This window comes from Ranitomeya imitator, chromosome 4 (genome assembly GCF_032444005.1).
Source record: "Ranitomeya imitator isolate aRanImi1 chromosome 4, aRanImi1.pri, whole genome shotgun sequence".
Classification (NCBI taxonomy): domain Eukaryota; kingdom Metazoa; phylum Chordata; class Amphibia; order Anura; family Dendrobatidae; genus Ranitomeya; species Ranitomeya imitator.
Window position 1 is genome coordinate 169,795,508 of NC_091285.1, and position 288,358 is coordinate 170,083,865.

At 45.2% G+C, this 288,358-nt stretch overlaps 1 protein-coding gene and 1 long non-coding RNA gene across 2 annotated transcripts; both read right to left on the reverse strand.

Moving 5' to 3' along the window:
• Positions 1-44,675: 44,675 nt before the first annotated feature.
• NSG2 (neuronal vesicle trafficking associated 2) lies at positions 44,676-150,553 on the reverse strand. The gene is made up of 5 exons (XM_069764089.1): positions 150,391-150,553; positions 149,963-150,114; positions 138,551-138,667; positions 53,372-53,482; positions 44,676-48,514 (listed from the first exon to the last, which is right to left on the reverse strand). Exons 2-5 carry the CDS (start codon positions 150,089-150,091, stop codon positions 48,323-48,325), a joined length of 549 nt encoding a protein of 182 aa, XP_069620190.1. The 5' UTR covers positions 150,092-150,114; positions 150,391-150,553; the 3' UTR covers positions 44,676-48,322.
• A 6,218-nt stretch (positions 150,554-156,771) lies between these two features.
• Positions 156,772-184,836, reverse strand: LOC138674000 (uncharacterized). Its single transcript, XR_011320419.1, has 3 exons — positions 184,785-184,836; positions 180,378-180,480; positions 156,772-156,971 (listed from the first exon to the last, which is right to left on the reverse strand). It is a non-coding gene; the product is annotated as an uncharacterized lncRNA (long non-coding RNA).
• Between the last annotated feature and the right edge of the window lie 103,522 nt (positions 184,837-288,358).

The window sequence follows — 288,358 nt, forward strand, 5'->3', positions numbered from 1 at the left end:
CACTTGGGTATTCTCTATCATATAGACCCCTCAAAGTGACTTCAAATGTGATGTGGTCCCTTAAAAAAAAATGGTGTTGTAAAAATGAGAAATTGCTGGTCAACTTTTAACCCTTAAAACTTCTAACAAAAAAAAATTTTGGTTCCAAAATTGTGCTGATGGAAAGTAGACATGTGGGAAATGTTGGTTATTAAGTTTTTTGAGAGACATATCTCTGTGATTTAAGAGCAATAAAATTCAAAGTTGGAAAATTGCAAAATTTTCAAAATTTTCACTAAATTTCTGCTTTTTCCACAAATAAATGCAGGTAATATCAAAGAATATTTACCACCTTCATGAAGTACAATATGTCATGAGAAAACATTGTCAGAATCACTGGGATCCGTTGAAGCGTTCCAGAGTTATAACCTCATAAAGGGCCAGTGGTCAGAATTGTAAAAATTGGCCCGGTCATTAACGTGCAAACCACCCTTGGGGCTTAAGTGGTTAAATACATACACTTTTTTTTTATTTTTTGCGTCTTCTTCGGCTAGAAGTAAATACAAATGAAAATATAATTCTATACTACCAACCTGTAAAGAATCCTTTTTTTCTCTTTTTTTTCCCTGATGAACTTCGACCAACTTTGACCAACTTTGACACATCAGGTGTCCATCATGTGTCTATTTGTCTCCAAGATTTGAACTTTTATCACTTTAAGGCTGCCGTCACACTAGCAGTATTTGGTCAGTATTTTACATCAGTATTTGTAAGCCAAAACCAGGAGTGGGTGATAAAATGCAGAATTTGTATATATGTTTCTATTATACTTTTCCTCTAATTGTTCCACTCCTGGTTTTGGCTTACACATTCTGAGGTAAAATACTGATCAAATACTGCTACAGGAAGGATATACCGTATATACTCGAGTATAAGCCGAGATTTTCAGCCCATTTTTTGGGCTGAAAGTCCCCCTCTCGGCTTATACTCGAGTCACGGTGGGCGGCAGGGTCGGCGGGTGAGGGGGAGGAGAGGGCGCTGAGGCTTACTCACCTAGTCCCGGCGCTCCTGATGCTCCTCCTGCCCGTCCCACGGTCTCCGGGTGCCGCAGCTCTTCCCCTGTTCAGCGGTCACGTGGGACCGCTCATTAGAGAAATGAATATGGACTCCACTCCCATAGGGGTGGAGCCACATATTCATTCCTCTGAGCGGTGCCAGTGACCGCTGACAGGAAGAGCTGCAGCACCCGGAGACAGTGTGACAGGCAGGGGCAGCGTCAGGAGCGCCGGGACTAGGTGAGTATTTTATATTCACCTGTTCGCGTTCCACACGCCGGGCGCCGCTCTGTCTTCGCGTCCTCTTGCACTGACTGTTCAGGTCAGAGGGCGCGATGACGTACTAGTGTGCGCCGCCCTCTGCCTGAACAGTCAGTGCGGAGAGACGCCAAGACGGGACGCCAGGAGCTGCAAGCAAGAGAGGTGAGTATGGTTTTTTTTTTATTATTATTGCAGCAGCAGCAATGGCACAGCTTAATACGGAGCATCTATGGGGCAAAAATGAACGGTGCAGAGCACTATATGGCACAGCTATGGGGCCATAATGAACGGTGCAGAGCACTATATGGCACAGCTATGGGGCCATAATGAACAGTATGGAGCATCTATTTTTATTTTTGAAATTCACCGGTAGCTGCTGCATTTTCCACCCTAGGCTTATACTCGAGTCAATAAGTTTTCCCAGTTTTTTGTGGCAAAATTAGGGGGGTCGGCTTATACTCGGGTCGGCTTATACTCGAGTGTATACGGTATATCTTGGTACCGTGTTAGCCAGTAGATAGAATAATATTTAGAATTGAGAGTCCTCAGTGGTTGATACCTTTTAATGGCTAACTGAAAAGATGGTAACAAATTGCAAGCTTTCGAGACTACTCAGGTCTCTTTATCAGGCATAGACTAAAAGAAATTGGGGAGAATCACATAATTATGCACAACACAGCACAGAAAAAAAAACATGGATAAGACAGATGACATGAAGCAGAATTACCATGAGTGATAAACAGTTATGCCCATAAATATTGGACCAGTTCTTAGAAAGCATTTATCACAATGTATCTCTCAAAAAATAAGCCCTCATATGGCCATAAAAATAATAAAGTTATGGCTCTGGGCAGGAGGGGAGCGAAAAACGAAAATGCAAAACCAAAAAATGCTCCCGTCATTAAGGGGTTTAGATATTTCTGGCATTGTCTATTGGTCATGAGTGGCTTAACACAAGGAATGTGACACTTGTAGCCCATGTTCTGGATATGTCTGTGTGTGGTGGCTCTTGAAGCAATGACTCCAGCAGCAGTCCACTCCTTGTGAATCTGCCCCAAATTTTTGAATGGCCTTTTGTTAACAATCCTTTCAAGGCTGCGGTTATCCTGGTTGCTTGTGCACCTTTTTCCACCAAACTTTTTCTTTCCACTCAACTTTCCATTAGTATGATTGGATACAGCACTCTGTGAACAGCCAGCTTCTTTAGTAAAGACATTTTGTGGCTTGCCTTCCTTGCGGAGTGTGCCAATGACTGCCTTCTGAACATCTGTCAAGTCAGCAGTTTTGTGGAGTGTACTGAAACAAACTAAGGGACTGTTTTTAAATGCTTAGGAAGCATTTGCAGGTGTATGTATATTAAGAATTGTTTTTCTATGTACCCTCTGCGGTTACATACTCAGTCGCTACAAACAATGCTGTTTTAGCTCCTCTCACGGCTTGATCACACAGTCCACCATTATTGTCTGCACGTTGTAAGGGGTTGACACACTTGGCTGCTTCCTCAGGTAGACACAGGAACCGTTCAGCACTTTATCTGTTCATTTAACTAATTCAATTCAACAACTTAATTTTTTATTGTATTATACACTGCTCAATAAAATGAAGGGAACACTTAAACAACAGAATATAACTCCAAGTAGATCAAACTTCTGTGAAATCAAACTGTCCATTTAGGAAGCAACACTGTTTGACAATCAATTTCACATGCTGTTGTGCAAATGGAATAGAGAAAAGATGGAAATTATTGGCAATGATCAAGACACACTCAATAAAGGAGTGGTTCTGCAGATGGGGACCTCAGACCAAATCTCAGTACCAATGCTTTCTGGCTGATGTTTCGGTCACTTATGAATGTTGGCTGTGCTTTCACACTCGTGGTAGCATGAGACGGACTCTACAACCCACACAAGTGGCTCAGGTAGTGCAGCTGATCCAGGATGGCACATCAATGCGAGCTGTGGCAAGAAGGTTTGCTGTGTCTGTCAGCGTAGTGTTCAGAGGCTGGAGGTGCTACCAGGAGACAGGCCAGTACACCAGGAGACGTGGAGAGGGCTGTAGGAGGGCAACAACCCAGCAGCAGGACCGCTACCTCAGCCTTTGTGCAAGGAGGAACCGGAGGAGCACTGCTTGATCCCTGCAAAATGACCTCCAGCAGGCCACAAATGTGCATGTGTCTGCACAAATGGTTGGAAACCGACTCCATGAGGATGGTCTGAGTGCCCAACGTCCACAGATGGGGGTTGTGCTCACAGCCCAACACCATGCAGGATGCTTGGCATTTACCACAGAACACCAGGATTGGAAAATTTACCTCTGGCGCCCTGTGCTCTTCACAGATGAAAGCAGGTTCACATAGAGCACATGTGACAGACGTGAAAGAGTCTGGAGATGCCATGGAGAACGATCTGCTGCCTGCAACATCCTTCAGCATGAACGGTTTGGCAGTGGGTCAGTAATGGTGTGGGGTGGCATTTCTTTGGAGGGCCGCACAGCCCTCCATGTGCTCGCCAGACTCACAAGCTTGACTGCCATTACGTACCGAGATGAGATCCTTAGACCCCTTGTGAGACCATATGCTGGTGCCGTTGGCCCTGGGTTCCTTCCAATGCAGGACAATGCCAGCCCTCATGTGGCTGGAGTGTGTCAGCAGTTCCTGCAAGATGAAGGTGTGTCGCCCGTCAGGGCAGTGGGGTACTTGGTACCGGGTCCGGTCCTTAAAGGGATGTGTCACAGCAGCAGCGACCCAGACCTGGGTGCCCATGTTTAAGGGAAGGTCTTTAACCCCTTTACCCCCAAGGGTGGTTTGCACGTTATGGACCGGGCCAATTTTTACAATTTTGACCACTGTCCCTTTATGAGGTTATAACTCTGGAACGCTTCAATGGATCCTGGTGATTCTGACATTGTTTTCTCATGACATATTGTACTTCATGATAGTGGTAAAATTTCTTTGATATTACCTGCGTTTATTTGTGAAAAAAACAGAAACATGGCGAAAATTTTGAAAATTTCGCAATTTTCCAACTTTGAATTTTTATGCAATTAAATGACAGAGATATGTCACACAAAATACTTAATAAGTAACATTTCCCACATGCCTACTTTACATCAGCACAATTTTGGAACCAAATTTGTTTTTTGTTAGGGAGTTATAAGGGTTAAAAGTTGACCAGCAATTTCTCATTTTTACAACACCATTTTATTTTAGGGACCACATCTCATTTGAAGTCATTTTGAGGGGTCTATATGATAGAAAATACCCAAGTGTGACACCATTCTAAAAGCTGCACCCCTCAAGGTTCTCAAAACCACATTCAAGAAGTTTATTAACCCTTCAGGTGTTTCACAGGAATTTTTGGAATGTTTAAATAAAAATTAACATTTAACTTTTTTTCACAAAACATTTACTTCAGCTCCAATTTGTTTTATTTTGCCAAGAGTTACAGGAGAAAATGGACCCCAAACCTTGTTGTACAATTTGTCCTGAGTACGCCAATACCCCATAAGTGGAGGTAAACCACTGTTTGGGCGCATGACAGAGCTTGGAAGCGAAGGAGCACCATTTGACTTTTTAATGCAAAATTGACTGGAATTGAGATGGGACGCCATGTTGCGTTTGGAGAGCCACTGATGTGCCTAAACATTGAAACCCCCCACAAGTGACACCATTTTGGAAAGTAGACCCCCTAAGGAACTTATCTAGAGGTGTGGTGAGCACTTTGACCCACCAAGTGCTTCACAGAAGTTTATAATGCAGAACCGTAAAAATAAAAAATATTTTTTTTCACAAAAATTATCTTTTCGCCCCCAATTTTTTATTTTCCCAATGGTAAGAGAAGAAATTGGAACCAAAAAGTTGTTGCACAATTTTTCCTGAGTACTCTGATACCCCATATGTGGGGGTAAACCACTGTTTGGGCGCATGGGAGACCTCGGAAGGGAAGGAGTGCCATTTGACCTTTCAATGCAAAATTGATAGGAATTGAGATGGGACGCCATGTTGCGTTTGAAGAGCCACTGATGTGCCTAAACACTGAAACCCCCCACAAGTGACACCATTTTGGAAAGTAGACCCCCTAAGGAACTTATCTAGAGGTGTGGTGAGCACTTTGACCCACCAAGTGCTTCACAGAAGTTTATAATGCAGAACCGTAAAAATAAAAAATAATTTTTGTGAAAAAAAATGATCTTTTCTCCCCCAATTTTTAATCTCCCAATGGTAAGAGAAGAAATTGGAACAAAAAAGTTGTTGTACAATTTGTCCTGAGTACGCTGATACCCCATATGTGGGGGTAAACCACTGTTTGGGCGCATGGGAGAGCTCGGAAGCGAAGGAGCGCCGTTTGACTTTTCAATGCAAAATTCACAGGAATTGAGATGAGACGCCATGTTGCGTTTGGAGAGCCACTGATGTGCCTAAATATTGAAACCCCCACAAGTGACACCATTTTGGAAAGTAGACCCCCTAAGGAAATTATCTAGATGTGTGGTGAGCACTTTGACCCACCAAGAGCTTCACAGAAGTTTATAATACAGAACCGTAAAAATAAAATAAATTTTTTTTCCCACAAATATTTTTTAGCCCCCAGTTTTGTATTTTCCCGAGGGTAACAGGAGAAATTAGACCCCAAAATTTGTTGTGCAATTTGTCCTGAGTGCGCTGATACCCCATATGTGGGGGGGAACCACCGTTTGGGTGCATGGGAAGGCTCGGAAGGGAAGGAGCGCCATTTCAAATACAGACTTAGATGGAATGGTCTGCAGGCGTCACATTGTGTTTGCAGAGCCCCTAATGTACCTAAACAGTAGAAACCCCCCACAAGTGACCCCATATTGGAAACTAGACCCCCCAAGGAACTTATCTAGATGTGTTGTGAGAACTTTGAGCCCCCAAGTGTTTCACTACAGTTTCTAACGCAGAGCCGTGAAAATAAAAAAAAAAATTCCCCCCAAAATTATTTTTAGCCCCCAGTTTTGTATTTTCTCGAGGGTAACAGGAGAAATTGGACCCCAAAATTTGTTGTCCAATTTGTCCTGAGTGCGCTGATGCCCCATATGTGGGGGGGAACCACCGTTTGGGCGCATGGGAGGGCTCGGAAGGGAAGGAGCGCCATTTGGAATGCAGACTTAGATGGAATGGTCTGCAGGCGTCACATTGCATTTGCAGAGCCCCTAATGTACCTAAACAGTAGAAAACCCCACAATTGACCCCATATTGGAAACTAGACCCCCCCACGAACTTATCTAGATGTGTTGTGAGAACTTTGAGCCCCCAAGTGTTTCACTACAGTTTATAACGCAGAGCAGTGAAAATTAAAAAATCTTTTTTTTCCCACAAAACTTATTTTTTAGCCCCCAGTTTTGTATTTTCCCAAGGGTAACAGGAGAAATTGGACCCCAAAAGTTGTTGTCCAATTTGTCCTGAGTACGCTGATACCCCATATGTTGGGGTAAACTCCTGTTTGGGCACACGGGAGAGCTCGGAAGGGAAGGAGCACTGTTTTACTTTTTCAACGCAGAACTGGCTGGAATTGAGATCGGACGCCATGTCGCGTTTGGAGAGCCCCTGATGTGTCTAAACAGTGGAAACCCCCCAATTATAACTGAAACCCTAATCCAAACACACCCCTAACCCTAATTCCAACTGTAACCCTAACCACACCTCTAACCCAGACACACCCCTAACCCTAATCCCAAACCTATTCCCAACCGCAAATGTAATCCAAACCCTAACCCTAACTTTAGCCCCAACCATAATTGTAGCCTTAACCCTAACTGTAGCCTTAACCCTAACTGTAATCTTAACCCTAACTGTAGCCTTAACCCTAACTGTAGCCTTTACCCTAACTGTAGCCTTAAACCTAGCCCTAACCCTAGCCCTAGCCCTAACCCTAGTCCTAACCCTAACCCTAGCCCTAACCCTAACCCTAGCCCTAACCCTAGCCCTAACCCTAACCCTAGCCCTAACCCTAATGGGAAAATGGAAATAAATACATTTTTTAAATTTTTCTTATTTTTCCCTAACTAAGGGGGTAATGAAGGGGGGTTTGATTTACTTTTATAGCGGGTTTTTTAGCGGATTTTTATGATTGGCAGCCGTCACTCACTGAAAGACGCTTTTTATTGCAAAAAATATTTTTTGCGTTACCACATTTTGAGAGCTATAATTTTTAAATATTTGAGTCCACAGAGTCATGTGAGGTCTTGTTTTTTGCGGGACGAGTTGACGTTTTTATTGGTAACACTTTCGGGCACATGACATTTTTTGATCGCTTTTTATTCCGATTTTTGTGAGGCGGAATTAGCAAAAACCAGCTATTCATGAATTTCTTTGGGGGAGGCGTTTATACCGTTCCGCGTTTGGTAAAATTGATAAAGCAGTTTTATTCTTCGGGTCAGTACGATTACAGCGACACCTCATTTGTATCATTTTTTTAATGTTTTGGCGCTTTTATACGATAAAAACTATTTTATAGAAAAAATAATTATTTTTGCATCGCGTTATTCTGAAGACTATAACTTTATTATTTTTTTGCTGATGTTGCTGTATGGCAGATCGTTTTTTTGCGGGACAAGATGGCGCTTTCAGCGGTACCATGGTTATTTATATCTGTCTTTTTGATCGCGTGTTATTCCACTTTTTGTTCGGCGGTATGATAATAAAGCGTTGTTTTTTGCCTCGTTTTTTTTTTTTTTTCTTACGCTGTTTACTGAAGGGGTTAACTAGTGGGCCAGATTTATAGGTCGGGTCGTTACGGACGCGGCGATACTAAATATGTGTACTTTTATTGTTTTGTTTTTTTTATTTAGATAAAGAAATGTATTTATGGGAATAATATTTTTTTTTTTTTTCATTATTTAGGATTTTTTTTTTTTTACACACTTGTAAAAAAATTTTTTTACTTTTTTACTTTGTCCCAGGGGGGGACAATACAGATCGGTGATCTGCCAGTTTGCACAGCACTCTGACAGATCACCGATCTGTCAAACAGCGCTGCAGAGTTACCAAGTGCCTGCTCTAAGCAGGCACTTGGTAAGCCACCTCCCTCCCTGCAGGACCCGGATCCGCGGCCATCTTGGATCCGGGATTTGCTACATGGAGGAAGGTAGGAGACCCCCGGAGCAACGCGATCACATCGCGTTGCTGCGGGGGTCTCAGGGAAGCACGCAGGGAGCCCCTCCCTGCGCGATGCTTCCCTGCACCGCCGGCACATCGCGATGATGTTTGATCGCGGTGTGCCGGGGGTTAATGTGACGGGGGCGGTCCGTGACCGCTCCTGGCACATAGTGCCGGATGTCAGCTGCGATAAGCAGCTGACACCCGGCCGCGATCGGCCGCGCTCCCCCCGTGAGCACGGCCGATCGCCTATGACGTACTATTCTGTCCTTGGAAAGTAAAGCCCACCCCACATGGACGGAATAGTACATCTAATGGCAGAAATGGGTTAAAGGGATTTTTTAAATTAGGAAAGTTCGTGATGCCACCTGTGGTATTCGGTCAGTGAGGACCGACGCTGCTTAAAGGGGTCCTCAGGGGTGATGTTATGGCAGCCGGAAGGTATAACTTCCCACAGGTGAAGTAGGTCCCAAGGGCTCCCGATGAATAGATGGAGGATGGTCAGTGGAGCAGTAAAGAAAGAAGGACACAGTTGTGCAGTATTTTTACCTGGTTTACTGAAGGTAGCAGGTAGCCACAGTCCAGTGCACCAGATCACAGGTACAGGCAGGGTCCGGCCGGCAGAATCCAGCTTTATCAGGTGGAGTTAAAAGACTTCCTTCTAGCGCTGTGTTGTTTTTAGTCCCTTACTGCCTATGGCTTTGCAGCAAGGTCCTCTCAGTTGTCTCTGTCCTTTGTTGAACAGGACACCAACCCGTTTGACAGGTGACTCAAGCCTTTTTACAGGGTCTCTATCACGACCCGGGCTCTATGTGTCACTGTGTCACCTGGGTGTTAGGACGAACAGGTGATGTATAATCTAGCTGTCCTGACGGTTTCTGCTATGTGTCTTAGAGTACCACAAAAGCCTCGATCTTTCGGCTACCGGTGTCTGCGCTCAATCAGGGATGTAGCCCAGTCCCAGCTATTCTCCCATGTTGTCACTATCCTGGGCTTCACTCTCCAGCACGTTAGCTAAAAGCTGTTCTTCCTTCTGTATCTCGCCATCTAGGAGCTACAGCACTTCTGGCTCTATGGCCCCTTCCCTCATCCTTCTGCCTCAGACTGTTCCAGTCTGCTGTCTGGCACCAACTGTCAACTCTTCCCAACTGCCTAGCAACTGCCTAGCAACTGCCTGGCAACTAACTCCTCCTCCCAACCAGAGAGAGCAGCTGGCCTGAAGTCAGAATGGTGTTGTATGTGCTAATTACCTGTTAAAAGGAATCCTCCATCGCTTCCAAGCGTGACATCACTCTCCCTGTGAGAAAAGCAATGCCACTGTGACAACCAGGACCCTGGGGCGTCACAAAGGCATTGAAGCTATGGAAAGGCCCGCCCATTCCCCAGACCTGAATCCAATTGAACACATCTGGGACAAAATGTCTCGCACCATCCACCAACATCACGTTGCACCACAGACTGTCCAGGAGTTGGCGGATGCTTTAGTCCAGGTCTGGGAGGAGATCCCTCAGGAGACCATCCGCTGCCTCATCAGGAGCATGCCCAGGTGTTGTAGGGAGGTCATACAGGCACGTGGAGGCAACACACACTCTATTGAGGCATCATTTCCTTGTTTTGAGGCATTTCCACTTAAGTTGGATCAGCCTGTAATTTGATTTTCCACTTTGATTTTGAGTATCGTTCAAATCCAGACCTCCATTGGTTAATAAATTTGATTTCCATTGATGAATTTTGTGTGATTTTATTGTCAGCACATTCAGCTTTGTCCAGAACAAAGTATTCAATGAGAATATTTCATTGATTCAGATCTAGGATGTGTTATTTGAGTGTTCCCTTTATTTTTTTGAGCAATGTATATTCATATTTTACATTATGTATCATATATTTTCGCCCTCATATGATAATGTGATTTTTAATGCCAAAAGTAATATCACGTATTGACATCAATTGCATACGCAACATATGCACGGATATGGACCACAACCTTTCCATGATTTATTTGCTCTTCTGATGATATCACCGGTGGATCCCCAGCAGCCTTGAAACCCTGGATCAGGTCAGCACATATCGATACAATTTCTGATATTTATCAACTCCATCTTTGCGCTATTTTTTCTCCTAAACTTTTTTTTTGCCTTTTATACTAGCTATGATAGTACCCTCTTGACTGACTGCGATTTATAATGTTTTATTTGGTTTCAATTGATTATATTGGGTCAGCGTTTCATTGTGTGATCAGCTTGTTCCTTGAATGGAATTGGACTGTGAAACCTAACAAAACAACTAGAACTCATTATAAGTGGGATACTTCGTGATCAACTTAAATTATTAACCTGTTGATGGCATGCCAAACCCATATGCCACCAATCACTCGTAGTACATAACTAATTTAAGCTCTATTTTTAACAAGTCAATATGAAAGTACTTTTCTTCTATTCTATTTTGGGTTATACTATTGATTTTTAAATTTATAGTTCAATCTCATGTTTTCTCCATCAATCTTTAGATGTTCAGGTTGTAGTTACTGAAAATGTTGTCTCAACCTCAGCGACTCCAAGAACTGCCAAGTTTTACTGTGGACATTGCAAGTTTAGAACATCAAAGCCAATAATGGATGCACGGAAGTGCACTGCAATTACTAGATTGTAAATGTTATCGTGGTTGCTTACTCCATGCATATAACAGTCACTTAAATGTGCTTCTAACTCTGTTATTATAATGCCATTTTATCTCTCTATGTTCAATTACAAGATGTGGGTGCATAGGATGTAAGTCATTATGCTGCTATTTCTTGCTTCCGATGTCAGTGATTACGACAACTGTCTAGGGAAAACTGTATTAGCTGTGACATATACTGTAAATCACAGCTAAAAGCACACCACTGTCATCACAATCCAGGTATAACAGGAAATATTGGCATTAGACCTGACACAGATGACAGGAGTACTTTTTACTGAAAAGTACCATTTTATACTCCTGGCAGGAGATGAACATATGCTTTATTTCATGTTCTCATGATTTTATATATAGGCATACACAGTGCAGTAACCAGAGGCCAGAATTCTGTGGTTGTTGGGGGGTAACTGTATGCCCCACAGCAGAAACCGGCGGGCAGGAGATTCCAAGTCTCCTAGCCATCATTACACCCAAAGGCACAGCAGCAGATAGAGCCCGGAGCCACCATGAGAAGGGACACCTGTGAAAAGGCTCGAGTTGCCAGCCATGCGGGTAGTGTCAACCTAAAAGGGACAGAGAGAGAGGACCTTGAACGAAGCCTCAGGCAGCAGGGGACTGAGAACACAGCGCAGTAAGGAAGGCTTCCAACCCCACTTGGCTTGGGGATCCCGAATCGCTTCCAGGCTGCCTGGATTCCAAAGACCACCTGTAACCTGTACCTGAACTGCATCAGTAAACGGTAAAGAGACTGCAACCTTCTGTCCTCTAATTCTTTCATTCACTTCACCATCTATCATACTTACCAACTGCATCGGGAGCCCTGGGGACTAAGTTCTACCTGTAGGGAACCATACCACTTCTGCGCAATACAATCATCCCCAGTGGACCCCTTTAAGCAGCTTCGGCCATCCCTGGCCGAGTTCCACAGGTGGCGTCACGAACATTACTACATTAGACTTTATTCCCACTACACTTTATCACCTTTTTTTGGATGCCCAGGGCCACAGACTGGGTCACTGCTGCCGTGACACCTTCCCCTTTAAGTACCCCACGGTCCTAGCGGGTGCTCCACTTGAAAGTTTGTGATCCCTTCTGAATTTTTCATATTTCTGCATAAATTTGACCTACTTTAAAATTACATCACATTTTCATACAATTCGTAAAAGCACATAAAGACAACCAAATCAAATAGATGAGACTGACATTTTTTAAATAAGGAAAATGATCCAATATCACCTGTTTGAGAGTAGCAAAAGTATGTGACCCTTTACTTTCAGTATCATATGGTGTGACCCCTCGTGCAGCAACAACTGCATCTAAACATTTCTGTTAATTGTTGATTAGTCCTGCACAGAAATTTAGCCTATTGTTCTCTACAAAACAGCTTCTTAAAGGGAACCTGTCACCCCCAAAATCGAAGGTGACCTAAGCCCAGCAGCATCAGGGGCTTATCTACAGCATTCTGGAATGCTGTAGATAAGCCCCCGATGTATTCTAAAATATGAGAAAAAGAGGTTAGATTATACTCACCCAGGGGCGGTCCTGCTGCGGTGGGAGTAGCGGTCCAGTCCGGGGCCTCCTATCTTCTAACGATGATGTCCTCTTCTTGTAGTCACACTGCGGCTCCGGAGCAGGCGTACTTTGTCTGCCCTGTTGAGGGCAGAGCAAAGTACAGCAGTGCGCAGGCGTCGAGCCTCTCTGACCTTTCCGGCGCCTGCGCACTGCAGTACTTTGCTCTGCCCTCAACAGGGCAGACAAAGTACGCCTGCGCCGGAGCCGCACCATGAAGACAAGAAGAGGACGTCATCGTAAGAAGATGTGAGGCCCCAGACCGGACCGCGACTCCCACCGCAGTGGGACCGCCCCTGGGTGAGTATAATCTAACCTCTTTTTCTCATCTTTTAGAATACATCGGGGGCTTATCTACAGCATTCCAGAATGCTGTAGATAAGCCACTGATGCTGGTGGGCTAAGCTTACCTTCAATTTCGGGGGTGACAGGTTCCCTTTAACTTATCATTCATGAAGAAAAAAAAAACTTCACCTCCATTGGGCTCAACAGACCCAGTGCCAGTACAGTGATGTAGTTGCAAGGAGTTAAATAGAGTGTGCATCAAAGCTAATCCTACTTTATTTGCAGTGGAAGACAGGTTTAAAAAAAATATAATAATATTAATAATATAATAATATAATATAGTAAAACACAGAGGTGGAGGCAGCGCAGTTCACTTTCAGCACTGGGGTCCTAGGTTCAAACCCCACAAAGGACAACATCTGCATGGAGTAATTATGGTGTCCCTGTGGTTGCATGGGTTTCCTCCATGTATTCCAGTTACATCCAATACATACTGCTGGATTGTGGTTAGACTGGGAGCCCCAATAGGGACAGTGATGGTGTATGTAAAGCAATATACTTTTATATTTATTTTTTAAATAAAAAAGTACTGCGGGGTACTGAACAACTGCATTTCCAAGTCCGTTAGTGTGTCTGAAAAAAGGCCAAAAGAAGTTAAAAAAATAAATAAACACTAAAAAGGAAATAAATCCAACTGTCCAAAATGTTAACTGGAACCTGTCATGTCAAAAAAATGCCATTAACCTTCAGATTTAATTTGCAGGATAGTGTTCTAAAGCTGCCCAGCCGCCACATTGACAGCATGGCAAGTGGGAGGAAATTAATTTTATTCCTCATGTAAGCATCTGGCTTTCAGTCAAGGGGAGTTATATATATACTAAATGGTGGCCCAATTCTAACACATCGGGTATTCTAGAATATGCATGTCCACGTAGTATATTGCACAGCCCACGTAGTATATTGCCCAGCCACGTAGTATATTGCCCAACCACGTAGTATATTGCCCAGTCACGTAGTATATAGCCCAGCCACGTAGTATATTGCCCAGCCACATAGTATATTGCCCAGCCACGTAGTATATTGCCCAGTCACTTAGTATATTGCCCAGTCACGTAGTATATTGCACAGCCCGCATAGTATATTGCACAGCCCGCGTAGTATATTGCCCAGCGAAAGGTAGTATATTGCACAGCCCACGTAGTATATTGCCCAGCCCGCGTAGTATATTGCCCAGCCCACGTAGTATATCGCCCAGCCCGCGTAGTATATTGCACAGCCCGCGTAGTATATTGCACAGCGAAAGGTAGTATATTGCACAGCCCGCGTAGTATAATTCCCAGCCCGCGTAGTATATTGCCCAGCCCACGTAGTATATTGCACAGCCCACGTAGTAGTAGTATATTGCCCAGCCCGCGTAGGGTATTGCCCAGAGCGTGTAGTATATTGCCCAGCGCACGTAGTATATTGCCCAGCCCGCGTAGTACATTTCCCAGCCCGCGTAGTATATTGCCCAGCCCCCGTATTACATAGCAATGTGGGCATCATATCCCTGTTAAAAAAAAGAATTAAAATAAAAAAAATTATATACTCACCCTCCGTTGGCCCCTGGATCCAGGAAGCGTTTACCGACGCTCCTCGCACGCTCCGGTCTCAAGAGTGCATAAGGAGAAACGATTCCTCATGTCAGCATCTGGCTTTCAGTCAAGGGGAGTTATATATATACTAGATGGTGGGCCGATTCTAACACATCGGGTGTTCTAGAATATGCATGTCTACGTAGTATATTACACAGCCCACGTAGTATATTGCCTAGCCACGTAGTATATTGCCCAACCACGTAGTATATTGCCCAGTCTCGTAGTATATTGCCAAACCACGTAGTATATTGCCCAGTCCCGTACTATATTGCCCAGTCACGTAGTATATTGCCCAGCAAGTATATTGCCCAGCCACGCACTATATTGCCCAGTCACGTACTATATTGCCCAGTCACGTACTATATTGCCCAGTCACGTACTATATTGCCCAGCCACGTAGTATATTGCCCAGCCACATAGTATATTGCCCAGTCACGTAGTATATTGCCCAGTCATATAGTATATTGCCCAGTCATGTAGTATATTGCACAGCCCGCGCAGTATATTGCACAGCCCGCGCAGTATATTGCACAGCCCGCGTAGTATATTGCACAGCCCGCGTAGTATATTGCCCAGCGAAAGGTAGTATATTGCACAGCCCGCGTAGTATAATTCCCAGCCCGCGTAGTATATTGCCCAGCCCGCATAGTATATTGCCCAGCGCGTAGTATATTGCCCAGCCCACATAGTACATTGCCCAGCCCGCGTAGTATATTGCCCAGCCCGCATATTATATAGCAATGTGGGCATCATATCCCTGTTAAAAAAAAAAATTAAAATAAAAAATAGTTATATACTCACCCTCCGTTGGCCCCTGGATCCAGGAAGCGTTTACCGACGCTCCTCGTGTGCTCAGGTCTCAAGAGTGCATTGCGGTCTCGCGAGATGATGAAGTAGCGGTCTCGCGAGACCACTACATCATCATCTCGCGAGATCGCAATGCATGGACTGGTTACCGGAGCGTCGCGAGGAGCGGTAAAGGCGCCGGAAGGTGAGTATATGATGATTTTTATTTTTTTTATTATTTTCAACATTAGATCTTTTTACAATTGATGCTGCATAGACAGCATCAATAGTAAAACAGTTGGTCACACAGGGTTAATAGCAGCGTTAATGGAGTGAGTTACACTTCGGCATAACGCGGTCCATTAGGGCTGCCATTAACTCTGTGTGAGCGCTAACTGGAGGGGAGTATGGAGTGGGCACTGACTGCGGGGAGGAAGGAGCGGCCATGATGCCGCCGGACTGCGCCCGTCGCTGATTGGTCGTGGGCGTTTTGCCACGACCAATCAGCGACTTGGATTTCCATGACAGACAGAGGCCGTGACCAATGAATATCCGTGACAGAAAGACAGACAGAAAGACAGACAGACAGACGGAAATGACCCTTACACAATTATATAGTAGATAGCCATATAGGAGCAGCCGACACAGTAAGCGGAAGCTGTAACAAGCCCTGACACTGACTCAGTCATCCTTGCGGTGTTTTTGTACTTAGCTGACTGCTGGTAAGGATGTGGTTACAGCCGCCACTCACTGTATACCGAGGTGTGACTGAAACCACACCAGCCCACTCTTATGACTGAAAGCCAGAGGCGGCTGGAAGGAATAAAGTTTATGTCCTCCAGGTAGCTGGGCTTCTAGTAGCCGCCCAGCTTTAGAATGCCCTCAGATTAACCCCGTATCTGCAGGTTAATAGCATTTGGGTACATGATAGGTAAATAGTTACACTGCACAGTGAACACAATAACAAAAGAATGCCAGGATTACTGTTTTTGTTTGATCTTGCCATCCAAAAACCTGGAATACTCGTAATCTATATACAGTGCCTTGCAAAAGTATTCGGCCCCCTGGAACTCTTCAACCTTTTCCCACATTTCATGCTTAAAACATAAAAATACTAAATGTCAATTTTTGGTGAAGAATCAACAAGTGGAACACAATTGTGAAGTTAAACAAAATCTATTGGTTATTTTAAATTTTTGTGGAAATTAAAAAACTGAATAGTGGGGTTTGCAATATTATTCGGCCCCTTTAACTTTATATTTTGTTGCGCCACCTTTTGCTACGATTACAGCTACAAGTCGCTTGGGGTATGTCCCTATCAGTTTTATACATCGAGAGACTGAAATTCTTGCCCATTCTTCCTTGGCAAACAGCTTGAACTCAGTGAAGTTTGATGGAGATCGCTTGTGAACAGCAGTTTTCAGCTCTTTCCACAGATTCTCGATTGGATTGAGGTCTGGACTTTGACTTGGCCATTCTAACACCTGGATACATTTATTTGTGAACCATTCCATTGTAGATTTGCTTTATGTTTGGGATCATTGTCTTGTTGGAAGACAAATCTCCATCCCAGTCTCAGGTTTTTTGCAGACTCCAACAGGTTTTCTTCAAGAATGGTCCTGTATTTGGCTCCATCCATCTTCCCATTAATTTTAACCATCTTCCCTGTCCCTGCTGAAGAAAAGCAGGCCCAAACCATGATGCTGCCACCACCATGATTAACAGTGAAGATGGTGTGTTCAGGGTGATGAGCTGTGTTGCCTTTACGCCAAACAGATCATTTGGCATTGTTGCCAAAAAGTTTGATTTTGGTTTAATCTGACCAGAGCACCTTTTTCGACATGTTTGGTTTGTCTCCCAGGTGGCTTGTTGCAAACTTTAAACGACACTTTTTATGGATATCTTTGAGAAATGGCTTTCTTCTTGCCACTTTTCCATAAAGGCCAGATTTGTGCAGTGTACGACTGATTATTGTCCTATGGACAGACTGTCCCACCTCAGCTGTAGATCTCTGCAGTTCATCCAGAGTGATCATGGGCCTCTTGGCTGCATCTCTGATCAGTCTTTTCCTTGTTGGAGATGAAAGTTTAGAGGAACGGCCGGGTCTTGGTAGATTTGCAGTGGTATGATAGTCCTTCCATTTCAATATGATCGCTTGCACAGTGCTCCTTGAGATGTTTACAGTTTTGGAAATCATTTTGTATCCAAATCCGGCTTTAAACTTCTCCACAACAGTATCACGGACCTGCCTGTTGGGTTCCTTGGTCTTCATGATGCTCTCTGTGCTTCAAACAGAACCCTGAGACTATCACAGAGCAGGTGCATTTATACGGAGACTTTATTACACACAGGTGGATTATATTTATCATCATTAAGCATTCAGGACAACATTGGATCATTCAGAGATCCACAATGAGCTTCTGGAGTGAGTTTGCTGCACTGAAAGTAAAGGGGTCGAATAATATTGCATGCCCCACTTTTCAGTTTTTGAATTTCAACAAAAATTTAAAATATCCAATAAATTTCATTCAACTTCACAATTGTGTTCCACTTGTTGTTGATTCTTCACCAAAAATTTACATTTGGTATCTTTATGTTTGAAGCATAATATGTGGGAAAAGGCTGAAAAGTTCCAGGGGGCCGAATTTCACAAGCCCCGTATACAAAACTCAAAATCTGTAGTAGCCCGCTCTATACAAATCCACAGTTCTCTCCCAATTTGGGTGAAATTTAGCACTCCCCCTCTCCACCCACAGGAGCAGAATACTGTACATGCTACATCTCGCTAACATCCCCCTGTCATGAGATTGGGGCCCCTGAAGTTAGGCCCTAAACATATCATGGGAAAATGTGAAATCTATTGTAGCCAGCTCTATATAAATCCACAGTTCTCCGATTTGGGTGAAATTTGGCATGCCCCCTCTCTGTCCACAGGAACAAAATACTGTGCATGTTGTTAGAAGTCGAGTTTCCTCTGCTGCACAGGGGGAATCTCGATCCGTGTCTGCTGCGGTCTCCCATTCGGTGTCGGCCGCAGTGGGCTCTGCTCAGCGGAGACGTCGCTCCCAGCGTCTCGCTGGGGCTGATTCGGTGCATAGGGTCACTACTGCCTTTTCTGGCTTTCCTATGGTACCCTGCACTGATCTGCGGCGAGCGAGCCTCTCTGGGACTAAGTCCTTGTTTACTCACACTGAGTATGCCCAGGGCAGGGTCTCCCATTGGAGGTCGAGGGCCACATGTTCGGTCACATGCTCAGGTGCTGCAGTACATTCCATTGGTCCTTCTGGAAGGTCCTGAAAGGGCAAAACATGCTCAGGTACTGCAGCACTTTCCATTGGTCCTTCTGGAAGGTCCTGAAAGGGCAAAAACTTCAGTAGCAGCTTCCTGTGCTGCAACTATATAAACTGCGCATGACCGCACGGCCATGCGCTAGTATTGTCTTATGTTATGTGCTTTGCACCAGTGTAGTCACATGTATGTGTGTTCAGGGACCCGGCTGAAATAAGCCCCTAGAATGCTGGCTCCTCCAGCGAGGAGATTGAGTCTGAGTGTATTCAGGGACCCGGCTTAAATAAGCCCCTAGAATGCTGGCTCCTCCGGCGAGGAGTTTTGTGTGTTTGTGTGACCACTGACTGCTCTCTGTTTGGGCAGTTAGCCTGTGCCTCTGTGGAGTCTAACAGGGCACAGTCCTTTCTTTTCACGGCTACTCAGGGAATTAACTGAGTTAGTCTATACCGCCATATAGCTCCGCCGTTTGCTAGCAGCAGGTACTCCTGCACGGTGGACCCCGGGCTGCGAACGCACCAATATCAATAAACATCTCTATTTACTTGGTGCGTTCCGCTAGCCCTAACAGAATACTAGCGCCAGGGTCTGGCTAGTAAATGGCGGACATTCAGCAATCTTTGCGGTATATCCAGCAGCTGGAGGGTAGGTTGGCGGCTCTCGAGAGCTCAACCTCAGCTGTGGATGTTACCGCAGTTGCTGTACAGGCTGCTAGCGTGGCTGCAGCAACCTTGTCCACTGCCACCCCTGTTCCGACGTTATCTCGCCTCCCGCTGCCAGAAAAATTTTCTGGAAATAGCAAAACTTGTAGGGGATTCGTGAGTCAGTGCTCTATTCACCTCGAGCTCCTGGCTGCACGTTTTCCTACAGAGCGGGCTAAGGTGGGATTTATTGTGTCTCTTTTGTCGGACAGGGCGTTGGAGTGGGCTACGCCGCTGTGGGAGCGTGGTGATCATGTGGTGCAGAGTGCTCCGTTGTTCCTGAGCACTCTGAAAAAGGTCTTTTTAGGACCTCAAGTCACCCATGACACAGCGCTCCAACTACTGGCATTAACTCAGGGTGAGTCCTTGGTCAGCCATTTTTCCGTCCGCTTCCGTACTTTAGCTTCCGAGCTGGAGTGGTCGGATAAAGCCCTTATCCCCATATTTTGAAGGGGCCTGGCTGACCACATTAAGGACGCTCTGGCCACTAGGGAGATTCCTGCCACACTGGAGGAGTTAATAACTGTCTCTACTCGTATTGACCTCCGTTTTAACGAGCGGAGGTTGGAGCGAGCCCAGTGTAGGCAGAGGTTTCGGCTGGCTCCCACCTTCGCCAAACCTTTGGAATCTCCAGTCCAGGCATCCGAGTCACATGAGGCCTTAGAGGTGACACGAGCGGGATCCAAGTCTCAGTCTGCCCGTGCACATAAGGTCCGTCATGTTTGCCAGCAGTCAGGACACCTTGCCTCCAAGGGTCCTCAGCAGTCGGGAAAACGTCAGCGTCTAGTGGCAGTTGGAGGAGGTACACTAGTCACGGCGACGTTTGCCTCAAAGTTGTCCTTCAAGGGGACAATTACCATAGGCCCATCCACTCTTATGGTCGAGCTATGCGTGGATTCTGGGGCAGAGGGTAACTTTATGTCTTCCGCTTTTGCCCAGCGTCACGCAATACCCTTGGTGATGCTCGCCAAGCCAGTAACCGTTCGAGTGGTAAATGGGTCAACACTACCTTCACAGATTACCCACCAAACCATTCCTTTCACGCTATCTGTGTCTCCATCACATCAGGAGATAATCTCCCTATTAGTCATTCCTGAGGGAATTGATGAGGTCCTGTTGGGGATACCATGGCTTCGCTACCATTCTCCCCATATTGAGTGGTCCTCTGGGAGAATTTTGGGATGGAGTAAATCCTGCGAGGGTAGATGTCTGAGGGAGTGCATTCAGGTTGCTACTACACAGGTACCCGCAGATCTTTCCTCTCTCACCAAGCACTATTGGCCCTATGCAGACGTGTTCTCCAAAAGAGCTGCAGAGACCCTTCCGCCTCACCGCCCCTATGACTGTCTTATTGACCTCTTGCCTGGTGCTGAGCCTCCCCGGGGTCGAGTCTATCCGCTATCTCTCCCGGAGATGGAGGCAATGTCACAGTACATCCAGGAAAATCTGGCAAGAGGGTTCATCAGGAAGTCAGTGTCACCTGCTGGGGCAGGGTTCTTCTTCGTGCAGAAGAAGAGTGGGGAATTGCGTCCATGCATAGACTACAGGGGTCTTAACGCCATCACCGTTAAGAATAAATACCCTTTGCCTTTGATATCTGAACTGTTTGACAGGCTTCGGGGAGCAACGGTATTTACTAAATTAGATCTGCGGGGTGCTTACAACCTGATTCGCATCCGTGAGGGGGACGAATGGAAGACGGCTTTTAACACCAGGGATGGGCACTATGAATATCTGGTGATGCCCTTCGGGCTCTGTATTGCCCCAGCCGTTTTCCAAGACTTTGTGAACGACATCTTCCGGGATATGCTCACCACCTCGGTCGTAGTCTATCTGGATGATATTCTCATCTTCTCTCCAGATATTGACTCCCATCGGAAAGATGTTCGCAAAGTCTTCGACCTCTTACGGGCAAACTCCCTCTATGCCAAGTTGGAGAAGTGTGTGTTTGAGCAGGAGTCCTTGCCTTTCCTTGGTTATATCATCTCTGCCCAGGGTTTGGCTATGGATCCTGCCAAGCTACAAGCTGTAATGGACTGGCAGGAACCCCATTCTCTTAAAGCGGTGCAGCGCTTTATGGGGTTCATTAATTACTATTGCCAGTTCATTCCGCACTTCTCAACTTTGGCAGCTCCCTTGGTTGCCCTCACCAAGAAGGGAGCAAATCCCAAGTTGTGGTCAGAGGAGGTCTCCAAAGCCTTTCTCTCGATCAAGTCACACTTCGCTAGCGCTCCCATCCTACATCGCCCCGATGTTGATAAGCCATTTATCTTGGAGCTGGATGCCTCATCCGTTGGTGCTGGAGCAGTCCTTTTCCAAAAGGATGCTCAAGGTCGGAAGCATCCTTGCTTCTTCTTCTCCAAGACCTTCACACCAGCGGAGAGGAATTATTCCATCGGGGACAGGGAGTTGCTGGCCATGAAGTTGGCTTTTTCGGAGTGGAGACATCTCTTGGAGGGAGCTCGCTTTCCCTTCCAAGTCTTCACTGACCACAAGAACTTGGTGTATCTGCAAACGGCCCAGCGGCTGAATTCTCGCCAGGCTAGATGGTCCCTGTTCTTCTCCCGGTTCCATTTTACTCTCCATTTCCTCTCCGGGAAGAAGAACGTTCGTGCTGACGCTCTCTCCCGCTCCGTGGTGTCATCGGAGGAGGAGGAGGAAGAGCCTCAGCTTATTGTCCCTTCTGAGAGCCTGAGAACTGTAGCTCCGGTTTCGCTAGAGTCTGTGCCCCCAGGCAAGACTTTCGTACCAGCTAACTTGCGACCGGAGGTTCTCTCTTGGGCTCACTCCTCCAGAGTGGGTGGGCATTTTGGGACCAAGAGGACATCTGAGCTTCTGGCGAGAACATACTGGTGGCCGCATATGGGCCGAGATGTCAAGGACTATATTCAGGCATGCGTTTCTTGCGCCCAGAATCGGTCTCCTCCGCAACGGCCTGCTGGGTTGTTTTACCCTCTACCGGTAGCAGACAGGCCCTGGGAGATGGTCGGGATGGACTTTGTGGTGGGTCTACCCAAGTCGCGTGGCTGCTCCATTATTTGGGTTGTCACCGACCATTTCTCCAAGATGGTGCATTTGGTGCCGCTTCCTCGGTTACCCTCAGCACGGGCCTTGGCGGTGTTGTTCATTAAACACGTTTTCCGATTGCATGGTATGCCTGATAAGATTGTCAGCGATCGGGGTCCCCAGTTCGCATCTCGGTTTTGGAGAGAGCTCTGCCGTTTACTCAGCATAGAGTTAAACCTCTCCTCTGCATACCATCCCGAGACGAATGGGTTGGTGGAGAGAACCAACCAAACTTTGGTGACATATTTGCGACATTTCATCTCTGCTAGGCAGGATGACTGGGCATCTTTGCTACCTTGGGCGGAATTTGCCCTGAACAACGCCGTAGCCGATTCCACTGGTCAAACTCCTTTTCTCCTTAATTACGGCCAGTATCCGCGTGTCCCTGTGCCCATGCCCGTGTCATCCACCGATTCTAGGGTGGCAGACTGGGCGGTGGAGGCACATGACATCTGGGACCGCACACAGGATGCTATCCGGGCCTCCAAGGAGAGAATTAGGGTTTCGGCTGATACACACCGGCGCCCCGCTCCGGTCTTTGCTCCTGGCGACTTAGTGTGGCTCTCCGCCTGTAACATCAGGCTGCGAGTTGAGTCCACTAAGTTTGCTCCTCCCTACATTGGCCCGTTTAAGGTTCTGGAACAGGTCAACCCTGTGGTCTACCGTTTGGCTATTCCTCCACGCCTTGGTATCACCGATACTTTCCACGTTTCCCTCTTAAAGCCCGTTCATTTGTCCCGGTTTTCCGAGTCATCTTCTGGGACATCGGGTTCATCCTCGGATGAGTTTGAGGTGAATGCTATTGTGGGGTGCAAGGTGGTACGTGGCAAGAAATTTTATCTGGTGGACTGGAAGGGTCACGGCCCAGAGGATAGAACCTGGGAGCCTGTGGAGCACATTCGGGCTCCGCTGCTTATCGCAGCTTTTGAGCGTAGTGAGGCTCAAGGAGGGGGGGCCCTAGGAGGGGGGGTAATGTTAGGAGTCGAGTTTCCTCTGCTGCACAGGGGGAATCTCGATCCGTGTCTGCTGCGATCTCCCATTCGGTGTCGGCCGCAGTGGGCTCTGCTCAGCGGAGACGTCGCTCCCAGCGTCTCGCTGGGGCTGATTCGGTGCATAGGGTCACTACTGCCTTTTCTGGCTTTCCTATGGTACCCTGCACTGATCTGCGGCGAGCGAGCCTCTCTGGGACTAAGTCCTTGTTTACTCACACTGAGCATGCCCAGGACAGGGTCTCCCATTGGAGGTCGAGGGCCACATGTTCGGTCACATGCTCAGGTGCTGCAGTACATTCCATTGGTCATTCTGGAAGGTCCTGAAAGGGCAAAACATGCTCAGGTACTGCAGCACTTTCCATTGGTCCTTCTGGAAGGTCCTGAAAGGGCAAAAACTTCAGTAGCAGCTTCCTGTGCTGCAACTATATAAACTGCGCATGACCGCACGGCCATGCGCTAGTATTGTCTTATGTTATGTGCTTTGCGCCAGTGTGGTCACATGTATGTGTGTTCAGGGACCCGGCTGAAATAAGCCCCTAGAATGCTGGCTCCTCCAGCGAGGAGATTGAGTCTGAGTGTATTCAGGGACCCGGCTGAAATAAGCCCCTAGAATGCTGGCTCCTCCGGCGAGGAGTTTTGTGTGTTTGTGTGACCACTGACTGCTCTCTGTTTGGGCAGTTAGCCTGTGCCTCTGTGGAGTCTAACAGGGCACAGTCCTTTCCTTTCACGGCTACTCAGGGAATTAACTGAATTAGTCTATACCCCCATATAGCTCCGCCATTTGCTAGCAGCAGGTACTCCTGCACGGTGGACCCCGGGCTGCGAACGCACCAGTATCAATAAACATCTCTATTTACTCGGTGCGTTCCGCTAGCCCTAACACATGTTAAATCTCGCTAGCGTCCCCCCGTCATAAAATTGGTGCCCCCGAAGTTAGGCTCTATACATATAATGGAGAAATGTGAAGGTGAAAGTAAAAATGCTGGGGAAAAACAACAGTTGTGACTAACAAGGACGGATTATGGCGACGGCACCGAAGAGTCGCTGCTTAAGGGGCTGCACCACCACACACAACGCACAAACATTTCACAAACACCATACAAATATCACACAGACAGCACACATACACCAACCCACTAGCACAACACCACACAAATGCCACAAGACACCACACAAACACCAGACCACTCTAGACACACACAACACAAACACCACCCCACAAATACCACAACACCACCCCATAAATACCACATGCACACTACACACACACACACACACACATGCAAGTACCACACGCATGCAAACACACTCAGATGGATGCACCCTACGCACACGGATGAACTTTACTGAGCAGCAGTATTGGTCTGGCGAAAAATGCCTCATAGTAAGATTAAGATAATATTAAGATACATAGTAAGATTTTTCTCTGAAGAGGCAATTTGCATATTAACTTTCTCAGAGGAGCATTGCATGGTAAATAAGACTCCTTACCTTGACAAGCCAGAGATGGTATGTCACTCTCCATAAGGAGAAATTATACCCCTTAGACCCCAGTCCAGAGCCTCTCACCTAGCCACAATAGTTCTCATGCTTCTCACTGACGAGGGCCAACACCCCGAAACACCGTGTCTGCGAATTCAGATATTGATTTGGCTTTTATTCTAAGTTATATTCCATGACTCATTAAAGGGTTGACTGTGACTTGTAGGATTGCTACTTCCAACAGGTGGCGCTATAGAGTTTAAGTCCTCTATTTCTCTGACGAGGCAATTTGCATATTAAATTTCCCAGAGGAGCACTGCACAGCGAATAAGCCTCCTTACTCTCACAAGCCAGATCTGGTATGTCAGTCTCCATAAGGAGAAACGTTACCACTTAGACTCATAGTAAGATTGTCATTATTGCTTACTATACAGGGAGCTTTCATCACTGAAGCTGCTGAGGTAAAGTGAAAGCTGAGCTCTGATTGGTTGCTATGGCAACTAGACAAGTCTGCCTGTGAGGCGGTTTTCATTACTTAGATGTGAGCTCCTTCAGGTCATAGTAACTGTGTGAGGGCTGCTATGTATTTACTATTCGTTCTATTATATCTCTTATCAATGTCTGGTGAATACTAAAGGGTCATAATACTAAGGACTATTTTTTAAAATGGTGCCCAAAAAAACGACCATCTATTGGGCAAGTTCATCCAAAAGCTAAGAAAACAAAATTGTGTCAAAGAGCTGAAACAAGTGAACAACGTGACTCGCGGCTTGAAAAGAAACGGATGAGACTGGCTAAATGTAAGGCAGCTGAGACATCAGAGCAATGGGAATGTCATCTTCACAAGAATCGGATAAGGCAAGCTGATGCAAGGAATATGAAAACATCTGAACAAAAGGATGAACGTTGTGAAAATGACCGCATACGACATATGCAGCGCCCCAGAGACCTGGTCGTTGCAGTATGACACTCTGCCACTAAGGGGAGTGATGGTACGTCCGATGGCACTAAAGGAGTTCTCCTGACCAGGTATTACCAGAACACTTTACACTTCACACTCCGGCCACTAGGGGGAGCAAAAGGCTTTATTTATTGGGCCACTCCTCACACTGGTAAAACTAGGGTCGGGGAGGAAGTTAGTCAGAAGCTGACTGGGTTGGATTCAGGCAACATCCCGTGGCAGGGGGTGTTGCAGGGAGAAGACACAGGGGGGTCCCTGTCGGGCGTGGGAACCTGGCAGGTGCCTAGCGAACAGAACAGAACGTAACGGAACCGCACCTGCACACCCCGCGGCGGTATCCAAGAGAGAGACACGAAGGGAAGGATATTGTGGAACAGTGTAAACGAGATCAAGCACAAAGGAGTACCAGTAGGAGTCGTGCCGTGAGACCGAGGCAACATCCTACTGAGGCGTGTAGCCGGTGGCCGGAACACCGCGGGAGTAACTGACTCTAGGCCTTACTCCGAACTCCGCAGGACAGTTAATTATAGGTTGGCTGTCTCACCTAAACACCTACGAAGACATAGGGGGCAACTGTGGGAGAGGGGCGTCTCTAGGGTCCCAGAAGAACTCCAGGCCTTCCTGTCATACGGGTGCGTCCTAGCCATAACATACCTGGGGGACGTTGAACTAGAATGATCTGGAACCAAAAGAAAGAGAGAGCTGTAGAGAACAAACGAACGAGAACAGCAGTTGTGAGGACTATTCCGAATGCTCGGCAGGGTAGGACTACAACACAAACAGGCGCTAGTGGTAGGCAACGATTTCCATCTGCGAAGGAAACTCTGGATATGCCCATCGGACCGGCCGGTCTCAGATAGCCCTGTTAAGCGTGCTCTGGATTGAGGATCCTGAAGTCTTCAGTAAAGAGGTAAAGAGACTGCAACCTTGTGTCCTCATTATTGACTGCACCTCACACCATTACCATCTACCTTACTGGGAAGCCCTGGGGACATACTTCACCTGTGGGAAGGTATACCATCCAGCTGCCATTCCATCACCCCAGCGGACCCCACAGCAGCGTCGGTTACCCTGACCGAACACCACAGGTGGAGTCACGAACCCTTGACAGACTGTACCACCTTTATTGGACGCCCCTTAGCAGGGTCGCGGACCGGGTCTAGCCACCGTGACAGCCTCAGAACCGAACCAGAGAGGCCCGGTACCGAGAACTCGTGGCCCTGTGTCTGGGGGCGCTCCAACATATGCAACGTGTGCAAAGATGTAAGGAAGATGATTTGAGTTTGGAAGCATTTCACTACAACCCAATTCAAGACTATAGGTCACATCAGAAAGTCATAATTGGCAAAATGGACATAATATGCAAACATTGTCAAGCAAAGAAGTTTAAAGGGCCACTGTCACCCCCCTGCAGCCGTTATAAACTAAAAGAGCCACCTTGTGCAGCAGTAATGCATTATGCATTATTCACAGTGCGGGGCTGGGATTCCTGGGCATGCGCACTGCATGTGTCAGCGGGGGGACCTGGGTGAGTGGCTGACACACGCAGTGCGCATGCCCAGGAATCCCAGCCCCGCACTGTGCATAATGCATAACACAGTGCGGGGCAGGGATTACCGAGGTGGGTGGCCGCACTGCCCGCACAGGCGCAGTCTGCAAGCCTGGCTGGGACGTCAGACCGCCAGAGCTTACTGCGCCTGCCCCACAAATATTTACACAGCACCAGATTTGAAAAGAAAACAGCGCGGAGGAGGCGGCGACCATCGCCCCAGAAGAGATGAGTGACGGCAGTTGGGCGCTTCACAGAGGAGGCTTCAGACCCGCCTCCGTGGACAAAGACAGGTATTTTTGCAAAGTTTCAAACTGCTTTATTTTAGTAATACCTGAACACAAAACTAAAAGAGCCACCTTGTTAGAATGCAGCATTACTGCTGCACAAGGTGGCTCTTTTAGTTTATAACGGCTGCAGGGGGGTGACAGTGGCCCTTTAACTTGCAATCGCCTGGTATGTGCTGCTCAAATGGCAAAGTCAATTTGCCACCTTTAGATCTACCTCCTGAACCACTTCTTTTATACATGTCAGGAACAACTCCCAAGTCCAGGAGATACAATTCATCTTTCCTGATGACATCCTTTGGAACAACAGCTGTACTCCAGGAAGCAGGATTTATGCCAACTTTTAAAGTCCAGGGCCAAATATATCACAAAATCGGTTCAATGCTTCCTGTAGCAAATGAAGATCCAAAGTTTTCCAAATGTATTTTTTGGGAGACGAACAAATGCAAGCTGATAGACGTTGTGAAACTATTCTTGAGACAAAAAAAGAGATTGTGTTGAATTTGCAAAGATTTTTCCATCAGCACAATCAGTTAGTAAACCTTTTCAAAATAGCCTTAGAAAGAATGCCAAGTGATGAATGTCAAGTTGGAATAAGAGCAGACTAGACACCGGTTGGTGAACATGAAAGGCGATTTAATTCTCCCACTGTTAACGAAGTAGCTATTGTAATGGTTGTACAGGACTTTCAAAGCCAAGATATAATTATTCAGCATTGAAGCGACAATCTTCAACGTATTGCAGAAACACATAGATCATATGATGCTCTGCAATATCCGATAATATTTTGGAATGGCCAAGATGGCTATCACTTTATTCTAACACAGACTGATCCCAAGACTGCTAGTTCAACCAATAAAAAAATATCATCTATGGACTTTTATGCCTACCAAATAATGATCAGACATAGGTCTTCTACACACATTTTACAATGTAGGCAACTTTTTCATCAATTTATAGTTGACTAGCTGAAGAGCCCGGCGTTGCCTGGGCATAGTAAATATCTGTGGTTAGTTATAGCACCTCACTTCTCTTATTTTCCCATCACGCCTCTCATTTTCCCCCTCACATCTCTCATTTTCTCCCTTACACCTCTCATTTTCCCCCTCACTCCTCTTATTTTCCCCCTCACTCCTCTAATTCCCCCCTAACACTTGTCATTTCGACCCCACATCTGTTATTTTCCGATCACTCCACTATTTTCCCTCACTCCTCTCATTTTGCACTCACACCTTTTCATTTTCAACTCACACCCCTCATTTTCACCTGACACCTCTCATTTTCCCCTCAGTATATACATGTTTGTCATCTCCCTTATATATAGTATACACCTGTATGTCATCTCGTGTATATAGTATATACCTGTATGTCATCTCTTCTGTATATACTATATGCCTGTATGTCATCTCCTCCTATAGTATATACCTGTATGTCATCTCCTGTCTATAGTATATACCTGTATGTCATCTTCCCTGTATATAGTATATACCTGCGGTGTTATCTCCTCCTTTATATACCTACAGTGGGGCAAAAAAGTATTTAGTCAGTCAGCAATAGTGCAAGTTCCACCACTTAAAAAGATGAGAGGCGTCTGTAATTTACATCATAGGTAGACCTCAACTATGGGAGACAAGCTGAGAAAAAAAAATCCAGAAAATCACATTGTCTGTTTTTTTAACATTTGTTCAGATGTTCCAAAATATTATACATGGAATAAATCGAGAAAAATATTTTGCAAGAGGAAACCAGGTGCAAGGGTCCCAGGATGTGATGGACGCTTCAGTGATGCTCTTGGACGTGTGTATACACGCAAACAACGCAGAGTGTTAAAACCTCCGATTACTGCTTCACACTGTCCATGGGCCAACTTCTTTCACAGATTTGAAAATAGTTGATGTAGAGCTGTGTCAAACTTACAGGGAAGCATGCCAAAAGCATGGTCTGATCGAAGACGATCAACACTGGGACATGACATTGCAGGAAGCATCTCTCACTCGCTTTCCACCTCAACTAAGAGACCTGTTCGCTATAATAATTACAACCTGCGCACCTTCCAATCCCTGTGCGCTTTGGGACAAATACAAAGAATATCTTAGTGAAGATATTCTTAGAGTGCAAAGGAGAGTTAATCCAGACTTAGATTTAAATATCACTGCTGACATATTCAACAAAGCCCTCTTGATGTTAGAAGAAAGGTGCATTTCTATCAATAGTAAAACTCTAACAGAATTAGGTTTACCAGCACCAAATCGACCAGACTTTGATATTATGAATAGAGATATTCTGCAAGAAAAAAGCTATGATTTGGAAAAATGTAAAGAATTTGTCATATTAAATAAGCCTTTTTTGGTTGATGACCCAAGATTGGCCTATATGGCCATTACGGCTCAGATTTCCAGTGGAAATGGGGGACTATTTTTCCTAGATGCATCAGGAGGTACTGGTGAAGCATTTTTAATTAATTTGCTGCTTGCAGAAATTCGCTCAAACAATGACATTGCATTGGCTGTTGCATCATCTGGGATTGTGGCCAGTCTTTTAGATGGAGGGCGCATGGCTCATTCCGCACTAGGATTGCCCTTTAATCTAGTGCTGTCAGAAACGCCTGTCTGTTATATCACTAAGGGCTCTGGGAAAGCTAAGGTATTACAAACTTGCAAAATAATTGTTTGGGATGAATGTATCATGGCGCACAAGAAAGTGGTCGAGGCCCTTGATCGCACCTTGAAATATCTGCGGGGAACTGATCGTTTAATGAAGGGAATTGTAGTAATTTTTGAAGGTGACTTCTGCCAGACATTACCTGTTATTAAGGGAGCAACAAAAGCGGATGAGCTGAATGCCTGTCTAAAATCTTCTTATCTGTGGATACATGTTCAGAAGCAAACTCTTACTAATAATATGCAGGTTCATTTGATGGGAAATACAACTGCGGACAAATTTACACACCAGCTACTATGCCTTGGAAATGACAGGTTCCCTACTGATTTCACTACTGGTCTCATTTCCTTTCCGGAAGATTTTTGTGAAATGACATCTTCGGTAATGGAACTTATTGACCAAGTTTTCCCTGGTATTTGTAACAATTTTAACAACCATCAGTGGCTTTGTGAACGTGCAATCCTAGCGCCTAAAAATGATAGTATCAGCTCCATGCATCTACTAATTCAGGGAAGGCTTCCTGGTCTAGCGACCACATACATGTCCATTGATTCAGTCATGGAGAGTGAACAAGCCATAATGTATCCATTGGAGTTCCTGAATTCTTTGGAGCCTCCTGGAAAGCCACCGCATAAGCTCACTTTAAAAATAGGAGCCGCAATAATTTTACTTTGGTACCTTGACCCACCAAAAATGTGTAATGGCACAAGATTGTGCATTAAAGTCTCATGGCCAATGTTATTGAAGCCACTATTCTTATGGGAAACTCTAAGGGAGCAAATGTTTTCATTCCGCGTATTCCTTTACTACCAAGCGACATGCCCTTCAATTTTAAGAATTTGCAGTTTCCTATCCAACTTGCATTTGCTCTGGCTATAAACAAAGCACAAGGTCAATCACTTAAAGTAGCCTGCATTAATTTGCAGAGCCCGTGTTTTTCACATGGACAGTTGTACGTTGCTTGCTCTAGAGTGGGTAACCCCAAAAATCTTTTCATATATGCACCTGAAGGTAAAACCAGAAATATTGGTTACCAAAAAGCACTACAATAGATAGTTGTTTAACTGTAAACCAATTTTACTCTTTTGTCCGTGAACTACTTATAGATTACACTGAAGGGAGGGGGGAAGGGTTGCACTATGTTGTTAATTGGGAGTAAATGTTTTATATGTTTGTGTAAGGTGCATAAATTTTCATTCTTGATTAAAAAAAAATAGTTAAAAAATAGTAATAGTTTATACTACATAATATGTAAAATCAATAAAAATGTTGAATTTAAAAAAAAAAGTTGTTCACGTCAATGCTATGACAAATTAGTAAAATGCCAAAATAAAAATTTAAAGTGGAAAAATAAATTTACTGTAGCACTCTGAATAATGTCAATTTCAGGGTGACACTGAAAATTTTACTTTAGCTACCATAAACAACAATTTAACATATTTTCTGCGAGCGAAGCCGCTGGTATTCTACTAGTTGATCATAAATTTCGGTGTACCCCAGAATTGTATTAATAAAAAAAAATTCTTCACGCCTCTGAAACAAACCCTCACATAACTCCAGCAATTGAAAATAAAAGATAAATAAGTAAGACTAAAGATATAGCTCTCAGAATATGGCAACATAAATATAAAAAAGGGGGTGAGAAGAGTTATTTTGTAGATGTAGGCACTAAATTCTGTAATCCTTCATTCTATACCTTGTTCAGTAGGAGATGTCATTGTGCCTATTATCTCATGGGTAGTAATTTACTTTCAAGTCTCCTTGTTCCTGATGACAGGTCATGTTCATGCACTCAGTTATGGTTCTAACTCCTGGCATTGTATATTCCTGAGCCTTGCCATTACGTCCTGGCACTAGCCATTGTTTCTATCTCCTGTGGTTTAGCTCTTTGCTTCCAACAGAGATGCTTACAGCCTATTTTGTACTAACTGTGAGCACAAACATAGAAGTACGGTGGTATAGAGCCAACAATCTTTATTCCAAATACATACAGGTACAAGCAATGCATTAAAAGCAACTACAACATCAAATACAAAGAAGAATCTCTAAGGGTTGATGAACTAAACTGTATTATATGCATTATCCAGAATTTGATTTTTTATTTTTTTATTAAAGGGAACCTGTCAGCAAGATTGTGCACAGTAACCTACAGACAGTGTCAGGTCAGCGCAGTTATACTGATTATATTGATACCTGGGTTGATGAAATCCTTTATTTTCAGTTTTCAGTTAATGATATGCTCGTGCTCCAGGGAGACCTGTGGGGGTCTTCATGTGGTGCTCCGATTAGGTATTCATCAGTATGGCTTCTGACAGGTCACTGATCCCTCATTGACCTGCCCCCTAGTTTACATAATGAGTATAAATATATATTGAAAAAAAAACCCTCGCAATCTTTTCAAGCTGTTTTTTTTTCATAATACCATCAAAGAAAAGGATTAAATCTAAGAATCCTGTTGCAACAGGAATTACATTGTAACCAGTATTCCCTAAAAGCTGAACAATTTGGAAAAGAAAGGGCTAAAACAGCCTAAAGCTAGGGTCACGTGACCATATTTTCTCTCATCTTATCAGAGTCAGTCTCTGATGAGAAGAGGGGAAAAAAAAATCTCCAATTTCTCCATTCTGCCAGTCAGTGAAAATCAAGCTGTGTTTCTATTACACTTTTCCTCTGATTGCTCCTCTCCTGGTTTTGGCTTTTAAATACTGAGGTAAAACACTGACCAAATGCTGAACATGTGCATGTGGCCTTACAGTCCATGGTGCTGTTCAAAGATCCATGTTTATTTTGTAGATCATATTGTCAGTAAAAAAAATCGGAGACATGCAAAAAATCAGAGTCACAGATAAAAATCATTAAAAGAAGTCTATGGTTTCGTGAAACTCACAGACAACCATTTGCTGTCTGTTTTTCACATTGTAGTGGGCAGGACAAACTTTGCAATGTTTTCACATTTTTTAGTAGTCAAGAAAATCACTGATGAAACAGTAACAAATGTCGATGAAAATCAGATCCAAAACTAACCCAATTACTGATTTACCGGCCTGAAAAGTCCAAAATCCTTAGCAGGAACAGTGATTGCATCTCCAGCCAAATCCATTTATCCATACATCTTAGTAGTCTCCATGTTGATATCCACATGTTTGTTGTGTGAAGATCCATGTGTCTTTGTGTCTTTCTAGCTCGATGTCTTTATCAAAGCTTTCCCTACAATTTCCCATAACTGATTCCTTGTCTCGGTTTATAATAATGACATGTAGTGTCCATGGCTGCCTATTTGTGCTTCCTTCCACAACTCTTTCTTTTGGTTTCCATTTTGCCAGAATATAAAATTTAGCATTCAATAAATAAGGACTAGACAAGAGAGGAGTTGCTTAAAGGTAACCTGTCACCCCCAAAATCGAAGGTGAGCTAATTTCACCAGCATCAGGGGCTTATCTACAGCATTCTGTAATGCTGTAGATAAGCCCCCGATGTATCCTAAAAGATGAGAAAAAGAGGTTAGATTATACTCACCCAGGGGTGGTCCCAGGCCAGTCCGATGGGTGTCGCAGAACGGTCCAGCGCCTCCTATCTTCATCAAATGACGTCCTCTTCTTGTCTTCTCGCTGCGGCTCTGGTGCAGGCGTACTTTGTCTGCCCTGTAGAGGGCAGAGCAAAGTACTGCAGTGCGCAGGCCTCCCTGACCTTTCCCGGCGCCTGCGCACTGTAGTTTTTTGCTATGCCCTCAACAGGGCAGACAAAGTATGCCAGAGCGTGAAGACAAGAAGAGGACGTCATCGTAAGATGATGTCAGGCCCCGGACTGGACCGCGACACCTATCGTACTGGGACCGCCCCCGGGTGAGTATAATCTAACCTTTTTTTCTCATCTTTTAGGATACATCGGGGGCTTATCTACGGTATTCCAGAATGCTGTAGATAAGCCCCTGATACTAATTGGCTTAGCTCACCTTCGATTTTGGGGGTAACAGGTTCCCTTTAATGAATACAAAACTCTTCACCTTGCCCTTCCCATATTACTGTGAAGGGACGACTTATAATTCTAGTAAATAGACATTTTTTAGGTAATAAATCTATTTCATAGTTAATTGAACGGTAAGCAGCTTGACTGATTTTATCAATTTGTTTCATGCACCATCATGTGTTAAACGGTTACTTCATCGAATCATACCTTGCTCGTCACAATGGTTAAAAGAGACTTGTCACCATATTTTTACAAATCAGACATTATTTTATGATTGTAGCTTTTTATTCTACTTTCTGTAGCTGATTATAGAGAAAAACATCTTGCTTCAGCTGCTACTTTGCTATATTCACAGTATTTCAGATATTGTATCTACCACAGCTACTCTACATGGGCATATTGAAGGGGTTGTTCGGAACTTTAACATTGATGACCTATCTTAAGGATAGGTCATCAATGTCTGATCGGTGGGGGTGCAACACTGTCTGTTATTTCTTGAATCTAGTGTATGGGATCTTGGTGAGCAGCAGTGTAAAGGAACTTCTAAAAGAGCGTAACTAAGTAACTAACAGCTGTTCCCAGTTTCAGCGGCATTTACAACTGCTCAGTTACGGAGCTGCACAGCTGTGTCAATGGAATAGTGGCTGCAGCCAAGTACTGCAGATCCACCCCCTATTGATTTGAATAGGGGGCAGATATGCAGTACCCAGCCATGGCCACTATAAAATCGATGAAGTTAGTGAGCAGTTCTGACCACCAACAACACCGGGACCAGCTGATCAGCGGAGGTGCTGGGTGTCACAACCAGTACTATCAGACATTGATGACCTATCCTAGGGATAGGCCATCAATGTTAAAGTCCCGTGCAACCCCTTTATGAATGCAACTGATGTTTGAGCCCCCACCTGTACCTCTTAATGGGTTAGGCTACAAACGGAGAAGGACTTTCTGTGTGTACAAATAGAAAAGAAATCATGGCATGTATGGAGGTATTCTTCCCTTGAGAATATGTAATGTGCAGTAATAAAACCTGTACCAGAGTTAAAAGAGACTCTATGAATTGGGAAGCTGTGTGTCTTTTATGTTCTGTCATTGAGCATCTGTGTGCTTGGATATACTCATTAGAGATCCTAGCTAATATTTTAATTTAAACATTTTATGTCAATATAATTTTAGAATAAATTGAAAGTAGAACTATGAAAATTATGGAGCCTTATTGTCTGTATTTAAGATAATTGAGGCTGAAATGCTAAATTAAAGCACATTAGGTTAGAAATACGTAGTTACAGTTAATATGGGAACAGAGGTTCCAAAGAGTCATACAACATTTTATTTAATTATTTTCCAAGCACTGCAAAATTACAAATTTTCGTAATATACTTCATTACGTTATTTTTCTTTCTTCTCACCCAAACACCATGTTGCAATACAGTTTCAATACTTAGGTTATGCTCCTTTAGAAGCTACTTTCCACTGCTGCTCACCATGATCCCATACACTAGATTAAAGCAATATAAAAAAGTGAATTGTCCTATCTGAGCACTAGGCTGGTGAGCAAAGATGCTCAGACAGTGGAATTCACATACAGACTGTTTCAATATAGTGCACCTTGCTGGGCAGCAAATGAAAGGAGCTTCTAAAGGTGCATTAAGTGGGCATTGAAATAGCTCTGCCGCATAGTGTTTGAGAAGGGAGCAAAATTAAGAATATTATTAAAAAAAATCATAATGTTCCAATGCCCAGAAGATAGCCAAATAAAAAAGCTTTCATTCTCATATGGAAACATTATGGCTACATAAGAATTTTGTACACATATATAAGAAAAACATACATAAAAACGACACGTGTGCAAAAAACAACACACCAGGGTCAACTGGACCCGCCACTACCCCAATTATTCATTTTTGGCGACGAGGGCCCGCAGGCCGCCTCCCATGTGCTGTGCTGGCATAGATATATAGATGACATTTTCTTTTTGTGGGACGGGACGGTGCAGCAGCTCGGGGATTTTATGGAGATGCTGAATCAGAATTCTTTGAACATCTTTCTAACCTATACTTATGACACTAAGAGAGTCAACTTTTTAGATGTCACTTTTGAGGTGAATGCTCATAGATCCATCCAAACAAATGTATGTCGTAAGCCCACATCTGTGAATTCTTTGATTCATGCATCCTCAGCTCATGTTCCATCTACTATTAGGGCCGTCCCGGTCGGACAGTTCCTCAGGATGAGGCAGATCTGTTCGTCGGATGCCAAATTTGAGGCACAGGCCTCTGACCTCAAATCTAGATTTACTGCACGTGGCTATTCTAACCGGTGCATTAAACATGGATATCGCAGGGCGAGGGCTACTCCACGCGGTGATCTTCTTAGGGGCACCAGAGCTCGTACACTTTCCACTAGTGATGGACCAATTCGGTTCATATCGACATTCAATCACGAATGGGAGGACATGCGGCAGATCCTTTCTAAACATTGGTCAATTTTGAGTACTGAGCCCTCTCTGGGGGCATCGGTGGGTGAATACTCCCTTATGACTGCACGGAGGTCCAAAAATTTGAAAGACCTCCTAGTCAGTAGTCACTATTTGCCAACCCCGAGGCATCCATTCGGTTCTAAAGGCCCTACTCCAGGATTTATACATTGCGGTCACTGTCTTGCCTGTTACGACCTGGTGGTAAGGACAATAATGGACCTGGTGGTTAAGAGCACACGGAATGACCTGATAGTTACTAATAATATAGGACGAGCTCTGAGACGTGGGAACTCTGCTGACCGCAATCCCTAATCCTATCACACACACTAGAAATAGCCGTGGATTGCTCCTAACGCTCCCTATGCAACTTGACACAGCCTAAGAAACTAGCTAGCCCTAGAGATAGAAAAATAAAGCCTACCTTGCCTCAGAGAAATTCCCCGAAGGAAAGGCAGCCCCCAACATATAATGACTGTGAGTAAAGATGAAAATTACAAACACAGAGATGAAATAGATTTAGCAAAATGAGGCCCGACTTACTGAACAGACAGAGGATAGGAAAGGTAACTTTGCGGTCAGCACAAAAAACTACAAAAGACCACGCAGAGGGCGCAAAAAGACCCTCCGCACCGACTCACGGTGCGGAGGCGCTCCCTCTGCGTCCCAGAGCTTCCAGCAAGCAAGACAAAATCAAAATAGCAAGCTGGACAGAAAAATAGCAAACCAGAGAAAAGCAAGCAGGAACTTAGCTTCTGCTGGGAAGACAGGTCACAAGAACGATCCAGGAGAGAACAAGACCAATACTGGAACATTGACAGGTGGCATGGAGCAACGATCTAAGTGGAGTTAAATAGAGCAGCCAGCTAACGAATTAAACTCGTCACCTGTGGAAGGAAACTAAGAAGCAGCAGCTCCACTCACAACCACCAGAGGAAGCCCATGGACAGAACCAGCCGAAGTACCATTCATGACCACAGGAGGGAGCTTGACAACAGAATTCACAACAGTACCCCCCCCTTGAGGAGGGGTCACCGAACCCTCACCAGAGCCCCCAGGCCGACCAGGACGAGCCAAATGAAAGGCACGAACCAGATCGGCAGCATGAACATCGGAGGCAAAGACCCAGGAATTATCTTCCTGACCATAACCCTCCCACTTGACCAGGTACTGGAGTTTGCGTCTCGAAATACGAGAATGCAAAATCTTATCCACCACATACTCCAACTCCCCCTCAACCAAAACCGGTTCAGGAGGATCAACGGATGGAACCAAAGGTGCCACGTATCTCCGCAACAATGACCTATGGAATACATTATGGATGGCAAAAGAAGCTGAAAGGGTCAAACGAAACGACACAGGATTGAGAATCTCAGAAATCTTATACAGACCAATGAAACGAGGCTTAAATATAGGAGAGGAAACCTTCATAGGAACATAACGAGACGACAACCAAACCAATTCCCCAACACGAAGTCGGGGACCCACACAGCGCCGGCGGTTAGCGAAACGTTGAGCCTTCTCCTGGGACAATGTCAAATTGTCCACCACATGAGTCCAAATCTGCTGCAACCTATCCACCACAGTATCTACACCAGGACAGTCCGAAGACTCAACCTGCCCTGAAGAGAAACGAGGATGGAAACCAGAATTGCAGAAAGACGGCGAAACCAGAGTAGCCGAGCTGGCCCGATTATTAAGGGCGAACTCAGCCAAAGGCAAAAAGGACACCCAATCATCCTGATCAGCAGAAACAAAGCATCTCAGATATGTTTCCAAAGTCTGATTAGTTCGTTCGGTTTGGCCATTTGTCTGAGGATGGAAAGCCGAGGAAAAAGACAAATCAATGCCCATCCTAGCACAAAAGGCTCGCCAAAACCTCGAAACAAACTGGGAACCTCTGTCCGAAACGATGTTCTCCGGAATGCCATGTAAACGAACCACATGCTGGAAAAACAATGGCACCAAATCAGAGGAGGAAGGCAATTTAGACAAGGGTACCAAATGGACCATCTTAGAGAAGCGATCACAAACCACCCAAATGACTGACATCTTTTGAGAGACAGGGAGATCCGAAATAAAATCCATAGAGATATGCGTCCAGGGCCTCTTCGGGACCAGCAAGGGCAAAAGCAACCCACTGGCACGAGAACAGCAGGGCTTAGCCCGAGCACAAGTCCCACAGGACTGCACAAAAGAACGCACATCCCGCGACAAAGACGGCCACCAAAAGGATCTAGCCACCAAATCTCTGGTACCAAAGATTCCAGGATGACCAGCCAACACCGAACAATGAACCTCAGAGATAACTCTACTAGTCCATTTATCAGGGACAAACAGTTTCTCCGCTGGGCAACGGTCAGGTCTATCAGCCTGAAATTTTTGCAGCACCCGCCACAAATCAGGGGAGATGGCAGACAAAATTACCCCCTCTTTGAGAATACCCGCCGGCTCAGGAACACCCGGAGAGTCGGGCACAAAACTCCTTGACAGGGCATCAGCCTTCACATTCTTAGAGCCTGGAAGGTACGAAACCACAAAATCAAAACGGGAGAAAAATAGCGACCAATGAGCCTGTCTAGGATTCAACCGTTTGGCAGACTCGAGATAAGTCAAATTCTTGTGATCCGTCAAGACCACCACGCGATGCTTGGCTCCTTCAAGCCAATGACGCCACTCCTCGAATACCCACTTCATGGCCAACAACTCTCGATTGCCAACATCATAATTACGCTCAGCAGGCGAAAACTTTCTAGAAAAGAAGGCACATGGTTTCATCACCGAGCCATCAGAAGTTCTTTGCGACAAAACAGCCCCTGCTCCAATCTCAGAAGCCTCAACCTCGACCTGAAAGGGAAGCGAAACATCTGGCTGGCACAACACAGGGGCAGAAGAAAAACGACGCTTCAACTCCTGAAAAGCCTCCACAGCCACAGAAGACCAATTGACCACATCAGCACCCTTCTTGGTCAAATCAGTCAACGGTTTAGCAACACTAGAAAAATCACTGATGAAGCGACGATAAAAATTAGCAAAGCCCAGGAACTTTTGCAAACTCTTCACAGATGTCGGCTGAGTCCAATCATAAATGGCCTGGACTTTAACAGGGTCCATCTCGATAGTAGAAAGGGAAAAAATGAAACCCAAAAATGAAACCTTCTGAACTCCAAAGAGACACTTTGACCCCTTCACAAACAAAGAATTTGCACGAAGGACCTGGAACACCATTCTGACCTGCTTCACACGAGACTCCCAATCATCTGAGAAGACCAAAATATCATCCAAATATACAATCAGGAATTTATCCAGGTACTCTCGGAAGATGTCATGCATAAAGGACTGAAATACTGATGGAGCATTGGAAAGCCCGAATGGCATAACCAGGTACTCAAAATGGCCCTCGGGCGTATTAAATGCTGTTTTCCATTCATCGCCCTGTTTAATACGCACAAGATTTTACGCACCACGAAGATATATCTTGGTGAACCAACTAGCCCCCTTAATCCGAGCAAATAAATCCGACAGCAGCGGCAAAGGATACTGAAATTTGACTGTGATCTTATTAAGAAGGTGGTAATCAATACAAGGTCTTGAAGAACCATCCTTCTTGGCCACAAAAAAGAACCCTGCTCCCAATGGTGACGACGACGGGCGAATATGACCCTTCTCCAAGGATTCCTTTACATAACTCCGCATAGCGGCGTGCTCTGGCACAGATATATTGAACAGTCGGCCCTTAGGAAACTTACTACCAGGAATCAAATTGATAGCACAATCGCAATCCCTATGAGGAGGTAGGGCACTGGATTTGGGCTCATCAAATACATCCCGGTAATCCGACAAAAACTCCGGGACTTCAGAAGGGGTGGATGACGAAATAGACAAAAATGGAACATCACCATGTACCCCCTGACAACCCCAGCTGGACACAGACATAGATTTCCAATCCAATACTGGATTATGGACCTGTAACCATGGCAACCCCAAAACGACCACATCATGCAGATTATGCAAACACCAAAAAGCGAATGTCCTCCTGATGTGCAGGAGCCATGCACATGGTCAATTGGGGCCAGTACTGAGGCTTATTCTTGGCCAAAGGCGTAGCATCAATTCCTCTCAATGGAATAGGATACTGCAAGGGCTCCAAGAAAAACCACAGCGCCTAGCAAACTCCAAGTCCATAAAATTCAGGGCAGCGCCTGAATCCACAAATGCCATAACAGAATAGGATGACAAAGAGCAAATCAGAGTAATGGACAAAAGAAATTTTGACTGTACCGTACCAATGGTGGCAGACCTAGCGAAACGCTTAGTGCGCTTAGGACAATCGGAGATAGCATGAGTGGAATCACCACAGTAAAAACACAGCCCATTCCGACGTCTGTGTTCTTGCCGTTCAGCTCTGGTCAAAGTCCTATCACATTGCATAGGCTCAGGTCTATGCTCAGATAATACCGCCAAATGGTGCACAGCTTTACGCTCACGCAAGCGTCGATCGATCTGAATGGCCAAAGACATAGACTCATTCAGACCAGCAGGCATGGGAAATCCCACCATGGCATCCTTAAGGGCTTCAGAGAGACCCTTTCTGAAAATTGCTGCCAGGGCACATTCATTCCACTGAGTGAGTACAGACCACTTCCTAAACTTCTGACAATACATCTCTACCTCATCCTGACCCTGACACAGAGCCAGCAAGATTTTCTCTGCCTGATCCACTGAATTAGGTTCATCATAAAGCAATCCGAGCGCCAGAAAAAACGCATCAACATCACGCAATGCCGGATCTCCTGGCGCAAGGGAAAATGCCCAGTCTTGAGGATCGCCACGTAATAAAGAAATAATGATTTTTACTTGTTGAACAGAGTCACCTGAGGAGCGAGGTTTCAAAGCAAGAAACAATTTACAATTATTTTTGAAATTCAGAAACTTAGATCTATCCCCAAAAAACAAATCAGGAATTGGAATCCTAGGCTCTAACATAGGTTTCTGAACCACAAAATCTTGAATGTTTTGTACCCTTGCAGTGAGATTATCCATACAAGAGGACAGACCTTGAATGTCCATATCTACACCTGTATCCTGAACCACCCAGAGGTAAAGGGGAAAAGAGAGACAAAACACACTGCAAAGAAAAAAAAATGGTATCAGCACTTCTCTTATCCCTCTATTGAGATGCATTAATACTTTGGGCCACCTGTACTGTTATGACCTGGTGGTAAGGACAATAATAGACGTGGTGGTTAAGAGCACACGGAATGACCTGATAGTTACTAATAATATAGGACGAGCTCTGAGACGTGGGAACTCTGCTGACCGCAATCCCTAATCCTATCACACACACTAGAAATAGCCGTGGATTGCTCCTAACGCTCCCTATGCAACTCGACACAGCCTAAGAAACTAGCTAGCCCTAGAGATAGAAAAATAAAGCCTACCTTGCCTCAGAGAAATTCCCCGAAGGAAAAGGCAGCCCCCCACATATAATGACTGTGAGTAAAGATGAAAATTACAAACACAGAGATGAAATAGATTTAGCAAAGTGAGGCCCGACTTACTGAACAGACAGAGGATAGGAAAGGTAACTTTGCGGTCAGCACAAAAAACTACAAAAGATCACGCAGAGGGCGCAAAAAGACCCTCCGCACCGACTCATGGTGCGGAGGCGCTCCCTCTGCCTCCCAGAGCTTCCAGCAAGCAAGACAAAATCAAAATAGCAAGCTGGACAGAAAAATAGCAAACCAGAGAAAAGCAAGCAGGAACTTAGCTTCTGCTGGGAAGACAGGTCACAAGAACGATCCAGGAGAGAACAAGACCAATACTGGAACATTGACAGGTGGCATGGAGCAATGATCTAAGTGGAGTTAAATAGAGCAGCCAGCTAACGAATTAACCTCGTCACCTGTGGAAGGAAACTCAGAAGCAGCAGCTCCACTCACAACCACCAGAGGAAGCCCATGGACAGAACCAGCCGAAGTACCATTCATGACCACAGGAGGGAGCTTGACAACAGAATTCACAACACTTGCCTGCGCAAATGCCCTGCGCTGCTCCACCTTCAGTAGCTCCGACGGGAGAAAAACGTTTGAAATCAGGCACAGGATTTCTTGTAGCAGCACAAACGTGATATATTATGCTACCTCTGGCTGCTCAAAAATTTACGTAGGGCTTACGTCAAGGGAGCTCAGAGTTAGGGTTCGTGAGCATGTGCGGGACATTTGCACGGCCAAGACAGCGGCCGATATTACCCTCCTCAAAACCGTCCCCCGTCATTTCAGACAACACCATAACAGTGATCCATCATCTTTTAAAGTGAGGGGGATTGATGTTATCCATTTGGGTATAAGAGGGGGGAATTATAAGAAAATTTTAGCACAGGTGGAAGCTAAATGGATCACAATACTGGACACTTTGACCCCTAGGGGTCTGAATGAATCCTTGTCCTTCTCCTTTTTTCCTTTTCCTTGTCCATTTTTGTGACCTTGATAGCCATATATTTATCATCACATCCTGATATTTATTCCTATTAGTTACCTACGTACATCTGCATAGGGTGTTTTTATGTTTTTGTTTTTATCTATTTTATGTTATTTTGTATACTAATTATTATATTTACACTTTTCAGTGGGACCTGTAATAGATGGGTCTGTTCCGGGATATTATTCCATACTGGTTGCGCCACTCAAATTGGTGTCGTGGAAGATATGATTGAGGACTCTGGAACTATCCGGCGGAGATAGAATTGTTTGAAACATGTATAAATAATCTTTATGTAATATATCTATATGTGATCGCTATCTCTGTACCTGTATTAACTTGTACCTCTGGATGTGCTTGCCACACCATTACTTTGATTAATCCACACTCGTGACTGGTGGCTGTGATCTACTAGTGTTTATCTATAGATTGGTGATTCAGTGGTTGTGCACATGCGCGCCGCGACCCCGGATTCCTGGGGTGCGGCGGCGCGTCTTTTTGCCTTGCTCGCACGCCCGGGGACTCTGTGTACTCCCCGCATGTGTGCAGTAACGCGTGATGTGACGCTCCTCTGCACTTCCAGGACCTGCGGTGTGCGGTGCGCATGTGCCGCTCTATAACCACCTGGATTGGCCCGGTTTCCCCATGTGACACACTCTTTGACCTTTAAAGGTCCTATTGATGAGCATTTTAAGCACTTCCCTTGATAAAGCGGTCGATTAGGGACGCGAAACGCGCATCGGGGGGCTTTCTTTGCACACCCAGTCCAGGACCCTTCTACCCCAGCTAGCGGTAAGTGTCTGCCGACCCTCTTTACTATTACTGCCCCGCTGTGGGGATCCACCTATGGGGGGTTTTCTTTTATTCCATCTGGCAGACACACTCACCAGTGCCATAGCATCTTTTTGCACATGCACCTTAGGAGTTTACTATTGTCAGGCACTTATAGATTGGGGTAGTGGCGGGTCCAGTTGACCCTGGTGTGTTGTTTTTTGCACACGTGTCGTTTTTATGTATGTTTTTCTTATATATGTGTATAATACTATCTGTATGTTCAATAAACTTTGATATATTTCTTATATATACCTAGTACAGCTCGTATTTTTCTCCTGGTTAAGCATGTGATTTTGAGTGGGTTTACTCTTTGTGCTTTTTGGGCTAATTTTTTGCCCTCCCTGCTGACGGGAATATGTCAGTGAGGTTTTCGTGGCTACTAAAATTAAGAATTTTACCCATTGAGAAAATCTAGCAAATTAGCTAAAAATTAATAAGCTGCAAGAAAAAAATCAATGTAAAAAATATCTGTTCGAATAGTATTTATCAGTGTGTTTTAGACTTTTGATGTTACTCTGTGTTTCTTCTGATCAGTTCTTCATAAATAATGTATAAGCCATTAGCCACAACTCAGACACATCCAGCTTTATTTTCCTGTCAGAAAAGAGTGCAAGGATTACATCAAAATACTCCAGTCTCTGCTAGCTACTAACAAGAAACACACCACAGAATTAGAAACTACTGAAAGGGCAGATGTTAATATACATAGTGACAGGTGAGAAATAGTAGTGTAGAGACGTCCATTAGAGAATTTGGCACTATAGTCTCGGAACAGCACATACTACACCTTCATCTCAGGTTTATGGGGTACATATGGCAGCATATCACAGTTCAGAAAGCTCTACGCAGTTCTAACTACAAAAGAAACGATAGAAATCTGAAGAAATGCATGAAAAATCTCGAACTAGACTTATAAAAAGAACAAAACTCCAGGTTAACGAACAACAATGCATACATCATCATGATATTTCTTTTTTAGGAACGTAATGAATGTTGCGCTAGCTTAAAGGTAATACACGTGTTGGCCTAACCCTCGACTGCGAACAATATAACTGGGTGTTAATTAATTTACAAAAATGCAATTATGGCTTATGAAAATGTATTGTACAAAGTCTATCTAGGCATGTAAATGTTTACTTTTCGTATGTCACAGCAACTTGCAATCATTGTAGTGACCTTTCTATTGAACACTTTAAGCATAACAGGTTTAGAAAGAATGAAAAGAGTGGCGTGGCCTTGAGAAAGCGCCAAAAATCATTGTTATTTCTCTCCTACACAAATGCGTGTAGGAAACGACACAGTAAAGCTCCTCCAGGCCCAGGTTATGCCTCTAGTGTAATCTTGGTACATCATGATGTCATAGTAAACTTAGATCTTTTACGTGTTCAGTACAAATTGAGGACAACTGAAGGTTACATCAATATATTATCTTATATATTTTTAGTAAAACATTTGACTTTACTCATATTAGGAGATTTAGCTGGGTGTATTGTACTCAGCCCCAAGGTGTTGTAAGTTTGGTTTAGTAGAACAATGACTCAAAATGATTCTTAATATGTACAGTTAAAGAGAGTTGCCGGAAACAGAAAAAAGGATATTTCATAATGTATTCCCAAATACCATAAATTGGCAAATCACACATTGTCTATGAAGGTAATTACTGCAGTACATTAAAATGGTTGCCATATTTTTACACTTAGAGAAAGCTGCCCTAGAACGTTATTAGGACAGTGTCACAAACGGGTTTGCGTCCTCCTGGGAGACTTGGGGTTAGAAAGTCACTACATATTGTGAATCGCAGATCTTCCATTTAGCTGATGTATTTGTGTTTCATGTTAAATGGATTTAGTTTCCTTTGGTGCTCAAGAATTTGACAACCCTTTCTATGCTGGTTAGAAACTTGCAGCTTGATCTCACAGCTGTCCCTGACCTGGTCATTTCCTCTCCTATAAAATCTGGGCAGACCTTCTCTTCCTTGTCAGTGAAAGCTTTGCTTCCTAGCTTCTTAGAGATGCTGTGCTGAAATGGAGATTGTAGTTGCTACTGGAGATTGTTGTTTTCTATTTTGGGTGTATGCTTTCCTCGTTGTAATATTCCCATTTGGTTATTACTTTCCTATCCCTCCCTGTATAACTGTCTACCTTTGGTGAGTGTTTTTATATGTTTGTTGCTTTCTGTTATCCATGTTTGTCTTACATGTTAATTCACTGGCATTTCTGTCCCAGGCCGTCTGGGGGAGAAGGAGGGGACAGCTTAGGGAATAACAGGAGAACTGTAAGGCTGGTGACCAAAACCTCCTCACCCTTAGAGGTACCTTTGGGAGCATCGATAGTTAGGTCTCCAGTCCTAGGGATGGTTCAGGGCCCCTTTCCCTAATCATGTGCAGCCACTGCATTACAGACAGGTTCAAGTGAGCATATGCAAAAGGAAGCTTAGCCATAAGCTGTGCTCCCTGTGGATATTCTGGTCTAATACTGGAGATACCAAGAATACTGAAGTAAGAAGGGTCTGCTCACACTGCTGTCTCCCCTTTCATTCTGATTTAATTCTTGAGATACCAAGGGGTGCTGAGGTGAAAAGAGGATGATCACACTGCTGCGTCTACCTTGTCTATCTGATCTAATAATGGAGATAACAGGAGTACCAAGGTAAGAAGGGGCTGCTCACACTGCTGTCCTCCCTGCCTTTCTGATCTAATACTGGATATAACATGAATGCTGAAGTGAAAAGAGGCTGCTCACCGTCCTATCTACCTTGTTTATCTAATATAATACTGGAAATAACTGGAGTGCTAAGGTAAGAAGGGACTGCTCACACTGCTGCCCACCCTTTCCTTCTGATCTTATACTGTAGATAACAGGAGTGCTAATGTAAGAAGAGGACGCTCACGCTGCTGTCCACCCTGTATCTGAGATTATCCTGCAAACACCAGTGGTGCTAAGGTAAGAGGCTGCTCACACTGCGGCCCACCCTCTCTATCTGATCTACTACTGGAGATAATAGGGATGCTGAGGTAAGAAAAGGCAGCTATGACCTGGAGATAACTTACACCACATACTTTCAAGCTAACTCCAGGTCACAGCAGTGAAGCTATCTTCTGCATATGCTCACTGGCACTTGTCCTCAGATTCTAACACAGGTTTTTGTCAAGGTAACAAAATAACAACCATTTTAATTGTATATCGATTACCTCAAAAGATTTTGTTTAAAACGATATTTCCATTATTTAATTATTTTCTTTAAACTGGGTATAATATACCTGTCTGAATGCGACCATAGTGTTGGCACATCTCCGTTGCGTTATAGTTACTCAGTTAGAAATGTATTAGTCCATATATGTTGATATTCCTATCTGACATCATGATCTCTTTTACATATTTTCTATATTATATTACATTTCTGAACTCTAGAGAAATCCACGTATTGCACTTCGAAATGCTTTTCCAAATTAAAGCGTAAAATATTCCCTTGGCTACTACTGTACAGTGAAAAGGGCCCATTAAAATGAATAATTATGATACTTATACTCCCATCAATTTCCATATATATCAATTTATTTTTGCCTACAGCTTGACACATTATGTATTCTTCTCTTCAAATGACCCAGTCCCGGAGTAGTTGTAGCAATCAATGGAACTTGCGATTTTATGATAATATAATCCATCTGAGCTTTGCTTCCTAATGTATATATTTATGAATATCTGTAATAGCAATCCTTACATCACATAACTCCTGTATGGATCCTTACTTCTGCCTCAAATCTATTGCATTTCCATAACATTGGTGAAGGTAGCTGTACATTTTATTACTCCTGTCCATACTTTAGTGGATCTAGCTTTCCCCACACACAGCAACATTGCCAACTCACAAAAAACAATGACTATTATAACTGAGCAATAAGCAAGCCATTCATGTGCATATGACTGCATCTTTCAACAGATTAAATTTGGCAATGTTAAAAAAAAAATATATATATATTTTTTGCACTTTTTTTTTCTTCCTGTTTTTACATTGCAGATTGACAATAAACATTGAACATGCCTTTGTACAAGGTTGTGAATCGGTTACAAATTAATGATAACAATGCACAAAAAGGAAACATCTCGCTGTTCGTTGAAGACTCTCGCAAGTTTTTAGCTTTGCATCTAGAATGCGGCACCTCATCTGAGCCGTGGGATCAGTCTGGGATCACTGATGTCCCTTGTCTGGTTGACCTTCTAGTGACCTTCAGTTTTACTAGCCTTGGTGTCATGATTCATGGATCCCGAAGAAAGCCACGGAGAGACAGATCTTGAGCTTGTTTGCTTGGCCATGCTGTAATGGCTAATTACGGTGTAAAACCTTCCTCGTGAGTTGGAATCCTGCGCTGAGTAGTAGGCATCCAGTGAGGAGGGTATGCACCTCTTATGCTGCCAATTGAAAAAAAAAATCATTTAAGGCTTCAGGAATAGTTTACATAAATTTTGCTTGCATGTCTGGACATTAGGGCCTAAATGGAAAATTGGTGTCCACCAAACCACAACAGCAACCCCCCAAGATAAAGTGGCCAGCACGTGCCACATCCAAAAAGTGAATGAATTAATCGGTGGCTGTGCATGTGTTTCTTTCTCTCTGCTGACATTTATGGATGGTAAAGAAAACAATTTAGCAATGTAAAGAAATGGCTGTAATAGTGCTGTAATACTGATTACATTGATGCCTTTGTTACCTGCAATATTGAAATTAAAGCAGCATTGTCAAAACATACATTTATGGCATGAATGCTTGACTATTTTTCTTTAAAGAGAACCTGCCTGTAGGATTTTGTAATGTAAAGACATGGCTGTAATGACGATGCAATACTGATTACATTGATACCTTTGGTGAAGAAATCGGCTTTGTTCTTCTTTAATCACCATTTGAAGCTTTGTGCTGAGCAGATGTTGGTGCACAGGGGCGGGACCGTGCACTGGGTCTTCTCCTCCCTGTCTGTGACTTTCTGCCTGCCTCCTCTGTATGAAATCTCAACAGTGACCTGTTATTCACAGACCGGTGACAGGCAGAGGGCTTGGGGATCACAGACAGGGAGGAGAAGACCCCTTGGACTGTCCGGCCCTTGTGCACCGAAAGCTAATTAACAGAAAGCTCCAAATGCTGATTACAGAAGAACCACAAAGCGGATTTCTTCCTCAAAGTTATCAATGTAGTCATTATTACAGCCTCATTACAGCCATTATAGTATAAAGGTGCCATACTGCCCATACTCACCACCAACTCCGTGTCTACACCTTCAGGGGATGTGATTGTTGCTAGATTATTAGACATGTAATAGTACAAAAATCCAAGTGCCAATGGCCATATTGCCTTGGTGCTTACATGCTCAAGGGATGTGATTGACCTCAGGTATGTAAATGTCTATATTTTTATATTTCATGTGCTAATTATTACCTTTCAGCGATGTTTTACCACATTTTATTATGTTATTTTTAAATAGATTTTTCATAAATAAAGATACCGTATATACTTTTGTGATGTATTTTTGTCTGTGTAGCTTCTATATTGGGAAGGTCCAACTGTATAAGGTAATGGAATATATTGGGATCATTGACCCTACCACTCACTGTTGGCATTCCTCATTAATCCCTTTCCGACATCGGGTGCAATACTATGCCAATGATGGACTCCCCGTTTGTTCCAGGTACATGTCAATATAAACAGCAGACATGTGCCCGCAACAGCCGTGGTTGGAATCACACCTGCGGCTGTTAACTATTTAAATGTCGCTGTCAATCTCTGACAGCGACAATTAACTCGCGCTTACCTGAAGTGCGTCAGAAATCCAGCCCATTTTAGCATTTAGTGAACATGGTAAAAAAAAAAACCAACAACTGTGGAATTGCACTTTTTTTTTACAATTTCACCACACTTGGAATTTGTTCCCGTTTTCCAGTACACGATATGTTAAAACCAATGATGTAGTTCAAAAGTACAAGTCATCCCGCAAAAAAACAAGCCCTCACATGGCCATTTTGACTGAAAAATAAAAAAGTTATGGCTCTGGGAGGAAGGGGAGCGAAAAACAAAAACGCAAAAACTGAAATACCCCTGGTCGTGAAGGGGTTAATAAGACAAACCTAAAATGGAAACTGGGATTCGAGTTAATTCACACTATTAACATGGTCACTCAAATAAAACTACCTCAGAAAAATTCTTTTGGTAAGTTGGCATTATTAATAGGATTTTTTCAAGGAGGAATAACATTTTACAGGTTTTTTAAGGCAAATTGTTAATATGCATATTGAGAAGCTCCTAGTACTGATGCTACAAATTCTTTTTTCGTTTAGAAAGGCTAAAATTCTGTATTCATTTTTACGGGAATCTGTCAAATGGTTTGTTACACTAATACCTCCTTGCCCCGTCACCATTTTACCCCTCTCTTAGGGTATCCACACCTCAGGGGTATTTCAAGGGGTCCCATCTGTGCCAAACAACTTAAATGCAGCTGTCAGTGATTGACTGCAGCATTTAAGAGGTTATACAGGTGAGATATGACCTTTCTCTGATCGCTGCTGATGTAGGCCCATGTTGGCTAAATAATACAGCTGAAACTAGCTGGGTATGGTTGTCCTGACCCCACATAAAACAGTGCCACCCAAAATTCGTTGTACAAGTAGTGCACAGATATATAAGAGAAAATTCTGTCTCTCGGCAGCTAGCACTAGAGTAAGGCTGGTTTCACATTTGCGGACGAGGGCTATGCGGAGGGCTGCATAGTTCCTCCGTTAAGCCCCACCCACTGCAGCGCCTCTTCCTACGTCGGCATGTGTCCTGTGTAGCTTATCTTTAACATTGGGTACGCAGGCCATGCGGATGTATGTGGATGTCTCCGCATGCGTCGTTTTGATGCTGCGCCAACCGCAACAAAATGCAACATGTTGCATTCGACGCAGGTTGGCGCAGCATCAAAACAACGCATGCGGACACATCCACATACATCCGCATGGCCTGCGTACCCATTGTTAAAGATAGAGTACGCAGGACACATGCCGACATAGGCAGAGCTGAAGGAAGAGGCGCAGCAGTGGGCGGTGCTTAACGGAGGAACTACGCAGCCCTCCGCAAAGCCCTCGTCCGCAAATGTGAAACCAGCCTAAGAAAGCGGAGTGCGGAGGATCTGACACACATTGTCCCCGCCATGTTTTCAAAGTGTTTTCTCTGAAATTCCTCAGCATTTCAGTGTAATAAAACATACACGGCTGTGCAACTTTGATTTATACTACCTGTGGTTCGGGTATCATGAATCTCTTGCCACATTCCCTTTAATGGGAATATGTCAGCAGATTTGTGTCATGTAATGTGAGAACAGCATAATGTAGAGACAGCAATGAGTAATTTACTAGGCTGTAGTTTCAATAAAAATCATTGTTTTATCAGCAGGAAATTATCACTAGAGGACCAGTTGTCTTGTGCCATGTAGTCATTCACCAGCGGTGACATCATCACGGTCGGGCTGAACTGAGGTGACCTCTGGACCGTGGAAAAAAGCCAGTGATGATGTCACCGCTGGTGAATGATGCTGCGCTCCCAGCAGCTCATTCACCAGTGGTTTTCAGCCGGGACGGTCGCATCTTGGCACCATCCTGGTTGAAAACTGTATATCCCCAGAAATGGAATACGGCGTAGGACACAATGACGGACAGGTATGGGTATATTTCTGGTTTATTACTTTACTTTTATTACAGGAGATCGAGAGCATCAGCGAATTAGGTGTGGCAGCTAATAGATGTGCCCTTTCTGGGCAGCTGCCGGCTGCTGTTTTTAGGATGGGGGGCCTATATCAATGGCCCCTTATGAGCCTGAGAATAGCAGCCCCCAGCTGTGTGCTTTAGCAAGGCTGGTTGTCAAAAATGGGGAACCTCACGCCATTTTTTTATTATTTATTTAAATAATTTAAAAAACAGCATGGGGACCCCTCTATTTTTGATAACGAACCTTGCAGAAGCTGACAGCTGGGGGTTGCAGCCTGGTTGTCTGGTTGGTTAATAAAATAGGGGGCAACTCACATTGGGTTTTTCATTCATTTATTACTGAACGATCGCAGCCGGTGGCTGTGGAATACCCCGATCATCTGCACCTACTGTCACTGTTATTAGCGACAGCAGGTGTTGGATGATGAGGGTGTGGGATGATGGGTGTCATTGGGACTTTAATATAATGCTCATCATTCTCTTCTGCTCGCCGGTAGAGCAGGGGAGAATGATGACAGCTGGATTCAGCACCAGCCTCCGGGGAACAGCGCTTACTGTAGCACTTCTTCCCTGAACATGGATATCTCTGGTACCATTTTTTCCAGTGCCGGAATTATATGGACGTGTGAAACCGGCCTAAAGGAGTTTTTCACTATTAGTAGCTGCATCAGTGACAGTATATCTGCCACTGCAGATGGCACAAGCAATTGAGCTCAGTGATTAGCTGCGCAGTGATGTGTGCTATTGACGTGACCTCACTGCTGCAGCCAACACACAGCGGAGAAGCGATGGAAAGCCGGCACTGGACCTGAGGAGGGTGAGTTCTATCTAATTTTATTATTTTAACACAAAGGATGAAAACATAAAAGTTGAAAACCCTTTTTAATGGAAATCTGTCTCATAGTATCTGCTATGGAATCTGGGAGCAATATTATATAGAGGCAGCTAACCTGATTCCAACGATGTGTCACTTACTGCACTGCTTGGTGTAGTTGTGATTGAATCCCTGTTTTCTCTAACCCCACCCACACCCCTGATTGGCCGCTTCCTGTGTACACTGTATATTGTCGGCAAGCTGCCAATCAGTGGTGGAGGCGGGGTTACACAGATTAGCTGAACTTCCATGCATATGAGACCTAGTCCTGCAGTGATAATCTCCTGCTGATAAAATACTAATTGATGTGAAACTACAGAAATATCCTGAGCAAGTGTATATCCATGGAATCAGAGTCTCTGTCCCTACATTATTCTGCTCTCATACTAATTAGCCAAAATTTGCTGGCATATTCCCTTTAAGAAGTGAATAAAGATTATTAAGTTCCAGTGCAAAGGAACAATACATATCTAGAGCCAGATTTCATGTATGATGGAATTACCTAGCTAATGATAATTCCTTTGGTTATTTACAAAACTATACTTAGGACTACTGTTCTTATTAACGATTTAATAGATTTTTTTTATCCCTAAAATATGTCTGTCATTTTTAATATTTCATAGGTTAGCATTGAATTTTTTTTATAAACCGGAATGATAGCATACCTTGTATACAAATCCATCTGGGCAGCTGTGATCATATGTGAAGGCTTTGTAGACCACAAGGAATACTATGCACGCAAGAAAAGCCAATGCCAGGCTTATTAGGATGGTGACCTAGAGGAAAAAGAAGTAGAGTCATAAATAAAAATGTATTTTTTCCAACAAAATAAAAAAAACCTATTCGAAAGTGATCGGCGCAGTCCTTAGGATCCCGTTGACGTATTAATTTGAAAAAACTTCAATGGGAAAGATGTTGTTTTCAAGAGTCTGCTCTGCCCCTGGGATACAAAAGAAGGACACTATAGTACTGAAAGGATTACCATCGAGAGGAGGGAAATTGACAGCTTCCCTTTTGTAGCTCCTAAGAATGAAGACAAGTAAACATCATTAGGACCTGAGAGCTCTTCTGATCTTCCTGGAACCTGACATCACGTCTTTCTCTGCATGGCCTTTTGATAATGCATCATGAATGAAATTACATAGCGCATCTCTAGGTTTTTGAAGGAAAAAAAAGCTTTTCAAGGAGATTGTACTTTCAGCACATCTTCGTAAGCGTAGAAAAATCAAGAGATTACATGTAAACCCGCAAACCCCCACCTCCACCGAACGCGCACAATATGATGTATTTCCAGAAGTAGTACCAAAGTTATGACTAATCTTCACAAGTTAGGTTACATTCAATTTTAATATTTAAAACCCATGTAGACGCTGTTCATTGAAACGTACGTCAATTGATTTTTAGAGTTGAGCTAATTTTTCAAATTTCGGCTCCAATTACGATCAGCGGCAAATATTGGAGTCAGCCAAAATAATTAGAGTCAATGGAAGTAGAAATGAACGAATATGTTCAGAATCGATCGTCGACTAAATTCGGCACACATAGGGTACCAATCTGGCACGAATATGGAAAATTCAGATTCGGCGACTGATTCCAAACATATTCGCTCAACTCTATTGCTTTTGTCAGCTTTTCTGTAGTCCAGCCACCGAGAACCCCATTTACAACATTTACAAAACAGGTCAGTCCCATTTTTGTTGGATAATTCATGATGTCTATGAGTGATACTAAAACAGCTGAGTACAGGACTATAATGTATGGGTCTCTAATTCCTTTTGTTTAAAGAATTTGGACACATTCGGGTGCATTTTTTTCTAAACTGCATGTATTTTGAGTCAAAATAATTCTCGTAATTGGGTTTCATAAAAAACGTTGCACCTTTCAGCTTTTTAAGGCTGTTAGTTTTTCTGTACATTGCTGGCTGCAGAATCCATCACTAAAGCTCAGCTCTTTCTGATGTTGAGTTTGTAACTTTTTTATTCTGTCTTCGATAGAGATCCTCTCTTCTGTTTTTTGACCAAAGACCACATCAAAGGGACACTGAACATTCAGGTGGTTATATATCATCAGAGATGTTCAGAAACAAAGCAAAAAAAGAGTTGGAAACTCAAGTTAGAATTAGCTTACTAATATATACTCAGTTAAAGGGTTATTCCTGTTTCCAAGATCCTATCACAATAGGTGTAATAATAATATTAGCAAATATGTCCAATTAGATATGTAGCATAGTTCTTCTGATTCGCTATGTCTCTTTCCTCATGCGCAGGGTATTGCAAACATTACGCATCCATGGTTACGACCACTGATACAGTGACAGCTAGTTGCCAGTGGTCGTAACCTTGGACACCTAAGGTCCTGAAATTCCTGCACATAAGGTAAGAGACATAAAGAATCAGAAAAACTATACAACATTTCTAAATGGAGATGTTTGCTATTATTATTATTATTATTATTACACCAACTACATATTGGGATAGGATCTTGGAGACGGGAATACTCCTTTAACTCATTCTGCAGCCAGCAATATATATATTGCGCTTTACAGACATCATCACCCTCACTGTCCCCTTTGGGGCTCACAAGCTAAATTCCCTACCAGTATGTCTTTCACGTGTGGTAGGAAACCGGAGTACCAGGAAGAAGCCCACACAAACATTGAGAGAACATACAAACTCCTTGCAGATGTTGTCCTTGGGGGATTTATAACTAGGACCCCACAGCTGCAAGGTTACAGTGCTAACCACTGAGCCACCATGCTGAACATGGTAAACAGAAAGCCTGTAATAATAAGTGACACAAAATTCTTAATGAAACTTGAAATGATTATTAAACTGAAATGTAATTAACAAAAAAATAAATTAGCCCCAAAATAAATGCATTTAAGTAAAGAAAAATCCCAACAAAGGTGTCCCTATTCTTTAAACATCTCCACTCTTGCGATCATCGTAAATATATATATATATATATATATACATATATATATATATATATGTATCGATATATATATATATATATATATATATATATTCATTTTTTTTCACTTTTTCCTGTCCTATAGAGACAACTATGCCAAAAATGTATAAAGTACCGGTATGCTGAATTTTTTTTAAAAAATGCCAAAGCCCTCAAAAATCCACCCCAAAAATGTATTGTTTGTGGTATGTGAATAGAATTCTCAACTGACTTGCAGGTAACATCTGGCTGCAGCTAGAGATGAGAGAATTTCTTCAAGGCAAATTACATTCCGGAGGCATTTTACATTTTCCTGAATCTGACATTTTTGAGATTCGATTCCTGGAAATTTATCAAAATAGCATCCATCATTTTGCTAAATTCTAAAGAGCAAGAAAACAAATATGTTGCTTTTCGCCACAGTACCAGCGTTGCCAACTTGATTTTCTTATTTTCTGGACAGCTTACTGGGCACCTTCGAAAGCCATAATAAATGATAAAGATTATACTGTAGGTGATACCTGTCTACAGACCATAATTCTGGTACGAAACTGTCAGCTGCATTCACCGTAAACTGTAAAATGATGATGGCTACAATAAAGGGTAAAATTGTTCGAAAAATGAGAAGTGATTTTTATGTACTTTCGATCACTGAACTTAGTAAATATACAGAAAAAAGTCCATCACGTACAGTTTTTTTTACAAACGCTGACTCCATAAGCTTTTTCGTGCACCATACTTTGTGGGATCATTGGTGGATGATTTTGGTGTCATTGGATTGGTTGGAAATTGATGCATGCCTTGCTCTGATTGGCTGCTGTGGGCAGAAAAGATTTTCTTAACCCAGCTTCCAAAGAGTGTAGTGGTGTCCATAGCATCCAACCATAGCATATCTTTTATTTTACTTTAGCAGTATAAGAAATGAAAGCTGTGCAGTGATTGGTTGCTATGGGAAGCAAAGGCAGGTTTTCTTTTAGACAGTTCATAAGAGTGTAGTGGTGTGCTTACCACGATTCCTTTCAGTATTTACTAGTTGTGGTGGATTAAGCTTCGCGATCAAAATGGCTACAAGGCAGTGTCGTAATTCACCTGGCAACTTCAACTACATTTGCGATTGATTTGTAGTGAAGAAATAACAAAGGAACATTACAGATTTCATTAAAAAAGTGTATTATGCGCACTTTGATGTAAAACTAGATGATCGGGACAAGTCGTGGGTTCCACATGTAGTGTGTTCTGTCTGTGTTGGACTACGACAGTGGTCTGAAGGAAATAAAGAGAGCTATTGTTTTGGCGTGCCTATAATCTGGAGGGAATCCAGATTGTACCCTTAACATGGAGGAATTCAACCTTAAAGATAAGCAGGAAATCATATACCTGGACCTCCCGTCAGCGATTCGCCCTGTGCCTCACAGTCCAAGAGTACCCGTCCCTTCACCTCTGAAGAAACTTAAAGATACACCTGATTTTGAAGACTCATAACATGAAGAGCAGGATTCTGATGAAGACTTTCATGCTAGTCCCAGAGAACCACAGCTTTTTCACAGCTCAAGTTAAATGATTTATTCAGGGACTGGGACCTTCCGAAATGAATTTGCAGATACCAAACATATATAGGTTCTTTTTTAGTTAACAAAAAAAATAGAAAGTTTGTAAAAAAAAAAAAAATGGTGTCGCTTTCCCGAGACCCATGGTGTCTACATTTTTTGTGATCTGGGGCTGGGTGATTGCTTATTTTTGGCGAACCGATCAGACGTTTTTGTTGATACCATTTGGGGTAGATACAATGTTTTAATCACCTGTTATTGCATTTTATTGCATTGCTGGGGGACCAAAAAATTCATAATTCTGTTTTGATTTTTTTTTCTAGTTGCGCAGTTTGCCGATCGAATTATTTTGACATTTTGAGAGATCGGGCGATTCTGAACTCGGCAATACCAAATATGTGTATTTTTTAATTTTTTTGTTTTATTTTGAATGGGGCAAAAGGGGGGGGTGATTTGAACTTTTTAGATTTTTTAAAACATTTTCTTTTACTCTCTTTACCTGTTTCTGTAGCCTTTCATAGGAGACTTAAAGCTGCGATCGTCTGATCGCTCGTGCTACACATAGCAGGACTTCAGCCCTGCTATGTGTAGCACAAATTATCATCTGCTATGAACGCTGGCCACGGGGAGGCACGCACAGCAAAGCAGCAATGGCAAAAACAAGGGGCTCCTGTAGACCCAAGGTTGTAAAGCCAATCCATAGGCGCCCTGTAATCATGTGACAGCCAATGACTCGCTTCCGGCGCAATCCTGTTAATGCAGCTGTCAGATATTGACAGCGCCATTTAACATAACAGGTGCGGGGAGAGCGCGATTCCACCTGCAGCTGTTACAGCTGTCATGTGCATGAAAACATGCTGGCTCAGCACCCGAGCCCGCAGTGAACAGGGGGAGTGAACCTGCAGTGAACCTCTACATCATAGGTTGGGAAGGGGTTAAGAAGAAGTTGTGAAAAAAAATTCTAGGTCATAACAAAAATCCTATTTTTTCTTGTTTTTTTCCTCTGTCAAATCTGATTTTTAATTACCAAACTAAGAAAAAGAAACAGATGAGTATTGACATAAGAAATGATAACATTTAGTATTGTGAATTCAGCATTGACATTATGTGTGGTTAATTAAAATCTACAACCCTTGAGAAGTCCATTAGCTAGTAATAACTCGTAAACTAATAACCTGTTGCAAAGGAACCATTTAAATATGCATCTAAATAGTTAAACAGCAGCAACCAGAGCTAGCTCCAATTGCTCAAACCAGACATAGGATATACAGTATATAAATGTCCTAAGTGGGAAGAGGGTTAATGCATAACAGTATTTTGCAATCTCCTACATTTTCTACAGTTGTGACTAAAGGCCCCTTCACATTAAGCGACGCTGCAGCGATACCGACAACGATCCGGATCGCTGCAGCGTCGCTGTTTGGTCGCTGGAGAGCTGTCACACAGACCGCTCTCCAGCAACCAACGATGCCGGTAACCAGGGTAAACATCGGGTAACTAAGCGCAGGGCCGCGCTTAGTAACCCGATGTTTACCCTGGTTACCATCCTAAAAGTAAAAAAAAATAAACACTACATACTTACCTACAGCCGTCTGTCCTCCAGCGCTGTGCTCTACACTCCTCCTGTACTGTCTGTGAGCACAGCGGCCGGAAAGCAGAGCGGTGACGTCACCGCTCTGCTTTCCGGCTGACCGACGCTGATACCGATACTGTTGTCGGTATCGCTGCAGCGTCGCTTAATGTGAAGGGGCCTTTAATGGGCGTCTCAAGGGTTGTAGATTTTAATGGACTTTTTGAAAAACACATATTGTCCACATTGTATTCGCAGTACTAAATGTTCCCATTTCTTCTGTCAATATACTGTTGTTTCTTTTTTTTTCAAGTTAATAATAAAAACAGATTTGACGGAAAATTAAACATTGTAGAATTTAAAATCTTTTTAGATTTGCCCATTCCGGAAGTATTGCAGTATATAGCATATTTCTATTAGATTTGCCAAATCTTGCCACATGGTGTAATAAAATGAAATAATGAGCAATTCATTTTCACAAAACATCTTACTACTTACATCATGGCAATTGTGCGGGCACAGGGGATGTGCCACAGCGTCCCCAGAAGGTATCAGCTTTATCTAACAGACTTCTGTGACTAGACACTTCTGAATCCTCACATCGTGTGCAGGGCATGCTGTTAGGATTCTCCAGCATCTGTGGCGAGAGCAGGTGGTCACGTAACCAAAGGATGCACTTTGCATACTTACGGACATGCTCCGACTAGACATGCTCAGACTCACTCATTTCACGTAACAAGCACGTCTAGTCAGCATGTGGCCACATGTATGCATACTTGCAGTCACTTGTTCGGCAGCGACACTGGAGAATCCTGACAGCATGCGTTGTGCACGCTGTGGGGATTCAGAAATCTGTAGTCATATACAGTGATTGCAGACTTCAACCACAAGACAAGAAAACCCCTTTTTTATTCGATGGTTAATGACTATGGAATCTAAGGAATTTAATAGAGAGAGAAGGTTTTCTTTGTCATCCCATCAATGCCTCAAGACACAATCAAATGATCTCAAGAGCCTGTCATGGCAGCTAGGCTCCTGCAAAGGCCCCTATGTCAGTTTTTTTTTGTACATATTAGAACCAATGCTGAATAGTACACACAAACTTTTTAAGCAACTTGTGTAATTTTTAAAAAAAAACATAGACCACTGTGTGCCATTTTTGTTGATGTCTCAATTCAAGCACTCTACAACACTAAAATAACTAAAGATTTCTAAAGATCTCCCCCTCTCTCATTGTGTCTATTTGTAGGGGCAGGAGGCCGGGTTGATGGAGACTTTGTCGCAATGGAGGTTGTTATGATGTTGTTTGTAGTTTGATGTACTGATGTTGTGTGAATATTTATTCGTTTAATAAAAAAATGGTTTTATTATATTCCTAAGGTCGTCCGATGGGAATGCGGGAGGTCTGTCCACTAGGGGAACCACACTAAGAACAGGAATATAGCGTATACTACACTACGCTAATAGAGTTGGGATTAGTCCACAGTTTGGGAGGGGTTAAACCAGTTTTTAGGGAGTGGAGTGTTAAGAGTCTAGGACTCAGTATAAGTACAAGTCCGGAGTGGAGTCCAGTCAGTGATGGAGAGTGGGGTGTGGGGTAAAGCTGAACAAGACAGTGGTAGCAGGTACAAGAAGCGGCAGATGCAGCAAAGCTGAACAGGTGCTGTCAGTCCAGGTTTCCCCACAGCATGAGGACACATTCTAAATTTCTTCTGGATGCTGGGACAGCTTTGGGCTTGAGGTCCGGAAGGGGTATTAGGAGCCATACCCGTCCCACTGTGAGGAAGATGTCGGCCAGGTCGTAGAGAAAGAAAAGTATGGTGATCATCATGGAAGCTGTTATGCCAGGAGGAAGGTACCTAGGGCCAGCTAGGACAGTTGGGCTAGGGACAAGTCGGGCAAAAAGGAGACGAAGACTGAAAGAAAGGAAACATCACTAAAATGGGACTGTTTTATTCTGTACTCTGCAGCCGTATGTAACCGATTTGTACAGTAAAGCTGAACCTTTTCACCTGGACACAAGGTCTCCTGTCTTGTCTGAAGCTACAGCTGGGCCCAATCCCTTACAACACTGTATATAGCCCATTTAAAATGCATTTTGGTGTTGATGACCTTCCTTTAAAGAATGGACTTATAACTCTAATATCAAAAACACTGAAAAAAATGAAAATATATTTCAAATGTTTGCAGACCATTGGTGGCGATATGCGATTTTGACCAGGACTATATAAATCAGCACGTTTGGGAGGTTTTTTTCTCAAAATGTCCGCCTGCCACCTTAACCCCTTTCCAACGCTGGGCGTAATAGTATGCCCATGTCGGCCTCCCCCTGTTTGGTGCGGGCTCTGGCGCTAAGCTCACACTTTTCTGGGTGCATGTCAGCTGATCTATTCAGTTGATATGTGCCTGCATCAGCCGTGGGTGAAATCGCGATGGTCATGGCGATGGTCATCCATGGCTATTAACTAGTTAAATGCTGCTGTCCATCTCTGACAACGGCGTTTAACTTTTGCATACCAGAAGCGCGTCCTTTATCCCACCCATTGGTGACTCCGTCACATGATCGTGGGTCATCGATGGGTCAGCATGACAACCAGAGATCTGAAGCAGACCTCTATGGTTGTCTTTGCCAGATTGCTATGAGCGTTGCCCAGTGGTCAGTGTTCATAGCAAGTGAGCAGTTCTGCTACATACAGGCGATCTGATCATCACATGTGTGTAGCAGAGGCGATCGAAGTATTGCAGCTTCTAGTATCCCATAGAGACTATTGAAGAATTCAAAAAGTAAAAAAAAGTTTTTAAAAATATTTAAAAAATACAAAATATATAAAAGTTCAAATCACCCCTGTTACCCCATTCAAAATAAAACAATAAAAAAATCAAATATATACATATTTGGTATCGCCGCATTCAGAATCGCCTGATCTATCAATATAAAAAAGAATTAACCCGATCGCTAAACGATGTAATGAGAAAATGACAGAATTACCTTTTTTTGGTCGCTGTTGCATTGCAATAAAATGCAATAATGGGCGATCAGAAGATTGTTTCTGCACCAAAATCGTATCAATAAAAACATCAGCTGGGTGTGCAAAAAATAAGCCCTCATCCCGCCCAAAATCACAGAAAATGGAGATGCTACAGTTCTCGGAAAATGGCGCAAATTTTGCCACTTTTTTCACCACTTAAATAAAAAATGACCTAGACATGTTTGGTGTCTGTGAACTCATAATGACCTGGAGAATCATAATGGCAGGTCAGTTTTAGCATTTAGTAAACATGGTAAAAAAAAAAAAACACAACCGTGGAATTGTACTTTTTTTGAATTTTCATCTGTGTTCCAGTACGCGATATGTTAAAACCAATGGTGTTGTTCAAAAGTACCACTTGTCCCGCAAAAAAATAGCCCTCACATGGCCATATTGACTGATAAATAAAAAAAGTTATGGCTCTGGGAAGAAAGGGAGCAAAAAAACAGAAATTACAGAAATTCAAAGCCTAAAATACATTAGGAAGTCATCGGTTTGTCTAGCAGCCTAGATATAAATTAGAACCTGTAGAGAAGCAGGACGCAGTCTATTCAAGCATTATCTTGTGCAATGGGAAGATGAAATTTGGAAATATCAATACATTCAAGTACATCAAAAAATGAATGCAAGATGGTTTTTGCACCTCAAAGTGCAACCAAAGTGATAAATAGCGATAGTGATGAAAAGCATATATACCATACTTACTTATCATACAGACTTGAAATGTGCCATGGTAGGAGCTTTACAGAATATTTTTTTCCCGGTAAATCAAAATACAAGTATTGGCCCGTATGGTCAACAACCAAAGTGTCTCCCCTTACAGCATTTCAAAATGACCCAATTATCTGTGCCCTCCAGAAACCAATGCCTGCGGACTACTCCTAATAAAATATACTGCAAGCAAATAAGTACAGGACTTTTCAACTTATATCCTCTCCTCTTTTTCAATCACTGCTCCTTAAATAAACATATGTTAAATATGTATTTTTTTTTTATTAAAGAGTACTGAAAAAAAATGAATGTCGGGAATGAATCCGTCATTCTGCTGAGGAGCTTTCTTGGCCTCCAACACCGCATTATAGGCGCGGTGCCGACAGCATGGCGAGTAAGGTTTTCATGCTTATGTCATACAATTGCAAAAGCAAAGGCTATACATTCAGAGAGCGGAAAATATCTAGTTGACATGACTTAGTTGCTTTTTTAGTGGCAATGTATAGGTTTTTCTTAAATAAAATGTAGCCAGCTTAAATTAAAGAGGTATTCTTGCAATCAACCGAATGCCTTATTATCCCCTAGTTATTAAATAATGTTTGTAAATACATTCAATCAGCTAATATGTACTAGAAAGGGAGTCTGTCAGCAGGTTTTTGCTATGCAATCTGAGAGTAGCATAATCAAGACAGAGACCGTGATTCCAGCGATGTATCCATTACTTGTCTACTTGATGTAGTTTTGATAAAATGACTGTTTTATTTGATTCAGATCTAGCAGGTCTCTTATTGCTGTACTTTGTATAACCGTGCCCACACCACTGATTGACAGCTCTCTGTGTACACTGTACAATGGCAGAAAGCTGCTAATCAGTGGTGGGGCAGGATTACACAGGGCAGGAGGCTTATAAGGCAGGTGATACACATTTGTCCTGGATATCCCAGTTCTGCATCTTTCTCCTGGGTCCGCTGCCCTCCGTTGTGCTCCACGTCAGGTTTTGGAAGTTGCTCGGTGTGGATCAATTCTATCATCTCCCTAGATGTATTTAAAGCCCATGTAGACACACACCTGTGTCTCTAGTCTCTGTTTGGTGCGCTTCACCTTCTGTGCATACTGTGCTTCCATGAATTCATCCCTGCTGGGTTCCACTTCATCCCCTTGCTGCTCCTGAGATTTCTGAGTGTGCCAAGTCCTTGCTGCCCACCTTCCTTCCAGCTTGCTGCATCAACGCCGGAGGTCCATGTGCCCACCTAGACTTGAAGTGCAGAAGATCGACCTCCTCAGGTATGGCTAACAACAGGATGCAACTAGTCCACTAGTGATTTCCTCCCACTGAAAAAACATTGATTTTATTGAAACTACAGTAAGCAGCCCAGTAAGTGTCACATCAGTGGAATAATAATAATAATAATTTTTATTTATATAGCGCCAACATATTCCGCAGCGCTTTACAAATTATAGAGGGGACTTGTACATACAATAGACATTACAGCATAACAGAAATACAGTTCAAAACAGATACCAAGAGGAGTGAGGGCCCTGCTCGTAAGCTTACAAACTATGAGGAAAAGGGGAGACACGAGAGGTGGATGGTAACAATTGCTATAGTTATTCGGACCAGCCATAGTGTAAGGCTTGGGTGTTCATGTAAAGCTGCATGAACCAGTTAATTAATTTTTTTTTTTTTTTTAATATAGGCCACACAGGGATCGTTAGGTTAATGCATTGAGGCGGTAGGCCAGTCTGAACAAATGAGTTTTTAGGGCACGCTTAAAACTGTGGGGATTGGGGATTAATCGTATTATCCTAGGTAGTGCATTCCAAAGAATCGGCGCAGTACGTGTAAAGTCTTGGAGACGGGAGTGGGAGGTTCTGATTATTGAGGATGCTAACCTGAGGTCATCAGCGGAGCGGAGGGCACGGGTAGGGTGGTAGACTGAGACCAGAGAGGAGATGTAGGGTGGTGCTGAGCCATGGAGTGCTTTGTGGATGAGGGTAGTAGTTTTGTACTGGATTCTTGAGTGGATGGGTAACCAGTGTAATGACTGGCACAAGGTAGAGGCATCGGTGTAACGGTTGGTGAGGAATATGATCCTGGCAGCAGCATTCAGGACAGATTGGAGCGGGGAGAGTTTGGTAAGAGGGAGGCCGATTAGTAGAGAGTTACAATAGTCCAGACGAGAATGAATAAGTGAAACAGTAAGAGTTTTTGCAGAGTCGAAAGTAAGAAAAGGGCGAATTCTAGAAATGTTTTTGAGATGCAGGTAAGAAGAGCGAGCCAGTGATCGGATGTGGGGGGTGAATGAAAGGTCAGAATCAAGGATGACCCCAAGGCAGCGGGCATGTTGCTTTGGAGTAATGGTGGAACTGCAAACGGAGATGGCAATGTCAGGCAAAGGTAGGTTAGTAGAGGGAGAAAACACGAGGAGTTCAGTTTTTGACAGGTTTAGTTTCAGATAGAGGGAGGACATGATGCTAGAGACAGCGGTAAGACAATCACTGGTTCAGACAAGCACTGGAATCAGGGTCTCTGCCCCTATATCATGCTGCTCTCACATTAAACAGTAAAAAACATTCTGACATAATCCCTTTAAAATGGATTGTTAACCTTTTCACGACATTTTATGTAAGTTATAACCGAGCTCTGGCATTTACCGTTAGGAGTGGTGCACACACCGCCCCGGGTCATTTAACCCTCTAAATGCTGCAATCGATAGCGAATGCAGCATTTAGAAGGCTGGGAGAGGGTGCCATTTCCCATGTGATCACCACCCCTCCATGCTGTCATTGCGAGGGCCCGATCTTGCCATGGCAACCCCAGATCCTCCATGACAATTTCTGGGTCTACCAGCTATGGAGACCTGTTGTGACCATACCCAGAGCATGCGTTTTGCCCACTAAATCGCCATGCTTTCTCAAGGGAAGGTGAAAATGCATGAGAAAGAATGGCGACTTTGCGGGCGAAACGCGCGTCGGGGTTGTTTACTTATGCTGCGGTGGTGTCTCTGTGACTTGGTTAGGTTATACATGCTGTTGTGAATTCTGTGGCCAAGCTCCCTCCTGTGGTCGTGAGTGGTACTGCGGCTGGTTCTGTCTATAAGCTTCCTTTGGTGGATGAGAGTGGTACTGCGGCTTCTGAGTTTCCTTCCTCAGGTGATGAGGTTAAGTCGTTAGGTGCTGCTCTATTTAACTCCACCTGGTGCTTTGATCCTGGCCTCCAGTCAATGTTCTAGTATTGGTCTTGCTTCCTCCTGGATCGTTCCTGTGGCCTCTCTATCCTGCATAAGCTAAGTTCTGCTTGTGTTATTTTTGTTTGCTATATTTTTTCTGTCCAGCTTGCTATATTGGTTTTTTCTTGCTTGCTGGATGCTCTGAGACGCAGAGGGAGCACCTCCGTACCGTTAGTCGGTGCGGAGGGTCTTTTTGCCCCTCTGCGTGGTTGTTTGTAGGTTTTTGTGTTGACCGCAAAGCTATCTTTCCTATCCTCGGTCTATTCAGTAAGTCGGGCCTCACTTTGCTAAATCTATTTCATCTCTGTGTTTGTATTTCATCTTTACTCACAGTCATTATATGTGGGGGGCTGCCTTTTCCTTTGGGGAATTTCTCTGAGGCAAGGTAGGCTTATTTTTCTATCTTCAGGGCTAGTTAGTTTCTCAGGCTGTGCCGAGTTGCATAGGGAGCGTTAGGCGTAATCCACGGCTGCCTCTAGTGTGGTGTGTTAGGATTAGGGATTGCGGTCAGCAGAGTTTCCACGTCTCAGAGCTTGTCCTATGTTTTTGGTAAATGTCAGGTCACCTTGTGTGCTCTGAACTTCAAGGTCCATTGTGGTTCTGAATTACCTGTTCATAACAATACTGGAGGCCCAAAGTACTAATGCTTCTCAATAGAGGGAAAAGAGAAGTTCTGAGACCATTTTTTTTTCTTTGCACTGTGTTCTGTCTTTCTTTTCCCCTTTACATCAGGGTGGTTCAGAATACAGGTGTGGATATGGATATTCAGGGTCTGTCCCCTTTGATGGATAATCTCACTATAAGAGTACAGAATATTCAAGATTTAGTGGTTCAGAATCCTATGATAGAACCTAAAATTCCTATTCCTGAGTTGTTTTCTGGAGATAGAGCTAAGTTTTTGAATTTTAGAAATAATTGTAAACTGTTTCTGGCTTTGAAACCCCGCTCCTCTGGTGACCCAGTTCAACAAGTTAAAATCATTATTTCTTTATTACGTGGCGACCCTCAAGACTGGGCATTTTCCCTTGCGCCAGGAGATCCTGCATTGTGTAATGTTGATGCATTTTTTCTGGCGCTCGGATTGCTGTACGACGAACCTAATTCAGTGGATCAGGCAGAGAAAAATTTGCTGGCTCTGTGTCAGGGTCAGGATGAGATAGAGATTTATTGTCAGAAGTTTAGAAAGTGGTCCGTGCTCACTCAATGGAATGAATGTGCGCTGGCAGCTATTTTCAGAAAGGGTCTCTCTGAAGCCCTTAAGGATGTCATGGTGGGATTTCCTATGCCTGCTGGTCTGAATGAGTCTATGTCTTTGGCTATTCAGATCGGTCGACGCTTGCGCGAGCGTAAATCTGTGCACCATTTGGCGGTATTATCTGGGCATGGGCCTGAGCCTATGCAGTGCGATAGGACTTTGACCAGAGCTGAAAGGCAAGAACACAGACGTCAGAATGGGCTGTGTTTCTACTGTGGTGATTCCACTCATGCTATCTCCGATTGTCCTAAGCGCACTAAGCGGTTCGCTAGGTCTGCCACCATTGGTACGGTACAGTCGAAATTTCTTTTGTCCGTTACTTTGATCTGCTCTTTGTCTTCCTATTCTGTCATGGCATTTGTGGATTCAGGCGCTGCCCTGAATTTGATGGACTTGGAGTCTGCTAGGCGCTGTGGGTTTGTCTTGGAGCACTTGCAGTGTCCTATTCCATTGAGATGAATTGATGCTACGCCTTTGGCCAAGAATAAGCCTCAGTATTGGACCCAGCTGACCATGTGCATGGCTCCTGCGCACCAGGAGGATACTCGCTTTCTGGTGTTGCATAATCTGCATGATGTGGTCGTGTTGGGGTTGCCATGGCTACAAGTCCATAACCCAGTATTAGATTGGAAATCAATGTCTGTGTCCAGCTGGGGTTGTCAGGGGGTACATGGTGATGTTCCATTTCTGTCTATCTCATCATCCACCCCTTCTGAGGTCCCAGAGTTCTTGTCTGATTACCGGGATGTATTCGATGAGCCCAAGTCCGATGCCCTACCTCCGCATAGGGATTGTGATTGTGCTATCGATTTGATTCCTGGTAGTAAGTTTCCTAAGGGTCGACTGTTTAATTTATCTGTACCTGAGCACGCCGCTATGCGGAGTTACGTGAAGGAGTCTTTGGAGAAGGGTCATATTCACCCGTCATCATCGCCATTGGGAGCGGGTTTCTTTTTTGTGGCCAAGAAGGATGGTTCGCTGAGACCTTGTATTGATTACCGCCTTTTAAATAAAATTACGGTCAAATTTCAGTACCCCTTGCCGCTGCTGTCTGATTTGTTTGCTCGGATTAAGGGGGCTAGTTGGTTCACCAAGATAGATCTTCGTGGTGCGTAAAATCTTGTGCGTATCAAACGGGGCGATGAATGGAAAACAGCATTTAATACGCCCGAAGGCCATTTTGAGTACCTGGTTATGCCATTCGGACTTTCTAATGCTCAATCAGTGTTTCAGTCCTTTATGCATGACATCTTCCGAGAGTACCTGGATAAATTCCTGATTGTATACTTGGATGATATTTTGGTCTTCTCGGATGATTGGGAGTCTCATGTGAAGCAGGTCAGAATGGTGTTCCAGGTCCTGCGTGCTAATTCTTTGTTTGTGAAGGGGTCAAAGTGTCTCTTTGGTGTTCAGAAGATTTCATTTTTGGGGTTCATTTTTTCTCCTTCTACTATCGAGATGGACCCTGTTAAAGTTCAGGCCATTTATGATTGGACTCAGCCAACATCTCTGAAGAGTCTGCAGAAGTTCCTGGGCTTTGCTAATTTTTATCATCGCTTCATCGCTAATTTTTCTAGCATTGCTAAACCGTTGACTGATTTGACCAAGAAGGGTGCTGATGTGGTCAATTGGTCTTCTGCTGCTGTGGAAGCTTTTCAGGAGTTGAAGCGTCGTTTTTCTTCTGCCCCTGTGTTGTGCCAACCAGATGTTTCGCTTCCGTTCTGGGTCGAGGATGATGCATCCGAAATTGGAGCAGGGGCTGTTTTGTCGCAGAGAAGTTCTGATTGCTCGGTGATGAAACCAAGCGCCTTCTTTTCCAGGAAATTTTCGCCTGCTGAGCGAAATTATGATGTTGGCAATCGAGAGTTGCTAGCCATAAAGTGGGCATTCGAGGAGTGGCGTCATTGGCTTGAAGGAGCTAAGCATCGCGTGGTGGTCTTGACTGATCACAAAAACTTGACTTATCTCGAGTCTGCCAAATGGTTGAATCCTAGACAGGCTCGTTGGTCGCTGTTTTTCTCCCGTTTTGACTTTGTGGTTTCGTACCTTCCGGGCTCTAAAAATGTGAAGGCGGATGCCCTGTCTAGGAGTTTTGTGCCCGATTCTCCGGGTTTGTCTGAGCCGGCGGGTATTCTCAAAGTGGGGGTAATTTTGTCTGCCATCTCCCCTGATTTGCGGCGGGTGCTGCAAAAATTTCAGGCTAATAGACCTGACCGTTGCCCAGCGGAGAAACTGTTTGTCCCTGATAGGTGGACGAATAAAGTTATCTCTGAGGTTCATTGTTCGGTGTTGGCTGGTCATCCTGGAATCTTTGGTACCAGAGATTTGGTGGCTAGATCCTTTTGGTGGCCGTCTCTGTCGCGGGATGTGCGTTCTTTTGTGCAGTCCTGTGGGATTTGTGCTCGGGCTAAGCCCTGCTGTTCTCGTGCCAGTGGGTTGCTTTTGCCCTTGCCGGTCCCGAAGAGGCCTTGGACACATATCTCTATGGATTTTATTTCGGATCTCCCCGTCTCTCAAAGAATGTCGGTCATTTGGGTGGTTTGTGATCGCTTCTCTAAGATGGTTTATTTGGTGCCCTTGTCTAAATTGCCTTCCTCCTCTGATTTGGTGCCATTGTTTTTTCAGCATGTGGTTCGTTTACATGGCATTCCAGAGAACATCGTTTCTGACAGAGGTTCCCAGTTTGTTTCGAGGTTTTGGCGAGCTTTTTGTGCTAGGATGGGTATTGATTTGTCTTTTTCCTCGGCTTTCCATCCTCAGACAAATGGCCAGACTGAACGAACCAATCAGACCTTGGAAACATATCTGAGATGTTTTGTTTCTGCTGATCAGGATGATTGGGTGTCCTTTTTGCCTTTGGCTGAGTTCGCCCTTAATAATCAGGCCAGCTCGGCTACTTTGGTTTCACCGTTTTTCTGCAATTCTGGGTTCCACCCTCGTTTCTCTTCAGGGCAGGTTGCAGCAGATTTGGACTCATGTAGTGGACAATTTGACTTTGTCCCAGGAGAAGGCTCAACGTTTCGCTAACCGCAGGCGCTGTGTGGGTCCCCGACTTCGTGTTGGGGATTTGGTTTGGTTGTCATCTCGTTATATTCCTATGAAGGTTTCCTCTCCTAAATTTAAGCCTCGTTTCATTGGTCCATATAGGATTTCTGAGGTTCTTAATCCTGTGTCTTTTCGTTTGACTCTTCCGGCTTCGTTTTCCATCCATAACGTGTTCCATAGGTCATTGTTGTGGAGATACGTGGCACCTGTGGTTCCATCTATTGATCCTCCTGCTCCGGTTTTGGTTGAAGGGGAATTGGAGTATATTGTGGAGAAGATTTTGGATTCTCGTGTTTCGAGACGGAAACTCCAGTATCTGGTTAAGTGGAAAGGTTATGGTCAGGAAGATAACTCCTGGGTCTTTGCCTCTGATGTCCATGCTGCCGATCTAGTTCGTGCCTTTCATGTGGCTCATCCTGGTCAGCCTGGGGGCTCTGGTGAGGGTTCGGTGACCCCTCCTCAAGGGGGGGTACTGTTGTGAATTCTGTGGCCAAGCTCCCTCCTGTGGTCGTGAGTGGTACTGCGGCTGGTTCTGTCTATAAGCTTCCATTGGTGGATGAGAGTGGTACTGCGGCTTCTGAGTTTCCTTCCTCAGGTGATGAGGTTAAGTCGTTAGGTGCTGCTCTATTTAACTCCACCTGGTGCTTTGATCCTGGCCTCCAGTCAATGTTCTAGTATTGGTCTTGCTTCCTCCTGGATCGTTCCTGTGGCCTCTCTATCCTGCATAAGCTAAGTTCTGCTTGTGTTATTTTTGTTTGCTATATTTTTTCTGTCCAGCATGCTATATTGGTTTTTTCTTGCTTGCTGGAAGCTCTGAGACGCAGAGGGAGCACCTCCGTACCGTTAGTCGGTGCGGAGGGTCTTTTTGCCCCTCTGCGTGGTTGTTTGTAGGTTTTTGTGTTGACCACAAAGCTATCTTTCCTATCCTCGGTCTATTCAGTAAGTCGGGCCTCACTTTGCTAAATCTATTTTATCTCTGTGTTTGTATTTCATCTTTACTCAGTCATTATATGTGGGGGGCTGCCTTTTCCTTTGGGGAATTTCTCTGAGGCAAGGTAGGCTTATTTTTCTATCTTCAGGGCTAGTTAGTTTCTCAGGCTGTGCCGAGTTGCATAGGGAGCGTTAGGCGCAATCCACGGCTGCCTCTAGTATGGTGTGTTAGGATTAGGGATTGCGGTCAGCAGAGTTTCCACGTCTCAGAGCTTGTCCTATGTTTTTGGTAAATGTCAGGTCACCTTGTGTGCTCTGAACTTCAAGGTCCATTGTGGTTCTGAATTACCTGTTCATAACAACATGCTACCATTAAGGTACCGTCACACTGAGTGACACTGCAGCGATACCGACAACGATCCGGATCGCTGCAGCGTCGCTGTTTGGTCGCTGTAGAGCTGTCACACAGACAGCTCTCCAGCGACCAACGATGCCATTAACCAGGGTAAACATCGGGTTACTAAGCGCAGGGCCGCGCTTAGTAACCCGATGTTTACCCTGGTTACCAGCGTTAAAGTTAAAAAAAAACAAACACTTCATACTTACCTTCCGCTGTCTGTCCCTCGGCGCTCTGCTTCTCTGCCCTGTGTAAGCCCAGCGGCCGGAAAGCAGAGCGGTGACGTCACCGCTGTGCTTTCCGGCTGGCCGTCGCTGACACAGGATGCAGGAGGAGTGCAGAGAAGCACAGCGCCGGGGACAGACAGCTGAAGGTAAGTATGTAATGTTTCTTTTTTTAACGTTTACGCTGGTAACCAGGGTAAACATCGGGTTACTAAGGTAACGTTCACATTAGCGTTATGCTAGTTTGCGTCGGGTTTGCGTCGGGCGATGCAGCGGCGATGCATGCGTCATGCGCCCCTATATTTAACATGGGGGACGCATGCGTTTTTGTTTGTTGCGTTGTGCGACGCATGCGTCTTTTTTGCCGCAAGCGTCGGACCAAGAAAACGCGACAAGTTGCATTTTTCTTGCGTCCAAATTTCGGCAAAAAACGACGCATGCGTCGCAAAACGCAGCGTTTTTGCGTGCGTTTTGGCGCGTTTTTGTGTGCGTTGTGCGTTGCGTCGCCGACGCAGCGTCGCACAACGCTAATGTGAACGTAGCCTAAGCGCGGCCCTGCGCTTAGTAACCCGATGTTTACCCTGGTTACCAGTGAAGACATCGCTGGATCGGTGTCACACACGCCGATCCAGCGATGTCAGCGGGTGATCCAGCGACGAAACAAAGTGCTGGACTTTCCTCAGCGACCAACGATCTCCCATCAGGGGCCTGATCGTTGGTCGCTGTCACACAGAACGATTTCCTTAACGATATCGTTGCTACGTCACAAAAAGCAACGATATCGTTAACGATATCGTTCAGTGTGAGGGTACCTTTAGTATATACACATTTTAGTGGCTTACTATACCAAAGTTGCATATATAACTTTTGTATTCCACATTCGTGTTTGTACCTCTGAAGGGATAGCAGTGTTTCTTTTTAATATGGGAGATTTATGTAGTGTTTTCCCTATCTTAGTCAGTATCTAATTAAAGGGATACAAACTTGCATAGTAGACCTTACCATAAAGAATTTTCTGAACTGTATCTGAAAGTTCTGTATAATACATTTCTGCGGAGAAACACTACTGTGTGTCCTTACCTTGCACTTGTTTGTGTGTGATTAGTATGTAATATTTTAGGTGCTAATAAAGTATTTTTGTACATTTTTAAACACTCCTGTGCTCCTCCTATTTTATAATGGCTGTATTCTTTGTAGATTTATAGTGATCTGGGTGCCAAAATTGTTATTCTGGCTCAGTCTTTAGGTGTAATACTCTATTCACGCAAAAGTGACACCATTAATTGGCTATTCTCATTGTAAGAAATAATTTTACTCACAAAATGGTTCCTATTGTAAGATGTGTATACACACCGATATCCGGTTATTACTTGTACGGTAACATAATATTTTGGTTTTTTTTTATTTTTCATTGAGCACTCATTTATATACTTGATCTGACATTGGGACAGACTTACAACCTTTTTCATGCAGCACCCACTAATTAATATTTTAACATATTACATTATTCTTATATTGGTTGTACATGTGGAGGTTTCTCCAGCTTTATCTATGAATGAGATGTTTCATTGAATACCCCAGTATACAGATATTCTCCTAGAAGGACTGCTTCGAGGGGAAGATTCTTCTGTATAATGGTACTGTACAGAGGCATCCTTCAGCAGCATTTTGAATACCTACAGCTTTATAGTATAAAAATGTGGAGATTCTGTACATCATGATAAAGTTCTCCTGTGTAATAACTATTTTTTAACAATACAACTTGAATTCTATCTGCAACTTCCAACTATGCGTAGTCAAGGTGAATCAGATATATCAGAATATATTAAGCAGACTAGGCAATTATCCAAGTTATTAAATACATTAAATACATATTTATCTGGTCATTTGCATAATAGTATAACTCACCTATTTTCTTTTATGCGAAATCAGACAGCTGCAGGAAGAAATGCTAATCCTACTTATTTTACTTGACAAATGGTGACAGCAAAAAATAACATCTAAAGAGTACCTGTCATCAAGATTTTATATGCCAAACTAATGGCATGTATGCAAAGGCGTTTTACTGCTGATTAAATCCTTTCTTTTCTTGTAGAAATTTATTTTGCTGTTTTAGAGAAATCCCTAGTTGAAATTGTATGGCACTGAATTGCAATTGCCGAGGGGTGGACAATGCACTTACAGCTCTTCTACCTATCTCCATATTCCCTGCCCGCTTCCTGCCTCCTGTCTCTGACTGACAAACCACTAAAAAATGAATGATGTAGAACCTCCACCATATTCGATTGTAGGCACCCTGTCTCTTTCTCGGTAGGCTTCATTCTGTTTTCAGTAAACAGTAGAATGATGTGCTTTACCAAAAAGCTCTATCTTGGTCTCATTTATGCACAAGACACTTTCCCAGAAGGATTTAAGCTAACTCATGTACTTTTTTGCAGACTGCAGTCTAAATATTTTATGTCTCTGTGTCAACAGTGGGGTCTTCCTGGGCTTCCTGCCATAGCGATTCATTTCATTCAAATGTCTACGGAGAGTTTGCGCTGACACTGATGCACCCTAAACCTGCAAGACAGCTTTAATTTCTTTGGAACTTGATTCGGGATGCTTATCCACCATCTGGACTATCCTGCATTGCAACCTTTCACCTATTTTTCTCTGTCATCCACGTCCAGGAAGATTAGCTACAGTGTTATGGGTTGCAAATGTGTTGATTATGTTGCACATAAGATCTCTGGAGAAGGACTTGTAACATTGAGATTTTTTTAATATTTTTCAGCAATTTTGGTTCTCAAGTCCTCAGACAGTTCTCTTATCCTCTTTCTGTTCTCCATGCTTAGAGTGGCACACAGATACACAATGCAAAAATTGAGTCAACTTCTCCCCTTTTTAACTGGTTTCAGGTGTGATTTTCATATTGCCCACACCTGTTACTTGCCACAGGTGAGTTTGAATGAGCATCAAATAATTGAAACAAAGTTGTTTACCCACAATTTTGGAAAGTGCCAACAATTTTGTCTGGCCCATTTTGGGTTTTTTGTGTGAAATTATGTCCAATTTGTCTTTTTTTCTGTTTTTTTCTTTTGTGTTGGTTCAATACACACAAAGGAAATAAACATGTCTATAACAAAATATGTGAAATTGCAATAATTATCCGGGATAAATACTTTATTTCTGGATCAATTTCAAATGTGCCAACACTTCCGGCAATGACTGTATATAGCTGATATAGCTGTATGCTGGAGCATGTAGAAAGAGGATGAAATTAACCCCATCTTTAGCTCCTTAAAGGGAACCTGTCACCCCGTTTTTTGAGATTGAGATATAAATACTGTTAAATAGGGCCTGTGCTGTGCGTTACTATGGTGTATGTAGTGTACCCTGATTCCCCATGTATGCCGAGAAATACATTACCAAAGTCGGCGTTTTCGCCTGTCAATCAGGCTGGTCTGGTCAGGTGGGCGTGTTCACAGCGTTCTTTTCTTCCCCAGGTTTCCGTTGGTGGCGTAGTGGTGTGCGCATGTCCAAGGTCCGGATTCCCTGTGCCCACGTGAAGACACAGCGCGCGATCTGCGCTGTCATTCCTTTCATCGGTGCGGGCGGCCATCTTCCTGGGGCCGCGCGTGCGCAGATGTAGTGCTTTGCTGCACGGGGCTTCAGGAAAATGGCCGCGGGATGCCGCGCGTGCGCAGAAGAGATCGCGGCGGCCATTTTCCCAAAGCCGAGATGCAAACTCGGCTTTGGGAAAATGGCCGCCGCGATCTCTTCTGCGCACGCGCGGCATCCCGCGGCCATTTTCCTGAAGCCCCGTGCAGCAGAGCACTACATCTGCGCACGCGCGGCCCCAGGAAGATGGCCGCCCGCACCGATGAAAGGAATGACAGCGCAGATCGCGCGCTGTGTCTTCACGTGGGCACAGGGAATCCGGACCTTGGACATGCGCACACCACTACGCCACCAACGGAAACCTGGGGAAGAAAAGAACGCTGTGAACACGCCCACCTGACCAGACCAGCCTGATTGACAGGCGAAAACGCCGACTTTGGTAATGTATTTCTCGGCATACATGGGGAATCAGGGTACACTACATACACTATAGTAACGCACAGCGCAGGCCCTATTTAACAGTATTTATATCTCAATCTCAAAAAACGGGGTGACAGGTTCCCTTTAAAGAAGCACGGCGATCAAAGTTTTTTTCATCTTAATATATTGCAATCATCATATTATATAGCACTGTGTACTTACAAATGCTCATTTTGAGTTTCCACCCAGTTAGTTATTCTGCTTTCTGTGCTCTATATAGAAATAGGAAGTATCTTGTCCCTGTATGACTCATTCCCCTCTTCACTCCTGACCCAGCTGCTCTGCTCCTCTCTCCTGCCATAAACTTTTGCCGTGTCTCATTATATGTGGAGAAAAGTGACTTCCTTTTTGTACATAGAGCTTAAAAGGATTCAGCTAGTCCGTTTTTAATTACATGATATGATAGACCTAATCTATCTCGCCATATCTCGCTGAGGATCTGTTTATACCAAGGAAGGTGACGGGCACAAGGGGGCATTCTTTGCGTCTGGAGGAGAGAAGGTTTTTCCACCAACATAGAAGAGGATTCTTTACTGTTAGGGCAGTGAGAATCTGGAATTGCTTGCCTGAGGAGGTGGTGATGGCGAACTCAGTCGAGGGGTTCAAGAGAGGCCTGGATGTCTTCCTGGAGCAGAACAATATTGTATCATACAATTATTAGGTTCTGTAGAAGGACATAGATCTGGGTATTTATTATGATGGAATATAGGCTGAACTGGATGGACAAATGTCTTTTTTCGGCCTTACTAACTATGTTACTATGTTACTATGTTACTAATGAAAAAGAGAAGAATTAGCTGGGTAGAAAGGCAAAATGAGCAACTGTAAGTACACAGTGCTATATAAAATGATGGCTGCAATATATGAAGAGGAAGAAAGCTTTGATGGGAGTGCTTCTTGAAGAAATTGGTGATTGTTCCTTTTAGTGCTTTTGTTTTTCCTCCTTTTCTTACAAGAACCGTAAATTTTTCATTTTTTTAATTTTATTATAAGGGGCTTGATTTTTGTAGGATGAATTGTAGATTTCGACAACACCATATATTTTACCACATAATGTATTGAAAAAAAGGGGAAAAATAATTCCATGTGCTGTTATATAGTAAAAAAAGGCTATTCCATGAATGTTTTATGAGATATTGTTATTAAATTAATTTGCGTTGCTGTTTTTTACGACTTGTAATTTTTTAAAATTTTCCATCGATGGTCCTTTGGGAGGGGGGTTATTTATATCATTTTGGCTATTTAAGTTGTGTCAATTGCTTTTCAGAGCTTTTTTTTTGTGGGAAGGAATTGAGGCAACCGAATAAACAACAATTTTAAAGCAATTTTTTTTTCAGTGTGCACTCTAAGTATGTTTTAGATTTTTTTATACATTTTTACAAATATTTTGTATTCATACATTTTTAATTTTCCTATTCGAAATAATCACCTAAAATACAACGCAAAACTATTGTACTATATTAATCCCCTCTTTAGTGCAGTGAGAGGTTGGAGCCTATAGTTTTTAAATGACAGATATGGGTGCTTGTCATGAAGTAGTGTGGGGTGCTGTCGACCTTTCAGAGGTGATGATTGACATCAATTGAATACTTTTAATTGAGTTGTCATGCTTGAAAGTGACACTTAAGAGGCTAAAGGGAATCGGGTATCTTATACATGTTGCCTGAACCATGGGCAGCATGTATCAGATACTGGCTTTGTGATTTCAGCCATATATGCTTAACTTTGAAACGTTAAAAGCCACACAGGAGACTAGTCAGCCAGGCGGGTCTCCGGAAGCTACTCCCGCTTGGCTTCCTGGAGTCACAGGTCTCTCCCTACAGAAACACATGGAGAGACTTGTCACTCCAGGGGAACAGGTGGAGAGATGCCATCAAGGACCTTGCATTAAGAGAGGTCTGGATACACATGATGAGAGCATTATACTGCCTCTGTACAAATCCCTAGTTAGACCGCACATGGAGTACTGTGTCCAGTTTTGGGCACCGGTGCTCAGGAAGGATATAATGGAACTAGAGAGAGTACAAAGGAGGACAACAAAATTAATAAAGGGGATGGGAGAACTACAATACCCAGATAGATTAGCAAAATTAGGATTATTTAGTCTAGAAAAAAGACGACTGAGGGGCGATCTAATAACCATGTATAAGTATATAAGGGGACAATACAAATATCTCGCTGAGGATCTGTTTATACCAAGGAAGGTGACGGGCACAAGGGGTCATTCTTTGCGTCTGGAGGATATAAGGTTTTTCCACCAACATAGAAGAGGATTCTTTACTGTTAGGGCGGTGAGAATCTGGAATTGCTTGCCTGAGGAGGTGGTGATGGCGAACTCTGTCGAGGGGTTCAAGAGAGGCCTGGATGTCTTCCTGGAGCAGAACAATATTGCATTATACAATTATTAGGTTCTGTAGAAGGACGTAGATCTGGGGATTTATTATGATGGAATATAGGCTGAACTGGATGGACAAATGTCTTTTTTCGGCCTTACTAACTATGTTACTATGTTACTATGACCTGCCTGCCCAACTAGTCTCCCATGTAGCTTGGCTCGTGGTGGCTTTTAAGTATGTTTCAGAGTTGCACAGCGTTTGAGAGTCAAACATACTTGAATTAGGTTAACCTAAAACTACATAGGAATCATAGTGTTCCACTAAAAAGCAGTGCATCCAACAGGACTGAGGAAACAATCAACCATCAGTCGCTAATTGCCCAGAATCAATTCATCCTTCTCTTTTGCTTTTATCTGCATGTTTAAACAAAATGAAGATGAAAGTCGAATATAGAGCCCAGTTTTCCCCTGGTATCCCAGCACCTAGAGGACATCAACTTCATATTGATGTTCTTAATAACGCGCTTGGAGGACAATGTTATCTCCACCACACTGCGAGAGAGTGAAGGACAATGCAAATACAGCTAAAGCCTTCTTCAAACCTCCTGATGTCCAATTCTGCAATATAATACCAATGTTAGAAAAATCCAATTACAGAATATAATTCCAGCTTTAAAAAAAAAAAAAAAATATTTCAGCTTTTCATTAGGTGCAATAACACATTTTGGATACATATAGCCAACAGCTATGCAACTTGGAGAAATTTAAAATAAAGGAAGAAAGAAAAAAAAAAGTGAAGATGATGCTGCCTGTTGTTACTGGTGTGTTGGATACTAAAATGTGAATTTCCCTAAAATCCATCTATTGTTATGACAATTATCCATTATATGCTAAATGTTTACTCTAATTGTGGAATAAAGTAAGCTAAAATAGATTCATGTAGTTTTTTTTTTTTGCAGCTCTGAAAGTGTGAGCTGAGATAGATGTTTGCCAATTTTCAGTTTTAACCCATTTTTTATTACACTTCAGCTTTACACTTCAGGTGAATGGTGGTATTAATTTCCTTTAAAAGAATAGTCACAATAATGCTGCCCTGGTGTCAGGCTATGCATTCACTAGGATAATGATGGCAAAGCTGAAATACAAGGTAGGCCACGTTCACACTTTCAGTATTTGGTCAGTATTTTACATCAGTATTTGTAAGCCAAAACCATAGTGCTCAGGTGGGCGATATGCCAGAGCTACCGAGCACCCCGCAACATTGAAGCAGAAGCCCAGCCATCCAGAGACAGTGGGTCACATAGCGGAGTGACAGATGCAGAGAAAAGAGATTGAAGGGACAAAGGATTGAGTTTCCCAGATAGAATACTGCAGGACAGAACGCGGTAGGACAAACAGGCGGGTCACTCAGGATGTCGAGATTGATAGCATGGGTGGACTTCCTTGGTGCTGGGGCGAAACGGATGAAGGACCCCTGCATACAGTGAGCGTACACAACGAGGATGTCGGGAAAACGTACAGCGAGGTATGACCCGATCTCGAGCCGTGTGATAGGGAGAGAAGAGAAGGGAGAGATGCAGTATTGTGTAACATGGAAACTATTGTTGATGGAATGTATTTGGATGTGCTGCGAAGATCTGAAAGTAAAGTTTTGCAATTTGAGTTATACTTGAACTATGTCTCTGTTCATTCAAATGAAGCCAACGGTGACCCCACTAAAAGGAAGGTAGGCCCTGTTGGTGCCAGGAATGAAGAGGCAAGTGGAGTACCAGAGAAGTGTGAGTTTCCTGTAAGGGTGGGCCAGGGTATATCTTGCCAGAGAGACTCAGCCATGACTACTGCCATGGCCGACCTGTGCACAGCCTTGGTGTGGTAGAGTAATGAAGTGCACTGTCCTTCCTGCTTGTTTAGCATCTATCTCGCTGTCCTTTGGTTCCTGTAAAGGATGAAAACGATGGAGATAAATGGGTAGGCGTCATGCCAATGGTGCACTGAACTTCTATATTTCTTTTGAACAGTCATTTTGTCCTGACAAACTTCCTTTAGCCTAACATTGTACATTGTAAAGTTCTAAAAGTAAACATATTGAAGTCCATGATGCAAAAAAAAAAAAATAATTCTCTGACTTCGCAATTGGGAGAAATTTGAATAACAGAGAAAATCTGCAGCTATATGAAAATCAAATTCCCCGGACCTTTTCTACCTAATGCCTTCAGCAAAATAGAGGCATTACTGCAACTATTAATGGATAAAGGAGAACTGACGCGATGACCGTCTGCCAAATGAAGCCGCAGGTGATTTCATTTCCTTAGGACTGCTCATCCTTATTACCAAAGTCACTCTGGCTTATAATACATGTTTTTTCTAAAAGGTGTGTATTAGGAATTTCTGACAATGTAATTCAACAGAATGTGTCTGCTGGTGCAAAAGACTTTGCTGAGCAATATGAGATTATATTAGAGATGGGGGCTATATATGTGACTACATTACATGTGGGGGCTATATATGTGATTATATTACAGGAGGGGGCTATATACAGTATGTGATTATATTACAGAATGGACCTCTATATGTGACTATATTTGATTATATTACAGGTGATGGTCTATATATGTGACTATATATTACAGGTGGCGACGTCTATATGTGATTATATTACAGAAGGGGGCTCTATATGTGATTATATTACAGGAGACGGCAGCGTCGGACTGGAGCACCTTGCGCCCACCAGAGAAAATCATTCTTGGGGCCCACTATGCAGCTACATAGAAATAAATACAAGACCACAAATTGCGTGGTAAAACACGCTAATATCAGGGTATAATATAAGGCAGTACATGTCTTAATTATGTAGCAGGGGTTGGGGTAGCCCCCTCATAGAATATAATATAGCCTCCCTCATAGAATATAATGTAGCCCTCCTCATAAAATAATGTAGCCTCCTACATAAAATATAATGCAGCCCCCTCTCATTGAATATAATGCAGCACCCAACAAAATATAATGCAACCCCCTCAGGTATAACGCAGTCTCCACCTTAGAATATAATGTAGCACCCTCATAGGGTATAATACAGCCCCCTCATATAGTATAATGCAGCCCACCACAGAATATAATGCAGCTCCACCATAGAGTATACTGTAGCCCCCTCATAGGGCATAATGCTGCCCCCCTCATATAGTATGATGTAGCCCCCAGAATATAATGTAATTCCGAGAGAATAATGCAGCCCCACCACAGAATATAATGCAGCCCCCCATAGAGTATACTGTAGCCCCCTCATATAATATGATGTAGCCCCCCAGAATATAATGTAGTCCCCTGAAAATAATGCAGTCCCCCACAGAATATAATGCAGCCCCCTCATAAAGTATAGTGCAGCCCCTTTCCACCACCATCATTGTCATCACCACCTCCATCATTGCCTTCTCCCCCACAACCCATATCATTCTCCCCCACCACTCCATCACTGCCCATTCCACCTCCATCATTGCCTCCTCTCCCACCACCATCACTGCCTATTTCATCACCTCCATCATTGCCTCCCCCCACCACCATCATTGCCTCCCCACAACACGATCATTGCCTTCCCCACCATTATTGCCCATCACCTCCATCATTGCCTCCCATCACCATCATTGCCCATCACCTGCATCATTGCTTCCCCACCATCATTGCCCATCACTTCCATCATTGCCTTCCCTACCATCATTGCCCATCACTTCCATCATTGCCTTCCCTACCATCATTGCCCATCAACTCCATCATTGCCTCCCCCACCATCATTGCCCATCACCTCCATCATTGCCTCCCCTCACATATTTGCCCATCTCCATCACTGCCTCCCCCACCACCCGCTAACGCTGCCCGATATTAAAGAGAAATGGTATTCATGCCTCTCCATGCCCATAGGGGCATGGGGAAGCATGAATATTAATTTTGCTTTAGCAGCGGGGACAGGATCCTGTCTCCAGCTGCTGCTACGCTGGCACAGGACAGGGCACCTTGACTCAGGGGCCCCATAGCCACTGGCTGAGGGCCCCTGGAGCAGTGGGGGCCCTAGGCAGCTGCTGGCCAGTATGCCAGCAGGTGTTAGTGCCTGGGCCCACCGGAGAATCCGCCGGTTCTCCGATGGGCCAATCCGAGCCTGGGAGACAGTCTATATATGTGATTATATCACATGTGAGAGGCTATATATGTGACTATATTACAGCTGGGGGCTATATATGTGATCATATTACAGGTGGGAGCCTCTATATGTGATATTACAGGAGGGGGGCTATATATGTGATTATATTACAGGTTGGGGCTATATATGTGATATTACAGGAGAGGGGCTATATGTTTGATTATATTACAGGTTGGGGCTATATATGTGATTGTGTTATAGGAGGGGCTATATATGTGACTATATTACAGGAGGGGGCTATATAAGTTATTATATCACCACCATCATTGCTTCCCCACCATCATTGCCCATCACTTCCATCATTGCCTTCCCTACCATCATTGCCCATCACTTCCATCATTGCCTTCCCTACCATCATTGCCCATCAACTCCATCATTGCCTCCCCCACCTCCACTGCCAGGTAGGACTCATTGTAGTTTAATCTAGGGTCTACTAGGTACATTTAATACTGTTTTATCAATTTTGTGGGTAAATTTAGTCTTTTTTAGATTTATTATTAAAAGTTATTTTTTAGGGATCTCTGTTTTCTTGTTTTGGTTTATATACTTTTTTCTGGGATTCCGGATTATTGTGCTTAGGTGTTTTCAGGTTTTTGTTTTGTGATGGCCAGTTTTCTTTCAGGACCATTGGACAATAAAAGATGGCTTGATGACGCTAGGGAAGTATTTTCTGACATTGAGGGTCAGAGTGGCTCTTTATCCACCCCTACTTTGAGGTCACTATTTTCAGATCTTTTGGCAGCATACAAGAATAATATTAAGTCTTGGTGGGAGGTCCAGTCCCTGGACAACTACATTAAACATAAAATTGTACCACGTGGTCTTAGAATACACTTGTTACCAGCCCCCAGGTGCGTGTCCCCCACATTATTAGCTAAGTGGGAGGAGGAGTCAGTGGCCTCATCATTGAGGTTCATGCATATTCTTCTAGAGGAGGAGAAAAAGACTCTAGAAAATTCTTCAACTAAGTTAAAAGAACTTGTGGATAACATCTTGAAGTTCAAAAGTGACCCTGAATTAATTAATAAGGAGGAATCCCTTAAAAACTCTGTTGAGAAATTCCATCTTGAAATTAAGGAGAGGAAACATAAACGGTTTGTGAAGGATTGTTCGGAGTTTAAGGAGAAGAGGGCTTATCCCTCCTTACAAGTCACTACAGCAACAGGGGTGGACATCTCCTCCTCGGATATTGACTCTTCAGACTTAGATTCAGCACCAAGGGGGACAGTGTCCAGACAATTTTCTAGACAAAAGAGCCGTGGTCGAAGGGGTTGACGGAGATGGCAAAATTATGGATTGGACAGGGGTTATCAACCCTCTACCTCCTCGTCTTCCTCTTTTTTAGAGGATCGGGGGGGGCCTTTGTACCATCTACGAAACCGGAATCCCATCAGCCACCAAAAGTAGTGACACAGTTCGAACAGGACGATAACCAGATTATCAATTTGTCGTCATATTCACTTACTATGTCTGAGAAACAAGTGCTTAAAAAGGGTCTCACCTTTGTTCCAACAATGCGTTTTGATCCGTTTACCTGGATCAAGGACCTCAACCTTTTCACTAGGAAGCTCAGGTGGAGGAATTTCTTTCATAAAAATGACCTACAGAAATGTCAACAGCTGGGTATTTCGGTTGAGGACCTGAGTGACTTTGAAATTCTGACGGAGCTTAGTGAGGAAGGTAGTAGGGTCGCGGGTGAGGGCCCTTTCTCGGATCTTAAACCTACTAGCAGTAGAATGCCACCGTCTTGTGATTTTGGCAGCATCGATGTGTTCCAGAAACTGGTAACGGAAGAGATTAATAATATCATTCCGAGCTTTGACTCGACTCATCCTAATTTGACCTATTCAGAGAAGAAATCTCTGAATGATCTCAGGAATAACACATCATTAGTTATTAAGCCTTCCGATAAAGGCGGTAATACTGTTATTATGGATCATGAGAATTATACTAAGATGTGCACGTCTATTCTATCTGATGTATCATCTTATGAGATATTAAAGGATGACCCCACGGCTGACTACACTGCTGAATTATCGAGGATGCTGACACGGGCCTTTGAGTCTAAACTTATATCTAAAAGTGAATTTGGTTTTCTTTTACCTAGGTTCCCTATGGTGTCAACCTTTTATGCTTTACCTAAAATCCATAAGGGGTACAGTCCCCTTAAGGGTCGGCCTATAGTATCAGGGGTAGATGCTCTATCCCAAAATTCGAGCATCTATCTGGACAGACTTTTAAGACCTTTTGTCACGGCCCTGCCCTCTTATATAAGGGATACGAGTGATCTATTGACAAAATTGGAGGGGGTCGTGGTTGAACCTGATACCATCATTGCCTCCATTGATGTGGAGGCATTGTACAGTAGTATTCGACACAGGGATGGACTTAGGGCAATTGAATATTACATAAGTAGCAGGGGCGTTCATTGTGGACGTCATAATATTTTTCTCTTAGAGCTTTTGAATTTTGTGTTACAGCGGAACTACTTTCTTTTTGGAGGGAAGTACTACCACCAGCTCAGGGGCACAGCGATGGGGAGCCCTTGTGCCCCCACTTACGCTAATCTGCTCCTGGGCTGGTGGGAGGATACTTTGATTTTTAAGGATGAGGATGAGACATGGAGCCCCAGGATTATTTTCTGGGGCCGTTTTATCGATGACATCCTGGTCCTTTGGAGGGGCGATGCCTGCTCTTTTTCCGACTTTGTAGCATATCTCAACACTACCATTGAAGGTTTATTTTTTACCTTTGAGATTGGGGGACAGAGCATAAACTTTTTGGATGTTAACATTTGTAGGCAAATGGATGGCTCTCTCAGTACAACCATTTTTCGGAAACCAACAGCTACAAACAGCTTGCTGAGATGGGAGAGCCACCACCCCCCTCCGTTAAAAAGAGGTATACCTAAGGGACAATTCTTGCGACTTCGCAGGAATTGTTCCTCCCTTAATGATTTTGAGAGGAAGTCGTTGGAATTGAAGGACCGTTTTAGGGCAAGGGGATATCTGCATGATGTTATAGATTCGGCTTATCATGTAGCACGAAGATCAAATAGAACATCTTTGTTGGTACCGAAGAATAAAACTGAGGGTTCTACCATTACACGGTTAATTGGGACCTTCGATGACCAATCCAGGAGAATCTATGAAGTCTTTAAACGACATTGGCAGATACTTAAATCTGACCCTGTAAATGGCAAGTTTGTATCTCCCAATCCGTCAATTACTTATAGAAGGGGTAGGTCTATTAAAGACAGTGTCGTCCATAGTCACTTTATCCCCCCTAAGAAACAGAGCACGTGGCTTGCCAATAGGTCCTTAGGCACCTTCAGATGTGGGCATTGCTCCTTTTGTAAATATATTGACGTGTCCAAAACTTTTTGTAGTTCGGTTACTGGCAGGATTTTCTCTATCAGACAGTTTGCCAATTGTAGAACTACGGGTTTGGTGTATCTCTGTACGTGTTCCTGTCCCAGGGATTATGTTGGTAAAACCAAACGTGAACTACGTGTTCGTATGAGCGAACACCTTGGTGATATCAGACACAACAGAGATACACCTTTAGCGAGACACGTTAATATGGAACATGGAGGTGACAGTGGATGCCTATCGTTTAAGGTCATTGAAGTCATTGCTCCTACGGTCAGACTCGGTGATTTTGACAGAAAGATACTACAACGGGAGTCCAGGTGGACGTATCTACTTAGATCTGTGAGCCCTCTGGGTCTTAATGAGCAGTTGTCCTTTGCTAGTTTTGTCTAGTCATATATGGTGGGTCTCTATATGTGTATTTATGGCCATGTATATTTATACTTTGTTTTACAAGTTAGGTCATATAGTTTGACCTTTTTTCATCATTTTTTGTTATTTTGACTTTATTTATTCATTTGGTTCTTGTCCATATGGCCACTTACCACCTATCAGCTGTATATGTTTTATCATTGGCCAAAGTTTTCGCCCGATTACAATATATGTTTGGGGATATTTATCCTTGTAGTTGGTCTGCCTCTAGCGGTGTATTTTCACTGCCCAGCATTAGCCTTGACCTTCTAGGGCGTTTGCGCTACTGCGTGGGTCATTTCTATGGAGCCGTACTTATGCTGCCTCTGTTTCTGCATAGCGCTTAGATGCGCATGCGCAGTTTAAATCGGCCATTTGTGTGTGGGCGGCTTGAGGCCGCTCCTCCATTTTCTTGTGGCCCGGCTCGCTTCATGTGACGCTGTGCATTATGGGCATCCTGGCGGCGTCACTTCCGGCGTACTTGCCGACGCTTCTACTGTGCACCCTGCTGATGTTTAAAAAGGCGGACTTGGTAAGTGGCGCTTGCCGCTACAGCACCTACATTCTATGCGTGTCTGCATACCCCTGATGAACCCCCACCATTCCCTATGGGGGGGAAACGCGTCGGGCATTGCTTGGGGACTATTTGACAGATGCCGGTTATGTTCATCCATATGAAACCGCTCTGTACTCTTGGCAGCAGCTGAATCCACGCCATGAAAACTGCAGCAAATAGATGAGTACACTGGTGATATGTTATCCTTACTGTCTATTCTGCACCATTGGGACGATTGTGTCCTTCAAATCCTCATGTCAATTTTCTGAGGAGTTGTTATCATTTTTTCATCTAATAGTGGTTGTGGTCACATGGGCTGCCGTGTGGGGCTAGTTTTGTTTATTCACATGAAACCGCTCTGTATGCTTGGCAGCTGGATCCACGCCAAAAAATTGCAGTAGATGGATGTATAATCCTGAGTCTATTTTGCACCACTAGGACGATTGTGTCCTCAAATCCTCATATTAGATATTTAGAGGAGTTATTATTACTGTTCATCTAGTGGTGGTTGTGGTTATATTGGCTGCCTTGAGGATTTTTTGCTGTGCCATATTTATGGACATATACTATTTGTTATTAAGCATATGTATATCATATAGTGTCACAAGAGTGGACTTTATCTGAGTGCTGGGTCTCTATTTTGTGGACATAAATATTATTGCACCCAGTGTACCCGTATTTGGGTTAGAGTATTCTATCTATTATAGCATCATTTGTTTGCTTTATATTGTACATCAGTGTAGTATAGTGTTACTTTTTTTCGTTACTTATATTATTATTTTGTTTAGCTTCATTTTTCTATTTTTGTTTTGTTTGTTTTTTTCTCTTTTACGGGTATCGGTGGTGTTTGTGGGACAAAATTTCCTTGTCTATCCCGTATTATAGGGATTGTTAGGGACCCTAGGGTGAACCGTCGTTGAGTGGGGGCGCCTACCGCAGTAAATTAGGGTGCCAACCTCCACTGATAGGCAGGTTATTATTTTAGGTATTGAGAGTAGGGTCTACTTAGCCTTTCCTTTGGCATAGGTCCTTTTAGGGCTTGCTAGGGCGAGCCGTCGAGGAGTGGGGGCGCCAACCGCAGTAAAGTAGGGTGCCAACCTCCACTGCCAGGTAGGACTCATTGTAGTTTAATCTAGGGTCTACTAGGTACATTTAATACTGTTTTATCAATTTTGTGGGTAAATTTAGTCTTTTTTAGATTTATTATTAAAAGTTATTTTTTAGGGATCTCTGTTTTCTTGTTTTGGTTTATATACTTTTTTCTGGGATTCCGGATTATTGTGCTTAGGTGTTCCCACCATCATTGCCCATCACCTCCATCATTGCCTCCCCTCACATATTTGCCCATCTCCATCACTGCCTCCCCCACCACCCGCTAACGCTGCCCGATATTAAAGAGAAATGGTATTCATGCCTCTCCATGCCCATAGGGGCATGGGGAAGCATGAATATTAATTTTGCTTTAGCAGCGGGGACAGGATCCTGTCTCCAGCTGCTGCTACGCTGGCACAGGACAGGGCACCTTGACTCAGGGGCCCCATAGCCACTGGCTGAGGGCCCCTGGAGCAGTGGGGGCCCTAGGCAGCTGCTGGCCAGTATGCCAGCAGGTGTTAGTGCCTGGGCCCACCGGAGAATCCGCCGGTTCTCCGATGGGCCAATCCGAGCCTGGGAGACAGTCTATATATGTGATTATATCACATGTGAGAGGCTATATATGTGACTATATTACAGCTGGGGGCTATATATGTGATCATATTACAGGTGGGGGCCTCTATATGTGATATTACAGAAGGGGGGCTATATATGTGATTATATTACAGGTTGGGGCTATATATGTGATATTACAGGAGGGGGGCTATATGTGTGATTATATTACAGGTTGGGGCTATATATGTGATTGTGTTATAGGAGGGGCTATATATGTGACTATATTACAGGAGGGGGCTATATAAGTTATTATATTACAGAAGGAGCCTCTATATGTGACTATATTGAATGTGGGGGCTAAATATGTGATATTACAGAAGAGGGCGTTTATATGTGATTACATTGCAGGTGGGGTCTACATATGTTATTATATTAAAGAAGGTAGTCTATATATGTGATTATATTACAGGAAGGGGGCTCTATATGTGATTATATTACAGAAGGGGGTCTATATATGTGATTATATTACAGGTGAGTGGCTATATATGTAAATATATTACAGGATGGGGTCTATATATGTGATTGTATTGTAGAAGAGTCCTCTATATGTGACTATATTATAGGAGGGAGGCTATATATGTGATTATATAACAGGTGGGAAGCCTCTATATGTGATTATATTACAGGAGGACCCTCTATATCTGACTATATTACAGGTGTGGGGGCTATATATGTGATTATATTACAGGTGAGTGGCTATATTTGTAATTATATTACAGGATGGGGTCTATATATGTGATTGTATTACAGAAGGGTCCTCTATATGTGGCTATATTGTAGGAGGGAGGCTATATATGTGATTATATTACAGGTGGAAAGCCTCTATATGTGATTATATTACAGGAGGAGGCTATATATGTGATTATATTACAGCTGGAGTCTATATATGTGATTATATTATAGAAGGGGCTATATATGTGATTATATTACAGGTGGGGGCTATATATGTGATTATATTATAGAAGGGGCTATACATGTGATTATATTACAGGTGGGGGCTATATATGTGATTATATCACAAAATAGGCCTCTATATAGTGGGTACGGAAAATATTCAGACCCGTTTAAATTTTTCACTCTTTGTTTCATTGCAGCCATTTGGTAAATTCAAAAAAGTTCTTTTTTTTCTCATTAATGAACACTCTGCACCCCATCTTGACTGAAAAAAAACAGAAACGTAGAAATTTTTGCAAATGTAATAAAAAAGAAAAACTGAAATATCACATGGTCATAAGTATTCATAGCCTTTGCTCAGTATTGAGTAGAAGCACCTTTTGAGCTAGTACAGCCATGAGTCTTCTTGGGAATGATTCAACAAGTTTTTCACACCTGGATTTGGGGATCCTCTGCCATTCTTCTTTGCAGATCCTCTCCAGTTCTGTCAGGATCTGGATAGTGGTGGGCAGCTCATCTAATCCAATAGTATGAACGTCATTAATAGGTTGTAACTCGTGATGAGCGAGTGTGCTCGTTACTCAGGTTTTCCGAGCATGCTCGGGTGTTCTCCGAGTTTCTTATGCGTGCTCATAGATTATGTTTGTGTCTCCGCAGCTGCAAGATTTGCGGCTGCTAGACAGCTTGAAAACATGTGGGGATTCCCTAACAAACAGGCAATCCCTGCATGTGTTCAGGTTGTCTAACAGCCGTAAATCATGCAGCTGCGGGGACACAAACATAATCTATAAGCACGCATAAGAAACTCGGAGAACACCCGAGCATGCTCGGACAACTCGAGTAATGAGTATAATCGCTCATCACTAGCTGTAAACCAGACACTGTGCATTACCTGTGAGTGAGCAGTGCCCTATTGCAGTGCCTCTTTTTTGCAACTATATACCAAACAATCACCCCCCATGAGTCGGTAGGTTGTGAGTGGTTGTCTCATCAGTATTTTGCACCTGTATTGCCGTCATCTTTATCATATGGGCTTGCTGCATTCTGGTAGTGCATTAACTCAGATACCTGGACAGGTAAGCACTGTAGATCCTTTATACGGTATTATTGAATTTTTGGAGGATTTCTAGTCCTCTTTTTGTGTTTTTTCTTAGAAGTTTAGCATTAGGACTCGCAAATGTGAGGACACTATTCTCAAATACATACATTGTACACAGCAGTATACTTCTATCAGTATAATCTGCCTGTAGTAAGAGCCTGCAGTACAGATTAAGTACACAAAAGTCTCACCGTGTCATTATCAGGGGTGGCTCAGAAACTTAAGTGTCCTGTCTGTAATGTTTTAAGGTTATAGGTTTGAGACCTGGGGAGACTCCCCCTGAAAAAACTGTAATTGCTTGTTGTTAGTGATGAGAGAGCATTCTCGGATAAGGTGTTATTCATGCACATACAATCCCTGAATGAGTTGCGGCTGCGAGACGTGCGGCGTCTCAAGCATTTTTACGAGCACACCGAAGATACTTGTTTAGGACACTAACATGCTTGGATAACACCTTATCCGAGCACACTCGTGCATCACTACTTATTATTTTTACTACTTTTATAAGAACAAAAATAATTTTCTTCACCTCAGCATACAGGCACCGTAAAATACATTGTTATACACAATGTATCTCTATGGAAATGTATAACTTGCTTCTGAATTCATTGCCTGCAACACAGGTCAAGATTACCAAAGCCTCCTATCTACACAGACATGAAAGGATCTGTGAGTGAGCCTAAAGCAGCCCCGCCTGCCCCCTCCCCAAGAGGAGTAGGAGCAGGAGCTATGAAGACTTTGGAGAGGTGAGTAGAAGCCAGGAGAAAAGCTGTGACGTGATCTGATTTCATGAAAACTCCCTCCACGGTGTGTCTGCAGATGTTGCTGAACTGTGCGGTTTTGGTGCTTTATTTCTCTCGAGGCTTCAATGTGGGCCTAAAAAAAATGCATGTTAAAAACTTCAGTTTTTAATAAGAGCTTTTCTGTATAGAAAAACCACGTTATAACCGCTGCTTCAAATCTGGAAAAGAAATATCAAATTCGGGGGGCACAGGCATAAAAAATACATTAATCAGAAAAGATTGTTATTGTGTAGTTTGCATCTGCAGAAAACAAAAGAACACCGCAACTCGTGAACACAGTTTTCAGTCACAAGAAAGCCAGATGTTGTATAGTGAAGCTGCATATAGATGAGAAAGTTCTGGCGGCTACAACTGAATGAATGAACCAAAAATAACGCCATAAGTCCCAATTAGAGACCAGCCCTAGCTAATCAAAAGCTGCCCCGGGGACATCGGCAGGTAAGAGATTTACAGGCCTCCATCAAGCCACCACGGATTTGGACACTGGACCAGAGTCCCATGAATCGATCCCATCATCTCTAGTCCCAACTATCCCAGATAGAGCGGTTTAGTTCCGGATTTGGGTCTATGCCCAGCAATGTCGGATATCTGCTGAATAACCCTCACTGCCACCACCCCTCTGGCATCTCCTCCAGCCATCGTAGAAAGAAATGGTAAATGGATTTGGCCACACCACTCATGGGCTACTGCAATGTGCTTTCCATACAGGCTAATATTTCCTAGTAAGCCACTGTTAAAGTCCAAAATTAAACACTGCGTAAAGGACACATGAACCATATTTTGGCATTCACTTGCATTATTATTTTTTGCTCTGTAATTGTAAAACTTGAAGTGCTTTTCTTCCTTATACACATTGTCTACATCTTTCCCAAGAGCTTTCTGGAAAATGAAGTCAGATTCTTGCAGGCACGGTTTTCTGTCTGTCCTCGTTCTCTATAGCTCTTATGAATATTATCAATCAACTGCTCTTAGTCCACTGGAAATGTTTTGAGCACCGAATGCTAATTTTTGTTTAATGTAGCCAAGGTTTACTTATTTATCAGACAGCAAGGCGGCTTTCTGCAGCATGATGAATAAAGGAAATGTCAGAGAACCACTTCTATTATCCGCTTCATGTCTACATGTTCTAATTACTGTAACAGTATGGATTTGGTCCACACTTTGCAGCTCTAACAGCTTCCTCTCTTTTAGGTACAAGATTTTGGAGTGTGTGAGAATTTTTGCATATTCATCTAGAAGCATTTCTCAGGTCAGATACTAATGTTGGATAAGAAGGCACAATCTTTGTTTTAGTTCAATGAGGTTATTGTCAGGGTCCTGTGCAGGTCAGTCCAATTTTATTCCAAACTCCCCCATCCATGTTTTTGTAGTAATTGCGCAGGGGCATAGTTGTGCTGGAACAGAAAAGGGCCTCTTTCAAATAGTCCCCACAAAGTTGGGATCATACATTTGTCCAAAATGTCTTTGCTGAGGCAATGTTAGGATTATAAAATATCATGCGCCAAAGTCCCCAAACACATTTTAACCTAAATAGCACCACATATAACACACAGTAATTCCTCTCTGAGTACAGATGTAAGAGTTGTGGACAATGACTGTCGCGTTCCTATGCCTGAACACACCATGTGATTAAATGTTATTCTTGTGATAAGTATTGACAGTATAGTGTAATCCATAGTGTATAGCAGTGTTATAGGCAAAGTTGGTATTTATAATGTAGGATGTAATAATGTAAGGTATTATAAAGTATAGTGATTCAGTGCATGATAGAGACAGGTGTTGTAGTGTTTGCATAGAATGTAGGTGAAAGTTTACATCTGCCCAGCAACAGACTGCACGGTCAGAGACAGCACTCATACAAATTTTTTCAAGAACGCCAAAGTCACTCAGCACACGAGCATGCTCAGATAACACCTTATCAGAGTATGTTCACTCATCACTAGTGACCGCCATTACTCCTGGAACACATTTTTTTCAGGAGAGTAAAAAGCAGAGGGTACCTTGTTACACCACACCTCTAAAAATGTATACTCTGCTTACAGCTAGTGATACATAGGTGTACCACTGACTACTACAATGTGTGGCTCTGCAGAGCGCTACCTCTCAATCCCTGTTCTGTGTTTTTTTTTAAATGTATACTCATTTGGCCGATGCTTAAATTGTAACAAGGACAACCAACCAAGGTATGTGCACATGTTGCGTTTGTGCTGCGTTTTCCCCACATTGTTGCTGCAGAAAACCACAGCGTTTTATAGTATCAAACAGTGAATTAGATATCTCAAATCTCATGCGCACACTACTTATTTTTTACTTGCAGATTTGAAGCCATTGAAAATCTGCACAGGTCCATTCTTTCAACGTTTTTCACCAATTCCAATGAAAGGGATTTAAAGCATAAAAAACTGCATCAAAATCACTTGTATTTGGCCTCTTTTCCACTTGCGAGGAAAACGGACGAGTGCAATCCGATAAAAAATCGGCCCTCTGCTGGATGTCCTCATATGAACTCGAGCCCGGGAACTTTTCAGAATATTTTCCCAGGCTCGAGTTCATATGAGGACATCCAGCAGAGGGCGCATCACCGCAACTGAAGGTAACTACAGGTCATTGACCTACATTCCATTCATTCCCCGGGGTTTTACAGGCAGGAGCACAGCTGCATTAGCAGGGCTTCTGCTTGTAAAATTAGTTAACCCCTTCAGATGGATTTACAGCGTGGGACGAGACTGATCATCGGAAGGTATGGGATATTGTTGTTTTTTTATTTTACCTTTTTTACAGAATGAGGGTCTTCAGGTGGATTACCAGGATAATAAAATATTACAACAACCTGTGTATTTATTTAATTAAAATACTTTGTAATAATGTGTGTGTTTTTTAACCATTTCATACAATTTGATTAATAATAATGGATAGGTGTCATAATTGACGCCTCTCCATTATTAACCTGGCTTAATGTCACCTTACAATAGCAAGGTGAAATTAACCCTTCATTACCCCATATCCCACCGCTACAAGGGAATGGGAAGAGAGTTGCCAAGTGCCAGAATAGGCGCATCTTCCAGATGTGCCTTTTCTGAGGTGGCTGGGGGCAGATGATTTTAGCCGGGGGGAGCAATAACCATGGAACCTCTCCAGGCTATTAATATCTGCCCTCAGTCACTGGCTTTCCCACTCTGGCGGAGAAAATTGCGCCAATTTGTTCTGCGATTTAACCCTTAAATGTAATAGCTAGAGTGCCCAAATTTTGCACATACACAATACTAACATTAGTAGTGTGGAATATGCAAAAAAAAGGGGATATGAGATGGTTTACTGGATGTAAACCATGTCTCATATCATGTCGGGTTTGTGAAGGAGCTGCATTAAATATAAATATATATATATATAGGTGTCTCCCTGACATATATATATATGTATATATACCTATTCTATGTGTATATATCTACTCTAATCTAACCTGTCAGTGTGCTTTTACTGTACACTGCGCTGAAGCTTTTCAAAGGACACCCGTGCGTAAAAATTAGACAGCAATACGGATGTCATACGGATGTTGCGATAAAAAAATCGCATGACACTCGCATGACAATCGCATACGTTACATCCATTTTTTCGGTCTGTAAATCGGACCATTTTTTTTCTCGCAAGTGGAAAAGAGGCCTTTTACACAGCATTTTTCCTGCCAATGGACACGTTTTTGGTACTGAAATCTGCAAGGAGAAAATAAGTGATTTGTGCATTCACTTTGCTGGAAGAGCAAAACACTATTTTCCATGACAAATTTGTGCTGTAAAATACGTACCTAAAATGCAACATGTACACATAGCCATAAACAAGATTTGCACCACATTTTTAAATGTATCCAGGTCTACTACAAAGAAAAGATATAACTAGAGATAAGTGGATCGATTTGAGGGACTCTGGTCCTGCGTTGATGTCAGTGGTACCTGGCGGCTAGACAGATCTGCAAATTTTTTACCTGATATAATTCGCTCGTTCTTAACTTACAATGTGCAATGACAGTGCGCTCTGTTGCCGGCAAATCACTTCTGATCAGAGCCGGTGACAGAGTGCATTGTCACTGTGTACTGAGAAGAACAGTGCACAGTGACATAAATCTGCTGAGCATCCGTCAGAAATGACAATCGACTCATGCTCACTAGAGCACTGACTAGCCCACTGACTAGCCCACGTAAGTCACAGACTCTTCTTTCAGGGTGAAAAAGCAGCTGCGGTAGTGACCGCAGTATCTGCCCCCTAATGACAACTCTTTTGAGTATCCCAGAATACACAGGGGATTCTCAAACGAATCGTCATCAAAAAGGAAGTGAAAAAAATAAAACAGTGTGGGAAGGATAGAGAATTTTTAATTAAGGTATTTTAGAAAAAAAATTAAGGTTATGACATTAGATAGACAGAGATTTAGGAGTAAAATGAAATTTAGTTTTGGACCACCCCTTTAATTAATCAGAGCCAATAATCATGGGCCACTGCTTTGTGCTTGCCCCCCAGGACAAAATTTGACAGACAACCCCTGCCTGCAATCCTATTTAACCCCTCTGTGACCTTAGACGTACTATCCCGTCGAGGTGCCCTGGGCTTATCTGACCCTGGACGGGATAGTACGTCATAGCCGATCGGCCGCGCTCACGGGGGGAGCGCGGCCGATCGCGGCCGGGTGTCAGCTGCTTATCGCAGCTGACATCCGGCACTATGTGCCAGGAGCGGTCACGGACCGCCCCCGGCACATTAACCCCCGGCACACCACGATCAAAGATGATCGCGATGTGCCGGCGGTGCAGGGAAGCACCGCGCAGGGAGGGGGCTCCCTGCGGGCTTCCCTGAGCCCCCCGCAGCAACGCGATGTGATCGCGTTGCTGCGAGGGTCTCCTCACCTCCCTCCCTGCTCAAGCCCCGGATCCAAGATGGCCACGGATCCGGGTCCTGCAGGGAGGGAGGTGGCTTCACAGAGCCTGCTTAGAGCAGGCACTGTGAAGGCTGCAGCGCTGCATGTCAGATCAGTGATCTGACAGAGTGCTGTGCAAACTGTCAGATCACTGATCTGTGATGTCCCCCCCTGGGACAAAGTAAAAAAGTAAAAAAAAAATTTTCCAAATGTGTAAAAAAAATAAAAAAAAATATTCCAAAATAATGAAAAAAAAAAAAATATTATTCCCATAAATACATTTCTTCATCTAAATAAAAAAAAAAAACCAATAAAAGTACACATATTTAGTATCGCCGCGTCCGTAACGACCCGACCTATAAAACTGTCCCACTAGTTAACCCCTTCAGTAAACACCGTAAGAAAAAAAAAAAAAAAACGAGGCAAAAAACAACGCTTTATTATCATACCGCCGAACAAAAAGTGGAATAACACGCGATCAAAAGGACAGATATAAATAACCATGGTACCGCTGAAAGCGTCATATTGTCCCGCAAAAAAAGAGCCGCCATACAGCATCATCAGCAAAAAAATAAAAAAGTTATAGTCCTGAGAATAAAGCGATGCAAAAATAATTATTTTTTCTGTAAAATAGTTTTTATCGTATAAAAGCACCAAACCATAAAAAAATGATATAAATGAGGTATCGCTGTAATCGTACTGACCCGAAGAATAAAACTGATTTATCAATTTTACCAAACGCGGAACGGTATAAACGCCTCCCCCAATAGAAATTCATGAATAGCTGGCTTTTGGTCATTCTTCCTCACAAAAATCGGAATAAAAAGCGATAAAAAAATGTCACGTGCCCAAAAATGTTTTCAATAAAAACGTCAACTCGTCCCGCAAAAAACAAGACCTCACATGACTCTGTGGACCAAAATATGGAAAAATTATAGCTCTCAAAATGTGGTATTGCAAAAAATATTTTTTGCAATAAAAAGGGTCTTTCAGTGTGTGACGGCTGCCAATCATAAAAATCCGCTAAAAAACTCGCTATAAAAGTAAATCAAACCCCCCTTCATCACCCCCTTAGTTAGGGAAAAATAAAAAAAATGTATTTATTTCCATTTTCCCATTAGGGCTAGGGTTAGGGCTAGGATTAGGGTTAGGGTTAGGGCTAGGGTTAGGGCTAGGGTTAGGGCTAGGGCTAGGGTTAGGGCTAGGGTTAGGGCTAGGGTTAGGGTTAGGGCTAGGGTTAGGGCTAGGGTTAGGGCTAGGGTTAGGGTTAGGGTTAGGGCTAGGGTTAGGGCTAGGGTTAGGGCTAGGGTTAGGGCTAGGGTTAGGGTTAGGGCTAGGGTTAGGGCTAGGGTTAGGGCTAGGGTTAGGGTTGGGGCTACAGTTAGGGTTGGGGCTAAAGTTAGGGTTAGGGTTTAGATTACATTTACAGTTGGGAATAGGGTTGGGATTAGGGCTAGGGGTGTGTCAGGGTTAGAGGTGTGGTTAGGGTTACCGTTGGAATTAGGGTTAGGGGTGTGTTTAGATTAGGGTTTCAGTTATAATTGGGGGGTTTCCACTGTTTCGGCACATCAGGGGCTCTCCAAACACGACATGGCGTCCGATCTCAATTCCAGCCAATTCTGCGTTGAAAAAGTAAAACAGTGCTCCTTCCCTTCCGAGCTCTCCTGTGTGCCCAAACAGGGGTTTACCCCAACATATGGGGTATCAGCGTACTCAGGACAAATTGGACAACAACTTTTGTGGACCAATTTCTCCTGTTACCCTTGGGAAAATACAAAACTGGGGGCTAAAAAATAATTTTTGTGGGAAAACAAAAAGATTTTTTATTTTCACGGCTCTGCGTTATAAACTGTAGTGAAACACTTGGGGGTTCAAAGTTCTCACAACACATCTAGATAAGTTCATTGAGGGGTCTAGTTTCCAATATGGGGTCACTTGTGGGGGGTTTCTACTGTTTAGGTACATTAGGGGCTCTGCAAACGCAATGTGACGCCTGCAGACCAATCCATCTAAGTCTGCATTCCAAATGATGCTCCTTCCCTTCCGAGCCCTCCCATGCGCCCAAACGGTGGTTCCCCCCCACATATCGGGTATCAGCGTACTCAGGACAAATTGGACAACAACATTTAGGGTCCAATTTCTCCTGCTAACCTTGGAAAAATACAAAACTGGGGGCTAAAATATAATTTTTGTGGAAAAAAAAATATTTTTTATTTGCATGGCTCTGCGTTATAAACTGTAGTGAAATACTTGGGGGTTCAAAGCTCTCACAACACATCAAGATGAGTTCCTTAGGGGGTCTACTTTCCAAAATGGTGTCACTTGTGGGGGGTTTCTACTGTTTAGGTACATTAGGGGCTCTGCAAACGCAATGTGACGCCTGCAGACCATTCCATCTAAGTCTGCATTCCAAATGGCGCTCCTTCCCTTCCGAACCCTCCCATGCGCCCAAACGGTGGTTCCCCCCCACATATGGGGTATCAGCGTACTCAGGACAAATTGGACAACAACTTTTGGGGTCCAATTTCTCCTGTTACCCTAGGGAAAATACAAAACTGGGGGCTAAAAAATAATTTTTGTGGGAAAAAAATTTTGTTTTATTTTTATGGCTCTGCATTATAAACTTCTGTGAAGCCCTTGGTGGGTCAAAGTGCTCACCACACATCCAGATAAGTTCCTTAGGGGGTCTACTTTCCAAAATGGTGTCACTTGTGGGGGGTTTCAATGTTTAGGCACATCAGTGGCTCTCCAAACGCAACATGGCGTCCCATCTCAATTCCTGTCAATTTTGCATTGAAAAGTCAAACGGCGCTCCTTCCCTTCCGAGCTCTCCCATGCGCCCAAACAGTGGTTTACTGCCACATATGGGGTATCAGCGTACTCGGGACAAATTGGACAACAACTTTTGAGGTCCAATTTCTTCTCTTACCCTTGGAAAAATAAAAAATTGGGGGCAAAAATATAATTTTTGTGAAAAAATATGATTTTTTATTTTTACGGTTCTGCATTATAAACTTCTGTGAAGCACTTGGTGGGTCAAAGTGCTCACCACACCTCTAGATAAGTTCCTTAGGGGGTCTACTTTCCAAAATGGTGTCACTTGTGGGGGGTTTCAATGTTTAGGCACATCAGTGGCTCTCCAAACACAACATGGCGTCCCATCTCAATTTCTGTCAATTTTGCATTGAAAAGTCAAACTGCGCTCCTTCCCTTCCGAGCTCTCCCATGCGCCCAAACAGTGGTTTACTGCCACATATGGGGTATCAGCGTACTCAGGACAAATTGGACAACAACTTTTGAGGTCCAATTTCTTCTCTTACCCTTGGAAAAATAAAAAATTGGGGGCAAAAATATAATTTTTGTGAAAAAATATGATTTTTTATTTTTACGGTTCTGCATTATAAACTTCTGTGAAGCACTTGGTGGGTCAAAGTGCTCACCACACATCCAGATAAGTTCCTTAGGGGGTCTACTTTCCAAAATGGTGTCACTTGTGGGGGGTTTCAATGTTTAGGCACATCAGTGGCTCTCCAAACGCAACATGGCGTCCCATCTCAATTCCTGTCAATTTTGCATTGAAAAGTCAAATAGCGCTCCTTCCCTTCCGAGCTCTCCCATGCGCCCAAACAGTGGTTTACTGCCACATATGGGGTATCAGCGTACTCAGGACAAATTGGACAACAACTTTTTGGGTCCAATTTCTCCTGTTACCCTTGGTAAAATAAAACAAATTGGAGCTGAAGTAAATTTTTTGTGTAAAAAAGTTAAATGTTCATTTTTATTTAAACATTCCAAAAATTCCTATTAAACACCTGAAGGGTTAATAAACTTCTTGAATGTGGTTTTGAGCACCTTGAGGGGTGCAGTTTTTAGAATGGTGTCACACTTGGGCATTTTCTATCATATAGACCCCTCAAAATGACTTCAAATGAGATGTGGTCCCTAAAAAAAAATGGTGTTGTAAAAATGAGAAATTGCTGGTCAACTTTTAACCCTTATAACTCCCTAACAAAAAAAAAAATTGGTTCCAAAATTATGCTGATGTAAAGGAGACATGTGGGAAATGTTACTTATTAAGTATTTTGTGTGACATATCTCTGTGATTTAATTGCATAAAAATTCAAAGTTTGAAAATTGCGAAATTTTCAAAATTTTCGCCAAATTTCCGTTTTTTTCACAAATAAACACAGGTACTATCAAAGAAATTTTACCACTATCATGAAGTACAATATGTCACGAGAAAACAATGTCAGAATCACCAGGATCCGTTGAAGCGTTTCGGAGTTATAACCTCATAAAGGGACAGTGGTCAGAATTGTAAAAATTGGCCTGGTCATTAACGTGCAAACCACCCTTGGGGGTAAAGGGGTTAACTCCACAGAAAACACACAGTGATGATCTCTGGGGACGGATAATGTAGAAGATGTTAGTTCAGTCCTACGTAACACCACAGATCGCACAGCGTTAGCTCTTTGAGGACACATAATGTAGTAGATATTGCCTGTAGTCCTATATAACACCACATATAACCCAGTGATCGCTCTCTGAGGGCAGATAATGTAGTAGATGTTGCCTGCAGTCCTATGTAACACTACATATAGCCCAGTGATAGCTCTCTGGGGGCAGATAATGTAGTAGATGTTGCCTGCAGTCCTATGTAACACTACATATAGCCCAGTGATAGCTCTCTGGGGGCAGATAATGTAGTAGATGTTGCCTGCAGTCCTATGTAACATAACATATAACCCAGTGATCGCTCTCTGGGGCAGATAATATAGTAGATGTCGCCTGCAGTCCTATGTAACACCACGTATAGCACAGTGATAGCTCTCTGTGGGGCAGATAATGTAGTAGATGTTGCCTGCAGTCCTATGTAACACCACATACAGTATAATACAGCGATATCTCTCTGAATACAAAGTCCTGTGTTACGGGGCCATCTCCTCTAAAGTACAGACAAGATGAACCAATAATGATGTACGGAAACTAGAATAATATGATCTACTGTCAGAAGGTTACATTTATAAACTCTTAGTATAAAACAAACATATACTATCCAACAAAATGAACTAAATGACTACATTGTATTACTGTATTTCATGTTTAGAAAATCAATTTCATGCCATTTTTCTCGTTTTCATATAGTATTTTAATAATGAAGATGACAATGATAGTGAACAATGGTATATTGTATACAAGATATATAAGATGCACTGAACTCATTAAGTGGCATCACCTTGGCGCATCTTATTCCTGCCTGGCTCTTCATTAAGAGTGGTATAAAAACTCCAGTCTTTACGAATTGGGGTCACACGCTTACAGAAAATAAGCAGAGAACGCAGGTTAATCTCATGCTGAGTTGTTCTATTTTCAGCTGGAGAACTGGCACGAAGAAGGGTCAACTTACGCTACGTTCATTGTCTATGTAACTGTTGGGAGAAAAACAAATATAACACTTGGCTATGTCCAGCAGTCGCATAAACACTGAACAGATTGCAGGTTGCGCATGTTCACCTCACTTCCATGGAAGTCAGGGCTCTTCAGAACCGATTCCTGGGTTTCAGAGCCCTGATCTCAAGATTCCTAGTTGGTGATAGAAGATCATTTACTATATTGGCAATAGTCCTTTAATGTCATACTGATTACATTCTCTGCACAGTAGCTCAGTGGTTAGCACCGCAGCTTTCCAGTACTGGAGTCCTGAGTTCTAATCTCACCAAGGACAACATCTGCAAGGAGTTTGTATGTTCTCCCCGGGTTTGCGTGGGTTTCCTCTGAGTTCTCCGGTTTCCTCCCACACTCCAAAGACATACTGACAGGGAATTTAGATTGTGAACCCCATCGGGGACAGTGATGATGATGTCTGTAAAGTGATCTGTAATTAATGGTGCTATAAAAGGCTGGTTTCACACTTGCATTCCTGTGCACTGCACTTGCTTCCTCTGTGTAGCTCTGCCTACTGCCGTCTGCATCCTACGTACCTATCTTTAACATTGGGTACGCAGGGACATGCGTTGTATGCGGATGCGTCCGCATGCGGCGATTTGAGGTCTGTGGCAACCGCACGCAAAGTCGGCAGTAGGCGGAGCCTGGGCCGAGCTACACGGAGGAAGCTAGGAGGTAGTACACTGCCATCCGCATCACACAGGAACGCAAGTGCGAAACCAGCCTAAGCAAATAAAATGAAAAATGAATTAAAAATAATACATGTATAGATTTTATAAAAAAAAATTGTACCTAGTGTGAAAGGTATGGTTATTGCATAATCTCTGGGCCTGTCATGAATGCTTTCAATGAGAATACTGTATTAATTGTTAAACATGATTGTGTATTTTTGTACTGTATTTCATGCTCAGATCCCCCCAAATTTGTACTTAATGTATTCATGTGATGTTTTGTCTTCAATTTTTTCCAAAGAGACATTCTCTCACAATGTGACTATAAATGTCTGACATTTGCAATGGTCTCCTACATAATGTGACACTAAGGTTGCTATAGCAATGTTTTATCCAGTCGAAAAAGCAAGTGGAATGATTGAAGAAAGAGCAGGCAACCAGCTCTTGCATAAGTTATGAGCACCCTAGAAACGGAAGCCGCTCAGCTGTTTGTAAGGGTTGTGGTGACCCAGCAAGCAATGCAGCCTGCTGGCTGATCGTTACAGATACCTACCGACTTCTAGTATCACTACAGCTTCATATCATCCAAGTGAGAATGGATGAAAAAAATATCACTTTTTGAAAAACCCTGTATTCCATCACTAAAATTCGGCAAAGATGAAAAATAAATAATATATTAGTTGACATTTTGACCAAAATATACAAATTCATCAAGGGTTCTCATAATCTTGTGAGTTCAAACACTAAAATTAAAAGCAATTCACTGAATATCCAATAAAAAGAGCCATACTTACCGATAATTAGTCACAATATCAATATACTCCAATATTCTGAAGGCCCCTATGATAAAAGGTGGAGACCGCTGCAATACAAGGCTCAACTGCTACTAGAACTGTGGAGCAAGCCTGGTAAACTGTGAAAGGGACACAGTGCTGCCCACTGATCAGCAGGGCTGCCACGAAATCTAGAGTAACTTCATTAATGACTACATTAGTATACATAGCCGAAAATGTTGACACCCTTAAAATTGTTGCAGAAAATTGCAATTACATGTTTTCTTTTACACATTTGTTTCCTTGGTATGTATTGGGGAACAACACAAAAAAACTGAGGAAAAAAAAAGCAAATTGGACATAATTTCACACAAAACCCCCAAAATGGGCCAGACAAAATTGATTGCCATCTCAACTTAATATTGGAATAAATAACTGCAATCAATCACTTCCCATAACCATCCACAAGTTGGTTTACACCTCTCAACTGGAATTTTGGATCACTCTTCTTTTGAAAACTGCTCCAGGTCTCTCATATTTAAAGAGTGCCTTCTTCCAACAGCAATTTTAAGATCTCTCCACAGGTGTTCAGTTATATTTAGATCCGGACTCATTGCTGGCCACTTCAGGACTTTCCAGCGCTTTGTTTCCATCCATTTCTGGGTGCTTCTCGAAGTATTTTTGGGGTCATTGTCTTGCTGAAGACCCATGACTTAGCAAGCAAACTCAACTTTCTGAAACCGGATACTCCTGTACATTGCGACCCGAAATCCTTTGGTAATCTTCATATTTCATGATGACTTGCACACAGTCAAGGCACCCAGTGCCAGATGCAGCAAAACAACCCCCAAAAATATTTGAACCTCCACTATATTTGACTGTAGGTACTGTGTTCTTTTCTTTATAGGCATCATTCCATTTTCAGTAAATATTAGAATGATGTGCCTTACCAAAGAGCTCTATCTTGGTCTCATTTGTCCACAAAATGCTTTCTCAGAAGGATTTTGGCCTACTCGCATACATTTTGGCAAACTGCAATCCATCTTTCTTATCTTTGTATTAGCAGTGAGGTCCTCTTAGGTCTCCTGCTATAGCGTTTCATTTCATTCAAATGCTGATTGATAGTTCACGTTGACACTGATCCATCCAGAGCCTGCAAGACAGCTTGAATTTCTTTGGAACTTTATTGGGACTGTTCATCCACATTACAGATTATCCTGCGTTGCAGCCTTTCATCAATTTTTCTTTGCCACCTAAGTAAAGGGAGATTATCTACATTGCCATGGGTTGTATACTTCTTGATTTAAATTGTGCACTGTGGACAAAGAAACATCAAGCTCTCTGGAGATAGACTTGTATTATTTAGATTGATGATATTGTTCAAAACTTTTGTTTCTCAAATCCTCAGACAGTTATCTTCTCCTCTTTCTGTTCTCCATGCTTAGTGTGGTACACACAGACACACAATGCAAAGATTGAGTAAACTTCTCCCCTTTTTATCTGGTTTCAGGTGTTATTTTCATACTGCCAACACTTGTTACTTGTCATAGATGAGTTTGAAAGGGCATCACGACAAAATGTTTTTGTGCTGTTCCAATACACAAAGGAAATAAAAGTGTATAAGAAACATGTGCAATTTCAATAACTTTCTAGGAGAAACACTTAATTTTCTGGAAAAATGTGAAGGGTGATAATAATTTCAGACATGACTGTATTTATTAGCTGCTTTACAGGTGCCCAAACATCTTAGATAGCTGCATAAAAGTGTTATAGTGAACAGTTAAGATTAAGTTGAAGATTAAATGATCTCTAAAAGGCTAAAGTTAAAGATGACACGTTTCCTTTGAATTTTAGGGGAAAAAATAATATATATATATATATATATATATATATATATATAAATATATATATATATATAGTTGCTTTTTACATTTTAAAAATTGCAAATAGGAAAATAATATGATGCAATTGTTTGGGCACCCTGCATAATTGGTACCTAGTAGCACCCCCTTTTGCAAGTATCACAGCTGGCAAACGCTTTTTGTAGCCAGCCAAGAGTCTTTCAATTTTTGTTCTGAGGGACTTTCATCCATTCTTCTTTGGAAAATTATTCCAGTTCTGTGAGATCCCTGGGTCATCTTGCATGTTCTGCTATTTTGAGATTTAGTCACAGATTTTCAATAATGTTCAGATCAGTGGACTGTGAGGGCCATTGTAGAACATCTGCTTGCATCTTTTTGGGTAGTCTATTGTGGATTTTGACTAGTGATGAGTGGACCCGTTGATGTTTGGGTTCAGTAGGTTCGATGAAGCTGCAGTTAAAAGATCAGTTTGGGATCCAATGTGACAAGGAACTCAATCTAAATAGAAGTCAATGGGGATCCAAACTTCTGTGCTGGCTGTAAAATGGTGATAGTAGGGCTAGAGGGCTGCAAAATGAAGCCAAATGAGGATAAGAGCAGGACAATTGCCCTGCAAACAAATATGGGTGTACAATTACTTAAAATAACATAGAATAAAAAATATAATCTTGAACCAGGAAGCAGACGTCCAAGTGGAGCAGGAGGTGGTGGTATAGGTGGAGAAGGAGGAGGTAGCCAACACTGTTGTTTTTTTTATTATTATTCATTTTTTGGGGAGTACTCTGAAAACAGGCTGTATCATAATCTGCTGGCCACTCTTTCTCTGTACGCAGGCCATGTAATACTCTGCAATTTTTGTGGTTTAAACCAATGAGGAGAGCATCAAATAGGAGATTTGGCCGTGTTGCTGGTGTTGGTGATGTAGCTGCTGCAGGAAGAGAGAGGACATGGTCAATCTATGTTTGCTATGCACCCAAAAGAAACATCTTCCTCAGCACCAAGAAGGCGACAGGAAGTTCTGTGTAATTTTGTAGGCCTGAGTACCGTATAGGTGATTTTAGGTTGATTTGGCTGAGAGTGCCTTCAGTTCCTTTGCTTTGTTTTCCATCCAGTCTCCTGCTGAAAGTGCAGATTTGGCACTTGTAGCTCATGGGCATCTGTCTTCCACCTCACCCCCTTGCAAATCAGGCAAGCAATCTGAGACCCAAGTCATGCAGAAGTCACTTCTGCATTTTCATTACTCTTGAAATGAGTAAGAAGAATAAGACACTCATCGATCTGTTAAAAAATTCCTCGCTTTATTGCATCTTCATTTAAAATCTATGGCTGGGAGAGTGAGTAGCGGAGCTAAAGTGAGCAGGTGAAGACGACGGCCGTTTCGTGCTGTGCGAGCACTTCTATAATTGACCCGTAGAAGTGCTCACACAGCACGAAACGGTCGTCGTCTTCACCTTCTTACAGTGGGGCAAAAAAGTTTTCAGTCAGTCAGCAATAGTGCAAGTTCCACCACTTAAAAAGATGAGAGGCGTCTGTAATTTACATCATAGGTAGACCTCAACTATGGGAGACAAACTGAGAAAAAAAAATCCAGAAAATCACATTGTCTGTTTTTTTAACATTTTATTTGCATATTATGGTGGAAAATAAGTATTTGGTCAGAAACAAAATTTCATCTCAATACTTTGTAATATATCCTTTGTTGGCAATGACAGAGGTCAAACGTTTTCTGTAAGTCTTCACAAGGTTGCCACACACTGTTGTTGGTATGTTGGCCCATTCCTCCATGCAGATCTCCTGTACTTTAGCTCCTCTACTCACTCTCCCGGCCATGGATTTTAAATGAAGATGCAATAAAGTGAGGAATTTTTTAACAAATCGGTGAGTACCTTCTTCTTCTTACTCATTTCAAGTGGATCATTTTGTTATATTTTGAAGAGCACCCGAGATCAAAAAGCACAGAATGGAACTGCAAGGTTAAATGACACACCTGTGAATGCACAAATTGGCAGATTTGCAGTGTTAGCAGTGCAGTCTTCTGTTTTCTTTTTTACACTCGATTTTCATTACTCTACTGGCTTGGGTTCTGTGGCATGCCCCACAATTTGAAGAGTTTGCGTGCACTGATGCCCAACCACTTGTCCTGTTGGAGAATGAGTTTGTGGGAAGGGTAGTGAAAATGGTCAGCGGACCAACTCAGCACATCTCTCATGATGCTGATAATGAAACACAGGTGCCAGCTACTGAGCTTTCTGCAGTGTGTACACCTGCAAGAAAGGCAAGGGGGGAACTCTAGGTGGAACAGCATCTGCGAGATTGTTATTATTATTATTTATTTTTAAAGCACAATTGATTCCATGGTGCTGTACATGAGGAGGGGTTACATACACAAGTAGAAATTACAATGAATAAACTAATCATGGCAGACATGTACAGAGTGTAGAAGACCTTACCCTTATGGCCTTACATTCTACAGGTTAATGGGGAAGGAGACAATAGGTTCGAGGACTGCAGCAGCTCTGGTGTTGGTGAGGTGGCAACGGGGATATTGCAGGTTGTAAGTTGTTCTGAAGACATGGGTTTTCCAGTTATGCTTGAACGTTCCGAATGTAGGGGATAATCGGATGTGTTGGGTCACATAATTCTACAGGATGGTGGATACTCAGGAGAAATACATGGAACATACTGTACTGTTGTGGAGGAGGGAAGGAGGTCTTGGGTGGACCAGAGATTACATGGTAGGAGATAAATACATAGATATATGGGGGACAAAGGATTATGGACAGCTTTGTAGGCAGTGTTACTAACTTGAAGTGGATATGTTGTGGAATTGGGAGACAATGAAAGGATTTGAAGACGGGAGAAGCAGAGGAATAGTGAGGGCAGAAGTGGATTAGTAGGGCAGCAGAGTTACAGACAGACTGAAGGGGTGTGATGATGCAGTGGGGGTTGATGTGGTCCTAGACCGCACATGGAGTCAGGGCCATCCAAGTCACTTGGGAAGTTTGGAAGAAGAGATGGTGGTCAAGCTGCCCCAGTTTTTCTGATATATTACACAGAAAGCTGCCAATCAATGGTGGGTGTGTAAGGGTGACGACCAGACCGCGGGTATCTAGGTGCCGGGTCCAGAACTCGTAAGGCTGCATCCATTGTTCCCTGGGGGAAGCAAAAGCGAGCGGGACCAACCTCCTGACCATGGGGGTGGGGGCATATAAAGGGAAAAGCACGCGCAGGAGAGAGGAGCTTGGCGCCAACCTGGGGTAGCACGCAGTCGGCTGAGTGGTGCACCCTATTCTCCCCAAATGGCAGGCTGCATAGAGGGTCCCCCGCCGCCTGCAGAGGGACCACTGTGCTGAGGGGAGCCATGCGTCTAGCAGCAACAGCCAGGCAGAGGAGTTGGGAGCATCAGCAGCGTGCAGGCCAGTATTCACTGTCTCCCGCCGCCAACAGTGGGGACCAGAGAGAGAAAGAAACGTGCAGTGTGTGTCTCGGTGACTACAGAGAGAGAGGAACGTTCAGTGTGTGCCTGGCGACTACCAAAGAGCAAGGTGCTGTAAGCTCCATGTCCGTGAGTGCAGTGCACGTGCCACATAAGAGTTACCAGGTACGGGACAGACACTTGCGCCCTGACTTTGCCAGTGTTTATTAGCCGAGCCACGTTGGGCTCGTACAGGACTGTGGCCCGTAACCTTGTCAGCCACTTTATATTCACAAACAATTGCTCAAAAAATGCTTAAACCCATCTACCTAGAGGGCACTGCACCACTAAATAATATTATATCTCACTACCAGGGTGACCAGACATTTAATGATCTCCACAGTGGTACTAAAATCATTTATTATTATAAACCAGATTAAAATATAAGTTATACATAACAAGAATGGTACATAATCCAGAAAAGAGAAACTACACTTCCATAGGATTTTTCTAAAACAGAGGCTGAACATACAGTATGTGAATAAATAAGTAAGTTACCACCAATGAAATGCCCAATTAAATTGTAGATATATATCTTATCTCTGCCTAATGTACACACAGTTCCTAAACACAGGTGTCACTATTCATTAGTGTTTGGGTAAAGGTACCGTCACACATAACGATATCGTTAACGATATCGTTGCAACGTCACGCTTTTTGTGACGTAGCAACGATCCCGCTAATGATCTTGTTATGTGTGACAGCGACCAACGATCAGGCCCATGCTGGGAGATCGTTGGTCGTTGGGGAATGATCAGGACCATTTTTTGGTCACTGATCACCCGCTGTCATCGCTGGATCGGCGTGTGTGATGCCGATCCAGCGATGTGTTCACTTGTAACCAGGGTAAATATCGGGTTACTAAGCGCAGGGCCGCGCTTAGTAACCCGATATTTACCCTGATTACCATTGTAAAAGTAAAAAAAAAAAAAAAAAGTACATACTCACATTCTGATGTCTGTCACTTCCCCCGGCGTCCACTGTGTCAGCGCCGGCCGTAAAGCAGAGCACAGCGGTGACGTCACCGCTGTTCTCTGCTTTACGGCAGGCGCTGACACAGTCAGTGCAGGGAAACTCTCGGCAGCAGCGCGTGCATTAGCAGCGCTCTTGCCGAAAGCAGTTTTAACCCTGTGACACCGGCGGGGGACGTGACAGACATCAGAATGTGAGTATGTAGTGTTTTTTTTTTTTACTTTTACAATGGTAACCAGGTTAAATATCGGGTTACTAAGCGCGGCCCTGCACTTAGTAATCCGATGTTTACCCTGGTTACCCGGGTTCTGCAGGGGGACTTCAGAATCGTTGAAGACAGTTTCAACTATGCCGAAGTCGTTCCCCTGATCGTTGGTCACTGGAGAGAGCTGTCTGTGTGACAGCTCCCCAGCGACCACACAACGACTTACCAACGATCACGGCCAGGTCGTATCGCTGGTCGTGATCATTGGTAAGTCGTTTAGTGTGAAGGTACCTTAAGTCTAAGCTTATCCCCGTGATAGCCTACTCTATAGCAGACTATGAAAAAAATATTCATTAGGTAGATAAGTAATGATTTATCATGTACCTCACAGACAGCCACGTGAAAAATCCTCGGCGTCCCTCTGCCCCGACGCGTGTTTCGCAATGCTTCTTCGGAAGGCGTCTGTCAGCCACTGCAGCATATGGACTAGGGGCAGCGGAAGGTCCCAGAAACTGACCTATGCCGCCAGAAGACGAAGCATTGTTGTCTACATGGGCCCACTAGAAAAGACACTGCGCCTGCTGTTGTTAACTTCATCGTTTGAGGGACTACCGACTTGTTAACCGTATTCACCGGAACCGCCGTCACCTGATCCTTTGTTCTTGAACTCTGCATACCCTTTTGCAATTGGACTGTTTATTCTCCTGTTTAACCCATTACCTCCCTGCGTGTAGTATTCCCTGTTCATTAACCCCTTCGTGACATGCGCCGTACTAGTACTGCACTGCCGGCACTGCATTAGTGCCAGCAGCAGTACTAGTACGGCGCACCGATCACCGCGGTCTCGCGCTGAGCGCAGCGGTGATCGGGTGCGGGTGTCAGCTGTATATGACAGCTGACACCCCGCAGCAATGCCCACGATCGGCGCTATCGCCGATCGCGGGCATTTAACCCCTCTGATGCCGCTGTCAGTAGTGACAGCGGCATAGAGGGGGATCGCGCAGGGACGGGGGCTCCCTGCGCTCTCCCACCGGAGCAACGCAATGAGATCGCGTTGCTCCGGTGACCTAGGATCCAAGATGGCCGCCGGACTCCTTCCGGGTCATGAAGTGACCTGGCTAGCCGGCGCCTGCTGAGAGCAGGCGCCAGAAAGCCACCTAAACTGCCTGTCAGATCGTTGATCTGACAGTGTGCTATGCACAGTGTCAGATCAACGATCTGATCTAATACAGAGATGTCCCACCCTGGGACAATGTTAGAAAGTAAAAAAAAAAAAAATAGAATGTGTAAAAAAAAATAAAAAAAAATCCCCAAATAAAAAAAAAAAGAACATTTCCCAATAAATCCATTTATTTATGTAAAAAAAAAAAAAAAACAATAAATGTACACATATTTGGTATCGCCGCGTCCGTAACGACCCGCTCTATAAAACTATCCCACTAGTTAACCCCTTCAGTGAACACCGCAAAAAAAAAAAAAAAAAAACCAAGGCAAAAAACAACGCTTTATTATCATACAGGCGAACAAAAAGTGGAATAACACGCGATCAAAACGACGGATATAAATAACCATGGTACCGCTGAAAACGTCATCTTGTCCCGCAAAAAAAAGCCACCATACAGCATCATCAGCAGAAAAATAAAAAAGTTATAGCTCTCAGAATAATGCGATGAAAAAACAATTATTTTTTTATATAAAATAGTTTTTATTGTGTAAAAGCGCCAAAACATAAAAAAAATTACATAAATGAGGTATCGCTGTAATCGTACTGACCCGAAGAATAAAACTGCTTTATCCATTTTACCACACGTGGAACGGTATAAACGCCTCCCCCAAAAGAAATTCATGAATAGCTGGTTTTTGTTCATTCCGCCTCCCAAAAATCGGAATAAAAAGCGATCAAAATGTTACCAATAAAAACGTCAACTCGTCCCGCAAAAAACAAGACCTCATATGACTCTGTGGGCCAAAATATGGATAAATTATAGCTCTCAAAATGTGGTGATGCAAAAACTATTTTTTGCAATAAAAAGCGTCTTTTAGTGTGTGACGGCTGCCAATCATAAAAATCCGCTAAAAAACACGCTATAAAAGTAAATCAAACCCCCCTTCATCACCCCCTTAGTTAGGGAAAAATAATAAAATGTTAAAAATTGTATTTATTTCCATTTTCCCATTAGGGCTAGGGTTAGGGCTAGGGTTAGGGTTAGGGTTAGGGTTGGGGTTAGGGTTTCAGTTATAATTGGGGGTTTCCACTGTTTAGGCACATCAGGGTCTCTCCAAACGCGACATGGCGTCCGATCTCAATTCCAGCCAATTCTGCTTTGAAAAAGTAAAACAGGGCTCCTTCCCTTCCGAGTTCTCCTGTGTGCCCAAACAGTGGTTCCCCCCAACATATGGGGTATCAGCGTTCTCAGGACAAGCTGGACAACAACTTTTGGGGTCCAATTTGTCCTGTTACCCTTGGGAAAATAAAAACATAGGGGATAAAATATCATTTTTGTGGAAAAAAAAATATTTTTTATTTTCACGGCTCTGCGTTATAAACTGTAGTGAAACACTTGTTGGTTCAAAGCTCTCACAACACATCTAGATAAGTTCCTTGGGGGGTCTAGTTTCCAATATGGGGTCACTTGTGGGGGGTTTCTACTGTTTAGGTACATCAGGGGCTCTGCAAATGCAACATGACGCCTGCAGACCAATCTATCTAAGTCTGCATTTCAAATGGCGCTCCTTCCCTTCCGAGCTCTGCCGTGCACCCAAACAGTGGTTCCACCCAACATATGGGGTATCAGCATTCTCAGGACAAGTTGGACAACAACTTTTGGGGTCCAATTTGTCCTGTTACCCTTGGGAAAATAAAAACATAGGGGATAAAATATCATTTTCGTGGAAAAAAAAATTTTTTTTATTTTCACGGCTCTGCGTTATAAACTGTAGTGAAACACTTGTTGGTTCAAAGCTCTCACAACACATCTAGATAAGTTCCTTGGGGGGTCTAGTTTCCAATATGGGGTCACTTGTGGTGGGTTTCTACTGTTTAGGTACATCAGGGGCTCTGCAAATGCAACATGACACCTGCAGTCCATTCCATCTAAGTCTGCATTTCAAACGGTGCTCCTTCCCTTCCGATCTCTGCCATGCACTCAAACGGTGGTTCCCCCCCACATGTGGGGTATCAGCGTACTCAGGACAAATTGGACAATAACATTTGTGGTCCAATTTCTCCTGTTACCCTTGGGAAAAAAAATTGCGGGCTAAAACTTCATTTTGTGGAAAGAAAAAATGATTTTTTAATTTTCACAATGCTACATTCTAAACTTTAGTGAAACAATTGGGGGTTAAAAGTGCTCACCACACATCTAGATAAGTTCCTTAGGGGGTCTTCTTTCCAAAATGGGGTCACTTGTGGGAAGTTTCCACTGTTAAGGCACGTCAGGGGCTCTCCAAATGCGACATGGCGTCCGATCTCAATTCCAGCCAATTTTGCATTGAAAAGTCAAATGGCACTCCTTCCCTTCCGAGCTCTGCCATGCGCTCAAACAGTGGTTTATGCCCATATATGAAGTATCGACGTACTCAGGACAAATTGCACAACAACTTTTGGGGTCCAATTTATCCTTTTACCATTGGGAAAATAAAAAATTTGGGGCAAAAAGATCATTTTTTGTGAAAATTAATATAAATTTTTTTTTACGGCTCTACATTATAAACTTCTGTGAAGCACTTGGAGGTTTAAAGTGCTCACCACACATCTAGATTAGTTCCTTAGGGGGTCTGCTTTCCAAAATGGTGTCACTTGTGGGGGTTTCCACTGTTTAGGCACATCAGGGGCTCTCCAATCGTGACATGGGCTCCGATCTCAATTCCAGCAAATCTTGCATTGAAAAGTCAAATGGCGCTCCTTCCCTTCCGAGCTCTGCCATGTGCCCAAACAGTGGTTTACCCCCACATATGGGGTATCAGCGTACTCAGGACAAATTGTACAACGACTTTTGTGGTCCAATTTCTCCTGTTACCCTTGGTAAAATGAAACAAATAGGACCTAAAGTAAAAATTTTGTGAAAAAAAAGTTAAATGTTCAATTTTTTTAAACATTCAAAAAATTCCTGTGAAGCACCTGAAGGGTTAATAAACTTTTTGAATGTGGTTTTGAGTACCTTGAGGGGTGCAGTTTTTAGAATGGTGTCACTTTTGGGCATTTTCTGTCATATAGACCCCTCAAAGTCACTTCAAGTGTGAGGTGGTCCGTAAAAAAATGGTTTTGCAAATTTTGTTGCAAAAATGAGAAATCGATGGTCAACTTTTAACCCTTATAACGTCCTAACAAAAAAAATTGTTTCCAAAATTGTGCTGATGTAAAGCAGACATGTGGGAAATGTTGTTTATTAACTATATTATGTGATATAACTCTCTAATTTAAGGGCATAAAAACTAAGAGTTTGAAAATTGCTAAATTTTCATAATTTCCGACAAATTTTTGTTTTTTTCACAAATAAATGCAAGTCATATCGAAGAAGTTTTACCACTATCATGAAGTACAATATGTCACGAGAAAACAATGTCAGAATCACCAGGATCCGTTGAAGCGTTTCAGAGTTATGACCTCATAAAGTGACAGTGGTCAGAATTGTAAAAATTGGCCCTGTCACTTAGGTGAAAACAGGCTTTGGGGTGAAGGGGTTAAATATTGTTAACCCTTGCTCTGCCTCCTATCTGTCACTGCATCCGTCAACCTGCTCACAGGTGTAGGGCTATAAAGAGCTCATGAATATGAGAACTACCTAGCAGCAGGTTTACTACTCCTCTGATGATGATCTCCTGATAAGATAGGGATGTTATCAAAACTACAGCAAGCAGCTCAGCTAGTGACACATCACTGAAATCAGGATTTCTGCCCTCTACATTATACTGTTGTCAGAACAACGGTCAAAACCTGGTGACAAATTCTGTTTACAACCTGAGTATTTGAATAGAGAGCATATTTTAAGGAGGCACTACCAGTGTGAGACATGTAGCTCAAAACAGACTGACTGACATTATATGTAAAGCCCCCTTTTAATTAAAATAGGCTCCGGAGGCAGATTCTCATACAGATCTGTGCCCCGTCCATAGCTCTTAACAACTTTCACATATTAAGTAAAATGTGAGTTTCTCTGGAATAAGACAACCGATCTCAGATATCAAAGTATAATTTTATTCAGCTGTGGGCTAATATTCATAGCCTAGGAATGGACCATGGATATAGCCCCTCCCTCCGGCTACAAACACCAGCACACAGCTGCCCCAGAAATGGCACATCTCTAAGATTTTTCAATTCCAGCGCTTAGCCTCTCTCTTCCCACTGCCCTGTAACAGTGGCATATGGGGTAATATCTGTAGGGTTGATGTCACCTTTGAATTGTAAGGTGACATCAAGCCGGCTTAGTAATGGAGAGGCGTCAATAAGATACCTGTCCATTAATAATCCTATAGTTGTGAAAGGGTTAAATAATGACACAGCCAGAATAAAGTATTTTAATGAAATAAAACACAGCAGTTTTGCCATTTCTATTGTTCTTCCAGTCCATGCGACGCCCTTGATCTCCTGCAAAAAGAGAAAAATAATAAACCAACACAAATACTCCCTGATCCGACGCAATCCATTTAATAATGAGTGTCCCACGATGATCTCCCCTATAGAGCTGTCACATCAGGAGATGTGACTGCTCTATAGGCCTCCAGTGACACACTGACAGGAGACAATGGCTCCTGCAGTGTCATCACTGAGGGTTCAATGGGCTCTCACTTTACGACACTGCTGCGTGAGAATTTTCCCATGCAGCGGTGCCGCAAGTGACAGTATGAACTCTGCACTTCGGAGTATTACCTCCTGTCACTTTATCACCGGAGCCCCTGGAGATCATCGTGGGACACTCGTTATTAAATGGATTACATCGGATCAGGGAGTATACTGTTGATTTATTATTTTTATTTTTTTGACAGGTGATCGAGGGCTTTGGGGACTAGGTGATTGGTGAGTAGGTACAGTATGTTGTATGCATTGTATGTTTTTTGGTTTTTACACTTGAACACAGTAGCCGGCTAGCTGTCCCTGTAGCAGGCATAGCCGGATGGGACTAGTAGTCCCATCAGACGATGCTTGCCTACACACAGCCCCGCACACACACACATACAGCCCGGCAGACCCCCGCACACACATACACACACACACACACACAGACACACACAGCCCCGCACACACACAGACCCGCAGACCCCCGTAGACACACACGGACATCCACACACAGACACGCACATTTTAACCGGACACACAGTCTCTGCCCACACACTCTACCTCCTCCCGATCTAAGAACCACAGCTTCATAGAAAGCATACCCATTAAATCAGTCAGAACAAATCATATAAGGTCAAAAAATACTACAAATGGGTTATAATGGATATAACTACGGGATAATCGCTACCATAGAACATAATACCAAAGAAAAAAGTAGGATCAAAAAACACCCAACAATTAAATTAAAGAAAAAATATAACAAAATCTTTATTGATAAATTATAAAAACAGGACATTTGGCAAAGCCAAGGCTCAAGGCTCATCACGCCGAAACGCGCATTGGGGTGGGTACACGCTGCGGACCATCGCTTTCCAGTGCCTGCTCAGGTAATTATGTAGCTACTTTGGGTCAGCCTCTGTGCGGCCATTACTAGAGATACTATGTCTATGGTCTACATATATGTTTCCTGGCATGGCCTGGTATAACATTGTACTTTTGGTTTCTTTCCCCTGATTGTTATAATACAAGTCGATTCTACTTATATTTCCTTAAGTGGATTTTGTTACCTTGCTACTAATGTGATGGTCCTCATGCTTGTACCCCTGCCGTTTCCTTGTGCACATTGTGGCTTGAGTACTTTTTTCCTCTCCTCCTGGCTTTGCCAAATGTCCTGTTTTTATAATTTATCAATAAAGATTTTGTTATATTTTTTCATTAATTTTATTGTTGGGTGTTTTTTGATCGTACTTTTTTCTTTGGTATTATCTCCTCCCGATCTGTAGCATTTCTCGCAGGCAACTCCACAGCAAATCCTCAGTTTTTTTTTAAACCTGTGGTTTAGCTGCGGATTTGCCTGACATAATGGAAGTAAATGGGTGCAGAAACGCTGCAGAATTGACATGCTGCGGAAAATAAACACGCTGCAAATCTGCGCGTTTCTTTCTGCAGCATGTGCACTACAATTCTCAATTTCCCATTGATTAACATTGCTTGTGCACTACACTGCTGATTTGATGCAATTCAGCGCGTCCAAAAATGCTGCGGATCCGCATCAAAATCCGCAACGTGTGCACATAACCTAATACAGTTTTCCTGGTATTAGAAAGCAGAGAAAAAAAGAGGATATTTGGAAAGCTGAGGTAACACCTAGGCCAGAGAGATACATGTGAGTGTAATTGATTTGTACTATATCTTTCACTGTAATTGTATGCCATTAAAAATACTTTTAGAACTTTGGTACATCAAATGTTGGAATTAGCCTATTAAAGGCAATCTGTCAGAACATTTTTGGAACCTACCCTGAGAGCATCATAATGTAGAGACAGAGACACTGATTCCAGTCATGTATAGCTTACAGAGGTGATTCCTATAATTTTGATAAAACCACTGTTTTATGAGCAGGAGATTATCACTAGAGGACTGGTAAACCTGCAGCCAGGTAGTCCTCTATATTTATGAGCTCTGTGTAATCACACCTCCACTACAATGTACACAGAAATTTGTGGTGTGGGCGGGGTCTTACAGAGCTCAGCAACCAGAGAACTGGTAGATCTGCAACAGATAAAACTGTGATTTGATCAAAATGACAGAAAACAGCCCAGTCATACATCGCTGTAATCAGGGTCTCTGCCCCTACATCATGCTTCTCTCAGATGGTGTATTGAAAGCCTTGTGGCAAATTCCCTTAAAGCAGAAGGGAAGGACAGTGTTTTAACCATTTGCTCATATGTGTCATGCTGCTGCAATGCAGGTAAGTAGGTGCAGGCTTCACTAGATGGCAATAGAGAGGAAGCAGATCTGCACCTAACCGAGCTTACCCTCAGTGCAACATTGAGGCTACCACAGGTGGGAGAATAGTCAAAACAAGCAGGGTCAAATCCTAGGCAGTAGCGCAGTACAAAAGGAAAACGCAAACTCGTGGTCAGAGACAAGCCAGGGGGTCAGTAACAGTCAGGAGCAAAAAAGCCAAAAGACAAATGACAGAAACAGGTCAGGATACACGCCAAGTCAAAAACCAGGGAGTCTGCACACTAAAGGGAAACACTGAGGCAAGATGGGAACAGGGGAAAACAGAGACACGGGTTCAGACAGCAAACGCAGCAGGACAAATTGGAGCAATCAGAGTTAGCTTACAGCAGCACTAGGCAGAAACTATAAGTGACATGATCTGCAGGACACAGTGAGGCTAAACAGCAAAACTGAGACCAGACTGAGGCTGAGAAAAGTTAGCTCCTGACATGATCAGACCGGGAAAAGGGAAGACAGGACTCAAAACCCGATCTGGATCATGACAATATGTTTCTATTTCTCTCTAATAAAGGATAGTTTTAAAGGGAACCTGTCACCCCCCAGGCGTTTGTAACTAAAAGAGCCACCTTGTGCAGCACAAATACTGCATTCTGACAAGGTGGCCCTTTTAGTTATGCTCCCTGCACACGCTGAAATAAACACTTATAAAATGTGCCCCCTCATACCCTGAAATAGCCAAGGAGGCGGGTCTTTCCTTCCTAAGCCAGATGCCTCCCAGCCGTCACTCCGGGCCTGTGCACGCCGGGCGCCGCCTCCCCATGCTTCATTATCGTCTCCGGCGCCTGTGTTGTAAGTACGAAGGGCAGCGCAACTGCGCATGCCGAAAAAAAACTTAATGCGCAGGCGACTGGCAATGTAATACACTACATATAGAAACACCAGACAGCTACTGTATGCATTGTGTCACTATATATAAAAGGAAATTATAACAGACAAGCCAAGTACATATATACACCATAAATTCAATTATATATTCTTGTGATAGTCTTCTTGTAACAGCAAACACACAAATACAATTTTCAATAATCTTTAGTTAGAAATCTATTGTTAGAAATGGTAACCCGTTGTTGACAAACTATCATTTCGTTACCGCAGATGCCTCAAATAATTGGCACAAACAAAAAGCAAATGATTTGTTTGTGATCTGCCAGCTCCACAAACAGATCTCACTTACAATCTGCATTTTGTCAAACTACCATATATACTCGAGTATAAGCCGAGAATTTCAGCCCATTTTTTTTAGGCTGAAATTGCCCCTCTCGGCTTACACTCGAGTCATACCCAGGGGTTCGGCAGGGGAGGGGGAGCGGCAGCTGTGTAATAATTCTCACCTGCTCCTGGCGCAGTCCCTTGTTCCCCGGTGCCGGCAGCTTCTTCCTGTAGTGAGCGGTCACATGGTACCGATCATTACAGTAATGAATATGGACTCCACTCCCATAGGGGTGGAGCCGCATATTCATTACTGTAATGAGCAGTACCATGTGACCGCTCACTACAGGAAGAAGCTGCCAGCGCCGGGGAACCAGGGACCGCGCCAGGAGCAGGTGAGTATAACGCAGTGCGCGATATTCACCTGCTCCCTGTTCCACCGCCGCCGCTGTATCTTCCCATCCTCTGCACTGACGCTCAGGTCAGAGGGCGCGATGAGGCGATTAGTGTGCGCGGGGAAGACGCAGCGGCGGCTGTCGGTGGTGGAATGAGGAGCAAGTGAATATAGCAAGTGCCAGGGGCCTGAGCGACGAGAGGTATGTGATTTTTTTTTTATCGCAGGAACAGCATATGGGGCAAATGTCTACATGGAGCATCTTATGGGGCATAATCAATGTTTGTGCAGCATTATATGGGGCAAATGTCTACATGGAGCATCTTATGGGGCATAGTCAATGTTTGTGCAGCTTTATATGGGGCAAATATCTTTATGGAGCATCTTATGGGGCCATTATCAACGTTTGTGGAGCATTAGATGGGGGAAATTTCTTTATAGAGCATCTTATGGGGCCATAATCAACGTTTGTGCAGCATTATATGGGGCAAATGTGTCTATGGAGCATCTTATGTGGCCATAATCCACATTTGTGCAGCATTATATGGGGCAAATGTCTGTATGGAGCATCTTATGGGACCATAATCAGCATTTGTGGAGCATTATATGGGGCATAATTTAATATGGAGCATCTTATGGGGCCCATCATATACTGTATGGAGCATTATATGGGGCACCTGATTCAATATGGATATTCAAAAACACTTAACCTACTGATGTCTCAATTAATTTTACTTTTATTGGTATCTATTTGTATTTTTGACATTTATCGGTAACTGCTGCATTTTCCACCCTAGGCTTATACTCGAGTCATTAAGTTTTCCCATTTTTTTGTGGCAAAATTAGGGGTCTCGGCTTATACTCGAGTATATACGGTAATTAAAAGACTACTTCTTCTGAGTTAAAACAGTCCACCAGTATAATTAATTACTGCAGCATAATCAGCTCAGTATATCTCAGGAAGTTACCTGATCTTAGTACTAGTAGTATAGGGGGAAGAAGCCAGTGGTGAAACGCGCGTCGGTGTGAGGAGTTGCCACTCTTTCTGATCTCCAGGTAGCTATGCTCTATATATTTTTCTGGCTGTAGTTTCTTTCCTCCTTCACTGGGAAGCTTTTACATGCATGTGCAATATTAGGGGACTGACTGTGCCATTTAGTTATTTATTTAGCTAGTATCTTGATTAATAGGATTTTGTACCTGGTTTAAGGTCTTGCAATATTATGTACGGTAACTTTAACATTGGTGGCGTCTCTCTTTGTGAGACATTTCTACTTTTCTATGGTTTACCTTGATGGTTTTGAATATTTTTATTCTGGGTCTCTTCTTCCTTCCGGTGATTATTATGACTGGAATGTTGTTCATAGTGTTTATTTGAATTGCTAGTTCTATATTTATTCTGGACAGTTATGTACTAATTTATTATGTTTACACTTGCATTTTCAAATTCTAATTGTCCGTTTTCTTTTAATAAACCGACAGACGAAATTAACATTGGTGGCGTCTCTCTTTGTGAGACATTTCTGCTTTTCTATGGTTTACCTTGATGGTTTTGAATATTTTTATTCTGGGTCTCTTCTTGCTTCTGGTGATTATTATGACTGGAATGTTGTTCATAGTGTTTATTTGAATTGCTAGTTCTATAGTTATTCTGGACAATTATGTACTAATTTATTATGTTTACACTTGCATTTTCAAATTCTAATTGTCCGTTTTCTTTTAATAAACCGACAGACGAAATTAACATTGGTGGCATCTCTTTCTGAGACATTTCTGCTTTTCTATGGTTTACCTTAATGGTTTTGAATATTTTTATTCTGGGTCTCTTCTTGCTTCCGGTGATTATTATGACTGGAATGTTGCTCATAGTGTTTATTTCAATTGCTAGTTCTATATTTATTCTGGACAATTATGTACTAATTTATTATGTTTACACTTGCATTTTCAAATTCTAATTGTCCGTTTTCTTTTAATAAACCGACAGACGAAATTTATGCAAAAACAGATCAGTTTGTTAGACCCCTTTCACACATCAGTTTTTTGCTATCAGTCGCAATCCATCGAATTTTGAAAAAACTGAATCCGGCGACTGATGCCGCCGGATCTGTTTTTTTTCTCATAGACTTGTATTATCGATTGATTGCGACGGATGGCCTCACGTTTCATCCGGCGGCCGGAGACAACGGACAAAGTAAGGTTTTTTGTGTACATCAAATGTAAGCCTATGGGCACCGAATACGTCAAATGACGGAATCCGGCGACAGATTCCGTTTTTTTTAACTCAGCATGCTCCGATTTATTTTGGATCCAATTAGCCTGATCCGCTAGTCGGATCCATCGAAAAAACGAATCCATCGCATCAGTTTTTCACAATCTGCGACAGATCCGTCGAGCCAATGGATTATGACTGATGTGTGAAAGGGGCCTAAGAGAGGTCCCACACTGATAGAATCATAGAATGTTAGAGATGGAAGGAACTTCCAGGGTCATCGTGTCCAAAGCAGAATTCACTAAACCATCTCAGACAGATGTCTGTCCAGCCTCTGTTTGAAGACTTTCAATGAATGAGAACTCACCACCTCTCGTGGCAGCCTGTTCCACTCATTGATAACCTCCACTGTTAAAAACTTTTTTCTAATATCTAACCTGTATTTTCTCCCTTTCAGTTTCATTCCATTGCTTCTCATGTTTCCATTGTGGTATGGCGACTGGTCATGTGGTTAATGGGCGGTATGTATCGAGGTGGATGGCCCTGTGATGAAGCCTGAGCTTGTTTTCTCAGCAGATCTACTGCTGATGGTTTACTATACATTGGAAAGGCTTCTAGGTGACTTGGAGAGATGGATGGGTCCAGTCACCTACATACCCCTTCCAAGGGGGTGTGTCTAGAGACCCAAGATGGAGTCTGTTTTTGTGCATGGGCAGCAGTGCTGGCTAGTGTGAGCCAGAGTGAGACGTGTTGGAGGGATGCCTCTGAGAGTAAGAGTTATCCGGGCACCTATGCGGACATCGCTGACAGTAACAGACACTAATCTGTATCAGGCATACTGAGGATCAGCGAGGACCGTGGGTTCTATGAAGCCGTATGGCTGCCGGACTGTGCATGGGTTGCTGTGTGTTACCAAGTTCCTGAAGAGAGGTTTATGCTGTGTACTAATAAACCGAATGGACTTTTTAACCCTGAGTGTCCCGGCCAGTACATTCCTCAAAGACCAGCCAAGTGAGTACTCCCCGTCCGCAGATAGTGGAGAAATACTACACCATGTGCAAATGAGAATAAGGATAGAGCAAAGGAGAAGGAGGGGTGGAGTTCAGCATGACCATTCAAGTAATACCCCTCCTCCTCCTTTGCTCCATTTTGGCTGTCATCACCGGCCAGACTAGCACCCTTCAAGTTTGTTTACCGGAACTTCTCATCACATGGCGTGGTAAGCTGAATCAACTCCTTTCTTCATTGCTTCTGGAGAATAAGGATAATTCCTCTATACTGTGATATCTCTTTGTAGACAGCTAAATCTGTTCTTAGCCTTCTTTTTGGAAGCTAAACATTACCAGCTTCTTTAGCCGTTCCTTGTAGGACATAATTTGTAGTCCGCTCACCGTCCTGTAAGCTCTTCTCTGAACTTGCTTAAGTTTTTCTATGTCTTTTTTCTACTGTGGTGCCCAGAACTAGACACAGTATTCCAGATGAGGTCTGATCGAGGAATAGAGAGGGATAACTTCACATGATCTAGACTCTATGCTTCTCTTAACCTCTTCACCCCCGAGCCGGTTTTAACCTTCATGACCGGGCCAAATTTTACAATTATGACCAGTGTTACTTTGTGTTAATAACTCTGGAATACTTCAATGGTTCCTGGTGATTCTGAGATTGCTTTTTCGTAACATATTGTATTTCATGATAGTGGTAAAATTTCATTTATATGACTTGCATTTATTTGTGAAAAAAATTGGAAATTTGGAAAATTTAGTAATTTTCAAACTTTTAATTTTTATGCCCTTAAATCAGAAACATATGTTAGGTGTCGAGCTCCCGCCTCTGCACAGGGGGAATCTCGAACCATCTCCGCTGCGGTCTCCCATTCTTCTCCAGCCGCAGTGGAGTCTACTCAGCAGAGACGCCAGTCCCACCATCTAGCTCAGGCTGATACTGGAAGACTGGTTACTGCTGCCTTTCCAGCTTCTGCCATTGTAGCCAGTACTGGGCAGCGGCGAGCAAACTTGTTTGGGACTAAGTCCTGCTCTTCCCTTTCTGAGCATGCAAGATCTCTCATTGGAGATCAAGGGTCACATGCTTAGATACTGCGGCAAATCCCATTGGTCCTTTAGGAAGGTCCTGAAGGTGTTCTTTTTCTGTGGCTGACTCCCATTGGTCCTTCTGGGAAGGTCCTGTTCTTGCTGCAGCTATAAAAGGTTTGCATGGCAGCACGGCCATGCGCTGGTGTACATTTGGAATCGTGTGTGTGTTGATGAGTGCAAACTGTTCTTTAAAATCCCCTCCCTTGGCTATGACTGTTCGCAAAAGATGGATGCTTGCTGTCTAGTGCCTGACTAAGCTGTCAACATAAAGACACATGATACAGCGTCTATTGCTGTAACCACCAGTGCGGCGCCATGCGCTTATAGAGCTCTTTCCTATCCCAAGTCTGGGTGGTTAGTGGCATCCGCCAAAGCTGCACAGCATGCACTCTTGTGCTTTAAGTTATATTTTCTGTTACTTTGACACCCCAGTTGCGGTGTCGAGCGCAAGTGGTCTGAACGTACTCCAACCCTGTGTCTTGGGATAGAGTCCTGAGACTCCTTGCTTGCACTCTTGGTGTGGTACTGTGGCCCTGTGACGCAACAGGGTTTGCTTCCTTCACACAGGGTGAAGTTAACCAGTGTGTGTATCCACATTGTACCGCCATATAGTCCATCATTACTCAGCAGCAGGTTCCATCTCTGCACGGTGGACCCCGGGCTGCGAACGCACCTTATACATGTCTCTTATAATTTGGTGCGTTCCGCTAGCCCTAGCAACATATGACACACAAAACAGTTAATGAATAACATTTACCACATGTCTACAGAAAGTACTCAAAAGTGACAACATTCTAAAAACTTCACCCCTCAAGGTGTTCAAAACCACATTCAAGAAGTGTATTAACCCTTCAGGTGCTTCACAGGAATTTTTGGAATGTGGGAGTAAACAATAAAGATTTAATTATTTGGCACAAAAATGTATCTATAGATCCCACATTTTTTTATTTTTGCAAGGGTAACAGGAAAAAATGGACTGTACAATTTGTTGTACAATTTCTCCTGAGCATGCCGATACCCCATAAGTGGGAGAAAACTACTGTTTTATCACTCGGCAGGGCTCAGAATGGAAAAAGCGTCATTTGACTTTTGAATGTAAATTTTGCTGGATTAATTAGCAGACACCATGTTTCCTTTGGAGAGCCCCTGATGTGCTTAAACAATGGAAACTCCCCCACATATGACACCATTTTGGAAACTAGACCCCTCAGTTGCTTCACAGAAATTTATAACACTAAGCAGTGAAAGTAAAAAAAAAATCACATTTTCCCCACAAAAATGATTTTTAGCCACAAATTTTGCATTTTAACAAGGGCAACCAGAGAAACTGCACAATATAATTTGTTGTGCATTTTCTCCTGATTACGTCAATACCCCATATGTGGAGTAAAACTACTGTTTGGGCGCACAGCAGGGCTTGGACAGGAAGGAGCGCTGTTTGACTTTTTGAATGCATTATTTTCTAAAATCATTAGCGAATGCCATGTCGAGTTTGGAGAGCCCCCGATGTGCCTAAACAGTGGAAACCCCCACAAGTGACCTCATTTTGGAAACTAGACCTCTCAGGAAACTTATCTAGATGTGTGGTGAGCACCTTGAACCCCCAGGTGCTTCACAGAAGTTTATAACATTGAGCCGTGAAAATAAAAAAAATCACATTTTCCTGACAAAAATGATTTTTAGCCCCAAATTTTGCATTTTCATAAGGGTAACAGGAGAAATTGAACCATACAATTTGTTGTGCAATTTCTCCTGAGTACACAGATACCCCATATGTGGGAGTAAAATACTGTTAAGGTTCACGGCAGGGCTCAGAAGAGGAGTGATGTTTTGGAATGCAGAAGAAGTGGAAAAACCCAAAAAGTGACACCAGTTTGGAACCTAGACCCCTCAAGGAATGTATGATGAGCAATCTGAACCTCCAGCTGCTTCACAGCAGTTTATAACGCAGAGCAGTGAAAATAAAAAAAATTCCCACAAAATTGTTTTTCTTTCTACAAGGATAGCAGGAGAAAATGGACCCCAAAATTTCCTGTGCAATTTCTCCTGAGTACACTAATACCCCATATGTGGTTGAAATCTACATTTGAGGCACAGTGCAAAACTCAAAAGAGAAGAAGCGCCATATTGGAGTTCACATTTTGCTGGACTGGTTTAAGGGTGCCATGTCACATTGGCAGAGCCCCTGAGGTGCCAGAACAGCAGAACACCAGTAAGAGACCCCATTTCATCTAGGGGTGCAGTGATCATATTGACAATACAGGTGGGTCACAGAATGTTATACCATTAGACAATGAAGAAAAAAATAATTACATTTGTACCACAAAAATTTTGTTTTAGCCCCAGACTTAACATTTGTTCATAGGGAAATGATTAAAAATTGCACCAAAGTTGGTCCCACAATTTCTGCTGAATGTAAAAATTCCCCAAATGTGGCTGTACAGTACTGCTTAGCCATATGGCGAGACTCGGGAGGGACAGAGCGCTATTGGCAAATAGCACTCCGTCCCTCCCAAGTCTCCCCATATGGCTAAGCAGTACTGTCATACAGGAGGCATCCTTGAGTGTAGAATTTCCTAGAACAGTTTGTAGTCTCCATATACAGAGCACCTAAATGCTATAAGAACAGAATTCTCCCTCAGGTGGCCCCATTTTAGAAATTGTACCCCATTCGGGAATTTATTCTACAGGTGTCGTGATGATTTTGACTCCATGGGAGTTTTCCAGAAACAATCAGCAAAGCATGTTGCTGAATGAAAATTGTAAACAGCCTTTGTAGTGCCCATACATTGTGACCAGCTCATGCACCTGTAAATTAGGCGGGCTGTCATAGCTGCAGAAATGCCAAACATGGGGATGCTAAATATGGATTAGGCACACTGGGGCTCAAAAGAAAGGCCGAGCATTTGGATTTGGGAGCACAGAATTTGCTGAATTTCTTTCGAGGGGTGAGAGCAATTTCGTTTTTCCAGAGCCTTTTGCTACGAGTAAAGTGGAAGCCCAATATATTTCTATTAACCCCTTTCTGACCTCGGACGGGATAGTACGTCCGAGGTCAGAAGCCCCTCTTTGATGCGGGCTCCGCGGTGAGCCCGCATCAAAGCCGGGACATGTCAGCTGTTTTGAACAGCTGACATGTGCCCGCAATAGGCGCGGGCAGAATCGCGATCTGCCCGCACCTATTAACTAGTTAAATGCCGCTGTCAAACACAGACAGTGGCATTTAACTACTGCATCCGGCCGGGCGGCCAGAAATGATGGCATCGCCGACCCCGGCACATGATCGGAGGTCGGCGATGCTTGTACATTGTAACCATAGAGGTCCTTGAGACCTCTATGGTTACTGATCGCCGGTAGCTGTGAGCGCCACCCTGTGGTCGGCGCTCACAGCACACCGGATTTTCTGCTACATAGCAGCGAACATCAGATCGCTGCTATGTAGCAGAGGTGATCGTGCTGTGCCTGCTTCTAGCCTCCCATGGAGGCTATTGAAGCACGGCAAAAGTAAAAAAAAAAAAAAAGAGTTAAAAAAAATGTGAAAAAAATAAAAAATATATAAAAGTTTAAATCACCCTCCTTTCGCCCCAATCAAAATAAATCAATAAAAAAAAATCAAATCTACACATATTTGGTATCACTGCGTTCAGAATCGCCCGATCTATCAATTAAAAATAAGCATTAACCTGATCGCTAAACGGCGTAGCGAGAAAAAAATTCGAAACGCCAGAATTACATTTTTTTGGTTGCCGCGACATTGCATTAAAATGCAATAACGGGCGATCAAAATGCTGTCATTAAAAATGTCATCTCGGCACGCAAAAAATAAGCCCTCAACCGACCCCAGATCACGAAAAATGGAGACGCTACGAGTATCGGAAAATGGCGCAATTTTTTATTTTTTTTTTTTTTAGCAAAGTTTGGAATTTTTTTTCACCACTTACGTAAAAAATAACCTAGTCATGTTAGGTGTCTATGAACTCGTACTGACTTGGAGAATCATAATGGCAGGTCAGTTTTAGCATTTAGTGAAGCTAGCAAAAAAGCCAAACAAAAAACAAGTGTGGGATTGCACTTTCACCGCACTTGGAATTTTTTTCCCGTTTTCTAGTACACGACATGCTAAAACCAATGATGTCGTTCAAAAGTACAACTCGTCCCACAAAGAAAAAAGCCCTCACATGGCCAAATTGATGGAAAAATAAAAAAGTTATGGCTCTGGGAAGGAGGGGAGTGAAAAACGAACACAGAAAAACGAAAGATCCCAAGGTCATGAAGGGGTTAATAGATGACAGACGTGAGTGGGGACTTGCTTTTTTTTTTCGCGGATTAAGTTGAAGCTTTTGTTTTACATAACAATTTGGGATCACATTTATCCAGTTCTCTACACTGAGCACTCACATCGGGTTTTCCCTTTAAATCTTTGAGTGACGTAATTGAGATGAAAGTCTCGAGATATCTAACCACTATAATGAGGCAGCAGAGTTACTCTTAACCCTGTTTGGCCTCTGTTCAGCGGTGAAAACTGTGCCAGACTACATTTTTATGCACTCTGAATAAAAAGACATCCACAGTGCCTCCATCTGCGTCATTATAGAGAATCTGCCAGGGATTTCATCTGAATCACATATTTCAGAAACTTACATGGAAACCCTGGTGTAAGCGCTCAGCGCAGAACACGGGATACAGGTAAGCCGAACTTTACTGCGAATGAATGAAAAAAATCAACAGCAGGTGAAGAATTGGTTTTACTTAGTTTTTATATCGCTCCTCGTGCGGTATAAGTGATTAGGTGACTTTATTCTTCAGGTCAGTGCTATTACAGTGATATCAGATTTATATCAAGTTTTTATGTTTGGCAGCTGTCACATACTAGAAACATCTTTTTATTGCCAAAACTCGCTTTTGCATTCCCATATTTTGAGAGCTATAATTTTTACATATTTCACCTGACAAAGTCATGTGACGGCTTTATTAGGACAAGTTGATGTTTTTATTGGTGCCATTTTCGGGCACATGACATTTTTGGGGGAGGTTGAATGAACAAAAAACAGCAATTCTTTGAGGAGCCTTGTGGAACCCCTCTTGAAACACTCTTCCAATTAGATATGCAACCATTTATTACCACTCTTTGAGTACGATCAATGAGCCAGTTATGAATCCACCTAACTGTAGCCTTGTCAATCCCATACTTGGTCATTTTTTCAATAAGGACAATATGCTATAATTTTCAAATGCTTTGCTGAAGTCGAGAAATACTATGCCTGCCTCATTTCCCTGATCCACCCAGTCAGTGATTCCATCATAGAAGGAAATTAGATTAGTCTGGCATGACTTGTTAGTTACAAACCCATGATGGATTTGGTTAATTACTATATTCTTATGCAAGGCAGCTTATTTATTTGATCAACAGTTTTTAACTTAAAGGGACTGTCTCATCCTACTAAATGGGTAAGACTCAAGCAAATTTGTAACCTCTTATTAAATCGTCCTTTATGCTCAAGAATGGAGGGATTTTTAATGCACTGCCAATTGCCAAATTCGCCCATGGAGCACACACTTGCAAGCTGTTTGCTATACAGCTTGCAGGCACCTCTTGTTTATACAACTTTGAAAAGTTGCAATATTTTTGAGCAACGCAAAATGTTTTAGACCAGATTTCTGGCATAAATGCTTTGATGAGTCAGACCAAAGTTCTAGAAAACAGTATTCACTGTTGTATACTCTATTGTTCGATAGACCGAGCCTCTGAGCCAGTGTCATGTCCTGTATGTGGAGTGCATTGAATCCCATCCCTTAGCATTGCTCATCACTAGTGAAATGGCTAGGGAAAAACAAGGGTAGCACTCTTGAAAAACGTGAAAAACTGATGGTTGAATATGCCCTTAATGTGACAAGCAGGAACAAGAAAGAAGTTAGCAAAGAGGCTAAAAAGGAGTGAATATTACACTGTTGACTGTTATGTTTTTGCTTTAATAAAGTAAAAGCTATGATGTGCATTACTTTAGAGATTTTATTTTAGCCAACTCATGCGATATACCTCTTTTTATCTACCCACAATCTTAAAAGCAATGTTATAAGGAGCATGAAAAAGATAGTTGATACTTTATATTCACTTATTTTTTTAACTTTAAATACTAATTAACAAGGCATTTAAAACTCTGCTTTTTTTTCTTACCAAGGAATGGACACAAGATACTTTGAAAATGCCACATTGGAGCACTTATACATAAGCCACATCCACTTAAGGTCTATATTTCTGAATGGTCACACAAAAATGTGGATGCACTGGAGGTACATATATACACATAATTAATAGAGAAGTAAAATATACAGTAATGAGCAAAAGGGTAACAATGATATCTCACCATTCACTATCACTACTGATTTGGATGTGACACTATCATCATTTTATAGACAATCAGCTCATACATAAATTTTACTTACAACTATTTAGCATATGATTAGTTATACAGATTCTTGTCCTGTCTCTACATTGTTAGGTTTGCTCCTGGTGGTGGAAAGTTTTTGTAGTTTTTTTGCCTGTATACTACAAATTACAACCTGTTCTCACATTCACTAATATTTCAGTGTACTATTAGGTTGATTCCCAAGCAAAAGGTCACTGGTTCGAATCGAGGAGCAGCCATGAAGAACAGTAGCCAAGAAAAGAGATACAGCATCATCCAGCTCATCAATAGCAGTCGTCGGCCAAGAAATTTGCCAAACTGCATCATGTGAGTGCCATGACAGTTTAAAGAATAACAAAATGAAGTCCGTCCATTCATTCATTCATTCATTCATTCAAAAGGAAAGAGGTGGACGTCCAGATAAAATACAGGAGTCAACAAGTCAGCTCATCACAAGGTCTATCAGTTCTCGCGCGACAAACACAGCAGTGGAGGTGGCTTGCTTGATTCATAATAGTAAGATCACAGATATCCATGCAAGCACCAGGGGTTGTTTCACAACCAAAGGCATTGGATACTTGGCCATGACCGATGGTGGTCACAATACTGAGCTACATGTGAGTATCCTACAAGACACGTTACTTTGTACACTCGAGTACTGTGGGGATGAAAAGGACAACAGTGTTCCAGCAGGACAACAACCCAAAGCATATCTCGAGATTTGAAAATAAATGGTTCAATGACAATGAAGTAGAGGTGCTGGATTAGCCCTCACAGTCTACAGACCCAACCTGGAGGTTAAAGAAAAAAAACTGTATACATACCTATGTGAGTTGACCAGTGCACCAACTTTGGGAACATGTAAAAGAAGCCTGGGATCAGATTTCGGTCGAGACAAATTTGAGTCTGATCGAGAGCATGCCCAGAAGTATTCAGGTAGTGTTGAAAGCCAAAATGCTAACAAAATACCGCAATAAAAATTAAAATTTAGATTTTTGGGAGCAAAACAGTAACAATGCAGTGACATGAGAAGAAACTGCACAACTAATCATATCCGAAATAGTTGGAAGTCAAATATATGTATAAGATAGCCAAGATGATTGTCTAAAAAATGATGGTAGTCTCATGTTCAAAGCAGTAATGGATGGTGAGATATGAAGACAGAAAGCCAAAAGTTCAAAACATTGTTACCATTTTGCTCGTCACTGTATATTAAAGGGAACCTGTCACCCCGTTTTTTCAGATTGACATAAAAATACTGTTAAATAGGGCCTGCGCTGTGCGTTACAATAGCGTATGTAGTGTACCCTGATTCCCCACCTATGCTGCGAAATACATTACCAAAGTCGCTGTTTTCGCCTGTGGAGATCGCGGCGGCCATTTTCCCAAAGCCGAGTTTGCATCTCGGCTTCAGGAAAATGGCCGCCGCGATCTCCATCTGCGCACGCGCGGCATCCCGTGGCCATTTTCCTGAAGCCCCGTGCAGCAGAGCACTCCATCTGCGCACGCGCGGCCTCAGGAAGATGGCCGCCCCCACCGATGACAAGGGTAATAGCGCAGATCGCGCGCTTTTTCTTCACCTGCGCGCAGTGGATTCGGCACTTGGACATGTGCACACCACTACGCCACCAACGGAAAGCTGGGGAAGAAACAGCGATGTCACCACTCCCACCTGACCTGACCAGCCTGATTGACAGGCGAAAACGGTGACTTTGGTAATGTATTTCGCAGCATAGGTGGGGAATCAGGGTACACTACATACACTATAGTAACGCACAGCGCAGGCCCTATTTAACAGTATTTATATCTCAATCTGAAAAAACGGGGTGACAGGTTCCCTTTAATTTAGGTTCAAGAGAGAATCACTTCAACTGATTTTTAGACAAGTAGTCTATACAAATGTCTGCCCTGTTGTCAGTGTTATATTTCTCTTCCCTTTCCGAAAAATATCACAAGCATTCTGTTGAATAACTTTCCAAAAAAAAACAGAAACAAGCATCGACCTAATACTTTTTTTTACATCTTGTACATTCATGGTCACTTACCAGAAATACCTGACCCAGCAGAATCTTTGTTGTAGACAGAAAATGACATAATTGAATTCACTGAATTATTGTGCAACTATTGCAGCAATAAGGAATTCCAACTTTAAAGCTGAGTCATCCAGAAATGCTAAACTTTCAAAAGAAATGACCTGAAAAGTGCAGCTTTGCACTAAACACCGATTCACAGTAATGACTCAATTACATTAAGCATTTGACTGTATAATTTCCAGACTGATTGTAAAATAAATTTGCGGCAGGGGGGTAAAAATAAGATTGTGGTGTATATATTACTGCAGAGTACAAAGTTATACAATACTTTGGTGATAAATAAAATAATGCATTGAGCATCTTTACACTTCAAATTGCTGGAAAGCATGACACCGTTCACTAATGTGGGGCACACTGAAGACCTTAAAATCGTAGATAATGACAGATGATAGAAGAAGATTGGCAGCGCTCTTTAGAGGAATGAAATACACAATGTTGTGACAGTCAGTACAAAGAGAGATGAACAAAGGTATAATAAAACATAAAAAGCATAGAGAACATGATAAAGCAAGCACTGAGCATGGCCAATAATGAGTCATTCTTCATCTACTTTACCAAGACAGGATTAGCAATAGAAGAGCAAACTATAAGCCAGGCATAGGCAATATTAATTTATCACATTCATATCTAAAGTGTGGTGGAAGATAATTCGGATTTTTTTTAACCCCTGGTTGAGGAAGCAAAGCAACGGTGTGTGAAAATATTCGTGAAGGTTCTTACATTCCAATCTTTGTTTTAGTTTTTACAAAGTAGCAGGTTTTAGCCATGTAATCTAAGAGCAGAATGATGTAGGAGCTGAGAACCTGATTCCAGTGATGTATCACTTACTAGGCTGTGTGTTGCTGTTTCAGTAAAATCAGTGTTTTATCAGCAGGAAATTATCACTACAGGACTAGGTATCTTGTGCCTCCTAGTCAACTGCTCAGTGTTAGGCTATGTTCACACCTTGCGTCGGGTCCCTGCGGGTTCTCCCGCAGCGGATTTGATAAATCTGCAGGGCAAAACAACTGCGGTTCTCCCTGCAGATTTATCGCGGTTTGTTCCGCGGTTTCCGCTGCGGGTTTCCGCCTATACTATTGATGCTGCATATGCAGCAATATGCAGCATCAATAGTAATGTTAAAAATAATAAAAATTGGTTATACTCACCCTCTGATGTCCGGATCTCCTGGGCGCTGCACACGGCGGTCCGGTTCCAAAGATGCTGTGCGAGAAGGACCCTTCGTGACGTCACTGTCATGTGACCGCGACATCACCGCAGGTCCTGGTCGCACAGCAACTCTGACAGGACGGCCCCGTGCAGCGCCCAGGAGATCCGGACATCAGAGGGTGAGTATAACCAGATTTTTTATTTTTTAACCCCAAATATGGTTCCCAGGGCCTGGAGGAGAGTCTCCTCTCCTCCACCCCGGGTACCACCCGCACATTATCCGCTTACTTCCCGCAACGTGGGCACAGCCCCCTGCGGGAAGTAAGCGGTTCAATGTATTCCTATGGGTGCAGAATCGCAGCGATTCTGCACAAAGAAGTGACATGCTGCGGGTTGTAAACCGCTGCGTTCCCGTGCGGTTTTTCCCGCAGCATGTGCACAGCGGTTTGCGGTTTCCATAGGGTTTACATGTTACTGTAAACGCTATGGAAACTGCTGCGGACCCGCAGCATCAAAATCGCGGCGGTTCCGCGGTAAAACCCGCAAAGTGTGAATATAGCCTAACCCCCCACCACCACTGATAAGCAGCTTTCTGTCAATGTATACTGTACACAGAAAGCTGCCAATCAGTGGTATGGGAGGAGTTATGCAAGGCTAAGCATTCTGAGCACTGCTAGATCTGCAGTAAGCGCACATCACTGGAATCAGGGTCTCAGTTTCGACATCATGCTGCTCTCTGATTAGATATCAAAAGCCCGCCGACAGATTCCTTTTAAAAGCACAATGTAAAAATTGAAGGTATTATTAGAAAATGTTTCAGTCTTTTCAGACTACAGAGAAGCTATTTTCGTATATTATTTTATTTTTCAAACGAAAAACAAAATGTTCGAATAGTCCCAACTAATATTTTTTTAACATTTTGTGTCTATAACTGCTATGTAGATCTGTATCTCAAATGTAAAAGTAAACAAAATCCTCCTATCCATAAGAAGCTAAGGAGTTTTCTGTATGCGGTGTTACCAATGAGTTTAATGAAGCACTCCCACCAAACTTTTTATTGCCTAAACATGTGTAAATGTATAGGCATTGTGCGAAAATGCAGTAATATACTCATCGTTTGCGGTTTTCCCCTTTTTCACGTCATGCTCTGGTTGTCTTCCGTGATGATGTACTGCTCTTCAGACTGGCTCACTCTATGCACTATGAGTGAATGGGAAGTTTCTTTTACAATGTAAGCCTATGGAGTCTCGTTCTGACGCTACATAAATTTACATGGTAAAAGCCACTTCCAGCTCAAGACCAAAGTGTGATCCAGCAAGTCAGAATCTCGAGACCCAGAGCAGCACTGGAAACTGGGGAAGACTGAATTCGGCAAGTATATCACTACACTTACACTACACTGCATATACATTAACACAGGATTAGGCAATACATTTTTTTGGATGGAGGTCTTCTTTAATATAAATAATATGAAACCTATGCCGTAAGTTCCTAGGTAGAGATGGGGGGACCCCTGGATGTTTGGGTATGGTGGGTTCGGACGAAAAAATAAAAAAAAGTTTGGGTTCAGGTACCAGAACAGTACCTGAACCCGAACACGGAACCCATTTATTTGAATGGGGGGCCCAAACAACCAGTGTTTGCCATGCTGTCATGTCCTTGACAGCACGGGAAACAGTGCTTCTGATCAGCGGTAAAATCATTACCGCCGGTCAGACGGCCGCAGTTCTCAAGTTTTTAAATGACAGCGTGAGCAGCAGCTGTGATCGGAGGTGTAAAATTTACCTCCGGTCACTGGCGACAGAGGATGAGAGTACTGCTCCCATCAGCCTACGCTTGCTGCCGCTAATAGCAAGAGCAAGCGGCAGCTGATGGGAGTATTCATTTTCCGGTGCCTGCGCTCAAAATAAATAATAAAAAAAAAACTTGTGGCTGCAACCCTCAGTTGTCAGTGTTAGAAAGGCTGTTTATCAAGAATAGAGGGGTCCCCAAGCTGCGTTCCCAGCCGGACCAATGAACTACGGTGACCTTCCTCCAGTGAGATCACTGCTAGCACAGGGAGAAATAGTCTCGCGGTGCAGAGACGAGTTCACCACAGTTCAAATTCATCGTGGTGAAATTCTCCCACTTCTGCACCGTGAGACTTTTCCTCAGAATGCTGAGGTCACAACAGTTCAGTCTGGCTGGGAACGTAGCCTCATTGACCCACGGTACCCTCGATGAGGTCACTGCTGCTCACTGATGCTGCTCTCACAGCAGCTCATTCATCAGTGGTTCTCAGCCTGGACATTCGCATCTTGGCACCGTCCAGGTAGAAAACTAGTAATTCCCAGACATGGATTAAGGCGTAGGACAGGACGACGGACAGGTGAGGAATATTGTTGTTTTTTATTTTTGTTATATTACAGGAGATGAGGGATTCAATGGAATGGTGAGTATAACTGAGTTTGTTATTTTTAAATAAAAAAAGTTTTGCTTTTATTTCAAATACAAGACTTTATTATTGCTGTGTCTTTATTTACAATACAACTATAGGATTAGTAATGGATAGGTGTATTATAGGCACCTCTCCATTTCTAAGCCATGGGGTTGATGTCACCAGACAATACAAAGGTGACATCAACCCCACAAATATGAACGCCACTTGCCACCGATACAGGGCAAGAGAAATGAGCAGGGCACACTGCCAGAATTTGTGTATCTCACAGATGTGCCTTTTCTGGGCTTCTGCACGCTGCTATTTTTAGGCTGGGGGGGAACAATATCCATGGCCTCTTACCAGCCTCAGAATACCAACCTCCAGCTGTCTGCCTTAGCAAGGCTGGTTATGAAAAATGGGGGGAACCCCATGCCGTTTTTTATAATTATTTATTTAAATAATTTAAAAAAACTGTGTTTGGACCCCTCTATTCTTGATAATCAGCCTTGCTAAAGCTGACAGCTGAGGGTTGCAGCCCCCAGCTGTCAGTTTTGCCTGACTGGTTATCAAAATTACAGGGGAACCCAGACCATTTTTTTTCTTATTTAGAGCGCAGGCGGCTGATAAATGCTCCCGTCAGCCACCGCCTGCTCTCACCGTTATTAGCGGTAGCAGGTGTAGGCTAACGGTAGTCCCATCAGCCAACACCAGTGACTGGAGTTAAACTTAATATCTCCGATCACAACTGTGGGCTTACACTGTCATATGGCAGCGTGGGAACTGACTGTCAGTAATGATTTTACGCCCATCTCTATTCTTAAGCTTTCGTTAATGGCAACTACAGAGAGACAACATGTTATTTTTAAACTGTTTAAACAAAAGGATTTGGTGCTGCATATAAAAAAAACAGGATGCCAGTCTCTAAAACACAGATCATGAATAATCACTGTAAGTTACATAGTTATTATGGATGAATTGTGACATATGTCTACCAAATTGAACCAGCCTGCAAGCAATTTATTTCTTTATTTAAGTGCAGCGCCCCAGAGACCTGGTCGTTGCAGTATAGCGCTCTGCCACTAAGTGGAGCAGCGGTACGTCTGATGGCACTAAGGAGTTCTCCTGACCAGGTATCACTAGAACACATTACACTTCACACTCCGGCCACTAGGGGGAGAAAAAGGCTTTATTTATTGGGCCACTCCTCACACTGGTAAAACTAGGGGCTGGGGAGGAAGTTAGTCAGAAGCTGACTGGGTTGGAACCAGGCAACATCCCGTGGCAGGGGGTGTTGCAGGGAGAAGGCACAGGGGGGTCCCTGTCAGGCGTGGGAACCTGGCAGGTGCCTAGCGAACAGAACAGAACGTCACGGAACCGCGCCTGCACACCTTGCGGCGGTGTCCTAAGAAAGAGACAAGAGGGGAAGAATATTGTAGAACAGTGTAAACAAGATCAGCACAAAGGAGAGCCAGTAAGAGTCGTGCCGAGAGAGGAAGGCAACATCTTACTGAGGCGCGTAGTCGGTCGCCGGATCACCGTAGGAGTAACTGACTTCAGGCCTTACTTCAAATTCCGTTGGACAGTTGATTATAGGTTGGCTGTCTACCTTCTACACCTACGAAGACATAGGGGGCAACATTGGGAGAGGGGCGTCTCTAGGGTCCCGGAAGACCTCCAAGCCTTCCCGTCAAACGGGTGGCATCCTAGCCATAACATATCTGGGGAACGTTAGAAACTAGCAACATCTGGAACCAAAGAACGAGAGAGAGAGAGCTGTAGAGAACGAACGAAGAGAAACAGCAGTTGTGAGGACTATTCCGAATGCTCAGCAGGGTAGGACTACAACACACAGGCGCTATTGGTAGGCAAGGGAAACTCTGGATGTGCCCATTGGACCGGTCGGTCTCTGATAGCCTGGTTGAACGTGCTCTGGACTGAGTGTATTGAAGCCTTCAGTAAAAGGTAAAGAGACTGCAACCTTGTGTCCTCGTTATTGATTGCGCCTTACACCATCACCATCCACCTTACTGGGAAGCCCTGGGGATTTACTTCACCTGTTGGAAGTTATACCATCCAGCTGCCATTCCATCACCCCAGCGGACCCCACAGCAGCGTCGGTCACCCTGACCGAACACCACAGGTGGCGTCACGAACCTCTGACAGACTGTACAAACCCCTGTACTGGACGCCCCTTAGCAGGGTCACGGACCGGGTCTAGCCACCGTGACAGCCTCAGAACCGAACGAGAGAGGCCCGGTACCGAGAACTCGTGGCCCTGTGTCTGGGGGCGCTCCATAACCCCTTAAGCCCCGAGGGTGGTTTGCACGTTAATGACCGAGCCAATTTTTACATTTCTGACCACTGTCCCTTTATGAGGCTATAACTCTGGAACGTTTCAACGGATCCCGGTGATTCTAACACTGTTTCCTCGAGACATATTGTACTTCATGATAGTGGTAAAATTTCTTTCATATTACCTACGTTTATTTGTGGAAAAAAACAGAAATTTGGCAAAAATTTTGAAAAATTTCGCAATTTTCCAACTTTTTTTTATGCCCTTAAATCACAGAGATATGTCACACAAAATACTTAATAAGTAACATTTCCCACATGTCTACTTTACATCAGCACAATTTTGGAAACAAATTTTTTTTTTGTTAGGGAGTTATAAGGGTTAAAAGTTGACCAGAAATTTCTCATTTTTACAACACCATTTTTTAGGGACCACATCACATTTGAAGTCATTTTGAGGGGTGTATATGATAGAAAATAACCAAGTGAGACACCATTCTAAAAACTGCGATCATGTTTGATGTTTGATCGCTGTGTGCTGGAGGTTAATGTGCCGGGGGCGGTCCGTGACTGCTCCTGGCACATAGTGCCGGATGTCAGCTGCGATAGTCAGCTGACATCCAGCCGCGATCGGCCGCGTTCCCCCTGGGAGCGCGGCTGATCGCACTGGACGTACTATCCCGTCACTGGGAATTAAGTCCCAGGTCACCTTGATAGTACGTCCAATGGGATTAAGGGGTTAACAAAAGTTTTTGCATTTTGTAAAAAAACAAAAATTAAAAAGAGCAATTTTCTCCAAATACAATTTTTAAACTTTGGACTAAAAAAATAAAATCATTTACAGAATCATCTGTACCAAGCATGCAACTGAAACTAAGGTAATCACAGATAAGAGAAGAGATACAGTACCTTTAACCTCTCAGTCACCCCATCCGTAAAGCTCACAGTGAACTCTGCAATTTTTGGCACTCTAATTTTCTTGTTCTTTTGCTCCGACTGGTACTCTGTCCTTGTCTTGACAACCACCTAAAATATATCCGGATATTAGAAATTTCAAGATCATGATGTAGACAGCTAGAACTTTTTCCATATTTGTATTCTATTAAAGGTTTACTTTGGCTAGTACAACAGCTTTTCATAGAAACATGCCCCTGAAAAGAATCTATGGCTCATTGTCCAGTCTATTAAAATATGTTTTCTTAGACTTTTATGGTATTTCCATCATGCTATAGATGAATGATAACGTGATCGGTGAAGATCACACATCTAAAATCCTAATCCATTGACAGGATTCAGGGGTCCCCGTAATTGCGTACAGAGTAGGGGATCGGTTGAAGACACTGCAATCCATACCCGCTGCTTTCCTCATTGAAATCTGTTGGAGCTCCAAAATCAGCCTATTTTAACAACCCATACAATAATTTAATACAGTATTGGAAATGAATGAAAGATGTAAAAATTAAAATTATGAAAAATCAACAGTGGAATACATCCAATATATAATTTATATTATAATTCAACAAATAAAATGTTAAAGGTGAAATCCAGTTAAAAATATTCTTCTGTAAACTAAGTACATATAACTTAGAAATATGTATCTGTTTTTTGTCAGGATTTCAGATATCCCTCCACGCACGTTCATTTTGTCAAATAATGATCTAAGAGAGGGACATAATTTTTACTGCTCTAAGAGTCAAATAAAAACATATTTCTTCTTGAGTCTAATCAATGAAAACTGGCATAAACAATACTATGATTTTTCCAGGTTGAGGGTCAGGTAGTAGCGCTGCAATACACTGACAAGCCTGCCCAACATGGTTTCTCTTCTGTACCAGTGTTGAGCTATAGCAAAGGGTGAAAGAGGAAGTTACCGAGCACATTCTAGCTTTTTGGCAGTAGAAAACTTCTCCTGGATAAAGGATACAGGATACACAAGAGTAAAAGGTCAGGAGGTACTAGAAGAAAGTGAAGAGCTGGAACAAACTAGTCCGATTTACTTTGCCCTATCCACTGTTCCAGTGCCTTGCATTCAGCACACTGTAAGAAGAAATGAAAGGTTGTAGGAAGAGGAGCTCAGTATTGATAAAATTGCTTTTGTTAGTGGGAAAACCCCTTTAACCCCTTTGCCACCCAAAACGTATCCATACGTTCCTGTGAACTGGTACTTATTGACTTGGGACATATGGATACGTCCCTGGGATTTTGCGAGCACAAAGGCTGTGTGCGCCCGATTTCAGCTGATTCCGACAGCTGACACCCGGCACTCAATGCCAGTAACGGTCCTGCACTGCTCTCGGCACTTTAGCCCCCTAAATGCTGCAATTGAACTTGATCACAGCATTTAGGGAGCAAGTAGAGAGAAGACAGCGCCCAGAACAACCTGACTTATAAAACTGTCACACTAGTTAACCCCTCTAGTGAACACCATAAAAAAATATAAAACAAGGCAAAAAACAATGCTTTATCATTATACTGCCGAACAAAAAGTGGAATAAAATGCAATAAAAAAGACGAATATATAAATAAACATGGTACAGCTAAAATTGTCATCTTGTCCCACAAAAAACAAGCTGCCAAACAGCTCCATCAGCAGAAAAATAAAAAAGTTATGGCTCTCAGAATAAAGCGATGAAAAAATGATTATTTTTTCTATAAAATAGTTTTTATTGTGTAAAAGTACCAAAACATAAAAATGATCGCAGTAAGATTCGGCTCAAATTTATCTTTGCGTTCTGCACTGAGTGCTTACACCAAGGTATCTATGTAAATCTCAGAAGATTCCCTATAATGAGGCAGATGGAGGCACTGTGGGCACCATAGGACCTGTGAACCAGCAGTGTCCGTCTTTTTAAGACTGCATACAAGTGCCATCGGTCACAGTTTTGTGCACTTCTGAAAAGGACACTGCTGAACAGAAGCCAGACGCGTGACAAACACCGTTTCTGATTTGCGGTAAAATCATCGCCGCCGATCAGACAGCCATGGTTTCCACTGTCAAAACACAGCGTGAGCATGCAGCAGTGATCAGAGGTATAAAGTTTTCTTCCAGTCACTGGTGTCAGCTGATGGGACTACTACTCCCATCAGCCAACTCCTACTGCCGCTATTAACAGTGACAGCAGGAGGAGCTGATGAGAGTATTCATCAGCCGGCTCCTGCGCTGTAAATAAATAATTTAAAATTAATTTAAAATTTAATTGATAACCAGCCAGGCAAAACTCACACCTGGGGTCTGCAAGCCACAGCTGTCATGGCTAGCATAGCGAGTTATCAAGAGTAGAGGGATCCCCAAGCCTGGAGGGTCGCATCTTGGCACCGTCCAGGTTGAAAACTGTTTATCTTCAGACATGGATTACGGCATGGGATAGAACAACGGACAGGTGAGGGACATTTTTTTTTTTAATGTTTGTTTTATTACAGAAGATGAGGGCTTCAATGGAATTAGGTGTTTGGTGAGTATAACTGTGTTTGCTATTTTTATTTAAATTGTATAAGTTTTTGTTTTATTTCAAATAGAAGACTTTAATCACACTGTGTCTTTATCTAATATATAAAGCTGAATGTGTGTGTGTGTGTGTATGTCCGGGATTGGCATCTGCACCGTCGCAGCTACAGCCACAAAATTTTGCACAGTCACACGTCTGGACCCTGAGAGCGTCATAGGCTATGTCGTGAGGCGAAATTTAAACCCCGCGCATTCCAATTCACCAAACAATTTTGCCCCTATCTACATAATGGGGAAAAAGTGAAAGGAAAAGTTTTGGAGGCAAATTTACAGCTGCCAGATGTGAACAAGGGGGGACTTAAAGAGTGAGAGCGATGGCGCCAAAGAGTATATACCGTACAGTTGCTAAGGTGGGGCCCCGACATGGGATACTCACCACACACGGGGATATGAACACACACACAAAATGCGCCACACATTACCATGTGCTTGAACACATATACCACCCTCAGCACACATTTCACCACACATACACCAACCTCGCCACATAAAAGTCGAAACACAAAAGTTGCCGCTCAAAACTCGCCACGTGCAAAACTCGCCACATGCAAAACTAGGCTCACGTAAAACTCGCCACACGTGCAAAACTCACCTCATGGAAAACTCGCCACACGAAAAACTTGCTGCACACAACTTGCTACACTAACCTGTCACATGCCACTCGACACACAAAAAGTTGCTACACGCATGTCGCCACACAAAACTCATCTCACAAAAGTCGCTACATGCATGTCGCCACATACAACTCAACACACACAACTTGACACATGAAACTCGCCCTAAAACACACACAAGTCTGGCATTATCCTTCAAAAATAAAAATCTGATTAATAAGCAGACAAACTACAAGAGCAACAAATGTACCATATAGGAAATACGGCAGCTGTCAGTCACATGACCTGTCTATTATGTGTATGTGCAAGCTAATATATACTGCCAGGGGGGAGGGCTTCCTGTTGGCTGGGGATTTATCAGGCTGTCAATTTAGCTTACAAATACTGAGGTAAAGGTAAAAATACTGACCAAATAACGTGTGAACGCGGTGTAATACAGGAGGAGATGACATACAGCTACATACTATATACAGGAGGAGATGATACACAAGTATATACTATATACAGGAGGAGATGACATACAGGTACATACTATATACAGGGGAGATGACCAAATATATACTATATACAGGAGCAGATGACACACAGGTATATACTATATACAGGAGATGACATACAGGTACATACTATATACAGGAGGAGATGACACACAGGTATAAACTATATACAGGAGCAGATGACACACAGGTATATACTATATACAGGAGTAGATGACTTACAGGTATATACTATATACAGGAGGAGATGACACACGTATATACTATCTACAGAAGGAGATGACATACAGGTATATACTATATAAAAGAGGAGATGACACATAGGTATATAGAGGAGGAGATGGCATATAGCAGGTATATACTATATACAGGGGAGATGACATATAGGTATATACTATATACAGGAGATGACATACAAGTATATACTATATATAGGAGGAGATGACATACAGGTATATAGTATATACAAAAGAGATGACATACAGGTATATACTAGATACAGGAGGCGATGACACATAGGTATATACAATATACAGGAGGAGATGACATACAGCAGGTATAAACTATTTACAGGGGAGATGACATACAGGTATATACTATATACAGGAGATGACATACAGGTGTATAATATATATAAGGGAGATGACAAACATGTATATACTGAGGGGAAAATGAGAGGAGTGAGGTGAAAATGAGGGGTGTGAGGTGAAAATGAAAAAGTGTGAGTGCAAAATGACAGGAGTGAGGGAAAATACTGGAGTGATTGGAAAATGACAGATGTGAGGCCGAAATGACAAGTGTTAGGGGGGAATGAGAGGAGTGAGGGGGAAAATAAGAGGAGTGAGGTGGAAAATGAGAGGTGTAAGGGAGAAAATGAGAGATGTGAGGGGGAAAATGAGAGGCGTGATGGGAAAATAAGAGAAGTGAGGTGCTATAACTAACCACAGATATTTACTATGCCCAGGCAACGCCGGGCTCTTCAGCTAGTTTGAAATAAAACAAAACTTTTTTATTTTTCATTTAAAAATAACAAACACAGTTCTAGTCACATAATGCCTAATTCCACTGAATCCCTCATCTCCTGTAATAAAACAAAAATAAAAAAACAGCAATATCCCTCATCTGTCCCATAGTGCAGAGGCGAGTTCACTGCGGTGAAATTTGAACTGCGGTGAACTTGCCTCTGCAGTTCAGCCCTGCTGGGAACGCAGCCTCAGTGACCGGCAGTAACCTCGATGACGTCACCACTTGTCACTGATGCTGCACTCGCAGATCATTTCCCAGTGGTTTTCAGCCTGGACGATCGCATCTTGGCACCGTACAGGTTGAAAACTATTTATCCCCCAGACATGGATTACAGCGTGGGACAGAACGATGAACAGGTGACGGTAATTATTGCTTTTTTATTTTTGTTTTATTACAGAAGACGAGGGCTTCAATGGAATGGGAGTTGGGTGAGTAAAACTGTGTTTGTTTTTTTTTGTTTTTTTAAAAAAAGGAAAAGTGTGCTTTGTTTCTTATAGATGTCTCTCCATTACTTGTCTGTGGGCTTGAAGTCACCGGATTATACAAAGGTGACCTCATCCCCACAAATATGAACCTCGCTTGCCACTGCTACAGGGCAAGTGGGAAGAGCAAGGTACCAGAATTGACATCTGGTTGTCAAAAATTAATGGGACCCCATGATTTTTTTTAAATTACTTATTTAAAAAATACGGCGTGGGGACCTCTCTAAAAGGGGTGAATACATATGTGCACGACAATTTTGAATTATTTGATCTCTTAGTGTAATTTATGCCTATATTTTTCTCACTTCACCAACTATTAGTACTGATGCCATCACACACAAAACGGATTACAAAACTATTTAAACACAGTTGCAATGTAACAAAATAGGTAAGAAGCCAAAGGGGGTAAATACTTTAGCAATCTTCTGTAAATTCTAATATGGATAATTCCTAACTGCTATATACCTATTTTTCAGAGAAGTTACTTCTGGGAGCTGAACAGTTAGCCTCATTAAATTCTTTTGTTCTGACCCGAGCTAGGCCGTAACAGAAGAGTGTGGCAGTGAATCTTTCATAGTGAACACAAGTGGGCTCAGCCGCCAAGTGTTCCTGTTTATAGGAGAAGCGGTAGAGAAAGCTGTCGGCCATAAAGTACTAATGTGTATGGGAGCTTCTGCTGGCATCAATGTAACATTATGGTTGAGTTATACTGTAAACCTAGTCTGATAGGGGGGCAAGAAGAGTATTGAGCAGATGGTTTAATAGGTAAGTAGTATTGTCTGTTGCGTTATTTTAACAAATAAGCAGCAGTCATTATGTACAAGTCTCAAACATTTAAATCACGATATGATTATTAATATATCACAGTCCATGTAAAAAAGATATACTGCAGCGTGTTGTTCTGCACACTGTACAATGACTGAAGCGGTGCTCGTGGGGGGCATACCACAAACCACAAGCATTGCTCCTTTTCCTAATTCTACCACTGTATCCTTTCAGTCACCTCCCCTCTATAGTTTATCTTATGATTTTTTTCAATAAAAATAAAACTTGCCGTTTTTAAATGTTAGCTGTATTATTATCACTAAAATGTGCTTGTAGCAATTAAATGTAAATGGTGCAGTAGTTTGTTATAATTGCTGATGGTCAGTGTAGGGTTGGGAGGTGGGTGGAAGAACTAAAGTACTTAACAGCAGTACTCAATGTCAGGCAGCAGCTGAAAAAGCAAACAAGATTTTAGGGTGTACGAAAAGAGAAAGAAAATCCAGTGAACCCAACATATTGTTACATCTTTATAAATCAATCGTGAGGACACATCTAGAATATGGGATCCAGTTTTGGACTCCACATTTTAAAAATGATATGCGAAAGTTAAAATCAGTTCAAAGGCCGGCGATTCGATGATTACAAGGGATGGCCTCTCCTATGTTTAGCAGTTGGAAAAGACGGGGTGTTTAGCTTAGAAAAAAAAAGACATCTCAGAGGAGATCTCATTTACATGTATAAATATGTGTGGCCAGTAGAAAACAATGGCAGATGACTTATTCCTTCCAAGGACCATACTGAGGACTAGGGGGCGTTCATTAAGGGTGGAAGAAAGGCGATTCCAGCTGCTAAATAGGAAAGGGTTCTTTACAGTTAGAGAAGTCAGAATAAGGAATGCCGACCACAAGAGGTAGTAATGGCAGACACTAACAGCTTTTAAAAAAGGGCTGAATGATTTTCTCACAAATGTCATTGTGAGTTAAAAAAAAATCTAGAAATAGAGAAAGGTTGAAATTGATGGACCTGTGTGTATGTTTCAACCTACTGTGAGATAGCACTTACTGTATGTGTTGGGGGACACTCGCTTAGCAACAGGATTCAGTCACACAGGCCCGTTTTTCGCACAAAACAGTCTATGCGGTTTATTATGGCATCATAAACCGGGCCATGCACAGTCCATTACACTTCATGGAACACAATAGGCACCAACAGATGACATTAAGTTGCAGCTTTAACTTAGATACTTCTTATACGGCTTTAACTCACAGATCAGACACTACACCTGCCAGGCCTCCTTGACTAGTTCCCGGGGGTGTCCGTATGCCATATTAATGTCTCTAGTTATATAGCACACACGACATTGGTTTGTAGTCTCTAAACACGCTGGACCTCACTTCGTCCAGTTACCGTGGGTGATCGTATGCCGAACAGTTCATCAATGTCCATGGAAGACAACAAGCACCAACAGTCTGTTCCACTGGCAGATACTTCTCTGCCTTTATGATAGCCCCCTTCCCGGGTATTACCTTTCTGGTGCTCCTTCTCCATACCCTGACCTCCTATCAGTCCTCTCTCCTCCAGGGAAACTGCCGAACTGGGATCACCAACTTGCCTGGCAGGCACACATCAGTCAATCCAGATCCTCAGACGGGCTGTAGCTCCCCCAATGCATTGCCGTTGCAGACTCTACACCACTTGGAGCTGTCTTAGCAGCTACTTAAAGGTCAACGACAATCTATATTATACCAATAGGAACCATTTATGTACTAAAGATAACACAGATAAAATATAACTTTTAATTAATATACCAATTAAAACCATGCCACAAATACAACCAGATAAACACATAAAACACACAACCGTGCACGCTGGGATAACCCTGCCAAACAATACCTCTTAGTACTGCCTACTAGTGTTGAGCATTCCGATACCGCAAGTATCGGGTATCGGCCGATACTTGCGGTATCGGAATTCCGATACCGAGTTCCGATACTTTTGTGGTATACCATGCATATATCTAAGCACTAGGCTATCTTCGGCTGAAGATAAGGGTTTTTTTTTTTTTGTTTTGTTTTTACCTCTGTACCCTACTGCTGTGCAGCCTGCCTAGCTGTGGAGGTTGGCACCCTACTGGTCAGCGGAATGGTGCCCCCACTCAGCGACGACTGGCCCTGGGAAGCCCTAATATTAAATCCCAGCCTGATAATGATCAGACACAGATGTGTAAATACACAAAAATGGCAAGGCACAAAAACATATATAGCTGCAGGGAGAGAGAAAAAAAAACAAACAAAAAAAAACCCTTATCTTCAGCCGAAGATAGCCTAGTGCTTAGATATATGCATGGTATATCTACCGCTGACCAGTAGGGTGCCAACCTCCACAGCTAGGCAGGCTGCACACCAGTAGGGTACAGAGGTAGTGAGGCCTATTTTTAATACACGAGCACTTTTTTGTTATGCACATTGTTGGTCTTTAGTCCGTGTATCTCACCCTGTCACAAACCTAGTTTATATATATGATTATTCATAAATATATATATATACAATCAGCCAGTTAGTCTGCCTATCTTTTTCCTGTCTAGTGTAAGTGCTGGTCTGTATGTGACACCTATATTAGGATCCATACTAGGAGACATAGGGACAGCCGACGGTGAGTGGGGGCGCCAATCTCGTATCTGTGTTTAGGGTGCCAACCTCCACTGATAGGTAGGCAGTACTAAGAGGTATTGTTTGGCAGGGTTATCCCAGAGTGCACGGTTGTGTGTTTTATGTGTTTATCTGGTTGTATTTGTGGCATGGTTTTAATTGGTATATTAATTAAAAGCTATATTTTATCTGTGTTATCTTTAGTACATAAAGGGTTCCTATTGGTATAATATAGATTGCCGTTGCAGACTCTGCATACACTCCTTCCCATGTGCTTTTCAGGAATCCTACTCCCAGGACTTCCAACACAGGTTGTGCTATTCAGGAAGTCCTACTCCCAGGACTTCCAACACAGGCCACTGCGTGTGCTGTTCAGGATGTCCGTCCCCACCTGGGACGGTCCAACACACAAGTCTATCAGTGCGCTTAACAGGGATCTGATCCTACTCCCAGGATCTCCCAACACACAGGTCTTCAGATCCACGACCTCACAGTGTGCTATTCAGGGATCCAGCCCACACTCAGGACCACCTCTCAACACACAAGCCGTCCAGGATCTACACAGTCTCCATTACAGAGACCACTCAGGTCCATACACAGGAACCACTGTAGACTCATACCCTGGTCACATTATGTAGTTGTAACCACTCCCATAGATGGGAGGTGTGTGTGGTTAGCTCAACCCACCCAGCTCTCAAACTAGCCCAGTAAGCCTCCCTTCACAACTATACAAACACTTGTGAGACTACAGGTCCCAGAACAACAACATTACTTCAGGCTTACAGCACAGACTCTCTCTGCGACACATATTGGCCATTTACAATTTTGCCGGTCATTGTTTCATTATCACCATTATAACCACAGATACGCCTCCATGCATATCCTGAGGAGCACACACAGTGCCCCCTAGCTGCAACAGGGGTCACTGCATCACACTATGTAACTCTGTAAGTTTTCCACCAGAAGCTTATATGTACGCCTCCGTGAGCAGGAATATGGAGGGTTACATGTTTGCCTGTGTATGGCACTTATTGGGGCACTGTAGTGGGAACTTTTATGGAAGAGTTGGTATCCTCACATTACTGTAGTGTCAGAACACACACATACATCCTGTGTTTATATGGCCATTTTTCATTTCTGTATCCCCTCTATACATAGTTCCTAGCAGAATACAGCAAAGACATATGTTCTGTATGTGTGTTAGGGGCCATAATGGCTATTTCACATGCTTCAATGTATTGTGCCGCCCAAGGTATAAATCAAGGGTCATATTTCGAGTCAAAAGTTGAACAGACTATGCTAAACAGTGGATGCCTCAATTAAATTCACAGCCTTAGAACATTTAGACTATTTGGACTTACCCCTCTATTGAGCTTGATTGTATAATATGGTATATTATATTAATGCAGAGGAACAGCAATTTGTTGCACCCCACTATACGCCCCCATCTGCCAGTAAAAAGGAACAACTACTATAGGAGCAAGGGCTCTGTTGCTAAGGACAGAATCTAACCTATTGCTAAAAATTCCATTCTCCCTGCTTTCCATTCCATATATTAATCATTTAGGCTCCAGTATGTGATGTTGGGCTACATTGAAACATGACTATACTGCACAAGGTCAGTGAGTATTGCATCAAAATGATCTTCTGTTCTACTCACATCACACCATTTTTACTAGATAATGATATATTAAAGCTGTAGTCCACTTTTTAAAAAAAAAAAAAATGTTAATTTTTGTAATATCAAACAACCCTTTTACTACAGTGACTATCAACTTTGACTGTAATCTTACCAACTTGCCTTTCCCTTTGTAGCAATTATTTCTTTGTTGTTTTTTTTTCCTAGTTTTTTTCTTTCCAAGCAATCATTTGTTGTGCTTTTTCAGTCCTGTCATCCTGGCCACAATTATTTATACTTTTTTTCAGAAAAATTCCTGCAATCACCACTAGGTGGCACTTACGAGTTCGCTTATTATATGTGTATGTACTATGCTTCTAGCTCCCTCTAGTGGTAGCCATAGGCAGCTTCTATTTTATCATTCAGCTGTGGAAACTTGAGTTCTGGACCCCCAAAAAAAATCTTCCTCACTCACTATAAAGACATATCAAGAAATTTCTCAGTAAATAATTTTGGAAATGCTTGGATTGAAAAAAAAAAAAAAGGTAGGAATTTACAACCAAACATTGGGGATTTACAAATCGCCAATTCATTCCACTGGATTTGTTTGTAACTATATGGTGTCAATTTTTAAATACAGGATATATTTTTTTTTCTATGCAGAAGGGACGCCCTTAAAAAAAATATTGTAGCATTCTTTTGTGTGGATGAAATGGGCTGTAAATACATTTGTGTTTCTGTGGTTTATCAGATTAGCAATGCAACCAAATGAAGAATTGCAAAGATCTGTATACGTTATAATTGCCGCCCTATAAGACATTTTTGCCTATCCATCATATATCCTTTGGGGCGTAAAGTAATTATGAGCTAGCCATTAATATATAGCATGAAATATATAGCAATTATGCTTCACCCCACAGACTTCATATAAGCCGATTGCAGTAGAATCTCCGGTATACAAGGGCAACGATCACGCAGGTAGATGGAACCTGGGTCCCTTGTGTACTAGATGTAAAGCTGACATGCCTGAGCAACACAGACATGTATGCACTGGCAATTTAATGGCACCTACGTAGAGGAGGCAAGATTGATGGGATTTACAGCTAGTCCAGATATAAAGGAAGGTCTTAGACCTTAAATATGACAACATCCATTCATAATATTACCTTCTCGGGGGCAGAGAACTGCAGATGATTTACATCCAAGGGTGTGATCAGAGGCACCGTCTGAAATCCATCTTCACCAGAGGGATCCTTACTGGTTTTGTCACTGAGATTACTCCCCAGCTTCACCATTCTTTATTCCTCTGCTTTCAGACCTGGTGAGTGAGGAGATGAACAGAAAACGACATAACCTGTGAAATAAATGGAGATGGGCAGAGCAGATCACAGAGCTAAAAGGATACTAAGACCATGTTATGCATCGTGCCTTACGGGAATAGTCAGAGCCTATATGTTGTACTAGAACTCAGCAGATGGACGTACATGTATGTGTATCTGCCTATGTGTATGTGCAGGCATTCTATCACTGTGCAGCCAGGGAGTGTCTCTGGCTAACAATGACATGCTGGTTAATAGTAGGTACCAATACTCACAGTTAAACGCCTTTCTTCTATATCTAAGGCCAGGCGTGACGAGGAAGGAGCAGTGAGCCCTGTCTGTGGTGCTGATGCAGACAATGCTCCTAGAACGGTGGCTTCTATAAGCTACTAGAGGGGAATAAGGCGCCTATTGCAGTACACGCTTCCTGCGGCACTCAGACTGGAGCTGCTGCACTAGTCACTTGTAGACTGGCACCATCTGGTGTTCAAAAATAACAACTGCAAGAGTTTATTTAAACCACTACATACACAAAACCGCTGAACCAGCATCGCCCCCTAGAGGGAAAACAAGAGCATTAATTATTTGTATTTCTTTTGTTTTTTTTCTCTAGTAAGTGTTATTGAGGGATAACAAGTATAAACAACGACTAAGGAACATAGAATAAAGCTTTTGGACCTGTATATTGAGTAAAGGGTAAAGAAATACGCGTCATGATTCCTTGGAGATGTAACTAATATCTGTACAGAGGCATTGCGGACTTCAGAGAATATAAACTGTGCAGGGAGGTGTGGGTAAAATCCGCGCTGCCTTAATAATGAGGTTCCAAGGATAATAAATTTAGACGGCGGTTTATTCAACGCGTTTCAAGGTCAGTGCGACCTCATACAACAGCTCGGTAGATCACGGAATTGTTATCCTCGTCATCCTAGCTGCAGTCGCAATCTCGTATGCACTTTTCATACCTCCTAGTATTGTTTTGCCATATTATGTAATTATACTAATTTAATATATTTGCACTTCATGCCTTATCCTAGAAACTGTAGCATTTCTTACTGGCAATGGATGTGTGAGTTTTCTCCTTGGGTTACATAGGGGTTTTCACTTTAAAGGAATTTGTCACCACATTTGGCGTATCTAAACTATTATCCCCTTTATGACCTATGTCGTATAGGTACGTCATAGGGCGCCCCCCACCCCACCCCCCTTTGATGTGGGCTCTGGCAACTGAGCCCGCATCTTTCTGGCACATGTCTGATTTGATCAGCTGTGGGTGGAATAGCGATCCACCCGCCGCTGTTAACATGTTAAATACCGCTGTCAATTTCTGACAGCTGCATTTAACATGGACGCGCCGGAATCGAGTCACTAACACCGCCCATGGGTTGGCATGACAATCGTGGGTATGCAGGAGACCCCCGTCCTTGACATTGAGGCTCTCCACGCACATCTACTGGGGCACTCCTGTGCTACCCTATACACCATGTCACAAGGTACTGCTGCCATTTATTAGTATGGCATGTTTTGGGCTTCATATATCTTTTTATATTGATCAACATGAGAATTTCAGCTCTGTCGATTGTATGAGCACCTGTCTTACATTCTGTGCTCCTTCAATTTCCTTCAACCACTGCCATGATTGATATGTGCAATAGATGTACCATATAAAATTATTTTTTGCTCTTCATATAAAGACTGCCCATCTTCTGACCTACAGATTGGTTGTTACTTAGGCAAACTGCATTATTCATATAGAAGTATTGATATTGGTGCTTTATATAAATGGCCAGTCATTTATATTTATTGCACTTTTTCATCAGCACCCCAGGGTCTGTGGCTATATTGTGGTCACGCTGGACATTTCCTTAAGGACTGCGCGACATGCTCGTAAGCAAGCAAGCCTATGAGAAACACCTAAGTCTGAGTGATTGTCGAAGGTCACTCCGACAGCCAAGTACCCTTTTACACCTCAGACAAAATACTGTTAAACATAGAAATACTTTTTAAGAACCAATGGTTATCTGCGTTAGCTTTCATTGACTATGGATAAAGTGCAGAAAATGACAAAAGCAGCACTCACCGAATCCTTACAGTTCTAAAAGTCTTTTATTCCATTATATGTGAATGGTATGTAGGTAGCGGTATGTAGGTAAATGGGGGAGACATGTGAGGGAAGGAAAGGTGGACGACGGCCGTTTCACATCTATATGGCACTTCTACGAGTCCAGAAACAAGCTTATTTTGTTCCATTATCAGGATTACTTAATGCGGAAATGTTTTCTAGGTTGTTTATTAGTCACTAGATGGTGGCCCGATTCTAACGCATCGGGTATTCTAGAATATGTATGCATGTATGTATGTATATAGCAGCCACATAGTATATAGGAGCCATGTAGTATATAGCAAATACTACGTGGCATGTGCTATATACTATGTGGCTGCTATATACATACATATTGTAGAATACCCGATGAGTTAATACAGGCCACACAGTATATAACACAGCCAAAACAGTATATAACACAGCCCACGTACTATATAACACAGCCCACGCAGTATATAGCAGCCACGCAGTATATAACACAGGCGACGAAGTTTTTAACACAGGCCACGCAGTATATAACACTGGCCACGTAATATATAGCAAAGGCCACGCAGTATATAACACTGGCCACGTAATATATAGCACAGGCCACGCAGTATATCACACAGCCCACGCAGTATATAACACTGCCCATGTAGTATATAGCAGCCACGCAGCATATAACACTGGCCACGTAATATATAGCACAGGCCACACAGAATAGTACACAGCCCACGCAGTATATAACACTGCCCATGTAGTATATAGCAGCCACGCAGTATATAACACTGGCCACGTAATATATATAACACTGCCCACGCAGTACATAACACTGGCCACGTAGTATATAATGCAGCCCACGCAGTATATAGCACAGCTTATGTAGTATATATAGCAGTGTGGGCACATATCCCTGTTAAAAAAAATAATTAAAATACCTTAAATAATAGTTATAACTGGGATCCAGCGAAGCTCTGGTGATGTGCTCGCGGCTGCCGCCATCTTCCGTTCCCAGGATGCATTGCGAAATTACCCTGATAACTTAGCGGTCTCGCGAGACCGCTAAGTCTTCTGGGTAATTTCGCAATGCATCTCTGGATACGGAAGATGGCGGCAGCCGCGAGCGCATCGTTGGAGTACAGAAGGTGAGAATAGAGGGTTTTTTTTTTTTTTTTTATTATTTTTAACATTAGATCTTTTTACTATTGATGCTGCATAGGCAGGATCAATAGTAAAAGTTGGTCACACAGGGTTAATAGCGGCCGTAACGGACTGCGTAACCCGCGGCATAACGCAGTCCTTACCGCTGGCATTAATCCTGTGTGATCGGTGACTGGACAGGAGTATGGAGCGGGCTCTGACGGCAGGGGAGTATGGAGCGGGTGCCGGGCACTGACTGGACTGAAGTAGGGAGGGACTAATTCTCGGCCTGACTGTGCCCGTCGCTGATTGGTCGCGGTAGCCAGGACAGGCAGCTGGCGAGACCAATCAGCGATGCGGGATTTCCGAGACAGACAGACAGAAGTACCCCTTAGACAATTATATATATAGATGTGGTGAGATTGCATAGTATCCCTCTGAACATTGTATCTGATGGGGGGGGGGTGCAGGTTGTCTCCAGGTTCTCAATTGTTGGAACAGATTTAAAGAGGTTTTGTTGCAGCTCAGCAGGAGGACTGATCTTCATATTTACCTCTTGCCTAGTTCGTCTTTAGCAGTCGGATCAATCAGTCCACTGAAACTTGCCTTTTTTTTGTAATTGTGGTTTTCATCCTCATTTTGGTGAATTTTCTGGGATGAGTTCTGGGTGTCCTGGAGCAGAGGTAGCCATAGAGAAACTTTGGGATGTCTGGAGGGAAGTTCAAAAGAATATTGGGGTGGCTCAACTTCGTCTAAAATGAAAGTCAGACAGGAAACGATTAGCAGGTCCCATCTTCAAGTCTTTCTGTGTCCACAGAACTTGACCCTTCTGTGTTGTCTGTCTCTCCCTCGCCCCCCCTCCGTCTCCTACAGTTCCGGTCAATGGAGATTTAGAACACGAGGTGCAGAGGATCGTGGATTCTCGGAAGGTCTGATATAGCCTCCAGTACCTTGTTCATTGGAGAGGATAAGAAACCAAGGAGAAATCCTGGGTTCCCACTCTTTCTGTGAGGCCAATCATTTGGTCAGGACCTTTCATATCAGGCTTCCTTTGAAGCCTGGGTATACGGTAGCCCCCCCTTGAAGAGGGGGTAATGTCACGATTCCTCCCCTCAGCGTGTTATGGGCACAGTGAGTGATAGCTCTTTAAATAAGATTAAAATAGATAAATCTCCGGGTCCCGATGGCATACACCCACGAGTACTAAGAGAACTAAGTAATGTAATAGATAAACCATTATTTCTTATTTTTAGGGACTCTATAGCGACGGGGTCTGTTTCGCAGGACTGGCGCATAGCAAATGTGGTGCCAATATTCAAAAAGGGCTCTAAAAGTGAACCTGGAAATTATAGGCCAGTAAGTCTAACCTCTATTGTTGGTAAAATATTTGAAGGGTTTCTGAGGGATGTTATTCTGCATTATCTCAATGAGAATAACTGTTTAACTCCATATCAGCATGGGTTTATGAGAAATCGCTCCTGTCAAACCAATCTAATCAGTTTTTATGAAGAGGTAAGCTATAGGCTGGACCACGGTGAGTCATTGGACGTGGTATATCTCGATTTTTCCAAAGCGTTTGATACCGTGCCGCACAAGAGGTTGGTACACAAAATGAGAATGCTTGGTCTGGGGGAAAATGTGTGTAAATGGGTTAGTAACTGGCTTAGTGATAGAAAGCAGAGGGTGGTTATAAATGGTATAGTCTCTAACTGGGTCGCTGTGACCAGTGGGGTACCGCAGGGGTCGGTATTGGGACCTGTTCTCTTCAACATATTCATTAATGATCTGGTAGAAGGTTTACACAGTAAAATATCGATATTTGCAGATGATACAAAACTATGTAAAGCAGTTAATACAAGAGAAGATAGTATTCTGCTACAGATGGATCTGGATGAGTTGGAAACTTGGGCTGAAAGGTGGCAGATGAGGTTTAACAATGATAAATGTAAGGTTATACACATGGGAAGAAGGAATCAATATCACCATTACACACTGAACGGGAAACCACTGGGTAAATCTGACAGGGAGAAGGACTTGGGGATCCTAGTTAATGATAAACTTACCTGGAGCAGCCAGTGCCAGGCAGCAGCTGCCAAGGCAAACAGGATCATGGGGTGCATTAAAAGAGGTCTGGATACACATGATGAGGGCATTATACTGCCTCTGTACAAATCCCTAGTTAGACCGCACATGGAGTACTGTGTCCAGTTTTGGGCACCGGTGCTCAGGAAGGATATAATGGAACTAGAGAGAGTACAAAGGAGGGCAACAAAATTAATAAAGGGGATGGGAGAACTACAATACCCAGATAGATTAGCGAAATTAGGATTATTTAGTCTAGAAAAAAGATGACTGAGGGGCGATCTAATAACCATGTATAAGTATATAAGGGGACAATACAAATATCTCGCTGAGGATCTGTTTATACCAAGGAAGGTGACGGGCACAAGGGGGCATTCTTTGCGTCTGGAGGAGAGAGGGTTTTTCCACCAACATAGAAGAGGATTCTTTACTGTTAGGGCAGTGAGAATCTGGAATTGCTTGCCTGAGGAGGTGGTGATGGCGAACTCAGTCGAGGGGTTCAAGAGAGGCCTGGATGTCTTCCTGGAGCAGAACAATATTGTATCATACAATTATTAGGTTCTGTAGAAGGACGTAGATCTGGGGATTTATTATGATGGAATATAGGCTGAACTGGATGGACAAATGTCTTTTTTCGGCCTTACTAACTATGTTACTAATCATCCAATCAGGTGAAGGAGCTATCAGTGTCTTGATAGACAACTCAGTCGTCCAATTTGATGCAGGGATGTGCTGAGCTGTTGGTACTTTGATTGAATCAGAGACTGGGAGATGTTGGGCTTCTTGGAGATACTCCCCACTTCTAATTAATTCCTTGCTATTTAGCTGAGCTCTTAGCCGAAATCTCTGCCAATAGTAGCATTCGCTCAGTGGTGCTGTTTGCCTAGTATTCTGTGCTGTTAATTGATCTATTGCTGCCTGACTTTGGACCTAGTTCTGACCATCGGCTTGCTCAACCCCTTTGCTGATCCATTGTTCTCCTGGCATTCTGACTTTGCCTATGTATTTTCTCTTTTGCATAAGTGCTCTCTTGGTATCTGACCCCAAAATATTTGACTATCCTGTCACTCTGTTTGTCCGTGAACAGTGACTAGCGTTACATATGGCTGATCTGCAATACCAATACAAGAGTAAAAAACAAACTTCTGAACATCCACACCTGCTATCATTTATGACATGTTACTAAGAAATGTATCTATAGCCAAGAGGTTAATTTGCACATTGACCATCCCAGGATGGTAGAGAAATTAGAAACATAGAAACGGAGAAAACCAAATTGAATTAAAGTTTAATGAAAATCCATTAAAACCAACAATATCTAGTTTTACTGCTTGACATAAATTAGAATAACGAACAACATGGTGATCATAACCATAATAAAGATGTCTACTGTGTATGTTAAACACAAAGATGATATAACTGGTATTTAGTGTGTCACTGAGGGTTGATCTTTTATTTTCACAGTTGACCTAGAGTCCAAATTGCCCATATTCATAAGAAGCACATCTCGCACTGCTTTATCTTCCACTGCTCACCATCAGCGGCTTCATGCTGCAATAGAAATGAAAATATTTATATTGTATACTTGCATCCCACAAACCACAATAAAACTACATCAAGAGTAAAGCAATGCAGGTTTGACATATCTTGTCACAACAGGTTGTACGTGTTTATGAATTGCTAAAGCTCGAATTCATCTTAGGTTGAAAAACAAAGGAAAAAAAAAACATAAATTACTGTAAGTGAAAGGAAATATTGTACAGAAGCCGATAACAAATCTGACGGCATTCTTTTACTGTTCAACATGTTGTAGACGTTTTACATTAATTAACAAAGCTGCACTAACATACAATAATTGTCTAAGGCCAGGTTCATATTGTGTTGGTGCAGCCCGTTCAACACATGCGTTAAACTGACAGCGCAACACTAGTGCCTTTTCCAAGATCGCGTTATGCGATCGCGATAGCACAGATGATTCATCCGCGCTAGTGGTGACGGACCAGAAAACGCTGCAGACCGCGTCCGATGGTCTGTCACAGAATGACGGCACATTGCTATTGCATGCCGATTATGACATGCATCAGTGATGCGCTACATAATGGCAATCAATGGGTGCGCTTAAGCATCCGTTAAATTGCGTCAGTGCCGCTGTGTAACGGATGCCGTCAGCGCATTGCCATTTTACGCAATATGAGCCTGGTCTAATCATCCAGCAGCATTGGGACTGTTGAAATATAGTTAATCAGAAGTGGCCCGCAATGCTATTCATACGTCCCCAAATCATTTAAACATAGAAATACTTGTCTGTTTATGGCTGCTCACATGACAGAGAGAAGAGCAGCACAGAAAGAAGGAAAGGAGTTAGACGTGACCGTTTATGTATGTGGTTCCCACCATTGCAGTTTGGGAGTGGTGAAATGTTAAGCTAAGGGCTGCTGAATGGGAAAAAAAAAACGAACTCCATACTATGCCATCAATGTTTCAGATGGTGATATCACTATAGCTTTTAATACAGCCTTAAAAGTGTTTCTACACCAGAAGTATGCACTATTCTCTACATCAGGAGTCTCAAATGCACGGCGAGCAGGCCACATGCGGCGCCTGAGATTGCTTCATGTGGCCCTCAGGCACTGTAGACACCTTGGTATCGCTACCCGGTTCAGGGGATCCGCCGACGGCAGCGTTTTATTTCAACTGAATGTGCGTCCTTAGACGCACATTCAATTGAAATAATGTACAGTGGGGAAAAAAGTATTTAGTCAGCTACCAACTGTGCAAGTTCTCCCACTTACAAAGATGAGAGGCCTGCAATTGACATCATAGGTAGACCACAACCATGATAGTCAAAATGAGAAAAGAAATCCAGAAAATCACCTTGTCTGATTTGGCAAGATTTATTTTACAAATTATGGTGGAAAATAAGTATTTGGTCACCTAAAAACATGCAAGATTTCTGGCTCTCACAGACCTGTAACTTCTTCTTTAAGAGACTCCTCTGTCCTCCACTCATTACCTGTAGTAATGGCACCTGTTTGAACATGTTATCAGTATAAGACTTCTTTTACACTTGCCGTGTTTTTACGGCCCGTTATTGCGGGTCTTTTTTGCAGGCCGTATTCCTGCAATTTTCAAGGTCTGCCGCAATAATGGATCGCAAAAAACTTGGGGATCGCCAGTTTCCCAATACTATAGCAAAAGTATTGGGGAAAAAAAACAGTGGTCCGCAAAACTGGAAGTGACGGCGCACCACAAAATCAACCTTCCGTTGCTTTTGCTCCCGCTGATTTACAATGAGAGCCGTGTCCGTAAGCCGTGAAAAAGATTGAGCAAGCTCGATCTGTTTCACCGCCGTAAATACGGCCCGCACGGCGCACCGTGAAATTCTTGCGGCCTGTTTTTGCAGCCCCATAGAAATTGGGGCCGCAAAATCACGGTAAGTGTAAAAGAAGCCTAAAAGACACCTGTCCACAACCTCAAACATTTACTTAACCACAACCTCAAACAGTCACACTCCAAACTCCACTATGGTGAAGACCAAAGAGCTGTTGAAGGACACCAGAAACAAAATTGTAGCCCTGCACCAGGCTGGGAAGACTGAATCTGCAATAGGCAAGCAGCTTGGTGTGATGAAATCAACTGTGGGAGCAATAAGAAAATGGAAGACATACAAGAACACTGATAATCTCCCGCTATCTGGGGCTCCACGCAACATTTCAACTCGTGGTGTCAAAATGATCACAAGAACGGTGAGCAAAAATCCAGAACCACATGGGGGGACCTAGTGAATGACCTGCATAGAGCTGGGACCACCATAAGAAAGGCTACCATCAATAACACACTATGCCGCCAGGGACTCAGATCCTGCAGTGCCAGATGTGTCCCCCTGCTTAAGCCAGTACATGTCCGGGCCCGTCTGAAGTTTTCTAGAACGCATTTGGATTATCCAGAAGAGTATTGGGAGAATGTCACATGGCCTGATGAAAAGAGTTTGTTTGTATGTTCTCTCCGTGTTTGCCTTGGTTTCCTCCGGGTACTCTGGTTTCCTCCCACATTCCAAAGACATATATTGATAGGGAACTTAGATTGTGAGCCCCAACGGGGACAGCGATGATAATGTGTGCAACCTGTAAAGCGCTATGGAATATGTTAGCGCTATATAAAAATAAAGAAATGAAGATTATTATTATTATTATTAACCAAAGTAGAACGGTATTAGAAACAATACTTGTCATGTTTGGAGGAGGCAGAAAGCTGGGTTGCATCCAAAGAACACCATACCTACTGTGAAGCATGGGGGTGGCAACATCATGCTTTGGGGCTGTTTCTCTGCAAAGGGACTAGGACGACTGATCCGAGTACATGAAAGAATGAATGGTGCCAAGCATCGTTAGATTTTGAGTGCAAACCTCCATCCATCAGCAACGGCATTGAAGATGAAAGATGGATGGGTCTTTCAGCATGATAATGATCCCAAGCACACCGCCAGATCAACGAAGGAGTGGCTTCATAAGAAGCATATGAAGGTCCTGAGAGTCCTAGCCAGAACCTCATAGAAAACCTTTGGAGGTAGTTGAAAGTCTGTGTTGCCCAGCAACAGGCCCAAAACATCACAGCTCTAGAGGAGATCTGCACAGAGGAATGGGCCAACATACCGCCAACTTTGTGTGTCAACCTTGTGAAGACTTAGGCCTCTTTCACACTTAAGTCGGCAGTGTCCCGTCGTAATACATTGCCGAGACGTAGCGACGAACGTCGAGAAAAGAGTGTTAAAACGTACACGTTTCCAGTATTTCGGCGGAAGCGCCGCCTGAATTTTTTATAGTGTAGAAGGAAGATTCTGGGGATGAGAGAGAGAGAATCCGTCACTGGATTCCTGCATTTCACAGTGACCGCAGGATCCTGCGTCCGTAGGCTCCCATTCTGTGGAACGACGTATGACGCAGGAGGCGTCCTGGCACGTTTTTCCACTGCAGGCAAAAAACGTTTCTTTGAATGTTTTTTCCAAACGACGGGCCGTCAAATTCCGCAAGATCCAGTGAACGAAGGATGAAACGTGTGGCCATACGTCACGATACGTCGCTAATACAAGTCTATGAGAAATTTTTTTAGCAGGATCCTGTTTTCTCAAAAATGACGTATTTAGACGGGAGCGCAAAGACGGAAGTGTGAAAGAGGCCTTACAGAAAATGTTTGACCTCTGTCATTGCCAACAAAGGATATATAACAAAATATTAACTTTTCTTAATGACCAAATACTTATTTTCCACCATAATTTGCTAAATAAATCTTGTCAAATCAGACAAGGTGATTTTCTGGATTTGTATTCTCATTTTAACTCTCATAGTTGTGGTCTACCTATGATGTCAATTACACGCCTCTCTCATTTTTTTTAAATGGGAGAACTTGCACAATTGGTGGCTGCATACCAGGATAGCGATGCGGAGGCCATGCATACCAGGATAGGGATGAGGAGGCCATGCATACCAGGATAGGGGTGAAAGGGCCATGCATACCAGGATGGGGATGAGGGTTCATGCATACCAGGATACAGATGAGAAGGCCATGCATACCAGGATGGGGATGGGGGCCATGCATTCCAGGATAGAGATTAGGAGACTATGCATGCTTACCAGGATGGGTATGAGGGGGTCAAGCAAACCAGGATGGGGATGAGGAGGCCATACATACCAGGATGGGGATGGGGGCCATGCATGCCAGGATAGGGATGAGGGGGCCATGCATACCAGGATAGGGATGAGGGGGGCATGCATACCAGGATAGGGATGAGGGGGCCATGCATTCCAGTGCAAGACATATGAAAGCCCACATAGAGTTTACCAAACAAAATACATAAAGGACTGCCAGACTATGAGAAATAAGATTCTCTGGTCTGATGAAATGAAGATAGACCTTTTTGGTGATAATTCTAAGCAGTATGTGTGGAGAAAACCAGTGCTCATCACCTGCCCAATACAATCCCAACAGTGAAACATTATGGTGGCAGCATCATGCTATGGGGGTGTATTTGAGCTGCAGGGACAGGACGACTGGTTGCTATTGAAGGAAACATGAATGCGGCCAAGTACAGAGATATCCTGGATGAAAAACCTCTTCCAGAGTGCTCTGGACCTCAGACTTGGCCGAAGGTTCACCTAAAATAACAAAGGAGTGGCTTTAGAACAACTCTGTGGCCATTCATAACTGGCCCAGAGAGCCCTGACCTAAACCCAATTGAGCATCTCTGGAGAGACCTGAAAATGGCTGTCCCCCAACGTTCACCATCCAACCTGATGGAAATGGAGAGGATCTGCAAGGAAGAATGGCAGAGGATCCCCAAATCCAGGTGTGAAAAACTTGTTGCATCATTCCCAAGAAGTCTCATGGCTGTACTAGCTCAAAAGGGTGCTTCTACTCAATACTGAGTAAAGGGTCTGAATACTTATGACCATGGGATATTTCAGTTTTTCTTTTTAAATAAATTTGCAAAAATGTCTACATTTCTGTTTTTTTTCAGTCAAGATGGGGTGCAGAGTGTACATAATGAGAAAAAAAATGAACTTTTTTGAATTTACCAAATGGCTGCAATGGAACAAAGTGTGAAAAAGCTCCCTGGCTTTCTAGGTAATTTCCCACGATTTATGAACAGCCAGCAGAGGGCGCCTCACCGCAAATAAAGCTAAATATAGATCATTGATCTATTTTTAGCCTCATTCCCTGGGGTTTTGCAGCGAGGAGCAGCCTGCATTAGCACAGCTCCTTGCTGCAAAATGTTTTAACCCCTTCGGAAGGATTTACATCGTTGGACGTTACAGATCTGCGGAGGGTAAGTATATTGTTGGTTTATTATGTTTTTTTACTCACAGAACGAGGGTCTTCAGTGACTGGATTGGGCGTTGAATAAAATACTGCAACACCCATTGTTTTTATTTCATTAAAATAATTTTAAATAATGTGTTTGTGTTTTATTTAACCCTTCACTACAATTGGATTAATAATGGATAGGTGTCATAATTGACGCCTCTCCATTATTAATTAGGCTTAATGTCACCTTACAATAGCAAGGTGGCATTAACCCTTCATTACCCCATATCCCACCGCTACACGGGAATGGGAAGAGAGTGGCCAAGTGCCAGAATAGGCGCATCTTCCAGATGTGCCTTTTCTGGGGTGGCTGGGGGCAGATATTTTTAGCCAGGGGGGGGCCAATAACCGTGGACCCTCTCCAGGCTATTAATATCTGCCCTCAGTCACTGGCTTTACTACTCTGGCGGAGAAAATTGCGCGGGAGCCCACGCCAATTTTTTCCGCCATTTAACCCTTTATTTTAAGAGCTAGAACGGCCAAATTTTGCAGATACACACTACTGACATTAGTAGTGTGGAATCTACAAAAAAAAATGGAGAGAAGACATGGTTTACTGTATGTAAACCATGTCTCAAATCATGTCGGGTTTTAGGAAGGAGAAAGAAAAAGCCGGTAATTGAATTACCGGCTTTCAAGCTGTATAGCGCTGGAATAAATATTAATATATATACATATATGTGTCTCACTGACATATACAGTGGGGCAAAAAAGTATTTAGTCAGTCAGCAATAGTGCAAGTTCCACCACTTAAAAAGATGAGAGGCGTCTGTAATTTACATCATAGGTAGACCTCAACTATTGGAGACAAACTGAGAAAAAAAAATCCAGAAAATCACATTGTCTGTTTTTTTAACATTTTATTTGCATATTATGGTGGAAAATAAGTATTTGGTCAGAAACAAAATTTCATCTCAATACTTTGTAATATATCCTTTGTTGGCAATGACAGAGGTCAAACGTTTTCTGTAAGTCTTCACAAGGTAGCCACACACTGTTGTTGGTATGTTGGCCCATTCCTCCATGCAGATCTCCTCTAGAGCAGTGATGTTTTTGGCTTTTCGCTTGGCAACACGGACTTTCAACTCCCTCCAAAGGTTTTCTATAGGGTTGAGATCTGGGGACTGGCTAGGCCACTCCAGGACCTTGAAATGCTTCTTACGAAGCCACTCCTTCGTTGCCCTGGCGGTGTGCTTTGGATCATTGTCATGTTGAAAGACCCAGCCACGTTTCATCTTCAATGCCCTTGCTGATGGAAGGAGGTTTGCACTCAAAATCTCACGATACATGGCCCCATTCATTCTTTCATGTACCCGGATCAGTCGTCCTGGCCCCTTTGCAGAGAAACAGCCCCAAAGCATGATGTTTCCACCACCATGCTTTACAGTAGGTATGGTGTTTGATGGATGCAACTCAGTATTCTTTTTCCTCCAAACACGACAAGTTGTGTTTCTACCAAACAGTTCCAGTTTGGTTTCATCAGACCATAGGACATTCTCCCAAAACTCCTCTGGATCATCCAAATGCTCTCTAACAAACTTCAGACGGGCCCGGACATGTACTGGCTTAAGCAGTGGGACACGTCTGGCACTGCAGGATCTGAGTCCATGGTGGCGTAGTGTGTTACTTATGGTAGGCCTTGTTACATTGGTCCCAGCTCTCTGCAGTTCATTCACTAGGTCCCCCCGCGTGGTTCTGGGATTTTTGCTCACGGTTCTTGTGATCATTCTGACCCCACGGGGTGGGATTTTGCATGGAGCCCAAGATCGAGGGAGATTATCAGTGGTCTTGTATGTCTTCCATTTTCTAATTATTGCTCCCACTGTTGATTTCTTCACTCCAAGCTGGTTGGCTATTGCAGATTCAGTCTTCCCAGCCTGGTGCAGGGCTACAGTTTTGTTTCTGGTGTCCTTTGACAGCTCTTTTGTCTTCACCATAGTGGAGTTTGGAGTCAGACTGTTTGAGGGTGTGCACAGGTGTCTTTTTATACTGATAACAAGTTTAAACAGGTGCCATTACTACAGGTAATGAGTGGAGGAAAGAGGAGACTCTTAAAGAAGAAGTTACAGGTCTGTGAGAGCCAGAAATCTTGATTGTTTGTTTCTGACCAAATACTTATTTTCCACCATAATATGCAAATAAAATGATAAAAAAACAGACAATGTGATTTTCTGGATTTTTTTTTCTCAGTTTGTCTCCCATAGTTGAGGTCTACCTATGATGTAAATTACAAACGCCTCTCATCTTTTTAAGTGGTGGAACTTGCACTATTGCTGACTGACTAAATACTTTTTTGCCCCACTGTATATATATATATATACCTATTCTATGTGTACACATTTATTCTACCTATTCTACTGTAAGCTGTCAGTGTGATTTTACTGTACACCGCACTGAATTACCGGCTTTTCTCTCTAATATATGTGTCTACTGACATATATATATATATATATATATATATATATATATATATATATAGACAGTATATATATATTTTCTTTTCTTTTTGGGACACATGGATCACTTCTATAGCGGTATGTTGGTTTTGCTAGCCTGCGAGAAAACCACGCAGTACGGATGCCATACGGATTACATACGGAGGATGCCATGCGCAAAAAACGCTGACACACCCTGCCTACGGAGGAGCTACGGACCACTTTTTTCGGGACTTTTCAGTGTATTACGGCCGTAATATACGGACCGTATTGTTTTACGCTGTGTGTGACGCCGGCCTTACCATTGTTGGTTCCATTAAACTCTCAAAATGGCAAGAAAAAAAAGAACTTTCATGTGAAAGTCTTTTCTTGTTCTTAGAAATGAATTCTATTCCATGCGAGAAATTGCCAAGAAACTCAAGATGTCCTACAATGGTGTGTAATATTCCTTTCATAGGAGAGCACAAACAGGCTTTAACCAGAGTAGAAAGTGAAGTGGGAGGCCCCGCTGCACAACTGAGCAACAAGACAAGAATATTAGAGTCTGTAGTTTGAGAAATCGACGCCTCACAGGTCCTCAACTGGCAGCTTCATTAAATAGTACGCCAGTGTCAACGTCTACAGTGAAGAGGCGACTCCGGGATGCTGGCCTTCAGGGCAGAGTGGCAAAGAAAAAGCCATATCTGAGACTGGCTAATAAAAGTCAACAGGTCTCAACCCATTGAGCTGTTGTGGGAGCAGCTTGACCGTATGGTACGCAAAAAGTGCCCATCAAGCCAAACCAAATTGTGGGAGGGGCTTCTGGAAGCATGGGGTGACATTTCTCCAGATTACTGCAGCAAATTAACTGCTAGATTGCCAAAGGTCTGCAATGCTCTAATTGCTGCAAGGGAAGCATTCTCTAACGAAAGCAAAGTTTGAAGGAGAAAATTATTATTTCAAATAAAAATCTTATTTTCGAACCTTGTCGGTGTCTGGACTAGATTTTCAATCCATTTGGCAACTCATTTGATTAATAAAAGTATAAGTTTTCATGGAAAACACAAAATTGTCTGGGTGACAATAAACTTTTGAACGGTAGTGTGTATGTATATATATATATATATATATATATATATATATATATAAATATATATATATATATATATATATACACAGTATATATGTATATATATATATACTAGATGGTGGCCCAATTCTAACGCATCGTGTATTCTAGAATATGCATGTCGGCGTAGTATATTGCCCAGCCCACGTAGTATATTGCCCAACCACGTACTATATTGCCCAGCCACGTAGTATATTGCCCAGCCACGTAGTATATTGCCCAGCCACGTAGTATATTGCCCAACCACGTAGTATATTGCCCAGCCACGTAGTATATTTCCCAACCACGTAGTATATTGCCCAGCCCACGTAGTATATTGCCCAACCACGTAGTATATTGCCCAGCCACGTAGTATATTGCCTAGCCACGTAGTATATTGCCCAGCTACGTAGTATATTGCCCAGCCACGTAGTATATTGCCCAGTCACGTAGTATATTGCCCAGTGACATAGTATATTGCCCAGCCACGTAGTATATTGCCCAGCCACGTAGTATATTGCCCAGCCACGTAGTATATTGCCCAGTCCCGTAGTATATTGCCCAGTCACGTAGTATATTGCCCAGCCACGTAGTATATTGCCCAGCCACGTAGTATATTGCCCAGCCACGTAGTATATTGCCCAGCCACGTAGTATATTGCCCAGTCACGTAGTATATTGCCCAGTCACGTAGTATATTGCCCAGCCACGTAGTATATTGCGCAGCCACGTAGTATATTGCCCAGCCACGTAGTATATTGCCCAGCCACGTAGTATATTGCCCAATCACGTAGTATATTGCCCAGTTACGTAGTATATTGCCCAGTCACGTAATACATTGCCCAGCGACGTAGTATTCAGCACAGAGCCATGTAGTATATTGCCCAGTCACGTAGTATATTGTCAAGCGACGTAGTATATTGCCCAGCGACGTAGTATTCAGCACAGAGCCACGTAGTATATTGCCCAGTCACGTAGTATATTGCCCAGTCACGTAGTATATTGCCCAGCGACGTAGGTATATAACACTGCCCACACAGTATTTAGCAGTGTGTGCACCATATCCCTGTTAAAAAAAATAATTAAAATAAAAAATAGTTATATACTCACCCCTGGGATCCAGCGAAGCTGTGTGATGCGGCCGCCATCTTCCATTCCCAGGATGCATTGCGAAATTACCCAGATGACTTAGCGGTCCTAAACTGCCGTAAAGGGGCTACCAGGTACACATAAAATTGGCCATTTTTATGCGCTAAACGCTCTCATTTTTCATATTTCTAGTGCAGTAATGCAGTTCAAATTTCGTATTTCAAGTTTGCATGTTCTAGCGCTGCAGTGTGCTGCCTTATTTACTTAACTATATACGAGTTGGCGACTCTAGGTTCAGCACCTGTTCACACTTAAGGTACCTTCACACTCAGCGACGCTGCAGCGATACCGACAACGATGTCGATCGCTGGAGGGTCGCTGTTTGGTCGCTGGAGAGCTGTCACACAGACAGCTCTCCAGCGACCAACGATGCCGGTAACCAGGGTAAACATCGGGTTACTAAGCGTAGGGCCGCGCTTAGTAACCCGATGTTTACCCTGGTTACCAGCGTAAAAGTAAAAAACAAACAAACACTTCATACTTACCTTCCGCTGTCTGTCCCTCTGCGCTCTGCTTCTCTGCCCTGTATAAGCACAGCGGCCGGAAAGCAGAGCGGTGACGTCACCGCTCTGCTTTCCGGCTGACCGACGCTCACAGCCAGTGCAGGAGGAGTGCAGAGAAGCAGAGCGCCGGGGACAGACAGCGGTAGGTAAGTATGTAGTGTTTTTTTTTTTACTTTTACGCTGGTAACCAGGGTAAACATCAGGTTACTAAGCGCGGCCCTGCGCTTAGTAACCCGATGTTTACCCTGGTTACCAGTGAAGACATCGCTGGATCGGTGTCACAGACGCCGATCCAGTGATGTCTGCAGGGAGTCCAGCGACGAAATAAAGTTCTGGACTTTCCTCAGCGACCAACGATCTCCCAGCAGGGGCCTGATCGTTGGTCGCTGTCACACAGAACGATTTCCTTAACGATATCGTTGCTACGGCACAAAAAGCAACGATATCGTTAACGATATCGTTATGTGTGAAGGTACCTTTAGTCTATGTTTGGATGTGCCGGTCAGGTTTTTTAAATGTATTCTTTAGCCTTCTGATCGTGCACTCCGCCTCCTAGCCACAGGTGTTTTAATTACAACAGGTCCAATACCCCTCCACAGAGAGAGAGAATTTTAGTCTAGGAAGAGGTTTCACATGTACCCATTCAGATGGAGACGTTTATTCTCAGCGAGGTAAGGCAAGTTTAGGACCCGGTATAAGAGAGATGCCGTAAAGGGGCTACCAGGTACACATAAAATTGGCCGTTTTTATGTGCTAAACGCTCTCATTTTTCATATTTCTAGTGCAGTAATGCAGTTCAAATTTTGTATTTCAAGTTTGCATGTTCTAGCGCTGCAGTGTGCTGCCTTATTTACTTAACTATTTCTTTTGATTCGACTGGTTTATGAAGCTTGTTTTAATAAACCAGTTGAAAATTTAAACGAGAAGCATTCCTGTGACTACCTCGTTAAGCAGCCGAGTGAGATGATCTACCACAATATATATACAGTGACGAGCAAAAGGGTAAAAATGTATTGAAATTTTTACTTTCAGGCTCCATACCTCACCATCCACAACTGCTTTGAACATGACACTACCGCTATTTTATATACAATTATCTATGCTGCATCATACATAAATTTTACTTGCAACTATTAAGCATATGATTAGTTTGCAGATTCTTGTCATGTCACTGCATTGTTACTGTTTTGCTCCTAGTGGTGGAAAAATATTTTTCTTTCTGAATACTACCTAATACAACCTATTCTTACATTCCCTAATAGCTCAATGTCTTATTAAGTTGATTCTCAAGCGAAAAGTTACTGGTTCGAATTGAGAAACAGCCATGAAAATTTCCAAAGAAAAGAGAGACAGCAATATCCAGCTCATCGATAGAAGTCTCTCGACCTATAAATTTACCAAACTGCATCATGGGAGTGCCATGACTACTAGAAGAATACAAAATTGAATCCATCCATTCCAAAGTCAAGAGGTGGACATCCAGGCAAAGTATCCAAGTCAACAAGTCAGCTCACAAGATACCAACACCGTGGCACACACGGTCAATATACTAGGATATGATGGGTGCAAATGGGTCTGGAAGAAACAAGGGAAAAAGGGCTAACAGATCGAGAAATTGAAGGAACTGTCAAGTTCGGTGGAGGAAGCCTAATGATATAGGGTTGTTTCACAGCCAAAGCCAAAGACGAGTTACTTAGTACGCTTTTATGTATTATGTGTATGAAGTGGATGACATAGTGCTCTAGCAGGACAACGGCCCAAAAAATACATACAATTTGGCAAAGAAATGTTCCTAGACCTCAGTTCCTAGACCTCAACCCAATCAAACAGTTGGGAGTAGAGTTGAAGAGTTGAAGAAAAAACGGTGTACATACCCAAGTGAGTCGACCAGTTTGCACTTTGAGAACGTGTAGAAGAGTCCTGGGATCAAATTTCGGTTGAGACATGTTTTAATTTGATCAAGAGCATGCCCAGAATGATTCAGGAAATTTTAAAGCCAAAGGTGGATTTACAAATATTAACAAAATAATAAAAATTACAATTTAGATTTTTAAGAGCAAAACAGTAACAAAGCAGTTACGTGACTGTAGTTTGATATACCGGGGCAAATGGCTCCTTCCCCATCTCTAAAGCTAGGGGTGCCCTAGCTATCCCGGCTCTCAGGATTACTTTTAATGGTGAAGACGCCAGGGCCATGTAAATGGCTGAGCTCCTGAAGCAGCCCTTTTCTGTCACCCCTTCTCCACCCAGGGAAATGGGGAAAAGTTATATATAAGAATACAAAAACCAGCCTAACAAGGGAAGACATACAGACATAAATGAAAATACCAATCATACAAATATGCACTCAAACAATTGACTGGAACACCAGGAAGTAAAAGGAAGGAACAACTAAATAGGAGTGGATGAGGATATGCACTCAGACAAATCACCAAGTAACAGTCTTTAGAACATCACTCCAAATGCCTACTCAACAAACACCTCCAACTCCACACCTGGCCATATAAAACTAACGCTGGCAATTCTGATTGCCAGAGGAGAGTACACAGTTAAAGGGAACCTGTCACCCCGTTTTTTGAGATTGAGCTATAAATACTGTTAAATAGGGCCTGCGCTGTGTGTTCCTATAGTGTATGTAGTGTACCCCGATTCCCCACCTATGCTGAGAAATAACTTACCAAAGTCGCCGTTTTGCATCTCGGCTTTGGGAAAATGGCCGCCGCGATCTCTAATGCGCACGCGCGGCATCCCGCAGCCATTTTCCTGAAGCCCCGTGCAGCAGAGCACTCGATCTGCGCACGCGCGGCCCCAGGAAGATGGCCGCCCCCACCGACGAAAGGGATGACAGCGCAGATCGCGCGCTGCTTGTTCACCACTACGCCACTACGCCACCAACGTAAAGCTGAGGAAGAACCAGCGATGTCACCACGCCCTCCCGACCTGACCAGCCTGATTGACAGGCGAAAACGGCGACTTTGGTAAGTTATTTCTCAGCATAGGTGGGGAATCGGGGTACACTACATACACTATAGGAACACACAGCGCAGGCCCTATTTAACAGTATTTATAGCTCAATCTCAAAAAACGGGGTGACAGGTTCCCTTTAAGTCCATATATATCTGGACAGAGACAAGATTTTTCTAATTTTGGTTATAGACATTACCACAATGAATTTTAAACAAAACAATTCAGATGCAGTTGAAGTTCTGACTTTCAGCTTTCATTTGAGAGTATCCACATTAAAATTGGATAAAGGGTTTAGGAGTTTCAGCTCCTTAACATGTGCCACCCTGTTTTTAAAGGGACCAAAAGTAATTGGACAATTGACTCTATTTCATGGACAGGTGTGGGCAATCCCTTCGTTATGTCATTCTCAATTAAGCAGATAAAAGGCCTGGAGTTGATTTCAGGTGTGGTGCTTGCATTTGGCAGGTTTTGCTGTGAAGTAAACATGAGGTCAAAGGAGCTCTCCATGCAGGTGAAAAAAGCCATCCTTAAGCTGCGAAAACAGAAAAAACCCATCAGAGAAATTGCTACAATATTAGGAGTGGCAAAATCTACAGCTTTGTACATCCTGAGAAAGAAAGAAAGCACTGGTGAACTCATCAATTCAAAAAGACCTGTGCGCCCACGGAAGACAACAGTGGTGGATGATCGCAGAATAATCTCTATGGTGAAGAGAAACCCCTTCACAACAGCCAACCAAGTGAACAACACTCTCCAGGAGGTAGGCGTATCAATATCCATATCTACCATAAAGAGAATACAGAGGGTTCACTACATGGTGCAAGCCACTCATAAGCATCAAGAATAAAAAGGCTAGACTGGACTTTGCTAAAAAGCATCTAAAAAGCCAGCACAGTTCTGGAAGAACATTCTTTGGACAGATGAAACCAAGATCAACCTCTACCAGAATGATGGAAAGAGAAAAGTATGGCGAAAGCGTGGTACAGCTCATGATCCAAAGCATACCACATCATCTGTAAAACATGGCGGAGGCAGTGTGATGGCTTGGGCATGCATGGCGCCAGTGGCACTGGGTTACTAGTATTTATTGATGATTTGACACAGGACAGAAGCAGCCAAATTAATTCTGAGGTATTCAGAGACATACTGTGTGCTCATATCCACCCAAATGCAGCAAAACTGATTGATCGTAGTTTCATACTACAGATGGACAATGACCCAAAACATAAAGCCAAAGCAACCCAGGAGTTTATTAAAGCAAAGAAGTGGAATATTCTTGAATGGCCAAGTCAGTCACCTGATCTCAACCCAATTGAGCAGCATTTCACTTGATAAAGACTAAACTTCAGACAGAAAGGCCTAAAAACAAACAGCAACTGAAAACTACCGCAGTGAAGGCCTGGCAGAGCATCAAAAAGGAGGAAACACAGCGTCTGGTGATGTCCATGAGTTCAAGACTTCAGGCAGTCATTGCCAACAAAGGGTTTTCAACCAAATACTAGAAATGAACATTTTATTTAAAATTAATCTGTCCAATTACTTTTGGTCCCTTTAAAAACAGGGTGGCACATGTTAAGGAGCTGAAACTCCAAAACCCTTCATTCAGTTTTAATGTGGATACCCTCAAATGAAAGCTGAAAGTCTGATCTTCAACTGCATCTGAATTGTTTTGTTTAAAATTCATTGTGGTAATGTCTTTAACCAAAATTAGAAAAATGTAGTCTCTGTCCAAATATATATGGACTTAGCTGTATATAGCAGAGGCGACTGGCCAATACTAAACAGCTGAAAAGCAGGAAAGCTTCAGAGACTCTCAACTAAACAGAATTAACCCCTGCAATGCTAGCAGAAACTTGCAGCATTTAATGTGATGGTGAAGTGGTTTTACTCAGTGCAGGAGCATGTGCAGTCAGACATCACGGTCTTCTGGCCCCTCCCTATTGCAGTAAACCTGTGACAGTACCCCCCGTCTAGGACTGGATCAACCTGACCGCATGGACATCAGATGCTGGTACCCACATTCCTTCTTCAGGATCGTAAAGCTATGTGTACACATTGCGGTTTTTACCACGGAACCGCAGCAATTTTGATGCTGCGGGTCCGTAGCAGTTTCCATTGCGTTTACAGTAAACATGTAAACCAATGGGAAACCGCTGTGCACATGCTACGGGAAAAAACGCGCAGAGACGCAGCGGTTTACAACCCGCAGCATGACACTCCTTTGTGCAGAATCACAGCGATTCTGCACACATAGAAATGCATTGATCCGCTTACTTCCCACATGGGGCTGAAGCGGATAATGTGCGGTTGCTACCCGGGGTGGAGGAGAGGAGACTCTCCTCCAGGCCCTGGGAACCATATTTGTGGTAAAAAAAAAAGAATTAAAATAAAAAATAATGATATACTCACCTCTCAGTGCTGCACGCGGCCGTCCGGTCTCAGGTTGCTATGCGAGCAGGACCTGCAGTGACGTCGCGGTCACATGACCATGACATCACAAAGGTCCTTCTCGCACAGCATCTTTGGAACCGGACCGTCGCCTGCAGCACCGAGGAGATCGGGATGTCAGAGGGTGAGTATAACCATTTTTTTTTTTATTTTAACATTACTATTGATGCTGAACATGCAGCATCAATAGTAAAACCAGTGCAGGAGTAAAACTAGCAGCGGAAACTGCAAGAAAAAACGTGATAAATCTGCAGGGATAACCGCAGCGGTTTTGCCCTGCAGATTTATCAAATCCGCTGCGGAAGAACTCGCAGGGACCCGAACCTACGTGTGCACATAGCCTAACTCTTCCAGTGAACCAGATACTGAAGAGACTGACAAACCAAGCAAGAATCAAAGATCTTAGCTATCTGAAACCCCTAATTCCCATCAATAATGACCGGGGATGGAGGGGGTGGTGATGGTTCAGAAGACGCAACATATATTTTGAGTAGAGACCGGTAAAACAAATTATGAATCCTAAAAGTGTGTGGCAAAGCTAGGTGGAATACTTCAGGATTGACGACGGCCACAATCTTATGAGGAACGTTGAACCTGGGTCCCAGTTTCCAAGTAGGAACATTCAACTTAATGGACCTCTAGGACAATCACACCAAATCACTAACACACAGGTCTGAACCCACCAAATGTTTCAGATCAGCCATACTCATATATTTGGACCTTATCTTCTTCAAATTATTAACACCCCATTGCCACAAAGATATAATAAAAGATGAAAACCGTTAGTCTTCAGGTTTTATTGAAGAACGATTCCTATTAAACGAGCTGAACTTAAGATGAAACCTGTATGCCCCAAGGAATGGGATCTTATCAGCAGACTCATGACAATGGTTATTCACAGCAAATTGAGCTAGAGGTAAAGGTACCGTCACACTTAGCGACGCTGCAGCGATACCGACAACGATCCGGATCGCTGCAGCGTAGCTGTTTGGTCGCTGGAGAGCTGTCACACAGACAGCTCTCCAGCGACCAACGATCCCGATGTCCCCGGTAACCAGGGTAAACATCGGGTAACTAAGCGCAGGGCCGCGCTTAGTAACCCGATGTTTACCCTGGTTACCAGCGTAAAAAAACAAACAGTAGATACTTACATTCAGCTGTCTGTCCCTTGCCATCTGGTTCCTGCACTGACTGCTGGCCGTAAAGTGAAAGTGAAAGCACAGCACAGCGGTGAGTCACACAGCGGTGACTCACCGCTGTGGCTGTGCTCTGCTTTCACTTTACGGCCAGCAGTCAGTGCAGGAACCAGACGGCAAGGGACAGACAGCTGAATGTAAGTATGTACTGTTTGTTTTTTTACGCTGGTAACCAGGGTAAACATCGGGTTACTAAGCGCGGCCCTGCGCTTAGTTACCCGATGTTTACCCTGGTTACCAGTGAAGACATCGCTGAATCGGTGTCACACACGCCGATTCAGCGATGTCTACGGGGAGTCCAGCGGCGAAATAAAGTTCTGGACTTTCTTCCCCGACCAGCGATCTCCCAGCAGGGGCCTGATCGTTGGTCGCTGTCACACTGGACGATATCGCTAGCGAGGACGCTGCAACGTCACGGATCGCTAGCGATATCGTCTAGTGTGACAGTACCTTAAGTTAGTAACCCAATCCTCCTGATTCTCACACAAAACACCTATCAAGATTCTGATTAATACGTTCAGTTTGTGCATTAGGCTGTGGATGAAAGGCTAAACAAAATGACAAATGGATCCCCAAACAATCACAAAAAGCTATCCAAAATGTAAAAATAAATTGCACCCCCAAGACAGAAACAATATTGGTAGAAATCCAATGTACACTGCTCAGAAAAATAAAGGGAACACTTAAACAACAGAATATAACTCCAAGTAAATCAAACTTCTGTGAAATCAAACTGTCCACTTAGGAAGCAACACTGTTTGACAATCAATTTCACATGCTGTTGTGCAAATGTAATAGACAACAGATGGAAATTATTGCCAATTATCAAGATACACTCAAGTGAAGGAGTGGATCTGCAGGTGGGGACGACAGACCACAACTCAGTACCAATGCTTTCTGGCTAATGTTTTGGTCACTTTTGAATGTTGGTTGTGCTTTCACACTCGTGGTAGCATGAGACAGACTCTACAACCCACACAAGTGGCTCAGGAAGTGCAGTTCATCCAGGATGACACATCAATGCGAGCTGTGGCAAGAAGGTTTAATGTGTCTGTCAGCGTAGTTTCCAGCGGCTGGAAGCACTACCAGGAAACAGGCCAGTACACCAGGAAAAGTGGAGGGGGCTGTAGGAGGGCAACAACCCAGCAGCAGGATCGCTAACTCAGCCTTTGTGCAAGGAGGAACAGGAGGAGGACACCTAGAGCCCTGCAAAATGACCTCCAGCAGGCCACAAATGTGCAAGTGTCTACACAAACAGTTAGAAATTGACTCCATGAGGATGGTTTGAGTGCCCGACGTCCACAGATGGGGTTGTGCTCACAGCCCAACACAGTGCAGGATGCTTGGCATTTGCCACAGAACACTACGATTGGCAAAGTAGCCACTGGCGCCCTGTGTTCTTCGCAGATGAAAGCAGGTTCACACTGAGCACATGTGACAGATGTGACAGAGTCTGGAGACGCAGTGGAACGCAATCTGCTGCCTGCAGCATCCTTCAGCATGACCGGTTTGGCAGTGGGTCAGTAATGGTGTGGGGAGGCATTTCTTTGGAGGGCCTCACAGCCCTCCACATGCTCGCCAGAGGTAGCCTGACTGCCATTAGGTACCGCGATGAGATCCTCAGACCCTTGTGAGATCATATGCTGGTGCGGTTGCCCTGGGTTCCTCCTAATGCAGGGCAATGTCAGACCTCATGTGGATGGAGTGTGTCAGCAGTTCTTGCAAGATGAAGGCATTGAAGTTATGGACTGGCCCGCCCATTCCCCAGACCCGAATCCGATTGAACACATCTGGGACATCATGTCTCGCACCATGCACCAACGTCACGTTGCACCAGACTGTCCAGGAGTTGGCGGATAGTCCTGGTCTGGGAGGAGATCCCTCAGGAGACCATCCGCCGCCTCATCAGGAGCATGCCCAGGCATTGTAGGGAAGTCATACAGGCACGTGGAGGCCACACACACTACTGTGTATCATTTCCTTGTCTTGATGCATTTCCACTGAAGTAAGATCAGTCTGTAACTTCATTTTCCACTTTGATTTTGAGCATTTCCAACTCCCGACCTCCGTGGGATATTAGTTGTGATTTACATTGATAATTTTTAGGTTTTATTGTTCTCAACACATTCCACTATGTAACGAATAAAGATTTACAACTGGAATATTTTATTCAGTGATATCTAGGATGTGGGATTTTAGTGTTCCTTTTATTTTTTTTTGAGCAGTGTAGTTTCACAATTTTTTGGATGAAAATTTGCACCAAGGTCTTAGCATTGGGCAAAGCAGACAGCGTAATAAAATGAGACACCTTGCTGAATCTGTCCATCACCACTAAAATAACAGTATTACCTGCAGATACGGGTAGATCCGTGTTGAAATCTACCAATAAATGAGTCCAAGGTTTACAAGGCAATCGCTAATGATTGGAGAGACCCAGACAGAAGAGTATGAGGGGTCTTAGAAAGCACACAAACACTATAGGAAGCTACATAATCCCAAACATCTTGGTATACCCCAGACTACCAAAAATGCAGCATAAGGAGATCTGTGGTGGCTTTACTACCAGGATGTCAGAGCTAGACCGAATCATGATGTTCACTTAGAACCCTGAGATGGAGGTTTACAGGTACGAACAGTTTACCTAATGGACAGGCAGCAGGGGCATCCCCCTGAGCCTGCACAAGCTCCCTCTTAAGATTAGAACCTATAGAAGCAACAACAACCCCTTTCTGTAGTATAGGAACAGGTTTACAATTATATCCACCCCCAGGAAAACGAGATAAGGCATCTGCCTTAACTTTCTTATTCCACGGCCTATACATCACAAAAAAAGTTGAATCTGGTGAAGAAAAATGACCATCTTGCCTGTCTAGGCATCAGATGCTTAGCAGATTCTAAATATAAAATATTTATATGATCAGTGATTACAGTAACTGAATGAACTACCCCTTCCAGAAAATGTCACCACTCCTAAAAAGCCCATTTAATTGCCAAGAGTTCCCTATTACAAATGTCATAGTTCTCAGCGGATGAGTTTCTTAGAAAAATATGCACATGTAAGTCATTTACTAGGTGATGCACCCTGATACAATACAGCTCTCACTTCCACGTCAGACGCGTCAACTTCTACAATAAATGGCTGAGTGACGTCAGGCTGTATAAGAATCAGCAAGGATGCAAAATATTTCTTTAAAGGTATCAAAAGCTCTCTTTCCTGGTCATATCCGTAACAAGTTTGGCCACATCAAACGATTTGATGAAATTATGGTAGTAGTTGGCGAAACCCAAAAAGCTTTCTAACACGTTTAAAGGGAACCTGTCAGCAGGCTTGTGCACAGTAACCTATAGACACTGTCAGGTCGGCACCATTATACTGATTAAAATGATACCTTGGTTGATGAAATTCATCTTGTGGTTTTTGTTTAACCCCTTTACCCCCAAGGGTGGTTTGCACGTTATGGACCGGGCCAATTTTTACAATTCTGACCACTGTCCCTTTATGAGGTTATAACTCTGGAACGCTTCAACGGATCCCGGTGATTCTGACATTGTTTTCTCGAGACATATTGTACTTTATGATAGTGGCAAAATTTCTTTGATATTACCTACGTTTATTTGTGAAAAAAATGGAAATTTGGTGAAAATTTTGAAAATTTTGCAATTTTCCAACTTTGAATTTTTATGCAATTAAATCACAGAGATATGTCACACAAAATACTTAATAAGTAACATTTCCCACATGTCTACTTTACATCAGCACAATTTTGGAACCAAACATTTATTTTGTTAGGGAGTTATAAGGGTTAAAAGTTGACCAGCAATTTCTCATTTTTACAACACCATTTTTTTTAGAGACTATATCTCATTTGAAGTCATTTTGAGGGGTCTATATGATAGAAAATACCCAAGTGTGACACCATTCTAAAAACTGCACCCCTCAAGGTGCTCAAAACCACATTCAAGAAGTCTATTAACCCTTCAGGTGTTTCACAGGAATTTTTGGAATGTTTAAATAAAAATGAACATTTAACTTTTTTTCACAAAAAATTTACTTCAGCTCCAATTTGTTTTATTTTACCAAGGGTAACAGGAGAAAATGGACACCAAACGTTGTTGTACAATTTGTCCTGAGTACGCCGATACCCCACATGTGGGGGTAAACCACTGTTTGGGCGCATGACAGAGCTCGGAAGCGAAGGAGCGCCTTTTGACTTTTCAATGCAAAATTGACTGGAATTGAGATGGGACGCCATGTTGCGTTTGGAGAGCCACTGATGTGCCTAAACATTGAAACCCCCCACAAGTGACACCATTTTGGAAAGTAGACCCCCTAAGGAACTTATCTAGAGGTGTGGTGAGCACTTTGACCCACCAAGTGCTTCACAGAAGTTTATAATGCAGAACCGTAAAAATAAAAAATCATATTTTTTCACAAAAATTATCTTTTCGGCCCCAATTTTTTATTTTCCCAAGGGTAAGAGAAGAAATTGGACCCCAAAAGTTGTTGTACAATTTGTCCTGAGTACGCTGATACCCCATATGTGGGAGTAAACCACTGTTTGGGCGCATGGGAGAGCTCGGAAGGGAAGGAGCGCCGTTTGACTTTTCAATGCAAAATTGACAGGAATTGAGATGGGACACCATGTTGGGTTTGGAGAGCCACTGATGTGCCTAAACATTGAAACCCCCCACAAGTGACACCATTTTGGAAAGTAGACCCCCTAAGGAACTTATCTAGAGGTGTGGTGAGCACTTTGACCCACCAAGTGCTTCACAGAAGTTTATAATGCAGAACCGTAAAAATAAAAAATCATATTTTTTCACAAAAATTATCTTTTCGGACCCAATTTTTTATTTTCCCAAGAGTAAGAGAAGAAATTGGACCCCAAAAGTTGTTGTACAATTTGTCCTGAGTACGCTGATACCCCATATGTGGGTGTAAACCACTGTTTGGGTGCATGGGAGAGCTCCAAAAGGAAGGAGCACTCAGACAAATCACCAGGCAACAGTCTTTAGAACAACACTCCATTCGCCTCCTCAACAAGCACCTCCAACTCCACACCAGGCATTACAAAAGTAACGCTGGCAATTCTGATTTCCAGAGGAGAGTGTATATATAGCAGAGGAGAGTGGCCAACACTGAACAGCTGAGTTAATCACAGCAGGAAAGCTTCAGAGACTGTCAACTGAACAGATTTAAACCCTGCACTGCTAGCAGAAACCTTCACCATTTAATATAAAGGGTGACGTTCTTCTAATCAGTGCAGGAGTATGTGGAATTAGAAACTGCAGTCTTCTAGCCGCTCTCTGCCGTGGTAAACCGTGATAGTGAATTTGATGATCAGCTACACAGTATATTCAGTGATTGGCTGACCTTAACCCAGCTACCTAAATTAAGGTGAGCAGATTAATAATCTTTTGTCCTATTGCACATAGGACACAACAGAGCGATACACGAGACATTGAGCAGGAGCTCTGATGACAAAAAAGAGATTCCTTTACATTTTTCTAAAAAAAAATTAGGACTTTGGTATCTTTGCTAAAACTCCAGTAGTTTGACAATTAATGAAATATCTGAATGTATAGGTTTTTGGTCAACTAGATTGGTAAATGATTTTGAAGATGGAATATACCTACAAAAAGAACAATGACTGAAATTAATAATATGCACAAACCTTACAGTGCTATTCATCTCAGCTTTTGGAGACAATTTAAATTGTTCAGAACCTTCTGATGTTACTCTCTTTGACTGGTTATTATGTGTGCCAATCATTTTCAGTAATAGGGGGGTTTAGACATTGCATTTCTGAATGGTTTGTTCAGGGAATTTCCACTCTGCATCATCAAACAGAAGTTTTAAAGGTATTAGATTCTAACTCCTCATCGTCATTTGTCCCATTGGCCAATGTATCTGGTGAAACATGTTTGGGAGGGGGATTTTGTGTCTCCTTTTAAATCCTTGAACCACAGATCTTTTTCACATAGCTATACTGGAGGCATAATGCAGGTGTTTTCTATTAATTATAGCTAAATATTTAGAATTGGGGGCAATTACATTTAGGAAACTAAAATGAATTTGAATTATACTAAGCATTTCTTGTCAATTTATATTTCATCAACAATATATATACAGTAATGAATTTACTATTGGAAATAAATTGAATTTTAACCAGTGTGTGATTTTTCCTGTTCTAGATAATAAATATTTTTGATTTGCCTTTATCCACTAGTGTGCAGCATACAGAATATAGCGGCATTAGAAAAGCATCCAATCATTTAATGTTGCATAATTGGATCTTGAGAGTCACTTACCTTCCTTAGTTTTCTTATTCAATTGCAGCAATCTAATCCTTAGTTGTCCATTTTCTTTAACTATATTCTTAATTTGTTCCATCACCACATGAGGATTTCTCTCCTGAAGACAAAAATAATATACAAGCATAATGTTAAAGTGTATCTGTCACCAGTTTATTGCTACCTAATCTGTGAGACAGGCACTGATTACAGCGATTTGTCACCTACTGATTTGCTTGGTGTAGTTTGGATAAAATCACTGTTTTATTAGTAGATTATCACTAGCGGACTAGTCCTCCATATGCATGAACTGTGTATAACCCCACCCCCACCATTAGTTGGTACCTTTCTGCCTATTCACAGTGTACACAGAAAGCTGCCAATCAGTGGAGTTGGTAGGTTATACAGAGCTCAGCATTCAGAGAACTACAGCAGATAAAAGTTTTTAATCAAAACTTCAACAACCAGAAAACTAAGTGACATATCACTGGAATCAGGGTCTCTGTCTCTACATCACGCTACTCTCAGATGGGGTAGGAAAAACCTGGTGACAGATTTGTTTTAAAATATTATTCTGGCTATAAAGTTTATATAAAAAGTTTATAGCGTATGTGTCATGATCCAGTTCAGAGTCTATTTTCTGCTGTTCCCTCTCTGGACTGGTATGTAGGAATTAATCCCCTCGGCCTTCATTTGGAGCTGGCTGGGCTTTTTATGTCCTCTGCAATCTGCTGGCCCGCCTCAGTGATAGTTCATGCTTCCTGGCTGGAGCAGCTGAGCTGTATTCCCTGGTGTTCCTTCTGATTCTGACTACCCTTATTTGTATTAGACCCATTCCCTACAGTGTATAACTCGGCCTGATCTCTGACCCCGCCTCTTGTTTTCCGTCTCTGTACCACGTTTCCCGACCAGCTTTTGACTCCCTGGCTTGTAACCCGACTTCGTCTTACGTCTCACGTTTTGGATACCGCCGCTCCCGTTTGGCTTTGACTTCTGGCTTGTCTGACTATGTGTTCTGCTGTAACTTCTGGTATCTTGTCTCCTGTTTGTTGCGGACCGGCCTGTCTGACCACTCTGCCGCCTCCTAGAGGCGCTCCGTGCCTTGCACTGTGGTGCCGCACGGTGAGTGCTACCTTGTCCCCTTTACCTGCGCCCCCTGGGGGAGGATGCGTGCAAATGAATACGGGGGCATCTGGGATAACAGATTTCTAACTTATTATGTACAGTTAATTTGGCTACATTTTTAAAATCACTATCGCTAGTACAAATCTGTAAAACTTTCACCAAAACTCAACTTTTCACTCTTAATTCTTTACCCTTTCTTGACAACGACAGTACAAGTATCACTGGGATTTCACTTGCACGTAGGATACGCCCGGAAAAAAAAAAAAAAACGGTGATGTGAGCTTCCCCGTAGATTAACATTGGTCCGAGTGCTATGCAATGTTTTCTTGCATAGCACTCGTCCGTATTATACGCTAGTGTGACGCCGGGCTATGTGCTATATCAGGAGCGGACGTATGGAACAAATTCAGTAGCTAAACTCATTCTATACAGGGTAAGTGCCGGCTGTGTTAAACAGTCTGCACCTGCATTTAACAGCAGCAATTGGACATACCTGGAGGAAACACGTTTTTTTCAGAATTTCTCCCCATCTGGAATGATTTTGTTTTTCAATACGTTATATTTTAAAACTAGCTGAAGAGCCCGGCGTTGCCTGGGTATAGTAAATATCTGTGGTTAGTTATAGCACCTCACTTCTCTTATTTTCCCATCACGCCTCTCATTTTCCCAATCACATCTTTCATTTTCCCCCTCACATCTCTCATTTTCTCCCTCACATCTCTCATTTTCTCCCTCACTCCTCTCATTCCCCCCTAACACTTGTCATTTCAACCTCACATCTGTCATTTTCTGATCACTAGCAAAAAAAACTCCATTATTTTTCCTCACTCCTCTCATTTTGCACTCACACCTTTTCATTCTCACCTCACACCTCTCATTTTCACCTCATCACCTCAGTATATACACGTTTGTCATCTCCCTTATATATAGTATACATCTGTATGTCATCTCCTGTATATAGTATATACCTGTATGTCATCTCCCCTGTATATATTATATACCTGCTGTGTGTCATCTCCCCTATATATAGTATATACCTGAATGTCATCTCCTTCTATATATAGTATATACTTGTATGTCATCTCCTCCTGTATATAGTATATACCTGTGTGTCATCTCCCCTGTATATAGTATATATCTGTGTGTCATCTCCTCCTGTATATAGTATATACCTGCATGTCATCTTCTATATATAGCATATACCTGTATGTCATCTCCTCCTGTATATAGTATATACCTGTAGGTCATCTGCTCCTGTATATAGTATATACCTGTGTGTCATCTCCTCCTGTATATAGTATATACCTGTATGTCATCTCCTCCTGTATATATATGTACCTGTATGTCATCTCCTCCTGCATATAGTATATACCTGCATGTCATCTTCTATATATAGCATATACCTGTATGTCATCTCCTCCTGTATATAGTATATACCTGTATGTCATCTCCTGTATATATATGTACCTGTATGTCATCTCCTCCTGTATATAGTATATACCTGTGTGTCATCTCTCCTGTATATAGTATATATCTGTGTGTCATCTCCCCTGTATATAGTATATACCTGTGTGTCATCTCCTTCTGTATTAGACCTCGTTCACACGTTATTTGCTCAGTATTTTTACCTCAGTATTTGTAAGCTAAATTGGCAGCCTGATAAATCCCCAGCCAACAGGAAGCCCTCCCCCTGTTAGTATATATTAGCTCACACATACACATAATAGACAGGTCATGTGACTGACAGCTGCCGTATTTCCTATATGGTACATTTGTTGTAGTTTGTCTGCTTATTAATCAGATTTTTATTTTTGAAGGATAAGACCAGACTTGTGTGTGTTTTAGGGCGAGTTTCGTTTGTCAAGTTGTGTGTGTTGAGTTGCGTGTGGCGACATGCATGTAGCGACTTTTGTGAGAAGAGTTTTGTGTGGCAACATGCGTGTAGCAACTTTTTGTGTGTCGAGTTGCATGTGACAGGTTAGTGTAGCAACTTGTGTGCAGCAAGTTTTGCGCATGGCGAGTTTTGCGCGTGGCGAGTTTTGTGTGGTGCCTTTTGAGTATGTGCAAGTTTTGTGTGAGGCTAATTTTGCATGTGTTGCAACTTTTGTGCATGTGGCAATTTTTCCGCGTGTGCAAGTTTTGCGTGTGGCGAGTTTTCCATGAGGTGAGTTTTGCACTTGTGGCGAGTTTTGCAAGAGCCTAGTTTTTGCATGTGGCGAGTTCTGCGCGTGGCGAGTTTTGAGCCGCGACTTTTGTGTTTCGACTTTTATGTGGCGAGGTTGGAGAATGTGTGGTGAATTGTGTGCTGAGGGTGATATGTGTTCAAGCACGTGGTAGTGTGTGGCGCATTTTGTGTGTGTGTTCATATCCCCGTGTGTGGTGAGTATCCCATGTTGGGGCCCCACCTTAGCAACTGTACGGTATATACTCTTTGGCGCCATTGCTCTCACTCTTTACGTCCCCCTTGTTCACATCTGGCAGTTGTCAATTTGCCTCCAACACTTTTCCTTTCATTTTTTCCCATTATGTAGATAGGGGCAAAATTGTTTGGTGAATTGGAAAGCACGGGGTTAAAATTTCACCTCACAACATAGCCTATGACGCTCTCAGGGTCCGGACGTGTGACTGTGCAAAATTTTGTGGCTGTAGCTGCGACGCCTCCAACACTTTTACTTTCACTTTTTTCCCCATTATGTAGATTGGGGCAAAATTGTTTGGTGAATTGGAACGCACGGGGTTAAAATTTCGCCTCACAACATAGCCTATGACGCTCTCGGGGTCCAGACGTGTGACTGTGCAAAATTTTGTGGCTGTAGCTTCGACGCCTCCAACACTTTTCCTTTCACTTTTTTCCCCATTATGTAGATAGGGGCAAAATTGTTTGGTGAATTGGAATGCGCGGGGTTAAAATTTCACCTCACAATATAGCCTATGACGCTCTCGGGGTCCAGACGTGTGACTGTGCAAAATTTTGTGGCTGTAGCTGCGACGGTGCAGATGCCAATCCCGGACATACATACACACATACACACATTCAGCTTTATATATTAGATGAATGGTGTTATCGAATGCTACAACTCTTTCCACAAAAAAACAAGTTTTTGTAAGACTATGTTTACAGAAAAATAGAAAAGTTATTGAAAGAGGGGAGAGAAAAAACTAAACCCGCAAAAATTAAAATACGCCCTGTCATGAAGGGGTTGAAGGTCAGCTCGGAGCTTGTTTTCTCAAAAGGTGACATTTCCAGTCATAAATACCTTAAATTAGAATGAGGTAAAATGCTGTACAAATGTCCAGTACCTTTCTTAACTTCCTCTTCTTTCTGCATAATTTAGAAGACACAGGATCACTGTTGTCATTATTATGATTACCTGCAAAGGAAAATAAAAAGTTAATCAGTAAAAATGTAGACCCCTTGCACATTACTATATTATGGCTTGTATATACGTATATACTCTTAAGGCCGGAGTCACACTACAGCGAGATACGGCCGAGTCTCACAGGTTAAAACCCTGCTCTGGCACCGGCACTCCGGAGCGGAGCGTGCGGCTCCATGTATTGCTGTGCGGCCGCACGCTCCGCTTTGGAGTGCCGGTGCGAGAGCTTGGTTTTAACCTGCGAGACTCAGCCGTATCTCGCTGTGTGTGATCCCGGCCTAAGAGTTTATGATGCCACAATGTACCTTCACATTGTCCAATGCCATATATAGCCATCATATAATTTATTACAGAGATATACAGGATATACTTAAGACTTTCACGCCACGGCCAATTTCCGTTTTTTCCTCCTCTTATTCCAAGAGCTGTAAATTTTTTATTTTTTAGTCCACATATAACTGTAAGAGGCCTTGTTCTTTGAGGGATTAGTTGTACTTTTGAATGTCACCATGAAATTTGAAATTTATCACGTGCAGCGAAATTGCAAAAAAAAAGTGAAATTCCACAACTGTTCTTTTTTTTTTTGTTTACAATGTTGATTATATAGTAAAACTGACCTGGGAAAATGATTATCCAGGTCAGTACAATTTTGCAGATACTCAAAATGTATAGAGTTTTTTTTATTTAAGTGGTGAAAATTTGTAAAAAATGTTTTTATTTTTAATGAGGCAAAAGGAGAGTAATTTGAACTTTTGTTGAATGTTGTTTTTTTTTTGCTTTTATATTTTTAAAACCATTTCTTTTTCACTTTGAGGCCATGTGCACACGTACCGGATTTTTCGTGTTTTTTGCGCGTTTTTCGGTGGTTTTCCACAGCAAAAACGCTTACAAAACACAGACATTAAGCATCCCATCATTTTGAATGCATTCCGCAATTTTTGTGCACATGCTGCATATTTTTCCGCAATAAAAATGCATTGCGGATAAATACGCAGCATGTTCATTAATTTTGCGGATTTCTTGCAGATTTCCCGCCATTTAATGCATTGGGAACTCCGGAAAAAAACGTGAAAAATCCGCACAAAAACACGTGCGGATTTTCTAAAGAAAATCTCCGGTTTTGTTCAGGAAATTTCTGCATAAAATCCTGACGTGTGTACATACTCTTAACCGTATTTGTTAGTATCCGTGGAGGACTTTAAGCTGCGACTGCAAATGAAAGAGAAGGACAGCGCCACACCAGGAAGTGAAAAAGCAGCTCACATTTTATTCTGCCTCCTGCGGCAACGTTTCGGTCCGAGGTTCGTCATTTATTTAATTCTGGCATATCATTGGAAACATGGGGAAAACCAATACGAATAGTTCCGAATAGGGGATATACCTTACAGAAATACATATCCTAAACGACAGGGCTTTTACTATCGTATGTACCATCATCGATAGAGTAGACAACACCGAGACTAACTCCAATGATGGGGGTACTCATAATAATGACATATAAATAACATGATGAACATGTCACCAGTACAATCCCCATCCTTACAGCCATAATGTGCTACACGGAAGAGATGTAGGGGAACCAGATCATACAAGGTGTACCATCTAGCTGGGACATGTGCGGTTGGAGTAGGACCTGTGTAATGATGAGCGCTGTATGTTGGGTATGGTGCGGTCACATGGGGCCGACACTTTTTCCTGATTGTGCTGCGCGTCTCATGAACACGTCTGCGGTACCATGACAACCACCGATGCATTGCCCGGATAGGAGGATGGAGTCTGTTTACCTTTTGTAAGCTGGGAACTTTACATTGCGTTTTTGGGCTTTATTGTATAGAGGGGAGCAATCAGGGGTGATTGTACTGTGTTAGAGGATGATATGCATAGAATGCTACTCATATAGTACTGTTTTTATTCATGTTTATGTATGTTATATCGCTGTGTGTTTTTTCTATTATATTATGGTATCCCTATTGGTTGTTAGCTAATTAATGGGGTGAGCTTAAGGATATATAATGGTGGTTGGAATGGTTTTGTACTGTGCTTGACAAAGGTCCTCGGACCGAAACGTTGCCGCAGGAGGCAGAATAAAATGTGAGCTGCTTTTTCACTTCCTGGTGTGGCGCTGTCCTTCTCTTCATTTGCATTTGGATCTTCTGTCTGGGATGGACCCCCTGGTGAGGACGTGCGCCCTGGTGTCCATAGAGACAATACTATTTTAGGGTGCGGCCTGACCAAATTTTTCTGGATTTCAGCTGCGACTGTCTGATCGCTAGTACTATACATCGCAGTGCTATGTATGCCAAAAATCACTATCTCTTATGAACACCAATTAGACACTGGCATTCTTAGGAGAATCATCATCACAAGCACAGAGGTCTTCAGAAAACACTCGGCTGCCATGGCAACCCATTAGCACCCCATGATCACATCGAGGGAATGTGGAATGACTTAAATGCTGCTGTCAGAGGCAGATGATGGCTGATTAAATCAGCCATCAGATAGAAAAGGTATGGGCTCAACGTGCGACACCACATCAATGTCAGGGACACAACATAAGACGTGCATAGTCTAAACATTAACCTAAACATTAGTAAATTAAATGACAAAAAGAGAAAAAAAATGAAAAGCTAGAATTGTCATTTCTTGGTACATGAACTTCCTACATCAAAAAAGCAATAAGAAGTCACTATCTATAGTGAGTGATGAGCGAACATGCTGGGATAAGGTGTTATCCAGGCATTCTCGGGTGCTGAGTGAGTTTGGCGTGGTAAAAAAATATGCTCAAGCCCTCGCGGCTGCATGTCTTGCAGCTGTTTGACATCAAATGTCATATGTACCCCAAAATTACATCAATAAAAATGTGAGCACACCAAAAACAAGCCGTCATACAAGTTGCCCATCAATGGAAAAATAAAAAAGTTATGGGTCTCAGAAAATGATTACACAAATTATTTTTTTTTAAGTAAACATGTAGGTATGATTCAAACAATGGTTGCGTTAGGTTGGTTTCACATTTGTGGTTGTGTCCGCAGCGTTTCTGACGCATACATCCCCATGCGTCTTGATTTCCTATCTTTTACAACGTAGACGCAGGTACATGCAATTGCATGCGTTCACCCGCGTTTGCTTACGCATGTACATTTTCGCGGTGTACGGCAGGGAGCGGCTGACACACCATGTTAGAAATTTTTGGTGTCAAATTTCTGCCGCCATACGCATGCGGAAGAAGTGCGTCAAAACAACGCATTACAGTCTATCGGAACGCATAGGAACGCAAGGACATGCATTCGCTTGCATTTGCACAAGGGTCTATATACAGAAATCCCATGAACCACGCCCATTGGGCGTTGCTTGTGTCAGGGGAATTTTCCTTGAAACATTTTTTCATAACAAACGCATGCGCATAAACGCGAATGCATGCAAAACACATGCAAATGCGTGCAAGCGTTGCATTTTTTATCCTTAGTGCAACTAGGCAGAGGCTGGTTCCTGGTGACTTCTCACCCAACCTTCAAGACAAACAGGTCTCTCCATATACCATACATTCATACGGAGAGACCTATGGGTTGTAAGGAGAGACCTGCCAGTCAGGAAGAAGCCGCAGTGACCTGCCGGTCAGGAAGAAGCCGCAGTCACCTGTCAGTCAGGGAGAAGCCGCAGTGACCTGCCAGTGATGGGAGAAGCCGCAGGGACCTGCCAGTCAGGGAGAAGCCGCAGGGACCTGCCAGTCAGGGAGAAGCCGCAGTGACCTGCCAGTCAGGGAGAAGTCGCAGTTACCTGCTAGTCAGTTACCTGCTAGTAAGAGAGAAGCCGCAAGCCGCAGTGATCTGCCAGTAAGGAAGAAGCCGCAGCGACCTGCCGGTCAGGGAGAAGCAGCAGCGACCTGCCGATCAGGGAGAAGCCGCAGTGACCTGCCAGTTAGTGAGAAGCCGCAGTGACCTGCCGGTCAGGGAGAAGCCGCAGTGACCTGCCGGTCAGGGAGAAGCCGCAGTGACCTGCCAGTCAGGGAGAAGCCGCAGTGACCTGCTGGTCAGGGAGAAGCCACAGTGACCTGCCGGGCAGGGAGAAGCCACAGTGACCTGCCAGTAAGGAAGAAGCCACAGTGACCTGTCGGTCAGGGAGAAGCCGGTGACCTGCCAATCAGGGAGAAGCCGCAGTGACCTGCCAGTCAGGGAGAAGCCGCAGTGACCTGCCAGTCAGGGAGAAGCCGCAGTGACCTGCCAGTCAGGGAGAAGCCGCAGTGACCTGCCAGTCAGGGAGAAGCCGCAGTGACCTGCCAGTCAGGGAGAAGTCACAGTTACCTGCTAGTCAGTTACCTGCTAGTAAGAGAGAAGCCGCAAGCCGCAGTGATCTGCCAGTAAGGAAGAAGCCGCAGCGACCTGCCGGTCAGGGAGAAGCAGCAGAGACCTGCCGATCAGGGAGAAGCTGCAGTGACCTGCCAGTTAGTGAGAAGCCGCAGTGACCTGCCGGTCAGGGAGAAGCCGCAGTAACCTGCCGGTCAGGGAGAAGCTGCAGTGACCTGCCGGTCAGGGAGAAGTCGCAGTTACCTGCTAGTCAGTTACCTGCTAGTAAGAGAGAAGCCGCAAGCCGCAGTGATCTGCCAGTAAGGAAGAAGCCGCAGCGACCTGCCAGTCAGGGAGAAGCTGCAGTGACCTGCCAGTTAGTGAGAAGCCGCAGTGACCTGCCGGTCAGGGAGAAGCAGCAGCGACCTGCCGGTCAGGGAGAAGCTGCAGTGACCTGCCAGTTAGCGAGAAGCCGCAGTGACCTGCCGGTCAGGAAGAAGCCGCAGTCACCTGTCAGTCAGGGAGAAGCCGCAGTGACCTGCCAGTGATGGGAGAAGCCGCAGGGACCTGCCAGTCAGGGAGAAGCCGCAGGGACCTGCCAGTCAGGGAGAAGCCGCAGTGACCTGCCAGTCAGGGAGAAGTCGCAGTTACCTGCTAGTCAGTTACCTGCTAGTAAGAGAGAAGCCGCAAGCCGCAGTGATCTGCCAGTAAGGAAGAAGCCGCAGCGACCTGCCGGTCAGGGAGAAGCAGCAGCGACCTGCCGATCAGGGAGAAGCTGCAGTGACCTGCCAGTTAGTGAGAAGCCGCAGTGACCTGCCGGTCAGGGAGAAGCCGCAGTGACCTGCCGGTCAGGGAGAAGCCGCAGTGACCTGCCAGTCAGGGAGAAGCCGCAGTGACCTGCTGGTCAGGGAGAAGCCACAGTGACCTGCCGGGCAGGGAGAAGCCGCAGTGACCTGCCAGTAAGGAAGAAACCACAGTGACCTGTCGGTCAGGGAGAAGCCGCAGTGACCTGCCAGTCAGGGAGAAGCCGCAGTGACCTGCCAGTCAGGGAGAAGCCGCAGTGACCTGCCAGTCAGGGAGAAGCCGCAGTGACCTGCCAGTCAGGGAGAAGCCGCAGTGACCTGCCAGTCAGGGAGAAGTCACAGTTACCTGCTAGTCAGTTACCTGCTAGTAAGAGAGAAGCCGCAAGCCGCAGTGATCTGCCAGTAAGGAAGAAGCCGCAGCGACCTGCCGGTCAGGGAGAAGCAGCAGAGACCTGCCGATCAGGGAGAAGCTGCAGTGACCTGCCAGTTAGTGAGAAGCCGCAGTGACGTGCCGGTCAGGGAGAAACCGCAGTGACCTGCCGATCAGGGAGAAGCCGCAGTGACCTGCCGGTCAGGGAGAAGTCGCAGTCACCTGCTAGTCAGTTACCTGCTAGTAAGAGAGAAGCCGCAAGCCGCAGTGATCTGCCAGTAAGGAAGAAGCCGCAGCGACCTGCCAGTCAGGGAGAAGCTGCAGTGACCTGCCAGTTAGTGAGAAGCCGCAGTGACCTGCCGGTCAGGGAGAAGCAGCAGCGACCTGCCGGTCAGGGAGAAGCTGCAGTGACCTGCCAGTTAGCGAGAAGCCGCAGTGACCTGCCGGTCAGGGAGAAGCAGCAGCGACCTGCCAGTCAGGGAGAAGCCGCAGTGACCTGCTGGTCAGGGAGAAGCCACAGTGACCTGCCGGTCAGGGAGAAGCCGCAGTGACCTGCCAGTAAAGAAGAAGCCACAGTGACCTGCCAGTCAGGGAGAAGCCGCAGTGACCTGCCAGTGAAGAAGAAGCCACAGTGACCTGCCAGTCAGGGAGAAGCCGCAGTGACCTGCTGGTCAGGGAGAAGCCACAGTGACCTGTCGGTCAGGGAGAAGCCGCAGTGACCTGCCAGTCAGGGAGAAGCCGCAGTGACCTGCCAGTCAGGGAGAAGCCGCAGTGACCTGCCAGTGATGGGAGAAGCCGCAGAGACCTGCCAGTCAGGAAGAAGCCGCAGTGACCTGCCGGTCAGGAAGAAGCCGCAGTCACCTGTCAGTCAGGGAGAAGCCGCAGTGACCTGCCAGTGATGGGAGAAGCCGCAGGGACCTGCCAGTCAGGGAGAAGCCGCAGGGACCTGCCAGTCAGGGAGAAGCCGCAGTGACCTGCCAGTCAGGGAGAAGTCGCAGTTACCTGCTAGTCAGTTACCTGCTAGTAAGAGAGAAGCCGCAAGCCGCAGTGATCTGCCAGTAAGGAAGAAGCCGCAGCGACCTGCCGGTCAGGGAGAAGCAGCAGCGACCTGCCGATCAGGGAGAAGCTGCAGTGACCTGCCAGTTAGTGAGAAGCCGCAGTGACCTGCCGGTCAGGGAGAAGCCGCAGTGACCTGCCGGTCAGGGAGAAGCCGCAGTGACCTGCCAGTCAGGGAGAAGCCGCAGTGACCTGCTGGTCAGGGAGAAGCCACAGTGACCTGCCGGGCAGGGAGAAGCCACAGTGACCTGCCAGTAAGGAAGAAGCCACAGTGACCTGTCGGTCAGGGAGAAGCCGGTGACCTGCCAATCAGGGAGAAGCCGCAGTGACCTGCCAGTCAGGGAGAAGCCGCAGTGACCTGCCAGTCAGGGAGAAGCCGCAGTGACCTGCCAGTCAGGGAGAAGCCGCAGTGACCTGCCAGTCAGGGAGAAGCCGCAGTGACCTGCCAGTCAGGGAGAAGTCACAGTTACCTGCTAGTCAGTTACCTGCTAGTAAGAGAGAAGCCGCAAGCCGCAGTGATCTGCCAGTAAGGAAGAAGCCGCAGCGACCTGCCGGTCAGGGAGAAGCAGCAGAGACCTGCCGATCAGGGAGAAGCTGCAGTGACCTGCCAGTTAGTGAGAAGCCGCAGTGACCTGCCGGTCAGGGAGAAGCCGCAGTAACCTGCCGGTCAGGGAGAAGCTGCAGTGACCTGCCGGTCAGGGAGAAGTCGCAGTTACCTGCTAGTCAGTTACCTGCTAGTAAGAGAGAAGCCGCAAGCCGCAGTGATCTGCCAGTAAGGAAGAAGCCGCAGCGACCTGCCAGTCAGGGAGAAGCTGCAGTGACCTGCCAGTTAGTGAGAAGCCGCAGTGACCTGCCGGTCAGGGAGAAGCAGCAGCGACCTGCCGGTCAGGGAGAAGCTGCAGTGACCTGCCAGTTAGCGAGAAGCCGCAGTGACCTGCCGGTCAGGAAGAAGCCGCAGTCACCTGTCAGTCAGGGAGAAGCCGCAGTGACCTGCCAGTGATGGGAGAAGCCGCAGGGACCTGCCAGTCAGGGAGAAGCCGCTGGGACCTGCCAGTCAGGGAGAAGCCGCAGTGACCTGCCAGTCAGGGAGAAGTCGCAGTTACCTGCTAGTCAGTTACCTGCTAGTAAGAGAGAAGCCGCAAGCCGCAGTGATCTGCCAGTAAGGAAGAAGCCGCAGCGACCTGCCGGTCAGGGAGAAGCAGCAGCGACCTGCCGATCAGGGAGAAGCTGCAGTGACCTGCCAGTTAGTGAGAAGCCGCAGTGACCTGCCGGTCAGGGAGAAGCCGCAGTGACCTGCCGGTCAGGGAGAAGCCGCAGTGACCTGCCAGTCAGGGAGAAGCCGCAGTGACCTGCTGGTCAGGGAGAAGCCACAGTGACCTGCCGGGCAGGGAGAAGCCGCAGTGACCTGCCAGTAAGGAAGAAACCACAGTGACCTGTCGGTCAGGGAGAAGCCGCAGTGACCTGCCAGTCAGGGAGAAGCCGCAGTGACCTGCCAGTCAGGGAGAAGCCGCAGTGACCTGCCAGTCAGGGAGAAGCCGCAGTGACCTGCCAGTCAGGGAGAAGCCGCAGTGACCTGCCAGTCAGGGAGAAGTCACAGTTACCTGCTAGTCAGTTACCTGCTAGTAAGAGAGAAGCCGCAAGCCGCAGTGATCTGCCAGTAAGGAAGAAGCCGCAGCGACCTGCCGGTCAGGGAGAAGCAGCAGAGACCTGCCGATCAGGGAGAAGCTGCAGTGACCTGCCAGTTAGTGAGAAGCCGCAGTGACGTGCCGGTCAGGGAGAAACCGCAGTGACCTGCCGATCAGGGAGAAGCCGCAGTGACCTGCCGGTCAGGGAGAAGTCGCAGTCACCTGCTAGTCAGTTACCTGCTAGTAAGAGAGAAGCCGCAAGCCGCAGTGATCTGCCAGTAAGGAAGAAGCCGCAGCGACCTGCCAGTCAGGGAGAAGCTGCAGTGACCTGCCAGTTAGTGAGAAGCCGCAGTGACCTGCCGGTCAGGGAGAAGCAGCAGCGACCTGCCGGTCAGGGAGAAGCTGCAGTGACCTGCCAGTTAGCGAGAAGCCGCAGTGACCTGCCGGTCAGGGAGAAGCAGCAGCGACCTGCCAGTCAGGGAGAAGCCGCAGTGACCTGCTGGTCAGGGAGAAGCCACAGTGACCTGCCGGTCAGGGAGAAGCCGCAGTGACCTGCCAGTAAAGAAGAAGCCACAGTGACCTGCCAGTCAGGGAGAAGCCGCAGTGACCTGCCAGTGAAGAAGAAGCCACAGTGACCTGCCAGTCAGGGAGAAGCCGCAGTGACCTGCTGGTCAGGGAGAAGCCACAGTGACCTGTCGGTCAGGGAGAAGCCGCAGTGACCTGCCAGTCAGGGAGAAGCCGCAGTGACCTGCCAGTCAGGGAGAAGCCGCAGTGACCTGCCAGTGATGGGAGAAGCCGCAGAGACCTGCCAGTCAGGAAGAAGCCGCAGTGACCTGCCGGTCAGGAAGAAGCCGCAGTCACCTGTCAGTCAGGGAGAAGCCGCAGTGACCTGCCAGTGATGGGAGAAGCCGCAGGGACCTGCCAGTCAGGGAGAAGCCGCAGGGACCTGCCAGTCAGGGAGAAGCCGCAGTGACCTGCCAGTCAGGGAGAAGTCGCAGTTACCTGCTAGTCAGTTACCTGCTAGTAAGAGAGAAGCCGCAAGCCGCAGTGATCTGCCAGTAAGGAAGAAGCCGCAGTGACCTGCCAGTCAGGGAGATGCCGCAGTGACCTGCCGGTCAGGGAGAAGCCGCAGTGACCTGCCAGTCAGGGAGAAGCCGCAGTGACCTGCTGGTCAGGGAGAAGCCGCAGTGACCTGCCGGTCAGGGAGAAGCCGCAGTGACCTGCCAGTTAGTGAGAAGCCGCAGTGACCTGCCGGTCAGGGAGAAGCCGCAGTGACCTGCCGGTCAGGGAGAAGCCGCAGTGACCTGCCAGTCAGGGAGAAGCCGCAGTGACCTGCTGGTCAGGGAGAAGCCACAGTGACCTGCCGGGCAGGGAGAAGCCACAGTGACCTGCCAGTAAGGAAGAAGCCACAGTGACCTGTCGGTCAGGGAGAAGCCGGTGACCTGCCAATCAGGGAGAAGCCGCAGTGACCTGCCAGTCAGGGAGAAGCCGCAGTGACCTGCCAGTCAGGGAGAAGCCGCAGTGACCTGCCAGTCAGGGAGAAGCCGCAGTGACCTGCCAGTCAGGGAGAAGCCGCAGTGACCTGCCAGTCAGGGAGAAGTCACAGTTACCTGCTAGTCAGTTACCTGCTAGTAAGAGAGAAGCCGCAAGCCGCAGTGATCTGCCAGTAAGGAAGAAGCCGCAGCGACCTGCCGGTCAGGGAGAAGCAGCAGAGACCTGCCGATCAGGGAGAAGCTGCAGTGACCTGCCAGTTAGTGAGAAGCCGCAGTGACCTGCCGGTCAGGGAGAAGCCGCAGTAACCTGCCGGTCAGGGAGAAGCTGCAGTGACCTGCCGGTCAGGGAGAAGTCGCAGTTACCTGCTAGTCAGTTACCTGCTAGTAAGAGAGAAGCCGCAAGCCGCAGTGATCTGCCAGTAAGGAAGAAGCCGCAGCGACCTGCCAGTCAGGGAGAAGCTGCAGTGACCTGCCAGTTAGTGAGAAGCCGCAGTGACCTGCCGGTCAGGGAGAAGCAGCAGCGACCTGCCGGTCAGGGAGAAGCTGCAGTGACCTGCCAGTTAGCGAGAAGCCGCAGTGACCTGCCGGTCAGGAAGAAGCCGCAGTCACCTGTCAGTCAGGGAGAAGCCGCAGTGACCTGCCAGTGATGGGAGAAGCCGCAGGGACCTGCCAGTCAGGGAGAAGCCGCTGGGACCTGCCAGTCAGGGAGAAGCCGCAGTGACCTGCCAGTCAGGGAGAAGTCGCAGTTACCTGCTAGTCAGTTACCTGCTAGTAAGAGAGAAGCCGCAAGCCGCAGTGATCTGCCAGTAAGGAAGAAGCCGCAGCGACCTGCCGGTCAGGGAGAAGCAGCAGCGACCTGCCGATCAGGGAGAAGCTGCAGTGACCTGCCAGTTAGTGAGAAGCCGCAGTGACCTGCCGGTCAGGGAGAAGCCGCAGTGACCTGCCGGTCAGGGAGAAGCCGCAGTGACCTGCCAGTCAGGGAGAAGCCGCAGTGACCTGCTGGTCAGGGAGAAGCCACAGTGACCTGCCGGGCAGGGAGAAGCCGCAGTGACCTGCCAGTAAGGAAGAAACCACAGTGACCTGTCGGTCAGGGAGAAGCCGCAGTGACCTGCCAGTCAGGGAGAAGCCGCAGTGACCTGCCAGTCAGGGAGAAGCCGCAGTGACCTGCCAGTCAGGGAGAAGCCGCAGTGACCTGCCAGTCAGGGAGAAGCCGCAGTGACCTGCCAGTCAGGGAGAAGTCACAGTTACCTGCTAGTCAGTTACCTGCTAGTAAGAGAGAAGCCGCAAGCCGCAGTGATCTGCCAGTAAGGAAGAAGCCGCAGCGACCTGCCGGTCAGGGAGAAGCAGCAGAGACCTGCCGATCAGGGAGAAGCTGCAGTGACCTGCCAGTTAGTGAGAAGCCGCAGTGACGTGCCGGTCAGGGAGAAACCGCAGTGACCTGCCGATCAGGGAGAAGCCGCAGTGACCTGCCGGTCAGGGAGAAGTCGCAGTCACCTGCTAGTCAGTTACCTGCTAGTAAGAGAGAAGCCGCAAGCCGCAGTGATCTGCCAGTAAGGAAGAAGCCGCAGCGACCTGCCAGTCAGGGAGAAGCTGCAGTGACCTGCCAGTTAGTGAGAAGCCGCAGTGACCTGCCGGTCAGGGAGAAGCAGCAGCGACCTGCCGGTCAGGGAGAAGCTGCAGTGACCTGCCAGTTAGCGAGAAGCCGCAGTGACCTGCCGGTCAGGGAGAAGCAGCAGCGACCTGCCAGTCAGGGAGAAGCCGCAGTGACCTGCTGGTCAGGGAGAAGCCACAGTGACCTGCCGGTCAGGGAGAAGCCGCAGTGACCTGCCAGTAAAGAAGAAGCCACAGTGACCTGCCAGTCAGGGAGAAGCCGCAGTGACCTGCCAGTGAAGAAGAAGCCACAGTGACCTGCCAGTCAGGGAGAAGCCGCAGTGACCTGCTGGTCAGGGAGAAGCCACAGTGACCTGTCGGTCAGGGAGAAGCCGCAGTGACCTGCCAGTCAGGGAGAAGCCGCAGTGACCTGCCAGTCAGGGAGAAGCCGCAGTGACCTGCCAGTGATGGGAGAAGCCGCAGTGACCTGCCAGTCAGGGAGAAGCCGCAGGGACCTGCCAGTCAGGGAGAAGCCGCAGTGACCTGCTGGTCAGGGAGAAGCCACAGTGACCTGCCGGGCAGGGAGAAGCCGCAGTGACCTGCCAGTAAGGAAGAAGCCACAGTGACCTGTCGGTCAGGGAGAAGCCGCAGTGACCTGCCAATCAGGGAGAAGCCGCAGTGACCTGCCAGTCAGGGAGAAGCCGCAGTGACCTGCCAGTCAGGGAGAAGCCGCAGTGACCTGCCGGTCAGGGAGAAGCCGCAGTGACCTGCCAGTCAGGGAGAAGCCGCAGTGACCTGCCAGTCAGGGAGAAGTCACAGTTACCTGCTAGTCAGTTACCTGCTAGTAAGAGAGAAGCCGCAAGCCGCAGTGATCTGCCAGTAAGGAAGAAGCCGCAGCGACCTGCCGGTCAGGGAGAAGCCGCAGTGACCTGCCGATCAGGGAGAAGCTGCAGTGACCTGCCATTTAGTGAGAAGCCGCAGTGACCTGCCGGTCAGGGAGGAGCCGCAGTAACCTGCCGGTCAGGGAGAAGCTGCAGTGACCTGCCGGTCAGGGAGAAGTCGCAGTTACCTGCTAGTCAGTTACCTGCTAGTAAGAGAGAAGCCGCAAGCCGCAGTGATCTGCCAGTAAGGAAGAAGCCGCAGCGACCTGCCAGTCAGGGAGAAGCTGCAGTGACCTGCCAGTTAGTGAGAAGCCGCAGTGACCTGCCGGTCAGGGAGAAGCAGCAGCGACCTGCCGGTCAGGGAGAAGCTGCAGTGACCTGCCAGTTAGCGAGAAGCCGCAGTGACCTGCCGGTCAGGAAGAAGCCGCAGTCACCTGTCAGTCAGGGAGAAGCCGCAGTGACCTGCCAGTGATGGGAGAAGCCGCAGGGACCTGCCAGTCAGGGAGAAGCCGCAGGGACCTGCCAGTCAGGGAGAAGCCGCAGTGACCTGCCAGTCAGGGAGAAGTCGCAGTTACCTGCTAGTCAGTTACCTGCTAGTAAGAGAGAAGCCGCAAGCCGCAGTGATCTGCCAGTAAGGAAGAAGCCGCAGCGACCTGCCGGTCAGGGAGAAGCAGCAGCGACCTGCCGATCAGGGAGAAGCTGCAGTGACCTGCCAGTTAGTGAGAAGCCGCAGTGACCTGCCGGTCAGGGAGAAGCCGCAGTGACCTGCCAGTCAGGGAGAAGCCGCAGTGACCTGCCAGTCAGGGAGAAGCCGCAGTGACCTGCCAGTCAGGGAGAAGCCGCAGTGACCTGCCAGTCAGGGAGAAGTCACAGTTACCTGCTAGTCAGTTACCTGCTAGTAAGAGAGAAGCCGCAAGCCGCAGTGATCTGCCAGTAAGGAAGAAGCCGCAGCGACCTGCCGGTCAGGGAGAAGCAGCAGAGACCTGCCGATCAGGGAGAAGCTGCAGTGACCTGCCAGTTAGTGAGAAGCCGCAGTGACGTGCCGGTCAGGGAGAAGCCGCAGTGACCTGCCGATCAGGGAGAAGCCGCAGTGACCTGCCGGTCAGGGAGAAGTCGCAGTCACCTGCTAGTCAGTTACCTGCTAGTAAGAGAGAAGCCGCAAGCCGCAGTGATCTGCCAGTAAGGAAGAAGCCGCAGCGACCTGCCAGTCAGGGAGAAGCTGCAGTGACCTGCCAGTTAGTGAGAAGCCGCAGTGACCTGCCGGTCAGGGAGAAGCAGCAGCAACCTGCCGGTCAGGGAGAAGCTGCAGTGACCTGCCAGTTAGCGAGAAGCCGCAGTGACCTGCCGGTCAGGGAGAAGCAGCAGCGACCTGCCAGTCAGGGAGAAGCCGCAGTGACCTGCTGGTCAGGGAGAAGCCACAGTGACCTGCCGGTCAGGGAGAAGCCGCAGTGACCTGCCAGTAAAGAAGAAGCCACAGTGACCTGCCAGTCAGGGAGAAGCCGCAGTGACCTGCCAGTGAAGAAGAAGCCACAGTGACCTGCCAGTCAGGGAGAAGCCGCAGTGACCTGCTGGTCAGGGAGAAGCCACAGTGACCTGTCGGTCAGGGAGAAGCCGCAGTGACCTGCCAGTCAGGGAGAAGCCGCAGTGACCTGCCAGTCAGGGAGAAGCCGCAGTGACCTGCCAGTGATGGGAGAAGCCGCAGTGACCTGCCAGTCAGGGAGAAGCCGCAGGGACCTGCCAGTCAGGGAGAAGCCGCAGTGACCTGTCAGTCAGGGAGAAGTCGCAGTTACCTGCTAGTCAGTTACCTGCTAGTAAGAGAGAAGCCGCAAGCCGCAGTGATCTGCCAGTAAGGAAGAAGCCGCAGCGACCTGCCGGTCAGGGAGAAGCAGCAGAGACCTGCCGATCAGGGAGAAGCTGCAGTGACCTGCCAGTTAGTGAGAAGCCGCAGTGAACTGCCGATCAGGGAGAAGCCGCAGTAACCTGCCGGTCAGGGAGAAGCAGCAGTGACCTGCCGGTCAGGGAGAAGTCGCAGTTACCTGCTAGTCAGTTACCTGCTAGTAAGAGAGAAGCCGCAAGCCGCAGTGATCTGCCAGTAAGGAAGAAGCCGCAGCGACCTGCCGGTCAGGGAGAAGCAGCAGCGACCTGCCGGTCAGGGAGAAGCTGCAGTGACCTGCCAGTTAGTGAGAAGCCGCAGTGACCTGCCGGTCAGGGAGAAGCAGCAGCGACCTGCCGGTAAGGAAGAAGCCGCAGTGATCTGCCGGTCAGGGAGACGCCGCAGTGACCTGCCGGTCAGGGAGAAGCCGCAGTGACCTGCCGGTAAGGAAGAAGCCGCAGTGATCTGCCGGTCAGGGAGAAGCCGCAGTGACCTGCCGGTCACGGAAAAGCCGCAGTGACCTGCCGGTCACAGAGAAGCCGCAGTGACCTGCCAGTCAGGGAGAAGCCGCAGGGACCTGCCAGTCAGGGAGAAGCCGCAGCGACCTGCCAGTCAGGGAGAAGCCGCAGCGACCTGCCAGTCAGGGAGAAGCCGCAGCGACCTGCCAGTCAGGAAGAAGCCGCAGCGACCTGCCGGTCAGGGAGAAGCTGCAGTGACCTGCCAGTTAGTGAGAAGCCGCAGCGACCTGCCAGTCAGGGAGAAGCCGCAGCGACCTGCCAGTCAGGGAGAAGCCGCAGCGACCTGCCAGTCAGGAAGAAGCCGCAGCGACCTGCCGGTCAGGGAGAAGCTGCAGTGACCTGCCAGTTAGTGAGAAGCCGCAGTGACCTGCCGGTCAGGGAGAAGCAGCAGCGACCTGCCGGTCAGGGAGAAGCTGCAGTGACCTGCCAGTTAGCGAGAAGCCGCAGTGACCTGCCGGTCAGGGAGAAGCAGCAGCGACCTGCCAGTCAGGGAGAAGCTGCAGTGACCTGCCAGTTAGTGAGAAGCCGCAGTGACCTGCCGGTCAGGGAGAAGCCGCAGTGACCTGCCGGTCAGGGAGAAGCCGCAGTGACCTGCCGGTCAGGGAGAAGCCGCAGTGACCTGCTGGTCAGGGAGAAGCCACAGTGACCTGCCGGTCAGGGAGAAGCCGCAGTGACCTGCTAGTAAGGAAGAAGCCGCAGTGACCTGTCGGTCAGGGAGAAGCCGCAGTGACCTGCCGGTCAGGGAGAAGCCGCAGTGACCTGCCAGTCAGGGAGAAGCCGCAGTGACCTGCCAGTCAGGGAGAAGCCGCAGTGACCTGCCAGTCAGGGAGAAGTTGCAGTTACCTGCTAGTCAGTTACCTGCTAGTAAGAGAGAAGCCGCAAGCCGCAGTGATCTGCCAGTAAGGAAGAAGCCGCAGCGACCTGCCGGTCAGGGAGAAGTAGCAGAGACCTGCCAATCAGGGAGAAGCTGCAGTGACCTGCCAGTTAGTGAGAGGCCGCAGTGACCTGCCGGTCAGGGAGAAGCCGTAGTGACCTGCCGGTCAGGGAGAAGCCGCAGTGACCTGCCAGTTAGTGAGAAGCCGCAGTGACCTGTCGGTCAGGGAGAAGCAGCAGCGACCTGCCAGTCAGGGAGAAGCTGTAGTGACCTGCCAGTCAGGGAGAAGCCGCAGTGACCTGCCGGTCAGGGAGAAGCCGCAGTGACCTGCCGGTCAGGGAGAAGCCGCAGTGACCTGCCGGTCAGGGAGAAGCCGCAGTGACCTGCTGGTCAGGGAGAAGCCACAGTGACCTGCCGGTCAGGGAGAAGCCGCAGTGACCTGCCAGTAAGGAAGAAGCCGCAGTGACCTGTCGGTCAGGGAGAAGCCGCAGTGACCTGCCGGTCAGGGAGAAGCCGCAGTGACCTGCCAGTGATGGGAGAAGCCGCAGTTACCTGCCAGTCAGGAAGAAGCCGCAGGGACCTGCCAGTCAGGGAGAAGCCGCAGGTACCTGCCAGTCAGGGAGAAGCCGCAGTGACCTGCCAGTCAGGGAGAAGTCGCAGTTACCTGCTAGTCAGTTACCTGCTAGTAAGAGAGAAGCCGCAAGCCGCAGTGATCTGCCAGTAAGGAAGAAGCCGCAGCGACCTGCCGGTCAGGGAGAAGCAGCAGAGACCTGCCGATCAGGGAGAAGCTGCAGTGACCTGCCAGTCAGTGAGAAGCCGCAGCGACCTGCCAGTCAGGGAGAAGCCGCAGCGACCTGCCAGTCAGGGAGAAGCCGCAGCGACCTGCCAGTCAGGGAGAAGCCGCAGCGACCTGCCAGTCAGGGAGAAGCCGCAGTGACCTGCCAGTTAGTGAGAAGCCGCAGTGACCTGCCGGTCAGGGAGAAGCCGTAGTGACCTGCCCGTCAGGGAGAAGCCGCAGTGACCTGCCAGTTAGTGAGAAGCCGCAGTGACCTGCCGGTCAGGGAGAAGCAGCAGCGACCTGCCAGTCAGGGAGAAGCTGCAGTGACCTGCCAGTCAGGGAGAAGCCGCAGTGACCTGCCGGTCAGGGAGAAGCCGCAGTGACCTGCCGGTCAGGGAGAAGCCGCAGTGACCTGCCGGTCAGGGAGAAGCCGCAGTGACCTGCTGGTCAGGGAGAAGCCACAGTGACCTGCCGGTCAGGGAGAAGCCGCAGTGACCTGCCAGTAAGGAAGAAGCCGCAGTGACCTGTCGGTCAGGGAGAAGCCGCAGTGACCTGCCGGTCAGGGAGAAGCCGCAGTGACCTGCCAGTGATGGGAGAAGCCGCAGTTACCTGCCAGTCAGGGAGAAGCCGCAGGGACCTGCCAGTCAGGGAGAAGCCGCAGGTACCTGCCAGTCAGGGAGAAGCCGCAGTGACCTGCCAGTCAGGGAGAAGTCGCAGTTACCTGCTAGTCAGTTACCTGCTAGTAAGAGAGAAGCCGCAAGCCGCAGTGATCTGCCAGTAAGGAAGAAGCCGCAGCGACCTGCCGGTCAGGGAGAAGCAGCAGAGACCTGCCGATCAGGGAGAAGCTGCAGTGACCTGCCAGTCAGTGAGAAGCCGCAGCGACCTGCCAGTCAGGGAGAAGCCGCAGCGACCTGCCAGTCAGGGAGAAGCCGCAGCGACCTGCCAGTCAGGGAGAAGCCGCAGCGACCTGCCAGTCAGTGAGAAGCCGCAGCGACCTGCCAGTCAGGGAGAAGCCGCAGCGACCTGCCAGTCAGGGAGAAGCCGCAGTGACCTGCCAGTTAGTGAGAAGCCGCAGTGACCTGCCGGTCAGGGAGAAGCCGTAGTGACCTGCCCGTCAGGGAGAAGCCGCAGTGACCTGCCAGTTAGTGAGAAGCCGCAGTGACCTGCCGGTCAGGGAGAAGCAGCAGCGACCTGCCAGTCAGGGAGAAGCTGCAGTGACCTGCCAGTCAGGGAGAAGCCGCAGTGACCTGCCGGTCAGGGAGAAGCCGCAGTGACCTGCCGGTCAGGGAGAAGCCGCAGTGACCTGCCGGTCAGGGAGAAGCCGCAGTGACCTGCTGGTCAGGGAGAAGCCACAGTGACCTGCCGGTCAGGGAGAAGCCGCAGTGACCTGCCAGTAAGGAAGAAGCCGCAGTGACCTGTCGGTCAGGGAGAAGCCGCAGTGACCTGCCGGTCAGGGAGAAGCCGCAGTGACCTGCCGGTGATGGGAGAAGCCGCAGTGACCTGCCAGTCAGGGAGAAGCCGCAGGGACCTGCCAGTCAGGGAGAAGCCGCAGGGACCTGCCAGTCAGGGAGAAGCCGCAGGGACCTGCCAGTCAGGGAGAAGCCGCAGCGACCTGCCAGTCAGGGAGAAGCCGCAGCGACCTGCCAGTCAGGGAGAAGCCGCAGCGACCTGCCAGTCAGGGAGAAGCCGCAGCGACCTGCCAGTCAGGGAGAAGCCGCAGCGACCTGCCAGTCAGGGAGAAGCCGCAGCGACCTGCCAGTCAGGGAGAAGCCGCAGCGACCTGCCAGTCAGGGAGAAGCCGCAGCGGCCTGCCAGTCAGGGAGAAGCCGCAGCGACCTGCCAGTCAGGGAGAAGCCGCAGCGACCTGCCAGTCAGGGAGAATCCGCAGCGACCTGCCAGTCAGGGAGAAGCCGCAGCGACCTGCCAGTCAGGGAGAAGCCGCAGCGACCTGCCAGTCAGGGAGAATCCGCAGCGACCTGCCAGTCAGGGAGAAGCCGCAGTGACCTGCCAGTAAGGAAGAAGCCGCAGTGACCTGTCGGTCAGGGAGAAGCCGCAGTGACCTGCCGGTCAGGGAGAAGCCGCAGTGACCTGCCAGTGATGGGAGAAGCCGCAGTGACCTGCCAGTCAGGGAGAAGCCGCAGGGACCTGCCAGTCAGGGAGAAGCCGCAGGGACCTGCCAGTCAGGGAGAAGCCGCAGGGACCTGCCAGTCAGGGAGAAGCCGCAGCGACCTGCCAGTCAGGGAGAAGCCGCAGCGACCTGCCAGTCAGGGAGAAGCCGCAGCGACCTGCCAGTCAGGGAGAAGCCGCAGCGACCTGCCAGTCAGGGAGAAGCCGCAGCGACCTGCCAGTCAGGGAGAAGCCGCAGCGACCTGCCAGTCAGGGAGAAGCCGCAGCGACCTGCCAGTCAGGGAGAAGCCGCAGCGGCCTGCCAGTCAGGGAGAAGCCGCAGCGACCTGCCAGTCAGGGAGAAGCCGCAGCGACCTGCCAGTCAGGGAGAATCCGCAGCGACCTGCCAGTCAGGGAGAAGCCGCAGCGACCTGCCAGTCAGGGAGAAGCCGCAGCGACCTGCCAGTCAGGGAGAAGCCGCAGCGACCTGCCAGTCAGGGAGAAGCCGCAGCGACCTGCCAGTCAGGGAGAAGCCGCAGCGACCTGCCAGTCAGGGAGAAGCCGCAGCGACCTACCAGTCAGTGAGAAGCCGCAGCGACCTGCCAGTCAGGGAGAAGCCGCAGCGACCTGCCAGTCAGGGAGAAGCCGCAGCGACCTGCCAGTCAGGGAGAAGCCGCAGCGACCTGCCAGTCAGGGAGAAGCCGCAGCGACCTGCCAGTCAGGGAGAAGCCGCAGCGACCTGCCAGTCAGGGAGAAGCCGCAGCGATCTGCCAGTCAGGGAGAAGCCGCAGCGACCTGCTAGTCAGGGAGAAGCCGCAGCGACCTGCCAGTCAGGGAAAAGCCGCAGCGACCTGATAGTCAGGGAGAAGCCGCAGCGACCTGCCAGTCAGGGAGAAGCCGTAGCGACCTGCCAGTCAGGGAGAAGCCGCAGTGACCTGCCAGTCAGGGAGAAGCCGCAGGGACCTGCCAGTCAGGGAGAAGCCGCAGTTACCTGCTAGTCAGGGAGAAGTCGCAGTTACCTGCTAGTCAGTTACCTGCTAGTAAGAGAGAAGCCGCAAGCCGCAGTGATCTGCCAGTAAGGAAGAAGCCGCAGCGACCTGCCGGTCAGGGAGAAGCAGCAGAGACCTGCCGATCAGGGAGAAGCTGCAGTGACCTGCCAGTCAGTGAGAAGCCGCAGCGACCTGCCAGTCAGGGAGAAGCCGCAGCGACCTGCCAGTCAGGGAGAAGCCGCAGCGACCTGCCAGTCAGGGAGAAGCCGCAGCGACCTGCCAGTCAGGGAGAAGCCGCAGTGACCTGCCAGTTAGTGAGAAGCCGCAGTGACCTGCCGGTCAGGGAGAAGCCGTAGTGACCTGCCCGTCAGGGAGAAGCCGCAGTGACCTGCCAGTTAGTGAGAAGCCGCAGTGACCTGCCGGTCAGGGAGAAGCAGCAGCGACCTGCCAGTCAGGGAGAAGCTGCAGTGACCTGCCAGTCAGGGAGAAGCCGCAGTGACCTGCCGGTCAGGGAGAAGCCGCAGTGACCTGCCGGTCAGGGAGAAGCCGCAGTGACCTGCCGGTCAGGGAGAAGCCGCAGTGACCTGCTGGTCAGGGAGAAGCCACAGTGACCTGCCGGTCAGGGAGAAGCCGCAGTGACCTGCCAGTAAGGAAGAAGCCGCAGTGACCTGTCGGTCAGGGAGAAGCCGCAGTGACCTGCCGGTCAGGGAGAAGCCGCAGTGACCTGCCAGTGATGGGAGAAGCCGCAGTTACCTGCCAGTCAGGGAGAAGCCGCAGGGACCTGCCAGTCAGGGAGAAGCCGCAGGTACCTGCCAGTCAGGGAGAAGCCGCAGTGACCTGCCAGTCAGGGAGAAGTCGCAGTTACCTGCTAGTCAGTTACCTGCTAGTAAGAGAGAAGCCGCAAGCCGCAGTGATCTGCCAGTAAGGAAGAAGCCGCAGCGACCTGCCGGTCAGGGAGAAGCAGCAGAGACCTGCCGATCAGGGAGAAGCTGCAGTGACCTGCCAGTCAGTGAGAAGCCGCAGCGACCTGCCAGTCAGGGAGAAGCCGCAGCGACCTGCCAGTCAGGGAGAAGCCGCAGCGACCTGCCAGTCAGGGAGAAGCCGCAGCGACCTGCCAGTCAGTGAGAAGCCGCAGCGACCTGCCAGTCAGGGAGAAGCCGCAGCGACCTGCCAGTCAGGGAGAAGCCGCAGTGACCTGCCAGTTAGTGAGAAGCCGCAGTGACCTGCCGGTCAGGGAGAAGCCGTAGTGACCTGCCCGTCAGGGAGAAGCCGCAGTGACCTGCCAGTTAGTGAGAAGCCGCAGTGACCTGCCGGTCAGGGAGAAGCAGCAGCGACCTGCCAGTCAGGGAGAAGCTGCAGTGACCTGCCAGTCAGGGAGAAGCCGCAGTGACCTGCCGGTCAGGGAGAAGCCGCAGTGACCTGCCGGTCAGGGAGAAGCCGCAGTGACCTGCCGGTCAGGGAGAAGCCGCAGTGACCTGCTGGTCAGGGAGAAGCCACAGTGACCTGCCGGTCAGGGAGAAGCCGCAGTGACCTGCCAGTAAGGAAGAAGCCGCAGTGACCTGTCGGTCAGGGAGAAGCCGCAGTGACCTGCCGGTCAGGGAGAAGCCGCAGTGACCTGCCGGTGATGGGAGAAGCCGCAGTGACCTGCCAGTCAGGGAGAAGCCGCAGGGACCTGCCAGTCAGGGAGAAGCCGCAGGGACCTGCCAGTCAGGGAGAAGCCGCAGGGACCTGCCAGTCAGGGAGAAGCCGCAGCGACCTGCCAGTCAGGGAGAAGCCGCAGCGACCTGCCAGTCAGGGAGAAGCCGCAGCGACCTGCCAGTCAGGGAGAAGCCGCAGCGACCTGCCAGTCAGGGAGAAGCCGCAGCGACCTGCCAGTCAGGGAGAAGCCGCAGCGACCTGCCAGTCAGGGAGAAGCCGCAGCGACCTGCCAGTCAGGGAGAAGCCGCAGCGGCCTGCCAGTCAGGGAGAAGCCGCAGCGACCTGCCAGTCAGGGAGAAGCCGCAGCGACCTGCCAGTCAGGGAGAATCCGCAGCGACCTGCCAGTCAGGGAGAAGCCGCAGCGACCTGCCAGTCAGGGAGAAGCCGCAGCGACCTGCCAGTCAGGGAGAATCCGCAGCGACCTGCCAGTCAGGGAGAAGCCGCAGTGACCTGCCAGTAAGGAAGAAGCCGCAGTGACCTGTCGGTCAGGGAGAAGCCGCAGTGACCTGCCGGTCAGGGAGAAGCCGCAGTGACCTGCCAGTGATGGGAGAAGCCGCAGTGACCTGCCAGTCAGGGAGAAGCCGCAGGGACCTGCCAGTCAGGGAGAAGCCGCAGGGACCTGCCAGTCAGGGAGAAGCCGCAGGGACCTGCCAGTCAGGGAGAAGCCGCAGCGACCTGCCAGTCAGGGAGAAGCCGCAGCGACCTGCCAGTCAGGGAGAAGCCGCAGCGACCTGCCAGTCAGGGAGAAGCCGCAGCGACCTGCCAGTCAGGGAGAAGCCGCAGCGACCTGCCAGTCAGGGAGAAGCCGCAGCGACCTGCCAGTCAGGGAGAAGCCGCAGCGACCTGCCAGTCAGGGAGAAGCCGCAGCGGCCTGCCAGTCAGGGAGAAGCCGCAGCGACCTGCCAGTCAGGGAGAAGCCGCAGCGACCTGCCAGTCAGGGAGAATCCGCAGCGACCTGCCAGTCAGGGAGAAGCCGCAGCGACCTGCCAGTCAGGGAGAAGCCGCAGCGACCTGCCAGTCAGGGAGAAGCCGCAGCGACCTGCCAGTCAGGGAGAAGCCGCAGCGACCTGCCAGTCAGGGAGAAGCCGCAGCGACCTGCCAGTCAGGGAGAAGCCGCAGCGACCTACCAGTCAGTGAGAAGCCGCAGCGACCTGCCAGTCAGGGAGAAGCCGCAGCGACCTGCCAGTCAGGGAGAAGCCGCAGCGACCTGCCAGTCAGGGAGAAGCCGCAGCGACCTGCCAGTCAGGGAGAAGCCGCAGCGACCTGCCAGTCAGGGAGAAGCCGCAGCGACCTGCCAGTCAGGGAGAAGCCGCAGCGATCTGCCAGTCAGGGAGAAGCCGCAGCGACCTGCTAGTCAGGGAGAAGCCGCAGCGACCTGCCAGTCAGGGAAAAGCCGCAGCGACCTGATAGTCAGGGAGAAGCCGCAGCGACCTGCCAGTCAGGGAGAAGCCGTAGCGACCTGCCAGTCAGGGAGAAGCCGCAGTGACCTGCCATGGACTAGTAATCCAAGATATATCTTCGGCGGGCTTCTCAAAGTGCATTTTCTCTGCAGTGTATGTGAGTAAAACATACTGCCTGGACCACGAGTTGCTGCTTTCACACTGTGTTCTTCGCAATGTCCAGTGGTCCTGTTGGGTCTTACGTCCGAACCTCCCGCAAAACGGGTTTCAGGCATATGCGACTACGGGGCCATTGACTATAATGGTGCCGACGGACTCAACGTGCTTTGTGCGGTGCATCATTTTCTGGGCTACACGGCTACTGGATGCCGATACTACTACATTGGGGTGCCCCTTTCCAGTAGACTTATACGCCAAAAATGATGCTCCGCAGAATCACATGGGTCCTAGTGATGTCCACTTTTGGTTAGTACTGCGACTGAAAAGATGGTGGAGTAAACCTTTTGGGAGGAAAGTGAACAGGTTGTACAATTTCTCCACAGAACACAAGGCGGCGTCCATTTCTGTGGTTCTGAGTAATGAGGTAACAGTTGGTCAGGACCTGCATAGGGAGAGGACGCGGCTGCCATGACGTATAGCCGTTACACACCGGGTAGCTGCTCCCCTTCTTGTAGTCCTGTGCGGGCAGCTATGGGCGCATTCACAAATGGGATCTCTGGGGAACGGTTTCTCCTCATCCTCACAGCTGTGGGCGCCATGTTACCGCTGTCCTCGGAGCCTCCTGCTCCTCTGTGCCGCCTCCTCCCGTTCCTCTCCTCCCACTCGGAGAGGGTGACAAGCTGCAGAGCGATCCCGGCCCCGCGCTCTCCGCGGCAGCCGTAGTGAGCGACTGTTCTGGCCATGACTGCTGGGAGGAGTCAGGAGGAGGCGAGTTTCCCGCCCAATGTGCTGGAGCTGTCCGACTCCTGAGTGACTGGGCTGAGGGAGGAAAGCCAGGATGAGAGAAGCCATGAGCGACGTGCTACAAATAGATACAGTATATTATACACATGTATTCATAGAAATAGACGGCGGATTTATCACGCACCTATATATATATATATTATATATATCTACTATATAATTGTCTAAGGGTCACTTCCGTCTTTATGTCTGTCACGGATATTCATTGGTCGCGACCTCTGTCATGGAATCCAAGTCGCTGATTGGTCGTGGCAAAATGCCCACGACCATTGCCACGACCAATCAGCGACCACCACAGTCCGGCGGCAATATGGCCGCTCCTTCCTCCTCGCAGTCAGTGCCTCGCTCCATACTCCCCTCCAGTCAGCCCCACATAGGGTTAATGGCAGCGTTACCGGAGCACGGTGTAACGCACTCCGGTTACGCAGCTATTAACCCTGTGTGACCAACTTTTTACTATTGATGCTGCGCATGCAGCATCAATAGTAAAAAGATCTAATGTTACAAATAAGAATAATAAAAAAAAAAAGGTTATTCTCACCCTCCGACGTGGCGCGCTGTCCTCAGCAGTGCAAGTGGCAGGTTCCGGTGCTAAGTATGCTATGCGAGAAGGACTTGCCATGACGTCACGGTCATGTGACCACGACGTCATCACAGGTCCTGCGCTCATACCAACCCGGTGAACGGAAGCTGCCGCGTGCACCGCACACAGGCGACAGGACTACAAGGGGCCCTTGGAAGGTGAGTATATGTTTATTTTTTTATTTTTTAACCTGTTACATACGTGGCTGGGCAATATACTATGTAGCTGGGCAATATACTACGTGACTGGGCAGTATACTACGTGTCTGTGCTGTATACTACATGGCTCTGTGCTGTATACTAGGTCGCTGTGCAATATACTACGTGGCTGGGCAATATACTACGTGACTGGGCAAAATACTACATGGCTGGGCAATATACTACGTGACTGGGCATTATACTAAATGGCTGGGCAATATAGTACGTAGCTGAGCAATATACTACATAGCTGGGCAATATACAGTACTACGTAGCTGGGCAGTATGCTACGTGGCTGGGCAATATACTACATGGACATGCATATTCTAGAATACCTTAGAATCGGGCCACCATCTAGTATATATATATATATATAGTATACACAAACACATAGGTATAGGCGTAGCTAGGGTTTTGGTTCAGGGGGGGCGAAGCTTCTGAGTGGGCCCCTAACCAGGTAACCTTGATTACAGCTAGGTGATGCGCCCTAATACTAGAGGAGAACCTCAGCAGATGACCGCGCTGTTACTGAAGATAATCTCTATATAAAGACCAATATGGATATTACCACCATATGGTCAGTGGTAGATACCAGCCCTACAGAACATATAAGAGATCACAGCACAGTTACAGATAATGTCTTACCGCTGACGTCCTTTCTGATGAAATCGTTCATTTTTCCCGTCTTTTCCATCTGGCCCAGACCGACATGACAACTTCTTCCAGCAACGACTCACCTGCAGAGAAGACAACAAAGACACATTTAACTTAATAATAATAATAATTTTTATTTATATAGCGCCAACATATTCCGCAGCGCTTTACAAATTATAGACGGGAATTGTACAGACAATAGACATTACAGCATAACAGAAATATAGTTCAATACAGATACCAGGAGGAGTGAGGGCCCTGCTCGCAAGCTTACAAACTATGAGGAAAAGGGGAGACACGAGAGGTGGATGATAACAATTGCTTTAGTTATTCGGACCAGCCATAGTGTAAGGCTCAGGTGTTCATGTAAAGCTGCATGAACCAGTTAACTGCCTAAGTATGTAGCAGTACAGACACAGAGGGCTAATACTGCATAAAGTGTATGAGAACATGATGCGAGGAACCTTTTTTTTTTTTTTTTTTAAATAGGCCACACAGGGATCGTTAGGTTAATGCATTGAGGCGGTAGGCCAGTCTGAACAAATGAGTTTTTAGGGTACGCTTAAAACTGTGGGGATTGGGGATTAATCGTATTAACCTAGGTAGTGAATTCCAAAGAATCGGCGCAGCACGTGTAAAGTCTTGGAGACGGGAGTGGGAGGTTCTGATTATTGAGGATGCTAACCTGAGGTCATTAGCGGAGCGGAGGGCACGGGTAGGGTGGTAGACTGATACTAGGGAGGAGATGTAGGGTGGTGCTGAGCCATGGAGTGCTTTGTGGATAAGGGTAGTAGTTTTGTACTGGATTCTGGAGTGGATGGGTAGCCAGTGTAATGACTGGCACAGGGTAGAGGCATCGGTGTAACGATTGGTGAGGAATATGATCCTGGCTGCAGCATTCAGGACAGATTGGAGCGGGGAGAGTTTGGTAAGAGGGAGGCCGATTAGTAGAGAGTTACAATAGTCCAGACGAGAATGAATAAGTGAAACAGTAAGAGTTTTTGCAGAGTCGAAAGTAAGAAAAGGGCGAATTCTAGAAATGTTTTTGAGATGCAGGTAAGAAGAGCGAGCCAATGATCGGATGTAGGGGGTGAATGAAAGGTCAGAATCAAGGATGACCCCAAGGCAGCGGGCATGTTGCTTTGGAGTAATGGTGGAACCGCACACGGAGATGGCAATGTCAGGCAAAGGTAGGTTAGTAGAGGGAGAGAACACGAGGAGTTCAGTTTTTGACAGGTTTAGTTTCAGATAGAGGGAGGACATGATGTTAGAGACAGCGGTAAGACAATCACTGGTGTTTTCTAAAAAGGTCGGTGTGATATCAGGAGAAGAAGTGTATAATTGGGTGTCGTCAGCATAGAGATGGTACTGGAAACCAAATCTACTGATTGTTTGTCCAATAGGGGCAGTATACAACGAGAAGAGGAGGGGGCCTAGGACTGATCCTTGAGGAACCCCAACAGTAAGGGGAAGGTGAGAGGAGGAGGAACCAGCAACCAGCAACTTCTCATATTCCAGCCCCATCACCATCTATTCTCAACCTGCACAAACTCCTCATCCTACTGATACCCCAATGCTGAGCCGCTGCTGCCGTATATGTCCCTATTACTGCACCTGATACCCCAATACTGAGCCGCTGCTGCCATATGTGTCCCTATTACTGCCCCTGATACCCCAATACTGAGCCGCTGCTGCCGTATGTGTCCTTATTACTGCACCTGATACCCCAATACTGAACTGCTGCTGCCGTATGTGTCCCTATTACTGCACTTGATACCCCAATACTGAGCCGCTGCTGCCGTATGTGTCCCTATTACTGCACCTGATACCCCAATACTGAGCCGCTGCTGCCGTATGTGACCCTATTACTGCACCTGATACCCCAATACTGAGCTGCTGCTGCCGTATGTGACCCTATTACTGCACCTGATACCCCAATACTGAGCCGCTGCTGCCGTATGTGACCCTATTACTGCACCTGATACCCCAATACTGAGCTGCTGCTGCCGTATGTGACCCTATTACTGCACCTGCTGTGTGGTTCTCTGTGCCCTCTAAATTCTAAAGCACCCCTCTATAATATAGTAATGCTGGGTGCAAGTGCCCTAGAAAACAGTGCCCATATTTTGCCCCCTAGAAAGTAATATTGCCCTGTGTGCCCCTTTGATAGCCACATAAACCTGAGTTCCCCTATAAGAATAAGTGCCTACTTTACATTTAATAATGTCCCGAGTCTCCCCAATGTACAGCTCCCCTATACACAGTATGATGCTCTCTTATACACAGTATAATGCCCCCTCACTGCATAGTACCACCCACACAGTATACTGACCCCTTAGGGTATGTGCACACGTATTCTTGGCCACTGCGGATTTTTCAGCAGCAGATTTGATAAATCTGCAGGGCAAAAACGCTGCTTTTGCTGCAGATTTATCGCGGATTTACCACAGTTTTTCTGCGATTTTTCACTGCGGTTTAACAACTGCGGTTTTACCTAGGGGCAGCTTTAAAACCGCTGTGGAATCCGCAGAAAGAAGTGACATGCTGCGGAATGTAAACTGCTGCGTTTCCGCATGTTTTTTTCCGCAGCATGTGCACAGCGTTTTTGGTTTCCCATAGGTTTACATTGAACATTTACATTACATTTACATTAAACTCATTGGAAACTGCTGCGGACCCGCAGCTGCAGAAACGCTGCGGATCCGCAGCGTGTGCACATACCCTTAGTAGCCCCCAAACTGTTTGATGGCTCCAACACTGTATAATGACCCCCACACTGTAATCTCCATACTGTATGATGGCCCCCTAGATAGCCTGCTTATACTGTAGCATAATGCACCAAATAGTCCACAATATAGCATAATGCACTCCCCATAGGCAGACTCTATAGCATAAGGCAGTCCCCATAGGCAGACACTGTAATAAAGCAGCACCCCCATATAGGCAGACCCTGTAATAAGGCAGCACCCCCACAGGCAGACTCTGTAGTATAACGAAGCACCCCCATAGGCAGACCCTGTAATAAGGCAGCACCCCCATAAGCAGACCCTGTAATAAGGCAGCACCCCCATAGTCAGACTCTGTAATAAGGCAGCGCCCATAGTCAGACCCTGTAATAAGGCAGCACCCCTATAGGCAGACCCTGTAATAAGGCAGCACCCCCATAGTCAGACCTTATAATAAGGCAGCACCCCTATAGTCAGACCCTGTAATAAGGCAGCACCCCTATAGGCAGATTCTGTAATAAGGCAGCCCCTTATAGGCAGACCCTGTAATGAGGCAGCCCCCATAGTCAGACCTGTAATAAGGAAGCACCCCTATAGGCAGACTCTGTAATAAGGTAGCCCCCATAGTCAGACCCTGTAATAAGGCAGCACCCCTATAGGCAGACCCTGTAATAAAGCAGTACCCCTATAGGTAGACCCTGTAATAAGGCAGCACCCCTATAGGCAGACCCTGTAATAAGGCAGCCTCCTATAGGCAGACCCTGTAATAAGGCAGCCCCCTATAGTCAGACCCTGTAACAAGGCAGCACCCCTATAGGCAGATCCTGTAATAAGGCAGCACCCCCATAGTCAGACCCTGTAAAAAGGCAGCACCCCCATAGTCAGACCCTGTAATAAGGCAGCCCCCTTAGGCAGACCCTGTAATAAGGCAGCCCCCATAGACCCTGTAATAAGGTAGCACCCCCTATAGGCAGACCCTGCAGTAAGGCAGCACCCCTATAAGCAGACCCTGTAATAAAGCAGCACCCATAGGCAGACCCAGTAATGAGGCAGCACCCCTATAGGCAGACCCTTTAATAAGGCAGCACCCCTATAGGCAGACTCTGTAATAAGGCAGCACCGCTATAAGCAGACCCTGTAATAAGGCAGCCCCCATAGTCAGACCCTGTAATAACACAGCCCCCATAGGCAGACCCTGTAATAAGGCAGCCCCCATAGTCAGACCCTGTAATAAGGCAGCCCCCATAGGCAGACCCTGTAATAAGGCAGTACCCCCATAGGCAGACCATGTAATAAGGCGGCAAATCCCCATAGGCAGACACTGTAATAAGGCGGCATCATCCATAAAAAGTAAATAAATACTCACCTCTCTTCTTCCTGGTTCCAGCGCTGCTCCCGCTGATCTCCTGCGCGGGCGCCGAGCAGTGACATCATCGCACCCGCTGTCAGTGTCGGCGACGTCAGACACCTACACTGACGGGGATGATGGGAGAAGGAGCACAGCATTCCTTCTCCCATCAATGCGATCAGCTGTATCGGCTAAATGCCGGTACAGCTGATCTTCCGATGATGGCGGGGGCCCACTGCTGGCACCAGGGCCCCCCCGCCTGCTCAGGGGCACCATAGCGCTCGGACAGCAGAGCAGGAAGATTGATTCTCCCTGCTCTGCCGCAGAATATAACTGTATCGGCGTGCTGCACCCGCCGATACAATTACAGTAGTGTAGCTCCGGGTGGGCCCCTCAGAGCACCGGGCCCAGGGCGCCCGCACCCTCTGCCCCCCCGGTAGCTACGCTACTGTATACATATACACAGACATGTATATATAAATATACACACACATACAGTGGGAGAAATAATTATTTGATCCCTTGCTGATCTTGAAAGTTTGCCCACTGACAAAGACATGAAGAGTCTATAATATTAACCCCTTTCTGACATCCGACGTACTGTCCCGTCCATGTGACCCGGGCCCGTATGACCATGGATGGGATAGTACGTCATACCCTTTAATGCGACACTGCGACTTAAGTCGTGGTGATCTCATTAAAATTCCGACGCCATCTTACCTGGAGGAAGATGGTGTCGGCATCCCAGAGCCTGTCTCCACCCCAGCCTCCCACTCACTGTGATTGGCTGTTCACTTCTGAACAGCCAATCGCAACCTTTCTCAGTGTTTCAGCCAGTCAGATTGGCTGAAACAGTGAGGTCCCATGCTAGGAACGAGTACTGATGTACTGAATCCCAGGCATCGGCCAAAACTGCTCAGATTGGCGCAATCAACGATCACAACGATCGCGCCAATCGCAGAGCACAGCAGCGGTGTTACAGTGTAGTGCCCTGCCAGTACCTGCCTGGAATGGTGCAGTAATAGCACCGATCCTAGGCCGGTGCCTTGGACAGGCCTAGCAAGGCCTGCAGCTGCTGATTGGCGATTGTAATCGTCGATTGCGCCAATCACAGGGCACAGCAGCGGTGTGACCGCACTGGTGACCTGCCTAGGATCGGCGGTGTGAGCTCCGATTCTAGGCCAGTGCCTAGCTACACCGGCGTCACCAGGGCCACCTCTGATGGGTGGGATCGATGTGATTATCGATCCCATCCATGACAGCTCTGTGACCTGTCTCTGACCTGTCTATGACCACTCTGCAGGAATCCTCACACTAGCTGAGGATTCCTGCAGAGCGGTCACACTGCCAGATCTCCTCCTGTGCTGGGCCTTGTGGTGTCACAGAAACCTGTTGTGACGATAATGTAAAAATGATGAATGGTATTCCTTAATAATTCTGTTCTGCCCATCTTAATGTGCAGAAAGTTAATTATCATGTTATTCAAGTTGTGGCCACTGGAGGTCATCAGTTGCCTACTTTTCATGTTGTTTATCAACCTTTCCCTCCTAAGAGCAATGTCTTATGGGTTAGTTCCGCCCACATTCTTCTTGTGAAGACAAGCTTCAGTAGCCATTTTTCCTCAGATCTGCAGAGAGGCACACGTGCTCCTGTCTCGCTTACTTTCTTACCCCTGTCCTAACGGATCTCGGTATGTTTATAAAGGTTTAATGCATCTTATGTTTGTGTTAGTATTTAAGCCTTATGCAGCTCCTATAGTCAGATATAGTTAGGCAGATGTGCTTTGCAGCTTGCAGTTAGGTTAATGTGTACTCTGCATTTAGATATATGCATTCTTGTATAGAATAGGGCAGTGCTGTTGGAATTACTGTGTAATGCACTCTGTATAATTTCTGCTGTAATGTCCCAGTTATTTATGTGATTGCACCCTGTATGTGCATATACTGAAATGCTGTTATTCTTTACAGCTTTTCACCAGTCATCCACTATGATCAGTCATCCACTATGATTATTCACTGAACATCCACTTTGTACATCAACATCATTCACTATTCGATCATCTACTATGAATACTGTCCACCATTGTTGTTCAACGTTATAGTTTTGGTTATCATTCATCACCCTAATAAATAAGACTTAAGCATCAACACAGTCTGTTTACTGGGATGTGGATGAAGGTTTAGCCGTATGTTGGAATCCACACAGCATCCTACGTGGAGGAAGACAGAACAGTGAAAAACGAGACCGCCAGTCGCAGGCGGTGATTGTAAAGTAAGAACAGATTAGCTGCCTTCAGCGAAACTGATAGCCGGTTGCAGGCTGTAGTTGTTCAGACTGTACGGAACCGCTAACACCCACACTGCTCCGCATTCGGGTATCACAGCAGCCGCCATACAGCCGCGGGACTATACTGCAGCCCGCCAAGAGAAGCTACATCATTCCCGCCACGCGGAAGCTCACCGCACCTAGACTCAGTTTCCCGCCAAAACACTCAGCAGTACGCAGCTAAGCGCACAATGTCTCGAAACAGCACATCCTCACTCAAGACGAGGTCACGAGCAAGCTCTAACAGGTCATCATTAGCAGAGCTGGCCGCTGTCGCTCGTGCTGAAGCTGAAGCAGCCAAAGCGAGGTCCTCCTTTGCCGAGAAAGAAATGCATCTAAAGCTGAGACAAGCAGAGCATGAAGCAGAAAATGCACGTTTGCAGGCTGAAACCGCACGTTTGCGGGCAGAGCAAGAAGCAGAAGGTGCGCGCCTGCAAGTGTCTCTAGAAAGACTTATGGTAGACAAAGAGGCAGCAGCTGCAATAGCTAAGGCAGAGTACTTGGAAGCCATGAGGGATCCTGATTATGAGGGACGCAGCAACGTTCTTGGAACAGATCTAGAGCAGCAAGATCCAGCTCAGCGCGTCGCAGAGTACGTTCATCGACACTCCAGCATGGACAACACCCTCGACAGACTACAACGATCAGCCTACGCCGATTATCATCGATCTAACCCCGAACTTTGCTACTACAAACAAGAAGACGTCCAACACAGAGGAGTCGGCCACAGCTATCGTTCCACTGAGAAGAAGGTACAGCTCCCACCTCACCTTAAAGAGACATCTTCTTCACCAGAAAGGTACTATGCAGACTGTCCGAAGCCAAGAGCGTCTCACAGGTATGGTGATGCACCACACACTAGACATGGCTATAACATACCGGCTCGTACCAACACTGATCAAGCCACCATAGACTTGGCAAAGTTCTTTGCCCGCCGAGAACTGGTAACAAAAGGACTTGTAAAGTTCACTGACAAAGCCGAAAACTACAGGTCATGGCGAGCTTCGTTCCAGAACGCCATTCAGGGACTGGACCTTTCTAGTAGTGAGGAGTTAGATCTCCTGGTAAAGTGGCTTGGAACTGAATCGGTCGAGCATGCTAAAAGACTAAGAGACATTAACATAGAATACCCACACATAGGTTTACGTAAAGTGTGGGAAAGACTTGACGAATGCTATGGGTCCGTAGAAGTAATAGAGAATGCTTTATTCAAAAGAATTGATGATTTCCCTAAGATAGGGCCCAAGGGTTATCAAAGACTTAGAGAATTGAGTGATTTATTGATAGAGTTACAGGTCGCCCAGAAGGAAGGTCACTTGGCTGGATTGGCATTCTTAGACACTGCTAGGGGTGTCAATCCAATAGTACAAAAACTTCCTTACAATCTTCAAGAAAGGTGGATTATACATGGTTCACGGTATAAACAAATTCATAACGTACCATTCCCTCCTTTTACTGTATTTGTTGAGTTTGTCACCCAGCAAGCCAAGATCAGAAATGACCCTAGTTTTGATTTCACTCTGTCATGTTCCACTACCCCTGGTGTCAAACCCAGTAAGACACCCGTGGCAGTCCATAAAACTGATATTGATTCCACAGGTCCTCCACACAAGACAACTAAGCCCCCTACGGAAGAGAGCAAACCTCAGGATGTCAGTAAGCAGTGTCCTCTACACAGGAAACCACATCCTCTACTAAAGTGCAGAGCCTTCAGGGAGAAGACTTTAGAGGATCGCAAAGGTTTCCTCAAGGAAAACAACATCTGCTTCAAATGCTGTGCTACGACCTCTCACTTCGCCAGGAACTGTGGAGCTAGCGTGAAATGTGCAGAATGCAGCAGCACGGATCACAATACAGCCTTGCATCCTGGACCACCTCCAGGAGTGTTGTCACAAGCAGAGGAGCACGATGAGAAACAGAAGAACACCGTCGAAGACACCCCTGCGGTCACCTCTCAATGTACGGAGATCTGTAAGGGACTCAAGGGAGGAAGATCCTGCTCAAAAATCTGCCTTGTCCGAGTCTATCCAACAGGCCACAGAGACAAAGCGCTCAAGATATATGCAGTCCTAGATGACCAAAGTAATAGGTCTTTAGCCAGGTCCATCTTCTTTGACAACTTCAGCATTGTAGGCCCCAGTTCTCCTTACTCCCTTAGGACATGTTCAGGTACCGTCGAGACGGCGGGGAGGAAAGCAACCGGATACAAAGTGGAGTCCATGGATGGCCAGACCTGTCTGTCACTACCGACCATCCTGGAGTGCAACCAGATTCCTGACAACAGGTCTGAGATACCTTCACCAGAGGTGGCAACGTATCACCCCCACCTGAAGCGTATAGCCCACCTGATACCTAAGTTGGAACCAGAAGCGCCAATAGCTTTACTTCTGGGAAGAGATATACTACGAGTCCACAAGACTAGAGAATATATCAACGGCTCATTGAATGCTCCATACGCGCAGAGGCAAGACCTTGGATGGGTCGTTGTAGGAGATGTCTGTCTAGGAGGAGCACACAAGCCGGTCTCAGTCAACAGTATGCTTACCAGCACACTAGAAAATGGACGTCCATCTCTCTTCCAGCCGTGTCACAATAGTCTGCTGGTAAAGGAACTACCGAGCAGCACTCCCCTACCTTGCCCTTTCTCAGTTCCTATCAACGAAGACCACGCCTGTGAAGGTGAACAAGACCACATAGGATGTACAGTCTTCCACAGGACGAAGGAAGACAACAAGGTAGCGATGTCTATAGAAGACAAGATATTCCTGGACATCATGGACGAACAAATAGTCAAGGATACGGCGAATAGTTGGGTCGCACTTCTACCATTTCGACCTCAGAGGAGACGCCTACCCAACAACAAGGAATTGGTCTACAGCAGATTCATCTCCCTAAGACACAAGCTTCAGAAGTCACCTGAGACGAAGGAACATTTCTTTACCTTCATGGGAAAGATATTCCAGAACAACCACGCAGAGATTGCACCTGCACTTCGACACGGAGAGGAGTGTTGGTACCTGCCCATCTTCGGAGTGTACCATCCTAAGAAGCCAGGTCAAATTAGAGTGGTATTCAACTCAAGTGCCAAATGCGAAGACGTGTCATTGAATGATGTCTTACTGTCGGGCCCAGACCTCAACAACAGACTTCTGGAAGTATTACTCTGTTTCCGTAGAGATTCAGTGGCATTTATGGCTGACATACAACAGATGTTCCACTGTTTTCTCGTCAAAGAGGAACACAGAAACTACCTGAGGTTCTTCTGGTACCGTGACAGCGACCCGGACGGAGACATCGCAGAGTACCGGATGCGGGTACACATCTTTGGGAACAGTCCTTCCCCAGCGGTCGCAATCTACGGCCTCCGACATTCTGCCAAAAAGGGTGAAGAAGAGTATGGCTCGGACGTCAGGTCCTTTGTGGAAAAGGATTTTTACGTGGATGACTGTTTGAAGTCCACACCGACAAGTGAGGCCGTAATCAGTCTACTAAAGAGGACTCGTGACATGCTCGCTCAGTCTAACCTAAGGTTACACAAGATTTCTTCCAACAGCCGAGAGTTGATGGAAGCCTTTCCCTCTGAAGACTATTCCAGAGATCTAAATGATTTAGACCTCAGCATCGACCCCCTTCCTATGCAGCGGAGCCTTGGATTGCTGTGGGACCTGAAGACAGATACCTTCACCTTTCAGATCAGCAAGGATGAGAAACCCTTCACACGCAGAGGAGTTCTTTCCTTCGTGAATAGTTTATACGACCCCTTGGGGTTCGTAGCTCCAGTAACCATCCAAGGAAAGCTGATGCTCAGGGACTTCACCCAAGACACTACTGATTGGGATGATCCACTTCCAGCGGGAAAGGCTGACCTGTGGGCAGAGTGGAGGAAGTCTCTTGAAGCCCTGACCAACCTTCGTGTGAAACGACCATATGCTCCTGTGCTATCCACAGAGGTCAAAACGCAAACACTTTGTATTTTCTGTGATGCATCAGTCAAAGCGATTGCAGCAGTAGCGTAACTCAAATCCACAGACGTAAGCGGACAATGCTATATCGGGTTCGTTATGAGCCGGACGAAATTGGCGCCACTTCGTGAACACACGATACCTAGACTGGAACTCTGTGCTGCTGTCCTCGCAGTTGAGTTGGCCGAGCTGGTCTCGGATGCGATGGGCCTGAAGATCGAGGATGCAGAGTTCTACACCAATAGCAAGGTGGTACTGGGGTACATCTGTAACGAGACACGACGCTTCTACGTCTACGTCAGCAACCGGTTACTTCGGATAAGAAGATCCACCGACCCTAATCAGTGGCACTACGTACCTACTAACCACAATCCTGCGGACCACACAACTAGATCCGTTGCACCCAGTCATCTGAAGGACACTTCATGGTTCACAGGCCCTACCTCTTTGTATCGTTCGATGTCCCACATCAGCAGGCCTGAAACTTTCGAACTAGTGGGTCCAGACGCAGACGAAGAGATCCGACCTCAAGTGTCTGCTCTACATACAGAGATTTCAAGCTGCCACCTCGAATCTCACCGGTTCAGCAGGTTCTCCACCTGGAAGTCACTTGTTCGAGCTATAGCTTGTCTATTTCTTGTAACCCAGTCCTACAAGACAGCACTTTCTAGTGATTCTGGAGATCCATCCATCCTTACTCCTGCAATGTTACTCACACAGAAAACCTGTGTCCCGAAAGCTCCACTCGGAGAATTCAATGACAAAGACCTCTACAGACGACAATGGAGGCAAGTACAAAGCGTGTCCTACGCCTTCTGGAATAGATGGAGGAAACAGTATCTCTCCACTCTGCAAAGCAGGACAAAGTGGCAGAAAGACCGCTCAAACATTCAATCTGGCGATGTTGTACTCGTCAAAGACAGTCAGTCACATCGGAACGAGTGGCCACTGGGCCTAGTCATTAAGACCCTTCCCAGTAAAGATGGGAAAGTGCGGAAAGTAGAGGTCAGAGTGTGCAAGCTTGGAGAAAACAAACTGTTCCTCAGGCCCGTTACCGAGCTTGTATTATTATTTTCCTCAAAAGAACCTAATTGTGGCATCTGTTGACACCAAGCGGGGAGTGTTCTGCCCATCTTAATGTGCAGAAAGTTAATTATCATGTTATTCAAGTTGTGGCCACTGGAGGTCATCAGTTGCCTACTTTTCATGTTGTTTATCAACCTTTCCCTCCTAAGAGCAATGTCTTATGGGTTAGTTCCGCCCACATTCTTCTTGTGAAGACAAGCTTCAGTAGCCATTTTTCCTCAGATCTGCAGAGAGGCACACGTGCTCCTGTCTCGCTTACTTTCTTACCCCTGTCCTAACGGATCTCGGTATGTTTATAAAGGTTTAATGCATCTTATGTTTGTGTTAGTATTTAAGCCTTATGCAGCTCCTATAGTCAGATATAGTTAGGCAGATGTGCTTTGCAGTTTGCAGTTAGGTTAATGTGTATTCTGCATTTAGATAGATGCATTCTTGTATAGAATAGGGCAGTGCTGTTGGAATTACTGTGTAATGCACTCTGTATAATTTCTGCTGTAATGTCCCAGTTATTTATGTGATTGCACCCTGTATGTGCATATACTGAAATGCTGTTATTCTTTACAGCTTTTCACCAGTCATCCACTATGATCAGTCATCCACTATGATTATTTACTGAACATCCACTTTGTACATCAACATCATTCACTATTCGATCATCTACTATGAATACTGTCCACCATTGTTGTTCAACGTTATAGTTTTGGTTATCATCACCCTAATAAATAAGACTTAAGCATCAACACAGTCTGTTTACTGGGATGTGGATGAAGGTTTAGCCGTATGTTGGAATCCACACAGCATCCTACGTGGAGGAAGACAGAACAAATTCACATGCCTTTCTAGAACTTTCTGCTACCTTTGAAGCTGCACTGAGGCTTCCCTTTCCCCCTGTCAGCAGACTCTTCTCCCTAGCTTCTTCACACACAGCCTGTAACTCTAAACTACTTGCTTTCCCCCCTCCAGTCAGAATGTTAATTAGGAAGGAATTCCTTTGACCAAAATAAACTTTCCTTTGTATATATGGGCATATCTCGGGCCCAATCAATGACAGAAATATGACGGATACATATTTAGAACTTGCTTTGATAGAGCTTCGCTGCAACGCCTGTTGCTAACTCTAGCTCCAAAAAAACCAGAGAAATATATTTCTCCTGAACCATGTGGAATAGCTGGTCCGAGGGTAGACTCATTAGAAAGCTAAATTCAGTATAAGATGAGTGATGTGTGTGCCGTTACTCTGCTAAGTTCTCCAGGCAAGATACTGTATGCTAATGATAAGTTTTGCTAACAAATCTGTAATTCTGAGGAAAGGGGAGGGCGATGATAACTCAACCCCCTTTAGTGATGTCACAGCCTACAAGTATAAGTTACTGCCTCGCAGCCCAGCCTTCAGTTTTACCTGGGAAGCCGCTGTAACAAGACCCTCTGATGCATTGTGACGTCTGGTTCCTCCCACCAGCATGGTTGGCCTGCAATGATTTAAGCCACATGTGAGTGTTAATTTCTGTTTCAATCACTGTTTTCTTTGTAATTGCTTTGTACATACTTTAAATTGTCTCATATTGTAAAATCTTTATATACCTTTTGTAAACACTGCCTACCTTTTCGGAGTAAAAGTTATAATATTTACTAGTTTTGTTTACCTTGCTCTAAAGCGTTCCCTAAGTCCTCTGAAATAAATTTACGCTACTAATTTGGGTTGGCTTCTGACCCCTCTAGTGAGAAATCGGAGCTGGTGGCAGCGAAGTGTGTTCTGGGCTAGATAGGTGAGCTGGCAGCGACGGAACGGGTTTTATAAGCTATTGTCTGGCTGTGGCCTGAGCACTTATAATTCCCTCGCTGCAGCATGCCTGCTAGCCAGTCCACAGTGAAGCGGCCCATCCGGCGATTAATTATCCTAGGTGTAGTTCTCTGACTGACCTGAGGGTAAGGGGGGTGCCGGAGAGCTGCAAGGTCCAAAGCGGAAGTGGAAAGCGGGATATACATAAATCCCTGCAGTTCGTGACATATTGTAGCAGCAGTGGGATAACTAAAATAAGCCCCTGTGGTAAATTGATAGGTCAATAGCCTTGTTTGTGTTTCATCACATTGTAGCGGTGGTGGGATAACTAAGATAAGCCCCCTGCACATGTGATAGCCTTGTGCTGGCCAAAGGCCCTTTTCGTGACACCTGTGACACCACAATTCCTGCTGAAGAAAAAAGAGAGACTATAACCGCAAGTGTTGATCCCCGATCACTGCCCGATCTCTCTTCATCCACCCCAATCCTAACCTCCCCCTTCCCTTTCCCCCTCTTTTTTCCCCCTCCACTCACCCTTTGCATCGCCTGTGTGAGCACATTTAGCAGCCGCCGAGCGTTGATTGGTGGCACAGTTCACTGATCTACACTCGTGCTCGCTTTTCTTTTTCACTCCCCTTTGTGCTGTCGAGAGTTGATTGGTGACGCAGTTCACCAATCAACACTCGTGCTAACTTTTCTTTTTCACACCCCTGTGCGCACATCCAGCAGCCGCCCTGAACTCGTGCACGCGGTTTCCTTTTTTTTTTCATCCGCCCTTCCGTCACCCCTGCGCGCACATCTAGCAGCCACTGAACTTTGATAAGTGACGCAGTTCACTTATTAAAGCTCGTGCCTGCCTCCTTTTTTTTCACACCCTGATGCGCACCTCCAGCCGCCGCGCCAAACTCGTGCTTGCCGTTTTCCTTTCTTTCACACCCCCATGCGCACATCCAGCAGCCACACCGAACTCATGCCTGCCATTTTCCTTTTTTTTTTTCACCCCCTTTGCCCCATCCCCGTGTGCACATCAAGCAGCCGCCAAACTCTGATAAGTGACACAGTTAACTTATTGGAGCTAGGGCCTGCTGTTTTAGACTTTTCTTTTCACCAGCATTTTTTTCTCCCTATTTGCTTTTTTTTCTTTTAGATTTTTCTTTTTCAGACAAGTTTGCACCAATCACTATCCCTCCCCACAAAGTTATATATAAAGTACACACAAAGCACCGTATTCACAAAAAAAATGTCCCACCCGTCACGTTCATCCCAACAGCGCTATTCAAGGAGGAGGCATATTGTTTACTTGCCTCCGACACTGATAGCGAGGGATAGATTCCCACATTTCTTTGCTTTTCGGATTATTCGTCCTCTTCCTCCTCCTCATCTTCCTCCTCGGGTCCTGCGGAACTGCCAAGCAGACGTCCCAGGACAGAAGATGAGGCAGCACCCACTCCTGAAGATGAACCAGTGCACCCCTCTTCGGCCCCCCGAAAATTACTAGCCACTGATTCCTGATTTTGTGGCAGAATTGGGAATCAAGTTTGACCCCACCTGCCTCACAGAAATAGACTTTTTCAAAGTCTTTTTCTCTGAGGATTTTATTAACCTCATAGTGGAGCCAACTAATTTGTACGCTCGGAAATTTTTGGTGCAAAACCCCGGTTCATCATTTTCTAACTGGTCTCCTGAAGACGCAGTTGAAATGATGCAGTTTTGGGGACTGGTCCTTCATATGAGGATCCTGAAGAAGCCAGAGCTTTGGCTGGATAAAGGTTATCACCTCTACACCGATAACTTTTATTCCAGCATCCCACTCTTCAAATCCCTCTCTGAGTGAGGTACCGTATCCTGCGGTATTGCCCGCAAAAATCCTGAAAACGCTACTTGGGCAGATACTCAGAAGGGGTGACAGCAGAGCCCAATCTAGCAACCACCTGCTGGTGGTCAAGTACAAGGACAAGAGGGATGTCCTTCTCGACCACCATACATGGTGATGGCAGCGCCCTCAGCACTGTACAAGGTACCTCTACACAGGTCAGCGAACCGGACTGTGTACTGGGGTACAACAAAAACTTGGGGGCTTGAAGACACAAAAGAGCACAGTGAGGTCAAAAATACTCTGTTGTAAAAAAATCACAGTAATAAGCAAGTGCTAGTCAAAAAGATGGAAAAAACAGGGTATTTAGTTGATACTTTTTTTGCAAAAAAATGTATACTAAGCTGCTCCACCAATCGTCAAGGTATACCCATATAGAGCAGTCCTACCTAATGTATGTAATCCCTATCTAATGTATTTAAAAACCTGATCATCTGTATAGTACCTGTATAAGCAGGGTTGACAGAGGGAATTTTCATGTGGACATGCTGGATGGAACAGCTTTGATGCAAATGACCCATAAGGAGTGGTGGACTCCCTAGTCTTGTAGAAACAAGAGAACAATTACAGAACCAGAAACACATGGGCTACTTGCACAATGAACAAGTCTGTAGGAACCTGTTCACACACCATCAAGAAACTTGAAGACACAAAAGAGCACAGTGAGGTCAAAAATACTCTGTTGTAAAAAAAATCACAGTAATAAGCAAGTGCTAGTCAAAAAGATGGAAAAAACAGGGTATTTAGTTGATACTTTTTTTGCAAAAAAATGTATACTAAGCTGCTCCACCAATCGTCAAGGTATACCCAAATAGAGCAATCCTACCTAATGTATATAATCCCTATCTGATGTATTTTTAAATAATCTGTATAGTACCTGTATAAGCAGGGTTCACAGAGGGAATTTCATGTGGACATGCTGGATGGAACAGCTTTGATGCAAATGACCCATAAGGAGTGGTGGACTCCCTAGTATTGTAGAAACAAGAGAACAATTGTGTTTCTGGTTCTGTAATTGTTCTCTTGTTTCTACAAGACTAGAAATCAGCTCCCTTTCGCCCCATTCAAAATAAAACAATAAAAAAAAATGAAACATACACATATTTGGTGTTGCCGTGTTCAGAATCTCACTGTCTATCAATAAAAAAAAAGGATTAACCCGATCACTAAACGGCGTAGCGAGAAAAAAAGTCAAAGCGGCAGAAATAAGTTTTTTGGTCACAGCGACATTGCATTAAAATGCAATAACAAAAGATCGTGTTTGCACCAAAATGGTATAATTAAAAACATCAGCTTGCGCTCAAAAAATAAGCCCTCATGCCACCCGAGATTTAAAAAAAATGGAGACACTACGGGTATCGGAAAATGGCACAATTGTTTTTTTTATAAAGTTTGGATTTTTTTTTCACCACTTAGGTGAAAAAAGAACATAGACATGCTGGTGTCTATGAACTCATAATACCCTGGAGAATCATAATGGCAGGTCAGTTTTAGCATTTAAGCTAAGTTCACATGAAGGTCTCTGTGCACAGTGTATCATATGCATGCACAAACGCATGCCATAACGTATTCAAACGCATGCGCATAGTTACGCTGCGTTTTTTTATCTGCATCAGCTTACGCATGATGCCAAAAAACGCTGCGTGTGCATGCATTTGTATGCATTTTTGCATGCGTTTGTGTTTTTTCAGTGCATGCATTCGAATTTTCTAAGAATTTTGTTATGCGGCAAATGCTGTTCCCGGAGAATTTCCTTTACAAATGTTACACCCAATGGGCGTGTCTCATGGGGATTCATTATATATAGACCCTGTATCGAGCTGCAAGATGGATCTTGGCATGAAGAGCTTCTATCGTAACCTGGATTTGGAATAGAAATTGGCTTTTGCCTTTTGCTGTGGCCTGTGAAGAAGAAAGAAGAAGAGCAAGACTGAAAAGACGTCGTCATCGCTGCTGGCAACACCCCATCGTTAAAGTCCGAGAGAGCTGTGGAGCCTACCACTTGTTGTACTATGATGCTATGTGAAAACCCAGAGAAGTTTTGCGAATACACGAGAATGTCTGAACAGAGCTTCGACGTGTGCGAGGATCCATCTCCTTGCAGGACACGCAACTACGTCAATCAATTCCTGCTGAGGAGCGTCTGTTGGTGACCCAGAGGTACGTAATTGTGAAACATAAACACATCGTTTGTATTATTGTTAGAAAAGCCATGTATTGATTTTTTCCCCTTTTTCCGTTCATCAGATTCCTGACTACCAGAGAGACCTTAAGATCCCTACATTTCCAATTCCGGATTGGAGTGTCCACCCTTTCTGGGATTATTGGAGACACCTGCCATGCTTTATGTGAAGTTCTGCATGGAGAATTACTCCCCCATCCCACAACTGAACACTGGCTGAAAAATGCAGCAAAATTCAATGAAATTTGTAATTTTCCCAACTGTGTGGGGGCTGTGGATGGCAAACATATTCAGATTCTGAATCCTGCTGGAAGTGGATACGAGTATTTCAATTGCAAAAAATACTTTTCGATTGTTCTCATGGCGATTGCATATACTGAGTGTCGATTTGTCACCGTTGACGTTGGCTCATTTGGCCGAAGAAATGACTCACAGACTTTCAAAAACTCTGACATGGGACAACCTTTGTATGGTAATAATTTTAATTTTCCACTACCATAACATCTTCCGAATACTGAAGGACCGCCAGTGCCATTTGTTGTGGTTGGGGATGAGGCATTTCAAATGTATGGCAACCTCATAAAACGATACTCGATTCGGGACTTGAATCCCACCAAAAGGGTTTTCAACTACCGACTGACAATGGCACAAAGAACTGTTGAGTGCCTTTGGTTTGGTGGCATCAAAATGGTGTGTTTTGGGACCACGAATCAATCTAAAAACTGAGACAATTGATCATGTGGTGAAAGCATGTGTTGATATGCACAATTACATCCTGGCAAAAGAGCGACTACAATTAGAACTTGACGAACCTGTTGATACCACTTTGCAGGATTACCGTGATCACCCTCTGAGGACTACAGTGGAAGTTGCCCACATGAGGGATACGTTTGCTGCTTACTTTGTATCGGACATTTGACATCTTGCATGGCAAGACGATATGGTTTATTACACTTTAAGAAAATGTATATGTTTACTGACTTTGCTACATGTGTTTGCTGACTTTGCTACTAATAAAACACCTTCAGTTAAACACCCATTACAACTTGACTCAACAATACAATACACACATGTGTGTTTTCGCATAAAGAGACAAAGAAAACAGGGATTGTGCAAATAAAATAAAAATGTTATTTAACAACAAACAAACAATGGGTTTTATGTTTGGGGTCTGTATGACTGTGATATATTGTGGACCTTGGGGATGTTGAGCTGTGATGATTGAGTAACATTTGATGATGAAGGGGTTACAGGGGAAGGGGCAATTAATTGAAGGATTGGCTCCTGTATGGGACTGGACACATTGGGAGTAGACAGCACATTAGGAGTTGAAATGTGGGAAGGGATAGACAAACTGGAAGGGAGACAACCAAGGGAAGGTAGTGACATACTGTATTAGACAACAGAGACATATTGGGAGGTGAGGATGGAGGTGGTAGGATCATTTTTGGCCAACATTTCTTGCTCCTGGTCTTATGGTGTGGCGCCAAGTCACTAGTGGGAGTCTTTCGTTTCTTTGTTGTATGAGTTGGAGTTTTGGCCTCTGTAGCAGCACATGGTGCTGGACTGTGCAGTGTGGTGGATGCTGCTTGCTGCAGGGGTGCTGCACTCTGGAGTGAATTGGATGCTACTTGCTGCAGGGGTGCTGCACTCTGGAGTGAGATGGATGCTGCTTGCTGCAGGGGTGCTGCACTCTGGATCGTGGTGGATGCTGCTTGCTGCAGGGCTACTGCACTCTGGAGCGTAGTGTAGCTGTGAACTGGAGGAACAGGCCAGTGATGCTGTGCTTGTTAATGCTGGTAAAATCCGGCCTGCGGCTGATAGCTTCGGGACGGCTGCTGCTTTTATGCCTGGCTGTAAGCAGCCTGACAGGCCTGCATGACGTTTAGCTGGAGTTTAGGCGTAAGGTTTTCCGACATGCCCTGCTCTATTGCTGAAAAAAAATGTCTCGCCAGTCTCTGAAGGTCAGCTTCCAGATGCTCAAGGCGTCTGTGGACATCCTGGAAAAGTGTGTTCACCTAAGTGAACCCACTGTCCAGTCTATCTCCAATCACCTTCATCCCATCCTGGAAGTCCGAGCTTAAGTGAATAAACTCGGGCATGACTGACCTCTCCCAGGCCCTCTGCCACTGACGAGAAGACCCAACAAAAGCAGAGTCAGAGGGCTGGAAGAGGGGAAAACCTGATGGACCAGCTGCCTGTTCCCCAGCCTGTGAAGCCTGCCTGGTTGCTACATCACTGGACGATTGGGACAGTTCGTTGGCTGGTCAATGAGGGGCCGCTCCAATAGAGGAAGACCCAGGATCTATAGTGCTGCTCCAGGTTCTGTGTGTAAAATAAAAAAAAAATTACTAAAAATATTTTTAAAATTTGTATAATAGTCAGACAACAGAAAAGATACTCACGTTCACTTAGCAAGCGCAGGCCTCAGAAAAGACAGCATACGATTGTATTTGTACTTCGAAAGCACCACTTTTAACCCGCATCTCCTGTCTGATATCCTTATTGAAGCGATCGACAAAGAACTTTTACTCTCTTCATTGTGAAGGGGGATGAAAAAAAAAACAGAGACCACACTGCAATACTTATGAAAATCCTTTCTGACTTTTGACCTTGCATGGTCCCAATCATCCAACAGCGATCTGGCCACTTCTTCCCAGAGTTATTGGATCAATACTGAGGCGGAATGATTACGATCATGGGGTCCCACAATACTACACGCTCTTGAACCAGTGGAATGAATCAATAACATGTTGACCTTCCTCACGTTGTCGAACCTATAGATCATATAAAATAAGAAAAAAAAGTCATACAGTTTTAAAGATACAAACCTGAAAAAAATCCAATTACAAGTCTGATAAAGAAAAGAATACTTACACCCCATCTTTCCTTCAGGAATTTGAACCCAATGGGAAGATTCATTTCCACTTGACTGCTCCTTCTCTTCCGCACTGAAAGGTTCCTGTAAAGAAAATACATGATTTACCACATGTGTAGTATTGCCAGTCAATACATACCAATCAGTATATCAACTGTGATTACATAATCAGTGTCATGTCCACCCTGGGAAGCAGTCAGGTCTTCACTGAGGGACATGTTTAAAGAGCAGGAAGCAGTCAAGTGAAACACTACAGAAAAGAACAGATAAGAAAATTTGAACTTGTTAAAAGAGCCGAAGCAAAAAAAAAAATATTGAAGGCCAATACTTACATTACAGGAAGCAGTCCAACAGCACAGCAGGCAGCACAGCAACGAAAAAGCAGCACAACACGGGGACAGCAGCACCGCATCGGAAAAGCAGCACAAAACGGGGACAGCAGCACCGCACAGTCTACAAGGAAAAAAAAGGACAACAAAGACACAAAGTGATGAAGGGTGTGAGACTGGACATAGTGTGAGACTGGGCAGAGCAACATAGTACACACACTCATACTTACACAGGGCCACAGGAGCAATCCACAAAAGGTAATCACGGAAAGGAAGAAGCAAGCTAGGCAAGGAGTCCAGGACAGGAGAAAAAACACAGTTTAGAAGAAACAGAAAACAAAACATAAGTACAGAGTACAGAATGCAGTGAGAGACGGACATACATTTTCAAAGCTTCTATACTTACATCCAGTTTTGTCCAGAGTCTTGTGCTTGCATCCAGAGTTTTGAGAGTAATGCACTATCTGTCTCCAGACCCCCTTTTATACATCAGGGATTTTGCAGGTGATGACATCATTTCCCAGACATGATTAGTGTGAAGTACGCATGCGTATCGAACATATGCATACACATGTCCTTGCATACCAATGCGTTCCCATAGACAGTAATATATTGTTTTGACGCACTCATCCACATGCGTAGGTCTGTGCTAAATTGACACCTCAAAAAATGCAACATGTTGCATGTGTATGCGATCAGTGAATATTCATTCCCTTAAGAAGCAGGCACACGCGATCGCCCAGCCGCACGAAGCCGGCTACTCTGCCCGCTATTAAAGATCAATGAATATTCACTGGTCTCCACTCCTATAGTCTCGGCGTGGAAAGCAGTGAGTATTCTGGCAGATGTCCTCTGCTTGTAAGCAGGGAATGATGTCACTGCTATGCACTGCTTACAAGCATAAATCAGCTGCTGTTATCAGAACAGGTGTGAGGGAGCACAGGGAGGGTAAGTAGAATGGTTTATATTTTTTAATGTTTTTCTGATGGGTGCCATGTATACCAGGATAGTGATGAGGGGGCCATGAGGCGACCATGGGGATGGGGAGACCATGCATACCAGGATGGTGCTCATGGATTATGTTTGTGTCCCCTCATTTGCATGATTTGCGGCTGTTAGACAACCTGAACACATGCAGGGATTGACTGTTTGTTAGGGAATACTGGCATGTATTCAGGCTGTCTAGCAGCCGCAAATCATGCAGTTGCAGGGACTCAAACATAATCTACGAGCACGCCCAAGATACTTGGAGACCACCCGAGCACGCTCGGAAAATTCGAGTAACGAGCACACTCGCTCATCACTACTAATTTTCTCTTTGGTGCCACACTTTTAGAGCCAAATATCAATTTTGATGTTTTTTTTTTTACAATTTTTTTTACTTTGACACAAAATTGCATAACGGTGTCCTAGTATCTACTATATAATTGTCTAAGGATCACTTCCGTCTTTCTATCCTTCTGTCTGTCTGTCATGGATATTTACTGGTCACGGCCTCTGTCTGTCATGGAATCCAAGTCGCTGATTGGTCGCGGCAAAACAGCCACGACCAATCAGCGACGGGCACAGTCTGGAAGAAAATGGCCGCTCCTTCCTCCCCGCAGTCACTGCCCGGCGCCCGCATACTCCCCTCCAGTCACCGCTCACATAGGGTTAATGCTGGCGGTAACGGACCGCGTTATGCCGCGGGTAACTCACTCCGTTACCATCGCTATTAACCCTGTGTGACCAAGTTTTTACTATTGATGCTGCCTATGCAGCGTCAATAGTAAAAACATCTAATGTTAAAAATAATAAAAAAAATAAAAAATCATTATATACTCACCTTCCGCCGCCTTTCCCGCTCCTCGCGACGCTCCGGTGACTGCTCCATGCAACCGGCAGGTTCCGGTGGCAATGATGGTATGCGACAAGGACCTGCCATGATGTCACGGTCATGTGACCGCGACGTCATCACACCCTGGGACCAGAAGCTGCCGCGCGGTGACAGAACTACAACGGGCCCTCGGATTGGAAGGTGACTATGTTTATTTTTTATTTTTTAACCTGTGACATACGTGGCTGGGCAATATACTATGTGGCTGGACAATATACTACGTGGTTCTGTGCTGTATACTACGTAACTGGGCAATATACTACGTGGCTCTGTGCTGTATACTACATCGCTGTGCAATATACTACGTGGCTACGTAATATACTACGTGGCTGGGCAATATACTACGTCACTGGGCAATATACTACGTGGCTGGCCAATATACTACGTCACTGGGCAATATACTGCGTAACTGGGCAATATACTACGTAACTGGGCAATATACTACGTAACTGGGCAACATACTATGTGGCTGGGCAATATACTACGTGACTGGGCAATATACTACGTGACTGTGCAATATACTACATCACTAGGCAATATACTATGTAGCTGGGCAATATACTACGTGGCTGGGCAATATACCACATGGGCTGTGCAATATACTACGTAGCTGGGCAATATACTATGTGGCTGGGCAATATACTACGTAGGCTGTGCGAAACGGCCGTTGTCCTTTCTCCACTCCCGCACCCTCCTGTTTGACCTGACGTCCTAACGGATGTATTTTATGCTACTATTGCAATTTTCCAATAAAGAACACGAATTCCACAGCATAATGGGTGAGTGCCGCACTTTTCTTCTGCTCTGTTGGACTGTATTGGCTGTTTGCTTTTAGTGCAGAGCACCATATGCCCAGCTTATTCGTGACACCTGCATATCTGGTCGGTTTGAGATAGAGTCCAAGTCCTTATGAAGATATACCCTCTTGAAGATTTACTCTTCTAGTGCCGTCCCTCTTCACATTTCTGTAAAATTTAATATTTAACCCCTTAATGACCACCAATACATATTTTACTGATCTGCCATATAAGAGAACATCATCCCCATACAGGGGACAATCCTGCAACTGTCAGCTGTACACTATAGTTGACAACTTACTGCATCGGCCACAATCAGTGTTGGCACCAATTATGGTCTTTTAACCACTTAAATGCTGCTGTCAATAGTGACTACAGCATCTAGATGGTTAACAGAGTGTGGGGCTTCCTCTTTAACCTCATCGGCACCCCGAGACATTGACCGTGTGTGGTCCTGATGTTTGCCATGGCAACTCATGACCAAATAACGGCCTTAAAGTCTTCCAGCTACAGCAGCTTGTTCAGAAGTAATCAACATTTAGGTGGTAAAAATAAACTTTTTCATTCTTGTCATGTCACTTTGCATTAATTCCTGAAAAGCACCTGAAAGGTTAATGATGTACCGAAACCAATTTTGAATGTTGAGGGGTGCGGGTTTCACTTTTGGGGGTTTTCCAATATATAGGACCGCCAAAGTCACTTCAAAACTGAACAGGTCCATAAAAAAATAGGGTTTGTAAATTTCCTTGAAAAAATAAAAAATTACTGCTATATTTTTAACCCCTTTCTGACATATGACGTACTATCCCGTCGAGGTGGGGTGGGCCCGTATGACCACCAATGGGATAGTACGTCATAGCAATCGGCCGCGCTCACCGGGTGTCAGCTGACTATCGCAGCTGACATCCAGCACTATGTGCCAGGAGCAGTCACGGACCACCCCGGCACATTAACCCCCAGCACACCGCGATCAAACATGATCGCTGTGTCGGCGGTATAGGGAAGCATCGCGCAGGGTCTTCCCTGAGACCCCCGGAGCAACGCTGCGAGGGTCTCTTACCTCCTCCTTGCAGGCCTGGATCCAAGATGGCCGCGGCATCCGGGTCCTGCAGGGAGGTGGCTTCACTGCACCTGCTCAGAGCAGGCGCTGGGAAGCCTCACTGCTCTCTGCTCTCTGCACGTCAGAACGCTGATCTGACACAGTGCACAGCAAAGTATCAGATCAGCGATCTTACACTATAACAAGATTCCCCCCCCCCCCCCCCCCCCCCGGGGGCAAATTTATAGTGTAAAAAAAAAAAATTCACATGTGTAAAAAATTTTAAAAAAAATTCCAAAAAAAAAAAAAATTATTCCTATAAATACATTTACTTATCTAAATAAAAAACAAAACAATAAAAGTGCACATATTTAGAATCCCCGCGTCCGTAACGACCCCACATATAAAACTATATCACTAGTTAACCCCTTCAGTGAACACCGGGAAAAAAACGAGGCAAAAAACAACACTTTATTCTCATACCGCCAAACAAAAAGTGGAATAACACGCGATCAAAACGACTGATATAAATAACCATGGTACCACTGAAAACGTCATCTTGTCCCGCAAAAAACGAGCCGCCATACTGCATCATCAGCGAACAAATAAAAAAGTTATAGTCCTCAGAATAAAGTGATGCAAAAATAATTATTTTTTCTATAAAATAGTTTTTATCGTATAAAAGCGCCAAAACATAAAAAAAATGATATAAATGAGGTATTGCTGTAATCGTACTGACCCGAACAATTTTACCAAACGCGGAACGGTATAAACGCCTCCCCCAAAAGAAATTCATGAATAGCTGGTTTTTGGTCATTCTGCCTCACAAAAATCAGAATAAAAAGCGATCAAAAAATGTCACGTGACCGAAAATGTTACCAATAACAACGTCAACTCATCCCGCAAAAAAAAGACCTCACATGACACTGTGGACCCAAATATGGAAAAATTATAGCTCTCAAAATGTGGTAACACAAAAAATATTTTTGCAATAAAAAGCGTCTTTCAGTGTGTGACGGCTGCCAATCATAAAAATCCGCTAAAAAAACCCGCTATAAATAGTAAATCAAACCCCCCTTCATCACCCCCTTAGTTAGGGAAAAATAAAAAAATTAAAAAAATGTATTTATTTCCATTTTCCCATTAGGGTTAGGGCTAGGGTTAGGTTTAGGGCTAGGGTTAGGTTTAGGGCTAGGGTTAGGATTAGGGCTAGGGTTAGGGCTAGGGTTAGGGTTAGGCCTAGGGATAGGGTTAGGGCTAGGGTTAGGGTTACGGTTAGGGTTAGGGCTATGGTTAGGGTTAGGGTTAAGGTTAGGGCTAGGGTTAGGGCTAGAGCTAGGGTTAGGGTTAGGGTTGGGGCTAGGGTTAAGGCTACAGTTAGGGTTGGGGCTAAGTTAGGGTTAGGGTTGGGGCTAAAGTTAGGGTTAGAGTTGGGGCTACATTTACGGTTGGGAATAGGGTTGGGATTAGGGTTAGGGGTGTGTCAGGGTTAGAGGTGTCGTTAAGGTTACCATTGGGATTAGGGTTAGGGGTGTGTTTGGATTAGGGTTTCAGTTATAATTGGGGGGTTTCCACTGTTTAGGCACATAAGGGGCTCTCTAAACGCGACATGGCGTCCGATCTCAATTCCAGCCAATTCTGCGTTGAAAAAGTAAAACAGTGCTCCTTCCCTTCCGAGCTCTCCCGTGCGCCCAAACAGGGGTTTACCCCAACATATGGGGTATCAGCATACTCAGGACAAATTGGACAACAACTTTCGGGGTCCAATTTTTCCTGTTACCCTTGGGAAAATACAAAACTGGGGGCTAAAAAATAATTTTTGTGGGAAAATTTTTTATTTTTATTTTCACGGCTCTGCATTATAAACTGTAGTGAAACACTTGGGGGTTCAAAGTTCAAATTCAAAGTTGGAAAATTACAAAATTTTCAACATTTTCGCCAAATTTCCATTTTTTTCACAAATAAACACAGGTAATATCAAAGACATTTTACCACTGTCATGAAGTACAATATGTCACGAGAAAACAATGTCAGAATCACCAGGATCCGTTGAAGCGTTCCAGAGTTATAACCTCATAAAGGGACAGTGGTCAAAATTGTAAAAAATGGCCTGGTCATTAACGTGCAAACCACCCTTGGGGGTAAAGGGGTTAAACCTTCTAAAATGCTAACAACTGGGTTAAAGGGATAATAATCATTCAAAGTTCGAAAATTGCAAATTTTTAAACATTTTTATCAAATTTCTGACATTTTTGTTAATAAATGCATAACATATCAGCCTAAATTTTCCATTATCATAAAGTATAATGTGTCACGAAAAAACAACCTTAAAATAAATTGGATATGTTGAAGCGTTCCAGAGTTATTACCACATAAATTGACATGGGTCGGATAAACAAAAAAAAGAGACCCAGTCACTGAGGGGTTAATAATTATGGTTTTATTTCTATATGTAAATAGATTGAAAAGCAACCCTGGCTACCACTTGCAGTGAAAGGGTTAAGAAACTTCTATTTCAGTGTTTCAATAACCAAGTGTGGATAGTGGCTCCTATAATCAATTCCAGTATGTATGAATTGATATAGAATATGTTGCTGCTAAATTAATATACATGTAAAAAAAATACTCCTTACAGTGGCCCACAATGGAAAAGAACCAATTCTGAAATATTGATGCTTCAGTATTCACTAGATGGCACTCTTTTCCACATCCTGTACCACTCTAAGACTTAACATGAGGGCGCTGAAATGGTTGAAGTCAGTGTAAGGTTCCTATGGAAACAAACGAATGATCCTCTTAGGAATAAAATGCGAAACAATTGTGCAGCAGTAACATTGATTTGGCTGAAGGATATTAATATTTGTTAACCCCTTGACAACCTGTGACGTAACATTTTCGTCACAAGTTGCAAGGACCCGTTTGGCCATTGGGCAAATCTAACAATTGACATGTTGGCCTGTCAACGTTTAACATGATCCTTAGCATCCTTAGCCGTAGCGATGCAGAGAACCACCTGCTTCACAAGGTACTCCAGCATGCAGAATGCTGCAGGCTATTACCGGCTTATACTGTATAAGCTTGACATCATGCAAGGCACAACGTAACAGCATCATGCCTGCCAACTGCTGCAAGACAAGCTGAAAAAGAAGACAGAGGCTATGGTGGATGAATGAGTTTTTTCTTTTTTTTCTTTTTAATATTGTGGAGCATGATATAGAGGGAAATACTGTTGAGGCCATACTTCACACAGGGGGCAGTGGGGAATCATACTGTGTATAATAAATGCCATGAGGCATCATAATGTATATAGGGTACCATGGGCTATCATACTGGGTATAGAAGGCTATGGCACATTATGATATGGGTAGGCAGTTGTAGGGGTCTGCATGCTGTGTATAGTGGAGCTATGGCGTGTCATACTGTATATAGCAGTTGTGCGGGTCTATTATACTGTGTATAGGGAGGTGTGAGGCAGTGACGAGGATTATATGCGAGGGACGCATATAGAAGCATATTAAGGCTGCTGGAGTGCATTGCAGTCACAGTTATAACTGTGGTTGCAATTCAGAATAAAAGTAATTGTAATCTTGTACAAGCTATTTGCTCAAGGCAAATTTTGGAAAACCCGGCATGGGCTTTTATTTTTGGAGCGAACTACAGGATGGTAGTGTTGTGGTTCGCTCCCTCCAGCCAGATTTTACAAGTGGCTCATGGCCACAGATTCCATTTAAAAACCCTGCAGTATGGGGTTTGGGTGTATCAATGTTTGTTTGCATGTGGCAGAGCAGGTGGCTCTGCAACAGCCCGCTATGGTGAGGTAACACAGAGCCAAGAGCAGCGAACGCCTGGCACCCCTCAGCGTGACACGTTGGTTCAGTCGCCCTCGCCATCCGGTCTCGGATACAAACTGTTGTAACGGCCCGGCTGCTATCCGGATATCCAGAGGATACTGTGCGCTGTTCATTTTGTGAGTTTTGGACAGTAAATACGTTTGCTTTGAACTTTCCTGGTCACTACCTCATTACTGCACGGTGTGAACACTGCTGAACTACAGAGGGCATGGGGTATCATACTGTGTAGAGGGGTGCTTTACAAGGCCCATATTTGCCTCTAGGCACCGGAGGTCCTGTGCCTTGGACAGTGGGCTGCAGACAGTAGCACCAGTATCAAGAGTTTAAAAAATGTATTTATTTATTTATTTTAATCTCCCCTCTTCACTCCTGTAGACCTAATAGTAAAACTGGCATCTTTGTGGAGAGGAGAGGTGCATTAATTTGTAATCGCATATTTATGACATGAATACAAATGAACCACCAGGGTTAAGGTACCTTCACACATAACGATATCGTTAACGATATCGTTGCTTTTTGTGACGTAGCAACGATATCGTTAAGGAAATCGTTATGTGTGACAGCGACCAACGATCAGGCCCCTGCTGGGAGATCGTTGGTCGCTGAACAAAGTCCAGAACTTTATTTCGTCGCTGGATCTCCCGTGGACATCTCTGGATCGGCGTGTGTAACACCGATCCAGCGATGTCTTCACTGGTAACCAGGGTAAACATCGGGTAACTAAGCGCAGGGCAGCGCTTAGTAACCCGATGTTTACCCTGGTTACCAGCGTAAAAGTAAAAAAAAACAAACACTACATACTTACCTACCGCTGTCTGTCCCCGGCGCTGTGCTCTGCTCTCCTCCTGTACTGTCTGTGAGCGTTGGTCAGCCGGAAAGCAGAGCGGTGACGTCACCGCTCTGCTTTCCGGCCGCTGTGCTCACAGCCAGTACAAGAGGAGTGCAGAGAAGCAGAGCGCCGGGGACAGACAGCGGTAGGTAAGTATGTAGTGGTTTTTTTTTTTTACTTTTACGCTGGTATCCAGGGTAAACATCGGGTTACTAAGCGCGGCCCTGCGCTTAGTAACCCGATGTTTACCCTGGTTACCCGGGGACTTCGGGATCGTTGGTCGCTGGAGAGCTGTTTGTGTGACAGCTCTCCAGCGACCAAACAGCGACGCTGCAGCGATCCGGATCGTTGTCGGTATCGCTGCAGCATCGCTTAATGTGAAGGGGCCTTTAGAGAGACTCCAATCAGCTTGTTGTCCCAACGTCCCACAGTGTGCTTACTCTGCAGATGTCACTAAAGCACAATGACATCACCTCATCAGAGCAGTACAATGTAGGGGAAAACATCAAAGCCAAGAGTTGGGCTCAAGCACTCAGAAAGCCGAAGATGTAGAGGGACATTTACTGTAGATTCATAGTTACAGGATGACTTAATTGTAGACTGAGGTTTAGGTGACTTTTACTGTAGAATTGGGTTTAGAGTGGCTTATAGCGTGTGGTATACTGTGAGGGATACTATGGAGGAGGGACAGTGTGAGAGGCACATTGTGGAGATTGTTCAGTTTGGAGAAGAGCAACATGGGGGGCTCAGTATGGAGAGAGGGCAGCATGGTTGGCTCAGTATAGAGAAGGAGCTGCATGGATGGCCCAATATGGATAAGAGGCAGCTTGGGGGCTCAGTATGGAGAGAGGGCAGTATGGAGAACTTCATATGTAGAGGGGGCAAGCTGGGTGTTATTATGGAGAAGAGGCAGCATGGAAAGGTCAATATGAAGAAGGGGCATCGTTGGGGTATCTGTGGACAGAGGGCAGCATGGTGGGCTTAGTATACAGAAAAGACAGCATAGTTAGCCCAGTATAGAGAAAGGGCAGCACAGGGGGTTAGTATGGAGAAAGAAGTGTGGGGGACTTTGTATTCAGATGGTTCAGTGTGTGTGGCTCAATATGGATAAAGGGCAGTGTGTAATTCCAACACAGAGAACAGAAAGCTTGGGGGCTCAGTATGGAGAAGGGGCAGCATGGGATGCCCTGTAAGGATGGAGGCAGCATGGAACAGGGACAGTCCAGGGGCACGGGGTAGAGCATTTTTAGGACACAGCATGGATGATTATATTTATTTAGGTGGCATTATAATAACACTATTATTTTTAAGGGCACCGTGTAGGGGTGTTCTGAAGTAGACCAGCGAAGAGGCAAGTTTGGGGAGATAAACTGTGCTTTATAAAGTTATCATGGCACCCGGACCTATAAAGTATCTGTATATAAGGGTGCATTTACATTAGCCAATCGCAGATCTTAAAGGGATTGTCATCTCCCGCCTTGACTACTGCAACCTCCTGCTCTGTGGCCTCCCTTCTAACACTCGCACCCCTCCAATCTATTCTAAACTTTGCTGCCCGACTAATCCACCTATTCCCCCACTATTCCCTGACCTTTCCCCTCTGTCAATCCCTTCACTGGCTCCCTATTACCCAGAGATTCCAGTTGAAAACCATAACCATTGCATACAAAGCTATTTTTTCTCGCATAGCACTCGTCCGTATTCTTCTCTAGTATGACTCCGGCCAGTGGCGTAACTACCGCGGTCGCAGCGGTCGCCAGTGCGACCGGGCCCGGCAGGTCAGGGGCCCGGGCCCGGCAGGCAGGCTCGGACTGGCAGTGCCTCCCCCCGCTCCAGGGCCTCCCCCCCCTTCCCCGCCGCCGCCGCCGCTGCCTTGAATACTCACCCTGCTCCAGCGATGGTCTCGGCGTCTGCACTGCAGCTCGTTCCTGCTTGAGCGGTCACGTGACACCGCTCATTAAGATCATGAATATGCGCATATTCATGATCTTAATGAACGGTGTCACATGACCGCTCAAGCAGGAAGAAGGTGCTGCGCCGGCGCCGCCGTCTGGAGTCGGGACAGAGCGCGAGGGATGTCGGCACGGCCGTGCAGTGGGAAGACAGGTGAGTATGAGGGACGAGGGACGGGGGGACGGGGGAACGGGGGGGGGGGGGGATGAAGGAGGACATAAGCCGGCGCGCCGAGCAGGAGCGGAGAGCTAAGCCTGCATACAGGGGGGAATATGAGCCATGCAGGGGGGAATATGAGCCATGCAGGGGGGGATATGAGCCATGCAGGGGGGAATATGAGCCATGCAGGGGGGAATATGAGCCATGCAGGGGGGAATATGAGCCATGCAGGGGGGGAATATGAGCCATGCAGGGGGGAATATGAGCCATGCAGGGGGGAATATGAGCCATGCAGGGGGGAATATGAGCCATGCATACAGGAGGGGTAATATGAGCTATGTATATGGGATAGGAGGGAGATGAGCCATGCATACAGGAGGGGGTCATTATACAGTATTGAGCATCATGTGTGGCCGTTATACAGTATGCAGCATCATGTGTGGCCATTATACAGTATGGAGCATCATGTGTGGCTGTTATACAGTATGCAGCATCATGTGTGGCCATTATACAGTATGGAGCATCATGTGTGGCTGTTATACAGTATGCAGCATCATGTGTGGCCATTATACAGTATGGAGCATCATGTGTGGCTGTTATACAGTATGCAGCATCATGTGTGGCCATTATACAGTATGCAGCATCATGTGTGGTGGCCGTTATACAGTATTGAGCATCATGTGTGGCCATTATTCTATAGGGGTTACATTGAGTTGTATGGCAGGGCTGCAGGGGGGGGGTCCCATTTGGAAGTTCGCACCGGGGCCCCTAACTTTGTAGTTACGCCACTGACTCCGGCCTTAGCGCGACAAACATGCTTTCAATTCCTGTTTGGTTTGTTCATTGGATTTCACACACAAAATCCCAAGTTTGTCTGCTGCATTGTATCCTTAATTCCAACAATTCTTGTTAAGGGCGCTAGTGTCATTTTTCATTTGTATTTTTATATCTATAGAGTCATTTCATTCAAACAAGCACAGGCCTATAGAGTATCTTTTTGTCTTCTTTCCAGCCAGTATATATCAGTATACCTTTATTTTAATATTTAATGGTGTAGTGGACTATTCAATACAAAGGTATACAGAGAAAACACATACCATGCTGCTTATGTTTTTTTCCATTGGAAAACTATGTTTAAAGAATTTCACTGTATCACTGTCCAGGGAAAAACATCACAGGTCATCCACTGAAGGCATACATTGGGAGCTGTTCCTGGCATATACCACATACAGGAACTGCAAACATTTTGTAAAAAGCGCTTGGTACTCTATAGCCACAACCTTTGAATGATTTATGTGAAAAATCTTTATATTGGAAAAAAGGATTTATCACTATAGCAGGTAGAAGCCAAGCGCCAAATATGAACAAAGAAGCACAAAGGAGGAAAATTTAAAAAAAAAGTTGTAGGAGAGTTGAGAAATCTATAAACATTCTTACCTGTTTTTTAACCCCTTAGTGACAGAGCCAATTTGGTACTTACGGTAATGACCGAGCCAATTTTTACAATTCTGACCACTGTCACTTTATGAGGTTATAACTCTGGAACGCTTTAACAGATCCCGCTGACTCAGAGATTATTTTTTCGTGACATATTGTTCTTCATGATAGTGGTAACATCTCTTCGATATTACTTGCAATTATTTATGAAAAAAACGGAAATATGGCGAAAATTTTTAAAATTTTGCAATTTTCAAACTTTGGATTTTTATGCCCTTAAATCAGAGAGATATGTTGCACAAAATAGTTAATAAATAACATTTCCCACATGTCTACTTTACATCAGCACAATTTTGGGAAACAATTGTTTTTTTTGTTAGCGAATTATAAGGGTTAAAAGTTGACCAGCAATTTCTCATTTTTACAACACCATTTTTTTGTTTAGGGACCACATCTCATTTGAAGTCATTTTGAGGGGTCTATATGATAGAAAATACCCAAGTGTTGTGCAATTTCTCCTGAATATGCTGATACCCCATATGTGAGGGTAAACCACTGTTTGGGCGCACCACAGAGCTTGGAAGTGAAAGAGCGCCGTTTGACTTTTTCAATGCAGAATTGGCTGGAATTGAGATTGGATACCATGTCACGTTTAGAAAGCCCCTGATGTGCCTAAACAGTGGAAACCCCCCACAAGTGACACCATTTTGGAAACTAGACCCCTTAAGGAACTTACATAGATGTGTGATGAGCACTTTAAACCCCCAAGTGCTTCACAGAAGTTTATAACGTAGAGCCGTGAAAATAAAAAAATCGCATTTTTTCTACAAAAATGATCTTTTTGCCCCCAAATTTTTAATTTCACAAGGGTAACAGGAGAAATTGGACAACAAAAGTTGTTGTGCAATTTCTCCTGAGTACGTCGATACTCTATATGTGGGGGTAAACCACTGTTTTGGCGCACCGCAGAGCTTGGAAGAGAAGGAGTGCCGTTTTACTTTTTCAATGTAGAATTGGCTGGTATTGGGATTGGACACCATGTCGGGTTTGAAAAGCCCCTGATGTGCCTAAACAGTAGAAACTCCCCACAAGTGACTCCATTTTGGAAACTAGACCCCCCCATGGAACTTATCTAGATGTGTGGTGAGAACTTTGAATGCCCAAGTGCTTCACAGAAGTTTATAATGCAGAGTCGTGAAAATAAAAAATATTTTTTTCCACAAAAGATTTTTTAGCCCCCAAGTTTTTATTTTCACAAGGGTAACAAGAGAAATTGGACCCTAAAAGTTGTTGTCCAATTTGTTCTGAGTATGCTGGTACCCCATATGTAGGGGTAAACCACTGTTTGGGCGCATGGCAGAGCTCAACAAAAGTTGTTGTCCAATTTATCCCGAGTACGCTGATGCCCCATATGTGGGAGTAAACCACTGTTTAGGCGCACGGCAGAGCTCAGAAGGGAGGGAGCACCATTTGACTTTTAGAGCGCAAAATTGGCTGTCGTGTTTGGAGACCCCCTGATGTACCTAAACAGTGGAAACCCCCCAATTCTAACTCCAACCCTAACCTCAACACACCCCTAACCCTAATCCCACCCCAATCCATAATCCTAATCACAACCCTAACGATAATCACAACCCTTACCATAACCCTAATCAAAACCCTAAATCCAACACACCCTTATCCTAATCTCAACCCTAACCTCAAGCCTAACCCTAATCCCAATACACCCCTAACCCTAATCCCAACCCTAACCTTAACCCTAATCCCAAACCTAACCCTAATCCCAAACGTAACCCTAATGCCAATCCTAACCCTAATACCAACCCTAATCCAAAACCTAACCCTTATCCTAACTCTAACCCTAACTTTAGCCGCAACCCTAGCCCTAACTTTAGCCCCAACCCTAGCCCTAACTTTAGCCCCAACCCTAACCCTAGCCTTAACCCTAACTTTAGTCCCAACCCTAACAATAACTTTAGCCCCAACCCTAACCCTAGCCCTAACCCTAACTTTAGCCCTAACCCTAACCCTAGCCCTAACCCTAAATTTAGCCCCAACCCTAACCCTAGCCCTAATCCTAACTTTAGCCCTAACCCTAAATTTAGCCCCAACTCTAACCCTAACACTAAATTTAGCCCCAACCCTAACCCTAGCCCTAACTTTAGCCCCAACCCTAACCCTAGCCCTAAGGCTACTTTCACACTTGCGTCGTGTGGCATCCGTCGCAATCCGTCGTTTTGGACAAAAACGGATACTGCAAATGTGCCCGCAGGATGCCTTTTTTGCCCATAGACTTGTATTGCCAACGGATGGCCACACGTCGCGTCCATCGTGCACTGGATCCGTTGTGTTTTGGCGGACCGTCGTCACAAAAGAAGTTCAATGTAACCTTTTTTTGTACGTCGCGTCCGCCATTTCCGACTGCGCATGCGTGGCCGTAACTCTTCCCCCTCCTCCCCAGGACATAGACTGGGCAGCGGATGCATTGAAAAACTGCATCTGCTGCCCACGTTGTGCACAATTTTCACAACGTGTGTCGGTACGTCAGGCCAACGCATTGCGATGGCCCCGTACCGATGCAAGTGTGAAAGAGGCCTAACCCTAACCCTAAATTTAGCCCCAACCCTAACCTTAAATTTAGCCCCAACCCTAACCATAACTTTAGCCCCAACTCCTCTAGCTGCCGGCCGGCAGATCATAGCGGGAGCACTGCGCATGCGCCCGCCATTTTCTTTCCCGATGAAGAAGCAGGCAGGCAGGAGAGGACGCAGGAGGATCCAGGGACACCAGTAAGTATAACAGGGTCCCCGAATCCCCCTATTTTTCTGTCCACTGATGTGCGATCACATCAGAGGACAGAGAATGACAGATCGCTTTTTTTTTTTTGCGACCGCCGGAAAACAGTTAATTGCCGGCGATCGCAAACAGGAATCGGTAAAAACCGACCCCGATCATGTTCTTTGGGCAGCCGAGACCCCAAAGATCTTACGGGTGCCAGCCAGCGGGCGCACTGCGCATGCGCCCAAAATTTTTTTGCTGGAAAAAGATGGCGGCACCCATCGGGAGCCACGAGGAGCACCGGGGGAGACAGGTGAGTATCGGGGGGCTATCGGGGATCCCATTTCTCTGTCCTCTGATGTGCGATCACATCGGAGGACAGAGAAATTAAATGGGAAATCGTGGGTTTTTTTGCCACCGCCGGTAAACGGTTAATTACCGGCGATCGCAACCCGGGGTCCGGTAAAAGACTCCCGAATCATGTTCTCTGGGGTCTCGGCTACCCCCGGCAACCGAGACCCCAGAGAAAATCGGACTTTGTGGGGCGCTATTCACTTTTTCCGCCACGTCGTTAATTAACGGCGCTGTTGTTTAAATACCCTTAACTGCCCCCGTTAAAAGGCGTATCAGCGGTCATTAAGGGGTTAAGATTCATGCATTAAGTGATAACATCTCTACCGAGGAAATGCCCTTTAGGATTTGTTCTCTCAACACTGATCAATGACATTTGTACATACACTCATCCAACATGATGAAGCTGAATAATGGAGCAACCTCCTTCCTCCGTAACCTAGATAGAAGGTGGAGAGGTCACTGTCAACCAAGATGTAGTGTTACCATTTGAAACAATACAATTACAGTCTACTAATTGGTACTTCCTTTGTACTTTGATGTTGTGCCATATGATGTTGTGGCGTAGTTAGGGGATGTAGAGATTCAGTCTCATTGGTAGTCAATAGCATTCACACAGGCGTGCGGTTTCTCAGTGCAAAACAGGCAGATTTATAAAAGTTCATAAATCTTCAGCATATGTGAGAATCAAAACAGCCTTTTCTTTTGACATAAAGGAAAACCAAAATAAACAAAATAGTCCATACAGCAGTATAGCAACACAGAACGCGTTCAACTGTTCAAAGCAGATCCAAACAGCCTGCCTATAGCAAAGACTGACCAGCACACACTGGGTGTTTCAACATGCACACACTGACCATAGTGAGGCAGCACCAGCTGCTTTAAATAGCAGGTTCCAAGTCCTGGAAGTGGAGATAAGGGGACAGCCAATTCCTCCCAGCTCTAACAGCTGTTCTGAAAACCCGGACGCAAAATCCAGGCGCATTAAAAACACTTCTCAGCACTATATGTGCTGGAGGCTGCTTACATCACTGAGGCTTGGTGCCTCAGTGGCACATACCTCCAGTCCATATTCAGTTGCCACCTTGTAGGAGACAGATAAATAATCAATATATATCAATATCCGGGTGGCATACACCCACGAGTACTAAGAGAACTAAGTAATGTAATAGATAAACCATTATTTCTTATTTTTAGGGACTCTATAGCAACAGGGTCTGTTCCGCAGGACTGGCGCATAGCAAATGTGGTGCCAATATTCAAAAAGGGCTCTAAAAGTGAACCTGGAAATTATAGGCCAGTAAGTCTAACCTCTATTGTTGGTAAAATATTTGAAGGGTTTCTGAGGGATGTTATTCTGGATTATCTCAATGAGAATAACTGTTTAACTCCATATCAGCATGGGTTTATGAGAAATCGCTCCTGTCAAACCAATCTAATCAGTTTTTATGAAGAGGTAAGCTATAGGCTGGACCACGGTGAGTCATTGGACGTGGTATATCTCGATTTTTCCAAAGCGTTTGATACCGTGCCGCACAAGAGGTTGGTACACAAAATGAGAATGCTTGGTCTGGGGGAAAATGTGTGTAAATGGGTTAGTAACTGGCTTAGTGATAGAAAGCAGAGGGTGGTTATAAATGGTATAGTCTCTAACTGGGTCGCTGTGACCAGTGGGGTACCGCAGGGGTCAGTATTGGGACCTGTTCTCTTCAACATATTCATTAATGATCTGGTAGAAGGTTTACACAGTAAAATATCGATATTTGCAGATGATACAAAACTATGTAAAGCAGTTAATACAAGAGAAGATAGTATTCTGCTACAGATGGATCTGGATAAGTTGGAAACTTGGGCTGAAAGGTGGCAGATGAGGTTTAACAATGATAAATGTAAGGTTATACACATGGGAAGAAGGAATCAATATCACCATTACACACTGAATGGGAAACCACTGGGTAAATCTGACAGGGAGAAGGACTTGGGGATCCTAGTTAATGATAAACTTACCTGGAGCAGCCAGTGCCAGGCAGCAGCTGCCAAGGCAAACAGGATCATGGGGTGAATTAAAAGAGGTCTGGATACACATGATGAGAGCATTATACTGCCTCTGTACAAATCCCTAGTTAGACCGCACATGGAGTACTGTGTCCAGTTTTGGGCACCGGTGCTCAGGAAGGATATAATGGAACTAGAGAGAGTACAAAGGAGGGCAACAAAATTAATAAAGGGGATGGGAGAACTACAATACCCAGATAGATTAGCGAAATTAGGATTATTTAGTCTAGAAAAAAGACGACTGAGGGGCGATCTAATAACCATGTATAAGTATATAAGGGGACAATACAAATATCTCGCTGAGGATCTGTTTATACCAAGGAAGGTGACGGGCACAAGGGGGCATTCTTTGCGTCTGGAGGAGAGAAGGTTTTTCCACCAACATAGAAGAGGATTCTTTACTGTTAGGGCAGTGAGAATCTGGAATTGCTTGCCTGAGGAGGTGGTGATGGCGAACTCAGTTGAGGGGTTCAAGAGAGGCCTGGATGTCTTCCTGGAGCAGAACAATATTGTATCATACAATTATTAGGTTCTGTAGAAGGACGTAGATCTGGGGATTTATTATGATGGAATATAGGCTGAACTGGATGGACAAATGTCTTTTTTCGGCCTTACTAACTATGTTACTATGTAATATCAAAAGTATGGAAGATGAAGAAATCAACCTTCACAATGAGCTGTGATCACATGATATTATGACAAAGTTATGGTGTGAGTCTGTCAAAAAGTGCGGAGGAGGAGAATCTAGCAAGAGCACCCAAGCAGCTGCAATCAAGTAAAACAAACACATCTAGTGGTAAGGGAAGAGGATTGATAATGCACAAGGGAATGATGCAGAAGAATAAAAAGGACCAAAGGGACAGTCACCTAGCCTGATAATGTCTTGGCACAAAAGGGAGGGAGAATGTGCGTCATGCTAACAAGAAGAGGAAACTAAGGCTAAAAAGTTAAGGCATGTTTGGAAACTTTTACATTAGATCTTTCCAGTTGTAATTAATTCTTTCAAAAGTCATCAAACTCTTTAAATTGCTCTGATTGTGGACCGTTTTTATCAAACGTCATGTGATTTTGAAGTGGTTAAAATAAATGGACGTTGGGCTGATGATTCAGTTGCGCAATGTTGATTAAGTTCAGAAATGCCTTTCTGATTTTGCAATATGAAATACTTCTGGGAATTATTTTTCTCTATATATCAGTTTAAACATATTGCATACTCAAGGTAATAGATCACATACATTTGTGAAAAGTAAAAAAATGCTTAAAACTGCAGTCATTTAATCATTCATCAATGCAATGAAGCAAATTTATCATGCTAAATGCTCTATAATTTTTACTTACTGTAATTTATGCCAAAAAGTCTTCTGTTTTAACTGCACAAGCACATGCACGTGGGTAGGGTAAGAACAAGGGGAACAAATACCTGACCCTGACAGATCCCTGTTCAGATTGGTAAAAGCCCTACTCTGACCCTGGTCTGTCCATACCTTACCGCGGAGGTTGGCACCCTAAGTGTCATGATCTGCTTAGTTTGTGTGATTATGTAGTTCATAGGTTAATCTGGACGGCCTCACTCTGGGATTCTGGGAGGCTTCTTATAGCCTCATTGTGGGGTCATTCTTCGTCGCTTATACTTTAACCCTTGGCCGAGTGTGTGTGACCCTGTTGTGCCTGTGTTTTGTGCCTGTGCTACTTTATGCTTGTCTGGTTCTGTTCCTGTTAAGAATTCTGCCTCTCGCTCTTGTACTGCGCTGCTATCTCTGTGTATGACTCCTTGCCTATGTTCTGACTATTCTCTGCTCGACCCTCCTGTACCGTAACGCCCTCTCCATGTATGACCCTCGTTTGTACGACCTGAGTTCCCCTCTCCTATACTTCAGGGTCCCTGTAGCATCCTGCTCTCATCTCCAGCACCAGGACACTAAGCCCCTCCCCGTGTCGTCACAGGATCGCAGGTCTTTCTGCTTTCTGCTATCCTCAGTGTCTCCTCTCACCACGCTGCTCAGGTCCCATCTGCCTGAGCTTTCCCCGCAACATCTGACCCCAGGCTCTCCCACAGTGTGGGTGTCACCCTGCTCAGTTCGCTGGTGCTGACAGGATCTTGATACTAAGATAACGCAATGCATCCTCACTCGACAGCTGCTCACCTTGAATGCTCCTAACAGCTCCGAGTATAGCTATTCCTGTGTAGCAGCTCACTCAGAAAAATAGGTTATTGACTAAAAACTGTACCTGTCCCTGCAGGTTTTCTGTACAGACTATATATCCTGACTCTGCAGACCATAGTGGTACCTGTGGGTGCAGAGGTAGTCCTAACCACAAACTTGGAGATGCAACTCTGGCCTAAGCTGCCTAAACGACAGACTAGTTACTTCACAAACATCCTAAAGAAAAGAAGGGCAGAGTAAAGTGTGAATTACCTACAAGAAGAGAAGTGTGCTAAAAAAAGGAAAGATCCCAAAGTGAATAAAGTAAATAAAGAACTACCAAACAAAGAATAAAGCTATGTGCACACGTTCAGGATTTTTTGTGGGTTTTTTTAGCGTTTTTTTTCCACCTTTTAATCTGGTGATAGATTCTCTGGGGTGATGGTATGACGGCTGGATGGTGATGCTTCCCACAGATGAAGCGGGGTCCCCAGGGCTCCCAAGGTGTGTGGCAAAGATGTTGTATGCCGATGAATAAGTGGAGGACACAAGTTGTAAAGTCTTTACCTGGTTTACTGGTGGTAGTAGCCCACAGTCCAGGGTACCAGGCACAGGTGATGTGGTCTCGCAGACTTGGAGGCAAAGGTGACTCCTCTCCCAGGTGAGGTCCGTAAGCCTTTCCTATTTGCGCTAAGATGGCAAGTCCCCTGCTGCTTGTAGCTTACTGGCAAGGTATCCTCTCCTGTCCTGGAACAACTGCCTGCATGGTAGGTAGTTTGAGCATTTTTATAGGGTCTCCACCACAGGCTCTTAGAGTACTGCTGTACCTCAGGCTTGGTGTAGGCAGTTTACGTGTAGTTTAGTTCCCTCCAGTTCTGCTATGTGTCTTAGAGTCCCACTAAAGCCTCGGCCTCCCGATGCCCGATTTCTGTGCTTCAGCTCTGAGGGTGCCTGGCCACAGTTCCCCTCTGAGCCCTTTTTCTACTCCTGTGTTCCTTTCCTCAATGATCCACTGAATACAACAACCCCTCAGGTTCTCTTCCTTCCAAGGAGCCGCAGCTCAGTCCTGGCTGCACGGCTCCGCTATCCGCCTCACAGACTTCCTTCTGTCTCAGTGTCTCCCTCAAACTGCACTTTGTCTCCCTGGACGAACTAACTCACTCTTCCTCCAGACCAGGATACTTAAAGCTGGGTAAGCTCCCCTGAATGCGGGTCCTGAGCTCCTCCTCCTGACCTGGATTCAGAATGTGTTGCATGTGTGTGCTTACCTGGTAAAGAGAATCCTCTTTGCATCCATGCATGATATCATCCTCCCCGAAAGGAAGGTAACATCACTGTAACAACTAGTTACCTGGGGTGTTACAGAAGGGTGTTGAGTGACTGTGCATCTAGGACTGATCCGCAGAGTTACCATTTAGTGTAGATACACCATTTAAATCAATTGCATTTTTTCTGGAAAAATATACTTAACATTTTAAGCAAAATTGATATCACAATGAAAACTCATGCCCCTTTTCTCATTTAAGGAGGATTTTTTCACTATTACTGATGAGCGAGTGTGCTCATTACTCGAGTTTTTTGAGCATGCTCGGGTGTTCTCCGAGTATCTTTGGCGTATGCGTAGATTATGTTGGTGTCTCCACAGCTGCATGATTTGCGGCTGTTAGACAACCTGAACACATGCAGGGATTGTCTGTCTGTTTGTTTGGGAATCCACACATGTATTCAGGCTGTCTAGCAGCTGCAAATCATGTAGCTGCAGGGACTCAAACATAATGTACGAGTACGCATAAGATACTCAAGAACACCAGAGCATGCTCGGAAAACTCGAGTAACAAGCACACTCGCTCATCACTATTCACTACTTTTTTATTTGTAACTGCCTACCTCATCATAAAAGACATTTATCAGAGCCTAAATACTCCACTACTTAGTAGTACTACTACATAGCTTGAAAAGACCACTGAGGACTAGTGAGGCCTTGACCCCCAATCAACTTCTTTTCACACCACATGTACATTTATGGAAGAGACCTGTCAATCAACTGGAGTGGGGAGGGAGAAGCTGTATCATGAGTCAGATAATATGCACCTGAGTAAGTTTTAGGCTGTTGCGGATTAGGCTTAGGAATTTCTGGTGCGGATTCTGCCTCTCCTGGCAGAAAACGCACCTGTGGATTTGTCGCGATTTTTGTGCGGTTCCACAGTGTTTTATGTGCGTTTTTGCTGCGGTTTTCTTGTGGATTTGCTGCGTTTTTTACCCCTGCGGTTTTGTATAATGGAAGGGTACAAAAATGCTGCAGATTCACAAAAAAGAAGTGACATGCTACTTCTTTTAAACCGCAGCGTTTCCGCAGGGGATTTTCCGCAAAGTGTGCACAGCATTTTTTTTTCTCATTGATTTACATTGTACTGTAAATCAATTGCGGATCTGCAGCGTTTCTGCACTTCAAAAAACTCTGCGGATCCGCAGGGAATCCGCAACGTGTACACAAACCCATAGTTTCTGAAATTGGCTCTTCTCCTGGCCATGTAAGGTGCATACCTCTGCTGTTCCATCACTCCCTGGAGAAATGTGTGACACACGCTTTGGAGTGTGGGGCAGAAGAAGCACCTCTTTTTGACAGCATGAGTTGGGTCAATATTAATTTTCATCTCCCAAATTTCCATATCTTTCATATTTGAAGTATATATTGATGTACAAAAGACCTATTGACTTTTACTTCCTCCAACTATCCCTGCAGCTGTATCGTGTTTATTTTATGTGCATCTAATCTCACATTGGATGGGTTTTAATTTATAACATTTAATTTTGTAGTTGCTTTACTCATGTCCCATATTGCATGGGTTCGGTAAAAATTTCTAATTCCTGCCCTATATTTAAGATGCAATGAAAGCATATTCCAGAAGACTTCTCATATCTCATACGAGACATCTCCAGACACAAAACCCAATCAAAGGAACTCACAAAGGAACTACAGTGAGGAGTTCCAGAAACTGAATTCCAGTATATATGGATTCCCTACAGAGAGCTCCAAACATGACTGGGAATATGCCCCAAACTGCTCTGTGATTGCCTCCTGTCCATTGTAGATAAAAAATTATTTTTTATAAAACAAAATTATTTTGAGGAGGAGCGAGTGCTGGGCATTTGCTGGCGACTATTGTCAGGTCACAGGTAATCTACCACACATTGCACAGCTTATTACAAATAGCGGAAACAGTATTAGATTTTCAGGGTTGGTTGAAAATTTACATATTTAAAGTCAGGCAAATTGAAAATGGAGGAATCATTAAAAGTTTTGAACTGTTCCAGAAGGAATTTTGCTTACCACATAACTTATTTTATGAATACTTGGAACCTGGAGATACTTACTCTAGACAAATGAGCCTGGCAAATGTAATCATTGATAATGATGGGTTTAATAATACAGTTAAGCCGCATTTCATCAACCAAGGTATAATTTCAATCAGTAAAACAGCGCCAACCTGACACTGTCTGTGGGTTACTGTGCACAATCCTGCTGATCCTTTAACCCCTTTACCCCCGAGGGTTGTTTGCATGTTAATGACCAGGCCAATTTTTACAAATCTGACCACTGTCCCTTTATGAGGTAATAACTCCGGAATGCTTCAACGGATCTTGGCAATTCTGAGGATGTTTTCTCATGCCATATTGTACTTCACGTTAGTGGTAAAATTTCTTCAATATTACTTGTGTTTATTTGTGTAAAAAATGGAAATTTTACGAAAATTTGGAAAATTTTCCAATTTTCAAACTTTGATTTTTTATGCCCTTAAAACAGAGAAATATGTCACACAAAATAGTTAAGAAATAACATTTCCCACATGTCTACTTTACATCAGCACAATTCTGGAACCAACATTTTTTTTCATTAGGCAGTTATAAGGGTTAAAAGTTAACCAGTGATTTCTCATTTTTACAACAAAATTTACAAAACCATTTCTTTAGGGCCAACCTCACATTTGAAGTCACGTTGAGGGGTCTATATGGCTGAAAATACCCCAAAGTTACACCATTCTAAAAACTGCACCCCTCAAGGTACTCAAAACCACAGAAGTTTATTAACCCTTCAGGTGTTTCATAGGAGCAGAAAGGAAAAAAATGAACATTTTTCTTTTTAGTCACAAAAATGATCTTACAGCAATAATTTTTTTCTTTTACCAAGGGTAAAAGGAGAAAATAGACCACAAATGTTGTTGTCCAATTTGTCTTGAGTACAATGATGCCCCATATGTGGAGGGGAACCACTGTTTGGGCGCACGGCAGGGCTCAGAAGGGAAGGAGCACCGTTTGACTTTTTCAAGCTAAAATTAGCTGGAATTGAGATCGGACGCCATGTCGCGTTTGGTGAGCCCCTGATGTGCCTAAACAGTGGAAACCCCCCACAAGTGACCCCATTTTGAAAACTAGATCCCCTAAGGAACTTATATAGATTTGTGGTGAGCACTTTTCCCCCAAGTGCTTCACAGACGTTTATGATGCCCGGGCATGAAAAGAGAAAATCCTATTTTTTCCCACAAACATGATTTTTTTAGTCCCCAATTTTTAATTTTCCCAAGGGTAAAATGAGAAATTGGACCCCAAAAGTTGTTGTCCAATTTATCCTGAGTACGCTGATACCCCATATGTGGGAGAAAACTACTGTTTGGGCACACTTCAGGGCTCGGAAGGTAAGTAGTGACGTTTTGGAAAGCTGACTTTGATGGAATGGTCTGTGGGCGTCATGTTCCGTTTGTAGAGCCCCTGATGTGCCTAAACAGTAGAAATTCCCCACAAGTGACCCCATTTTGGAAACTAGACCCGCTAAGGAACTTATCTAGGTATGTGGTGAGAATTTTTAACCCCTAAGTGTTTCACTAAAGTTTATAATGCCTGGGCGTGAAAATAAAAAATCCTATTTTTTTCCACAAAAATTATGTTTTAGTCCCCAATTTTTATTTTTCCCAAGAGTAACAGGAGGAATTGGACCACAAAAGTTATTGTCCAATTTGTCCTGAGTATGCTGGATTCCCATATATGGGAAAAAATACTGTTTGGGCACACGTCGGGGCTCCGAAGGAAAGTAGTGACGTTTTGGAAAGAAGACTTTGATGGAATGGTCTGCGGGCGTCGTGTTCCGTTTGCAGAGCCCTCGATGTGCCTAAACAGTAAAAAAAAAACCACAAGTGACATTTTGTAAACTAGACCCCCAATGAACTTATCTAGATGTGCCCCTTTTTGGAACTAATCTACTGTTTCCAATAAAGTAAATTAGCAGTGCATGGAGGTGTGGTACAATTTGAAGCAATCCTTCATACACAGGCCAGGTTTTTCGGGGCAGGTGTCAGTTTGATAAATGGTGTCTTGCGTATTCCCCTTTTGTAACACACTTGGCACCTTTTTTGCGACTTACTTCTTTTTCCAGTTTGCGGGACCTTCCCCGGGAAATACTGACCTGGTACGATACGAGCATTTCAGTTCCGGAATACTGGGGCCCGCTTCTTCCAGAGTGCCAAAAATGAGGGCCTCAACCACTGCCTCCTGGAACTGAAGGTATGACGTATCGGTGTGGTGTGCACATCGTGACAGTAGGAAAGCGTTGAGCTTTGCCATCTGTAGGATGTGCACTGCCAGCTTTTTGTACCACACCTTGGCCTTTCTCAAAGCACTGTACGGTTGGAGGAGTTGATACCCCAGTCCCGTTTGCTGATCTGTGTAGAGGTACCCCATACAGTGCTGAGGGCACTGCCATCACCGTGTATGGTGGTAACGAGAAGTGCCACCTATTGGAAGGTAGCAATCCTACAAGTCAATGTTGACCCTTTAACGAGCCTTGTCACATGACTTAGGATAATAGCCAAACCACAATCTCAATTTGCAGACACTGTGTTTCGGTTCACTGCCCCTCGTCACCTCAATAGATGACACTAGAATTCTAGCTCTCTTCCTCTCTGAAGAGACAATTTGCATAATCAGCATATTACCCATAGGAGCATTGCGGCTTTAAGTCTGCTCATCTCGGCATGCTTAGCATGTCGATCTCCGCAAGGAGAAACGATACTTATTGAATTATGGTCTGATGCCTCTCACACAGCCAAACCAGATCTCTGCTTTGCACTGACATGGGGCAGTACCCCGAAACACAATGTCTGCAAATTGAGATTCTGGTTTGGCTATTATTCTAAGTCATGTGACAAGGCTCGTTAAAGGGTCAACATTAACTTGTAGGATTGCTACCTTCCGATAGGTGGCACTAGAGTTCTAGCTCTCTTCCTCTCTGAAGAGACAATTTGCACAATTGTTATAATGCAGGAATTTGTGGATGGCCTCAAAACACGTCCGGACCATGACCATTCGGAATACTGGAGTGTTGTATAAAATATCAACACTCAATATTTTGCCGAATTTCTGGCTTCTTCAGGAGCCCCATATGAAGGACCAGGCCCCAAAACTGCATCATTTCAACTGTGTCTACAGGAGACCAGTTAGAATATGATGAACCGGGGTTTTGCACCAAAAATTGACGAGCATATAAATTAGTTTGCTCCACCATGAGGTTAATAAAATCCTCAGAGAAAGAGACTTTGAAAAAGTCTATTTCTGTGAGGCCAGTGGTGTCAAACTTGATTCCTGATTCTGCCACAAAATCAGGAATCAGTGGCTCGTAATTTTTTGGGGGTGAGGTCCATACGGGGTCTGAAGAGGGGTGTGCTGGTTCATCTTCAGGAATGGTGGGCGCTGTCCTCATCCTCTGTCCTGCGGCGTCTGCGTGGCGGTTCCGCAGGACCCGAGGAGGAAGATGAGGAGGAGGAAGAGGATGAAGAATCAAAAAAATGAAGAAATGTGGGATCCTCTCCCTCGCTATCAGTGTCGGAGGCAAAGAAAAGAATATGCCTCTTCCACTGAATATCTCTATTGGGAGCAACATGACGGGCGGGTAATTTTTTGTGTGAATATGGCGCTTTGCGTGTACTCTATCTATAACTGTATGTGTCTGGGGGGGATAGTGATTGGTGCAAACTTGTCTGAAACAAAAAGCTAAAATAAAAAAGCAAATAATGAGAAAAAAATCCCTGTGAAAAGAAAAGTCTAAGACAGCAGGCCCTAGCTCTGATCAGTGAACTGCGTCACTTATCAAAGATCGTTGGCTGCTGGATGTGCGCACTGGGGTGTGGTGCAGGGGGGGTGAAAAAAGATGGAAAACAGCAGGCCCTAACTCTGATTAGTGAACTACGTCACTTATCAAAGATTGGCGGCTGCTGGATGTGCGCACGGGGGTGTGGTGCAGGGTTGGTGAAAAAAGACAAAACAGCAGGTACGAGCTCTGATAAGTGAACTGCGTCGCTTATCAAAGATTGGCGGCTGCAGGATGTGTGCACTGGGGTGTGGCGCAAGGGGGGTGAAAAAAGATGGAAAACAGCAGGCCCTAGCTCTGATCAGTGAACTACGTCACTTATCAAAGATCGGCGGCTGCGGGATGTGTGCACTGGGGTGTGGTGCAGGGGGGTGAAAAATAAAACAGCAGGCATGAGCTCTGATAAGTGAATTGCATCACTTATCAAAGATCGGCGGCTGCTGGATTTGTGCACAGGGGTGTGGCGCAAAGGGGGGTGAAAAAAAAGGAAAACAGGCATGAGCTCTGATAAATGAACTGTGTCACTTATCAAAGTTCGGCAGCGTACAGAGTTGGCGCAAGGGGGGTGAGAAAAAAAAGCGAGCACGAGTGTTGATCGGTGAACTGCGCCACCAATCAACGCTCGGCAGCTGCTAAATATGCGTACGGAGGCGGTGCAAAGGGGGGGTGGAGAGGGGTAAAAAGTGGGGGAAGGGATGGGGGGATAGGGGGTTTGGGGTGGATGAAGAGAGATCGGGCAGGGATCGGGGATCAACACTTACGGTTGTAGTCGCTCTTCTTTCTTCTCTCTTTTTTCTTCTGTCTTCTGTCTTCTTTCTTTCGCAGGAATTGTGGTGTCACAGGCTACTGTGGCACCACAAGTCACAGCACACCAGGAGATCCAGCAGTATGACCGCTCTGTAGGAATCCTCAGCTAGTGTGAGGATTCGTGCAGAGTGGTCACAGACAGGTCAGAGACAGGTCACAGAGCGGTCACACCATTGCTGTGACCTGTCATTGGTAGGATCGATGATCACATCGATCCTACCAATCAGAGGTGGCCCTGGTGATGCGGGTGTTGCTAGGCACTGGGCTATGATTGGAGGTCACAGCTCCGATCCTAGGCAGGTCACCGGCAGGTCACCAGCAGGTGATTGGCATCGATCGCGTGTTGCTTACCTGTCCTAGGCACAGCCTACGATCGGTGCTCTTACAGCACCGATCCTGGGCACCTACCTGCAGGGCACAGCACGGTAACATCACTGCTGTGCCCTTCGAATGGCACGATCGATGTGATCATCGATAGCACAAATCCGAGGGGTTTTGGCCAATGCCTGGCATTGCCAGGCACCGGCCTAGGATCGAGTACATCAGCACTCGTTCCTAGCTTGGGACCTCACTGTTTCAGCCAATCTGATTGGCTGAAATAATGAGAAAGGCTGCAATTGGCTGTTCAGACTTGAACAGCCAATCACAGCGATCGGGAGGCCGGATGGGGGGGACACAGTAGTCCAGGATGCCGACACCATCTTCCTCCAGGTAAGATGGCTTCGGCATTTTAATGAGATCACCGCGACTTAAGTTGCAGTGTCGCATTAAAGGGCATGACATACTATTCCATCCATGAGAAGTAGGGCCTGGGTCACATGGACGGAATAGTACGTCTAATGGCAGAAAGGGGTTAATATGTTTTTGTGCAATCTGAATATTCTGTTTGTCTCTGTAACCATTTGTGTATGAATAATGTTTATCAGATTTTGAATACAAGTTTATATGCATTAAACCCTTGCTGACCTTACATGTACTGAGTACGTCCAGGCGATTTTGTGAGCACAAAGTCTGTCCACCGCGATCGCAGATTGGTGTCAGCTGATTCTAACAGATGACACCCAGCACTAAATGCAGGAGTGGTGCCCGTGTAAGGAGGAAGAACGGACTGCGGGTACCTGTGCCAGACAGCGTCCGGAACTGCTAAGGCTGCGTCCCATGTTGTCCGGAGAAAGGCAAAAAGGCCCAGACAGGTTCCCTGACCTGGAAGCTGGGGGTGCGGTAATAAGTAAAAGCACGTGCAGCGTCGGGCAGTTTCCCACAGGCAGTGACAGAGGCAAGGTGCATGCACAGCGGGCTCCGAGGGGTGCGCAGCGGGCAGCAGTGACACGATCTGATGCCAGGACGCTGCCGGAGCCCACCGCAGTCATAAGGAAGGAACCGGGAGCCCTGTTCAGCTAAGCGCCACAGAACAGCCTAAGGGCCAGGGCAGAGTTCAGAACTGTTCGCTGCTGCCCTCGTCATAGGACCATGATCTGCAGGACCTTGTCGGAGAAACATCACGCCAGCTGTTGTCGGCACTTCAGTCTTGGCAGGAACAGGCAGCGCGCAGCAGAGAGAGAAGTGCAGCACGCCCGGTAGCTGGCAGAGAGGAAGGTGCTGTGTGCTTCATGACCATGAGTACAGCGCACATGCCGCAAAGAAAGAACCGGGTACTGAACAGACGTTTGCAGCCCACCTTACCACCATATACCTTCCCGCGCATGGGAGACCCTGATTGTCCTGCGGCCTTGTTTGCTCCAGCCGCATATGTTCTAGGGGCTCAGCGAAAAGTACCGGTGACTGACTGCTTCCATCGGAAGACGGACCACCGTGACCAGTTGAACCTTCTTGTACCTGCACCACACCAGCCGTTGTTTTTCGCTATTGACTCCCCCACAGCATTCACTAGAACTGCCGTTATCTGATTCATTGTTCCTTAACTCTGCATATCCTTTACAATTGGACTATTATTCTCCCCATTTAACCCTGCACCTCCCTGCGAGGAGTTAACCCCCCTGTTAAATTAAAATTGTTATATTTGTTAACCCTTGCTCTGCCTTCTGTCTGTCACTGCATCCCGCAACTTGCTTACACCTGCACTGCTGTCAGGACTTTAACCCCCTAAATACTGCGATTGCATCATTTGGCAAGCGTGCAGAAGGAGGGAGCCCCTTCTGCACTCTGATCAACTCCCCTGGCCATCGCAGGGGCCCAATTGCTGCCATGGTGACTCATGTTGTCATGATGACATCCAGGTTACCAGGCTACAGCAAGCCCTTCAGACCATGTGCAAAGCACGGTCTAAGGGGCTTGTATCCGTGCAGCACTGACAGTTATAATCCATTGCAATGCGTGTGCATTGCAATGAGTTATAACTGTGATCAGGCTGGTAAAAGTGAAAGTCCCATAGTGGTAGAAAGTAAAAATGTTAATTTTTTTTTTTTTTAAATTGAAAATAATATTATTAAAAAATATATATATTGTACTTGTAAATTTCTATTTTTATGTAAAAAATTACATTAAAAAATACACGTTTGGTATCGATGTGTCTGTGACGACCCGCCTAATAAAACTGTACCACTAGTTAACTTCTTCAGTGAACACTGTAAAAATAACTAATAAAAAACGGGAAAAAACATGCTTTTTCATCATATCGACAAACAAAAAGTGGAATAAAATATGATCAAAAAGACAAATATAAATATAAATGGTATTTCTGAAAACGTCTTGTCCTGCAAAAAACAGAGCTTTATTGTGTCTTATCAGTGGAAAATAAAAAAGTTTGGGGACCTGGATCTTGATTTTACACACAATTATTCATATCTTCTCTAAAGCAAACGCTGCTGCAGGGAAGATATGAATGGCGGCTTCAGCACCAGTGGGGGGGACAGCGCTTAATGTAGCGCTGTCTCCTGCATGTCACACGGACTGCACACGGACAACGTCCGTGTGCGGTACGTGTTTTACATGGACCCATTGACTTTAATGGGTCCATGTAATCCGTGCGCTCCCACGAACACTGACATGTCTCCGTGTTTGGCACACGGAGACACGGTCCGCAAAAAATCACTGACATCTGCACAGATGCATTGATTTTAATGTGTCTACGTGTGTCAGTGGCTCCAGTATGTGAGGAAACTGACACCTCACGTACCGGAGCCACTGACGTGTGAAACCGGCCTCATGAGGAGTTTTGCTGTTCTGGCACCTCAGGGGCACTCCCAGTGGGTCATGGCACCCGCAAACCATAACACTAAAATATTCACTATAATATGGAGCTCTTTTCTTTCTGAGCTTTGTACCGTGCCACAAAAGTATTTCCTATTTACTTGTAGGGTACTGGCGCACTTAGGAGAAATTTTTACTACAAAATAAGGTCAATTTTTTCTGTTAGCCCTTAGAAAAATGTAAAACTTTGGGCTAAAACAACATTTTAGTGGTAAAAATCTAATTATTTTTTCTTCACCGCCCAATAATATAAAAATCTGTGAGGCAGATGTGGTGTCAATATGATCACTGCAACACTAGATAAATTCATTGGGGAGTATAGTTTGTAAAATTAGGTCAAATATTGGGTTTTTCTGCTGTTCTGGCACCTATGGGGCTCTACCAATGTGGCATGGCACCCTCAAGCCATTCCAGCAAAATTTGAAGTCCAGTATGGCACATCTTCCCTTCTGAGCTTTGCACTGTGCCTCAAAAGTAGTTTTTAACCATATATGGGGTATCGGCATACTCAGGAGAAATCGCACAACAAATTGTATGGTGCAATTTCTCCTGTTACCCTTGTGAAAATGCAAAATTTTTGGCTAAGAAACATTTTTGTGGGAATTTTTTCTTTTTTATCGTTCAGTGTTAAACTTCTGTGAAGCACTTGGGGGTTACAATTGCTCACAACACATCTGGGTATCTAGGCAAGTTCCCTGAGAAGTCTAGTTTCCAAAACGGTGTCACTTGTGTGGGGGTTCCACTGTTTAGTCACATTAGGGGCTCTCTAAATGCAAAATTGTATCCGCTAATTATTCCAGCAAATTTTGGATTCAAGAAGTCAAATTGTGCTCCTTCCCTTCCATGCCCTGCCATGCACCAAAACAGTACTTTTTCCCCACATATGGGATATAGGAATACTCAGGAGACATTGCACATCAAACTTGGGGCTTTATTTTTTCCTGTTACCCTTGTAAAAATAAAATATTGGGTCTAGAGTGAAATTTTTGTGAAAAAAAATTAAATGTTAATTTTTTCTTTCCACATTCCAGCAATTCTTGTAAAACACCCAAAGGCACATCAGGGGGTCTCCAAATGGGACATGGTGCCCGCCATTGATTCCAGGCAATTTTGCGTTTAAAAAGTCAAATGGTGCTCCCTCCCTTCTGAGCCCTGCCATGCGCCCAAACAGTGGATTTCCCCCACATTTGGGGTAATGGCATGCTAAGGAGAAATTGCACAACAAATTTTGGATTCCTTTTTATTCCTGTTACCCTTGTGAAAATAAAAAAGTTTGTGTCTAAAGTAATTTTTTGTGAAACAAGCTAAATGTTAATTTTTTCCTTCCACATTCCTTTAGTTCTCATGAAGCACCTGAAAGGTTAATAAACTTCTTTATGTGATTTTGAGCACCTAGGGGTGAAGTTTTTAGAATGAGGTCAAATTTGTGTATTTCCTGTCATACAGACCACTCAAAGTAACTTCAAACGTAATTTGGTCCCTAAAATGCTTTTTGTACATTTTGTTGAAAAAATTAGAAGCCAATGATCAACTTTTAACCCATAACTTCCTAACAAAAAAATTATGTTTAAAAAATTGTGCTGATGTAGACATGTGGGAAATGTATTTTGTGTGAGATAACTCTGATTTAAGTGTATACAAATTAAAATTTTAAAATTGCAAAAATATTCTCAATTTCCTTTTTTTCCCCACACATAAACGCATGTCATGAAAAAACAATCTCAGAATCACTGGGATCCATTGAAGCATTCTAGAGTTATTACCTCATAAAATGACATTGGTCAAAATTGTAAAATTTGGCCTGGTCATGAAGGTGCAAACAGGCTTGGGGGTAAACGGGCTAATGTTGCAGGAGGACAGGCATTATAAGAGCTGATGGACCTATACTGTAAGCACATTGGCTCACATATAAGATACCTTAGCAACCAGCATTAAAACAATGGGAGAGCATGGGTGGATTTTGTTTTAAAACATCCATCATGTTCCCCATAAGGCTGCGGGCATTCATCTTTGGATACACTTACTGTAGGCTGAGAAACACTTCTAGAGAAGACTATTCTTCCATGCAATTTCTGGTCACAAAAAGGTTTCTCTGTTCCTAGAGCACCCTGATTTATGGAAAGGATGTAGACATTTATTGAAAACTATGCTAGTATGCAAAGATCCAGCATAGTTACTTCTTTCTTTTACTGAACCCGTAGCTGAACCTTTTCATTTTGGAGACTGAAGTTTGTATTTCATAGTTAAAATGCGGTACTATATGCAGATAAGTGAAGGGTAGCCCAATTACTGTTGATTAGGAGCTAGTTCGAACACATTAGGAGCCAGATACATTTTCATTAACCAAGAAAAAATGTAATTACATACATGTTAATAAAAAAACAACTAAAAAATTCCCTTGCTGCCAGCCTGAGCTATATAATAAATAACAAGGCAGCTTTACGGCATTCTACTTCAGAATTATTGTATCGGAGTTGACTAATAAATTTGTAAGCTATTAAACAATGAGCACATGTTAGTTAGTTTAGTGGTTTTATAATGTCACATGGACAGCTTTTTAGTATTATCCATTGCATTCTGTTTTGAAATATGAGTCAATTTCAATTTGTCTAGTGGACAAATTCATTACAACCGTAACAAGCTCATAAATGATAAAAGGTCTCACTGCTAAAATTATACCCTGTTTATACTGTTTAAATACCCAGTTGTGCATTAATGCAAGCGACTGGCAATTTATTAATCAGTTATGTAGTACAGTCTCAACAGTAAACTGCTAACATGCCAGAGCTACCAGCTGCTGCAGAAAATTGGCAGAATATTTGTCCAGGAAAGATTTATGCCAGTGAAGTATATACTTTATCATGCTTTTTCATGTGAAGCAACATATAATATATATATATATATATACTAAATGGTGGCCCGATTCTAACGCATCGGGTATTCTAGAATATGCATGTCCACGTGGTATATTGCCCAGCCACGTAGTATATTGCCCAGCCACGTAGTATATTGCCCTGCCACGTAGTATATTGCCCAGCCACGTAGTATATTGCCCAGTGACGTAGAATATTGCACAGCGACGTAGTATACAGCACAGAGCCACGTAGTATATCTCCCAGCTACGTAGTATATTGCCCAGCCACGTAGTATATTGCCCAGCCACGTAGTATATTGCCCAGTGATGTAGTATATTGCCCAGCCACGTAGTATATTGCCCAGCTACGTAGTATATTGCCCAGTGAGGTATAATATTGCACAGCGACGTAGTACACAGCACAGAGCCACGTAGTATATTGCCCAGCTACGTAGTATAATGCCCAGCCACGTAGTATATTGCCCAGCCACGTAGTATATTGCCCAGCCAGGTAGTATATTGCCCAGTGACGTAGTAAATTGCACAGCCACATAGTATATTGCCCAGCCACGTAGTATATTGCCCAGTGACGTAGTAAATTGCACAGCCACATAGTAATAATAATAATCTTTATTTTTATATAGCGCTAACATATTACGCAGCGCTTTACAGTTTGCACACAATATCATCGCTGTCCCCATTGGGGCTCACAATCTAGAATCCCTATCAGTATGTCTTTGGAATGTGGGAGGAAACCGGAGTACCCGGAGGAAACCCACGCAAACACGGAGAGAACATACAAACTCTTTGCAGATGTTGTCCTGGGTGGGATTAGAACCCAGGACCCCAGCGCTGCAAGGCTGCAGTGCTGACCACTGCGCCACCGTGCTGCCCGGGATTCCTGGATAGCAGATCGGATCCATCTGGCTATCGTGGATTTTGACGCAGCCAAACCCTTTCTGTGACCCTCCGGGAGCACGAAAAGGGCGTCCGATTTTCTGAAGTGCGCCGTTCTGGAAATGTACCTCCTGAGGGCCCGTACCACGTCCAGAGTATGGAGAGCCTTTTCGACCCTATGTTTGGGCTGCGGACAAAAGGAGGGAAGAATGATGTCCTCGTTAAGGTGGAAAGATGAGACCACCTTTGGAAGAAACGCCGGAGAAGGGCGTAGGACTACCTTGTCCTGATGAAAGGCAAGGAAAGGTGCCCGGCAGGATAGAGCGGCGAGCTCTGAAGCCCTTCTGATGGACGTCACCGCTACCAGGAAGGCAACCTTCCAAGAGAGAACAGAGAGCGGAACGTCTTGAAGGGGTTCGAACGGAGGTTCCTGAAGAACCCCCAGGACCAAGTTGAGATCCCAGGTCTCTAGCGGCATCCTGTAGGGAGGAACCACGTGGGAGACTCCCTGGATAAAAGTCTTGACCTGAAGGTTGGTGGCGATCCTACGCTGGAAAAGAACGGATAACGCGGAGATCTGACCTTTGAGGGAACTCAGGGCCAAACCGGAGTCCAGACCAGCCTGAAGGAAATTCAAGATGCAAGGGATAGAGAAGACGAGCGGAGGGTGACCCCAGAGCCTGCACCATGAGAAGAAAGATTTCCAGACGCGGTGGTAGATGGAGGCGGAAGTCGCCTTGCGAGCGCTTAACGTGGTGGGGATGACCTGCTGAGAGAAACCGACACGAGTTAGAATCCAGGTTTCAACAGCCACGCCGTTAAACGTAGGGCCCCTGAGCTCTGATGGTAGATCGGTCCTTGGCGAAGCAGGTCTGGGCGGTCTGGCAACCGCAAGGGAACGTCGGCTACGAGCTGAACGAGCTCCGCGTACCAAGCGCGACGAGGCCAGTCTGGGGCGACCAGGATGACTGGAACTCCCTCCGTCTTGATCTTTCGGATCACCTTCAGCAGTAAGGGAAGGGGAGGGAACACGTATGGGAGCTGAAATTGATGCCACGGAGAAATCAGCGCGTCCACTCCTATGGCCTGGGGATCCCGAGATCGAGCAATGAAGTTGTGGACCTTGGCGTTCAATCTGGACGCCATCAGATGCACGTCCGGGGTCCCCCAGTGAAGACAGATCTGGTGAAAAACCTCTGGGTGGAGTTCCCACTCCCCCGAGGCAAGGCCCTGGCGGCTCAGGAAGTCCGCCGTCCAGTTCTCGACTCCCGGAATGTGCACCGCCGAGATGATGGAATGGTTGGTTTCGGCCCAACGAAGGATGAAGGAGACTTCCCGCATCGCCGCCCTGCTGCGGGTACCCCCCTGGTGGTTGATGTAAGCCACCGCCGTGACGTTGTCCGATTGGACTCGTATTGGGTGACCCGCGAGCAGAGCGTGGAAGTGACTCAGTGCAAGTCTGATAGCACGAATCTCTAGAATGTTGATGGGGAGTCTGGATTCCCGAACAGTCCAACGGCCCTGGGCAGAGTGGTGAAGAAACACCGCCCCCCAGCCAAGAAGACTGGCGTCGGTGGTCACCACTAACCAGTGGATCGGAAGGAAGGACTTCCCCTGGAGAAGAGATGGGCCCAGGGTCCACCAAACGAGAGATTGTCTGACCCTCTGGGACAGGGGGCAAGGGTGGTCGAGAGAAAAGAGACTCCTGTCCCAGTTGTCCAGCAGAGCCTGTTGCAAGGGTCGGAGATGGAGTTGAGCAAAGGGAACCGCTTCGATTGCCGCAACCATCTTTCCCAGGATCTTCATGGCGAACCGAATGGTCCGCGGGCGAGGATGGCAGAGCGTACGGGCCCCCTGTTGAAGCGCTTGGGCCTTGGACCGAGGAAGCAAGACCAGCCCCCTTGAAGTGTCCAGGATCATTCCCAGAAAGGAGATCCGACGGGCAGGAACGGGAGAGGACTTGTCCAAGTTGATCAGCCAGCCCAGGCGCGTAAGAGAATCCAGGGTAATGTGGACGCTTGACTGGCAGGCTTGGAAAGACGGGCCCTTTATGAGATCGTCTAAGTAAGGTAACACGACGACTCATCGAGAATGAAGGATGGCCATGACAGCCGCCATGACCTTGGTGAATACCCTGGGCGCCGTGGCGAGACCGAAGGGTAAGGCCGTGAACTGGAAGTGATCCTCCAGAACGGCAGAGTGGAGGAACCTCTGATGAGGCGGGAAAATCGGGATGTGAAGATAGGCATCCTTGATGTCTATCGAGGCCAAGAATTCCCCTCTTTCCATAGAAGAGATGACCGATCTGAGCGATTCCATCCTGAAGTGCCGGACTCTTACGCACTTGTTCAGGAGCTTCAGATCCAAAATGGGACGCACTTTCCCGTCCTTCTTTGGCACGACGAAGAGGTTTGAGTAGAAGCCTTTGAACCTCTCGTGTTCCGGGACCGGAACAATGACCCCGCTCTGGCGGAGGGAGTGGATGGCGCAAAGAAGGGCGCGAGACTGAGCTCCCGAACTGGGGAGGCGAGAGGGGAAAAACCGAGTTGGAGGAGGAGAGGAGAACTCTATCTTGTAGCCAGACGATACCAGATCCCTGACCCATTCGTCGTGAACGACGGAGAGCCAGGCTTGCTGAAAAAGGAGTAGACGTCCGCCTACTCTGATGGTATCGACTGGCGCCGTTCCCGAGTCATTGAGACGGGAATCTGGGGGGTCTCGAACCTCTGGTTCTGGGCTGCCTCGGTTTCCCGCGCCAGGAAGGATTAGGCCTGAAGGATGGACGAGCGTCTCTGTCTGCGCGGGCGGAACGGTCCGATCTGGGAAGACCGGTGGGATTGGACCAGGCTGAGCCGGCACGAAAAGGCCGAAAACGAAAGTAAGGCTGGCGCTGGAAGGCCGCCTTGGGCCTCTGTTGGGGAAGAAACTTGCTCTTTCCCCCTGTGGCGTCGGAGATAAGCTGGTCAAGCTTTTCGCCGAAAAGACGCCCACTTTGAAAAGGGAGAGAGATCAGGGATTTTTTAGAGGAAGAATCTGCGCGCCAATCTCTGAGCCAAAGAGCCCTTCTAATAGCGATGGCGTTGGAAGCCGCCAATGCTGCGCAATTCGCCGCGTCGAGGGATGCGAACATCACATAATCACTGGCCATGGCTAACTGCTTAGCTAGGTCCGCCATTTCAGAGGGGAGGTCCTGCTCATTAATGGATTTTGCTAGAGCATCCGCCCAGGAAACCATAGCCTTGGTCACCCAAGCCGCGGCGAAGGAGGGAGACAGGGAAGAGCCAGAGGCTTCGTACACTGACCGAGCTAGAGAGTCTATCTGGCGTTCAGTGGGGCTCTTAATTGAAGCGCCCTCCGGAACTGAAAGGAGAGTTTTAGAAGCCAGGCGTGAGACCGGCGGATCTATAGTAGGGGGATCCGTCCAGTCTTTCACGAGATCAGCTGAGAAGGGGTACTTGGAAACCAAGTCCTTCTTACCCGTGAAGCGCTTGTCTGGGCGCTCCCTGTGACGCCTGACTATATCCAGGAAGGCTGGATGAGAGGCAAAAGATTTGTGGGAACGTTTGGTTCTGGAAAAGGAGACCGCGTGTTCCGGAGCGGAATTAGAGTCGTCATCCACCTTAAGTGCGTGATTGACTGCTACAATGAGGGAGTCAACCGTAGCTCTGAACTCCGGAGCCTCCGGGTCCAAAGATATCTCGGACTCATGTTCAGAGCCGTGAACGCTGCGAGCCCCCAAAGAGGGAGAGCGAGAGGTGGAACTGCCAGAGTCTGAGCGGCGAGGTGAACGCTCAGGAGAGGTAGTACGGATCCGTTTTCTGGATGACCGTGCCTCTTTAAGAGGAGAGCGGCCCCTGCTGGCCGACGATTCCCCTGCTATGGAGGGATCTCTTAACACCTGTAACGGATTACCTCGTTCCCCGGGAGGATTTTGAATGGATTTGATGGCGTTAGCTAAAAAATCCACGGACTGTGAGAGCGAGGCAACCCACGGGGGGCGACTAGGTACGCCGGAGTCGGTGGCGGTGGAGGGCTCCTGGGCACATGGAGCATCGCAGGCAGAGCAGAGGGGAGAACTTTGAGGCCTGGGAAGTGGGGCCTGGCAGGTGGTACACGCAGAAAAAAAAGGTTGTATGCACCTTAGAGGATTTTTTAGACCTTGACTGCGACATGATTCTAATGCAAAAAAACCACAGGGTCTTTAAATTGAAACCGAGCCTGAGAGGGCGGCGCTGCAGAGGAGAGCTAACGATGTCTCCTTACCCCGGTCCTGTGTCCCGCTGTCCAGGGAAGATGAACTGCGAAGAATTCCCCTCTGAGAAGAGAAAGCCGGCTGCACGTGGGCGCTGTGACACACCGGAGATGCGACGGGCAGGAGCTGCGGCGTGGTATATTGCCAAGTCACGTAGTATATTGCCCAGTGACGTAGTATACAGCACAGAGCCACGTAGTATATTGCCCAGTCATGTAGTATATTGCAGAGTGACGTAGTATATTGCCCAGTGACGTAGTATACAGCACAGAGCTACGTAGTATATTGCCCAGTCACGTAGTATATTGCCCAGCCACGTAGTATATTGCACAGCGACGTAGTATATTGCCCAGTGACGTAGTATATTGCACAGCGACATAGTATATTGCCCAGTCACGTAGTATATTGCCCAGCTACATAGTATATTGCCAAGTCACGTAGTATATTGCCCAGCTGCGTAGTATATTGCCCAGCAACGTAGTATATTGCCCAGCCACATAGTATATTGCCCAGCCACGTATGTCACAGGTTAAAAAATAAAAAATAAACATACTCACCTTCGGATCCGAGTGCCCATTGTAGCTCTAACATACTCACCTTCGGATCCGAGGGCCCCTTGTAGCGTGCGGCTGCCGCCATCTTCCGTTCACAGGATGCATTGCGAATTTACCCAGATGACTTAGCGGTCTTGCGAGGCCGCCAAGTCTTCTGGGTAATTTCGCAATGCATCACCGGGAACGGAAGATGGCGGCCGGCTCTGCGGACAATGGAGGGTGAGTATAGCAGGTTTTTTGTTTTTTTATTATTTTTAACATTACTATTGATGCCGCATAGGCAGCATCAATAGTAAAAAGTTGGGGACACACAGGGTTAATAGCAGCGGTAACGGAGTGTGTTACTCACGGCATAACGCGGTCCGTTACCGCCGGCATTAACCCCGTGTTAGCAGTGGCTGGAGGGGAGTGACTGCGGGGAGTAAGGAGCGGCCATTTTCTTCTGGACTGTGCCCGTCGCTGATTGGTCGTGGCTGTTTTGCCGCGACCAATCAGCGACTTGGATTTCCTTGACAGACAGAGGACGCGACCAATAAATATACGTGACAGAAAGAAGGAAAGACAGAAAGATGGAAGTGACCTTTAGACAATTATATATGTATATATATATATATATATATATATTGTTAGGCAGTGACCGGTGTCATAGGTAGGGGGTCGCTGTTTGTTCTCCCCAGGATGCGCATGGAGGCGTAGTGAGGCCATGAGGGGGCATTGCAGTGGCAGGTGTAGCTGTGATTGCAATGGTCAAGCAGTGGCCAATGTCACAGGTAGGGGTCACTGTGTGTTCACGCCCCAGGATGCACATGGAGATGTATGACGGCCATAGGCGTGCAGGGCAGTCACGGGCGTAGCGATGCAAAAATAAGTGTAGTCTTGGACATGCTAGTGTCCAAGGCAGATGTTAGGGAAACCTGCTCTGGGATGTTGTGTTGTGAAACAGACTGCAGGATCTTAGTCATGCAGTTCATATCATTCCAGGCCTGGGTTTTCCATGTGGCTGAAGGCCACAGGGTTCTTTGTTAAAAGAAAGTAAAGGGGTTTGGGTGTGTCAGTGTCAGGGCCAGAGTCAGTTGGTGTTTGATAGTGTGCAGAGCAGTCGGCGGTGCAGAACTCCACCTGTGTGAGGCAACACAGGCCAGCGGAGCCAAAATGGCCAAGGCAGCTGAATAGCCTGGCACCCACAGCGTACACAGTGGTGCTGCCATCCACGGTAACCGGTCAAAGGAGCACTGGCATGTGTAATGACTGCAAACACGAGGATATGGTTCCCGGCTGCGATCCAGAGGATATCATGGACTGTGTTATGCTGTGAGTAAGAGACATTAACACGGTGGTGTAGTCACCCATGGTAACTGGTCACAGGAAGACCGGCGTGTTTAGTGACTGCAACCTAAAGGATATCGTGTTTGTAGTGCTGTGAAATGGACACTAATATTATATGCACTTGTGTGTGGAATGGACATTGAATGCCGTGAAGTAACGCATTAAAGGAGTTTTTGAACTTTGTGGGTCATTGCCTCATCACTGTGCAAGTGTTCTATTGCTGCACTACAATATATATTTTTTTTTCTTAAGTGGTTCCCAAATTCTCCCTACTTTGATACAGATATTGCAGATAAGGCTCCTAATCACAAAACTTTACAATAAAATTTTAACATAATTCTGACTTCAGTTTATCACTAATAGAACCCATACCCATTATAGTCATTCACGCATCCATGTACAGTAGTTTTGCAGACAATGAATGTCAATGGTTCTGTAAAAAAATCGGACAGTGCTCGGTTGTCGTCTGTATGCAGTCTAATTTTCATGTTTGTTTGATTAAACAAGCTTGAGAAAACTTTGTAGGCAAAAAAATGATGAAAATTAGTAAAAACTGACACACTGACCAAACACTAATAAAAATCTCTCTTTTTCATGTGTACAAAACAATTCACTGATGTCTGAATGAGTCTTTATTGTTCTTAGGATATAGCCATTATGTAGGAAGATGGATCAGAATAGTGGTCTCTCTTGCGTGTCCAGGCCGGAACTGACGGGACTGTCACCAGTTTTGCTGGGGGAAGTACTTTCTGACCGGAGTAGACCTATGCACCTGAATGCTGGGGGCAGGTGTGAGATAAAAGGTACTGCGCGCGGGAACGAGGCTTTTCGTTGGTACCCAGTGTGTTCTACATGAGAAGGTTGACTCCCTCTCCGCAGACCAATGCCAACTGACAGGCCCACTTTTCAGCGTTCCATCCCCGCATACAGACTGTGCATCTCCAAAGACTAACTCCCCATTAATCCCCGACCTTAACAGCTCTAACTGGTCGGTGCATCAGGCATCTGCTGACTCTCTTTGCAACGCTGATTCGGTGTCACACGCGATTCTCAGTGGGGAGACTGTGGCCTCCATGCCGGGACTTTGTACTTCTTTGGCTGTGCAGCAGACTTTTCCCAGTTCTACACCTCATTCCAGGATCACAAGACCACGTGTAAGGAGACTAGGAAACTTTGCCGCCGTACAGAGACAGTGCTTCACTTTTCTCCAGGACCGGCTCAGAAACATCAAACGCTATTGGCAAGTGCCGATGTCTGAACAGGATCGAGCAAAGAATGCTTTTATTCTACCCATGGGCCTGTTTCAATTTAACCGAATGCTGTTCGGCTTTTCCACATCTCGTAGAAAGGTGTTTGGGCGACTTGAATTTTGAAGCTATGCTTATCTATCTAGATGACATTATAGTCTACGCTGCTTCATTTGAGGAACATCTCCGATGAATAGAACAGGTGTTGACTTGCCCACAGAAGCACGGATTAAAGGTAAAACCTCAAAATGTTATTTATTCCGCACCCAGATTGAATACTTGGGCCATGTAGTTTCCTCTGACGGAGTGAAACCATTTCGAGAAAAGATCGCGGTGATACAGGATTGGCCTGCTCCAGAAACAGTGAAAGATTAGTGATGAGCGAACATGCTCGCCACTACTCGTTACTCGCCCGAGTATTGGGGTACTCGGGGTACTCACTGTTGTGAATTCTGTGGCAGAGCTCCCTCCTTTGGTCACAAGTGGTACTTCGGCTGATTCTCTCTGTGAGCGTCCGTTGGTGGAGGAAAGTGGTACTGCTGCTTCTGAGTTTCCTTCCTCAGGTGATGTGGTGAAGTCGTTAGATGCTGCTCTATTTAACTCCACCTAGTGCTTTGATCCTGGCCTCCAGTCAATGTTCTAGTATTGGACCTGTTTCCTCCTGGATCGTTCCTGTGGCCTGCTGCTCTACATAGCTAAGTTCCGCTTTGCTATTTTGTTTGCTGTTTTTTTCTATCCAGCTTGTCTATTTGTTTTTTCCTGCTTGCTGGAAGCTCTGGGACGCAGAGGGTGTACCTCCGTGCCGTTAGTTCGGTACGGAGGGTCTTTTTGCCCCCTTTGCGTGGTTTTTGTAGGGTTTTGTGTTGACCGCAAAGTTACCTTTCCTATCCTCGCTCTGTTCAGAAAGTCGGGCCTCACTTTGCTAAATCTATTTCATCTCTACGTTTGTCTTTTCATCTTAACTCACAGTCATTATATGTGGGGGCTGCCTTTTACTTTGGGGTATTTCTCTGAGGCAAGGTAGGCTTATTTTCTATCTTCAGGCTAGCTAGTTTCTCAGGCTGTGCCGAGTTGCATAGGGAGCGTTAGGCGCAATCCACGGCTGCCTCTAGTGTGGTTGGGGAGGATTAGGGATTGCGGTCAGCAGAGTTTCCACGTCTCAGAGCTCGTTCTATGTTTTTGGGTTATTGTCAGGTCACTGTATGTGCTCTGACCTCTATGTCCATTGTGGTACTGAATTACCTTATCATAACAACTCACCAAGCAGCGAGCATTTCCGGGATTATTCAGCGGTAACTGCAGTCTCCACCCTGCGTTTTTGGCTGACTTTAGAGACCCAATCATGGTGCAGGGATTGTCTGCCAGGCCATGAAACGCCGCAGCCATCTTTGTTGTGGTCGTTCAGTGATTGGCTGGGCCATACAGCATCATCCCGAGTATAAGAGACCAGGCGCCGCCCTGCTCGGCACATTCTGTTCCTGTTTCAGCGAGAGTAGGGAGAGCTGCTGCCGAGATAGGGTCAGAATCGTGGTTTTAGAATTAGTGTAGGTCTGCAACTCCTACATCCACAACTCCTCAGAAACCAAGTCCTTTTAAGGGCTAATTCGTGGGTCCGGATATTGCAGCGCTAGGTAGGCAGGGCACAGCATATCCACATCAGTGCAAGGTCTGCAGGCACTGTATGTGCGTCCATTGGTCCAACTGCTTCCTTCCCAAAGCTCCATAACTGCCTGCTGCTGCTCCTACAGTCTGTTCTGTCAGACTGAGGCCTGTTGAAAAGTGATAGTTTGTCAGGCATATGTAGCATAGTTGTGTGTGCTACCCTTGTGGCCCTTTTTTTTTTCTTTTGGTGTTTTAAATTCACCGAAAAAGACCTTATATATCTGCGTGCTCCAAGTTTGGTCATTGGAGGCCGGTGCACTTATTTTTTGGCTGTGTGATACTCAAATTCTATACAGCTCTGTTTAGCATAAAAAAAATTGAAAGGCCACAGATTTGCCAGTGTTGTCTTTCCATTACAGACATCATATATCTCTGTGCTCTAAGGTTCGGCATTAGAGGCCGCTGTACTTATTTTGTGGCTGTGTGATACTCAAATTGTATACAGCGCTATTTAGCATAAAAAAATTGAACGGCCACAGATTTGCCAGTGTGGTATTTCCGTTACAGCCGTCATATATCTCTGTGCTCTTTGGGCATTGGAGGCCGGTGTACTTATTTTTCGGCTGTGTGATACTGAAATTCTATACAGCGCTATTTCGCATAAATTAACTTAAAAAAAAAATTTTGATTACAGTCTGTTAGGTCAGGCTGAGGCCTGCCTGGTGTTTGGATTTGAAAAATCGTAGCTTTGCAGGCATACTGATCACATTATTTCGCTACTTATAAAGACATTTGTGTTGAGCATTTGAAATAGTGCAGTAGTCCATTTAAAATGGTTAAGGCAAGGGGCAAGGGACGGGGAAGTGGACGTGATGCTGATAGTGCATCCAGAGAACGAGGCCATGGGCAAGGTGAAAGTGGGCAGCAACAAAGACCCACATCTTCTCGATCGACCTTCCTGTCCCAGTTTCTGGGGGACCACAGCACACCACTATTGCAGCCAGAGCAGTGTGAAACGGTTGTTCGTTTGATAGCGGATAATGCTTCCAGTCACTTAGCCACCACCACCACCTTGTCTTCCACACGGTCAAGTCTGAGTAGCCATAAGTGTGGCCAGGATATTCCTCACCCTGATCCTCCCTCGCACTATGCTGAGTGCCCTGAGACAACTGATCCACACTTGGACACTCTGAAGAGCTGTTTAGTTTTCCATTTCAAGATTCAGAAATCTCTGCCGGTCAACTTGAAGTGGGGAAAGATGAGATTGCATGTAGAGCTGACCAAAGCTTTGACCAGCCCCAGTCACATGAAGGCGATGGTGGGAAAGTGTCACAAGTGGTAGACGATGATGAGACACAATTGCCAGAAAGTCAGGAGGAGGAGCAGGGTGCGGATGTGGAAGACAAGATGGTGGATGACATAGTGACTGACCCAACCTGGCAGGAGGACATGCATAGCGAGGACAGCAGCACAAATGGGGAAGGAGGCATATCCCCCCAACAGGCATGAAGAAGCAGTGTGGTGGCCACAGACAGAAGGCGTGCATCCGTTCCCCGTAACACCAACATGAGTGAAGTTGCCATTCCACCTGTGATATCTTCCCAAGTCTGGCTATTTTTTTAAAGACTCTGCCAATAACCCCAAACAGGCCATTTGCAGCACCTGCCATGCCCGCATCAGCAGGGGTAGCAAAACAATCAGCCTGACCACCACTAGCATGATCAGGCACAAGCAAGCACAGTACCCGACTTTGTGGGCCGAACACCAGGCTCCAGGACCACTGCCTGCTGGTTACACCACGCTTCCACCACTGTTTTGCGTAGAAGCCAATCCCCAGTACACCGTGCATGTTGTGGCCCACAGTCAAGCAGCACCATCAGCAAGCATGTCCACGTCCTTGTCCCAGCACAGCGTTCAGTTGTCTATAACCCATCTTTGGAACGCAAGCGGAAATTGTAATGATTAGGTAATTCAGTACCACAATGGACTTAGAAGTCAGAGCATATACAGTGACCTGACAATAACCCAAAAACATAGAACGAGCTCTGAGACGTGGGAACTCTGCTGACCGCAATCCCTAATCCTCTCCAACCACACTAGAGGCAGCCGTGGATTGCGCCTAACGCTCCCTATGCAACTCGGCACAGCCTGAGAAACTAGCTAGCCTGAAGATAGAAAATAAGCCTACCTTGCCTCAGAGAAATACCCCAAAGGAAAAGGCAACCCCCCACATATAATGACTGTGAGTTAAGATGAAAAGACAAACGTAGAGATTAAATAGATTTAGCAAAGTGAGGCCCGACTTTCTGAACAGAGCGAGGATAGGAAAGGTAACTTTGCGGTCAACACAAAACCCTACAAACAACCACGCAAAGGGGGCAAGAAGACCCTCCGTACCGACTAACGGCACGGAGGTACACCCTCTGCGTCCCAGAGCTTCCAGCAAGCAAGAAAAACCAAAAACGCAAGCTGGACAGAAAAAACAGCAAACAAAAAATAACACAAGAGCAACTTAGCTATGCAGAGCAGCAGGCCACAGGAACGATCCAGGAGGAAGCAAGTCCAATACTAGAACATTAACTGGAGGCCAGGATCAAAGCAATAGGTGGAGTTAAATAGAGCAGCACCTAACGACTTCACCACATCACCTGAGGAAGGAAACTCAGAAGCCGCAGTACCACTCTCCTCCACCAACAGAAGCTCATAGAGAGAATCAGCCGAAGTACCACTTGTGACCACAGGAGGGAGCTCTGCCACAGAATTCACAACAGTACCCCCCCTTGAGGAGGGGTCACCGAACCCTCACCAGAGCCCCCAGGATGACCAGGATGAGCCATATGAAAGGCACGAACAAGATCGGGAGCATGGACATCAGAGGCAAAGACCCAGGAATTATCTTCCTGAGCATAACCCTTCCACTTAACCAGATACTGGAGTTTCCGTCTTGAAACACGAGAATCCAAAATCTTCTCCACAATATATTCCAACTCCCCCTCCACCAAAACCGGGGCAGGAGGATCAACAGATGGAACCATAGGTGCCACGTATCTCCGCAACAATGACCTATGGAATGCGTTATGGATGGAAAAAGAATCTGGAAGGGTCAAACGAAAAGACACAGGATTAAGAACCTCAGAAATCCTATACGGACCAATGAAATGAGGTTTAAACTTAGGAGAGGAAACCTTCATAGGAATATGACGAGAAGACAACCAAACCAAATCCCCAACACGAAGTCGGGGACCCACACAGCATCTGCGATTAGCGAAACATTGAGCCTTCTCCTGGGACAAGGTCAAATTGTCCACTACATGAGTCCAAATCTGCTGCAACCTGTCCACCACAGTATCCACACCAGGACAGTCCGAAGACTCAACCTGCCCTGAAGAGAAATGAGGATGGAACCCAGAGTTGCAGAAAAACGGCGAAACCAAGGTAGCCGAGCTGGCCCGATTATTAAGGGCGAACTCGGCCAAAGGCAAAAAGGACACCCAGTCATCCTGATCAGCAGAAACAAAGCATCTCAGATATGTTTCCAAGGTCTGATTGGTTTGTTCGGTCTGGCCATTAGTCTGAGGATGGAAAGCCGAGGAAAAAGACAAGTCAATGCCCATCCTTGCACAAAAGGCTCGCCAAAACCTCGAAACAAACTGGGAACCTCTGTCAGAAACGATATTCTCCGGAATGCCATGCAAACGAACCACATGCTGGAAGAACAATGGCACCAAATCAGAGGAGGAAGGCAACTTAGACAAGGGTACCAAATGGACCATCTTAGAGAAGCGATCACAAACCACCCAAATGACTGACATCTTTTGAGAGACGGGAAGATCCGAAATAAAATCCATAGAGATATGTGTCCAAGGCCTCTTCGGGACCGGCAAGGGCAAAAGCAACCCACTGGCACGAGAACAGCAGGGCTTAGCCCGAGCACAAATCCCACAGGACTGCACAAAAGAACGCACATCCCGCGACAGAGATGGCCACCAAAAGGATCTAGCCACTAACTCTCTGGTACCAAAGATTCCAGGATGACCAGCCAACACGGAGCAATGAACCTCAGAGATAACTTTATTCGTCCACCTATCAGGGACAAACAGTTTCTCCGCTGGACAACGATCAGGTTTATTAGCCTGAAATTTTTGCAGCACCCGCCGCAAATCAGCGGAGATGGCAGACACAATTACTCCCTCTTTGAGAATACCCGCCGGCTCAGATAAACCCGGAGAGTCGGGCACAAAACTCCTAGACAGGGCATCCGCCTTCACATTTTTAGAGCCCGGAAGGTACGAAACCACAAAGTCAAAACGGGCAAAAAACAGCGACCAACGAGCCTGTCTAGGATTCAACCGCTTGGCAGACTCGAGATAGGTCAAGTTCTTATGATCAGTCAAGACCACCACGCGATGCTTAGCTCCTTCAAGCCAATGACGCCACTCCTCGAATGCCCACTTCATGGCCAGCAACTCTCGATTGCCAACATCATAATTTCGCTCAGCAGGCGAAAACTTCATGGAAAAGAAGGCGCATGGTTTCATCACCGAGCAATCAGAACTTCTCTGCGACAAAACAGCCCCCGCTCCAATCTCAGAAGCATCAACCTCGACCTGGAATGGAAGCGAAACATCTGGTTGACACAACACAGGGGCAGAAGAAAAACGACGCTTCAACTCTTGAAAAGTTTCCACAGCAGCAGAAGACCAATTGACCACATCAGCACCCTTCTTGGTCAAATCGGTCAATGGTCTAGCAATACTAGAAAAATTGCAGATGAAGCGACGATAAAAATTAGCAAAGCCCAGGAACTTTTGCAGACTTTTCAGAGATGTCGGCTGAGTCCAATCATGGATGGCCTGGACCTTAACATGGTCCATCTCGATAGTAGAAGGGGAAAAAATGAACCCCAAAAATGAAACCTTCTGAACACCAAAGAGACACTTTGATCCCTTCACAAACAAAGAATTAGCACGCAGGACCTGAAACACCGTTCTGACCTGCTTCACATGAGACTCCCAATCATCCGAGAAGACCAAAATATCATCCAAGTATACAATCAGGAATTTATCCAGGTACTCACGGAAGATGTCATGCATAAAGGACTGAAACACTGATGGAGCATTGGCAAGTCCGAATGGCATTACTAGGTACTCAAAATGGCCCTCGGGCGTATTAAATGCAGTTTTCCATTCATCGCCTCGCTTAATACGCACAAGATTATACGCACCACGAAGATCTATCTTGGTGAACCAACTAGCCCCCTTAATCCGAGCAAACAAATCGGATAACAGCGGCAAGGGGTACTGAAATTTAACCGTGATCTTATTTAGAAGGTGGTAATCTATACAAGGTCTCAGCGAACCATCCTTCTTGGCCACAAAAAAGAACCCCGCTCCCAATGGCGACGATGATGGGCGAATATGCCCCTTCTCCAAGGACTCCTTCACGTAACTCCGCATAGCAGCGTGCTCAGGCACAGATAAATTAAACAGTTGACCTTTTGGGAATTTACTACCAGGAATCAAATCGATAGCACAATCACAATCCCTATGCGGAGGTAGGGTATCGGACTTGGGCTCATCAAATACATCCCGGTAATCAGACAAGAACTCTGGAACCTCAGAAGGGGTGGATGACGAAATAGACAGAAATGGGACATCACCATGTACCCCCTGACAACCCCAGCTGGACACAGACATGGATTTCCAATCTAATACTGGATTATGGACCTGTAGCCATGGCAACCCCAACACAACCACATCATGCAGATTATGCAACACCAGAAAGCGAATAACCTCCTGATGTGCAGGAGCCATGCACATGGTCAGCTGGGTCCAGTACTGAGGCTTATTCTTGGCCAAAGGCGTAGCATCAATTCCTCTCAATGGAATAGGACACTGCAAGGGCTCCAAGAAAAACCCACAACGCCTAGCATACTCCAAGTCCATCAAATTCAGGGCAGCGCCTGAATCCACAAATGCCATAACAGAATAAGATGACAAAGAGCAGATCAAGGTAACGGACAAAATAAATTTTGACTGTACCGTACCAATGGTGACAGACCTAGCGAACCGCTTAGTGCGCTTAGGACATTCAGAGATGGCATGAGTGGAATCACCACAGTAGAAACACAGCCCATTCTGACGTCTGTGTTCTTGCCGTTCAACTCTGGTCAAAGTCCTATCGCACTGCATAGGCTCAGGTTTATGCTCAGATAATACCGCCAAATGGTGCACAGATTTACGCTCACGCAAGCGTCGACCGATCTGAATAGCCAAAGACATAGACTCATTCAGACCAGCAGGCATAGGAAATCCCACCATGACATCCTTAAGGGCTTCAGAGAGACCCTTTCTGAAAATCGCTGCGAGCGCACCTTCATTCCATTGAGTGAGTATGGACCACTTTCTAAATTTCTGACAATATACCTCTATCTCATCCTGACCCTGACACAGAGCCAGCAAATTTTTCTCTGCCTGATCCACCGAATTAGGTTCATCGTACAGCAATCCGAGCGCCAGGAAAAACGCATCAATACTACACAATGCAGGATCTCCTGGCGCAAGAGAAAATGCCCAGTCCTGAGGATCGCCACGTAAAAAAGAAATAATGATCCTAACTTGTTGTACTGGGTCACCAGAGGAGCGAGATTTCAAAGCCAGAAATAGTTTACAATTATTTTTGAAACTCAGAAATTTAGTTCTATCTCCAAAAAACAAATCAGGAATAGGAATTCTTGGTTCTAACATAGAATTCTGAATCACAAAGTCTTGAATATTTTGTACTCTTGCCGTGAGCTGATCCACACATGAAGACAGGCCTTTAATGTCCATCGCTACACCTGTGTCCTGAACCACCCAAATGTCTAGGGGAAAAAAAAGGCAAAACACAGTGCAGAGAAAAAAAAATGGTCTCAGAACTTCTTTTTTCCCTCTATTGAGAATCATTAGTACTTTGGGCCTCCAGTACTGTTATGATTAGGTAATTCAGTACCACAATGGACATAGAAGTCAGAGCATATACAGTGACCTGACAATAACCCAAAAACATAGAACGAGCTCTGAGACGTGGGAACTCTGCTGACTGCAATCCCTAATCCTCTCCAACCACACTAGAGGCAGCCGTGGATTGCGCCTAACGCTCCCTATGCAACTCGGCACAGCCTGAGAAACTAGCTAGCCTGAAGATAGAAAATAAGCCTACCTTGCCTCAGAGAAATACCCCAAATGAAAAGGCAGCCCCCCACGTATAATGACTGTGAGTTAAGATGAAAAGACAAACGTAGAGATGAAATAGATTTAGCAAAGTGAGGCCCGACTTTCTGAACAGAGCGAGGATAGGAAAGGTAACTTTGCGGTCAACACAAAACCCTACAAACAACCACGCAAAGGGGGCAAAAAGACCCTCCGTACCGACTAACGGCACGGAGGTACACCCTCTCGTCCCAGAGCTTCCAGCAAGCAAGAATAACCAAAAATGCAAGCTGGACAGAAAAAACAGCAAACAAAAAATAACACAAGAGCAACTTAGCTATGCAGAGCAGCAGGCCACAGGAACGATCCAGGAGGAAGCAAGTCCAATACTAGAACATTGACTGGAGGCCAGGATCAAAGCACTAGGTGGAGTTAAATAGAGCAGCACCTAACGACTTCACCACATCACCTGAGGAAGGAAACTCAGAAGCCGCAGTACCACTCTCCTCCACCAACGGAAGCTCATAGAGAGAATCAGCCGAAGTACCACTTGTGACCACAGGAGGGAGCTCTGCCACAGAATTCACAACAGGAAATACCCAGCCAACGCCCCACAGGCCACAGTCCTCAATTCTAATATTTCTCTTCTGCTTGCGCTAGAAATTCTGCTTTTTAGGCTTGTTGAGACGGAAACTTTCTGCAACCTGATGGCGGCAGCCGTCCCAGGGTACTCGGTCCCCAGTCGCCACTATTTCTCCCGGTGTGCCATACCAGCATTACACCAGCATGCATCCTACAACATTACCTGTGCCCTCAACAATGCTGTTACTGGGAAAGTCCACCTAACCACGGACACGTGGACAAGTACATCTCAATGACGGCAGACTGGGTTAACATAGTGGAAGCCGTGACCCAGTCTGACCTTGGGATGGAACACATCCTCCTCACGTCGAGGATTGCTGGCCCTATGTCAATCAGGGTTGCCCCCACAGTCTACAGCTCCTGCACCTCCTCCTCTTCATCCTCCATCTCTGAAATCAACACATCAGTCAGAAGCTGGAAGCACTGCAGCACTGCCTCAGCCAAGCGGCAACAGGCTGTGCTGAAGCTAATCTTCATAGGTGACAAACCGCACAATGCAGAAGAGTTGTGGACAGTGCTGAAAGAGCAGTCAGATGTTTGGATCACACCGCTGAACCTACAGCCAGGCATGGTCGTGTGTGACAATGGCTGTAACCTGGTGGTGGCTCTGAGGCAAGGTGAGCTCACACACGTACCTTGCTTGACCCATGTGCTTAACCTCGTGATTCAACATTTCCTGAAAAGCTACCCGGAGCTGCCGGATCTGCTAGTGAAAGTACGCCATCTGTCTGCCCATTTTAGAAATTCAGCTACAGCTTTAGCCGCCCTTGCCGTGCTTCAGCAGCGGCATTGCCGGCTCCAGGTTTTTGAGGGCCCCGGGCGAAAGAGTCTCAGTGGGCCCCCCCTTTAACACATACCACGATTCATGATCGCATATAAACACAGCCATGTAGTATATAACACAGCCCACATAGTATATAACACAGCCATGTAGTATATAACAGCCCACGTAGCATATAACACAGCCACGTAGTATATAGCACAGCCCACGTATCATATAACAGCCCATATAGTATATAGCACAGCCTCATAGTATATAGCACGGCCCACGTAGTTTATAGAACAGCCATGTAGTATACAGCACAGCCCACATAGTAGTATACAGCACTGCCCACACAGTAGTATACAGCACAGCCCACACAGTCGTATATAGCACAGCCCACACAGTAGTATATAGCACAGCCCACACAGCAGTATACAGCACTGCCCACATAGTAGTATACAGCACTGCCCACATAGTAGTATATAGCACAGCCACACAGTAGTATACAGCACTGCCCACATAGTAGTATACAGCACTGCCCACGTAGTATATAGCAGCCCACGTAGTATATAACACTGCCCACATAGTATATAACACAGCCCACGTAGTATATAGCAGCCCACGTAGTATATAGCAGACCAGCCCACGTAGTATACAGCAGCCTGGCCCACGTAGTATATAGCAGCCCACGTAGTATATAGCAGCCCACGTAGTATATAGCAGCCCAGCCCACGTAGTATATAGCAGCCCAGCCCACGTAGTATACAGCAGCCTGGCCCACGTAGTATATAGCAGCCCACGTAGTATATAGCAGCCCACGTAGTATATAGCAGCCCAGCCCACATAGTATATAGCAGCCCATGTAGTATATAGCAGCCAATGTAGTATATAGCAGCCCACGTAGCATATAGCGCAGCCCATGTAGTATATAGCACAGCCCATGTAGTATATAGCAGCCCACATAGTATATAGCAGCCCACCCCACGTAGTATATAGCAGCCCAGCCAACGTAGTATATAGCTGCCCATGTAGTATATAGCAGCCCGCGTAGTATATAGCAGCCCACGTAGTATATAGCAGCCCACGTAGTATATAGCAGCCCAGCCCACGTAGTAAATAGCAGCGCAGCCCATGTAGTATATAGCAGCCCACGTAGTATATAGCAGCCCAGCCCACGTAATATATAGCAGCCCAGCTGCCCATGTAGTATATAGCATGCCACTCACTCAGGCACTGGTACGAGCTCCTCCGGAATCTGCCTCATAAGTTCAGCAGCACTGCAGCCAGCCAGGGGCGGAGATCGGAGCAGGAGAACGTGCTCTCTCCGCCCACAAACAATGTCACACTGGCTGCCTTCTCTTAACCCCTATGTGTGCCTGCCTGGCTGCACTGACTGAGTGAGAAGATGCTTGTGTCAGAGCTGGCACATAGGGGTTAAGAGAACGCAGCCAGCAGTGACTTTGTGGGCAGAGAGAGCATGTTCTCCTGCTCTGCTCTCCCAGCTGTATCTATAACAGCGTGAGTGGGCCCCCCTCTCTCTCTAGGGCCCCGGCATTTGCCCAGGTGCGCCGGGTGCTGACGCTGGCCCTGAGCAGCGGTTTCAGCTTTCAGCTCACTGACTGTCTTGTGATGTCCCCACGCGCAGGAACTCTACACTGCATATGTTGGAAATGATTTGTGAGCAGAAGAGGGCCATTGTTGACTACCAACATCAACAAGGCCATCGAATTTCAGGTCAGACTCCACACATAAGACCTCAGGAGTGGACATGGATGACATACATATGTAACATCCTCCAAAACTTTGAGGACTGCACCAAGATGGGGAGCGGTGATGACGCCATAATTAGCATTAGCATTAGCATGAGGACAGGGAGGAGGAGCATGAGGCTGAGGAGGAGGAAGACAGCATGGTCAGTCGTCCCATTGGTGAGGACCCGGAAGTCTTGCCTGTTAGCAGTCTGGCACACATGGCTGCATTTATGTTGCGCTGCATTTCACATGACCCTCGGATTATCAAAATTTTTGGTGACACTCATTACTGGTTGGGACACTTCTAGACCCACTTTCAAGGAGAACTCTCAATCTCTTCTGCCTGAGGCAGAGAGGTGTACTAAAATGTTACAAAACCACAGGGCCCTTGTAGCGGAAATAGTTAGAAAATTCCCATGTGAGAATGCTGGTAGCAGATGTCAGAGTTTGTTGTACAACCAAGGACTCCAAGTGAGAGAAACAGATGTACAATCCAGCTCAGGCAGGGGAACAATGGCCAAGTTCTGGGACAGTTATCTCAGACCCTCCCATCGTGGCGGCACAGAGGCAAGGGGTGCCGTCACAAGAAGTGCAATGTTTGGGAAGATGGTGAAGTACCTTGCAGATCATACAAACGTCCTCCGTGATTCCTCTGTGCCTTTTAATTATTGGGTATCCAAGCTGGGCACGTGGCATGAACTGGCTCTCTACGCCTTGGAGGTCCTGGCCTGCCCTGCTGCTAGCGTTCTGTCAGAGAGGGTTTTTAGTGCCGCTGGTGGAATTATAACAGATAAGCGCATCCGCCTGTCAACTGAAAATGCTGACAGGATGACTCTTATAAAAATGAACAAGAGCTGGATTGGGAAAGACTTCTGTACACCACCAAGTGAAAACAGCGAAACATAACCTCAAATACATTCTCTCTTTTGGGGAGGTGTATTCTCATGCACCTCTTCACAACCGCACATGGGTATACGCTTCCAGTTTTGGTCTGTTTGTTTTTATCCTCCTCCTTATCCTCATTCTCCTCATCCAGAACCACTATATCACCAGGGTGAACGTAGTCTGTACGGTGCATTTTGGCCAAGGGTGCTGTGATGGCACTCTTTTATTTTTAATGACCAGGGTGCACATGCTCAGTACTGTTATAGGCCGGTGATTTTTGGGCACGGGGGCTGTGAAGGCACAATTTCATTTTTTATAAAAAGGACAGCACATTGGGGAATTGGGCATTACATTACATTGGGCCTACTTCTTAAGGCTGTCTCCTGCAATGTGTCCTTTAAAGGGAACCTGTCACCCCGTTTATTAAAGATTAGATAAAAATAGTGTGAAATAGGGGCAGAGCTGGGCTTTACATTAGTGCCTTTTTGGTGCCTTTATTCCCCCGTTAGGCTGCCGAAATACCTTTGTGAACTGGCCGTTTTGTCCTGTCACTCAAGTTGGTCAGGTTGGATGGGCATGGTCAAATAGCGGTTCCTCCCCCCTGCTTCTCGGCGTGTCTGTCGTAAACGCGATATGTGAATCGCACAGATCGCGCTCTTTCTTAGCAGTTGCGCAGTGAATTCGCCTCTGGCGCCTGCGCATTATGCTTTGCCCAACTGTGGGCATAGCATAATTTACATCACTGCGCATGCGTGGGTCGTAACTTTAGCCTGGGTGCCCCGGAAGTGATCATATGGGCATAGTGTTTATCTGGATGACGGTAAAATTTTCTCAGCCCGAACTGCGAGCGTAAGTTTGGTGCCAAAATTACGCTCGCAGTTCGGGCTCAGAAAATTTTACCGGCATCCAGATAAACACTATGCCCATATGATCACTTCCGGGGCACCCAAGCTATTGTTGAGCGATACCGTCCGATACTTGAAAGTAGTATCGGCCGATACCCGAAAAGTATCGGATATCGCCGATACCGATATCCGATACCAATACAAGTCAATGGGACACCAAGTATCGGAAGGTATCCTGATGATTCCCAGGGTCTGAAGGAGAGGAAACTCTCCTTCAGGCCCTGGGATCCATATTAATGTGTAAAATAAAGAATTAAAATAAAAAATATTGATATACTTACCTCTCCGGAGGCCCCTGGACATCACCGCTGGTAACCGGCAGCCATCTTTGCTTAAAATGAGCGCGTTTAGGTCCTTCCATGACGTCACGGCTTCTGATTGGTCGCGTGCCGCTCATGTGACCGCCACGCGACCAATCACAAGCCGCGACGTCATTCTCAGGTCCTAAATTCCAACAATGAGGAGTTTAGGACCTGAGAATGATGTCGCGGCTTGTGATTGGTCGCGTGGCGGTCACATGAGCGGCAAGCAACCAATCAGAAGCCGTGACGTCATGGAAGGCTCTAAACGCGCTCATTTTAAGCAAAGAAGGCTGCCGGTTACCAGCGGTGATGTCCAGGGGCCTCTGGAGAGGTGAGCATATCAATATTTTTTATTTTAATTCTTTATTTTACACATTAATATGGATCCGATACCGATTCCCGATACCACAAAAGTATCGGAACTCGGTATCGGAATTCCGATACCGCAAGTATCGGCCGATACCCGATACTTGTGGTATCGGAATGCTCAACACTTACGACCCGTGCATGCGCAGTGATGTAAATTATGCTATGCCCACAGTTGGGCAAAGCATAATATGCAGGCGCCAAATTAGACGTTACTGCGCAGGCGCTAAACACAACGCCAAAGGCGGGACTAAATTGCGCAGGGAAATGCAAGAGGTGGGGGAGGAACCGCTATTTGACCACGCCCATCCGACCTGACCAACTTGAGTGACAGGACAAAACGGCCAGTTCACAAAGGTATTTCGGCAGCCTAACGGGGGAATAAAGGCACCAAAATGGCACTAATGTAAAGCCCAGCTCTGCCCCTATTTCACACTATTTTTATCTAATCTTTAAAAAACGGGGTGACAGGTTCCCTTTAACTGCCACCAGATGACCAGGGTGCACGTGCTCAGCATTGTTATAGGCCGGTGATTTTTGGGCAGGGGGGCTGTGAAGGCACTATTTTATTTTGTAAATACAGGACCCCACATTAGGGAATTGGGCATTACATTTCATTGGGCCTACTTCTTAAGTCTGTTTCCTGCAATGTGTCCTTTAACTGCCACTAGATGACCAGGGTGCACATGCTCAGTACTGTTATAGGCCGGTGAATTTTGAGCAATTGGGCACTATATTTTTAAGTCCAAAAAGGACAACACATTGGGGAATTGGGCATGACATTTCTTTGGGCCTACTTCTTAACTCGGTCTCCTGCAATCTCTCCTGTACCTGCCACTAGATCACCAGGGTCTACGTGCTCTGTACCGTGCATTTTGGCCAAGGGTGCTGTTATGCCACTCTTTTATTTAAAAAAAAAAAGGATTTTACAATGGGGAATTGGGCATGATTACTTTGGGCCTACTTCTTAACTCTGTCTCCTGCAATCTGTCCTGTACCTGCCAGTAGATCACCAGGGTGAACGTGGTCTGTATGGGGCATTTAGGGCTAGGGGGCTGTGATGGCACTATTTTAATCAGTCCAAAAAGGACCCCACATTGGGGAATTGGGCATGGCATTCCACTGGGCCTATTTCTTAACTCGGTCTCCTGCAATCTCTCCTGTACCTGCCACTAGATCACCAGGGTCTACGTGCTCTGTACCGTGCATTTTGACCAAGGGGCTGTCATGCCACTCTTTTATTTAAAAAAAAAGGATTTTACATTGGGCATTCCATTGGGCCTACTTCTTAACTCTATCTCATGCAATGTCTCTTGTTTAACTGCCACTAGATCACCAGGGTGAACGTGAATTGTACTGTTATAGGCCGGTGAAGCTTGATCAATGGGGGCTGTGATAGCACTAGTCTATTTTTACAAAACGTACTCCCCATTGGTGAAACCACATCCTTGTTGGCAAACACTTCATAACATTTGTGTACCTTAAAGAGCTCATTTAAAAAGCTCTTTTTTTGTGTTGCCTGGTTGCTAACATTGGACACAATACACTTCATATAAATTTGATAATGCTGTTACTTTGCCTCAGTAGTTCATTAAAAATATAGCTTTGTCCACTATATTAGTTTCTCTCCTTGCGAGCCTTAACTTTGTCTTCTTCAAATGTACAAATGGAGAATATACAAATGGCAATTTATAAACAAGATTGAAATACTGTATACCGAATGCATTGAATCACATAGCTGCATTTCTTGTAAAACATTTACAGATGTGACACAATCTTGATAAATGTTTGTTCATTCACTTCACAAACAGTTCTAAGCCTCTATATGTTTGCTGTTTGTCATTGTAAAACATTAAGGTTTACTGAAACTATGCCGGTGGTGGTTTGATCCTTGTGGCTTTAATTTTCTAGGGGTTTATGGCCCCTCATCTGATGACTCCATGATATCTCAGTTTCATCCAACCTTAAAAAGTGGCCACTTGAAGGTGTGGGTGAAACTAGAGTTACTACATAAGTTATTCACTATATAAAACCAGAGAAACATGACTAAGACAGATGCCAAAACTGGGGTACCTGTACATGTACAGTGTGCTGATACCTGCATAATTCGGGATGCCCATGCAGTGTAGGTAATCTCCCAGGGGTTCTCTGTCTTGGTGTTGCTTCTCTGATATTCCAGATGGATGATGTTTAAAAGCCTCTTGGTGATGATCTAACTATACTGTATGCAGTTAATCTTCATATATACGTAATCACTATATGTATTTAATCCTTATATGTACTTATTAACCTGTGTATGTTAACAAATACAAAA

Excerpts from the sequence above, each read along its gene's own strand:
- NSG2 (XM_069764089.1), bottom strand. The coding sequence starts at position 150,091 with ATGGTGAAGCTGGGGAGTAATCTCAGTGACAAAACCAGTAAGGATCCC. Across the intron at positions 138,668-149,962 it reads AGTTCTCTGCCCCCGAGAAG|GTGGTTGTCAAGACAAGGAC; the intron begins GTAATATTATGA and ends GATATATTTTAG. Across the intron at positions 53,483-138,550 it reads GGGTGACTGAGAGGTTAAAG|GTCACCATCCTAATAAGCCT; the intron begins GTACTGTATCTC and ends TTTTTCCTCTAG.